Below are 220,000 nucleotides of genomic sequence, written 5' to 3' on the forward strand. Positions count from 1 at the left end.
GTCCCGCCATGCTTGCAGGGATCGTATTTGCATCTTGGAATACTTGACTCTTTTTTCCAAACAAAACCATGTTGTAAAGTGATTAACTTCAGATAAAATTAAATGAGTTACAATATGATGGAAAGTCCTAAACCCCGGACGATTAGATATATGCCGGAATTGTAGTAAATGTGTTACTGAATATATTTACTCGTTAGCAAGTATTTCTCGGACAGCAGTATTTTTCGAACGTTCTGTTAATTTCGAGTATTGAATCGCTTAAAAACAATTTGCTTCTCCACATATTTACACATGCTTGTTTTCTTAAAGCTGACAGCAGCAATTCACAAAAAGACACGTATTTTAGTTTTAAAGGTTAACACACTTCGCCTCAGTGAAAAGTGGAGATATTAATATAACGCGCATTTGCAAATCAAGTCACTAAGTGAGGTCCGTCTCGTGTTATTAAATGGACTAAAGATAGGAGTTCGTCTGATATATTACAATAGTTTTTATTGAAACCTCATATTTAAGTGAAAACTGATGTGGTCAAAAGCGTGCAAATTATTTTAATTATTGATTTTCTAAATTTCAAGCTCGCCACACCTTTTCGTTTACATATAGGTATCATAATTGTTTGCACAATGAACCATTTTAAATTTTATAAATTGACTGTTTGGATGTTTCCCTTAAATAGTTTGTAACAGCTGTGTTTCCAACATTTTAATCAACTATCATCTAGGTTGTTGTTTGCTAAGTGATTGTACGGGAAAAACACATTATATATTTAAAGAAATTGATTGATAATACGAGCAATAATTAAACGTCTGATACAGCTTATTCGCTTTCATTAACAACACTAAGTTATATTTCCGGAAATACTCCTATAAAATGATCTCCCTTCATTGACCCCATATACAGGCCTCGTGTTTATGCATGCACACTTCAAGATAGGTGAGACCATCATTAAAATAGCGTTTTATAATTTATTTACTGTTTATTTATAAAATAGTCATTTTAAGTAATATATTTCTTACTTACCAAACTAAAATTGCTAAATTTATATAAAAAGGCACTATGTTTCTCCATGATAACATATTTCGATTGTTTAATATATGTTAATGTTAAACAAATATTTTGCTTTTAAGTGTATATCTTTCGTAGTTAAGTTGAAACACTCACCTTAGACAAGTCAACTTACCAACAACCGCCATGGAAATAACTGAAAACCAATGCAATATTAAATTATGTTGATCCGTATTGACCAAGACACGTTACATCGTTTGTGCATAATGCTTACATATCATTATGCATGGACTGTAAGTGTGATGATGCCGATAGACAAGTGACAGTGGCAGCGATTGTGTTACATGTGAAAATGTGACAAAGCGGTAATAAGTGTGATTGTGTTTTATGCTAAAAGACCAAGCAACTGTGACAGATTTGGTCAATGATGCTAATAGACCATTCGAAAGCGATAGCGATCTTGTTTGAACAAATGGCCATAAGCAATGACGGTGGATGATGCACATAGACGACGCGTCGATGACAACTATGGCGTATAATGACAATGGATCAAACGAAAGCAAACGTGTTTTTTTTCTATTTATAGACCAGGCGACAGATGACATTAATTATATTTGATGATAGTAACATAACACAGAGCAATTTTAATTATTGATATATTTTGCCTTAATAGGATTTTTTCGTAGTTTGTACAAATTGGCTACATTTTATTTAGGTTACAAAGCAATTGCATATTGACATAAAAACAAATAAACAGGAAATGACGTCATGGCATTGAAAACGGCAGTGGCGCAAATTATCGCCACAAAAATATGCTTGTACAAATTCCTTGTAACAACAATCATGATAATGAAAACAAAATAAGTATTATTATGAGGTTAATAATATCACACTTATTATTAAACATAGACAAAAATAACATGAATAAATACAAATACAAATAATAATAATAATTATTATTATAATACTACTACTACTACTACTACTACTACTAATAATAATAATAATAATATATAATTAATAATAAAAGCTTTTATTATAGCAAGTATTGTTATTATTGTTGTTATTGTTGTTATTTTTAGTAGTATTATTATAAGACAGCCACATTAATTGTGATTCATTCTAATTGACCATGCGACGCTGACAGCAATGTTGGGTGATGCTATAAGACAAAGTAACAGTGACATCGATAATGTTAAATGCCATAAGAGCCCGCGACGCTACAAACGAGTGTTTTAACCCATTTATGCCTAGTGGACTCTCCCATTCTTCTAAATTGGATCAAGTTATTTCCAAAATTAGGGATGTCTAGTATATTTATTACTATATTAAGAATATTCTTACAGAAATTCCTTCAACAAACAGCGCAGACCCAGATGAGACGCCGCATCATGCGACGTCTCATCTGGGTCTACGCTGTTTGCCGAGGCCTTTTTTCTAGACGCGAGGCATAAATGGGTTAATCTAATACACCAAGTGTTTGATGCTAGACAGTGCCACATGGACAGTGATGGTGTTTAATTCTAATCAATGAGTTCAGTTATGTTTTAGAGAACGATCTTCAAAGAAACATGAACTGATGAGTTGATTAAACTATTGTTAAAAATTTCACTGTGTGTCAGATCTGTTTTCTATCATTTTTATGAACAATCAATTGAGAAAATGGTGACATAAATCTCAACACGTACATATTATCATTAACAAAACTGTGCTTTCTTCATTGTTTGATGCGTTTGATAAAATAAATAAAACATCATAGTTAACTTACAGAGTAAAATCACAAAGGCGCTCTCGGATGCCATCGCTCTTGCACTTGTTATGATCCGCTTACTATTTGTGTACATAGACATGGATTGACTCCTTATCGTTCGTGTATACGCTTGATAAACATTCAGGTTTACTGAGTTGCTTATCGTATGGAACAGCAAACGGCAAGTAAACTCGCAGTCATTATATGTATGCATTAAAGGTTCATCTTTTTTATTTCCAGGGTATGTTTAAGGCTTGACAGTCTAAAGTGGCGATATTGTGTGCACGTACATGTATATAATGGTAATGTAGTTATATAGCCCACAATATCGAGGGAGTATAGCTACAGCTTTGTATGTACAACCCTATGTGCTTCAGTTTTGGATACATCGCGATGAAACTTGGGCAGAAGGATTACCTTTACAATATCTAGTCAATGTTTGACTTGGTCAACTGTGATCAACAAGTCACATCTATCTTGTCAAAATACTCAAGTCATTAACAATGTTGCCAGATTCCGTGTTGATGCCATGAAACTCCGTGATGAGAAAATAGACGTATTTGCTGCTTCTCAATAAATATTGTATAAAACCCTCAAAATATGTACTTTTTGTTTACTATTAGTTGTTTTCAATACATACACGTGTGTACATGATGTTTGAACATGTTTCATTGTAGTATATGTTTACTAACTTGATTGTTCAGATAAGAAGCGTCAGAGCGATCCAGACATACAACTGTCAAATGAGCAAGCAAATTCGTTGAATTGATATCCCCCGCCAATATGCTTCTGGACACAAAAGTGTTATATTTGACACTCAAACAAGTATTTTTTCATGATACAATGGACCATAACTCCGTTATTAACAGATGGTGTACAATGCCATGTGGCGTGCATCATCCTCTTATTCATATATATACTCATACCAAGTTTCAATGAAATCGGCCCAAGCACTTCCAATATATGGCTCCGGACACAAAAAAAAAACATTTTTTCAAAGATAAAAAGGGCCATAACTCCGTTATTAACAGATGGTGTACAATGCCATTTGGCGTGCATCATCCCCTTATCCACATATATACTCATACCAAGTTTAAATCAAAGCACTTCCAAGATATGGCTCCGGACAGACGGAAAGACTGACGGACGGAAAGACGGACGGACGGACAACGCCAAAACAATATCCCTCCGCCTATGGCGGGGGATAAACACGAGGTACTTTTTGTAAACAAACCGTTTCCGATGAAAGTTTCGTTATAACTTAAAACTATATAACTTACGGAAGTGTTTTCTAATAGAAAGAAATATATATACGACCCAAATTCAAACAAAAACGTATTTAACTGAGGAACAATCTGCACGAATAATTCATTTTATCTTGAATACAACAAAAGGGTGTGATGCTTTTTGAGTAAATGGATTAGGTGCATTACGTTCGTATCGAGCATACATCAAATCATATAATGAGTTTGCACAAATAACTTGTAAATATTAACACACATTCTGTGTTTTTTGTAAACAAATCAGATTCCATTTCAAGGAACGTGCGCCTTTGTGTCATGTCTTTATACACGCGTCACCACTGTATGCTTTGCACTGACCGTTCTATGACCGTTAGTTGACCCTAGTTGAAATGTTAAACTGGGAACCATTTCCTAAATGGCATCCTGATGAACACATGTCTAAATGTATTTATAAGTTTTAATTAATCATGAAATGAACTATGCCTAGATAAGTGATGTGCCGCATTGTAAGAATTTCGCATTGGCGGATAATTCACATCAGTGACCTCAATTTTAATCAGTTGTCAAAGAGCTATTTATGTTTATCATCATGCCGATTCTACCGCACGATTTTATTACATGCTATTAAAGTCATTTTGCTTTGACGAACAATTACATCTACTGTGTTCGATGATTTGTATAAGTCAAATATTCGCGACACGGTACGCGTGTTATTTGCCTTAAAGACAAATAGGGTTACATAGCATATAATAAGTGCGAACACTCCATGTTTTAATTCTTTATAAATTATACTGTATATGTTGAAGTATGTTTTCGATTGATGTCAATATCTCCTCATACGCACATCACAGTTATAAAGCGTCTAAAATAATATAGTTAATTGTATATTGTTGGATATTTTAGATTTTACCGTTTCTAACACAGCAAGTGTAATATGTCTTATGTAAATGCGACACTGTTTTCATACAAACAGTTCAAATAATGATGTTTTTATGCATATTCGTTGTACTAATACTCGACAAAATTATGGCTGCAGTACAGTCACGAACTTATCAGTTTACTAGCAAGGCATTTTCTCGGGTCAACACCATCGTTTTAAAATGTTAATTCGTACTGACAAGCCTTCAGATATAAATCATTTTGGCTTCATCTCCGTTTATTGTTTTACTTAGATCTACATTTTGTCTTTTAAACACATGTTAATACATTTTGATATTTAAGATCGTAAGGTTTTTCTGTGCATATAAATCGGATAAACCTAGTTTAATTGGTCAAATACAATTTTATTGTTAAGCTTAAAAAAGGAGGAAAACGCACTTTGACTTAACATCAATATTCCGAAATCAGAAAAGTATTAATGTATAAATAAACCTAAATTAACAAAGAAAATGTGTCAAAATATTTATAAAAAAAAAGATAACAAATTTTCTGCGGCATCAAACGATTATATTTCGAGTTTATAGTTTATCTCAACACAAGATATATTTCCTTTTTAGAGTTGCAATAGAATAATATTATTACCCAAAACTGAAATAGCGTCAAAAAGAAACATATAAAATTAATCACATAGTGAACAGCATGTAGGGTATGAAATATTTTGTGAAGTAAATATTCAATGTCAAATGTTCAATGTTGAGTCCCACTTTCAAAGTAGTTTTCTTGCACTCATTGGTCTCGTGTTCTAGTTACGCGATAAGCGGATGGAAATATAGCATAAGTTCGTACCAATCATTATGCTAATATAAAACACAGTTTGAACTATAAAGAAATGTAAAGTATTCTAAATGAATTACTTCATCCGAATGCATGTGGCTTTGTCTGTCGTGGTTTCATTAAGTATTATTCGCATATTGTATGTCCTCATCATTTATGCTTACATGATATGATGTATATTTGTGTCATCGCTGTTTTGATAGTGCAAACACAACTCCAATTTGCATTCGTATTTATATCAAATTGTGTACGTAGGTCGTGTAAATTGCTGTTTGTGTTTGATTAGAAAAATACGATAGTTATCATTGAGCAACATTTAATTTGCGTTGTTCGATATATTTCATTCTTGTTTTAGGATGGTCAGATCAAATTATATGACAGAATACTAGTATTAAAAACTTTTATTTAATTCCAAAATGTGTTTATATAGTGCGAATTCACCTTTTTTAATTGTGACATATAAATAAAAATTCGACTTATTCATTTCATTCTTTACCGTTATCATGTTGGTGGTACATGTTTCATTACTATATTGAATGTATTTTATCTGAAATAAAATCTTTAATTTGCTGATTGTATAGGTTTGTGTATGGTTATGGAAAGTTTTACACCAGCAGTCTGTGCTCAGCTTTAATGAAGAAGTACGTGTGACATAATAGTGACTAAAATCAAATTTAAAAAACAACAACACAAGATTGAGTTCCCTCTGCTTTTATTTCGTTTTTTATAGTAGTTGTATGATTTCATTTTAAACAATAATTCAATAAAACTTACTTTATGAAAAATCAATGAAGCAACACCGATAAATTAGATCAAACATGAAGAATTGTAAACACCACACTTTAAAATTGTGTAGCGTGTTACTCAAACACTATTTAATTTAATGATTAAACTCAAACACACTCATGGCCATGGGTCCACGGCTTTACAATCATTCACTCACATGTTGTTGTTTTGGTCTATTTTAAGATCCATCATATTATTAGATATTTTTATAAAATGAAGCTTAGCGCTTAACTAATGCAAACCTAGTCATATGCAACCATATTTAGTGAACTTAGTCCTTGATACGCACGTAGTTGTTCTTTGATTCCAATATAGTTAAAAAGTAGAACTAAGTTTTCATTAAATTGAATTAGATTTAAATTATACAATCCACCACCACTAACAACAACTAACAAGTCAACGCATGCAGAGTACGCAAATATTGTATTATAAATAAATACAAATATAAGTTGATTATATATGTAATTGCAAAACAAACACGTTCAAGATATGAATTATGAACATAACAACACACTCTTTTGCATATTTGTCTTAACGCTTAATTTTATATGAAATGCGACTTGCGGAAATAGCTCTCTTAAAACAAAGTGACACATTTATTTTCGTATGAGTGTAAATTATCATTACATTACTTGTTATCCTCATTCATGATCTGACTACATGTAAATCAAAATGAGCTGTAACACGTTTTAATATTCATGCTAAACAAAGTGTATGTATTAAATCGTGCATTTTAATTTCCACCTTTAAACTCCAATGGACAGATATTTTAAACTCAATGTCGTATGCAATTTAACAGCTGCGCACAAGATAAAATACCATCAGTTTAACAATTGAATACAATATCAAATACATTAAGTTTATTGAAGTGATAATATCAATAAAATGTGTCTTACATGTGTCTCAATATAATTATCAATTGTAATGTAAAGTTTACAAAACGTTTGAACAAACATAACGATGCATTATGAAGTAATCACTGAGAAGACATTGAAAGGAACTTATGACCCAATTAAGCGAACACGCGTACATAATATATCAACAACATATGAACCGTTACTTAAATTAAGGAGAGTACCAATGCATATTTTCATTATCTCTAAAATTGATGATTTTTAAAATTCAGCGAAAGTGTTTAAGGTTTGACGTACACATAACTAAAATCTCGAATGCTCTGCACACGACCCAGTTTTTATGAATACGTTTATAAACTGAACCAGCGGCATAGGTGGATCTTTGCAGAAGGGTTCATTTATCATTTGTACACTACTTAAATTAGTGTCTTTGAAGCATTTCATTCTGCAATCGCATTCAAAATTGTTATTGCTTATATCAATCGTTAACCGGGCCTCTCCAATATGCAAAAGCGCACGGAACTGTTAGCAAACGTGTTTTGGACATTGAAACTGTTTGTAACCCTGTAACCATACCTAACTGTAGAGAGACATATTCCAACGGATTATTATCCAGATAAAGAGTTTTGAGAAATCGTATTGTATTTGCAGCCGTAATTTCATGCAATGCAACAATATGATTGTTTCGCAAATCTAGTATTTCAAGATATGGAAATTTCAAATCCATTTGAGTTGGAATTTCACTAAGTTGATTTCCTGCCAAAGACATTTGTTTAAGAAAATTCATTAACGAGATTTCATCTTGAATATATTTCACGTTATTGTTTGAAGAATCTATGGATGTTATATTAGGGAACGTTTTTCCGATGTCTGGAAAGACGTCGAAATTGTTTCCTCTCATTATCAATGTTTTCATGTTACTAAGCGGTGTTTTAGCAAACATCGAAAAATTCGATACTTTCTTACTAAAACATTGTTGCCTGAAAGATCTAGGTATGTTAACTTAGTCATTGCACAAACAGAAATGGGGAACTCTTCCAACGATGTGTTGGACAGTTCAAACACGCTAAATGCTGACAAAGAGGCCAAATAGTGAATTTCATTTGTTCTTATACTTGTACCGTTAAAATGTGTCGTATACAATGCAGTGAGCTTTAAAAGAAAACGCAGATCTGTAGGCCAATGTTTAAAAAAGGTGAATGAAAAACTGGCACTTGGAAAGGGTATTTCCTATGTTTAAAAGTATTGCTGGGTTTAAATACCTTATTGGATTGAACATAATGTATAGATTTGTGATTATTGTTAAATTGCCAATAGCAGTTGGAATTGCTTGTAAATTATTATTGTCTAGTTGCAAACCAACGATTTTATCTTCAAGCCCGTTAAAGCACAAGTCTTGAATAACAGATATACTGTTATGGTTCAGTCTTATCCAGACAGATCCTTGTACATGGTTTCGCATGGAAGTGAAAATATTGTTACGCACTATGGTGATGTTGTTGTTGCTGATATCGATGACAGTGATGTTCATATTCTGTCCGGTTATATTGAAAGTTGGGACCTCGCTGACCCCTGTTCCGTTGCATAGTAAGTTCACTTCTAGAACAGGCACATACGCTGTCGCTTAAACAACCGGTGTCAAATATGAAAGCGGCGGCTACGTCTGCCAAAAAAAGTATCTGCAACAACGATTATCGCTTTGATTATTCCCGACCGAATATTCACATTCTCATTAAATATGTAATAAACCAGCATTGTGAATATCGTTTTATGATTTGCGCATTTAAAAGTTTATCGTAAACTCCATATTATTTAAACACGTCAAAACAATAAATTCGTCAAGTTTAACGTTGAGCAATTTGCAGACTGTTATCACATGGCTACTGGAATAATTAGTTTAAAAGTGTATCCTGGAATATTTAAATGATTTGTTTATCTTGATGATATTATAATTATAATATTATAATTAAAATATAATGACCCTGACATATAAGTACACAAAATCTTATATAAAACTTATTTTAAAATATTGGCTTACATCAACTGTCAAGAAACTAATGCTGAATACAAATTAGCGTATTTATACATAATTAACGTGTTATCTTGCACGCAAAAAAAATAAAACACATAGAAAAGTACAATAATTACAATCAAAAACGGTACATTTTATAGTTTTACATACGATTTCTCAACAATTTATAAAAACTGAAGCGTTTGCAACATTAAACGATACATTTAGTTTTCTTCTATGTATATTATTAATTAAGTAAACAATAGATGTTATGAGCATAAGTAATTTATGTTTAATTCCAAAACTTAAAGTAACATTACTACTCAAAATCAACGAAAATTTCGTACAATAATTCCTAAAATAAAGCTTAACAATTAAAATCATTGTTCCATATGGCAACTGCCGAAATTTCAACGCCAGATGTGGTCTGGTAAAATATATGTTTGTAGATAAAAAAAAATGCTTGTTTTTATTATTGTTTTGCATATTGTACCATTTAAGTGTTCGTTTGTTGTATGAATAGATATATTCGCGGGAAATTAAAATGGAATTGTGTCACAAATTAATAAAAACGAGCATTTTGTATCTACAAAAAACTATGTAATCATACCACATCTAGCGTTGAAATTGTGGCTATTGATATAAGGAACACTGATTGTTTAGGTGTTAACTTAATTTTACGAAATACTTTACGAAATTTTCGTTATAGAGGCTTCAATAATAATTATAATTATTACCAGAAATAAACTGATGTTGTCCATTAGATGTAGATCAATGCGTGTATGTCTGAAACAAAGATGACCATTCACATTCCACTGTGTATAAAAATATGTAGTTAATACAGATGTTTGGACACCTGTGCTTTAAATAACCAATATCAAAATAACAGCAGGTAGGTACACTTAAAACGTTTTCTGATGACAATTTGTATATATATGTTCGCACAGAATGTTTTGCGTGCCTACATTTTCATATCGAATATCGACATATTGGCATAAATCAATGAAACTTGATATGCCAATTTAAATAAAGTGTCACCCCGACTGCGTTTATATGTTATCTTTATTGTGATCGTATATGTAATGGCTCGGCAACAGCCTATAAGATTACATATTTTACAGAAAAAATCGCTGATTTGAAATACTTTTAAATATTATTAACCACTATTTGTTGTGGTTTTGCAATAAAATCATACAATTAAAATTCAATTTTAGCCTTATTGACTCTGTGTTTGCGCAAACTATAAAAAAATATGGGATACTATTTGATAACATGTTAAACATAGGGAAAAACTGATAGAAAGGACAATCTGAATATATCAAGGGGCAAAACACAGCAGTTCCTATGGATATATGGTTACTCGTCGGCTTTCTTTGATATTGTTACCTCGTATATTTGTCTCTATTTAGATGATCGAAAAAACCCTTTTAAAAGGCTAATTTCTGATGAATTGTCCATACATTAAATGGTATCAAAACTTATTTTTCGGTACACATAAAGATGCATCTCTATAAATAGCCAAATGAGTTGTGATATGTATGCAAGTAACACAAAAAGAACATGCAAACACAGTACCGGTAAATAAACAGATTTTTATCTACTCACCAACCGACAAACAAGTGTGGCTCGGCACTAATGAAGCCTCCTGGACTCTCACAACCAATATCGTCATCATAAACAAGTGGCACAAATCTCACGATAGCTAGACAATACATGGCTGTGGAAGATATGTCTCATTGGGTCAACTTAATCTGTCTATCGGTCAGCACGAATAGATGCATAGCAAACTAGTTTTAACAATCTCATAAACCCTTATTATGATAAATGAATAGCTTTCTGCAGTTTATTAAGTCAGATACTTACAGGTCGATGATTCGCAAATATTAATCAATCAATACAAACAACATTTAAGTTCGATAATCAATTGCTAACATAAAACTGATACTCTCTCGTAAACTCTATCAGCTTAAATAACGCGATTGTTTCCTATAATTTTATTCGTATTTTGTATCAGTCCGTGTGCGCGTTTCCCTTGCAGTATGATGACAAAATACATTTTGAAACGAGTTCATTCCAGGAGGGTAACTTACATGTACATTAACATGCATAAAAGTCATTATAGGTTAATGTCGAAGATAATTCTTTAGAAAAATAAATATATAACTACTTCTAGGAATCGCAGTATCTATATAATTGAATTGGTCTAAACAACTTGATGGACTGGGTGTGAATACATGGAGTCTTTGGTAACATTAGAATCCATTAATATTGCGCACGCTGTGAGCAGTTTATCGCTCCTTTCAGAGTATCTACAACTATTGCTTACGATATAATACTGAGATAGCAATAGATTATGTTTGTAGCTTGTCCTTATTTTCATGACAACTTCGTTTCTAACAGGGACGTGCTGAATTTCAGTCTATGTTTGCAAATATAAAGCTATACCTCAGATAACGATGTTTAATTTGATTTTACAGTTTGTGTCTGTGCATCACGTTGACTATAGTAACATGGAGGTCAAGAATGACATGCATGTTTCGATGGCAAAGTAACAAACAAATTGAAATGCACATACTCAAATAACGCACATTAAACAAAGCATACTGTTTTAATATTTAGTATATAGACAATCTTACTGAAGCACTTGCGTATTTATGGTACCAAATACCGTAATTAAGATCAGAATTTCGCATTTCAAAGATTAAATTTCCGTATTAAATTACAGGACAAAAGACTTGTGAATGACATTGATATACCCGTAATTTGCGTTAAACAACATGTGTTGCCTTGGTAAATTGTTCTCTTGTTTTTCTTCGTTAGAAGGTGTATATGGAATAGAACATTTTATTCCGATTCTTTGCTCGCACTCGTTAAGTCAAAAGCTGTTCCACTCGCCACGCGGGCTCAGGAAATGTATCGCCGCACAATCAACTCGTGCGAAACTGCCCATCGGAACACCTCAGCCAATTAATTTTCGCTATATATAATTACTATATTGTTTTGTTCTTTGCGTTTATTTGCGCACTTTGACATGTATGCATAGTGAACTGTTTTCATTGTACTATCTCAATTGCACACATCTTCATAATATAAATGTCTCAGAAATATCTTTATGTTTATCTGGTGTATATTAAGGTTATGCAATTGCTGTAAAACACATTTAAAATCTCTCTTTTTATTTTTAGTATGAAATACTTATAATATGCGATTAATTTTATTTAAATTTTATTTAGTACGTGAATAGTTATGAGCTTAGTGTGAGGTGCGACGTGCCATGTAGGCGGTTTAGACCCCCGTTGCTTTGCAAAGACCGCTCCAAGCAAAATGACTCAAGCTTTTATCAGTTTTATCTTTAACGTCGTGTTGCATGTGTTGTCTTGTAATGTATAAGCAATGGTTCACATGCCTTATATAAAATACTAAATTGTATAAACATGAATTTTATATTAAAAAAATTGTTTCGTGACTTCCATTATTCCTATATTTTCTGCATCTTCATGCGATTGTATTTACCAGGAGCTAAAACTATCCTATGTAGTTAAATATATGTATGTTAAATTGTTTACCGGTACGCTTCTATTTTTAGATCATCGAATGAGGTCGATAGATATGTTTTTCGTAACTATTTGTTTTGGACTGTATTGGTGGTTTGGGTATTGCTGCCCAGGTAAAGCTCGGTTTATACGAAAACTCACTACAGTAGATGAGTGTTGCAAGTCTTGTGTATTTTCAGTTGTGTTCAAGCAGACGAAGTTCTGTTGGAAACATACTCCCCATATAATGGCAAAAGCCTATAGTCCATATTATTATTAATGCTTTATTTAAGATGCATTTTATAAGGACGTATTTAAAGTATTTGTATTTAAATTATATGCATATATATTAAAGTTATTCACCATTAAACTTTAAAGTGCGAGTAATATACATCAATAACTTATATTTTTATACATGATTGTGAGCATTGTATTAAAATTTGCCACGTTGCTTTACGTTGTAAAGAAACAAAGAAATACGAGTGCTGAAAAGATATCTTTTTTTCAATTTCGTTATCTTTCGTGGTTATTTTTCAGTGATTCTGTCTTCGTTGTTTACCAAGTTTAGTTATAACTTTTCTGGGGAAATTTGTGGTATTCGGATAATGAAATGTCTTGGTAAATAGAGGCGTACTGTAAATGTGTTGCTGTATAGTTTAAGATAGCAGATGTACTGGATATCACTAAACTCGATCTTTGAAATTAGTCATTTAGCCGCAAAATTGTATATGCCTGTGTAGAAGAGACTTCTAACTCTTGTCGAAATGCTTTCATTTAGTTAAGTTTAAAACTCTTAATTTTAGCTCCATTGCATCGAAAGGCGTAATGGTAATGAAAACGCTCTCGAGTCCGTTTCAAGGGTAGGACAAGTACTTAGTGCCTTTGTGGGAGATCTTAAGAACGCTCCCACACTGTGGATCGAACCCATGACTTCCCGGTCGCTAGGCGGACACCATTTCAACTACACCACTGTGACCAAACGCTTAAAATATGTTATACATCAGTGCTAGTGCATTTAATCTGTGATTTTCCAAAGCATGCGAGGTAATGTTTGCGACTTTAGATGAAGATTAGCTGTAGATAAGATACTCCGGTTGCGCCCTTCGCTTTTGAAGCCAAATGACATATTTCAGACTAACAATAATCTATTGGTACAAAGAACGTTGAGTCATTTTATCCGCCAATTTTGTAGGTTCATTCAAACTATACAGTTTGATACGGTATTCGATTTTGAAAAGACTTTAAATGAGTCAGATGTGTCTGTACCCGCACATAAGTGGGGTTTTCCAAATCTAACCTTTTCTTGAATACTTCTATTATTGCCAATATTGAACAATATTTTAATCTCTCTCTATAAAATGCTAGCTCTAAATACACCTTAAAGGCAGTGTATGTTCTGTTTGTGCACGTGTTTCCTAATTAAATGATACTATGCAATTGGGATTTTCTTTAATCGTTGACACCGCATTCAAGTACGAAAACTAATGTTGTCACCATAAAGGTACTTAAATATATTCATACATTTTAATTCAGTGTCAGGTTAATGTTGGCGAGCTATATAGGTTGAGAGACCTGATGATGACTCTTATTTAAATTCATTTACTATTTGCAGTTGAATTTAGCTCTCTTTTTTCTCAAGAACAGAATCATTATAAGACGTTTTCCACATACAAGGAGCAATTGTTTTATTCCCAAAACATTGCGTAACATTTAGTCGACTTGGAAATGATAAGTAGACGATGGCTATACTTGCAATTATATTTAATATAATAGCAACAATTTACGAATGTTTAATGTTTTTATCATATTTCTAAGCTGTGACGCACACGCTTGCTTTGATGATCGTTTGTATGAAGTTAACAATAGCAGTGCTCGGCTGGGCGCATTCCGGGTGTTCGACAAACTCAAACTTCTGCCAATTTAGATTCGAGACGAGGCATTTCATCTTAGAATCGCAGTCGATATTATTATTGGAGAGATCCACGGTAGTGTTTGTATATGCAACGTTCTGAAGAGTAATGGAAGCAATACCGCAGGGAACAGTGGACAACCTTGTTGAAGAGAGGAACAGAGTTTTCAGCGCAGTGTTGGCGTGGAAACAATTGATACAATTCCATTTCAGTTCAAAGCTTCATATGTTAATCCTGAAACACGTGGTATAAAAATATGTGTTCAAAAAAGTGTAAACACTCAGAATATCTTTCAATTATAAACCCGGCCCATAACAAACTGTAAATACATTGTATTACACGATATACAGCACATCTTGCATATCGATTAATCTAACATATTGGCTACATAGGGCCATTTGGAGAGAAATTGTGCTGCTATATATCCTTGAATGTTACTTTGTTAAAAAAATACATATATTGGCTTAAATTTCTTCTCACAATATGCTTCATTTGTTTGACCGACCAAATCGGAAACCACTTGACGTTACAAGAAGAGTGTTCACAATCCCAAAACTGATTTAAACGCGGAATATTTACCTATCTTTCCTTACATAGAACATTAAAAACTAAAAAGTTTTGATTCATAAAATAACTCAAATGTTTGCGTTATTAACGATGATTCAAAACTATATCCGAATCAAAGTACTGACAGTACTGGTGTGACGATGCTTTTGAAAAGGGTGGATATAAAAGCATCAATTTAAGTTTATCTACATCACCCCAATTGTGTATGTGGGTACGAAAATCTGGGGTGAGAAAAAAATGTGTACGAAAATTTTGGATACAAAAATTATGCCAAAAAAAAATTCGGTACGAACAAAAATTTGGTTGCGAAAAAAAAATTGGGTATAAAAAAAAATGGGTAGGAACAAAAATTTGGGTACAAAAAATGTTTGGGTATGAAACAATTTGGGGTACGAAAAAACATTTGGGGTACGGGGAAGTAGTACCCGTGGGGAAATTGACCCATTCAGCGAATCTGGGAGGTGGGTTACATTCTCGATCAAATATTACAAGAAATATCTTTTAAAATTTTCTGTACCACTTATCTTAAAAAAACGTTCTGTTACAGTAAATCATTTGTGGGTTATAACATTACGTTTAAGCAGATATATTCAAAACTTGACATGCTCTTTAATTACACCATGCTCTTTAATTTCACAAGTTTATCATACCAAACTTTATATTTCGTTGTTTCCTTTCGTAAGGTAATGATAATTGTGGACGGACGTGATTTCACATGCCCATGTGCATGAACATATTTTTTTCTGATTTGATTATTGTTTTTTTTTTCTCTAATTCAATAAACTAAGGCATGTTTGTTCGTTAAGTACGGCAATAATTTCATGATGATTCCAGAAAGTACGTATGAGCACATAGTCGTAAGAGTACTTGAATACGTGTGTTCGCACATGAACACATGGTAAGGTTAACTTAATCTCCGCGATATGACCTAATATGTGTTTAAAACAGCAAACAATATCCAACAAACGAATGAATTATCAAACATAGTATGTACACTGATGTGGCTCTGTAATTTCTGTTTGAAAAGTTTATTAAATATGAAAAATGAGAAAGCACGCATAAAAGCGAGTTTCATAGATATCGTACGGCTAGTATGTTGTTTTTATACCATACTCCCTATAACGTTTACAAATGGCAGGTTCGAAATAATTCGTTTTTTTACACTCATGATCGCGTTAAACGTTAATTATTCACGTTTTCATTCGCAATTTATTTACAGAATCACGACAAATGTCAAATACAATACAGAAAATGCATAGTTGTTTCATTGATCTATAAACATATAATGGATTTAATATAACTGATTTAAAATTAATGTTTTCAAACTATTATTAAATCTTTTTCTCAGAATATGCTGTCCTATTTATAGCTGAGCTTCTTTTACATTTATCAATGATAATCAGCGAGGTATGCCGATTAGAAAAATCGAGCTATCTCAATCAGACTGGCTCGGTCTTTTACATAGGTCAGCCTTTGTGAAGATTTTTTTCATGGTATGATAACTTAGACGAGCTGCTTTGCAGCATCGTCATAACAGGTTTTAAGAAACGCTACTGTGAGAACTCAGATATAATAAACAATTTTAGTTGAAAGCGCGCTTAGAATGTAAGTGGAATCTTTTATTACAAGAAATTAAAGTTGTTCTATACCTCTTACATATTTGTGTGTGAAATGTAATTAAATTATCTAATTAAGCCCTCATAATACCACGTCCAGAATAATTTCAATCTGGCGGTCTATCAAATTAGCGTGCGTTGTGAAGATAGTGTGTTGACTTTGATGAAGCAATTAAGTCAATATAATTAACTCTTAAAATCAGTTTTATCTGCATCTATAAAAATATAATAAATAAATATCAACAAACATCATGTCAACATGCGTGTACTGTATTTCATACGCAAAGACTTTTCGTTTAACCTATACACGTTTTGTAAGGAATTATCGGATTATCAAGGTGATTGATTTAACAAAGAAGAAATATGAAAATAAATTTACCCATACTGTAGGAATCAAACGAGCGAATATGTAGTCTAAATTTGAGCAGTGATTAACAATTATTTAGAAATATTGCTTCAAGATATAAATGATGTTTCATCGTGTGATGAGTATAATAATGAAAAAGATTATTTTGCGAAGTAAATAACTAAGCAGTGTTGAAAACGTAGAACATATCAAAGGCATTTGTCATACAAAAAAACGATTTGATAACTTAACACGTTTCTTTTGTTTTCTTTACAACTGATTACATAAATTATTTTATCCCGCCCTAGTATCTGCTTACTATTGGAATAAGACAAACACTTCATTTGACTTCTTGTTATGACGTAATTTGGTGTTTAAATTTTTTTCTCGCAATTTGACTTTTACTTATATTAGCAATGAAGGCAGTGCGGAAATTATGTGCTCAATTCAAAGCCAGGTAAGTGGCCATTACATACATGCTTATCTTCTGTTCGCGTTAAATTAAACAGCTGACCAAAGCTCATGGCTAAGGTCCTCGATAATTACATGCTAGAAGAGCCGAGTATTTACGTTTTCTGTCTGTTCATATAGGTGCGTGTTCGAATACCAGTGAGATAACCAATGGGATGACTGGTGATGTAACTAACATTACCAAATTGATTTGAAAAAAAACTATTATAGGACATTTAATTGGTATCGTATACTTGTCTGTACCGAATTAGAACGCCTTTAATTATGTAGTCTGTGGAAGGTGTTTTGTTTGGTACGACCAATTTTAGTACATTTACTAAACTTTTTATATTAGCATACTAAATAATACGAATTGAAATTTCAGGTGAATAATCAGGGTAGACAACTTAAAGGTCTCAATATATATTTCATAATCACCATCGACCTATTGCAAAGCACAACATATCGAATACAAAACAAGTAATAAACAAATATCGTATTCAGGCGAATAATTATTATTTGCGCTTCAGAGTCTTATGGTGTATACGTAAGAGACAACCGACGCTTAAAACCAAATAACTTAGGAAGTGTTTTTTTATGGATATATATTCGACCCAAATACAAACAAAAACGTATTGAGCTTAGGAATAATCTGCACGAGTTGATAAATAACGATCTATTATCTTCAATACAACGAAAGAATGGAGTAAATTTATTAGGTACATTACGTTCGAATCGAGAATAGATTAAATCATATAGTGAATTTGCACAAATAACTCTTAAATTTTAGCACACATTCTTAGTTGTTCTTGCAAACAAATCAGATTCCATTATAAGGAACTGGTGTCTTTGTGTTTGTCATGTCTTTACACACGCTTCACCACTTAATGCTTTGCATAGACCGTTCTAATTAGTTGACCCTAGTTGAAATGTTAAACTCGGAACCATTTCCTAAATGCCATCCTGTTGATAAAAAAACACATGTTCAAATGTATTGAAAATTTTAGCATTATGAAGTGAACTATGCCAGGATAAGAAATGTGCCGCATTGTAAGAATTTCGCCATGACGGACATTTTCATATCGATGACCTCAATTTTAATCAGTTGAGCTATTCATATTTATCCTCATGCTGATGTAACCGCACGATTTGATAACAGGTTATTAAAGGTATTCGGCGTTTGACGAACAAGTAAATCTTCCGGTTAGATGATTTGTATTCTTCCGGTTAGATGATTTGTATAAGTCAAATCATATTCGCTACACGTTACGCGTGTTGTTCACGTGAAAGCAACAAAAGCGACACATAGCATATAGTGAGTGCGAACACTGCAAGAGTAAATTCAATATCACTTGTACGATATATGTTTAAAGTATGTTTTCGATTGCTTTCAAGATCTCCTCATACGCACGTAATATTTATGAAGCGTCTAAAATAAAACCATGAACTCTACATTGTTGAACATTGTTGATTTGACAATTTCTAACACATCGAGCGTACGATATGTAATTTTATTGCGACACTGTTTTCATAAACAAAAGTGCATGCATATTCCGTGTTCCAATACTCGACGAAATTATGGTTGCATGTACAGTCAGGACCTTGTCAATATACAATCAAGGCATTTTCTTTGGACAAAACCATCGTTTTCAAATGCTCATTAGAACGATTGTTCGTACTTACTGATCCCATCAGATCTAACAGCATGTTGACCTCATATCTTACGTGGATATACACTTAGTCTTTAAAACTCATTTTGATACTTTAGATCATTATTTTTCTGGGCATATAAATCGGATATAAACAAGTTAAGTTGGCCAAGTCTGTATTATCTTGTTAAGCTTTAAAAAAGAGGAAAACCTAACAATAATATTCCGAATTCGAAATAGTATTTATTTATGAATTTACCTAAAATTAACAAAGAAAATGTGTTCGAATAATGTAAAGATTATCCGCGACATTTTACGATTATATTTCGAGTTAACAGTTTTCCTTAACACAATATATATTTCCTGTCTAGAGTTGCAATAAGTTAACATGATAACCTAAAACTGAAATAACGTCAAAACATGCTCAATTATTTTTTTAAATCACATAGTGACCAGCATGTAGGATATGAAATAAAGACGTAAGTGTGAATAAAATGTTCAATGTTCAGTCCCACTTTTAAAGTAGTGTTCTCGCACGCCTTGTTCTCGTATTCTAGTTTCTGATAAGCGGGTAGAAAAAATAGCACAAGGTCGTAGTAATATGATATTATGTTTAACGTAATACTCTCATTTATAAAAACACAACGAAAAACAACGACCTTGATCTATACATTTGAGTATGGAAGAGCAGACAGTGGAAAAAAGTGATGTTTCTCTGAATATGTGATAAACCATTTGACAACTAGTACATATATTACCTTAAAGCATGGTGTGACATTTCCAACAAGCGGTTAAGCAAAACAACGCTGCAGCGTTAACTTTGCTATTAATGCAAATAAGTATGTATATACTCATTGTTGTTTTTTTCTAGCAGGATAGTTTTTTAAATACCATTGGGACCCTTGATATACATTTGCATTGCCTTATGTTATCTATTGAGGTTTGTCGATAGCTTCCTGTTCACATACAATTTCCTCACCGGAACGATAAGGTAACTGTTTTGAAAGCAGTGTTCAGCTTTTCGAATATAATTATGGTGATTTGGCTTAACCACTATTAATAAGGATATTGCAGTTGTACATGTTGACTGGTTAGTGTTTCAATTAAGACGGTGATGCGTCTACTTGTGTTTTATGTTTGGGGAGTAATCGAGCCATTAAATGCAAACAATTTAAATATGAACTTAAAAATAATATTTGAAAAAATAAGTATACGTGTATTCACTGCGCCAATAAATATGTAATCACATACCTTCTTATAAATGTGTAATCACTAAATTATTAAAAAAAAACATTTAAAGTTCCTCTTAAAATGTTATCATCCTTAATCCTTTAAAGGTATAGGTCGCTTTAACCGAGGGCTGTGAACGATAAGTTTTTGCAATGCCGCTGCGTGTATTCCTATTGGTAAGCGCTGTTTAAGTATATACCGTTATTTTGCATACGGATATAGGCGTTTGAAATTATTTTACTGCAATCGCACTAAAAAAGCATATTGAATTTTTTGCCATATTTTATGATACCATTTAAACATTACATAGTGTTTCTTGTATCGACTGATAAAATTATGTACATTTAATGGTTAAAATAAATATAAGCAATGCACAAATATCAGTATAGCAAATTGCGTAAATATTATCTTATATCGCATTGGAAAAAAGACTAATAAGCTGAATTCATTTTATATCACCACAAAGAGCACATGGGTATATTAATGATCCTTAATGAAACATTTTCATGTGTTAAAACACTGATGATGACCAGTTATACATTCACAAATCAGACTGAGTAATTGTCGATGTTTTAAGGTCGTTTGAGTCGTACGAGCCAGCGCTATGAAGTCATAATTAACCATACACACGAGGCTTAATAATCAAAAACGATAATAATAATAATAATAATAATAATAATTATAGTAATAATAATAAGAAGAAGAAGAAGAAAAAGAATAATAATGATAATTGTATCCCACTCAATAGCTGCCAAAATTTCATACTATTACCTAATTAATTTCAGATTATGTTCGACATAACGTTGACAAATGCATTTCTTCTCGACAACAACTGCTTGACCATAGCAACGTGTTCGTGCTCCAACAACCGAATTTTGTGCAACAACACTAGGATTTCAAATGTTCCAGACTTCAACATTACTCAAGGGAATAACTACAATATCACTTACGATTGACATTAGTCATAACAACATCACGTCGGTGAAAAACGGAGAATTTCTATCACTACGGCAATATGTTCCAACAAGTACGTACATTGATCTGAGTTTCAATTTAATTCATCGCATGGAAGATACGTGTTTTGAAGGCCTGGAAGATAAAATAACCGGATTATCTCTGGATTCAAATAGCTTAGAGGCCATTCCAAACTCAGTGACATATTTAACCAGAATTGATACTTTATTTATGATAAACAATCAACTAAAATACTTAGACCATTCTATACTTGCAAAGATAGGCACTTCCATTGTACAGTTTAGTTTCAGTTAAAATAACTTCATAACCTGGCCAACACAATTTCGTTATCTCGTCGGTATGCAAGCAATGTATACGAGTGGATTTAACTCTACACAAATAAAACAGACAGACTTTAGCTACATGGCTACATTTTCACAATTCGGGATATTAGAATTGTCACATTCATATCTAGAAGAATTTCCTTTATCAATATGTTCGCTTCCAGTATTATATCATTTAAATTTGGCAAACAACACCTTTGTTGCACGAACCATAATTTTTTTAGCGGTTGCGGACATACAATGGTTATTATGGGATATCTTGTAATACAATCGAACAGTTTTGAGGTTCTTCCAAATATTGGCCAAACATTTCCAAACATTTACACTGTAGACTTTTCAGATAATAAAATCAGATATGTAACAAATGAATTAACTCAAATGCCAAAGTTACAAAACCTTTATTTGGATAATAATACACTTATACACATTCCCTTTAATCTTGGGTCACTAGCTCCTAATCTCTTGACACTGAGCATGCGCAATAACGTTATTATTGACATTGATAATGCGGTACTCATGTCACTGTCGCATCTTCAGCATCTGTATCTCGTTTGTAACCCACTTGAATATATTGGATCACTAGCATTTAGAAGTCTACCGGGTTTGGAAACATTATCTCTAAAATCTACCAAACTATCAACTGTCCCCTGTGCCTTGTCTACTTTTTCGAGTCCTCACTTAAACGTTCATCTCTCGAACAATGCTTTCAATTGCACCTGTGCATTGAAGTGTTTTGACAGCATGGACTTGTCACGAATTACCTTTGAAAAAATCCTTACGTGCACAGAGTCTAGTCTCCCTATTACCCATTTTATTACAACAGTTATCAAAAACTGTTTAGCAAAATAACTTAGAGTGTAATAATTAAATATAAGATATAACAATGAATCCAGAATGTGCTGTTATATGTGTAGCGCGAGAACAGATATGTATTCATGTTTCGGATAATATATTTTGTTATTTTTACAAATGCCATTGTTATGTAGAATATTATATGTGGGTAAGAAATGAAAGGGATAGACCTGTGATGCTTTTATAAATAAGTGAGTCTGTTGTAATTTTTGAATCATTTTGACGATATTTATGTTATGAATAACAAATTGACAGATTACAGTTATTTTTATTTTTATTCTTTGTTTTCTTTTTTTTTTTGGGGGGGGGATGGGGGGAGGGGGGGACGACCGTTTTTAATTAATCGTGTGAATTGAGCTATACACATTACATTGATATCAATGAACATTAAAATATACTGCATCGGTTTTTGTTTTGGATTCACATTAAATTTAATATTTCGTAATTCTCGCTGTCAATTTATTGTCAAGTAAAAGAGTTTTCTTACTGTGATACTTCTTATAATCTTACTCCTTCTGAGTACTGAATTAATTAAGAGTTTCCTTATTGTCATATTCCTTATAATCTTACTCATTCTGAATACTGAATTAATTAAGAGTTTTCTTATTGTCATATTCATTATTATCTTACTCATTCTGAGAACTGAATTAATTAAGAGTTTTCTTATTGTCATACTTCTTATAATCTTACTCCTTTTGAGAACTGAATTAATTAAGTTTTTAAATTTGAGGTTTAATAAGCGTATTGTATCGTAGTTTATTTGGTTAATAATCCATTGGATAGTTCACTTTTATTATCAATGACAAAGTCATTAAGAGTCCAATACTTGTTATATGTTTGTTATCAGGCCCTGATTTTCCGAAAATGCATTATTTGAAAAAATATTCAAGCTTTAAAAGAGACTACGTTGATTTAACCACAAACATAAGAGTTTCAACAACACCCTATACTTAACAATGGTAAAGAAATCTTTCAAACAGCCGACCTAAGAATAGTCGAAAGATCGGGGCCGTATTGATGTTGGTAATTGCACCAAATAGCACAAATGAAATTCATATGCATGTATCTATGATATTTTCTATAGTGTCACTTAAAAACCTTTTCCACAATTTGATGTTAGATTAAACTACGGGGAAATATTTCTCATATATGGCAAACGAAACATATATAAATATTCATAGTGTAACAAATTTCAACGAATTTGATTCGCATGCAAAATTGTCTATGTGTGTGGTTATGGTTTTGTATCTGTAATATTCATTATATCAGTGTATTAAAGGTACTGTGTGTTGGTAATAAGTTGTTTATTTTAAAAGCCATCGTAGAGGGTTTTCAATGTAATGAACTAATTATACACATTATATTATATATATTATAATACATATACTTTGTTATATACCTTTGATCAATAAACGCATTTGACTTATTTTTTTACCGATAAACCTATATATATATATACTGAAGTATTTTCAATGAGACATTAAAAAAAAGTAATTCATCTTTAAATTGAACAATTGTCTTATCGCGTGTGAGTATCACGTATTTAGCAGTTTAACAAATGTATGCAGTATTGTTAATGGATACTGCGTGTGGCTTTGAAATGAGACACAAGGGCCTAGTATCACGAACGTTCTCAGGTTTTAAACTCATCTCAACAATTGAGCAAAATCTCAAAGTTGAGTCAAAATATCGACTTAAGTATGTTCGTGATACTAGGCCTTGATGATGTTTGATAGTTTTGATTGATAGAAAAAAATGTTTAAATAAACTGGTTGTTTTAAACTACTCGTCGCCGAACCCGTTCTTGTAGGCGAAATAGGTTTCGCATAAATATTTGATAATGAACTTTAGAAGAAATGTTATCCTAAATAACTGCTCAATCAACCCATCGGTACCTTTCTCAAAAAGGCCTATTTAGGTATCTATATTAAGATTCAGAAAAATAAGTATTGGTAGGGATGAGGTAAGACGTGTAATGTATTATTTATATTCACTATATGTAAATATAAAAATGACCTACATCCTTGGAGTTATTAGTGTAATTGATTAATCGTAACGACGCGCGTATGCGTTGTTCTTGTGTTAATGCGGCCATCAAACGAACAACCGCGCCAAGAATTAAGTACTGGCGATAATATGACAAATTTGTTGGAACCAAAACAGCACAACGCTGAAATATCTCATTAAAGATGTTCTTTTGGGGGGCCTCAGATGTGTCACATTTGTCATCCTGAAGGGTTTTAAACGCAAAGTCGGTAATCCGGCCAACAAATCAAAGCGACAAACAACCACGACAATAAGTCAATTAAGTTATTAGCGCCGTGCTTGGCATTTTCCGTTGTAGCAGGTTTCAACGCAATGAACCTACAAGACACTGGGGCGGAAGAAAAAATAAAACAATTGCATTATGACTATTATAATACCAATAATGAAAATTATAAATAACAAAATCATGTAATTAAAATCGTGAATACCATATTTCATTACATAAACATAGACATCATTGTTGATTTTTAATACAAAATAATCAATTTAATTTCCCTACTATTTAAATATGCATTTAATTGCATAACCAATACCTGTTTATACATGGCATAAAGCGTATCTAAAAATCTAAGGAATACATTATTACTATCCATACTGAATGTCGTCATATTTTAAACATAACCGATTATTTCGTGCTCAATTATAATAATTAAAAAACTATAAACTAAACACTAGCTAACTGTCACACATATTCAATCCAATATGAAAAGCACAATCACATAATGTGCCACTGTATCATTCGAGTATTGAATGCACTTGTCCCAATGTACACGTCAACACAATTTAATATTTGAACACAATATAATTATGATGAGACATAATACATATTTGTCGAATAACCCATGATTGCGTATAGATGCGTACACAAGAATTCTCAATTACACCGTATAGGGATATAACAATTTTGAGTGTAAGAAATTCTGGACTACTCTCTGCGTTTGTATACTACACATAAACAAAAATGTGTGCCCAGTTACAATACGCGTTCACATCGATCTTGCATAATTAAGGGTCAGTACTCGGTCACTAAATCGTCAGGGGAAGACATAACAGACTACCGAGATAGTATAGTGTCCTGATCGTTTAAGGGAAATCGTTTAAGTATCTAACCACCAAAGTTTGCCGTACACGGTCAGCCCGTGTGGAAATCGTAACTGAAAGCCTGACAAGGCTGCCGACAGTTTGACTTCAAATTTCTATTCAAAAGTATTGTGCTTAGATTTACAATACGCAATGAGACTATAGACCCGCGTCATACGAAAACGGGTCTTATGCCATATGCGGCTGGCGTTGTTATAGTACAGCCTGCGCATCTCCTATTCTGGTCAGGAGATACCTAATGAGACCATGCAGCCTTGTGCGATTTTATAGCGGACAGCGTAGCTCCTGACCAGACTCCACCATTGCAAAGGCTGGACTTAATCAACGCTGGCCGATACGCCAGAAGATCCACTTGCACTTCTTATTGCAACTTGCGTGTGTAGGGGTGGTTTAAGTTCACGTCATTACTTTCGACGGTAGGGGAGGTATGAGAATATTGCCATGTCCCATCTGATCTTGTTAATAAAATAGTATGGCTTCTTTGGATTTACGCAGTAGATTGAAACATGCCGTGACCCTTTAATTGATATTAATATTTCTGCTGCTACTGATACTAGGTCATTTCATAAAAAGACGTATAAACCAGCCATCAAATACACGTATATCAGTACTAGTTTAATTTGCTGCTGTTGATTTGCGCCTGTTGACATGTACAGTGTGCATATATTTAATAGCTCATGTATTAAGAAAATTGCAGGTAGTTTTAAAAAGCATATACATGTATTTGGTAGCAAAACTGTTTGGCGCATGGTCCCACTTGGATTCCAAGTCACGCATACAAATACTTGGGCACTTAAATGCTAACACCAGCAGTTCCGATATTACAAAAGTGCGCAATCTTGTGCATTTCGCTCATATTGATAAAAGTATTGCAGTGCTACTAGATTTACTGAGTTCAAGCACGAGAAGTGTTTCTGTTTGTTAAACAAAAATTTCGATATTTTTATGAACACATACTATTATTTTGGAAGCAATAAATTATACCACACTAGTTATTAATAGTATGTTTTATTAAAGTTGTCATAGTTGCTCTATACAGCTTAGTCAATTAAATGCAATCACATAACTTTTTGAAAATATGTTACATAGCCACTAAGATCATAGTTATCAATCAAGACGAAGCAAGCATTACATAACAAGTCAATAACGAAACGTTTCATTGATTGAACATTTGGGAACTGCAGTGTGTAACAAAAATGCATTTGGTGGAGTAATTTGTAATGAAACACACACACTTTTTCTAAATAAAACCACGGCTACTATATTTTGGAAACAACAATGCAAGTTATGATTGCTATGTTTTATTTCATTTAATTAAGATTAATACAATAACACAGTGGGCCGTCTGAAATAAACAAATGTCACCAGCAAAGCAACCCAAATTTATGTATGGACTCATATTATTATTATTATTTGACTACAATATTTATATGTTATCAGTTATAACTTCATCCGTTAAGTTTGTGTTTTTTTATATAAAATTGCCATTCAGTTATGATACTATAAATTTTCCCCAATCAAATAGCAATATTATGCCATAATCAAAACACACTATAATATCAAATGCAAAATATAACACAAACTGTAATTCCAAATCAAAACACACTATTATGCCAATACAAAATGCATATAGTAGCAAAACTAAACACACTAAAATGTCATAACTACACTTACTATGCCAACACGAAAGCAAATATAATTCGTAAAAATACGTATTGACACGTTCCACAAGTGCATTGAGACATGTCCATTGATTAATATTTCAGATATTATTTCAAATACTTAAATCATACATAACAGAAGAAATAGTTAAGGGACGCGTTTTTAAAATCAACATAAAATCTGACGTTTAATCGAAAAGACGACCACTGAAATCATGATTTTATGCGGCATTACTGGATTATGATAATGAAACTTTTCATTGGTTACAAGTACACGCTAAAAAAAGGCCTTAATAAAACCCATATTTCTCCTATGTAACTAGCCATTTATACTATTAACTGTTCATGCAATCATTGATTGTGCATGTATATTGTAACTGTGTTCATTTGCATTAAATCACGTTTTTTACAATAAAGTACGTCTCTAAGCATGACAGACATTGGCTTTGATTACAGTTGTAATAAACTCAACAAAAGAATTTCCTTGCAGGCACTGAGGATCACCAAGAAATGAAAAGTTTGAAAGGTTAAGGTTCAAAAGACAACCCATTTTGCAATCACATTCAATTGAATTGTTCGACAAGTCAATGGCTATTCTTTGACTGGGTCCAATGGACATAAGCGCGCAAGGAATTGTAATTAGTTGAGTTGAAGCGATTGTAAGTGTATGCAATGCAGTGTTGTGTGAGAATGCGTAAGCAGCAATGTATTCTAGAGGATTGCCATCAAGATTGATTTCCTGTAAATATGAAAATGTCATTAAGTCCATGTTACCGATATCAATAATAGAATTATGACGTATTCTGAGTGTACGCAGATTTCGAGTCAATGTGGACAAAGCGGATGGAAAATGTACGAGTTTGTTAAAGTCTAAGTCGAACGTTTCTAAATAAGACATTGGTGTTAGTTCACTCTCGATATAACGTAAGGAGTTATGTGAAAAGTTAAGGGTGATTAGCGAAGGAAATGTTTTGCCAAAGTCGGGAAGAACATCAAAATTGTTGCCGTGCATATGGACATTTTTTATATTGGATTTTGGTGTGTGGCAAACACCGAAAAAGTCCCTGGTTCTGTAGCTAAACGAGTTGTAAGCTAGGTTTAAATAGCTCAAATGGTCGAGATCGCATATGCCCACTGGAAAGTCTTCTAAGCGTGAATTTGACAGTTCAAAAGTATTAAACTGTAACATTTGTGTCATATAGTGAAAATCGGAAATCCTTAGAATTGTTGAATTAAATTTAGAGACGTAAAGTGCTCGTAATTTAAACAAAACATGGAGCTGGGTTGGCCAATGTTGGAATAGTTCGAACGAAAAACTTATTTCTTTCAGTGAGTCCCCAATCCTTAGAAGAACGTTCTGATCTAAAGTTTTAATGGGATTAAACATCAACAACAGATACTCGATTCTAGATAAATTGGCAACAGCCAAAGGGATGACCTGCAAATTGTTATTATCAAGTTGCAATAAAGATACTTTATCGTCCAATCCTTGAAAGCTATTATTTTCAATTACAGAAATATTGTTATTTCTGAAATCAAGTTCAACCGGATATGAAACGTAATCCTGCAAGCTGATGAACGCATAGTTTTTAAGAATGTTAATGCTGTTATTGGTCAAATAAAGACGACTAATCGGAGCCGCAATTTTGAAAACTGGAACATCGGTCAGTCCTTTGCCGTTGCATTGTATATCACTGTTGGAACAAGCACAAACACCGCCTGGTGAGCAAGAGCTATCCAGAAGAAAGCTTGACGTAGCTCCTATTAGCAACGGGATCTAAATATAAAGATATTGTAGAAATGTTCATGGGCATAATATGAAAGACATATCAAGCCAGATATTTATATATATATATAATGCTTTAATACCCTATGGGTTTTAAGTTTGCATCTTTCCTTGTAAAACTTTGTGTTCATCTACATGGTTAAAATGTATTATGCTTTTGTTTTTCGTTGCTTCCTTTTAGACTGTATTCACTTTTCATTTTGTAATCGCTTACTGAAACAGTCACATATTCATCATGGAATTAAATAATATGGTATGTGATACATATTGCCCACACTCAAGTACAAGTGTTAAACTTAAATTGAAATTATTAATCAATTAATAACAGCGTTTATTCAAAGGTGTACCTCAACATAGTTATCCGATTCGTATAATGGATCATGCCTATAAACTTTTTTCTTTGTATTTTTGACAATTTTATTCAATAAATAAATTGTTTATGTAGTTCATGAACAAACAGTTTAGCAAAAATTATCATATTGTTTAAAATGTGCCATAATGCGTTTTTCAAAATTAATATTAATTCAATATCCAAGTTGCTTACCAGAGTAAGCATACAGACTCCCATTGTGTTTTGTCTTGAACTGGAATTTTGTAAATAGAACATTATATGGATATTGTCAAATGTGTTAATGTTAACCTAAATAATATAATTTCAATATGGCGGTACCAATTGCGAACATTTTACCCACTCATCGTATGCAGTCATTAATGTATTTAATAAACAACTGGTCATTATCAAAGGTTTTAAGTGTTTAATCTTATCACTTAATTTCATGTAAATCTCAAACAGGTTTATGAAATAGTTTGATTTATTCGTAACATTCAGAATCGTTATTCGAATAACGAAACAATGGATCAGTGCATGGTAAGAATATTAATTGATTTCAAATAATATACAGCAGTGAAGATGAATTCTTAAATAGTATAAATTACTCACCAATGAAAGTAATTCAAACCGAACTGTCAGCCTCGCGGTCAATGGTCAATTGTCTTTTATATATTGGATCGTCGCCACGTCACAAACTGGGGATAACAAAAATGTCTACGAGTTAATAAGATAAGTGCTCCAGACGGGCCGTACCTTAAGTACATTTTTTAAAATGTGCGTATGCTTTGAATTTTGGTTCACATCCCGTATTACATAAACAGAGTATATGTACACATTTCAGGGGTATCACTGTCAATAGGTTCACTGTAGTCTTTTCATATTGGTTACCATGACATTGTGTATGCTAGTACTATTTTATGTGCTATGCGTATTAGTTGGGTTAGCAATTCAATATGCCAGCACCAAGTTTGATAAAAATTAATTTGCCATGTATTTCAAACATAATTTGTAGGGGCTTCTTCTCACCCTACCTATAGACATTATGAGAAGAGCCGGCATGTGTTTCAGCTTGGGTTGGTACTATAAAGGAGGAATTTAGTTGATGTTTTGATTTACATCTTTTCATCGTACCTCAAAAGTGTTATCCTGTTGCTCTGTTGTGTACTTAACCACAACATAGTAAATAAATTACAACACTATGACGTCAATTTGTATGTACACTTTGTATGTAAGTTAGTTATTCTGAGCTAAGTGTGAGTTTCGATGAAAAATTCAACCGGTTTAAACCACCCATAATTAACATTGACCATTCGAAGGCGGTGACCGCAGCTTCAATCATTTTTATGTTTAATGTCGTGTTGTTGTGTCATTGTCTTGTAATGTATTGGCAATTTTACTTGCCTTAAATACTAAACTAGTATTTCTATTCCGATAATGTTTTTGGATTTTCAGTATTCCTATATATTCTGGATTATCGTGATCAAAGTCTATCATTATGTCATGCTATTAAATAAACAATATATATATTGTTTCTATCAAAAGCCGTAAAAATGAAATAAAAACATGTAAGATATTAAACAAAGGTTATCATATTTTAACATTTAGCTGATAGTTAATTAATAAATAAAATTATCAAATTGGATTATTGTTCTACGAATTGCAAACGAAGTACTCCCAAAAGCTTTTTATCTCTTTGAGGGTTCTGAATATTGAAAATTTCAAACTTATCCTGAGTTACTGTAGTCCTTAAGCATACGTTTAAGACGAGTTGTTGTTTGTTTCAAATATGTTTTTTATTATATGCAAGTATTTGAAAATATGTGAATACATGCAACTACTTGAATAATATTATTAACTCACCTGTTCAAGTTAATGTCACAGAATGAACCGTCAAGTTTGCTGTTATAATCGTTTTTGACACGCTGGGTCCTAGTCAAGTCCTAAATTTAAGATAAATGACAGATAAAAAGAAACCGAACGAGCGAAAGTTAATATAAGTTTCCATGACATTAAACGCCTGCCGAAATTATAAAGATAACGTTGGTTGAACGAAGTCTTAATTTTGTTTTAAGTGAATATGCTCACGTTTATTTAATTATAAAGGAACGACAAGTTAATGATTAGGACAATCATAATTTGAACAGTTTGAAATCCTAACGTTGAGTTTCCGGACCAAAAGCGTATTTGACATGTATATAGGTATATAATGAGTTGACAAACACGCCGATTTCCCTTTCCGTATGCGGTACACCTGCAATCAGATGCAAAAACAATATTCAACACACCTTATTCATATTTTAATAAGTGGCCAGTGTTTTTTCATAATTTATAAACTCAATATGAAATACGTGTATATTAAATGGTTAAATATGCCAACGAGAAACCTAAATGATCAAAGCAACTCAAAGATAGTTTGCTGTCTAAGTAATTTACACCTCTTTTCATTACATAAATTTTATATTTTATATAAATTTTGTATTATATATCATGTCTAAGTAATTTACACCTCTTTTCATTACATAAATTTTATATTTTATATAAATTTTGTATTATATATCATGTCATTGCACCGTTGATATATTCAAGATGACAAGAAAGCGGTTTATAATAATTTTTTTATGTTGTGCATTTTATGTTGCCTTACACAAGGGACCCAATACAAAACCATACATGCATTCGCTTTTGTTTTCATACTATATATAACGAGACAGCAACATTTTGCATTATTTCTATTTTATATTAGAACGTTTTAGTTAGTAATGTCCTCCACAGCAGTTTTTTTGCCATTTAATGCTGCCGCAGTATTAAAAAATAGGTTGCATTAAAATAGTTGCAGATCGGGTTTACATCGAATCCTACTCTTGACAAGAACTCAAATTACAGCTTAATTTCCCAACTAAAACGGACGGCGAACTAGTTTTAATTTCCTCATAGTTGGAATATTATTTTGATCCCGATTAAATTTCACATCAGCAGTCTGCAAGACTGTTTGCACATTTAAACTATGAATAAAATCTTTCTCACAGAAAACGTTTTAAACAAAAATACACGAATCTCATAAAATGGGTAGGTAAATGGTTTGCGTAAGTGTGTAAAGTATGTGTGACCAAAGGCTGTTGAAACGTTGCTAGCATAATCACGTGTATTTCTGTTCGTCACAAGCCAATTAATGGTATTTTTACACACACAAAACAGCGATTGCATTGTGTTACGATCAATGTTAATATAAAATGGAAGGACTTATATTATAGGAAAGGTGGCTTAAAAGTAAAATACGGCCAATAATTCTAGGTCCGACCCAGACATTCTAAATTCACGTTCCCTATGCGACACTCATTTGACCTAACAAAACATTGTTATCAAATGTTTGCTCTTATCTGGTAGCCACCATCGTTGTTTCGAAACAAAATTGCGTTAACCAATCTATCTCACAAACGTATTTTGCGCGCATGATTTATTATATCTTTATTGTATAGATAGATAGATGTTTCTTTGATTAAACACAAAACATGAGCAAATACAGTTTAAATAGTTAATGTCTACATGGAATTCCCTTACTCCGTGTATGATATAAAATGCGCCATCAGCTTGTTTCTTCTAAAAGACTGACCCTTCTTTACATGAAAGTACCGACCACGTTTTGCTGTTCCAGGTTGAGTTTCCAAAATTAACAAACTAACTATTAAGTTTGGGATAATGAGTATTACACTCAGTCATCATGTTCACTAAATTATCGTTCAATTTACTAAATAAATGCAAGAAATATTGTTCCAGAGGGCCTTGACAGATTTATTCATGTTATTGTAAGTCTTATACAATAATGATTCGTTTTAAAAGTTAAGTACAAAAATTTAGGCCACCTATCCACTCTTTTTTATCGGACACAAATGACTTTTGTTTGCTTTACGATAGAATCTTACATGAACAGAATACAACATGATATAAGATATTTATAAAGATAAAACACTTAGTGTTCCTATGAAGCAATGAAAGAGGACATGATTATTAATGAAAACGGCATCGACCACTAAATGTCGCAATACATATGCTACATTTAATACGCTATTTACAAAAAAAAACAAAAAAGGAAAATTTGCTAAATGAAAAATGAACAATATGATTTTGAGATTGTTTTCGAATTATAATAAGTACCTTTTTTAAAATCATTAGACTATGAAGTATTAGTTATATGAACCCAAACAATATCGCGCGCTGCATTTGAATTCTGGTTTTGTTAAAACAACAGTGTAATATGTTGATTTATCATCTTGAACATTATCGACCACTACATAGGTTAACTATGTTGCTTTATTCATTATGTTGTCATAATAAAATAGAATATTGTTGAGTAGCAACGAAGGAACGTAATCAGTATGGGAAATGTGTATTGGGGACTAATATAAGGCAATTCCTATTGATTTAAAGTGACAATAACACAACTCTTTCGATAGAAAGTTGGGTGGCCGCACCAGGCAATCATGGAAATGACGGTGTTAGGGCCTTAAGCATCGCCATCAGCTTTAGACATGCTATCATTTTCATCTATGATTAAATTTAGTGGACGCGGCTCGCCATTTATTCTGAAACATGAAATAATGATCTTTCTCAAGGATATTAAAGCCACACACCTTGAAATAAAATACATGTTAATCAATACATATAGATGCAATTTGAAAGTGTCCACAATTGTCATTAAATCTGTAGCCAAGTTAGCAAGTTGTTTTTTTTAACCGAAAGTAGGATTTCTATACGTTTACGTCCATTTCGACAAACGCGATTATTTTAAAGTTTTAAAGAGCAAAAAAGACAGATTTCACCTTGTAACCACCAAATATATTCTAATTGGCATAGATAAAAATAGAATCTATAGCCTACTCAGCAAATTATCTGTTATTTTTCAAACGGTACCGCTTTTAAAACCGAAAGTAAGATTTCTAGACGTATACGTCCATTTCGACAAATGCGTTTATTTTTTATTTTTAAAGCGCAAAAGAGACGGATTTCTACCTTGTAACCACCAGATATATTCTAATTGGCATATATAAAATATGTTTCTTATTTATACTTAAATTTACTATGCCACGTATTTCATATTAAGGTGTGTGGCCGACTCACACTTTTGCTACAGTCAAAGTTGTAATTATGGTAAAGATCAGCGTCCGGTATTTCTCGACTGTGTGATCCAGTTCGACCATATGACTTTGAGAGTAGTCACTTAAATGGTTCTATGATCTGACGTACACTGCTTGGTGCAGTTTTTGTACACGCTTTATAGTGCTCGTAGGTAAATATGTCGATGATATGTTGTACGTTCCCCGTGGTGCCGCCGACATCGGTATTCCTCGCGCACAGCGTAATTTTGAAGGTTTTTAACTTTAGTCCGCTGTACTATATACACAACTCTGAGAAAGATCCTATTCAGTAATACTAATAATACAACGTTATATAATGTGATTAATCATAGTCCTCGCAGTGTATTTAAATGTAAAATATCTTTGTATTCAGATGCATATGTGTACATCATTTACCTATTGTTTAATAATTACACGCATATTGTGCTTGACTTATCATATAAAGGAACACTCTACATTTTAAAAAAAAGCGTTAAATATACCAATCTATCACGAAATGCACCTCTTCATTTATCCCCCGCCGCGCTGAGAGAGGGAGCTGACAGAAATTAATTTCTTCCGAAAGTGTACACGACAAGCAGTCGCTTACTGATTTTCGTATACCCCTCATGTCTTCATGACAATTAGACGGAATTTCAATAAAGTTTGCTAAATTACAATAGGTTATAGCGACAATATGAACAGGTCATGTTGCTGGTTCAATGTCAAGGTCACATGTAATGGTCAACATGTTTAACCTCCATTTCCTCCATTTTCGCGTCCGCTCATTGTGATTTTCATGAAAGTTGGCATAAAAGACATGTTTTACAGACATCAGCCGCATCGGCTCAACGTCAAACCAACATTTAGTCCGCACCATATTTTCTATATCATTATAATGATTTTTGAAAACTTGGCTAAAAAGTTAAATTAAGACAATTTGCAGAAGGCAAAAGTTATTCAGGTCGGCTCGTGGACAAGGTCACACTTGAAGGTCAGACGTATGAGCCGAATTTCGGGATCTTCTCTATATCTCCATTATTTTTTCAAATTATTGATTTATTTCTTTCTTTATTTATTTTCTTTGTTCCATCCTTTAGGGGTTTTACGAGATCTTGTAATTGGATGTCCCATATTTTAATCTCTGTTTCGTGTCCGCCCCATGCCTCCTATTCCTTATTTATTAGTTTGATAAAATGTGGTTCAGTTGTTTAGATCATTGGGACAATGAGCAGAACCTTAGGGCTTACAGGCCAGCCAAAGGTGAAGGTCGCCCTTTACAGTTACATAATTAAGCCTCTTCATCTGTGTCCCCTTTTTGTCTGCTCCTTTTACAAAATACTTATTTAAAGAGTATTATGACAATTGGCTCGTTTTCTGATTGAGACCATTGTCTAAATGCGATAGACTTGCTCAATATATATATCTTCAACACTAGACGGGCTATTTAAATATGTAATATATACTCTGATGTTGATTAAATGTTCCTTTAAAATAATTTTATGTAAATGTTATACATATGTTGATCATATTTAGGATAAGGCGGTCAGGCAAACTCACGATCACGGTCACGTCACATTATCACATGCGAAACAAAATAGGGTCACGGAGGGAATTAAGTCGTTTTGGACATCCTTATCAACAGTGGGATGTAATATAGATATGTCATGTATATATATCACACTTAATAATACAAGCTTCACGACACTTTAGAACATTCTATGACACGCTAAGTTCGCGTTCTATATTCGCAACATATTTGATCTCAGACAGCATTGCTTTTATCTCGAACATTGAAGACAGTACATTATTCGAGTAGGTTACCACATGCCTTCGTGATCATTTTCTTCATTTTAGAATGGTGGTAGAACCATCATAAGTTTAGAGTATACTGTTTTGAACAGATATAAATAGTAATCAAGAAATATTAACGGTTTACAATGTTGATATATCACTTCTTTGAGATGAAGTACTTTGCAGTTAAAGGATACATTTCATAACAAATGTATGTTCTTGCGAAAATAGCTTTTTTTGGAATAATCTTAGCAATATTTAACGCTCTAACACTTTGAGTTTTAAACAAACAAGCGTTTTTAAAACTTGATAAATGTAAGGTTCATTTTTTGTATTGTGTATAATCTTTGCAATTAAAAAAAAAAGCTATGTGTTATAATGTGGTGAGTTTTATGTGAATTTTCTATTTGGAATGCATGACCCTGTTTTCCTATCTGTGAATATGTAAATGCAAAAAAATAGTTCAAGTAGCACATCAATTAAAATGAATCAACTTTGGAAGTAAACAAACTAATAACAGTTAGACAAGTTAAAACATGGATATTTAATAACTTAAAAGGCATATTAATATAGCTACGATAAAGAGTACATAACCGTGTTAACATAAACATTATAAAGATAAGTATGTATATGTTGTTGCTATAAAGTGTTCACACCGAACAAGGACAATATTTGTATTGATGCAAAAATAAATGCTTTAAAATGACGTTTGTAAAAATTATCCGCTAGGCCTAAATGCTTATATTATGTACAATGTAAATGTAGCACAATACAGTCAACCATAGTTGGTATATTGGTAGTGGAAAAATATCATCACGGTTATGACAATTTAACCGTTTCATCAATAATAGTTGTCAATAAACTTTTGCAAACCTTAATCGGAAATTTATATGTACTTTTTGTGAAAATCGAAAATAACTCTAACACGTAGTTCGGAATACACCTTTAAATGAGAACTAAAAATGTATTAGTAATATATATCGTGTACGTAAGTGCTAAATTTCTCTTAAAGATGGTTTAAATGGAAAAAAACACATTTAGTCCTGTTGTATCGAGTATTATCTTGGTAATGTACAAATAGTATTGTACTGCAAATGTGATCATTGTATATAGTGAACGCTTATTATTTCAAATCACAGGATAAATAAACTTACAGAGAGAACTTTCTACTACCATCCGGCTCATCTTTTATGTCAGGTTTTGTTAGGAGATCAATCGTGTTACCATCAGCTACAACAGGTAGGCTGGGCCTTACAACACAGGAAAAAATAACTTGATTATTTAATTTCTAAATATGTAAATAAAATGTACAACGTTCCGCTATAAAAAAAAATAACTTTGCTCTGCTATTTGAACCTTTGTTACACCCCAGTTATGTGGTTACCTCATTAGCCGATACCAATACAATGCTGCCGCAAAAAAATGCAATTATAATTAATCTGTCAGCTTAGACCAAAGATGAAGGTGTATCTAGATGCTTAATGGTGGACGTATTCACATAGCGAAATAACGTCAAGATGGGCCCTTCAATCAGTGAGTAAAAAGTCATCGTTGCAAGATTCTATATGGTTATGTAGGACCTCTATAAAAGCCACGTTCTAGATGTTTCCCAACGCCTGTTCTAGCTTACGTTTCATATAGTTACTCACGAATGACCTTAAAGTAACCGTAGTTGGAAGTTGTAGTTCGTTTGCTGAATAGGGGGAAATAAAATAGTGTCAATACTTAAATAATTTAAATCGCATCGGCTAAGATATGTAGATAAAAGATACAGAATTTGTATAGCAAGGTTTTGAACAATCGCGTTGATATAACCTTCAAAATAAAACACAAAGTATGTATGGACTTATTTTATAATGTAATATTTTTCAAACTTTATGGACGTCCTTTGACTATGAAGCCAATTGTGGTAGTAGAATACATTGGTGATACAAACGTTAAGCGCTGTTTGTCGATCCAAGCAGAATAATTATAATTTGGACCTTTGTTTAACGCTATAATACCATTATAGCCTTATCATTTTAAGCTTTGCTAGCACGAAATACAGATGTTTTATCGCATGGCCTTTGTAAGTTAAAGGGATCTTTTCACGGTTTGGTAAATTGTCAAAATTGAAAAAAGTTGTTTCAGATTCGCAGATTTTCGTTTTAGTTATGATATTTGTGAGGAAACAGTATTACTGAACATTTACCATAGTCCAATATAGCCAATATATGTATCTATTGACGATTTGAAAACCTAAAACTTATAAAGCGTTGCAACGCGAAACGATTGAATAATTTGGAGAGTTCTGTTGTCGTTTAGATGTACAAAACTACGAAGATTACTTATATGAGGTATAAAATACTTTATCTGTGTATACCCGACGGAATAGCCGAGAGGGCTAATGCGTTTTTACTTCAGACTAACCCCAGGACTCCGGGGGTCACTGGTTCGAGCCCTGGTACCGGCTACTTTTTTTTTTATTATTCTTGATTTTTTACTGGAGCTTTTAAGATCCAATGTTTACATTTATCAATATAAAGCATTTAATGACAAACTTCAACTATGCCAAAATCTGTGAAAAGGCCCCTTTAAGTGTTCGGATCACCAGGACACCTTCATTTCTAGACAAGACGTTCTGTATTGCAGCCTATAACGGATAATTATATGGTTTTACATTAAAAACCGATATTACCTTGCCCTGTATTTTAATAGTTCGCCATCATCATGTACGGAAAAAGACATGCTGACATGCAACTTCCCATGAAATAAAAGCACATGAACAAAACATCCTCAGATATTGTACATTATAGAGCATTAATGTGATTGTTTGTTAAATATGTTTACATATGAATGTAAATTAGTTGTTTCTTCTAGTTTCTTTTGGGGTTTTAAGTTTTCAATATAAATATTTAAATTTCAATTGGTTATACAAACAATCATATATTTTATTGTTTGCTATGTTAACATAATTATTCGTATCATTTTTCTGTAAATGTTCTTAATTCATACTTAACAAGGTATTAATATGATACAGATGTATCAAGGCATTAATTGTCTACTGTATTTAATAAAATGCATTTGATATGATTAAGTGTTGCGTTACAAAACATCGCTAACAATATCGTATGAACGGCCTGATGATTAGCTAAACAAGAAATATCTTTAAAAAGATATACGACGTTGATGGTGTAATGTTTGCGACCAGTGAAAGGAGATGGAATGAAGCGACCATGTATTTTAATGAAGGTAGTGAGTGATAATAAGATAATATATTTTACTGTATTAACAAATAAGAAATGAAGAGCAAGAAGAGGTGAAATTGCATGTTTTATTGTAAATAAGTATTGTAATGACTGAGTTTTCATAATTGAACGAGTAATACATTAGTTTCAATAGGAAAAGAAAACATATTCGCCACTGAAATACTATGAACATAATGTTGAAATAAAATAAAAGATAATGTGTTATAATGTGTAAAGATGTTAGTAGAATGTAAACATAAAAGACTCAATATTGCATGCATCATAGTGATATGAATTTTTTGCAGAAAGACAGAACTTTATATAACAAATGAACAAAACAAAGTACAAAGAAACATATTTACACTAATAAACGCAAATATGGATTAGAATAAATCAAAGACAGATATATTTCCAACACCTATATATGTCCTTAGTATCGGGGGCTACCGCACCCAAACCCCCGCTTTGTCGATAGTGGTAAACAACTGCGTACCGGTAAAGTGCAATCTAGCCTGTTTTTGTAGTGTTTAGTGTGACCGCTACGGCATGTAAACAATAGCTTCTTTTAACGTTACAGACATGTGATTAAAGCTATACTGCTTCGTAACCTAAGGAGAAACGTTTCGATGTAGTGTAAAGAGGATTTTTGTATCATGACAGTTTTTAATTTATTGTAATTTACATGTTATTTACAATATATTCATATTTCAGTTCAAATGATATGCATCCAATGTTAACGGTGATTTTTGTATTATTAGCCAACGCACAATTAGGATTTATTCATTTCGGACCTATCATGAATGAAGGTCATCTATGGTCAAAAGTGGCGTTAAACAGCTATGCCGAAAATTTTTGCTTGAGGAGAAAACCAACTGTTTAATGTTCTCAAGGTTCCGTACTTGCAGTCCAGTCAATAATAGGCAATTACGCACATGATGTCTGATCATATGTCCTAACATTATCAAAAATCAAAATGAATACAAACACAATCGACAGAGAAACTTCCAATAACAAAATCATATATGCGAAGTTATTTAAAATACAAATTTAGAAAACAAGCGATACTATCGTCAGCAAACATGAGTCCCCACCTTAGGACTCTTTGACAAAAAATTTACTTGCGGGGTACCACCAAGTCCTATATGGAACAATTATTGTATCAATATAATATCAATGTGCCAAATATAAATAGTGTTTCTTTTAAAGGGACCTTTTCACGGAATTTGGCATGTATGGAAGTTTGTCATTAAATTCTTTATATCGATGAATGTTAACAATGGATCAAAAAAGCTCCAGTAAAAACAAGATTAATATTAAAGAAAGAAAAAAGTTACCTTCAACTGGGCTCGAACCACTGACCATGGAGTAAAAGTCAAACGCTTAGACCACTGACAACAACGACAATTTGCGAATCTGAAATATTTTTTTTAATACTGTCAATTTACCAAAACGTGAAAAGGTGCCTTTAATACCTTAATGGATATTTTTTTTATTTCACGTGAGTGTGTATATGTTATCTAAAATGCCAATCCGTTTAAGTCTATTATCTTTTCATCAACAAGCTTATGAATATTTTAATCATACTTTACATACACAATGTTACAGATATATTTTATAAACAACAAAATATCAATGACAGTTCAGGGAATATTAAATATTGCAGACCGTGCAGAATTATGCCATCCAAGATCGAAAGCCGACGTGGTCAGTACAGTTCGAGAGTCACTATGTATTATATCCCGAAAGATATATATGGTATTTATTTAATTATACCTAACGAACACGCTGTACTTTTAATAACGAATTTCGAACGTATAACTTTTCATGAACATCAAGCGCTGGTTAAAATGTATTTGTCTTAAACATTTTTCTAACCACTTTCCAATGATTTGCTTTAACATTATTAACAAAGAATCAGTGCTACTACTTACAGTCGATTATATTAAACAGTATAACCCGATAAATAGCTATTTCTGTTTAGTTTCATGGAATATTACATTTATGCAACTAATGTGAAAATATAAATCATTTTCAGCGTCATTTGATGTATTTATTAGGTCCGTTTTTTTAATATTGATATATCCTAGGTATTACAATCTTTTTATCATGAGCATCTTACTAAAGAAGACGAAATCTCAAAACGTGGAACTAGTCCAATAGTTTTTAATGATGTTCCAATTTAACAACATTTTTTTCAAAAACGTACCAAAAATATCTTATTATTATGAGGGCTTTCGACAACCGCTTACAAATTACCCATTTTAGGTAAAAATGGTTATCATGACATATTCGAATATTGTAGCCAACATGTATATCTGCATCCATACTCTTATAAAGAGACATAATTCACGCTATTGAGACCACGAAACGTTGCGTGGCTTTTTAGCTGACATGTTAGCTCCTTACCTGACTGCATGAATGCGTTGCCTAGTCTGGAATTGCGCTAACTACGATGTACTCGGGCCCATTGAAACTTTTCCCATCTCAAATTCTTAACGCATTGAAATAAACAGTGTGTGTATTTATTATAAAAGTATTATTTTTGGAACTATGGACGGCATTTACAATTTGCAACAGAGATTATTATAATGTGTTCGTAACTATTTACAGAATATACCAAATGTAGTTAACGATTAAAACAGATAATAACATTCTTATAATAATAATAATTGGACAAAAGCACGCCACACTATAATTCCAAATCTCAAACCAACAATAAGTTCAACGTACGGACATATAACGACATACTTTGTTCATCCTCTTTATGTGCTAAAAACGTTAACTGCATGTTTTTTCCTGCATTGTCTGCTAATAAAAACTACCTTGTTTCCGGCGCACTAGAAACAGTACAAGTACTTAATCATAAATCATCTTCATACAGTATATTGAGATCATCTTCATACAGTATATTGAGATCATCTTCATACAGTATATTGAGACTAGAAACAGAACAAGCATTTAATCATAAATCATCTTCATACAGTATATTGAGACTAGAAACAGTACAAGCATTTAATCATAAATCATCTTCATACAGTATATTGAGACTAGAAACAGTACAAGCATTAAATCATAAATCATCTTCATACAGTATATTGAGACTAGAAACAGTACAAGCATTTAATCATAAATCATCTTCATACAGTATATTGAGACTAGAAACAGTACAAGCATTTAATCATAAATCATCTTCATACAGTATATTGAGACTAGAAACAGAACAAGCATTTAATCATAAATCATCTTCATACAGTATATTGAGACTAGAAACAGTACAAGCATTTAATCATAAATCATCTTCATACAGTATATTGAGACTAGAAACAGTACAAGCAATTAATCATAAATCATCTTCATACAGTATATTGAGACTAGAAACAGTACAAGCAATTAATCATAAATCATCTTCATACAGAATATTGAGACTAGAAACAGTACAAGCATTTAATCATAAATCATCTTCATACAGTATATTGAGACTAGAAACAGTACAAGCATTTAATCATAAATCATCTTCATACAGTATATTGAGACTAGAAACAGTACAAGCATTTAATCATAAATCATCTTCATACAGTATATTGAGACTAGAAACAGTACAAGCATTTAATCATAAATCATCTTCATACAGTATATTGAGACTAGTAACAGTACAAGCATTTAATCATAAATCATCTTCATACAGTACATTGAGACTAGAAACAGTACAAGCATTTAATCATAAATCATCTTCATACAGTATATTGAGACTAGAAACAGTACAAGCAATTAATCATAAATCATCTTCATACAGTATATTGAGACTAGAAACAGTACAAGCAATTAATCATAAATCATCTTCATACAGTATATTGAGACTAGAAACAGTACAAGCATTTAATCATAAATCATCTTCATACAGTATATTGAGACTAGAAACAGTACAAGCATTTAATCATAAATCATCTTTAAACAGTATATTGAGACTAGAAACAGTACAAGCATTTAATCATAAATCATCTTCATACAGTATATTGAGACTAGAAACAGTACAAGCATTTAATCATAAATCATCTTCATACAGTATATTGAGACTAATAACAGTAAAGCAATTAATCATAAATCATCTTCATACAGTATATTGAGACTAGAAACAGTACAAGCATTTAATCATAAATCATTTTAATACAGTATATTGAGACTAGAAACAGTACAAGCATTTAATCATAAATCATCTTCATACAGTATATTGAGACTAGAAACAGTACAAGCATTTAATCATAAATCATCTTCATACAGTATATTGAGACTAGAAACAGTACAAGCATTTAATCATAAATCATCTTCATACAGTATATTGAGACTAGAAACAGTACAAGCATTTAATCATAAATCATCTTCATACAGTATATTGAGTGGGTTTTTGCCTTTGACTGGTAATATGCATGACTCGCTTTTATTACGCCGCCGCTTCAGGTAACACCTGTTACACTGACTCAGCAAGTTTTCGTAAGTTTTTTGTAATTTTCTACACGTTAGATGTCTATCAATACCGGAAGTGGTAAATTGATTTTCGCCTTTACGAACCTAGATGTACTGCTTTTTAAACCTTGATATGCGGCTTCTATCAGAGCTTCCCCTATCATAACCTAATTTTTTTATTTTATAATGCTAGGTTTCGATATTTGTTAGTTTTATATTTTATCTTGCTTCATAAACTTGTAGATCTGTTTCTGGAGTTTAATCATTCCTTGTATATAAATGTTTAATAAATACCAATGAACAGTAAACAAAACTCACTATTACATTACTGTTGCAATTCTTGTATATTATCAGTTGTTTTAAAGCAAACGAAGTTCTCTTTGACACTTACTCCCCTTATAATGACTATGGCGTACAGTCGACATTGTTAATAATGCTTAATTGAATACCCATTTTAGAATAACGTATTTAAATCATGTGTATCCGAAACAAATAAATATATATTTAAGCTGTGCATCATTAAACTTTACATGTCGAGTAATAAACAATAGGTTATACTCAGTTTGTGATTTTATGTACAATTGTGATTGAATTTAAGTTGATTTTGCCATGTTGTAACCATGAAAATAAATATAAAAAATATTAAGTTTTCATTTTTCGTTAACTTATATGATTTTTTCTGGTGTTTCTGTTTTCGTTTTCTACCAAGTTAGGTTATAACGTTTTCGGTTGACATTTCTGGTATTCGCTCCGATGTATTCTAATGGATTCATATCCAGGAAAAACATCTGAAGACTCGTCAGGGAGGTAAATGCCTTATTGTCAATTTCAATCAGAGAGTTATTGCGTAGATAGAGAACCTGAAGGCTGGGCGCTTAGGTATTCAGAGTGGAAGGGAAATGGACAAGTCTGGTGTTGTTTAGATCTAGGCTGATCAAGTGTGACAAAGCGATCAGCCCGTTGTTCGTGTATCTTAAGTTGTTGTCTGAGAAATTCAAGTTTTCGATGTTAGGAAATATTTTCCTAATGTCGTGAAGAACGTCGAAGTTATTGGAATGCATTGAAATCGTTCGTATCTGGTTTAATGGTGCGTGGCAAATGCTGAAGAACCGTTAGAAATTTGGAAGTTTTCCTTTGATGTTTAAGTTGAAAAGTTTTGGATAAAAATATATTCGCAGAAAATAATTTTGAATCGTGTGTGACACGGTTAGATATATGTATTAAAAATAGAGAAAACAAATGGTGATAACCCGTATGGAAATGGGCGTCTCTCTGGAATTCAGGACTAAGCATGTGCGTTAAGGGTTGCACACGGTTATCAGGGACGACACTTGCTTTTTCGGGGTTTTTCGTTTGAAAAAGTCTCTTCTGTACGAAAGTGACTCCCCTGATTTGCCAATGCGGACTGCACTGGTTAATATCGGACGACACCTTACGCGCATGCGTTAAGCAGGGTTCTCCCAGAGCGAGGCTCAAATACATGTACTACATGCAGTTACGTTCAGTGCATGTGTCTTAAGAACAGAAACATCTTAGGAGGTTTTTCATACTCGATGAGCATTTTCTATTACCAAACAATAAGATAATATTTTAATCGACCTAATCGAAATAATAAGATGACCATGGCTATACTTTTAAACATATTTAATACAGTAGCAACAATTTTAGATTTTCTTTTGGTTTTACAACAATATAAAGACCTGATCGAGCATATTTATATTATGTGTGGCACACGCTTGCTTTGATGATCGTTTGTATGAAGTCAACAATAGCAGTGCTCGGCTGGGCGCATTCCGGGTTTCCGACAAACTCAAACTTCTGTAAATTTAGATTCGAGAGGCATTTCATCTTGCAATCACAGTCGATATTGTTATTGGTGAGATCCACGGTCGTGTTTGTATAGGCAACGTTCTGAAGAGTAATGGACGCAAGAGCGCATGGAACAGTGGACAACCTTGTAGAAGAGAGGGACAGAGTTTTCAGCGCAGTGTTGGTGTGGAAAGCGTTCGCTCCGATGTATTCTAATGGATTCATGTCGAGGAACAACATCTGAAGACTCGCCAGGGAGGTCAATGCCTTATTGTCAATGTCAATCAGAGAGTTATTGCGAAGATAGAGAACCTGAAGGCTGGGCGTTAAGGTATCCAGTGTGGAAGGGAAATGGGCCAGTCTGTTGTTGTTTAGATCTAGACTGATCAAACGTGACATAGCGGTCAGCTCGTTGTTCAGGTAACGTAAGTTGTTGTCTGAGAAATTCAGGTGTTCGATGTTAGGAAATATTTTCCCAATGTCGGGAAGAACGTCGAAGTTGTTGGAATGCATTGAAAGTGTTCGTATCGGGTTTAATGGTGCGTGGCAAATGCTGAAGAACTCAACAGTCCTGTCGACGAAAGCGTTGTTGGCGATGTTCAATGAATTTAAATTTGACATGTCACAAATCGTTCCCGGAAATTCTTCCAGTGGTGAATGCGACAGTTCTATGGAAGACAGTGACAGAATTTGCGTGATGTAATGGAAATCGGAGTTCCTGATTATAGGAGAGTTGAAATTGTAAACGGTCAGTTCTTTTAATTTGAATAGAAAATGTAACTCATTCGGCCATCTTTTAAAACGATCAAGCGTAATACTGATGTTCTCCAGAGTGTTTCCAATTCTAGACAGGACAAATGAATCTAAGGCAATTATCGGGTTAAATTCCACTTTCAGAACGCGAATCTTGGATAGGCTAGCAACCGCTGTAGGGATACCCTGTAAATTGTTGTGACTTAGGTCTAGGGTAACGATCATGTCCTCCAATCCATTGAAGCAGCCGTCTTCAATGACGCGTATTTTGTTGTCGCTGACGTCAATTCGTAATGATGACGTCACGTAAGCTCCTAGTGAAGTGAATGCATTCGTCGTTAGAACGGTTATGTTGTTTGCGCTCATGTCGAGCAGATCGATGCTGGTGTTTCTGCCATTAATTTTGAATGAGGGAACATTATCCAAGCCCTGGTTGTTGCATAGTATTTCAGTACTGGTGCAGGTACACGTCGTTCCGATCAAACATGTGTGATCAAGAAGGAATCCGGTAACAACGGTCAGATGTACCAGAGCCTGGAATAAAACATACAATTATTTTTTAAGACTATGGAGGATAAAAGACTCGAGTCCATTGTAAAACACGTTATAAACGTTTTTACTTGTAGTGAATTATGCACGTTATTTGTAGGATCTTTTTATAAACAGAGTAAACAAATGTGTATAAAGCGAGGGTCCTTGAATGACACTTTATAAAACATTAAATTAATCTCAATATGACATGTGTATGTTATCCTGTTTAGTATTTTTTATCCTATTATACGAATCCGATAAATGTTTTATATCTCATTCTATATGGACAACCAAACATTTTGATGTATGCTTTCCGGTGGTTTATATGGAAATATCAGTGCAATAAAACTGATATTCACTGTTTTAAACAGTGAAAAATAACAGTGAAAAATATCGATATTTTTCACTGATTTACTGTAAAATGGCGTCATTTGTTCGACAAAATGACGACATAAATTTCTCCAGCGAAATTATCCAGTTAAACTCTTTTACAATGTAAATAAACGGTGAAAAAAAGCATACAATAAAAAGAAAATTTGCTGGATTCGATGGAATATCGATATTAATTCACTTGTGATCATAAAATTGGTATTCCATCAAATCCATCAAATATCATCTATTTCTTTTATACCTAATGATAAAATATGACATTTCTCCAGTGAAATAACAGCAGTGAAAATAAACAAATTGTTTTTTTCACCGGTGAAAATAACAAATTTTCGAAACTACTTTTTCTATTTTAGATTATCATATCAATATTTTATATGATCACGAGTGAATTAAAATCGATATTCCATCGAATCCAACAAATTTTCTTTGTATTTTATGCTTTATTTTCTTAAAAAGGGGGCATCAAAGAAACAGAAAATTAGTTCATGTCAGTGTAAGATCGTTTGTTATTTCACTCGTGATCATAGAAAATAATATTGTCTATGATCACTCGTGAAATAACAAACGATCTTACCCTGACATGAACAAATATCCTCTGTATCATAACGAAACACAGACAGAAATACAACGGTCTGAGTAGATGTAGTAGAAAATATGGGATTCCTTTTCACGTTTAAAAAAGGCCTAATACATAAATTTATTCAAAAGATAAAACTGGAAAATATTATGTTTTACATCAAAGATGATTATGGTTTCCCGCTAGTTTAAAGAATTACGGGAGTTTTTAAATTTAGCCATAGACAATTACATATGTAATTGAATAATACTAGTTCCGCGCGCACAAAGGAATATAACAGTAACATTACATGCAATTTTAAATGCTAAACGTTTCATATTGTTGGAGTAATTCGTCGGACAATTTTGTGAATACGAACAGATGTACGGACGGACGGACAAACGTCCATGGTGATTCCAATATATCCCCTTTGCCCTCAATTTCGTAGCGAGGGGAGGGGGTAGTAATTCTACAGCATAACGAATAATTTTTATTATAATTTTTAGTTCTGCTTAAATTGCCATATAAGTACGTTTGAAACAACAAATAACTATAAAACTGTATGAGTAAAAATGTTGTGTCACTTTGAACAACGCGTAGAAAGTAATAGCAATGTTCACTTACCAGAGTTGGTACTAGAAAACGCATGCTTATTTTCACGTTTTGCCCTAAGCAACTGTGCCAGTAGATACATATACACTTGTGACCTAAACATATTTATAAATGCTCTATAAACGGCGTTTGACAAGATAAGGCTTTTACGATTTTTAAAGGGATTTTACGCAAATTAAACATTTCTTATTGTTAATGAGGATGTACACTTTAATATAAACTAGACAAAGTCCAAAGCTATTTTGAATATTTAACACAGATTTGTAAACAAGATGCTCAAACCGACATCCCAAAATATTTTTTTAAATATACATTTATAATTCGTTTTCAAATTACATTTTACCGAGATTACTGAACAGAATATTTTATGTGTCAGGTATATCATGATTTATTAATTTCACACATACATCTTTGTAAGGGATATTTAAATCATATGGTACCAAATAAAGTATATTAGGAATTCAATGTTAAAGGTCAACACCCTTTAAGAAACATTAATATTTCGGTATCTGGTTAAATGTTTAATGGCATAAAGATATTAAACGTGCCAGCATGACCCGTGATTTTCGATGAAAGTCGGGTAACGGGGCTTTTGACATTATCTTGGAACTTGTCAAGTGTCTTAAATCTTCACTCCAATAACACTAACAACTTTATAAACAAGTACAACTTTTCAGAAATTAGTTATAAAGACCATCTTACCGACCAAAATACGAAAAAACGGATTGAAATCGGTCAAATAGTAATAAGCAATTATGGTTATTGAAGTAGTTTCTTTACTCGTGATAACGGCTGTGTAGTTAATCAATTAAGTACATTTCTTTCCTATGAATCGAACAATAAGTCCATATTCCGTTAACACCAAGAGCTTTCGAATATACACACATGTCAACGTATTTTTTTGACATAATTATAAAACAGCATTCAGTGAAATAAACGGCAATATCTTTCCATTCGAACTGATGCCATGTTACTGACTAGAAGCTATTTTTTTAATCGCATTTTTCTGTAATAAGGAAGGGGTGCTGTGACACGGGCCTTCACATGATGCATTCACGTACGAGGAAGTACCTCATTTCAATCGAAATACACACAAGGCCGCGAACTAAAGGATCAAAGGCCGTCGCTGGAGGGGACGTCATTCGTATCTCCCGCAACGCTACTAACAATTAAGTGCTCTGTGCTCTGTGGGAAATCCCCACATGGGGAAACCGTAATCCTCTCGATGAAAATGTCCTACACACAAGGCATAAGTGCCCCTTTTACCTCACCTTCTTGTTTGTCCTATTAAGAGACTAGCTCACTGTTTTGCAAAATGATGACTTGTCAGTTGTCGGTAAATTCCGGTAAAACCGATTGGGAATATAAAAATACGGAAGCATGAAAGATAATATTCCCCGAGGCCAACTAATTGATATTACTGACAAATTAGTTTTTAAATAGTTTTAATACAATTATTGAACAGGTGTATAGCGAGTCAGCGAAATGGTCGGATATTTTATATATGTCAAGCATTATTCACGGATAATTTTTAGGTTTGTTTTTTTTTACATTTTTCTTTCTTAAATTCCTTGTATGGTTTCTTGTTGAAGATAGATAATGTAAGATGTTTCAACTTACTCGTAAGTTTTGCAATCAACAAGAACTAAGCCATATACATTCTTCAGAGTGTTCCGTAATAAACAAAATGTAAACAGTGAAAAGCTTTATCATGTGCATTGGTTGTTCGGAGGGGACCGCAGGTGTGATAGTAGCATGCTAAGTGTTGTTGTGTTTGGGGACCCCAGGTGTGATAGTAGCATGCTAAGTGTTGTTGTGTTTGGGGACCCCAGGTGTGATAGTAGCATGCTATGTGTTGTTGTGTATGTTTAGTTTTGCAGATAATTGGCCACGTGCCTTAATTAAAAGATACTCTGATGGTTAGAAGATCTCTTTCTATGATCAAGTTTTTGGAATTTCTTTATTAGGCCTATTATAATTATCATTTTGGCGAATGAGCGTATTTTGCAAAAGCGAAAATTCTTATAATTAGAAAGAGTTTTGTATCGGAAGAAGAAGAAAACAAAATTAATTGTCATTTTATAAAAACTGTATAATCAATGCTAGTAATGTTTCTGCGAGTTATTACGGGTAGGTCTATATTTGTGTTAAAACTGTACAGATCATGAGATGTCTACTAAGTATTGTGAAGACTAATCGATCTTAATGACTAAAGTAAAATCAGGTACATTTGTCTTTTTTATTCCTATTAGCTACATGACAAAAATGTCGCATTGTTGAATCTGAAATAAGAGCTTTACATTTCTAGGAAAGAGTTGTTTAAAGTTATCAACAAAATGAATTCTTTAACTAAACGCATATAAAGTATCATGCAGATGGTTTTCGTGCTTTATGAACTATATAATAAAGTTCACTTTTAACACTTTTACCTGCACTGACTGCGCGCCTGTCGATAATACTCGAAAGGAGAGTTAGACAGTATATATAGATAGATAGATAGATAGATAGATGGATGGATGGATGGATGGATGGATGGATGGATGGATGGATGGATGGATGGATGGATGGATGGATGGATGGATGGATGGATGGATGGATGGATGGATGGATGGATGGATGGATGGATGGATGGATGGATGGATGGATGGATGGATGGATGGATGGATGGATGGATGGATGGATGGATGGATGGATGGATGGATGGATGGATGGATGGATGGATGGATGGATGGATGGATGGATGGATGGATGGATGGATGGATGGATGGATGGATGGATGGATGGATGGATGGATGGATGGATGGATGGATGGATAGATAGATAGATAGATAGATAGATAGATAGATAGATAGATAGATAGATAGATAGATAGATAGATAGATGGATAGATGGATAGATAATATTATTATGCGAAACAGTTGATGCCATATAACATATTTTAGTCGACGACGCAACGTACATTCGTGTACATATTTTAAGCCACGGTGTATTTACTTGTAAACTACTATAACATCGGAAATATAGGTGAAAAATCTATTGTTACTGTTTATTACATCAAAATAAACATTCTTGGTAGGTCAAATGTGATACAATATTGTTAATGCAGCGATTATCGAGTGAAAATATGCCATGATAAATGCATAAGCTATCAAAATCTGAACTGGATATGATTGGGATATTTATATTTCGGATAGCTTGTCAATACAACCTTATTTAACGTTAAGTCATCATATATATTAATAGTAACATGTACTATTCAATAAATATTATAAACAACCCATTTAAAATAATATTGGTTATGTTAAGACTTAAATTCTAAAAATATTCAATGTTTAAATAAATGTTTAATTTAAGAAAGTTATGTTTATGACAAAAAAGTGCATTTTAAACATGTATTAATGATAGGCATAGAAGAGATTGCTTAATATATGAAAAAACAACTCATACATTCTATCACATACATTATCATGGGAAATTTATTGTCGAACAGGAGGACCTATTAATTGCAGCCTTTGCTGGCAGGGACAGATTATTACGGAATAAAATAGAACAAATTATTCAAATGAATAATGAAACCCTTTTTTCCACATACTTTGATCTACAACATTTTTTGAATTTCTCTTAATTCTCTGTGCTTTTTTCTTGTGAAAGGCAAACTTAGCCTAGCTCCTTCAACAAACTTGACTTGAAACATTTTGAAATACTAAGAGAAAGAATTAACACTTAATCACACGTAGCTTTCTTTTTCTAAAGGCTGTAAGATTCAGACTGGCTGCATAGTTATCTTGGAGTTAACAATATATTTGTTTTGTACGGTGTTTTCAAAGGAATTAATTGTGATTCCTACTATTGCCTAATGCTTCGGATTCAATATAGGTATTTCCAATGTAAAGTTAGAGAACATGTTGCATTACAAAAGTATACATTAAGAATTTTGAAACTTCTGGCCTTTGATTTGTTTTTAATTAAAATTAGCTTACGGAAATCTCAATGTTTGTCTTAATTTGTTACCGGACACAATGTCTCATTATGCTCTAGATTTACAAAATTGATAAGTGGAAATGCTCTAAGACCAAATACATTGCAGACGAATAAATAAGAGATTTAAATTGTATAAAATAATTGTGTTCATCATGGCCCTTTCTGTTCATAAATTGCCATCCTGGAACATGGTCATCTAGAAATTTGTGCAAACTTATTAATAAGGAAAAATTGTCTTGACATAAAAGTTTATTTATTAGAACGAGAAATATATTAGTTATTATTACAAAACTCGCTTTATTTGTTTTCATGACAGGTTATCTATTAAGGTGTTAAACATCAATATACGTTCCATGGACCGAATCAGACAGGAGTTAGAATATGCCCTGATTGAAGCATCCAAATCACTATATGATTAATATCTTGAACATAGTGAAGCCACTGTGCTTAAATTTTGTCTAAGGTTTTTACGTATTACTTTTTGTCTTTATAAAATGGCATATTTTAGAATAGTGTTTACCATAAACAAACTATGGGAATATTTATGTTATTACACATTCGCCCATGATTTGTATGCAGTAAAAAGTCATAACTTCCAAATATCATGAGCAGTAATTCCTAAATAGTTTGTTATTCCAGTTTTCAAAAGTCTAACGATTAATGCAAGCACTTTTTAGTATTGATAATACCTTTATTTCAGGATTGTCAACGTATTTCTACAGAAGCCCGTAACAATGAAGAAGTACATGGCAGTATGGGGAGCGCTGTTCTTCTGCGTGGTCTGTCTGTCATTGTACCTGATGCTGGAAACATTGAACACTTCACCAGGAAGATACTCTGCCGATGTGGATGCAGTTAGTACATTTGTGTTACAGAAAAAGAGTTTGTTCTAAAAGGGCTGAGAGTGGGATGCATTTAACATTCACTTTGCATGCTGGGAAATTTGTCGTCTGCTAAAATGTCGTCTGCTGAATTTCTAAAATTAGCATTTTTTTCATTTTTTTTCAAAGAATACTATCAGAATAGCAAACAGTTTGGATCCAGATGAGACGCCACGTTCTGTGGCGTCTCATCTGGATCCAAACTGTTTGCAAAGGCCTTTAAAATTCGGTTCCCGCACTGAAAGGGTTAATAAAATTACAGGGAGGAACTTGCTTAAACTTTCAAACTTAAATGATTTGCTCATTAAAAAAAGGAATTAAGGCTATGACAAGTTTTGGTACAATTATGGCATTGACCCTTTATCTGTTTTACCAAGATCAATTAAATTATAGTCCAGTAATTATATATTTTCATCACTTCTTTAACAACTCAAGGGATATTTCTTAAACTTTTTCATTTGAATAATCTTATTGTATTGATGATCATAAAGAAAGGCATTGTTGTCACAATAAGTTAAAGCTGACTTGCTGAATTATGGCTGTTTTCAGTTGTTGTTGTTTTAGAATTAATAGTCAACATAACAAAATAATAGTGGTCAATAAAAGCAAGGTATGTATTATAAGTATGCATTGTAGTTACATAAAGTAAAAAATATAATTATATATTACTATGTCTTTTAGCATGCGCTTGAACAGTTTGAAAAAAAAATCAACGTCATACAAGAGGACATCATTAATAACCAGGCTATCATAGATGACATAAAAGCTGCCATTAAGGCCTCATCTAAAGGCGATAAGCAAGACATTCCAAAGTTACAGGTATAGCATTAGGCAAACGTGACATCTCAAATTTGCAGGTATGGCATCATGCAAAGAATGCAGAAAAAATAGTACCATGTTGCAAAAAAGTCCTTTTATGTGATCTTGTTTGGAAAGGTAAAAATAATTTGTTACTTCCTTTCAGTCAATCACAAACAAAATCACTTGAAGAAAAATTGAACGTCATTTGGGATTATAGATGTTTAAAAAAAATCTTTTCATTTCATGTTTTTTATGCCCTTGAAGGAGGGTATATAGTGATCGCACTGTCTGTCCGTCTGTCTGTCTGTCTTTCTGTCACACTTTGCGTTTAGGTTTTGAAAAATGCTCATAACTTCTATGTCACTTCAGATGTAACCTTCATACTTGGTATGCATGTGTATATTGACTAGGCCTTTCCATACACACACAAATTTTGACTCCTTTGACCTTGACCTTGAAATTAGGGTCTGCGTTTAAGTTTCAAAATCTGCATTTAGGTTTAAAAAAATGCTCATAACTTTTGTGTCCCTTCAGATGTAACCTTCATATTTGGTATGCATGTGTATGCATGTGCGTTTTTTGGGGGCATATGTCATCCTATGGAGACAGCTCTTGTTTGTACAATACAAATTTTATTAAAAGTTATAAAGGAACCAAAGACATTAATTGAATGCAGAGTAATAACAATAATTCAATAAATTGTTTTACATTAATGTCACTGACTGTATTGAAAGGGCCTGATAAACAGACATGTAAAGGTATTTTGTGTTGCAAAAATGTCGCAACAACTTATTTTTGACCCAGTCAAACCCCTGTTAGAAATGAAACCTTAAAAACTTGAATCTAGTAATAAAGGTCTTAAATCAAATTTAACTTTCTAAGTGACTACAAACACTTAAAATATGTATCTAAGTTGTAAAGGGTTAAAGCTTGGGTCATTGTCTTTGAACGATCAAGGCAAAGAATAATGGTTTAAAACGGTGTGATGACCAGCCTTACCTAATAATCAAACTTAGTCATTTCAAGGAGTAATTTGATTTCAGGCATTACTGGACAAACAGAATGAGAAACTGCAATCTAACCGAGACAGGGTGGTGTCCATGCAGGGTGGGATGAAGTTCAACCATCCGGTGGAAAGTGTTCCCAGAGTGAATGCTGTGCAGCGACAAGGTATGGAGAAATTCGTGATGTTTAATGTAAATAATTGTTTAACTTTCCATTTTTTCTTAATTTTCACCGTATGACTCACAGAGTTTTTATATGGTGAAAGGTGGGAAGTATCGCTAAAAAACAAATACAGACTTTTGTGGTGTTTTATGTTTATAGTAATACACTTGTATTTGTTTAAAAGTTTTGGGATGTGTGGTTTGAGAAAAGACATGTGTGCATGTCACATTCTAGAGACATGTTACAGCATATTTTTTACAATTTTTTTTCATTAAAAAAGAAAATATCACTGCTGGGAATGATCTTTCCCCCTTGTTTAGCAGAAAATATTGGGTTTCACATGGACAAAATTATCTTAAGTTTTACATCTTAATACATTAACATTTAACTGAGGAGCTTAACCCATACTGGCACAGATACTGTTTTTATGCCCCTGGTAGGGTGGCATATAGCAGTTGAACTGTCTGTCTGTCCGTCTGAAAACTTTAAAATTACCCATAACTTTTGCAATATTGAAGATAGCAACTTGATATTTGGCATGCATGTGTATCTCATGGAGCTGCACATTTTGAAAGGTCATGGTCAAGGTCATCCTTCAATGTCAAAGGTCAAATATATCGCTTCAAAGCGGCGCAACAAGGGGCATTGTGTTTCTGACAAACACATCTCTTGTTTTCTAAAGTTTTCACATCTTAATATGTTGAATTTAAATGAGGAGCTTTACCCATACTGGCACAGATGTTTTTAAAAATTTCACCACAAAGCATTAAACACATAATCATATTTTTTCAGGTGGGAATGAGGTAGTAAAATTTGACCAGTATGATAAGTATGTTGGCCTGAGGAAGACGGTTCCTGTATCAGACGATGTTTGCAGATGGATCAACACACCTAGCAAGGAACCAGATATTAATGTAATTGATTGATCAGAGATAAATCAGAGATTCTATTACAATTATGCAGTAAAGGTGGATCTTGCAGAATAATCATGGACGTCAGTCGGTCTGTCTGGCCATAGGCACAAACTTTTTCAAATGCGTTCTCCTTTACTTTTCAACATGCAGCATTCAAAATGGCAGGCATTCTTTGTTATGAAATAAAGCAGTGCATGTGAGATTTTTGTTATCCTACTGTAAACAGTTTAAAAGTATCTGATTTAGCCATCGACATCCTAAGATTCCTTAAAGTTAAACGTCATGCTTCATAATAGGTCATGTGGCTTAGGGGGCTATCCTTCTAGTTATGTATATGGGTTTAAAGAGATTTACAGTAAAAAATGCATATAGAAAATAATCAATTTAACTTAAACATACGATAACGATACTAAATGAATGGACCATCTTCCCACAGGTTGTAATTGCAACATGGGTTTGATTGGAGCTATATGCTGATACGGGCAATTCTCTCTATAGAGGTTGATCACAGTGATTTGATATTAGTGCAATCATAGGCATCCCATTAAGTTTGTGTTGACAATAACAATGAAAGAGTTTATCAATAATAATGAAGTAATGTGTTTGTACTTAGGTAGTATGCTTTAATTTGTAGCATTTGGATGTATAAAACACACAATCATCATATCTTGTCATAAGGTTTATATTTCAATACCTGTTTGTTTGTTTCTGTAAAGATGGAGAAAGTTGTAGACTCGCTTCCATTTGACAATCCTGATGGCGGTGCCTGGAAACAAGGGTGGACTGTAACCTATCCAGCAAATCAGTGGCATGCAACCAATAAGCTGAAAGTGTTTGTGGTGCCTCACTCTCATACTGACCCTGGTAAGTGGAAAAAATCAACTTTTCCTTGATTGTCATCATGATTACTAAACTCATAATCATTATCAACATTGTCATCACGACCACACATCAACCACCATCCTAATCATCACAACCATCTCTATGACTAGCAATAACAAATCCAACTACAGATGCATCAATCATCATCATAATAATAAGCATCAATATCATCATCACAATTACCACTTTTACAATTATCATCATATTTTATCACCAACACACACTCTTGGTATAAAATGTAATGTCATCAAATCTTAATAAACGTCTCTGTTTCCCCGCAGGATGGGTGAAGACGTTTGACAGTTACTTCACTCAACAGACTCGTCATATACTTAACAACATGCTGGACAAGCTGGAGCAGTACCCCACCATGAAATTCATATACGCAGAGATCTCATTCTTCCATTTGTGGTGGAACGAACTGGACGATGGCAAGAAAAGCCGTGTGAGGAAGTATGTAAATGTGTTGCTTGTTAATAGAGTTTATGAACAAAGAGTATGCTATGTGTTCGGGGGAATCTTAAAAAAAATGTGTTTGCCATTGCCTACCAAGTACCAAGAGTTATTGAAAATGGGTAGGTAGGTAAGCAAATTTTATTTTTAAAGATATTTGATTGTTATAATTGGCTATTTTTTTAAAGCAGTGTCTGTAATACACATGCATGTTCAGAAACGTTGCAGGGATAATGCTCGGATGATCCTCTTTCAAAGTTGTTAAAATCGTTTTGTTTTGCTGCACATGTGTATCGCCAGAGCCACATTGTAAACAGAAAATTTAAAAAAAACTTGAAATTTCTTCTGAAACCCCAAGGTTTAGAGGTAAACTTAAAATTACATGTGAATATTTCAGACTGGTAAATGTGATATTTTCCGCACACTGCTGATCTATTGCAGACTGGTTCATGATGGAAGATTTGAGATTGTCACAGGAGGCTGGGTGATGAATGATGAGGCTAATGCACACTATTTTGCAATGCTGGATCAACTTTTAGAAGGGCATCAGTGGCTGGAGGGGACATTAGGTAGGATTTGAAAGGAAATTTGTCTGTTATTATGGCTATCATAAAATGTAAGGGAACATTAGGTTTGAATGAAGAGGCACTTTTTATGCTTACTATTTTAGTAGGTTGCACTATTAGTAATGACGTTTAGAACATGTAAGTATGGGTACATTTTTTGTACTACGATGGATATAGAATTGGCTTTGTTGGTCTGTCATTCCGTCAGTCTGTCCGTCTGTCAGTAACAAAACTTTTCATAGCTATATATCAGAAACTGTATAAGATATCAACATGAAACTTAATGGGTGTAAAGATATCAATGAGGAAAAATTCCATGCACATGAACTATAACCCTACACTTTCTTAAATAAGAGTTATTGTCCTTTGTTTTTTTTATGATGTAACTTTTCAGTGCTTTATCTCAGAAACCATACAATACTACAAAATGAAACTTCATGGGTGTATTGCTATCAATGAGGAGAAGTGCAGTGCACAAGAGCCATAAACCTACACTTTCTTAAATAAGAGTTATTTAACTTGTTGTTTTTGTATTGTGGAACTTTTCAAGACCATATCTCAGATAGGCTACAAGATTTCAATATGAAACTGCATGGGTGTATATATATCAATGAGGAGAATAGCAACGAATAACAACAATTACCCTACACTTTAAATATTTTTTTAGGATTATACTTAGGGATTTGCATACATTCTTCAACAAACTTCATTTGGCGGGGAAAATCAATTCAATGAGTTCGCTTGTTTCTCCTGTGTTTGTGATAATTGTGGGAAAAAAGAGTCAAAAATCATATTTCTTATACTTGGATAGTCAAATTGTCAAAATGCGAGTAAAAGGAAAGCTCATAATCTTATTAAGAGCCCTGCTGATAATTTCCTCTCCTGTAATTCCAGGTGTGAAGCCAACTGCTGGATGGGCCATTGATCCGTTTGGTTACACCCCCACCATGGCTTACCTCCTGCGTAGATCAGGCTTCAACAGCATGCTGATCCAGCGCGTTCACTATGCCTTGAAGAAACACCTCGCTAAAAACAGACAGCTGGAGTTTATGTGGAGGCAGTCTTGGGGTTAGTCGATACATTGACCCATTCATGTTGTTAAATAAAAATTGAATATGGGTAGGTCATGATAGTTATGTCAAAGACCTAATTTAGTATTTTTATGCCCACCTTCGAAGAAGAGGGGGTATATTGCTTTGCACATGTCGGTCGCTCTGTCGGTCAGTCGGTCCGTCCACCAGGTGGTTTCCGGATGATAACTCAAAAACGCTTAGGCCTAGGATCATGAAATTTCATAGGTACATTGATCATGACTCGCAGATGACCCCTATTGATTTTGAGGTCACTAGGTCAAAGGTCAAGGTCACCATTGACCCGAAATAGTAAAATGGTTTCTGGATGATAACTCAAGAACGCTTATGCCTAGGATCATGAAACTTCATAGGTAGATTGAGCATGACTTGCAGATGACCCCTATTGATTTTCAGGTCACTATGTCCAAGGTCACGGTGACCCGAAATAGTAAAATAGCTTCCGGATGATAACTCAAGAACGCTTATGCCTAGGATCATGAAACTTCATAGGTAGATTGATAATGACTGGCAGATGACCCCTATTGATATTCAAGTCACTAGGTCAAAGGTCAAGGTCACGGTGACCCGAAATAGTAAAATGGTTCCGGATGATAACTCAAGAATGCTTATGGCTAGGATCATGAAACTTCATAGGTACATTGGTTACCTAGGTTATGTCAGAATTTATAAGTGGTTTATCCACAGAATTTATAAGTGGTTTATCCACAGAGTCTCTGTATCTTTAACAAGAAATTTCTTGGAGAACAAATCTTGTTTAAAAAAGACATGTTGAGATTATGATTTGGATTTGTGCTATTCATATATCATATTTTTTATCCTTTTATCAGATGAAAACCGATAGTATAACAACGATCGTATAAACTTTAGCTTTATACTATCGCTATTTTTAGATCAGATTTGGGTTTTTCCAAAAATAGGAGAATATGTTTTTGTTCAACTACGGGAAGATAAAATCGTCAAAAATGCGATATTTTATCAGGTTTTTTTTTTAGAAAAAGGGGAAGACGCTGGACGCTGGGTAAAAGGGGAAAATCGAGCGCGAAAGAGATATATTTGGGGAAAAAATAAAAACTGTTCATTTCAATGTCTATAACTCGCCTACAGACTTCAGGGTTTTTTTTAGAAAAAGAGGCATGTCTCTGACCTTTTTGTTCTTAAACACATGAACAAGTATGATATTAAAGTCAAAGTCCTAAATGAAGTTGCAGGGGTAGATCTAATAATGGGAAATGTTTTTAATTGGGACCGGGGAACGATTTCAATATTGTGATTTCAATTTCATGATGAATGGGTTGACGATCTAGATCTGCTACAGTATTGGAAGGGAAAGGTGCGGCAGCTGCCGATTGTCTACTTTCACTTTCACAATAATCCGACAGTATTAATCGATGTTGATTACATGTACCTCCGAATCCTGCTGGGTTTCAACGGTTTTTGATGATTTATTCTTAAAAAATGCGTCAACGCAATTAATATTTTCCGAGTCCGAACGTTTTATTTTGTTCGTGTATGAACGCCAATTGTGAGACTTTTTTTCTGTTTTAACGTTTATACCCATCTTGGCTTTCACATAACCCGGATGAAAACTCGACTGGTTTCCGGTAATTAATTGACGAATCACCCTTCTCGCGCAAGACCGGAATCCAATAAAATAGTCACATGATTAATACGATTAGTTGCCCGGTTTCCATGACGTAATTTAAGAGCTATATATAGAATCACTGGGATTCCCAGATTTTAGTGTTCGTCGGGAGAGAGAGAGAGAGAGAGAGAGAGAGAGAGAGAGAGAGAATGAGAGAGAGAGAGAGAATGAGAGAGAGAGAGAGAGAGAGAGAGAGAGAGAGAGAGAGAGAGAGAGAGAGAGAGAGAGAGAGAGAGAGAGAGAGAGAGAGAGAATCGGAGAGAGAGAGGACAGACAGACAGACAGACAGACAGACCGTTGTACACGGTACAAATAGGATACGTGTCGACTTCCCAAACGAAAGAAAAAAACATTTCTTTGAGGGTAAAATATTATATTTTGGTGAAAAATTATATTTTTGGAGGGGAAATGGTAGTTTTAGGGGAAAAATTCTGGTAGGGGAAGACGCGGCGTCACTTTCTTAGTAAAAAAAAACCCTGTTTATAATTTGGAAAACGGGAGGAAATGATAGGATAGCAAGTCTCACACTAACATGGTTCTAAGCCTCGCATGATAAACTTGATCTTAATTCCAAAACTCACATAATATTCTCTATGTATTGCTGCAAGAATGCTAAAACTGTCTGAACATTTTTTTACTCTACAGACCATGAGGGCAGTACAGACATGCTTTGCCACGTAATGCCGTTCTACTCGTACGACATCCCCCACACATGTGGACCAGAACCTGCAGTCTGCTGTCAGTTTGACTTCCGGAGACTTCCAGGCAGCTCGTATTCCTGCCCCTGGAAAAAAGAACCTCAGGCCATCACGGACCAGAATGTGGAGGAAAGGTATCTCAACTATGCGGTCAAAGTCAGTATTGCTTAAAATATATAATGAGGTTTCAGCTCAATAATATTATGTTGGGATATAATTGTTGCTCTGAAACTATGTGTGTATGTAGTAGCTTGTATGCATAACTGGCTTATGTTTTTTGGGGGGGTTATTCTTAAAAGGAGTCTGTTGTACAGTTTTTTACAATAACAGTAGCAGGGTTCCAGATAAGATTTACAAATAAAAAATTTGTTTCCACTAACACTGACAATTGTTTTACTTTTAAACGATTCCCCGTTTTGATATTAGAATATGCACCATTATTTATGATTATCTTTACTTAATCTAGCAAACATGATCCAATGAAGCAAAAAATATTGCAAAATTTATAAGTAACTAGGTGAATATGATCAAATTTAACAAACATGAGTGAAAGATAAACTGGAAATAAAAAAAAAAGATTAGGATCAGCAAACAAAATTAGGGTAAAGAGGGTTAATGAAAATAAACAACATTTGTGTTTGTTATATACCAGCTGATCTTTTTTATCAAGAAGCATTTTACCACCGACCTACATAAAAATTTCAAAGACACAAATACCCCTCTTATCTAGATTTTGTGTCATTTTGCGTTTTTTTCAGAACTAAAATGATTATCGACCAATGGAAAAAGAAGGCTACACTCTACCGTAGTAATTCTGTGTTTGTTCCGCTTGGAGATGATTTCCGCTACGACAAGCCAGATGAATGGGACCACCAGTTTGTGAATTATGACAAAATATTTAAGTATCTGAAGGAACATCAAGAGTTGGGGGTCGAGGTAAGAGAGTTGAACAATTTCTTAATCATATGCATGTCTTCCCCACTCAAACCGATCCCGCAATAAAGTAGAGAGGGATGTCTACTAGATTCATGGAGTAACCATGAATGTCTCTTTGTCTGTCTGTTGAAACAAAGCTGTTAGAACAAGTTCTTCTATATTTGAGTCGTGTTCTGAGAAAACTGGGCAAAATGCATGTGCTTAAAGTGTCATCCCAGATTGGCCTGTACAGTCTGCACAGGCTAATCAGGGACGATACTTTTGGCCTAAATTGGATTTTTGCTAGAAGAGACTTCATTTAAACGAACAAAAAAAATGTAATAAAATTGGAAAGTGTTGTCCCTGATTAGCCTGTGCAGACTTCACAGGCTAATCTGGGACGACACTTTACGCACATGCATTATGCCCAGTTTTCCCAGAACACGACTCATATAAGAATACAACTTTACTGCCATATCATGTAAAGTTGTGGATGTGGATTTTTTTCCTTATTCAAATTTATCAAAAGTTATGCCGCTTGTTAACATGTTACTACATGCTTCCTAAAATTTCGTGAGGCGGCAGGGTTTATTTCTGCTTACTGTATCAAGCTCTGATTTGTTTGTAGTTCCAAGGGTTGCTAATTAAAGGACAGTTTGTGGAATTATAACAAGATATTTGAGAAAATATATATCAGAAAATACAGAAAAGTAAAAGTAATAAAAAAAAACAACTTATGAAACAATAATGTATAAATCTTAATATTAACAAAATACTTTCTTATTTTGTATTATCTATTTGCATATTAAGGGAAATGCCATTAAAAAAAACTTAAGGATGTTCGATCGTTCCCACTTTACGGTAATTGATTCACTATATCGTGCAAATTAAAAACCTTTATATATTTTCACGGTTTCAAAATATTAGGTTGGAATAAACGAGTGTAAATTCTAGTTTTACTGTTTTGATTATGCGCCTTTAAATTTTCGGCATTTACATATTTTCGAGATTTACTGCATTAAAACCAAGCGTTCGATTGCTTGACGTCACTTCGTGATCGACATCGATGAAACGCATGCTTACGCTGTAGATGTTATTTTCTGTGCAAATACAAGCGTCTATTGATAACGAAACGATAATTTGTCAACAATGAGAATCAGATACTTGGCTTAATAATTTTCATTTAAAATGTCTAATTTGGATATAATTCGGAATACAAAACGAAACTTAAAAGGTATTGAAAGCAACAACGTTCAAAAGAACAATGTGGATTTCAATAGAAAGCCCACTATTTCCACCGACAATCAGGATTTCCGGTATGACCACTGTTATTTTGACGATTTTTCTATCGGTTCGTCGGTAAGCGTGACCACATGTGACAACAGCGATGATAGTTGGATATAAATTGGAAGACGTGTCGTTGAACTCGACACATTGACCGAATCGCTTTTAGCATGCAGTGCTTGTCAAGTGCCCATGAATTTACTTAACACTGTAGAAAGCAGGGATTTCGGACAGGCATGTGTTTTGGACATACAGTTTAGCAATTGTGGTGCAGTAAATAATGTGGCTACTGGACGGAAACATGGCAGAGTTTATGACATGATCACAAAGCTTGCATTTGGGTAAGACTTCTTTGTCTTTTTGGTACATTGGTGCATTATATCATGATTTATTGTCTAAATTACTGATACTTTTGAATACATTCAGATAGTTATCTCTAAGTAATTCGCGTGTAGTCTACATGCATACATTTTTTATATTGTACTTGCTATATTTTTCCTTCATATTTTGTCTGATTTACTGCCAGTAAACACAATTACAGTAGAATGTGAATGGTTGTCCTTAGTTAAACATGTATATTTTAAAGTGACATAAGTTTATTTTCTTCCTGCAGTCCTAGTTATTAATACCGGTAATAAATATGAAATTTTACAAGTTTACAAAACATAAATATTCTCAATTTGTCAAATACGTATTGGTTTTGAAATTAAAGGGCTTGAATTAATTCTTATTTGTGTGTATGTAGATCACTAGGTCTTATAAAATGTTGTAACTTTTGTAAATTAGTGACATTATTTCATATTATTTTATTCCGCATAAGCATATTCTAGCATTGTGCATTGTCAACTGTTCTGTCATTTACTGCAATCTGTTTCAGGTAAATCAAAAACTGGGTGTTTCACCTGGGACTTTCACATCGAAACTGGCCCTTCTCCATGACCTTCAGCACAAAAAAGAAAGGCTAAAGCTGTTACTCGTGCAGCAAAACAGTGACGCATAAGACTAAAAACTCGAACGGTATTTTTAATTATGGGCATTTTATATTTAAAACACAGTATTCTTCATTTGTATGCCCCCAATTGGCGACATAGTTTTCGCACTGTCCGTGGGTCGGTCAGTCCCTCACACTTGTCGTGCCTTCTCTCTAATTCAAGTAGTTTTCATCCGATCTTCACCAAACTGGGTTTCTTACAATTGTATGGATTATTTTTTTATATAGTTACAAAGTTGGAGTTTGGGGCATCCGTGTCGTGTGGACACATTTCTTGTTGTAGATTGTATCAATAGATCCATCAATTATATATGCAAAGTAGTAGTAACATTTAAAAGCATATGCTAATGTTTGTAAATTGATTATTGTAAAAGCATTAATGTGCTGTGTAATCATTTCTTTAAATAAAAATCGGAGATAACCCATGAAGGTGCAAGCAAATGTTCCAATTTGAAATTCTGTTTTTCTGTTCAGGCATTCAAAGGAAAGTGCAAGAAGTACGAGTGGGACCAACATACAGTTCAAACATAGAGGACCAAGACGTTGAAGTTACAACTATACCCCCACCTATACCCAAGCCTGGTCAAGCAGGGCTAGACACTACTGGGAAGGAATTTGTTTTCTTTGATTTGGAAACAAGAGGGTTAGGTAAAGTTTATTTTTAACATATTCCTTATTCACAGTGTTGCACATACAGAAGTTTATCTTGGTCCAATTCAGGTATTTAGGTACTCTAAATCTCCAAAGTTGAACTTCTATTAAAAAATATACATATTTACTTACATGTATAACATAATTCAACCTGCTACTGCTGAGTAACTCAATGTGTCAGAGATATCGTGTGAATTGTTGGTCAACCTAGCATATGATTGAATTGCAACAAGAGTTATGTTCAGACTAATTTCTCATTTTGCTTTCATATAATACATCATTCTTAATCTTTATTGATAAAATGATAGTAAATACCACTTAGATGATGCAATGTTACATTACCCACAACTGGCTTTAGTATATTATTGTGCATCATTTAAGAATTTAAACACTCTTCTCTTCGCTTCTTCAGATTTATGAATACATAAGATCATTAGATGCCAACAACTTACTTTGATATATCCATGAATGGAAGAAAAGAGCGTTTCAATTTTCATAATAACAGTTATTATGCCCCCCTTGGAAGAGAGAGTTAATATTGTTTTGCTGGATGTTTGTCTGTGGGTAGATCATTAAGTTTCGGATCAATAATTTGTCAACTTTTTCACTGATTGGCTTTTTACTCTCCATGTGCATAGGGATTGAACAGTATATAACCCCCATTTAAATTATGGTCACTTAGTCAAAAGTCACAATAAGTGTGAAAATTGTTTCCGATCAATAACCCTTCAACTGAAAATTCTCTTAAACCACAATGCATAGAGAATGAATGTGAAGGAACCTCTTCTACGATTGTTCACATTAAGCTTCAAAAAAAGTCCTGTCCTGGTGGGGGGCAATGTTTTTCCCTTTTATATTTATTGTAAACACTTCAAATGTATTTTAAGAAGTTTACATTGTACTTGGGGGAGCGACCCAGGGCTCTGTGATTAACGGGGCTAAAATGGATTTTGTGCAATTTCTATTTAAAATTTTTGTTTTGTTTTTTCAGAGCACACTTCTCACATAATTCAGATAGCTGCAGTGCATTCAACTGGTCAATTTTCAACATATGTGATGCATGAGAAGAAGATTTCCTTGCAAGCGTCAGAAATAACTGGAGTGACAGTTGTTAGCGACTCTATGCTTGTCAAGAGACAAACAGTAACAGCTGTCCCCATCAAATCTGCATTGACAAGTTTTATAACATTCTTACAGAAATGTTCACCAATTATTTTAGTTGGGCATAATATAGAGTCTTTTGATTGTAAAGTGTTGCTCCGTGCTATCCATACTTGTTGAAAAATGTTTGAGTTTCAGCAAAATATTTGTGGCTTTTTAGATACTTAAAAATGTTAAAGGAAATATTACCAAATATGAAATCATATAAGCGGGAACGTTTAGTAAAAGACGTCATTGGTGAATTATACATGGCACATGGCGCTATACAGGATATTTTAGCTTTACAAAAGTTAATGAACTCTGTTCCTCTTGACCAAAAATTGTTAACAAATATTCATTCAGCTTTTACCGAGCCGTGTTTACATACAATGTGTAACTAAATGTTGCTTCCAACATCAAATCTTTACAAACCATAATTGATACAAAATTTATAAGTCAAGGTGTTGCAAGGAAAGTTGCAGGAAGTGGATTTCAACTTAAACATTTGAGTCCTGTATCAAAATGAAACGGACTGAGTGGTTTGAGGAGCCCCCTGTCAGAGGTTACAAACGGACAAATCAGAGTAACAAAATCAAAGAAAATAATATGTACAATAGCGAGTTATTTGTTGCCTGACATCTAACCAATTGTAATTTGCATCTTGTATATAGATAAGCTATGAAATCTAATAGCTGTTACATAATTGTTTTTCCTTCTCGATGACGAACATAGTTGTGATTCTTATGTCAGTTGTATTTCTCATGTTTCACCTTAGTTGTAAGATATTTTTGGCAGTGCATTAAACCACAGATGGTGTGTGAAACATAATTGCCCAGCTTATTGTATTCTTTGTTGTTTTAAGCTTCACTGGCCAAAGGCCAGCGGGGCTTATGTTATGATTCTGTGTCCGTCGTGCGTGCGTGCCTGAACGTTTCCTTTAAACATCTTCTTCTCCTAAACTACTGGTCCAATTGTGATGAAATTTCTCAGGAATGTTCCTCTTTCAACGTTGTTCAAATTATGCCCCTGGGGTCAAATTTGACCCTGCCCCGGGGTCACAAAATTGAACATATGCTTATATAGGGTCTATTTTGTGAAAACTTCACATATTTTTTCGTCCATAACCATTGGGCCTTGGGCTTCCAAATTTGGTATGTAGTGGCATCTTATAGTCCTCTACCAAGTTTGTTCAAATTATGCCCCTAGGGTCAAGTTTGACCCTGCCCTGAGGTTCACAAAATTGAACATATGCTTATATTAGGCATTTTTTCTGAAAACTTTAAAAATCTTCTTGTTCATATTAGTATGGCATAGGGCTACCAAATTTGGTATGTAGTGACATGTAATAGTTCTCTACCAAGTTTGTTCAAATTATGCCCCTTGGGTTAAATTTGAAACTGCCCCGGGGGTTACAAAACTGAACATATGCTTATAAAGTGCTTAATTTGTGAAAACTTAAAAAAAAAATTGTCCATATCTATTGGGCCTAGGGCTACCAAATTTGGTATGTAGTGACATCTTATAAACCTCTACCAAATTTGTTCAAATAATGCCACTGGGGTCAACTTTGACCCTGCCGCGGGGGGTCACAAAATTTAATAAACGCTTATAAAGCGCCTATTTTGTGAAATCTTAAAAAATCTTGTCGAAAACCATTCTGACTATGGCTACCAAATTTGGTATGCAGGAACATCTTATAGTCATCTACCAAGTTTGTTACTTTGGGTCAAATTTGACCCTGACCCGCGGGTCACAAAATTGAACATTATATACGCTTGTATCTTGCTTATTTTGTGAAAACTTTAAAAATATTCTTGTCCTTAACTCTACATCTAAGACTTAGGGCCACCACATTTTGTATGGAGTGAGATATAGTAGTCCTCTACAAAGTTTGCTCAAATTATGCCCCTGGGGTTAAATTTGACCAAGCCCAGGTGGTCACAAAATTGTACATGTGCTTAAATAGGGCCTATATTTAAGTATCTGCACATGCGGAGAATATTTGTTTCAGTCTTTTTTTCAGCAGTGGAGCGATACAGGGCCATCATGGCCTCTTGTCTTTAAATACACATCACACAGTTCTAAAAATAATTTTAAAATACCTAATACATATGTTCAATTTACAACCAACAACATGGGTAACAGGTGGGTGGGGTAATTTAAGATGTTTATATGAACATCAACATTGTTTTTTCAGTTGTTACATCTGAAATATTTTCATAACAATATACATTATAAATATTTCTACGTGTATCACATTTCAGTTGATAATTTGATTGTTATGGAGCAGTTATTATATAGATATGTTTTAATTACTATTACAATGTTAGTCATTGTATTTTTGAAATTAAGTCCATATTAAAATGTCTATAGCAAAAAAAAATCCACGGTGACCTATCAATTTCTTTACTTCATTTTCATGCTTAGCTAGTTTCCTTTAATTATTGAGAACTTCAAATGAATATGAATATTACATCAACAGAAATATGTATCTGTATTGCATGTTATCTATTTTGAACTGTGCAATAAAAAATTCAAAACAAACAAAAAACTATTCATACTTATTTCTCATTATTTTTTACGATTTCCATAATTTTTGGTTTTAAAACTGTTCACTATGATAATACACATGTTACAGTTGCTAATCTAATGCAATCTCAATACTATTATGCCATTTTAAATGTATTACACAAAAACATTTTACCGTACCCCCAAATTTATGCCCCGCAAAAATGACCTTTTTTCAAACGCACATGGCATTTAAAAACCTTCGTTATCTCAAAATTATTCACGGTGACCTCTCTTTTTTATTTTATATTAATTTCAGATACAGATTCATTAATCACCATACAAAAAATTATAGCATTCCGGATATTTTGAAAATTATCACAAAACGATCGAACATCCTTAATAAACTGAAAACTGCTTGGTGTAGATGGGTTTCACTAAACTAGTATATGGCTTGTTTCCAGTGAGTATTAAGGGGAAGTAATTTACTCACCTTTCCCATTTCAGGCCCAGTTCGGTACCCTGTCAGACTACTTCAAGTCCATCTACGAGCAGTTCAAGGTCAAGCCTGGCCAAGCGCCCACTGAGTTCCCGACCTTGAGTGGAGACTTTTACACATACGCTGACAAGGACGACCACTACTGGTCAGGGTACTTCACCTCAAGACCTTTCCAGAAGAATCTGGATAGAGTCATGGAAAGTCATCTTAGGTAGGCAATCTCTTTGTAATCATTGTCATCATCATCATCGAATCATCATCTGATCATCTACAGTATTGCATCATAGTAATCATTGTTACTATGCCCCCCCACCCCACCCCCCTCCTCTGAATCTCTTTGTACTTGTCCAAACAACTGTTTTTTGGTTGATTCGTTTGCTGACTAGTAGATAAATAGACCAAGCTTTAGTTTCATATGGAGTTTCATTGTTTGATAAGTTAACAAAATAATACTTTTTTCTCCATAGACCAGTTAGTTTCCCACGGATATCCATAGATGCTAATTGACTTACTATTATTGAAATCAATATGCTTCTTATTCTTTAGGAAAGAAAGGAAAAGGCTTGCATCATGAAAAATATAAATCCCAATACAAAATCTTAATAAGGAGTTAATGCTTAGGATGGTATAAATTATTGTGCTGGTAAGTCTAGAGGGAAGGATAACCCTTGTTGATATTAAGGTCACATGGGCATTCAATATTTACAGAAAATCTCTAATTAATCATCAGCATGGTGACCTATGATTTAAAAGGGTAAACTATGCTTACTTCATCAAAACCCTGAACCAAATGCTTAAAAGAATTACAATAAATTTGTAAATATCAGGGCCGCAGAGATCATATTCTCCATGGCCAACACAATAGCAAAGCGTCAGGCATCAGCAGGCAATTTTCCAGCAACATTGATGATGGACAAGCTGATTCAGGCACGGAGAAACCTTGGGTTGTTTCAACACCATGATGGAATTACTGGGACAGCCAAAGACTTTGTGGTTGTTGACTATGGAAACAGGTGAACAATTCAAATTTATTTTGGCTTGACCACTCTCTTCTCAGAACCTTAAGACTCTTATTTCCTAACCTGTACTGATATGTTTTAAATGTAGCAAATGTAATGGACCCTGATTAAAGACCTATCTACTTTAGAAGTTCAGGGTAATGATCCTTGTTTCTAGACCACTATACCTAAGTACCTAGATCTTCAGAGTAACGGCCTTAGATTTCAGAGCACTCAATATTTAGAACTTCAGATAGATTGCACTATTTCAGAGCATTCTTAAGATTTCAGAGTAATGGCTCTTCATTTAAGACAAATCTTCTGAAGAACTTCTCAATAATGACCTTCATTTCAGTCCACTGTACATAAGGATTTCAGAGGTATGACCTTTGATTTCAGAGAATTCACCTGAGAACCTTAGAAAAATTGCCTCGATTTCAGACTATTCTTCTTATTAGTATTATATTTTCTTGTCATACTATTCAACCTTATTATTTAACCCTATTCAGAGTAATGGTCCATGTTGTCAGACAACTCTGCCTCAGAATTTTAGTCTGTCAATTGAGGACATTGGTTGATACATGTATATCCTGAGTTGAATGACCACTCCTGCTCACGTCAGTTTGTTTGTTTACAGACTGCTGAAATCTCTAAAGGACACAAAGGAAGTGATAAAGGAATGTGCCACCTATTTGTCAATGGACACCAAGACAGCGTACAGTCTGGCATCTGGGGAAAATGAGACACCAATCTTTGATGTGGTAAGATAATTTGTACACTTATTTCTGATTTAACAGCAAATTTATATGTGATTTATTTTCAGTTATTCTGAGCAATAAGGGTTCACCATTTGAGATCTCTCCTGTGCTGTCCGTCATCTGTATGACACCCAAAAGTAGTTTGTTTTTATGCTAGAGACTTATTTGTTTCTAAATTAAAACCATAATTTTTTATTGTGTGTGTTACCATAAGATCTCAGCAGAAGTTGAAATGGACATAAGGGCAGTACATACACTGGAATTTATGCCTTTTGTTTGTCACATTAACTCATATGGTCAGGTTTAGGGGTAACAAATTGCAACATCTTGTATTCTCATATTTTTCAAGGGACACAAGACTATTCACAGGGGAATAGCCTACATGTTTGATGCTTTGATATATCAAATTATAGGTTTGGAAAATTACAAAGATAAGTTTTCTTCTTATTTATAACTTTGCAGATAATCTATTTTTAGGGATTTCACTTTCTGCTTTAACTGGGTTTTATTTTAAAAGAGACTTCTTTTAAACCAAAAATTCCACACTATTATAGTATTATAGTATTCTTAACATGGATTGCATGTGAGATCGTTTTATAGGAAATACACAAAATTTGCCCTTGATCCATAAGGCCATAAGAAATCGTTTACATGTTCATGGAATCTGCCACACCTGAAATTTGCATGCTCTTATTTTTCATTGCGCTGGCATGGTCTGTTCCCCCACATTCAACTTTTTAAATACCAGAGCCGTTGATTTTAATATCATAAATACGTTACCTGTTATCTCTAGCTTACCCCTTTCCAAGGGAGTTATTTCATCCGGAAAATATTCAAGCGCTGGGAATCGTCCACCTCTATAAGAATCCAAATCAGGTTAAACATAGTACAATGCAACCTAACAGGAAATCAAGAACCACAACTCATCTTTCCTTTCCGGATAAAACCATGTGCACGCCTATTTTAGGCTCAGGACTTATGTGTTCTTTTCACTGTGTTTTTGTCGGAGTTTAAAAGGATAAAGTTTATTTATCTTTTATTTGTATCATTCGGTTTATATTTCTATACTTTTTGTTGCAGTAATTGTCATATTTCTGCTTTTGCTGGGTTTCTTTGTTTGTATCGTCGCTCATGTACATGACGTCATGAGCACGTGAACCACGAGGAATTCGTGCCTATTCCCCAATAAGTAATTGAGGTCAATTGGACAGCGTTCTTTGTGTTTACATTTTGTGTAACACCAATCGCCGGTCAAGAAGAACTCGGTCTTCATCATCGGCTTATTCTTCTACATCCGATTCGTCGTCGAATACATCGTCTTCATCAAGGAGTGGACATCGGACACGCTCTTCTTCGTCGAGCAGTTATCATCGTCGCGGCGCTCATAAGCGATCACGTCGTCACTCACGGAGACGGTATTCCAAAAAAATCTCGATCTCATCGCAGCCGATCCACATCTCGACAGCGCAGCCGATCCAGATCTCGAAATTGCAGGAAACGAGGACGTCGGCAACGTTCACGTAGACAGCATCGGACCTACCATTCGTATAGTCGTTCACCATCGTATTCCGTTATGGAATCGCATGTTTCCATGCCAAATGTGTCGGTTCCAACATTGACTGCCACACGTATTGCATCTTCAGGAGCTCATCTCACTACTACGGCGTCAGTGTCAACACCACGGGTATCATCTACCGTATCTAGTCGTGTACCCCCTACAGCTACCCTGTCGAATCCTGATACACTATGGATACAGAATTCGGCGGGACATTTTGTACCGGTCAATGCTGATAATTTACCATCTTCCGGTTTACATTATCAGTTTACTGACGTCGGGGATGATCATTCGCTGTTACCAGACAATTACAATCCGGTACAAGATATTCTCACTTCTGTTCCTGCTGATTCTATACAAACCGCTGGTGTTGTAGAAAGTGAGGCTGATTCAGATGCAGAATCTAATGTTGAGACGGATCAATATTTAGCTCCGATTGGTCAGATCTATGAACTGATGTTTCGTACTCTTGGTGAAGATTACTGTCCAAGACCTGCTGAACTGTCTTCAAATGCGACGATTTCTGTGACAGAACAACTTTTTCGTACATTTGATCCCAACAGGGTTATTAAGTCGACGGCTCGTCCTGACCCGCGACTTCCCATTGGTTCTACTGATCTATCTGTTCTTCAATCATTGGAATCAGCTAATAAGACTATTCCAAAACGAGGAGAAACATGGAAAATTCCTAAGGAACTAGCTGATCCAAAACACCAGGAAGGTAGTAAAAGTTACAAACCTCCTGTACCACATGCAACATCTGGGTTGGATTTTTCAAAACTTCCGGTTCCAGATCTGGACATTAGCAAGCTATCTCTTGTAATGCCAAGTGGTTCCAATTCAGTTTCTGTTCCGTTTTCAATGTTGGAAACTTGGGAAATGAGGGAACGTAGATCATTAGGTTTGACTAACCAAATTGACTTTATGCTAGCGACAATTTTACAAATGGTGTGTGATTGGTCGGAATCTGTTCCGGAGGACCTCCGTGATTTGTTAATTCATCTCTCACTGACCACACTGGCCTTATCTCACACTTCTGCTTCTTCAATGTCCGAGATGCTAAGGATTCGTAGAGATTTTATCCTTACTTCTTTACATAAAGCCTTCTTTTAATCCACGGTCAGGTCCTAATAGGCAGTCTTCCTATAACAGACCTTCTTTGTCACACAAGTCTTTTAATAAAGATTCTGGGAAAAAGGGCAAACCCAAGCCGGGACAGAGGAATTTCAAACCTTCTACCGGCAGGGGCGCACCTCCTGCTTATCAGCCCTAGGTCCCTTCCCTTTCTACCGCCACAACCTCTGATGCCGGAAATACCAGTCGGGGCCAGACTTTTCCACTTCTCAAATTGATGGCTTCAAATTACTTCAGACGCATGGGTTCATTCTCTTGTGACAAAAGGCCTGACTTTTCAATTCGAAAAAAGGCCTCCACTTTCTCGCGTCCCCATAGAGCTGGTATCTCGGCATCCACATATTCCAGAGTCCATTCTCGGGCTCTTGGAAAAACAGGCGGTAGAAAGGGTTCAAGATCCTTATTCTCCAGGATTTCACAGTTGTCTTTTTCTTGTTCAAAAGAAAAATGGTTCCTGGAGACCAGTAATAGATTTAAAAGTGTTCAACATGTATCTCCTCAAACCAACTTTCAAAATGGAGACTCCTTCTTTCATACGGGAATCCATCAAACCCCTGCACTGGGGGGTGTCTTTGGATCTGGAAGATGCTTACTTCCATGTTCCTATTCATCCCAACTACTGGAAGTACTTGCGATTCGCCTTTCAAGGCCAAGTCTACCAGTTCCGGTCTATGCCTTTCGGGTTGGCGACAGCCCCACGAGTTTTTACCAAACTAATGTCGGCAGTCGGATCACACCTCAGAGTTCACGGGATTATTCTTCTTCAGTATTTCGACGACTGGCTCTTACACCAGCTCGATCGTCAATTGCTTCTGTACAACCTAGAATTCTCTTGGATGGAACTCCTCTAGTTAGGGCTCCTTCTCAATGCAGACAAATCAGACCTCATTCCTTGACAGGACTTTACGTTTGTGAGAATGAATTTCTTGAACCACATCAATCGGGTCAGAGTGTCTATTCAACGTATATCAGACCTTCTGATGAAGGTCAACTGGGTTTTGTCCCAATCTCATATAACAGCTCAAAAATTCCTCTCTCTCAACGGTATCCTGAGCTCAGTAGCAGACTTTGTGCAGTTGGGACGTCTATTCCTACGTCCTCTTCAGCACTATCTCTCAGCTTGTTGGAAATGGTCTCCAGGCAATCTATTAACACAGATTCCAATCCTTCCCTGCTTAAGGTCTCATCTTTAGTGGTGGCTAGACTAGGAGACTCTGTTGGCAGGAGTACCCCTACTTCCTCCACAACCGTCATTATATCTAATAACGGATGCGAGCAAGGAAGGGTGGGGTGCTCACCTGGAACCTCTCAGTCTGATAATTTCAGGGTTGTGGTCTCATCAGGAATCTCACCTACATATCAACAATCTAGAAATGCGAGCAGTATTTCTAGCTGTATCTCATTTCCAATCACATCTTCGAGACTCTTGTGTGATGGTGTCAACAGACAACACATCTGTGGTGGCTTACATCCAGGCACAGGGGGAAAAACATTCTCAATCCCTGTATCTGGAAACCAGAAAATTACTTGTTCTTTGCAAAACACTCAACATTCATCTGCTGGCAAAATATATACCAGGTCGCCTCAACGCCCTGGCGGATGGTTTGTCTCGCAAACACCAGTTACTTCCATCGGAGTGGACACTTCATCAAGAAGTGACCAACCAGATCTTTTTCGGTTATCCTCTGGTCGATCTATTTGCAACCAGACACAATCACAGACTTCCTCTGTATGTGAGTCCAGTTTACGATCCAGCAGCGTGGGCAATCGACGCGCTTTCGTTTCGCGTGGGACCAACTGGACGCTTACGCCTATCCCCCACCCATTCTAATTCCCCAAATATTGGGGAAAATCAGGGTGAGCTCTTGCAGGATACTCCTGATTGCCCCTTGGTGGCCCAGAAGATCTTGGTTCAACAATCTTCTCAGTCTCCTGTACGATTATCCCAGGAATCTTCCTCACAGGTCAGATCTTCTGTCTCAAAGCAGCAGACTACATGCGGACCCAAAAATGTTCCACTTACACGTCTGGCCGTTATCAGGCAATCTTTGCAGAAGAAATGTTTTTCTGTCAGGGCTTTAACCCTCGTTGCTTCGGCAAGGAGAAAATCCACCAGAGCAGTCTATGATGCTCGTTGGAAACTCTTTTCCAATTGGTGTTTTCGAGGGAAAATTAATCCCCTCAATCCCTCTGCTAGACGAATAGCGGATTTTCTCATTTATCTTTTTGATGATAAGAAACTTTCTCTTAGTTCCATCAAAGGATACAGATCTATGATTTCGCATACATTGGCTTTCACTAAGTCTTCACAAGTCTGTGCTGATCCAGCTATTTCAGAACTTGTTCGAGCTATGGAACTTAGTCGTCCTGTATCTCGTACACTTGCTCCTAAATGGGATTTAGCTTGTGTGCTAGGTTCGCTTATTAAGGCTCCCTATGAACCTCTTGATCAGGCTTCATTACAATTCCTAACATGGAAGACCGTTTTCCTTCTTACTATAGCTTCAGCCAAACGGAGAAGTGAAATTCATGCTCTTTCTATCGAGGATAGTCATCTTCGTTTTGACTCTTCTGATGGTTCCGTTACATTGTTATGTCAGTCAGGATTCCTTGCTAAAAATCAACTCCCCTCTATGGCTTCCAAACCCTTCAAAGTTCCAAGTCTATCTAGAACTTGTGGACATGAAGATGATGATAGACTCCTTTGCCCGGTCAGGGCTTTGAAGTTCTACCTTAAAAAGGTAAAGTCTATTCGAGGTTCTCGCAAGAGACTTTTCATTCCATTAAAAGGGGGGGGGATGTGTCTGCGGCTTCTATTTCTCGTTGGATAGCCTCGACTATAAGGAAAGCTTATTCTTCTCTTTCATCGAGGGATTTATCCCTGTTTAAGATAAGACCGCATGAATTAAGAGCTCTTTCGGCTTCGTGGGTTTATATTAATCAGACCCCACTATCTGAAGTGCTTCAAGCTGCTTTCTGGAGGAATCCGACCACCTTCTCCTCTTTTTATCTTCGTTCTCTTGAGTGCCAACAAGACAATTTGTATAAGTTGGGTCCTCTTGTAGTGGCTCAAACTGTAGTTTCTTCTATGGCGTAAGTACACTGGTGCCATCCGAGAATTAAGTACTATACTGTACTAACAAAGATTATAAGAGGACGTGATTCTACTATCTCTGGCTGTAAACCCTCTATATGGCTTCTGCTGTGATGGGAAAAATATGCGAACCTTCCCGCCGCAGCTGCAAAATCAGCTAGAGATAACAGGTAACGTATTTATGATATTAAAACAAATTTTCTTAAAGTAAAATTCATTTTAATTATTAAATACTTACCTGTTATCGGTAAGTCCCACCTCCCACCCCGCTCATCGCCTTTTTATGTTTGCGTAAAGAAAAGATGAGTTGTGGTTCTTGATTTCCTGTTAGGTTGCATTGTACTATGTTTAACCTGATTTGGATTCTTATAGAGGTGGACGATTCCCAGCGCTTGAATATTTTCCGGATGAAATAACTCCCTTGGAAAGGGGTAAGCTAGAGATAACAGGTAAGTATTTAATAATTAAAATGAATTTTACTTTAAGAAAATTTGTTTTTCTATGTATTATGATTAAGTCTGCATATTTGACACCTTTTAATTTTTATGTTTCGGGCCAAACTCTATCCAACTGATCAATTTGTTGTGGCTCAACCAATGTATTGTAAATGGTGACGCATTCAATAAAAAAAATATGTTCAATTGTATAACAGGATGAAGAGAGGGCTGCACACGATGCTTTACCTGTGAAAACAGTGATAACTGTACAGGACAAACCTAGGTGGGTATCAAGCTCTCATTATCAAGGGTTTACCTGTGAAAACAGTGATAAATGTACAGGACAAACCTAGGTGGGTATCAAGCTCTCATTATCAAGGGTTTACCTGTGAAAACATTGATAAATGTACAAGACAAACCTAGGTGGGTATCAAACTCATTATCAAGGGTTTACCTGTGAAAACATTGATAAATGTACAAGACAAACCTTGGGAGGTGGGTATCATTGTCAAGGGTTTAGTGTAAAACACTATGTCAATATCAAATATATCTGACTCTGTCACATCTGTATTGATTGTTGTTTAAAATTTGCAAGCATCTGCCTAGGGCTGCTGTGAAATTTCCCGACTCAGAAACTAAATTATTCATCTCAATCTTGCATTATCAGGGGATTTTTTGAAACCTTTGAAAATAATCACACACAAAACGAATTGTGTCAAAAATGCATGGAAATGGTTTGAAGCAAACATGTACAATAAGTGAGAACATAAATTTTTTGGGCGTCAAAGCTGATTGCTTTTCAAGCACAGCACTTAAAAAAGTGGCCTTGTGGTTCGAACTTACTCATTCAAATGGAAAATACATTAAAATTGGAAAGTTTCGTCACAAATCACCTTGTTATTCCCATCACAAGCTAACCTAAGCCATATTTGACACGTCTACAATATGTTTGAATTTGTTCCCTCCCCCTCAACTGTTACCGCTTTGAACTAGACAACAGAAAAGAGTAAAAATCTCTTAAGATTGTATATATTTTTGCTAAAATTAAATGGCAGATTGTTAAAAAATGTAATTAAAAAAAAAAGATGGATAAAGCAAAGAAATAGAAAATGTCACTATAGCATGTTTCCCTATTCAACCTTCCCCCCTTTGAACATCATCCTTTACCTTTTCTTTGCTGCATACAGTATATTCAATTGTCACTAGTTAAGCTACTAAGAAATTGTATTTTCATTTTCTTTATTGAGTCATTTCCTTGCAAAATAATAGTTTTTTACAGTCCTATTAAATGCACTATGACATGCATAGGAAAATGTCTGTTTGTGACCCTCGGTCATTCCTCATCCATATCATTTCTCTGGTTTACAGACCGATTCTCCTCTACAATTCACTTCCCCATCAGAGAGACCAAGTCGTCAAGATTTACGTCACCTCATTGCACGTCCTTGTAAAAGATGATAAGGGAAACACTGTACTCACCCAGGCGGAACCATTCTGGACTAAACCTGATGTGGTGTCTGAATTTTTTTTTAAGGTATTTGTTGTTGTTTTTTAGAATGTAGCTTAAAAAGTTATGAACACCTAAAATAGTAAAATATGCATTTTTTAGGTATTTTATTTATCAGTGAACCCGAGTTCTGTTCATATTTACAAACTTAATAAAAGTTTATTGAAATTTTACATGTTTTATTTATTTGAAAATGTTTGTATGAAAAAAAATTGCATGCATAGTTCATTAAAAGTGTCTGTATGGTTAAAGAAGTTTTATTATCACTTAAATATTTTTTATCTGTGATATTAAGTTTAAAATGTGTTCAAATATTTACAAAAGAAGTTGTTTGTGTACTGAAAATGAAACCTTAAAACAATTAATAAATCATACCTCTCCAAATTATTAACAGCTTCATTTGTTCAATTAGTTTGTGATGTAAATAAATTAGTTTGCATTTGGTCTTCAACCAGCTTGCTATTTCATTGTTAGCTTTGGATCGCATGAGGCTTCATGTTTTCGTCATGGTTTCTTTCAGATAAACCGCCTATTAAAATACATCAGATGTTATTACCTCCCTTGTTTTCATTCAGGTCTCATTCAGAGTTACCATTCCTGGATTGGCAGTGTTGAAGTACACGGTTCAGAGTGTGCCAGAACATGGGAACAGTCTCAATATTCCCTCCACTGTCTTGATGTTCAATGCAGACAATAAACAGATAAAACAGTAGGTGACATTTTCCTGGATTTGTAAATCATTGTGTATTAATATTTAAGTTTTCTTCACCAGAAGGACAAACTGAAAAAAGTAAAGCCCCACCTCTGAAAAAATCACTCATTAAAGAAATCATTCCTCATGGTCATCTGACTGAAAAAAACACACAAAAAACAGTCATTTTGAAATCAGTGAAATAAAATGTCTTGATAATGATAAGTTTTGTAGTTTCTATAAGACAATCGCTATGCATCTATAGTAAGTTGAGGTGAGTATACTACATTCATTCTAATCAAACAGTGATGTATATCTTTAATACTATCTGCACTTTTCTATGCGTTTATTGAATAAAACAAGTTTATTTAGTAATAGCTTTGAAATAGGTTAAAAACATGATAACATACACACATGTATATGATAAACAGCGATAACATTGGAAATATAACTGATTCTGTATAATTGAATACTCCGGATAATTAAATATTTGGATGTGACAAATGGGCTTTTCAATTAAGTGGAATCTACTGTATAACTAAATGCATTTGTTTCAATACATGGGCAATAATTTTCTGTAATCCTTTTGCAATGCATTGGATTGTCGATGGTGGACTTGGATTTAAGACTGTACATGGTTTATTTTAACGTAAGATTGTATTAAGCTGTAGATTTGTTCATGAATGTTACTGCATAGGCAGTATTCGAGTTATGAGAGCGGTTATGCCATATATTAAGATACCAGACTTTCTTGTGTGTTAATACAAGTCAATATACCACTCACAAGGACAAATTGTTGTATTTGCGTGTCCGTTTATAACCTGTGGAAATTAGTGGAACTATCTCTTAACAGTATATGTTTGTATATATCTATATTGGTATGTGTACCTATGTGTACTGTATTTTCTGCAGAGAGAACATGCACCATCTGAACCATGCCAAATTTATATGGAAAAATTAGTTTTTCCATCATGGCTGTTGCTCTTTCTATTGTACCAACATACTGACTTTTATTGTGGGTTATTTCCCTATCTTTTCAGATCTCCATTATCAGTAGTGATTTCATATTTTTGTTTTCCTATGGTTAAAGATTACCATTTGAATGTGTAATTTTACCTTCCTTTTGTTTTCAGATCTCCATTTTCTATTGAAGTGACCACAGGTACAGACTTTACTCTGGAAAACCCATATTTGAAGGCAACGTTTTCAGGATCTAATGGCTTATTGAAGGTATATTGTAAAACTTTGGAAAATGGGAAATTGGAATAAAGCATGGACATATATGCCAGGAAATCAATTAGGAGTATCTAAAATGATAAATAAAGGAGATTTGTCTAAGACTGACTTATAAAGGGCAATGTGCAATTAAGTGTAGAGGGGGGAGGATCACTTTGGAGTAATTTGCAATTTATCACATGCCAATAAACTAGTCCATTGTTATGAGTAGATAGTATTTGGCCCCTGCATGCCAATTTAACTAGTATATGGTTATGATTAGTTTATTAGTGGGACAGAATTAAATTTAAATTGATACATAAAAAACTTGATACTAGTAAATGTCGTTAAAAAAAAGCAAAAACAAGTCCATATGTTTTTTTTCTTTGCAATAAAAGAGCAGAAACTATTTCAATCAGGTATTTTTCACTAATTGTCATCTTTTGATTGTATTTATCGTCTTTGATTCTGTAAAAAACAGCGTCAATCCTTTCTATTCTACCAACAAAAAGTCAAAGCTATCTATATAGCTTTTCTGCATAAGCATGTTACATGAATTGTCTAGTGTCATTTAAGTACACTGGTTGATCTACTCCCTTTGTGTAATAATTGGATATATCTTAATTGCAAAACAGACACAGATGTATGCCTGAAATATGTTGGATATTAATGTCTATCATGCCTATGGTATATCAGTCTTATCTTTTTCAAACATTAAACATAATTTTTCATAACAAAACTTATGTTTGTTGAAAAGTCTAATAACAAAATAAACAAAAATTAATGTGTGACAAACTATCATGGTTTCATAGTAGTGAAAAGTATGGTAGTTACAATGTCCACAAGTGGGCATAGGCATCAATATTTTATTTAATATGTATCAGTGCCTTCCCCAGGAATTTGTTCAGGCGCCCCGGGGGTGGGTTGGGGAGAGGTGTCCCCTCCCGACGTTGATTTTTTTTTTAATTTAACGTGTCAATTCACGTTCTGTGGTGCGTTATAACTCAAAGAAAAACAGCGTCAAAAGACGTCATTTGGTGCGCTATGACTCTTCAAAAAAATCCCCCAGTCATTTAAAAATATGTTTTTTTAAATTGTTTAATTGTTTTAAAACTTTAACGCACAGATAGTAAAATCCCGACTCGAACGATTCCCCAATACATCCGTTTCAACCCGACTCTATTACTGAATACTTACTATTTTTCAAGTTCCTATTTATTTCCCGATAATCCCGTTTATTCCGTTTTAATCAATCTCTTTCTGGTAAATATTTACGATAAAATCTTTCAGTTATTTCTTTAACACAAACCTTGCCATTTTTTAAGTGACTATTTATAGATTTGATGAAACATTGCCTCTGAATATGCGTCAATCCCCTGACCTGTTGTGTGCTTGTTAAAACGCTCAATACACGCCATTTGTATGCAATAGACGCGACGTTGTACATGCTGCATAATTTTCGCGCTCTTTTTAATTGAGAAAAAGATTCGACACAAAATAAATTTGCACTGCTAATTTGAAGCAAAAATATTTAACGTTGCGGTAACATTTACATTCGGAACTGTGTTTCGGATTAAAAACGCGTTAACATCGACTTACGGTACTGGGTTTCGGATTACAAATTTAATTATTTCCATTTGAGATTTCAACAAATATTAACCGTTGCGTTATAAATTCAACGATAATTTGTTTACACACTTTACGAGTCGAATAAATGTTTTGATGGAATTATGCATGAAATTCACGTTGTCCACGAGGATCACGGCCGGTTGCCATCATCAGTCTTCTAACTATCGAGTATCGGACGAAACATTTACAAGTCTGCGTAATTAATTCAACGAAAATTTGTTAAAGCGCATAGCGTGTCGAATAAATGTCAGAAAAACGAGGTGAATCAGTTCTATAAATGGACATGTTGAAATATACATGTACTGGAATTAAATAAATTGTTATCACATAATTGTAACCGGGAGTCATTTGCACAACTTACTCGGCTATAATAATTAATTGTTTACCACTTGCAATTAATTTCTCGTATTAATTATGAGTCATAGGTAACACTTGTTTACAGTAAAAAGGTGTGATGATGATGCCCGAAACCGTCTTTAATGTTCTGTACTGTACTAATTACCGGTTTTATATTACTCAAATGGTACAACTTCTTGCTATTCAAGCTGCGATAAACTCTTACTTCATGCCCGACGTCAATCAAAAATAATGGTCGATAGTTAACCCCGCCCTCATAAGCATTCGCGTAACCGATTGGACGATGAACTTTACAGTTTGACGACTGGAAAGTTACCAGATACATCCTTGTCAGCATTTAAATGACCGTGTAATGTGGCTAGAATAATCGATACGCGCGTCATGCTATTCTCTTATCAGTGGACTATCCATTACCCCATGTGGTGTTTATGGCGATTACTTGTGAAAGTAGGTACCGAGTGCTCTTTTAAAACAGGGAATATTGATACACTGATAGGGAAACCTTGATTTTCTTGGACAATCTCCACTTTTTTTTACTGAAGAATACACTGATCGGAAAATTTCAAGCGCCCCGGAGACTCTGATTTCGAAATTCAAGCGCCCCGGCAAGGGGCGCTTAAATGGCCTGGGGAAGGCACTGATGTATCTAGACATAAGCTGACTGAAATACTGGAATATTTTGAGTAGAAAATACAAATCACCAGGCCAGAATCTTGTATTTCGCAGTGTTCTTGTATTAAAAGGCTTGAATAATCAGACTTTCGAATTATGTTATTAATATGCACATGATAATGACGTCGTGATGGCATGTAAATATTTTTCTCATTCAATATAATGATGTGATTATGTTGGGAATGTATACATCATTTGTATTTTTGGTGACCTGTAATGTTGTTTTTCATTTGTAAGAAGGTAAACAGTAAATGGAACATTACATGACCTAGGCGCACTGATGTCTGATTGTGCACATGTTCAAATACAGGCTTATGAGCTACAATGTCTACCAATGAACTTATGTGAAACAAACCATGGAAAACTCAGTCATGTAATATGTCCTATACAATGTCTACCAATGAACTTATGTGAAACAAACCATGGAAAACTCAGTCATGTAATATGTCCTATTGACAATATTTCAACAAATGCTCCTTTGCTTTGCAATAACTGACTGGAAACATAACAGCAGGGAATAATTAGTGAAATTTATGTCAAGAGTTCTAATGGACACCTTGTGTATTAACCATAGCTTTATGAAATATTTTCTCAAATCTTATTAAACAAAACTACCCTATTGTATTTTATGGTGGCCAACTGGCCACAGTCAAAAACTTAGTCAATTATTTATTAAATATAGTGTTTAAACTTTTCTTTTTGTTTAAGTTTTTATAAAAATATATTTAACTATTATGATATTATTTTATATAAGCTTCCCAGGAAATTCAACCCACATTACAAAATAAAGCCAGTAAATGCGTTTTTAAGAAATGCTCTTTAATAATATGTCATGTTGTATTCTTTTTCCTTTTCAGAGTGTTGTTACCAAGGAAGATGGCACCACCCACAACACAAAACTGGAGTTTGTAATGTATGGAACTAAGGACCACAGTGGCGATAAGAGCGGAGCATATCTCTTCTTACCAGATGGGAAAGCAAGGGTAGGTGATATCTAGATTTATGTCTGTTTTCTGAGTTCATATTCCAAATATTTAAGTTATTATTCCATGCTTTCCTGTGGTTTATAGGCAAATGTCAGTGAAATGAAAAATTGATTTAGCATTATTTCAAATGATGACAAATAACAGTGAAATTATCAATGGTCTCCAGCATTTTACTGTAACTTTGTTGCTCTGGTTCCTGGGAAAATAATGTATGTAACTAGGGACCAGAATTGGGATATGAGCGTGTAAATAAGAATAACAAACCAAACTTAACATAATTTTTGTGATTTGATCAAACAAAACTGTTTATTTAATTTTCTGAATTTATTTTTGCAATATTCTGTCTATACTTGAAGTATTTAAGCTGTTTTTCATTACTTTTTCATAAACAATGATTGTTTTATTATTGTTACTGACTTTTTTTAACTTCGTTCCTCAGTTAAAGTTTTTGAGGATTAAAAATAAAGTGCACATCCAGTGTTGTAGTAAAATCACTTAAAAATGTTATATTTATATATGCCATTGTCTATTTCACTTATAATTTGTCAACATTAATAAATGCAAAACATAAAACTGCATATAATGCAGAGCTAAATAAACACAAACAGCTTGGGTTTTAGTCATGTTTGTTTTCGGAAGAATTTTTTTTTTCAAATGTGTTTAAAATTACAATTTTAAGACTTAGTCACTTGACAAACATCATATGATGTATACAAAGCAATGATGTCCAATAGTTTGATTGTTGTGATTTTTTGCAGCCTCTTAAGGACAGTGGATCTCCTATTGTACATGTCATCAAGGGGCCCATTGTCTCTGAAGTACATGTGTACTTTCAGCTTGTAACACACGTGGTTAGACTATATAACTCATCAGGTAAGAAAATTGTGTACAATATTTGTACCAGGGCAGTATTGTTCATAGAATAGAGCCATGGACTATATACCAAATTTGCAGGTTCATTCCTTCAGCCCGACTACATTATATGCGTGGTCATTGGTCATGTTATCCTCTCCATGGCCAATTGCCCCCTAAATATGATTTAAGTAAGGGAGTTATCAGTTAAAGGCATTAGTATTAGCGCTTAGTACTGGCTAACCACTTAACCCAAGAAAACTGTAAGATGATTAAATGTTGCTGTGCCATGACTGAAATACTGTTGAAACTGCAAAAAAATCAAATTAAACAAATGAAGAAAACTTTTGAAAACTGCAAGTTTGAACATCCTGGCTTATTTGGAAGTTTTGAGTCCATATTGCACATGGAGAATTTGTAGCATACTGTGTTGTGCATGGGTTAACTTTTAGTGTTTTTATATGAAGAAGGCTCTTCCATTATCTGTTGCTTTGAATGTTTATGAACGTTTATTCCCTAGCCCTGTCTTGTGAAAGATGTAATGAAGATTTGACTGAGTATTTATTTTTGATGACTTTAATCAACACAACTTATTTTCTGACCCCAAGGTGTGGACGGAATTTCATTGGACATGCAGAATGTTGTAGACATAACGAGTCAACATAACATGGAGGTAGCCACGAAAATTACAACCGATGTTGAGAACAAGGAACGAGTGTTCTTCACAGATCTAAACGGCTTTCATGTATGTTTTTAATCACCTACTTCACTTTATTAGGTTTAATAACACATTTAATGCAGTTTGCTACTTTGTTGATACAAGTGGGAAACATTTTTTTATGTTGCATGGTTTTGATGTGTTACATTTTATGAATATGTAGAATGAGCAAAATAATATTTTTGTTATATCCTGCCAAAGGCATAGGGAAATAGAATTTGCATTGTCCCTAAGTCTGTTCATTTGTCACAAAATTGTCAGGGCTAAAACTCACGAACTATACAAGATATTAACATGAAACTTCATGAGTGTGTAGATATCAATGAGGAGGATTTGTCATTCACTAGAACCATAACCTTGCACTTTTTTACATAAGAATTGTTGCCATTTGTGTTTTTAGCTCACCCTAGCACAACTTTTGTGATCGCCTTTTGTCCGTCGTCCGTCGTGCAGCGTCAACATTTGCCTTGTTAACACTCTAGAGGCCACATTTATTGTCCAATCTTCATGAAATTTGGTCAGCAAATTGGCCTCAATGATGTCTTGGATAAGTTCGAAAATGGTTACGTTTGCTTGAAAAACATGGCTGCCACAGGGCGGGGCATTTTTCCTTATATGGCTATAGTAAAATCTTAAAACACTCTTAAAGACCACTTTTATTGTTTATCTTCATGAAACTTGGTCAGAAGATTCATCCCAATAATATATTGGACGAGTTTGAAAATGATGCCGGTTGGTTAAAAAACATGGCCGCCAGGGGGTGGGGCATTTTTCCTTATATGGCTATAATAAAACCTTGTTAACACTCTAGAGGCCACATTTATTTTCAGATCTTCATGAAACTTGGTCAAAAGATTTGTCCCAATGATATCTTGGATGAGTTCAAAAATGGTAACATTTGCTTGAAAAACATGGCTGCCAAGGGGTGGGGCATTTTTCCTTATATGGCTATATATGGCTGTAGTAAAATCTTGTTAACGCTCTAGTTTGCCCAATCTTCATGAAATTTGGTCTGAACATTTGTTTCCTGTGTAGTGAAGTTTGGTTTTATTATGTCATTATTATGTAACATTAACTGTATTGTGTAATTTTTCATAACACAGAATTTTCATAATTAACATAACTGTTTTAGCCATTAGCACTTATGATAAGCCTATCAACTAAGAGATAGCTGAAAGAAAGACAACATGTACATGATTTTGCAGTATTTATCTCCCTTGTTTAACCTGGATCAGTAATCTATTTTTAGTTCTGCTCTGGAATTTGGGAAGATATTGATCATTGATAAATGGACTGTTCTGAGGGAAAAATATACTACTCTGCCAGTGATCTCTTCTGCACTGTATAAAATAAGCTGTTTTGGCTGATTTAATCACCTCTTGATGCTTTCTTGAAAAGGTAACAGCTCTTGAAAAATGTTGGCAATTTTTAACTCTAAATTATTTTGACACCAGCATCAAGACATTTTTGCATAATTTTCTAAATTATTCCTATTATTTAGATTATTTTTATTTGGTATTTTCTAAATTAGAAAGACTCTATTTTATTTCAATATTTTTAGTAACTTCTTCTTATTTTTACATTTGATTCACTGAAGTTTCCTAATCTCCATAAATATAGTTCTTTAGATAAAGTTAGACCTACATGTATTTTGTAAACTAGATTTTTGAAGCACTTTCTAGACTTACAGTAACTAATATTTATATCAGTTTTTTGACAGATTGTGAACTTCTTTTTACATCAATTAAGGTATTTGCTGTATGTTGTTCATTTTTGTAACGATACTTAGATTCCTTAGACTTGGCCTGTACCTGTTCTTAATTTTCTGTCATTGTTCTTCATTTTCCGAGTTCTTGGAATAAAAGTCAGTTATTTTTGTTAAAGCTGCTTTGGTTTTCACTTATAAATAAATTCAGGCCTCTCTGGCTGGACGCCCTTATTTATTGAATTACAACCAGTCAGTGACCGGTTCAGTTGCGTAAGGGAAGGTGACCGCACTACCACACCTGGATACGACTGTTGAGTTTGATAATGGTTTGGATCGGTAAAAAACATGGCCGCCAGGGGGGGGTCTTTTTCCTTATATTTATATCGTAAAAAAGCTTGTGAACACTCTAGAAGTCACATTTTTTGCCTAATCATCATGAAATTTTGTCAAAACATTAGTTATGTGGATGTCTCGGACGAGTTTGAAAATGGTTGTGATCAGTGAAAAAACATGGCTGCCAGGGAGTGTGGCAGTTTTCTTTATATGTATATAGTGAAAACATGTGAACAGTCTAGAAGACACATTTTTTGCACAATCTTCATGAAATTTGGACATATCTTGGAAGAGTTAAAAAATGGTTCAGGTTTGTTTAAAAAAAACATGGCTGCCAAGGGGCCATTTGTTGTTCATTCTTCATGAAACTTGGTTAGAACATTTGTTCCATTCATATTTTGGGCCGCAAAGAACAGGTCATTTCTTTTTATCTCAGGTGAGCGACTTTGGGCCTTTCAGGCCCTCTTGTTTTTTAAATGATGTTACTTTTCAGGGCTATATCTCAGGTACCATACAAGATTCCAACATGAAACAAGTTTTTTTTTACAAAAAAATCATTCATTTTTAGATAATTTTCATGAATGTTTCATTTCATAAGCAAAACTTTACATTAAGCTTCCTGGGCTCTTCGCACTTTCAGAATATTACCAAAACAATTGTAATTTAAGTGCATTGCAACAATAGATTGGCTACACAAAACACTAAACGTCAACATTGGTATTTTTCAAATGTTATTTTATAACAGCACAATAAATGAAGAAATGCTTTATAACTGTATGCAATTTGTATTAGTGTGATAATAAGTGATCAGACAACATTTTGTATATAACAGCATTAATCAAAAGATTTATGATAAATAAACCATTTAAGTAAGATGTTAAAAAATACTGAAATATGACATATTGAAGAGTTCCAATTGACATTACGCAAAGAATTACAACAAACTTTATTCAACAAAGTAGCAATATTAAAGGCTCTGTCATATTTGGTCCATTTAAATGAACGGATATTCTATGACTAGAATCCTCGGGTTCTGATTATGGATTTTGCTGTGAATGCGTGGCTCATATTATTAGCCCACACGACAGTCTCTGGAGATTTATACTATCAACATTAAAATGGTATTTTGTTACATTCAAATTAATTCCTTTTTTGAAAACCAATAAAACGGTTTTAACAATGTAAGCATTTAAATAATACAATATCAAAAATTTGAAAAGCAGATAAAAAAATACAAATTTTTTAAATGTCGTGAATATACATGCCAACCAGTAATCCATCATGTGAACACTTGAAATAAAGACATAGATATATAGCATCCCATCTCCACACCACCGTTACGGAGCTCTGTGCAGTTCTATATTTTGCAGATGAAAACATATCAGAGCTCTTTTAGCAAAGCTGTTGTTGTTGTTTTATAAGAAAGATGTTTTTTCTCACAAGCAACTGCGTTTTTTTAGATGCAAAAGCACAAGTACCATGAAAAGCTGCACATTCAAGGCAACTTCTACCCAATGCCGACCATGGCTTTCATAGAAGACGAGACACACAGGTTCTCCATTCTGTCATCAAACTCTCTGGGATTCTCAAACACAGAGAAAGGTAACCACAAGATAATTAAGAGGAATTACTCAGTATGCAGGGATACTTTTACACCAGCATTTTGTGTATTTTACCCACTTAAGTCCCTACAATGTGTATCTATAGAGAGGCAACATATTTGGATCGCCAAAATTGAAGAAGGAACAGGGTTATAGTGGTTAAGCATTTATTTTATTCCGCACATACGTACTCTAAGCAACACTTGAGAGAAGACGTATCCAAACACTGAATGCAGTTTTTATGCGATACTCCCTGTGCAGGGGTACTAAGTTTTACACTTAAACATCTGTTTGTTCTAATCAGGGGTACTTGAGGTGATGCTGGACAGAAGACTTAACCAGGATGACAGTCGCGGCCTTGGACAGGGGGTCGTGGACAGCAAACAGACGCCTAGCAGGTTCAAGCTTCTCATTGAGAGAAGGGTGGCAGGGGAATATGTAAGTTGTTGGTTAAATACAAGAGTTTCGAGAAATGTAAGTAAATTGAAATGATTGTTAGTTTGTATTGCATGTTTGCAGTATTCAGCAGTATTTCAGAAAGATCACAGCGGTTAGTAAGCTTACTAAACTTGTCTAAGGTAAGCAGATTTACGTGTACATAGTGTACATACTTCTCCCATTAACTGAAAAATGCCTTTTTTTAATGAGAGGCAGGATAGAAAGGCCATTGAAATAAAGACCAATTTCTTCATAAGTTTTGAAACTGAATGCATGGATTTGTTGTCAAGCTCTTTATCAACTGGAAAGAAGTGACTGAAAGTGTATAAATCTTCTTTCATTTAGCTCATGGCCTATTTTTAATTCTTAATTTTAAAGTAGTGCTTACATTTAATATCTCGCAATAATCAGATTTGTAAAATCTTTTGTGGAAAGATATTTTGTACACTAACCACCTGTAGTGAACAGAGGGACCGATTGTCTTGAAACTTCCCATGTGCATTCGCGTTGGACAGTAGATGACTCCTATAAAAACTTGGGTCATTAAGTCAAAGGTTAAGGTCTTTGTCACACTAAATGCGAAATAGTTTCCGATCAATAACTTCTCAACATTTTCACTGATTGGTTTGATACTTCCAATGTGCATTGGCCTTTGACAGTAGATGACCCCTATTTAAATTGGGGTCACTGGGTCAAAGGTCAAGGTAACCGTCACAATAAGTGTAAAAATCCTTTCCGATCAATAACTCGTCAACAAATTGACCGATTTGCTTGATGCTTCACATGTACACTGGCCTTGGACAGAAGATGACCCCTATTATAATTTGGGTCACTAGTTAAAAGTTCAAGGTCACTGCGACATTAAGTTTTATTTCAGTGGCTAAGTCATTCTAATATGCTAAGATTAACTCTTACGGTCAGTTTTGTTGCAAAAAATTCTGTGTCATTGCCCTGTCAGGGGTTGCGAAATCAAATGTTCGAGTTGCCCGAGTCGTACATTTGCTTGTCTGGGCAACTGATTTTTATGCCCCCGGATTGAAAGATCAGGGGTATATTGTTTTTGGCCTGTCTGTCTGTCTGTCATTGTATGTGTGTGTCACAAAACTTTAACCTTGGCAATTACTTTTGCAATATTGAAGATAGCAACTGGATATTTGGCATGCATGTGTATCTCATGGAACTGCACATTTTGAGTGGTGAAAGGTCAAGGTCAAGGTCATCCTTCAAGGTCAAAGGTAAAATTTATGGCTTCAAAGTGGCGCAATAGGGGGCATTGTGTTTCTGACAAACACATCTCTTGTTTCAATTAAGTTGTCCGTGGACAACCAGCCGGACCAGGAAATACAAAAAATACATTGTAGTAAAGCTGTAATTAAGTTTGACAAAACTGGATGTTGACACGGGATTACATTGTCAGTGCTATTTGCGGAGCAATTAAGCTAAAATACAGGCGCTGTCCTGCGCAGTGATCTCCCTTATTCTATTAGAGACCGGGAGCATGCCGCATTTTCAACATTCCGCCCGACTGTTAGACAGTGTACAGACTGGTTTCTTTATTTTGTACAATCAGACGGAAATAAAAGTATCTAACTGTTAGTTAATCAAAACACAGTCTACATGTACCTTGTTATTTCAGACAACTTTAATGTTAAAGATGGAACTGATGAGGTCCACATATTGGACTAGTTTAATTTTTTAAAAACGATCAGAGCTCCAGATTATTTTTTAAGACAGAGTATTTCACTCATGACTTTTTTAGCTGATGAGTAAAATACAAAATCAAAGACTTTTGCGGGAGTATTTAAAGTAGAAGTGTAGTAGTAGTAATAGTAGTAGTAGTAGTAGTCGTCATCGTCGTAGTAGTAATCGTCGTAGTCGTCGTCGTCCTTGTCGTCGTAGTCGTAGTCCGTCAGTTGTCCGTCGGTCGGTCGTCTGTAGGTTGTCCATTGTCCGTCCTCCGGTCGTTGTCCGTCGGTCCGGCGGCATCCGTCGGTCGTCCATCCTCCGGTCGTCCGTCCTCCAGTCGTCCGTCATTCGTCCAACTAGTGTCTGTCGTCCCTCGTCCAAACATCGGTCGTCCCTGGGTCGTCCGTCAGTCGTTGTCCATCGGTCGGTCGTCCGTGGTCGTTGCCAAAGTGGTAGTCATAGTAGTTGTAGTAGTAGTAGTAAAAGTTGTATCAGTAGTAGTAGTAGTAGTAGTAGTAGTAGTAGTAGTAGTAGTAGTAGTAGTAGTAGTAGTAGTAGTAGAAGTATTAGTAGTAGAAGTAGTAGTAGCAGCAGTAGTAGAAGCAGCAGTAGTAGCAGCAGCAGCAGCAGCAGCAGCAGCAGTAGTAGTAGTAGTAGTAGTAGTAGTAGTAGTAGTAGTAGTAGTAGTTGTAGTAGTAGTAGTAGTAGTAGTAGTAGTAGTAGTAACAGCAGCAACAACAACAACAGCAACATTAATAGTAGCAGTAATAGTAGTACTAGTAGTAGTATGTTATGTTATATCAGAGCCTTGCCTGCTTTGACCAGCTATATATATGCGTACAGAATATTTACACATGTTACGCAACATTTGATTGGCTGACTAACTCGGGATCTCGAGATGACGAAAATTCTCTCCTCTTTTATTTAATGCACTCTGCCTTTATTTACTGCACCGCTCTTTTTTTAATTGTATGCCGCTTTTATTTAGTTTTGCACTCCTCTTTTTTTATCTCGTTGCCACAACATAGCTAACTCGTGGCCACGAGATAGAAAAAAGAGGAGAGCAATTTTAAAAAAAGAGAAGACCCACTCTTTTTTTAATTGTACGTCGCTTTTATTTAGTTTTGCACTCCTCTTTTTTCTATCTCGTGGCCACGACATAGCTAACTCATGGCCACAAGATAGAAAAAAGAGGAGAGCAATTTAAAAAAAGATAAGTGAATGTCACCTCTATGCCACTGTACATAAGTCCCCTCCGGTGAAACCGGTAGGGGACAATAATAAAGCACATCTACTCTTGTTTACATGCATTTTGAAATGGCTGATCAAATAATCCGAATTGGGACACTGTTGGTCCAACTGATAATTGCACAAAATGCGCATGCCAATTTTAATGATGATTTTTTTTCACTCCTCAAAAGTATAATTATGTGTAACACATGATTTAATGACACTAGCTTTGCAAGATTAAAAGTTAAAGTTTGAGAAAGTATTTTTATTGTTTATAATATACTGCTACATGTATAATGAATGTACCATGGAAATACAACTATAACTAAACCAAGCAAATTTTATACTCGTTTTGATTTATTCCACATTATTTTACATTAATCAATACATGCTTTTATAATTTATATAAACATTAATGGACAAGTGTAGTTCAGCAACGGACAGTTCAATTTCCTAAATGGTTGTCCGTGTTTAAGTATAGATTTTTTAGATTTCTCCACCCCTGCCTGTTGGGGGGGGGGGGCATCTGTCTCTCCGACCGCTGAGCATTGTTGCTTTGATGTATCTCATGTGATAAATTTGTATTTGTCAGAACCCAGACATCTCAGTAGCTTATCCGTCATTGCTGGCTCACCAGACCTCGCTACAGCTGATCCACCCAGTATACATCATCCCCCCACACTCCAAGCATGCTTCAGACATGCCGAAACTCAACAGCTTCATTCCCATGAAAACTCAACTACCGTGTGACGTGCATTTGGTTAACCTTCGTGCCATGCAGAATGCTGACGATGGAAAGGAGAGACTTGTGCCGAAGCATACTTCCGCAATGTTCTTGCATAGACTGGGTTTTGATTGCGGTTTCATGAACAAGGGCTTGGCATGTGATGCAGCAAGTGGTCAGGTGAAAGCGTTGACTATTTCTTCTTCTTTTTTATTAAGTTATATATTATAAGATATATATATATATATATATATATATATATATATATATATATATATATATATATATATATATTGTTTCATATGTTCAATTTTGATTAAAATATGTTTCTTCTAGCTTGATTTTTGTGCTCCCCCAAAATTTATTTTTGGGGGGAGCATATAGTCGCCGCTTCGTCTGTCCGTCTGTGCACAATTTTTGTCCAGGCTATTTCTCAGCAACTAATGACTGGAATTCAATGAAACTTTATGGGAAGCTTCGCTACCAAGAGGAGATGTGCATATTATCAGCAGGTTCTGGTCGGATGATTTTTCACAGTAATGGCCTTTTTAAATTTTCCGTTAACTGTACATATAGTGCAATTCTTGTCCGGGCTATTTGTCAGCAACTAATGACTGGAATTCAATGAAACTTTATTGGAAGCTTCACTACCAAGAGGAGATGTGTATATCAGCGGGTTCAGGTCGGATGATTTATCACAGAGTTATGGCCCTTTGAAATTTTCTATAAAAAAATTCTTGTCCCCCTAACTACTGTGCCCTCAAGACGTTTCCTTTTATCTGAATATATAGTGCAATATTGTGACAAAAAAAAACTTTGGGGAGCATCACCTGTCTCCGTTACCAATAGTCTCCATGGTTGCCCATTCCGTGTAAAATCAAAGATGTTTTATTGCCCCCTTCCAAAGAAGGCACCATTTTGCAGTAGCACTGTCAGTCTGTGAGTCTGAGTGTATGTCCATCTGTGGAAAACTACTTGTCTTAGCATAGCTTTATATATTTATGTATTTGAAAATGATACAAATATCAACCAATATAAGATGTAATGTAGAATGAAACACACTTGCCTTCCTCAAAGATCTAGAACACACTTAGATGTCAAAGATCCATTTTGGCTATAAACGGCTCAAAACTTTCTGTATCAGTCATATGTTTGCCATAAATTAATTGATTTTTAAATAACTTGGCACATACGTAAACCATCATTATACACCATCCATATATTAACACACTTCTCCCTACCTCAAATGTCAAGTTCACATGTAAGAGTGAAAAGTCAAGTTTTGTCTCAGCATTTAACTTTGCCATATATTGACGGGATTTGGAACGTGGTTCAAATGTCTGTTGTGTTCGTGTGTAACATCCTTTTCCCCTCGTTAGATATCTAGCTTACTAAACAGCTTGTTTCAGACATAAGTGGGGTTTTGAGACAAAAGTTGAGTGTGTGATCATCCGTCCCCTAAGGACATATGTCTTATTTACCCTTGAAATACTGGTGTTACTAGTGTTTATTTATTGCTTTCACTCTCAAGATTTTGTTTGTAAAATGTATCTTGGAATATTAAAATTAGACAATTTAAATACAATAACTTATTTTTACAGGTCACATTGTCCAGTATTTTCAATGAAATTGAGCTCAATCTTGCTCAGCAAGTGTCATTGACATTGATGTATCATGAGGAAGACGTGGACACCATGACAACGCTCAACCTTGAACCGATGGAGATTGGCTCATACATAGTGACCTTGCAGTGAAAAAGTCATCAGGGTCATGAAGTCATCGATGACAAACTTTGAATGTCATAGGGATTATGATTATGATCTTAAAAAGGTCATAGGGTCATAAGTTATGACCTTGTGAGATCATGCTGGTTATTGTTCAAGTGACGATCTTGCAAGGTCAATACGAATATAGTAATTAAATTTGCAAGATAATGAGGTCGTTAGTTATTATCTTGCAAGGTCATAGGGTCATGATGGATGATTTTGTAAGGACGTGGAAGTAATTACTGATTACCTTGTGAGGTCATGATTGTGGGCAGAAGTTATGACCTCGCAAGGAGACAGGACCATAGTAGACTATGCAAGGTGATTGGGTCATATATGATGACCTTGCTAGGTCATGCGGTCAAAATAATGACTTTGAAAGGTCTTGAGGTCATTATTGATGACCTTGAAAGGTCATGTGGTCAAAAGTAATGACTTTGCATGGTCTTGAGGTCATTATGATGACCTTGCCACATCATGTAATCATGTAAAGAGGTGAACTTGCAAGGTCATTTGGTTATTCATTAGGATATTGCCATTTGATGTGATATGGGTCATTGGTAATGACTGTGATCTTTGATGGCATATTTTGTGACTTTGCTACTTTGTTATTGTTATTTCATATGAGGTACTAGTATATAGCTGGTGACCTTACAAATGGCCTTGCAGAGGTATATTTGATGACTTTGGTATGATTTTGTGTTGATGCTGTAATAAGGGCTATATGGTCATGTTGATGACTTATGAAGGTTAATCATGACCATTTGTCTTGATTAATCTTCCAAGGTCATATGTGGATTACTAAGAATGACCTTACAAGGTAATATGAAGCGACCTTGAAATTGCCTTATAAGTTAATATGATATCAAGTTTAATGTAGCATAGAATTTACTATATAGATTAGAGTTTATGCTACATTATATAATTCATTTGATTAAGTTTTCATTGATATCATAACCATTACCATTAGCAACATTGTCAGTATCATAAGCAACAACAAAAACAGCATCAACAGCCTTTAGATAAATACCACATTTATCTTTGTAGATATATCTGCAGTCAATAAATAACAGTATCATCATGATTGTCATTATAATTGTCATCCAATGCAACTACATTCCATGCAGGATATATTGCAATGTTTGTAAAGTAGCTTAATATAAATGACAACCATTCTTTTATTGTATATTTAATAAATATAAAGGGGTCGTTGGTATGCAACTTAAAAATCTTTGCTGTGTTTGTCATGTACTAGTACCGTATTAGTATTTATTCTTAATTTTGTGTATTGAATATTTTTGTAAAGGTCCTTACAGAATTATTTTATTTGGTGAATATACATATATTTATTTATGTTTTTATTTACAAATGCTTCATATCTAAACAACATTTTTCAAAAATATGAAAATCTGTGAACATTGAGTGGGCCGGTTAACCTGAACAACTTTGTTCTTCAATATATGAACACTGATAAGAAAGAATAAGAAAAAAATGCTGTGTATAGTATATTTGTATAATCTCTCATAGTATTTTTTATGCTGCTTTAATAACTTGTGTAATTTGCTACAAAGTCTGAACATTTTCAGATTTCCACGTGTTAAGGTCCTTTTTGAAGGATTTTCAATGCATGTTCATGTATTTATTTTTAAGATTTGTACATGTGTATATATGTACATAATAGAATTACTAATATTGTACATAAAGTTGGTATTTATCATAAAATGTTACCAGTTATTTTAATAGGTATGTTTTTATTTCTTGTTGACATGTCACGGATTCTTCCAAACCACCGATATGTGATATCTGTGTTGTGTCCAAATCTGGCTTTGCAATGACAGAATATTGGTGGTCTGCAGTATAATCATCAACCCTTTGCATGCTGAGAAATTTGTCGTCTGCTAAATTTCTAAAATTAGCATTTTCTTCGATTTTTTTCAAAGAATACTATCAGAATAGCAAACAGTTTGGATCCTGATGAGACATCACGTTCTGTGGCGTCTCATCTGGATCCAAACTGTTTGCAAAGGCCTTTAAAATTCGATTCCAGCACTGAAAGGGTTAAATTTCGCTGACCCACGCAAAGTGTGACTTGGTTAACTGATCGTCGTTTTATGACTGTACAACTTTTGAAAACATAAAATAAAAAATATGTTGTAGACATTACTCTTTATCATCTTGAGCCAATTTATAAAAATAATTTAGTATCTAGATAAGACTAAAACCATTCTGTAACAGATCAGTATACTACATTTTTGTTTTTATTGTTGTACTAAACACAATTATTTCTCATTTACTGTGTTACAGTAGACTTCATCTACTTTATGATTACATATGATGAAAAGATGATTACATGTATCATTGTATTTGATTTAGTCCCTGATACTAGATAAATTTAAAGCATTTATTAATATTTCACTAGTTTTTAGCTCACCAGTTGGTGAGCTATTGTGATCGCCTTTTGTCCGTTGTCAACATTTACCTTGTTAACACTCTAGAGGCCACATTTTCAATCTTCATGAAACTTACTCAGAACATGTGTTGCAATAATATCTTGAACGAGTTCGAAAATGGTTCCGGTTGATTGAAAAACATGGCCGTCAGGGGGCATGGCAGTTTGCTATAGTAAAACCTTGTTAACACTCTAGAAGTCACATTTATTGTCCGATCTTCATGAAACTTTGTCAGAACATGTGTGTCAATAATATCTTGGACTAGTTCGAAAATGGTTCCGGTTGGTTGAAAAACATGGCCACCAGGTGGCGTGGCAGTTTTCCTTATATGGCTCTAGTAAAACCTTGTTAACACTCTAGAAGTCACATTTTTAGTCCAATCTTCATGAAACTTGGTAAAAACATGTGTCCCAATAATATCTTGGACAAGTTCGAAAATGGTTCCAGTTGAATGAAAAACATGGCCGCCGTGGGGCGGGGCAGTTTTCCTTATATGACTTTACTGTATGGTAAAACCTTGTTAACACTCTAGAAATCACATTTGTGCTCCAATGCTCATGAAACTTGGTCAGAATATTTGAACTAATAATATCTGGGCTAATTTCAAAAATGGTTGAGATCAGTTAAAAAACATGGCCGCAAGAGGGCGTGGCATTTTTCCTTAAATGGCTATTTACTACAAAACCTTGTTAACACTCTAGAAGTCACATTTATTATCCAATCTTTATGAAACTTGATCTGAACATTTGTTCTAACAACAGCTTGAGTGAGTTTGAAAATGGTTATGGTTTGTTGAAAAACATGGCCGCCAGGGGGGGGGGGCAATTGTCCTTATATGGCTTTAGTGAAAACTTGTTGACACTATATTAGCCACATTTATTGGCCAATCTTCATGAAACTTGGTCAGAACATTTGTCCCAATGAAATTTTGCCAGAGATTGAAGCTGGGTCATATGAGCTCAAAAACTAGGTCACAAGGTCAAATATAAAAAAAAACATGTTAAAAGTCACTTTTTTGGTCCAAAATAATCTTCATGAATAAGCTTGCATTTTTTTCAGAATAGTCTAGTTCCTTTGGCTTTCAGGTGAGCGCCTTAGGGCCTGATGGCCCTCTTGTTCAGAGATATATTTAGACTGTGGAAGGGAATGGGTGGAAATTGTGCATGTGTTGTTATAGACAATATGGACCAGTACAATCTATGTTTCTCTACACAAATAAAAATTTCAGAAACTACACATAGTTGTGTTTATATCATATTTTATGCCTCTGAAAGTAGGCACATACTTTTCACACTGTCAGTCAGTTCACACTTTCTGGTTCCTTCTCTTCAACTCGTGGTGAGCTATTGGGATGCTGTGAAGTTAGTAATACGTCTGTGATGTCCATGTATCCTATAGTTTTTTCTTCATAACACATCTCCTGAATCGCTATAGTGAATTTGACAGACCATCACAAGAAAGTTCCGAGGGTGGTCCTCCTTAAAACTTGTAAAAACAGTTCTGGATTTTTTTTAATTTTTTGTCTTGGGGGGGGGGGGGGGCCTAAAGAGTTTTTTCAGTTGAAAACTTAAGTTCTCTGAAACATCCTGGTTTAGAGGTGTAATATCTGTTATTTAAAGTATTGCGGTCCTATTCAAAGTTATTCCCCTGGGGTTAGAAGTTATCGAGACCTTACAGCAACTCGTTTCCTACACATTTTATATATAAATGAATTTTTTTTTGATCTATCAATCAATCTGCAAGGCCCACAGGTTTAGTATGTGTTGTAACATACTGATCCTTTTTTCACAATTAGCTCCACCTTGAGGCTAATTAATTTCACTATATTTATAACAACAAAATGCAAAGCCAACATGGTTGATATTTGTGACATATTTATCTAACATCATAAAGTGGCTATGTGCCCAGTTTGTTTTTATGCCCCTAGTGTCAAAACTGGCCTCACTAAGATCTTAAATAGAGAAAACCTTTATAAAATCTTTTTTGAAACTGCAAAGCCCTGGGCTTTCATAATTTACCCCCCCCCATCTTCCAGTTTTATATTGGCTTATGTTGAGAAGATCTCAAAAATATTTTTCTGAAACAGATAAGCCCTTGGCTTTCATAATTGGTATGTAGCATGATCATGTATTCTTCAAAGAATGTCCTATAAGTTTGTTCTATTTACGCCACTGCGGTCAATTTTAGCAGAACCAGTTTAGTGTTTTGAAATATTTTTTCTAAAATTACAAACACCTGTACAATATGTATGTTGAGTTCTTCACTGCCATCAAAAAAAGCCCCATACCACAGGTACCTGGGGCCCCAAGTATTTACCTCTTAAAATCCCCAGACATAGCTATATATATATGGGCAGAATCATGAGAAAACATGTTTTTATTGAGGATAATCACTGAAAATCCGGTGGAAAACAAACAATATAGCGATTTTTATGTTTGGGTCGAGTACAATTAAGTACGAAAACGACCTATTGCTTTATATATTTATCTTCCATATGCTAATAATGTTAAGAGAAAGCTAAATATAGTTATAATTTGCATAACTCGCTACGCTACAATGATTTTTGCCTATTGCATGTATTTATGATCATTTTTATATTATTTTATCGATTAAAAACCAATTTTGACCAGGTTTTAGATGTCGACCTCGATAACAAATATATTTCAATAAATTTATGTAAAGTTTATTACTCGCTATACGATTTATATGCAAAACAATGATCTATTCCCCAAACTTGGGCTTTAACTAAAATTTCCCAGCTGAGGATCCTCAGGACTCCATATGGTAACAAAACTTTCTAAAACTGTAGATTACCATAAAATGGAAGTTTCATAATAAGCAATGTCTCACCAGGCACTTTGGAGTTATGGCTTTCTTACATTGGAGTTTAAAATGACAAAAAAGTAAACTTCACAAGAAAAAGTGTTGAATGTAACACTTGTCTTCCTACCTTGAACGTCACACTTCAAGTTAAAATATGGCCATAACAGCTTGTATTGACTGTTTACATTCATTCAGTCATTTTAAAATAACTCACAACAAAAGACCACCATGTGGAGAAAGCACGTCACACCTTTCACTTGTCTCATCACCTCAAATGTCAAGGTCACATTAAAAGGTCAAACATTGACATCTAATAACTTGTTATTGGCATGAGTGGTGTTTCGAGACAAAATTGGATTGTGGGGATATCAATGGCCTATGGAAATACCAGTATGTCTCGTTTGTTCAGTCAGAATTTACCAATTAGATTTAATATTTTTGACCATTTATATGACTTTAGTTACTAGAGCTTATTGGGTCATTGTCGACCTGAAGTGGCATGAAGTCACTCGGGGATGACTAGAAGCCGATTCATGTCACCCTGGGGTGACTTCAAGCCGATTCTAGTCACCCGGTTGGCTTGAAGTCACACCAGGGTGACATGAATCGACTTGAAGTCACCCTAGGGTGACAAGAATCGGCTTCTAGTCACCCACAGGTGACTTGTGGGCCATTTCAGGTCAACAACGACCCAATGAGTGTTACTAGAGCTCATTGTCCACCTGAAATGGCTTCAAGCCGATTTATGTCCCCGGGGGAGACTTCAAGCCGACCGGATGACTTGAATCGGCTTGAAGTCACCCCAAGGTGACATACATCGGCCTCTAGTCACCCCCGGGTGACTTCAAGCCATTTCAGGTTGACAATGACCCAATCAGCTTACCGCATTGGGTCATTGTCGACCTTAAATGGTTTGAAGTCAACTGGGGGTGACTAGAAGCCGATTCTAGTCACCCCCGAGTGACTTCAAGCTGATTCATGTCACCCTGTGGTGACTTCAAGCCGACTGGGTGACTAGAATCGGCTTGAAGTCACCCTAGAATGACATGAATCGGCTTCTCGTAACCCCCAGGTGACTTCAAGCCATTTCAGGTCGACAATGACCCAATGAGCGTTAAAAATACTTATTGACAATTAAAACAAATTAAAATCTAAAATGTTTATTACTGTTTTAATATCTGGCTTAAAGAGAATAGAGAATGTTTATCTGGCAAAAACAATACAGAAAATACAATGTGCACACAAGCATCGAAGAAGTACAAACATAGGTCACTAGTTTCTAATTGTACACAACAACTTGAAAAATGCTGTGACAATAATTGTAATTTGCAGTGAAGTCCTTTACTGACTGAGTTTGAACTTGAGAATGTCTTTCTTGTGAAGGAAACAAACACACAAAAGAAAACATCCAGACTTAAAGAAAAACTCTGGGTAGGGTTAATTTGGTTGGTTTGGTCTGGTCATTCTAAATAATTTTCTTTAAATGGCCTGAGGTAATTGTTATTAAATTAAAACATCTGACAAAGTATCTGTAATTTGCAATATTATCGTGTTATGTATCAAGCAGAAAAGAGTAACAAAATAAAAGCTTACGCCAAAAGGAAATTAGATAAATTTAAGCAGCAGAAATAGATATCTGCAGATAGAAAGTGAACAAATTAAAGCAGGAATAAGAAAATGAACATACAAACTACATTATCAGCATGGACTAATACCCTTGTAACGAAATATCAAGTTAAATGTGTTTGGTACAATCATACAATTAAGGAATGGAATGCCTTTATATATTTTTTCTGATAAACAAGAAAATAATAATGAATGACTTATCAAAAGAAGAATTGTTAACAAAAAGCTTATACATGTACAAGTTTTGCATATTTATATAACTGTGGTAAATAAATACATTTAAGACATCATTTATGAATATGCTGACACTATATGTTATGTATATCGAGGCATAAAAAAATATTTGATAGAAATGCAAGATGACAAACTCACATGCAGTCTATACAATTCGACAAGTAATTTATATACCATGTCTTAACAATAGAAGAAAACCATATGGAAATGATGGCTTTAACATGTATGATAATTGGCTTTTTATTACTCAGTTGATGGATGCAATTTCAAATATTGCAAAACTATGGAGAAACACACATTTTGAGAACGCTCGACAAACATTTATTTTACACTGAAGTACTGTACAAACAAAAAGGATAAAAATAAAAACATTTTAAAGTTCAGGAAAAATCACAGTTAATTGCACATAATTGGTTCAATAAGTTGTTTATGAACAAAGGAAACAGGTTTATCTACAAAGTTCATTGATTAACAGTCATTTGCTGGTGGAAAACACGTAAGAATTACAAGCAAATAAATAAGAAAAACAGATACACAAAAGTTTTACATGTCTTATTAGACTATTTCAGTTTGAAACACCACACTGACAACTGTGTTCCTGACGATGGTTTACTTGTTAAATTATCATATTATGTACACAACTACAGCATAATTATACAGAAAATAGAATTATTTACAAAGAAAACATCAGTCTTGACAGATCTTCATTAAACAAGAGATGTGTTTGTCAGAAACACAATGCCCCTTATTGCGCTGCTTTGAAGCCATAAATTTGACCTTTGATCTTGAAGGATGACCTTGACCTTTCACCACTCAAAATGTGCAACTTCATGAGATACACATGCATGCCAAATATCAAGTTGCTATCTTCAATATTGCAAAAGTTATTCAATATTGCAAAACTTTAACCAAGGTTAAAGTTTTCCACAGACTGACAGACAGACAGACAGGCCAAAAACAATATACCCCCGATCATTCGATACGGGGGCATAAAAACAGGATATTTACAGAAAGACAACAATAATCAAATATCATCAATGCCATATTTACAGTTTATATACACTTATAAGCTCCGAAAGACATTATTAAACTGAAGATGATTTATCATATTGATTATGTTACCATAGAACTAGCCCTTATTTCTTTAAAGTTCTTAGTCCGTTTTAGTCAGAGCTCAAGATAAGTGGAGCATAAGAGTGAATACCCTTGAACATTTTGCAAATATCATTTAAAAGTACATTCACGTTGTTATACTGTACACTTTATTCACTTATCAGCCTGTAAATATTGAACCCTTTAACAATACCAAATACTAGAGTTGAAGGTTTTGGATTACCGGTAAATTATAATTAGACAAAAACTTCCTTGGGTAAAGTGGCCTTTAGAATTAAACAAATTAAATTTTGATACCAGATTATCCTTAAAAAAAGTCAAGAAATCAATAAGTCCAATTCAAAACACAATGTTATGAATTCTCCTTACAAATATGACTATGAACCACATTGACTTTCTATTTCAATTTCAAGGGCTATAGATAAGCCCAAACTGTCAACATGTCAAGAGCTGTCTGGGCTAATTTCTCAACAAACAAACACAAATTGTATTTAAACCGAACATAAAGAAAAATTGGTAATCATATATTCAAATGTACACTTTAAATTTATTGAACTTCAGTCTATTGCACAAGCATCATCCCTGCAGTCTGTTGAAAACCCTTTCTTGCGCTGTTGCGTAACTTCTATACCTTTGATTCTGGCGTATGTCTGCCACGTCTGAAATCAGAAGAGAACAATGTTCCATTAGAGGGGATTTTAATGTGAGAGAAGAAATGGAGACCTCAAACAGAACTTTATAGAATCAAATGAATACAAAAAAAAGATTCACCTTACACTGAGATTAGACTTTTTTTAGTTTAAGCTATTCAGAAAGATTTAAAAAAAACATTTGCGGTACTTCTCTTTGCATGATGTATATGTAATTCAATAGAGCAACATGTGTTTTCATTTGAAAAAAAAGTTAGAATAAGTTATTATTGATACAAATTTGATACTTCATTCATACACGACTATTTTCTACTAGCTCCACTAAAAATGCTAGCAAGGCTACAGGTAAATCAAAGCATAATATGGTAAGGGATATACAAAACTTTGCTTTCCAAAGCAAAGTTTAACACAGTATCTTTTCTGTATGCTCCTCAGGCAAGTTTCTGGTTGGAAACATTTTACTGGACGAATACATAAAATGCCTATATAATTAAGAAATTTTAATTTAATTTCATAAAGGAAAACTGTGAGTACGAATCCATAATTGTCATTTGTATCAAGGACTTGTTATTTGTATAAATTACTTTCTTCCCTTCAATATAAGTTACCATTTTAAGATGTATTCGCATTGAAAAAAAGATTTCATATCATGCAATTTCCCACTCTCCCTGTAGGCCATTCTTTCACCCATATAAAAGGGTATCACATTTACAGATTTTTTTTAACGTTTTAAGAAAATGAAATACACAAAACGTTACCGTTTTAACAGTATCCCTATGTCCGTTTAAACAGTATCCCTATGTCCGTTTAAACAGTATCCCTATGTCCGTTTAAACAGTATCCCTATGTCCGTTTAAACAGTATCCCTATGTCCGTTTAAACAGTATCCCTATGTCCGTTTAAACAGTATCCCTATGTCCGTTTAAACAGTATCCCTATGTCCGTTTAAACAGTATCCCTATGTCCGTTTAAACAGTATCCCTATGTCCGTTTAAACAGTATCCCTATGTCCGTTTAAACAGTATCCCTATGTCCGTTTAAACAGTATCCCTATGTCCGTTTAAACAGTATCCCTATGTCCGTTTAAAACAGTATCCCTATGTCCGTTTAAACAGTATCCCTATGTCCGTTTAAACAGTATCCCTATGTCCGTTTAAACAGTATCCCTATGTCCGTTTAAACAGTATCCCTATGTCCGTTTAAACAGTATCCCTATGTCCGTTTAAACAGTATCCCTATGTCCGTTTAAACAGTATCCCTATGTCCGTTTAAACAGTATCCTATGTCCGTTTAAACAGTATCCCTATGTCCGTTTAAACAGTATCCCTATGTCCGTTTAAACAGTATCCCTATGTCCGTTTAAACAGTATCCCTATGTCCGTTTAAACAGTATCCCTATGTCCGTTTAAACAGTATCCCTATGTCCGTTTTAAAACCATTAGTGCCATCGCATCTCCAAACTAAAAGTTGTAATTATTTCCCGAAGTTATATTTAGTGCATATCCCAATCACGCAATGACGTCATATTAAAATCAACTGTTCTCGTCATTGTCAAACCATTGGGTTACACTTTGTCTACTTACATGCCGTAATATTTTGTAACAAAGAGGAATTAATATTGAAACTACATTCCTTAAATAAGAGTAATCCGGTTTTAAAATTTTCAACATTTTACTTAACACGATGTACATCAAAAGATGCATACTTCAATTTATGTAAAAATGTTCCTATACGGAGATTGTTCCCCATATCTCTAGATTTGAATGCCGATGAAGAAACGTCGAGAAAATTTCCTCGTGCGGACGCGTGTCGAATGTTCAAGACGATTCGTGGCATGCTCATGCAACAAAAGGCAGGAACTTTGTGATGACGTGCGTTAAATATTCAAGACGTCTAGTCTGTACAAAGTGTATTGTTATGTTTACGTATTGTGAATAAGGGCCATCTTGCGCACATGATACAAATAGTTTTTAATACGACTCTTTTTCAGCAGCTGTTAACAAGCTTTGCAACGTCGTAACGTAATGAACTAAAATGAATTCTATTGATATTGACTGTCGTTTAAACGTTTACTGTTTTTGTAAACATTTTTTAGCAAAACGCGAAACGTGACCGTTTAAACATGATACCCTTACCCATATATGCCAAAATTAGTGTGTTTTATTCCCCAAAATGAAAACAAAAGACTCCACTCCCAAAGTAACAAATAGCCATGTATAGACTCATTTTTGTGCATGATTTGTCATCTTAAATAAACTGTTAAGCATCTGGCAACACAAGTGTTAGTAAATATAAATATACATGTTTTCCATTAACATCAGTATACATTAAATAAAAACTTTATCACATGTATTGATCTGGTTTTCAATATAATACAACTAATATGAATATTTTATCTTCCAAATGTAAAATAAGCAAGCAAATTCGTTGAATTGATATCCCCTGCCAATATGCTTCTGGACACAAAAGTCTTATATTTGACATTCAAAAAAGCATTTTTTCAAGATGCAAAGGGCCATAACTCCTTTATTATCCAATGGTATACAATGCCAATTGGCATGCATCATCCTCTTATCCATATATATACTCATACCAAGTTTCAATGAAATCCGCCAAAGCACTTCCAAGATATGGCTCCGGACACAAAAAAGCATTTTTTCAAGATACAAAGGGCCATAACTCTGTTATTAACAGATGGTGTACAATTCCATTAGGCGTGCATCATCCTCTTATCCACATATATACTCATACCAAGTTTCATTGAAATCCGCCAAACACTTCCAAGATATGGCTCCGGACACAAAAGTGCCGGACGGACGGACAACGCCAAAACAATATCCCTCCGCCTATGGCGGGGGATAATAACTGAGCAATTTTATAGGCTACTGGTTAGCGTGTACAATTTAACAATTTGTAAATACTGCTATATAAAGGCATATTTTGTCCAGAGAATAACATCCAACCAGTCTGGCTTTTAACTCTATGGCAAAAATACAATTTTTTTGTGAAACTATACTAGTATATATTTTTAGGATTACCATAATTACTTTGTTTAGTGAAAATTTAGATACCAAAACTATTCAATACAGGTGTCCATAAATTTAGAGACAAACTAAACGAAATACATCGATCAGATGCGGGTTTGCAATATGTTGAACAACCATTATATTCACAACTCATATCATGTGCTTATTAAATACCAAGCCATATAATATAATTTACTTTTACATATATTTGCACTTTTAAAATTAAAAAAAAGTAATTTCTCAAGCTTTTTTTGTACAGAAAGTTACTTAAATTCTTTTTTTTGCCAACACATTCAAAGATGAGCTTTTAATTAATTGATACTCTATAATGAACCCATAATTTCAATAAAAATATGCAAACTATGAATTTTTTGTTTGTAAGTAAGTTGTAGTCTTTACACTTAAATTGTTTGTATAGAAGGGTGCATTATGTTCTGAAGCAGTTATTATTTTTCAGTTATATCTCTGTGGTGAAACAATTTTGTACCCATATACTGCACATGGTTATTTACCCAAGCATTCACCTGCTATGTTTTATGGCGTTATAAAAATGCATGATGGAAGTAACACCAGACAAGGATATCAGTAAAACTGATGGATGCTCCTTGATGATGCTTTGTCAATATAGGGTTAATTGTGTGAAAAAAGTGTGACCTTGAGAAAATCTATTATTAGCCTTGCCTGAGCCTGGTTAGTGACATAAGTGACCTCAAACCTCATCAAAAGGCAGAGGTCCATGCATGGTACCTTCATGCCAAATATATAAGAGATCGGTCAAATATTGAAGGTGCTATGAAAAACTGTAACCAACGTGGGACCTTGAGAAAATCTATCATTAGCCTCATTGACCTAGACCCCAGTGACCTCAAACCTCATCAAAAGGTAGAGGTCCATGCAAGGTACCTACATGCCAAATATGGAAAATATCAGTAAAATATTGAAGGCGCTATGAGAAACTGTAACAAAAGTTAGACGGAAAATCTATTATTAGCCTTGGTAACCTTGACCCCAGTGAAGTCAAACCTCATCAAAAGGTAGAAGTCCATGCAAGGTACCTGCATGCCAAATATGTAAGAGATCGGTAAAATATTGAAGGCGCTATGAGAAACTGTAACAAAAGTGTGACGAAAGGACAAACTGGCAACTATATGCTTCCCATATATATATAGCGAAAACAGGCAAAAATCTGGTAAAATAGCACTGTAAAATGTGCAGTCCAAAAATTAAGTCATAATTATTGATTCACAAAAAATAAATATTTTGGTCAACAAAGTGGGTGTCCAACAAGAGCTGTCAGAAGACAGCGCGCTTGACTATTCGAGTGCTTGACATTATAATGTAAGCCATCATGGGGACATTGTTCATATTCAATAATTTATAAGACGATCTTTCAAAACTAAAAAAAAAGGACAAAAAAAAAATTTTTTTGGGGGGGTGGGTGGGGGGGTGAGAGGGGGTATAATGTGGGGTGTGGTAATTTATTGGATGATGTTTACAGATGAAATATATTTTGGTTTTGGGGGGGGGGGGGTAGGGGGTGGGGTGGGGGGGGTGGGGGGGGTTAGAGGGGGGTATAATGTGGGGTGGGGTAATTTATTAGATGATGTTTAAAAAAAAAATTTGGGGGGGGGGGGGAAGGGAGGTTGGGGGGGAAGGGATTCTGGGTAGGGGCGTGGGGTATTGTTTGGGTGGAATCCATCGTGGTATTCAGGTGAGTGTTGTTTTGTCAAAGTAATAATAAAATGTGATCATAAATTAAGAAGTTATGGCAATTTAAGCAAAATTTTCAATTATCTAAGTGTTAAAGGGGCCATAATTATGTAACAAGAGCACCGCCTTGCGGGTGCAGACCGCTCATCTATTTTCTTTTTAAAGGTGAAGGGACTATCATTTTCAATCACAAAGGAGGGAGGGGTGGATAGAAGAGGGGTGCATTGTGTGGGGGTGTGGACATTTATTACATTATCTTCCAAAAATGCGAAAAAAAGGAAAAAAAAAATCGGGGAGGGGGGGGGGGGGGGGGGTGGGGGATTCTTGGGTGCGATGGTTGGACGGTATTTCAAACATAAAATAATAAAAATAAATATTTGTGTTTTGTTACCGTTTCAAAAAACATAAATTGGGGGGGGGGGTGAGGTGGGGGGGGTGAGGTGTGGGGGGGGGGGGGGGTATAGTGTGAGGGTGTGTGGTGGTAATTTGTGATCTTAAAAAAAAAAAAAAAAAAAAAATTTAGGGGGGGGGGGGGATTCGGGTGGGGGGAGGGGGGGTGGGGGGGTGGGGGGGGGGTGTTTCTTGGGTGCGATGGTTGGACGGTATTTCAAACATAAAATAATCAAAATAAATAGTTTAGTTTTTTAACCGTAAAAAAAAATGGGGGGGGAGGGGGGGGGCACGGGCGATGGTTTGGGTGGAGTCTATTATGGTATGTCAGGTAAGAGTAGTTTTGTCAAAGTATCAATCAAATCTAATCATAAACAAAGAAGTTATGGCAATTTTAGCAAAATTTAATAATTTGACCTTGAGAGTCAAGGTCATTCAAAGGTCAAGGTAAAATTCAACTTGCCAGGTACAGTAACCTCATGATAGCATGAAAGTATTTGAAGTTTGAAAGCAATAGCCTTGATACTTAAGAAGTAAAGTGGATCGAAACACAAAATTTAACCATATATTGAAAGTTACTAAGTCAAAAAAGGGCCATAATTCCGTAAAAATGACATCCAGAGTTATGCAACTTGTCCTTTTACTGTACCCTTATGATAGTTTGCGAGTGTTCCAAGTATGAAAGCAATATCTATAATACTTTAGGGGTAAAGTGGACCAAAACACAAAACTTAACCAAACTTTCAATTTTCTAAGTATAAAGGGCCCATAATTCCGTCCAAATGCCAGTCAGAGTTACATAACTTTGCCTGCACAGTCCCCTTACGATTGTTAATAATGGTTGCAAGTATGAAAGCAATAGCTTTGATACTGTAGGAATAAAGTGGACCTAAACACAAAACATAACCAAATTTTCAATTTTCTAAGTATAAAAAGGGCACATAATTCTGACAAAATGCCAGTCAGAGTTACATTACTTTGCCTGCACAGGCCCATTATGATAGTTAGTAAGTGTTTCAAGTATGAAAGCAATAGCTTTGATACTTAAGGAATAAAATGGACCTAAACACAAAACTTAACCAAAATTTTCAATTTTTTAAGTATAAAAAGGGCACATAATTCTGTCAAAATGCATGCCAGAGTTATCTAACTTTGCCTGCCCAGTCCCCTCATGATAGTAAGTAAGTGTACCAAGTTTGAATGCAATAGCATTGATACTTTCTGAAAAAAGTGGACCTAAACGCAAAACTTAACCAAAATTGTCAATTTTCTAAGTATAAAAAGGGCACATAATTCAGTCAAAATGCACGCCAGAGTTATCTAACTTTGCCTGTCCAGTCCCCTCATGATAGTAAGTAAGTGTACCAAGTTTGAATGCAATAGCATTGATACTTTCTGAGAAAAGTGGACCTAAACGCAAAACTTAACCGGACGCCGACGCCGACGCAGACGCCGACGCAAAGGTGATGACAATAGCTCATAATTTTTTTTCAAAAAATAGATGAGCTAAAAATGCTTGATACAGTGGTCTGCTCTTGTTTATAGGTTGGGGTCATGTTAGTAAACAAGTATGCAACATATAAAAGCAATATGTCAAAGGATATAGGAAATATTTGGGGTAGTACGCAAACTTTAACATAGATTTATCAATAATATGCATATTCTAAGTATAATAGGGGCAATAATTATGACAAAATGCTTGATAGAGTTGTCTGCTCTTGTTTATAGGTTGGGGAGTTGTTGGTAAACAAGTATGCAAAATATGAAAGCAATATGTCAAGGGACAATGAAAATAAATGGGGTAGTACAAAAACTTTAACATTTGCTGCATATTCTAAGTGGAAAAGGGGCCATAATTATGACAAAATGCTAGAAAGAGTTGTCTGCTCTTGTTTATAGGTTGGGTCATGTTGGTAAACAAGTATGCAAAATATGAAAGCAATATGTCAAGGGACAATGAAAATAATTGGGGTAGTACAAAAACTTTAACATGTGCACGCTAACGATAACGCCGACGCCGGGATGAGTAGGATAGCTCCACTAGTATATATATTTCATATATAATAGTCGAGCTAAAAATGTTGAGTGTCCGAAAACTTATGAGTAAGTACGGTAATCAACAGTTTTGGGTGAAAGTAAAAGATTTGCTCTTGTTTAAAAGCATGTTATAAACAAGATTTGGCATTCAGTACCATTTCATACCACAGGGAAAGATCTAGGATCACAAAGGTACATGGCACTACTATGAACAAAGGGGCAGGGTGAAAAGTTCCACAAAGGGAATGATCAAGGGTCACTAAAGATTCATTGTACTGATCAAAATGGACATGGTGGAAAGTCACACAAAAGGGAGAACATCTAGGATCACTAAAGGGGGGGAGAGGGGGAGGAGAAAAGAAGCATGGCAAAGCATCCTGCTATTTAGTTCTAGATCTTTTCCTATACAATATTTTATATACCCTTTACCACTTAGATACGTATTTTTATGCATTTGTTGTCTTTAAGAAAGTTAACTATAACTTAAGACCTTTCTTACTAGATTTAAGTTTTAAAGGCTTCATTTCCAATCCTGAGATACTGATGAGCAGACAGAAAACAGCATAAAACCTGAACAGACTGCGAGTTACTCGCAGGCTGTTCTGGTTTTATGCTGGTTGCAAAAGCCATTTTCACTTTGCTTCTTATGAGGGAAATGGTTAAACTGGTCTAAAAAATTATTCCTTTGTAAGCCTGTCAAAGGCTTAATAGCTATCAAAATTAAGGATCTTCCCTTGTATTAATAGCTATCAAAATAAAGGATCTTCCCTTGTATTAATAGCTATCAAAATTAAGAATTTTCCCTTGTAAAGAATTAGTATGCAATGACAACTCCTGTCCGCTACAATAACATACATATATGTGCTTACTCAAACATGCGTCACCCTCTCAGGCGATGGCTTGCTACGCCTTGAAGAGCAACAAAAGAAAAGTCAAGACACTGAGCATCGCTCTGGGCAAACAGGGTTTTATGCATGAACATAACATGTCATGCCAGATTAGCCTGTGTAGTCTGTGGATGACACTTTCTGTTTAGACTGGTTTTTCATTTAAAAGAGACTTCCTTCACACAGAAAATCCATAAAAGCAGAAAGTGTGATCCCTGATCAGCCTGTGTTTACAGCTCAGGTTAATCTGCGACATGCCTAGATATACAGTCAATCTTGTGCTTGCGACCACTTGAATTAAGCGACTTTTGTCTTATACGACCACTTTGAATTCCCCCCCGAGAGTTTTCACTATATTTTCATATTGTATTAAGCAACTTTTGTCTTACGCAACCAACGACCGCTGATTTTCATGTATTTTGATGTCCAAATCTTTAATTAAGCGACCACTTTGAGATTAAAGTGGTAAATCTGTTGACCGTTCAGGGACAAATCAGTGTTAATTGTTTATCTAAGCCGATAAGATGTACGATTGCACCTTTGTTTTGTTTTCACACTAGCCATTTTCCTTTGTCTCAATGACCGGTTCTGATGCAGACTGCGTATCATTTATTTGTGTTGAATAATACAGTGAGGTATTGACACACAGTCTACGGTTTAAGGAGTTTACAATCTGGGACGTTAAGTGACAAACTTAAGGTTCATGGGAGGGATAAAATTCATTAAAACTTTGCTTTTGTTTTTCTTCATTCAATGTGGTACAATATGGTCAAACTATATATCATTTTAAAGGTAAAGACGGATAGAATAACATAAACACATTTTTGACATTCAATATTTTTTTGCTTTATTCATATTTTTGTTTAAAACAAATACATTTATTACACTAATTCACAAAATCTCAATCTAAAGTTAGGAAGGATATGCACGACCGTAAGTTAAATAAATACAAAGCTATATACATATACAAAATCAAGTTAGCAACATTTCACAGAAAATTATTGTCGGAAAACAACAAATGAGTTATTATTCAACTGCATTTTTTGGATAATTTTCCTAAACAAAGTTCTAAAAATAACTAAACTGAACTTCTTTTTAAAAATCCAGGTATGTTGGATAATAAAGAGTCACCATTCTATTTCAAGGGCTTAATAATTTTGCTATAACCAAATGGAAAATTTTAAACCATCTCAAATTGAATGAAATTTCAGACGACATATAAAATTGTAAAATAAATATAAAGAAATAGGTTTGGCTGGGTAGAAATCATTGTGATAAAAGAGATATTGCTCATCAATAACAAGATTTTATGAGTTTTGTGCAGACGACTCTAGAAAGCATAGTTTTGCATGGAAATACACAGCTAGGTATCATGGTATTTTCTTTCCTCCTTCCTGAACAACTACTCTCCTTGTACCGTTTGGAATAATGTGTTCCTTTTGGCAAACCGACTCTTTTTATACATTTGTATATCGATTCCTACTAGCCATTTTGAACGCGTGGCACTCGCTGTGCTCCGTAGAAAAACGTGCATTACAAATCGGTCGAAATCACGTGAAGTAGTAAGAAAACGTGGTATGTGTATACACATACCTGAGAAAACCCATTATTTGTTTTTGACAGTTGGGTCGCGACTGGTAGAACAACTGTTAACATTAATCAGGAAGAGGTCGCGCTTAATAACAGAAATGATCACACAGAGATATAATCACTTACCCCATTTCAAATATTTTCGAGCTGAAAATTGCCTCCCACAAGTCTTTTTTTAGTGTATTTGTATTGTTTTTCTGGAGCCGAAGTGCATCTTACAGAATATCCATCCGACTTCCGTTGTTTTCACTTTCGTTATTAAAAACTCCGTTTAAAAGAATTATTTTTACATTTAGGTTGTTGAAGCGAATTATTATTAGATATTATCAATAAAATAGTAAACCGTGATGAATTGAACGGAGTCTCGTATCGAACTTTCTGTCAGTCTGTAAGCGTACTATTTTGTTCGCAATAATACAAGTGCATGTGATTCTCCAATAACAGTAAACATTGGTGATATGCTTCTTACAAAGTTATTTTTTGGAGTGTTTATGAGGTCTTATCATGCAGTTTGCACACATCAACGGAAAGATTACAATTCAATGCATTTGTCATCGTCAACCGTTTGGAATGTCAATCAGGCGATGAGTGAGTTTTTAGCATGTTCTTTCGATTTTATTAATTTAAAAATGGCTGCCCCCATCGTCATGAAATGACATGTGTTCGAGTTTTGAGATTTCTAGGTATGTAAACTTTTTTTACTATTTAAGCGTAACTTGCCCTCATCAATGTCGATATTATTAACTAGTTATATAAGTTTCCGCCGAAATACGTTGAATAAACATCATTCAGATTTTTGAAAATAATGTCTATTTTTGTGTTAAAATCGCTTTGTATTTTGATTGATTATGTCGATGGTATGAGACGTTGCTGAACAAAAATTGGTAGCAGTTTGAAGGAAAACCATCCTTTTAAGCAAACATGTATACATTTTCAATGTGGCACTCTTCGTTTAGTCAAATTTGAGTTCAATGCTTGGGGTCCCACATTTTTCAAACTGAAGCCTCTACATGGACCTTAAGCGCCGATTTTATTGCAGAAACAATGCGCCGACGCGACAAACATGTTCACAGTGTTCCCGAGAAAAAATAAACTATTAATCTGTAACATGTGTCAAAATCAGTTCACTAAAAATAATTAATTGTATTTATGCTAATTAGTTTGTGTTAGCAAATTTTCAAATCAGGCCTGTTTATTTAGTTTTCAATCGACGTTTTTTTAATTTATTTTCCTATGCACCATACCGTAATTGAGTCAGATTTCCATAAGCTTACATGAAGAAATTAATATGTCAAAACGGAAAGTGTTAACGTTTAATAAGAAAATTCGGGGATTGGAATTGTCTAAGAATACAAGTGCACGTAACATCGCTAATGAGTTTGGAGACGGAAAGCCCCAATTTTGTAAATTTTAGAATCAGAGAAAACAAATAAAACATATTTTAAGTAAAACATTATTTATTTATTTTATTTTTATTTAGATTCATTTGATTACAAAATTTGTAATCCTTGTGTCCAAAGGTGATAATCCTACACCTGGATTTAAAATCGAAGGTCCGCATTCTTCCTAAATGGCCTTTTTTTATTTAAAGACCATTTAATGAAGAGACCACTTTTGTTTACTCCCTTAAGTGGTCTCTAAATACAAGATTGACTGTACTTACATGCATTAAGCCCTGTTTTCCCAGAGCATGGCACAAATAAAAATAACAAGCAACATGGTAAACCAGGTTTTCAAGATTCGCTAATTAATTTACTTTTATTCATATAATTGTGCAATCCCCAAACAGGCCAGCATGTAATCTCTCTCCACAAAATATTAGTCTTATTCCTTCATTGAACATCCAGTTATTAATAAGAAACCTATTATCTATTTTTGCAACACTTACAGTGAACAGACTAGACTGGCCCTAAATATAATCCCAAGATGGGTCTCCTTTCAAACTTGCTTTATCAAAAGTTTCATCCAGAATGGAAATTTAACAGACAGCAGAAGCTGTCTTATGGCCTTCCCCCCCCCCCCCCCCCCCACCCACACACACCATACTTGGTTGTAATAACAAGTACATTGTATTTTAAACTTGAAAACCTGGTCAAAAATATAATTTGTAAAAGGAAGAAAGTTGTGATCTTGCATTTAAATATAAATCACTAACATAAAGGATAACAACCAAAAATTATAAAACACAAAAGATATGCTTCAATGAAACACATATTGCAAAAGAAACTATTAAAAGACATGTTTGAAAAACATTTATGCCACACAGCCACAGCCATCTTAGATGATATTTAAATTATTTCAACAAGAAACCACACTTTATGGCAAAAACACATAGTATTTTTGGAGAAATCACAGCCCTTCGCAAAACCACTTAAAGGTTTTCAAAACATTATTTATTTTAACTACACTCACTTTCTCATATGTCCCTCAATAGCAATGGCACAGCGTTCTTCGGGGTCAGTCCATTCTCCGTCGAAATCCGAGGGCTGGGGGCAGCTACTGCGACGTTTACGGGTGCCGGGCTCCCGTTGTTTGTGGACTTCCACGTCATTGAATACCACTGAGGCACCACCACCCGCTGTCGGGATTACGTCCCCCTGAAAATGGGCGAAACATTGTGATTGGAGATTCATTTAACATACGGCAAAATGCTGGTTAATACTGGATGGCATATTGCTCAATCAATATTACACCCTTGTGTGTAACATGTTAAATGGATGACACTTTTTGTGTCTTAATAATTGAACACAGTAAATATGTTATGTTATACACATTTAAACTGTCATATCTTACTGTCTGTAGTTTATAGAGGTCCCACAGCATTTTTTCAACTGTTGGCAATGAGACATGTGTCCTTATTTTGAGGGGAAAATTTTTGTCACCGTAAAGAGAAAAATTATCATATCAGAGAGTAGAAAAAATCTAGAGGCAAGATCGGTTTTAACTGCATGAACAAACGTGAACAATTGAAGGAATGAAATTTAAACAAGAGGGCCTGAAAGGCCCAATGTCACTCACCTGAGATAACAAGATATTATTGGAGCAAATCTTCTGACCAAGTTTCATGAAGAAAGGAAAATAAGGAGTGTTAACAAGGTTTTACTATAGCCATATAAGGAAAAATTCCCCGCCCCCTGGCAGCCATGTTTTTCAACCAACCGGCGCAATTTTTAAAATCGTCCAAGATATTATTGGGATGAATCTTCTGACCAAGTTTCATGAAGATCGGACAATAAATGTGGCCGCTAGAGTGTTAACAAGATTTTACTATAGCCATATAAGGAAAAATGCCCCGCCCCCTGGGGGCCATGTTTTTCAACCAAAGGGCATCATTTTTTAACTCGTCAAAGATATTACTGGGATGAATCTTTTGACAAAGTTTCATTTAGAAATATAAGGAAAAATGCCCCGCCCTTTACCATTTTCAAACTCATCCAAGATATCATTGAGACAAATCTTCTGACCAAGTTTCATGAAGATAGGAAACTAAATGTGGCCTCTATAGAGTGTTAACAAGGTTTAACTATAGCCATATAAGGAAAAATGCCCTGCCCCCTGGCGGCAATGTTTTTCAACCAACCAGCATCATTTTCTAACTCGTCCAAGATATTATTGGGATGAATGTTTTGACTAAGTGTCATGATGATCAGACAATAAATGTGGCCTCTAGAGTGTTAACAAGATTTTACTATAGCCATATAAGAAAATATGCCCCGCCCCTTGGCAGCCATGTTTTGTCAAGCAAATGTACCCATTTTCGAACTCATGCAAGATATTATTGAGACCAATCATCTGACTAAATTTCATGAAGATTGGACAATAAATGTGGCCTCTAGAGAGTTAACAAGGCAAATGTTGACACTGCACGACGGACAAAAGGCGATCACAAAAGCTCAAAGGTGAGCTAAACAAGAGATTTGTTTGTCAGAAACACAATGCCCCCTATTGCACCGCTTTGAAGCCATAAATTTGACCTTTGACCTTGACCTTAAGCCACTCAAAATATGCAGCTCCATGAGATACACATGCATGCCAAATATCAAGTTGCTATCTTCAATATTCAACAAGATGTGTTTGTGAAACACAATGTCCCCCTATATGACGCGTGACCTTAAAGGATGACCTTGACCCTTCAACACTCAAAATGTGCAGCTCCATGAGATACACATGCATGTCAAATATATAATTGCTAGCTTCAATATTGAAGAAGTTACATTACATGAGCAATTTTGACCCATATATTTGACCTAGAAGGATGACCTTGACCTTTCACAACTCAAAATGTGCAGCTCCATGAGATACACATGCATGCCAAATATCAAGTTGCTATCTTCAATATTGCAAAAGTATTCATAAAATAAGCGATTTGGACCACATATATTTGACCTCTGACCTTGAAGGATGACCTTGACCTTTCACCACTCAAAATGTGCAGCTCCATAAGTTACACATGCATGCCAAATATCAAGTTGCTATCTTCAATATTGCAAAAGTATTCATAAAATAAGCGATTTGGGCCACATATATTTGACCTCTGACCTTGAAGGATGACCTTGACCTTTCACCACTCAAAATGTGCAGCTCCATGAGATACACATGCATGCCAAATATCAAGTTGTTATCTTCAATATTGCAAAAGTATTCATAAAATGAGCGAATTTGGCCACATATATTTGACCTCTGACCTTGAAGGATGACCTTGACCTTTCACCACTCAAAATGTGCAGCACCATGAGATACACATGCATGCCAAATATCAAGTTGCTATATTCAATATAGCAAAAGTTATTGCAAAATGTTAAAGTTGGCGCAAACCAACCAACCAACAGACCAACTAACAGACCAACAGACAGGGCAAAAACAATATGTCCCCCACTACTATAGTGGGGGACATAAAAAATTATGACTAAAATTTAACGAAGGTGAAAGTTTTAGGAAAGAAAAATACAATATTTGAAATTTGACCATAAAGTATGACCTTGACCTTGACTTTTCACCACTCAAAATGTGCAGCTATCTTCAATATTGCAAAAGTTATAAAACTTTAACCACGATTAAAGTTTTGTGACACACACATACAATGACTGACTGACACAATGACATACAGGCCAAAACAATATACCCCTGATCTTTCGATCCAGGGGCATAAAAAACGGAAAGTAAAAAAGCATAAGTAATCACATCTACACTTAAGAGAAAACCTATTTGAAGTTCTAGTTTAATCTTTTGAAATTTTTTGAAGTGTAACAGGTTTTTTTTTGGCCCGATTTTATAGCCGAAATTCGGCTATGTTCCCAATCCCAAAAAGTATACTTTTTCCCCAAAATGTGGCAAAAAATTCCCAATTGCCCCCCCCAAAAAAAAATTTTTTTGTTTTTTTTGTTTTTTTTTAGAAAGAAGTCTTATGTGTATTTTATCTCAATTTTAATTCAATTACATCTTACAAAGTATTATATGATTTTTTTCTTTTAATTTGAATGATTATAAAGAGTTAAATCAAATTTAGTATTTCCCTAATCAGTGGACTTTTCGTGTGGAAAAAAAGGCTAATGAATTTATTTTCCCAATTTCATAAAAATGCCGATAAAATTCCCAATTCCAAAGCCATGGGCTATCTTCCCAAAAAGTGGGGAAAAAAACCTGTGTTAAGCTCCACCTACTAATACTAGTCAGGTATTAAACATGCCACTTGTTTGCTAAAATATGAGAGAAAAGTTGAAGCTCCTTCAAGGCTTTTTTTTAAATATCCTCTTACCAGGCAAGTGCTTCTTTTCTGGTTAAAAAACAACACTACCAGAACTCCTGTCACATGCCTTCAATATCAAATATGCAGGGAGAGCAGAATAAACTGCATAGAGTGGATTGACAGCAGGCAAGTGGATGCTTTGTCTTCTTAAGTGCATTTAAAGTCCACATATTTCATTGGAAAGGATAGCCATCCTGCCCTTAGGAAATAGTGACCAGTTGGACTAAATGAAATGCAAGTTTATACTAAGCAACAGATTCTTCAAACCTTGTAAAAGTAATACTGTATTTGGAGTAGAATTACCCATCAGAGTATTTATGATGATATAAAGTAATTACTTGGACACTAGCTTAGTTTACTCTATTTAAACTAGGGATGAGTCTGATCATTTGCCTATTAGTTCTAAAATAGTTTTGGGGAAAAGGAAAATTATTCGTGCTAATTGCGGCAATCAACATTACTTTAATAACGGTAGCGAACACTTACCAAAAATAGAAAAGTATAAATGGAAAGACGCACACAAGCAAAATTTCATAAGAGTATTTGAAAACAGTTTTAACATTCAGCATGCGCAAATATTTGAAGCAATCGCGTGCACGGATATTGACGAAGCGATCGATAAAATTTTAAATTTGTACAAATACGCTGCATCCGATATGAAGGCAAATTATAAAACACACTATCTTAATAAAAATGACAATTCATTAAATCAACCGTGGTGGGATAGAGAATGCAACGCAGCTAAACAAACGAAGTACGCAGCATTACGAAGATTCCGTTTAAGTAATGATGCATCGGATTATCAATACTATATATCACTCCGTAGAGGGTTTAAAAATATGTGCTCGGACAAAAAACAAGCGTATCAAACGACGAAAAGAAACGAATTGGTTTTATCGCGTACTAAACCAAATTTGTTCTGGAAATTAATAAAAGGTAGTCATAAGACGAAAAACAAAGATTCTTGTAATATAGATCCATTTACATGGTACGATTATTTTAAAGGCCTTCTTTGTAAAGAAAATCAACCAAGTCTAATTGATATACAGCTAGAGGTTAACGAAACTGAAGATGATCAAGATCAAATTTTAAACTCAGAAATCACGAACGAAGAAATAATAAAAAGTATTTCAAAACTCAAAGATGGAAAATCGCAAGGGACCGATGGCCTTGGGGCAGAATTTTATAAAAGTACGATGCATATGATAAGTCCTTTACTTCGAGATTTATTTAATAAGATTCTAAATACAGGGCATTTTCCAAATATCTGGCGGGATAGTATAATTGTGCCGATATATAAGTCAGGCGCTACAGATGACCCCTCTAATTATAGAGGTATATCATTAATTAATGTAATGTATAAAATATTCTCCAATATCGTATACAACAGATTATGCAAATGGGCAGATTTTAACAATAAAATAGAAGAAGCACAAGCCGGTTTTCGCAAGGGATATTCAACCATTGATAATTTATTTACTCTTCAAAGCATGGTCCAAAAATATACGTGTAAACCTGGTGGTAGGTTTTATGTTCTATACGTAGACTTCCAAAAAGCATTTGATAGTTTGATTATTCATAAACTATTTACAACTATGTGTAAAAATGGGGTCAAGGGGAAGCTTTTTCAAGTATTAAAATCGATGTATTCAAATCTACGCGGATGTGTACGGGTAAATGATAAAAATGTCACGCAAAACTTCAATTGTAACATCGGCACTAGGCAAGGGGACGTAACCAGCACTATAATTTTTAATTTATACATGAACGAGTTGTCTACCTTTCTAAAATCTAAAGGTCATAGGGGTATTTTTATCACCGAAGATATTTCAGACATTATTTGCATTCTTTTTGCCGATGACGTTGCGAGTTGCGCCGATACCGCGATCGAGCTACAATCACAATTGAACTCTATATCAGAATTTTGTGATAATACTGGTATGACAATTAATCAACAAAAGACTGAAATTATTGTTTTTAGAAATGGAGGTCCGCTAAGAGCATACGAACATTGGGTCTTAAAAAATAATCCCGTAAATGTCACATCTGTATATAAATACATGGGTCTTCTTTTTACACCCAAATTATCATGGAGGAAAGCGAAAGAAAAACTTGCAGCTCAAGCCCGAAAATCTATTTTTGCTATTAAATCATACCAAAGAAACTTTGGATATTTTTCATACACGGAATATTTTAAATTGTTTGATTCAATGGTTAAACCCATACTTACATATGGCTCTGAGATATATGGAATAGAATTCTCAGACATTCTCGAAAAAGTACAAATCGAGTGTTGTAAATATTTCCTTGGTGTAAATAAATCTGTAAATGATAGCATTGTATTAGGAGAATGTGGTAGATTACCTCTTTGTATAGAACATCATGTAAAATGCGTTAAATATTGGTGTAAATTGATAAGTATGACAGAGGATCGATATCCTAGAAACTGTTATATTATGTTAAAGCGGCATGACGAAATCGGAAGAACTAATTGGGTGACATCTGTAAAAAATATTTTGTACCGTTATGGATTTGGTTTTGTTTGGATAAGTCAAGAGATAGGAAATGTGGAATTATTCTTAATGTCATTTAAACAAAGATTGATTGATTGTAATACACAGAACTGGCTTGAAGCTCTTGGAAATTCACCAAGATGCGATACTTACAAACATTTCAAATCTATGTTAAACCCAGAAAAGTATTTGTTTATCGATATACCATTTTATGTTCGAAAGTCAGTTGCTAGATTCCGTTGTTCAAGCCATAAATTAGCTATTGAAACTGGTCGACATTTAGGAATTTCAAGAGAAAACCGATTATGTACATATTGTTCAGTCGTTTTTAATAATATGTGTATTGAAGATGAGTTTCATGTATTTTTTAAATGTCCAAAATTCAACCAAGAAAGGCAAATGTATATCTTTTCATGGTACAATGGTGAACAAAATTTCTTAAATTTTTGCAATCTTATGCAAATCTCTGATGAAAGTAAACTTAAAAGCATAGCCTTTTTTGTAACTGAAATAATGAAAAAGAAAGATGTAGATCAAAATTGATGTTCAAACTTGATGTATCACAACTCAAAAAATAACATGCTGTTACTTATGTATGCTGTATTTTGGGCCGGTGGCCTTTATTTACAAAATAAACTTTTGTCTTGTCTTGTCATCATTCACACAAAGAAATCCATCGTTCAGACCTTATAGTATTTGGTCTGGAATTCCCCATCTGATCCCACGTCTTGGTGTGTAAGCATGTACTTGGAGGCCAGCTTTGTGTCCTTCTGTTCAAGCTTGGACACAGATCTCTTCTTCTTCAAGGTTGGCTGAAGAACTGTGTCTAGAAACCAACAAGGGACAAAATTGTCACAAAACCAGGTTTTCAGTTAAAAAAAGGTTTAATAAAGAGAGACAATTCAAAATGTGTATTGTTAAACCCCTTGTGTAAAATTAGAAAACAAGGGCTGTTTGTAAAACATGCATGCCCCCCATATGGGCTGTCAGTTGTAGTGGAATCCATTGTGTAAATACGTTTTTTGTCACTGTGACCTTGACCTTTGACCTAGTGACCTGAAAGTCAATAGGGGTCATCTGCCAGTCATAATCAATATACCTATGAAGTTTCATGGTCCTAGGCTTAATTATTCTTTAGTTATCATCCGGAAACCATTTTACTGTGTCGAGTCCCTGTGACCTTGATCTTTGACCTAGTGACCTGAAAATTGATACGGGTCATCTGCCAGTCATGATCAATTTACCTATGAAGTTTTATGATCCTAGGCGTCAGCATTCTTAAGTCATCATCAGGAAACCATTTTACTGTTTCGAGTCACTGTGACCTTGACCTTTGACCTTGTGACCTGAAAATCGATAGGAGTCATCTGCCAGTCATGATCAAAGTTCCTATGAAGTTTCATGAGCCTAGGCCTAAGCATTCTTGAGTTATTATCCTGAAACCATTTTACTGTTTTGAGTCACTGTGACCTAGACCTTCGACCTAGTGACCTGAAAATCACAGGGCTCGGCCGTGGGGGCGACGTGGGCGACATCTTCGCCTGGGACATAATAATGTCACCCTTAAATTACATGAAGGAGAAATTTACTTCGCCTTCTTTTTTTACAACATCGACTTTCTTTTTCTCAATTTTTTCATCTAAAAATTCTAAATTTTCACATGTCATAAAGTCACCGATGACACTTGTTATGTTATCAGTTTATTATCACAGCAAAAGATCGACTGCTGTGAAAGCTTATCCAGGCAACTAGCATACATGGGCATTCATTCCAAACAATATTGGTTTAGATCAAAAGATCATAGCGAGTGTCATTTTGCCGACAGTTTGGATAGTTCTCTGTTCTGCAAGCCCAAATAGTACACGCCTAGCAGGCGGAGTTAAGCGGTACATTACCATCGATAGTTACCAATGAGAACGCGCGCATTGTAAATACATATGCAGTAGTTTACCTGAGCGATGAAATGACGTCGTTATAGACATGTATTTACGCTCAAAAAAGTTTACACGCGCAACACATTCCCAACAGTAACAAGGGCTGTTTGTAAAACATGCATGCCCCCCATATGGGCTTTAAGTTGTAGTGACAGCCATTTTGTAAATATTTTTATTGTCACTGTGACCTTGACCTTTTACCTAGTGACCTGAAAATCAATAGGGGTCATCTGCGTGTCATGATCAATGTACCTATGAAGTTTCATGATCCTAGCCATAAGCTGTCCTGAGTTATCATCAGGAAACCATTTTACTATTTCGGGTCACTGTGACCTTGACCTTTGACCTAGTGACCTGAAAATCAATAGGGGTCATCTGCCAGTCATGATCAATGTACCAATCAAGTTTCATGATCCTAGGCATAAGCGTTCTTGAGTTATCATCCGGAAACCATTTTACTATTTCGGGTCACCGTGACCTTGACCTTTGACCTAGTGACCTGAAAATCAATAGGGGTCATCTGCTAGTCATGATCAATCTACCTATTAAGTTTTATGATCCTAGGCATAAGGGTTCTTGAATTATCAACCGGAAACCATTTTACTATTTCGGGTCACCGTGACCTTTGACCTAGTGACCTGGAAATCAATAGGGGTCATCAGCTAGTCATGATCAATCTACCTATGAAGTTTTATGATCTTAGGCATAAGCGTTCTTGAATTATCATCCGGAAACCATTTTACTATTTCGGGTCACAGTGACCTTGACCTTTGACCTAGTGACCTCAAAATCAATAGGGGTCATCTGTGAGTCATGATCAATGTACCTATGCAGTTTCATGATCCTAGGCCTAAGCGTTCTTGAGTTATCGTCTGACAACCACCTGGTGGACGGAACGACCGACCGACAGACCGACATGAGCAAAGCAATATACCCCCTCTTCTTCGAAGGGGGGCATAAATATGAATACGATTTATTCTAGTATGTTCTACTGTTTACTTGTTTCGTGTTTCAAAACTCATAAACACTTATTATCCAGTTGATGTGCAATTTATTTTGTCAGACATTAATTCATAACCATATAAACAAAAACTAACCATATAAACAAAAACTAACAACCCAGCCGTGCAAACTGTAGTGCTAATTTCCATAATTTTATCTACCGTATCCATACGTAAACGACTTTATTTTATATCCCGCAACCTCTTTGCGCATGCTGTAAGTTGTCTAATGATTACGTGATAATTGATTGACCATTCGATAATTACAGGTTTTTGGCAGACGGCACGGTTAAAGAAAATCGGAAAACTTATTAAAGAAAAACAAAATTGATCAAAGGTCTATTAATTACGTAGATCCACTACTGTAAAAGTCCAGCGAGTTTTGTCAGTTTGTTAATCCACCGATAATTACGAGTAACACCCATCTTATATAAACTGGAATCACAGTTCATTTTTATACTAACAAGTCCTAATACTAAACAATAGACATTGAGAAAACACATTTCCTCGATTAGATATAAATTATCCGAGTAGAATAAAATTGCTACGTCATGAATCATGACCTTCGACATTGCAAATGGCAGATGTATTGTAACATTAAACCCGCGTTCAATTCAAAGCTGGCGATTCAAATTACAAGTAATGGTGATTCAATAATGGAGAAAGCATTAACTGGATTTAACAAATATGTACGTTAATAAGGTTTGTTAAACCAGATAACAACAAGGAAAATTTGGATTATTAAATGAATCAGGTAAGGCATTCTCAAGTGTACATATTTCGGATATGTATACAATTCGGATAAACAGAAATAGATATACTATATGTCCCATGCATTAAGATCGTGTTTTGTGAAGACTCGTTTTTACCACAATTTGGTGATTTCATGACGCGAAGAATTTCCAATGGCATTGGTACCGGACCTGTTCCCAATTGGGTGAAAAAAATCATTTACTAATTACCAATACCATGTACATTATGATGTAAATAGGGTTTGGATTGTCATTGCATTATTAAAGTACTGTTTATTTTTATGATGCACATGGAAATCACAAGTTTTATTTGTATGAATTGATTTATGTGACTTAATATGTAAGGATTTATTGAATTTGAAAATAGTATTTGTTTGTCATTGATAATGATGACACTAAGGCTTGGTGTAATAAGGGGTATAAAACAAGCAAAAATATTTTTAAACGCCGAACAGAAATCACTTCTCCTTCTAGTGGCCTCACTTCTCCCTAATTTCAGCTCATGGAGAAGTCACTTCTCCCTCAAGTTTGAACCTAGGCTGAGCCCTGAATCAATAGGGGTCATCCGTCAGTCATGATCAATGTTATTATGAAGTTTCATGACCCTAGGTGTAAGAATTCTTGAGTAACCATCCGGAATCTATTTTACTGTTTCGAGTCACCGTGACCTTGACCTTTGACCTGAAAATCAATATGGTTCATCTGCCAGTCATGATCAATGTACCTATAAAGTTTCATGATCCTAGTCGTAAGCATTCTTGAGTTATCATCCGGAAACCATTTTACTATTTCCAGTCACTGTGACCTTGACCTTTGACCTAGTGACCTGAAAATCAATAGGGGTCATCTGCCAGTCATGATCAATGTACCTTTGAAGTTTCATGATCCTAGGCCTAAGCATTCTTGAGTTATCCGGAAACCATTTTACTGTTTCAAGTCACTGACCTTGACCTTTGACCTGGTGACCTGAAAATCAATAGGGGTCATTTGCCAGTCATGATCAATGTACTTATGAAGTTTCATGATCATAGGCCTAAGCGTTCTTGAGTTATCATCCTTTCATAGTTACATAGTTGTTTCAAAATCAATCACTTTTTAGTTGTGGCGACCTTGAACTTGGAGATATTGACGTTATTTTTTCGTGCAACACACCGTCCAATAATGGTGAACAAATGATTTTAAAATGTCACAATGAATGACATAGAAATGGCCCAGACAAGCTCATTTATGGCCATTCTTGACCTTCAAACTCAAATCGTGACCTTGACCTTGGAGATATCGATGTAGTTCTTTCACGCGACACACCGTCTAATGATGGTGAACAAATGTGCCAAATGATTTTAAAATCTGACAATGAACGACAGAGTTATGGCCGCAACAAGCTTGTACCTCCCGCCCGCCAGCCAGCCCGCCAACATTCGCCAATCTAATAACCAGTTTTTTTCTTCGAAAAACCTGGTTAAAAACAGACTTCACCAACATGGCATGTTTTTGTACATTTATTGGCTCAGTTTGGCCCCCATTGATTGAGATTTTGAAGTAAAATCAAGATTGTATCAATTTAAATTAATTAATATAAAACATCAACCTTAAGTTTTTAAAACATGTTGTAGTTTATTTTTATGTAAGTGCATAACCCTTAAAATCATTTTCTAGAAGATAACTACATGATTATTTTGTCACAGTAGATCAAAAAGGCAATACATGAATATCGTTTTCACTGCAGCTTTAGAATTCTTTCTCAAAGATGACTATGATATTTGTGTGAAATGATTTCAAAAATTTACCAAGGTTTAGATGTCCTGGAGGTTTGTGGTCCAACCAGGTCTCGTTGTTAGACCTGGACCGTCTGTGTCTCAAGTTATGCTGTGGAACCTGAATTTTGTTTATATATTCATAATTTATTTTATTATTGGAAAAAATATTCTAGACAACTGTGGCAAATGCAATACAAACTTATCTCAATTGAAAACATTGACACATTTTGGTTCTGCATAAAATCAGCAAAAACTTGGTTGTTAGTTGAAGTCAACAATTATTTATTAATAGTATCATTATACCATTACAATATAATTGGTATATCTTATTAAACATTCCTCTTTTAAGTTAATCTATAGGTCTTAATAAACAAAACAAAATGTAGACATCAAAATCATATTTATATGCGCTTTTTAAGAATTCCTGCTATTGAAGTAAAAGGGCGTTTATTCCTTACACTGCGTTGGGTGGCAGATGGGACAGGGGTCTTAGGCGGTGGTATAGGTTTCTTCACGGTGGTGGCTCCACCTCCATACCCCCAGGGTCGGGCTGCAGACGAGACAGTGTTGGTGCGCGCTCTTGTGTTAGGAAGTCCAATAGATGACATGTCCGATTCGGACGTTGCACTACGAATTATGCCTGAAATGTGAATCAAATACTGAAGATATTCTAATCCCAAAATCAAGTACACATAGGCATCCTGTGAAGGCAATGTATCAAGAATTGAAGACAAACAAGAATTTAAAAAACCTTCAATTGAAGGCAGTTCAATCAGTATAGTAATTATGTCCCTTGATAGCACTTTAATTAGCATTATCAGCTTACTCTCTTTCAGCTGATTTATTAATAATCAGAAATCTAATTTAACTTGGTATTATTAATGTTTCCTTTACCAATCCTATTTACAAACAAATTTTGTCCAAATCTTTCTATTCATTATTAAATATCTTCAAAAATAATCTAATTTCATTCCCCAAAAAGGTTAACTTTTATTCTACTTGTTTGAAACAAACCAACACAAACCATCACAATCAAATTTAAATTTTAAACTAAATAGTATTTATTGCTTAAACTTATAGCAATCCAGTTTAATCTGACAGATTCAAGCCTTACCTGGTGTTGTGTAAGTGCGAGTCTTCACGGCTGTTCCGGGTGTTTTGAAGGTGCGAGGTTTTGCTACTGGTGTCTCGCTGTCCAACACTTCTTTCATCATGTTGAACTTCTTCTCCTTCTCTTCTAAAGCTGCCCCAAGCTCTTCTGCTACCTTCTGCCGTTCTTTCTCCTGTAGAACAATGTGACGACATCATTGCCACACTAAGGCAGGTTGAGGTATGATACTCGAAGATACTAAAGTGTTTTACAATAAAATTGTGTGCCATATAATCAAAGAAATTTAGGCGATTTGGAGCATTGTTTTCAAACAATTATATATATTGCATAACATGTAAACAAAGAAATCACATTTCCACTTATTGATTTTTGTTTATTTTGTCTCTTTGTCAACTTATCCTGTTTTAAACTAACCTTCAGAAATGTTTGTCTATCTAATCTTAATACCTGGAAAATATACCATCCAGATCCAAATTTCCCTAAATATTTACCAATTCAAAGGCATCCTCACACAAGAGTGCAAAACTGCCACAAGATACACCCGTTTGAAGGTTTTGGACAACTTGACAGGGTTCGACACTAAGGCACGTCCGACAGACATTGTCTAGTAAGATCGGTGGTCGGGCTAGTAAAACTGCGGGCTAGCTTGTCCGACTGGTCGTACATAAAAAAAATCTATACTGATTCATATAACTATAACTAACTGCTGTGAAAACCTTTATTTTTAATGTGTAAAATTGCTCTCGTATCCGTTATTTACATTACAACTAGTGTATTTAAATAAACGCGGAGCATCCACATGATTCATCGCTATTTTTAGACGCAAAGGAGAGCTTCCTGCAGAAATTGCTTGTTTCAATTGGTCAAGTTGTCATGAATATTAATGATTTTCTGAAGTGTCGTAAAATTGTAGAGCATGATTTTACGACTTCTATCGAAAATCGGTATTGTCAATGTAAACATTTTTTCGTAGCAGACAAGAGAATGTAATTTAAAGAATGGCTTTGTTCAAGTTCGGATTTTCGTCCGACAAATCAGTTAATAAAAAAGAATCCGACGCTTAAACTGACACGAAACGTAAATTTGAAGAAACACGAAAACGTCAATTTTATCCTAAATGGAAAATCGAGTCAGTTCGCATGGATTGAATTTGACGGAGAAAAGCAAAAAAAAGTTTTATTTTATTGTTTTACTTTATGCATCAAAAACGATCTGGTGTTCACTGATTATTTACTGATAAATCCTGATTAAACAGTTACATGACACAATTGTGTTCATTTGCTATGTCATTTGTGGTCTAGTAGACATCAGGTTCGGGCTAGTACATTTTAAGAGGAGCTGGTCCGACGGTCTTGCTGTAAAAAAAGTTAATGTCGAACCCTGCTTGATAACTTAACAATTTGAGTGGCAAAATGATATATTTTTGAAATTAAGCAACACATAACTTTACCATTTGAGTGTCATTTAGACAAAACTTCTGACCAAATTTGGTAAAGATCAGATGAAAACTACTTCAATTAGAAAGCAGACACCATGCTAAATCCTTGAAATGCACTAAGTGACCCTGTGACCTAGTTTTTGACCATGCATGCCCCATATTCGAACTTGACCTAGATATTGTCTAGATACAACTTCTGACCAAGTTTGGTGAAGATCAGATGAAAACTATTTGAATTAGAGAGCGGACACTGCTGTGGATGCCGCCCGTCCGCCAGCCACCACCTGCCAAGGCTGATCTTATAATACGTCCCGTTTTGAACGGGCGTATAAAAATCACAAAATCATGTATGCAAATAAAATGACTTTTAGAGTTAAAGAATTGTTAAATTGGGTATTTTTTGTAGTTTTGCAGAACAAGATAAAACAAAAATTAGTGCAAAGGATGCTTATTTCCTAATTAAAAGTAGGAAAACACAACTAAGTATTCTTTACACTTCACTTACAAGGTTTTCCTCCCACTGAATGTTGTTAATCTCGAGCCTCTGTTTGAAGTTGTCTCTAAGTCGCTCTTTCTCAGTCATCTCTTGCTTTAACTTGTAGTTCTTATCCATAAGCTGAAATAAACAGAGGCCAGTATTATTATATTTGTAGTATTCAAATGAGAACAAGAGATGTGTTTGTAAGAAAAACAATGCCCCCTATTGCGCCGCTTTGAAGCCATATATTTGACCTTTGACCTTGAAGGATGACCTTGACCTTTCACCACTCAAAATGTGCAGCTCCATGAGATACACATGCATGCCAAATATCAAGTTGCTATCTTCAATATTGCAAAAGTTATTGCAAAACTTTAACCTTGACTTTAACCAAGGTTAAAGTTTTGGGACAGAATGACAGACAGACAGAATGACAGACAGGCCAAAAACAATATACCCTCGATCATTTGATCCGGGGCATAAAAAGAAAGAGGACAGAGTTTGAAGCTAATCAAAGAAATACTTTTAGTTGAAGATATATTTGTTAAGTTCCTAAGGAATATCTGAAGTAACTAACATTAACAGAATGAGGCCATTTTTGTTTTCCTTAGGAATTGTGTAAGTTACAAAATTAGACAGGAAACATTCTTTAAAGGTCAGGAGGTCAGGGACTCAAAGAGCTTCATAAGGAAATAAACTCAAAGATGAATTAATTAACCAACAAATATTTTGAATATTGGTGGCAATCCTTCAGTTGGAAATTTTAGGCAGCCATTTGAATTTTTTTATATCTTTTTTACATTATGAATAGGGCCAAATTTAAATAAATTTCAAAATTTAGTTCAATCCTATATCCAGCTCTATCAGTTGAACCTAAGTAAAGGTAATATTGAAAACATTTTTACCCTAAATTTTAAAGCAATTGTAAGAAAACCACTAATCACAAATTTGCCAAAATTAGGCAAAACAACGTATTTTTCCCCAATCCAAATGACCCCAGCTACATTTCCCAAATGGTGAAAAAAAACACTGCCTACAGTGATTGTTACCTTAGCCTACAGCCATTGTAACCGCAGCCTACAGTCATTGTTACCTTTGCCAACAGCCATCGTAAGCGTAGCCCACAGTCATTGTAACTGTAACTGTAGCTTACAGTCCTTGTTACCTTTGCCTACAGCCATTGTAACCGTAGCCCAGTCATTGTTACCTTAGCCTCACACTCCCGTCTCATTCTTTCAGAGTCCTCCAGCTGGGCCTGTAGGGCTGAGATCTTGCGCTCGAGACTGCTGCACTTGGCCTCCAGTTTTGACACGTCCCCACCTGTTTTGCCCACAAGCTCTTCAAGTTCGTCATTGCGATCAAGCAAGCGCTCGTGTTCTTGCTCAAAGTCTACCAGTCTGGCTCGGAATGCATCTTCTGTAACACATATAGGATATAAGTTGCTTCTGAAGTTTAATCAATTTTACGTCCCAAGTGGTTATAGAAAATGATAATTAATATACTATACATTTGATTATTAAACTAAAGCCTTTAATTCTTGAGTACAATAAATACTTTGCAAGAGGGACAAAAGCCCTCAGGTGCTCCCCTGAGACCCAAAGGCACTTGACTGTTTTGAGTTGATTAGGTTTCATTCTTGCAAAATAATCAGTGATTTTTTTAAAATCAAAATTACATGAAAATTGGCTATTAAACAATGGCAAAAAGTAATATTCTTTCCAAAAGATCCCAACAAGATTTTCCTCTGACAGTTTCCAAATAAAACAAATAAGAAATTTCATACAGCAATCATTCCATCAACAGTCCGGTACAATACAGGAAATGCATGATCATTCCCATTCGCAAATTTCTCTAATCAATCTAGTATTCTATATATATGAATGCCAAACCTCTAGCACACACTTTTTTTTCAAGAGGATACAAGGGAACTTACGCTTTGCTTCAAAGTCTAAAGCCAGGGCTTGCCTCTTGGAGTCCCGTTCAATAAGGAATGCTAACAGCGTGTTAAGAGTGTCAGCATCGTTGTGGTCTATCATCTGAAAAACAAGACATCACATACATTGTATATAATCAGTCATATCACAAAGTTCTGTTATTTCACTTCCAGTTTTCCTGGATTAGCTGGTTTATTAGTACACATATGTGTACATAAGTACACTGTAACTCCAATATAACGCGGATGACGGGGTCCAAGCCACACAACAGCGTTATAAACAGACAGCGTTATAAGTTTTGAGCTTATTTATTTAAGGGGGCTATACAAAAACAGGTATAGTATAGCCTATAATATAGGTCCTGTGTATTGCCATGCTGTGTTGTCATCCGCAAATACATGCATATAAACCGAATCGAACGATAACAGTTTACATACCGCTTTTCTAATTTGCACATTTATCCGATAATCCAATATAATTACAACATCTTAAACATTTATGACAAGAAATATGTTTACGAATTTCATAAACAAATTCATATGCATACGCCATTTTTCAGAAAAATAGTACAGTGCATTATGGGACACAGCTTTCATTGAACGAGCGATTTAAATTTAGATTGAATGCAATACGATACATGTACCCAGAAATGTTTTATTGCATCATACGCAGCATGTAAAAAAATGTGCTTTCCCTGGACTTTCTGATAACCGGCAAAAATTGAAGTGAATCTCTGTTAACATTTACACTGTGGTAGCATGTAAATAAATTGTCATGATTTTTAAATTTATTTTTCGTATAGGTACTGAAACATTTAACATACACAATGATCTTTTTATTTATCAAGCATGTAATAAACGATAACACACTTACACAGCCATAGTTAATACAACGAAATACAATGCACGATAAATACACTAAACAGGTAATTGTTTTGAATAATTCTAATTTCATAATTATTCTGCTTGCCCTTACCTTATTGAAATTAGCGCACCGGACCGCTCTGATAGGGAATACATGTAATAAACACTGACTCGTGAATTTTCACACCTTTATTGACATTACATAACAGATTAACACCAATTAGCTGTTGAGTGTTGTTTAACCTCTAAACGATTAAAATCAGTTAAAGGGACGGATAAAGCAATCAAGATGTGATCGCCGACTTCTTTGAATTTGCTGAAAATACATGAAGTTGCATAACATGGATTTGAATCAGAAATGGAAGGTTGAAGAAAAAACAGGATCCAAGCACCCCCCGCGTTATATTGGACACAGCGTTATAATGGACCGCACTATATTGGAGTTACAGTGTATAGCAGCAACTGATCACTACCCTACTTGATTCAGAAGTAGGGAAAAATGCCTGTAGAAACAATTTTGTGATCAATCCTAACAAAAGTAGTGAGGACGGACTGGGATCTTTTTCCTAGTATTGTAACTATTTTAAACTATTCCAAATATTATTACTTGTCAATAACTTAATTTAATGACATTTTTAAAGACAAGAAAATCTGCGAACAAGGTCTATTTTTTATTACGAATTTTTAAAACAAGTAACGCTTAACTTGGCCAATGGGGTCATTTCAATAAACTGAATAAGTACTGTAAGTTGGAATGATATCCCTCAATAAAAACAAGCTTACGGAAAAACTTTGTCCTGCCTATTTGGTGTATATTTAAACGTCATACTACAAAAAGTCCATATATTTTGATAAAGTTCAAAGTGAACTTCCCAAACTAGGTAGATGGGGTCATTTCAATATGAGGAATACATGTTTAAAGTTAGATTCAAATCCCTCAATGCAATCCTGAGAAACCAGTCCCCCTGAAGCTCCAGAAATTTAGCCTTTTAGAAACCATTGTAAGTAAGGTTAAAGTACTTTTCATGCTATTTCAAAAGACCATCAAATGATACCATTATCACACTCATTTTGAATTTAACATATTTTTTTATTATTTTAAGTTGAAATTCCTTGTCTGTAGGAATGCTTTCTTTTGTCCTTATGTTTTTTCAAGTCATCAGATGCAGGAATGTTAAAATGATTTTATAAAAAGAAATTAGTTTAGACATGAAATATTATAGTACATGTATTGGCTCTTTTAAGTTCCCTAAATGAGTACACTGACTTATCGCATTACTCTTTTAACAAATGTATGTCTGGTCCAATAAGAAAGCATCAACAAGTGAGAGAAAGGATTTGCAAAAAAATAATATGCTCTTTGAATTGATAAACGCTATCACAAAATATCCTTTGTAACTGTTTGATTAGAAGTATGCCGGATACAAATGTGTTTAGAGAAATGAGTTAAAGTATTTAATTCAAATAAGCCCATTATGTCTAAATTTCCTTTATTGATTAGCACTTTTATGATTGGTCCAAGCATCAGCAGCAGCAAAATAAACACAATTACTTTGTTGATGCGTAATTTTAATGTAATAGTTTTCAGATATATTAATCAATTTAAGTTTCATCAAATAAACATGTGGTAAAACATGATATATTACAAACCAACAAAGCAAGTACCTGTTTTTCTTCATATTAGTAGAAAAAACAGGATTTTGTCAGCGTAGAACATTATTTCTGAAATTTCCTTAAACTGCTAAAAGATATTTCTTTAAACTTTACAAATACTGTGCCTCATCAAACTATTATTGTACCTGAAGACTGGGGAAATCTGGTCCAAGGTTGTATATCATAGCAGGAGCAGGCACTGATGGTGTCTCGATTTCTGAAACACAAGTACCAAGGTAATCCATGAACTTACAACAGACATCAACAGGGCCATTTAATTCCATAAATCAGTTTTAAAAATATGTTAAAAGCCACTATTTCTTACATGGCTACAGGACCAAAAAGGCTCCGGACACTAAAAAGCATTTTTTTCAAGATACAAAGGGCCATAACTCAGTTATTAACAGATGGTGTACAATGCCATTTGGCGTGCATCATCCTCTTATCCATATATAAACTCATACCAAGTTTCAATGAAATCCGCCGAAACACTTCCAAGATATGGCCCCGGACACAAAAGTGCCGGACGGATGGAAAGACAGACAACGCCCAAAACAATATCCCTCCGCCTATGGCGGGGGATAATAAATCAATGCATATTGCCACCAGGACATAATTTTATCACAAAAAAATTAGAGTGTTGACATTTTGTGTCTTTATGACTATTGACCAGGGTGCACACAAGTTGGTTGGTTAAAGTTATTAAATGTTATCAACATATTATATAGAATCAAACAGCGGAACAGTCTTATCACAAGGCCACCAAACAAGCATCTGTTACAAACTAAAAGCACAGGCTGATTTGAAAATGGCATTGCCTGGTCAGGCATTTTGAACATACAATTTTTCACAAGCAATTTTTTTAAGCAAAGTGATCAGGCTAATATTTTACACACCGGTAAATTAAATACTGTGAAACCATTATTATTCGTCCGACATTAATTTTCGCCTTTTTCGTCCTTCGACCGATGGACGAATTCAAGATCCTAACGAACAATCATGTCCCATATTTGAAACAAATAAGACTGAATTACCGTAGGCATGAGGCATTTAAATCCAGCGTAATCCACGCATATAAACAGGGCTTGAAATTAACACTCGCAATATGCGAGAAAAAAAGATTGCAAGGTAAGTTATAAGCCACTAGTATTTTTTGCAAATAAAGAAATAGTGAGAAAAAAAGAGTTATATTGCTTAATGCGTTCGACGGCGTTAACACTAAACCGTAGGTCAATTTTTTTAACGCCCGAATACCCATATGCGGAAGCGTGCACCTTGTTTGTTGACTGGTATACTTATAATACAGATACACAGATGGTATTGATACAAAGAACATGAAACAGTCGACTATTCACACTCAAGTTAAATCCGGGTTTGACACAAAGGGGTGTTCATTATACAGTGTACTGACAACTGACATTTCCTGTAAAACGCGAATGCAACAAGGCTGTATTGAATGCGTCGACTTCGTTTAGGTATAGTAGTGTTGATTAGCGCTAATTGTTAACAACTTTATTACCCATTGTGTGTATTGTGTTTTTCAGGGGTGTTGCAGATTATACAGCCTACACGCGGCGAATCCGGATTAAAGACAATACTATTAAACGCAATTAAAATATGACGATGTGTGATCAACACCTGACTGAAATACATTCTGCGCTTTGTTACAAATTAATGAAGAACATTTTGATTTGTGTTGTGTTGTTTGGTTTTAATTGGCTCCGATAAAGGTAAGATTGTTATCAGTTTGACCGTGATAGTAATGGAAAAAGACTAATTGGAAATTGGCTTCGTTGTTTAAAACACTCGTTAACGATTATTCAGTCCCACTTATCCACTAATCATAACAAAGAACGTGTCAATGACGTAACATAATAAGGGACAGTTACTATCACCTAAAATAACAGACTTGTTAATTGGCATATGCCGAACAAGGCCCACCTCCTGCAAGTGACTACCAAGTGTCACCTCTCTTTCCCCAGCACGATTTTTTCGCATACGCGTATTACATGTATTACAAACAAATCGGACGTTGTTTTTTTTTCAAAACCAGAAATGGCCGAATTTTAGAGCGGACGAAAAAGTCATTTTTATGAAAAGGGCGAAATTTTGTGCCGACGAAAATAAATGGTTTCACAGTCAATGTTTTCACTGTAATTGGCACACTGGAAGGTATTGAATGTTGCATCCCGTCATTTTGGAAATTTTGCTCAAATTATCGACATAAATCAGACATAAACATGTGCATTACGCTTGTTCACAGAATTCAATATAACTTCTGCTATTATTTTACTTAAGTAACCAAAAGACAATGGTTTTCCTTTTGTTCCAGATCCATTGGAAACTTTGAATATTTAGAGTTATCAAAACTAGGTGTAACATTTGAACTACTTTAATTACAAGAGTTGGATATTATAAGTTTTTAAATGTATGAAGAATTGTGGTACTTTATTGAACACAAGTTTGTATGCTTATAAGGGATAACTCTAACATTCTGAAAAAGAAGTATATATTGGTTGAACTAATAAAACACTCAACTTTTCAGAAAGTCAATCTAACGTGACTTTCAGCCCAGGGCTGTTTTTCGACCTGATTTGGGAAAAGGGCCTAGCCTTCCGTTTGAGGGAATAGTTTCAATAAAACGGAGAGGTGAATTAATTTACCAAATGTAACTTAAAATTGGCACACATTGCATCAAAATTTATCTTGAATGGCACTTTTCTTGGGAGAATGGGCTTAAATTAGGCCCCTGCTGAAGAAACAAGAGATGTGTTTGTCAGAAACACAATGCCCCCTATTGCGCCGCTTTGAAGCCATATATTTGACCTTTGAACTTGAAGGATGACCTTGACCTTTCACCACTCAAAATGTGCAGCTCCATGAGATACACATGCATGCCAAATATCAAGTTGCTATCTTCAATAATGCAAAAGTAATTGCAAAACTTCAACCAAGGTTAAAGTTTTGGGACACACAATACATGACAGACAGACAGACAGGCCAAAATCAATATGCCCCCGATCTTTCGATCCAGGGACATAAATAAAAGCCATTCATCAATTTACCCATCTTGTTCTTCTCTTCTCTCAGTCTCTCCTCTTGTATTCGTTCCTCCATCAACCTCTCCCCAAGACGCCTCCGACCGGGTGCCAGTCCCAGGTCAAACTTGACCTGCTGTGACCTCTGAACCATGATCTCCTGTGACATCTCAGCAAACTTCATCACATGCTGAAACAGTGCAATTTATTGTATACACTATTGTGTTGGTTTGAAATAACAGAAAGTCGTGTATTGCCAACCCCAGTTTATGTTTCACCTGCTGTGACATTACATGCTGAAAGAGATATAATTTTTTAACAACGACAGGCAGAACCTATGTTTAATAATAATATTAACCATTCTTCTCTTCCCAGTTGTATGTCTTGAAGATTTAAATTAATTGCATATGTTGGTCTAAGGTATTGGCCTTTACCAGTACCAGTATTATTCCCACACTAACTTTTATTGAATCATAAGGCATTCCTTGTCACATTAAACCCCATAAATAAACTTAGCTTTATTTCAGTATGGCCGCAAAAAATAATTAAGCTCTCAAGCACAGAGCAATGACATCATTGTGTTAACTGTAATGACATCACTTTATGTGAATCATGTGTTTCTGAAAAATTTTGCAATTTTCTTTTGTTGTTTTCCCATTAACTCAAAATGATGAGATATAGAGGATACCAGTTTTTGACTGCAGATTAGCAATATCTTGACTGCAATAAAACATGAACTACTTGCAAAAGCTTATGGTTCTGTATTCAACACTATAATAGTATTCTCTACAAAGAATAAAATTGCCCATACATAAATCTTTCAGTACTTCTTTTGTCAGAAATATAGGTTGTTTTTTTTAGAAAATCTTATTTATATGAGCCGCATTCTGAGAAAACGAGGCTTAATGCATGTGCATTAAGTGTTGTCCCAGATAAGCCTGTGAAGTCAGCACAGGCTAATCAGGGACAACACTTTCCATGCAAATTGAATTTTTACAAAAACCTGACTTCCTTTAAACGTTTAATGTCCTAAAACAGGAAAGTGTCGTCCCTGATTTAACAGTGCATACTGCACAGGAAAATCTGGGACGACACTTAACGCACATGCATTAAACCTCCTTTTCCCAAAGTAAGGCTTAGATGCTTGGTGTCTTTAAAAACCCAAGAACGTACCACAGTCTCGTCATATTCTTCCGCCTTGGGATTCACGCACACCACCATCCTTACGCGACCATCACCATCAAAATAGTTCTTGAACAGGTGCGTTAATTTTGAGTCTCTGTATGGCACCAGTTTCACGGCATTTGGATTCTTCTGGTTCTCTCGGAGGGTTTCCAGGCACGTGCGTAAGGCCATCAGGGTTTGATTGATGTTACCTTAAAGAATCAAGTGATTTTTTTAAATACAATTAAATGAAGTTGGTTCCATGTTTGAGAAAGAGCTGGCCAAAACAGCCATTGAGATTTCACCAAGGCCTACAGTGTTAGATTTGTATTACCTGAAAGTATAAATTGAATTTGTTAAATTCCATGTTGGTGAATATTAAGAAATATTGTTAGCCATAAATTTAATTAAGATTCAAAGAAATCAGTATTTTTTTTTACAAACAAATGTCAGAGCCATTATAAACCATAGTAGCCAAGAAAACTATTCATAACATTCTAAAGTCTAAAGCCAAATCAATGGTCTTATATGAGTGACAAATTTAAACTCTGGCTACAGCCATCAGCAGTCGTGTCAAAGTGAATTTTTCATGAATATCACAACAAGGATACATCTATTGTTTTTTTTGGTAGATTAACGATTTTTTTTCATGAGATAAAAAATATATTTTATCATCACGAATTAAAAACAACAACTGGAAAGCATTTATTAGAACGTAACTCACTGGCTTCCTTGAGCCTGTCTCCCTGGTTCTTGGTGCGGTTGGTACGTTCACTGCCAGCCAAATCCACCAGCGACAACTGGCTCACACAGAGCTTTTCATTGTCCTGAAAGCCGTTCAAATAAAGTGAATATATACAGGATATTTGTAACTTTTGTCACATTATCAGTTTTATTTCATTAGCAGTAAAAGGAACATATATTTTTGAAAGGCAGATGCAGCAGTATAAATAATGGCTTTTTGGGTTGTTTAAAAAGGTGTTATAGACAATTTTGAGCAAAACTTTTTTGTTTTTACCATTCCAATCTTTAAATCTGCTATTTATCACTGATTGTGTAGCTGATTTGAGTGACAACCTCAATGCCAATAGCCTCTTTTCCCAAATCAAGTCCCAAAATGCTCATAGTTTGCCGTGGCATTTGGATGTGGCAGACCTCCAGCAAAAGGCAGGTCACAGATTCAATCCCAAATGTGGGAGAATTCTTTAGATCTTCCTTAAAGACACCAAGTACAGGTTCTGCCAGAAGAAAGAACTTGAGAGTGTTACAATCTACCTGTGGCTTTTGATGCAATAATTTTATTAAACAAATAGCTTTCAGCAAACCTGAATCACTTCTTGACCAGAGGGGTCTAGTGGAGCCTGAACCAGCCGGATGTTGAAGATGCTGTGACTTCTACTGGACTCAGCATTCAAGCATGTGTGGGCCACCTTCCTTCGCTTCTGACCTAATAAAACGTGTAAAAATAATATTTAAATTATAACACAAATGCAAAGACAAATTGGAAATGTTCAACAAAGACAAATTACAAATGTTCAAGTAACCAACACGTTTACAAAACAGTAAAAAAAACACTCTGCTCTAAGATTATCATGCCCAAAGAAATGCGAAAATAATGATTTTTGTTATCATTCTAAATACTGTACTAACAGGTTATACTAGATGGTTTGTACAACAGTTTACAAAACACCCAGTTCACTATTAATTTACTCAGGCATGTAAATTTAAAACAGAATGGCTCTTACCTTTGAACAAAACTTCAAAGGCCTCCTCTGGACTTTTCACCTCCACCTCTGTACAATTATTCACGTACATGTTTTCGCTGGCGTCGTTACGCAGCATCTTCGACTGGGGTGGCCTTTAAACACAGGTTTTCCAGGCGCTTTATTAGACCCAGCAGGTGAGGACATCACTTGACAATTGTTACTTAAACATGCTATAATACCCAACTTCAATCCTAAAAAGTTTAAATATTATATTCCCCACTTATCTTTTTTAAGAATTGGCAGTATTCAAACTCGAATGAACTAGAGCTTTGTCACAGATGTGACAAATACCCCCACATGCCGCATTGACACAGAATATTTTACATGTTGTCTTCACAAATAAACAGCGGACACCATGCTCAATGTGTCCCTGTGACCTAGTTTTTGGTCCGGCATGGCCCATGTTCGACTTGACCTACACATCATCTAGATACAACTTCTGGTCAAGTATGGTGAAGATTGGATGAAAACTACTTGAATTAGAGAGTGGACACCATGCTCAATGTTTAAAACGCACTAAGTGACCCTGTAACCTAGTTTTTTACCTGCCATGACCCATGTTAGAACTTTACCTAGACACCATCTACATACATCTTTTGACCAAGTTTGGTGAAGCTCGGATGAAAACTGCTTGAATTAGAGAGCAGACACCATGCTCAATGTTTAAAACGCACTAAGTGACACCGTGACCTAGTTTTTGACCCCACATGACCCATATTCGAACTTGACCTGGACATCATCTAGATACAACTTCTGACCACGTTTGGTGACGTTCTGATAAAAACAACTTGAATTAGATAGTAGAGCTGCAACGATTCCCCAACAGCCCAATTCGATTTCGATTTCAGACACTCCGATACCGATTGTTCCGATTCGATTCATTTTTCAACCTAGTTTTATCATGTATTCACTCTTCTGCCTCAAAATAAACATTTCTCATCAAATGTGTTGCATACCTAGATATATTGGGCATTTGTGTGTTTGTTTGATATAGTTTTGTTGGTTCAACAGTGTTTTAAAAACTGTTGAAAGTGGGTTGAATTAACATTTGTAAGAAATATTTAGCAGGAAACTGCCAATTTTCTGTCAAATTATGAGGTCAATATTTCAATAAAACACATAAAAATGAATAGCAAATTAGGAGCTCAATATTAATATCATTAAACTTCTGACTAGAAGATTGTGTTGACAACACAATAATATAATAAATAAATAAATAATAATAAGAACATCTGGAGTCAGTGGAGTAATAGTACTATCAGCCCACTTGAGTAGTTGCACTGGTGCTACCTCCTGCTAATTTACGTTATGTTTGCATTTGACATGTTGCATTAGATCAGTGGTTGAGCCAGACTTAGGGTACGCCACGTCTGTGAAGCACAGTTTACACGTAGCTTTATCGGGAGGGCTACCATCCCGAAACCCAAAATACTGCCACACTTTTGATTTTAGCTATTTTGGCGCATCTGATAATTTCAATTTGTTGGCCACAACTTTTTCAGCCATTTTGACGCTTTTTCCGAAAGTAGACCGTAACGCGCTTATTGCTTGGATGACTAAAGTAATAAGTAACCAATCACGCGCGTCGTAATTACAGGCAAAGATAAAACCTATACCTTCCTGTATCAAATAGTCCGAGTACAGCGCACTTTACGTGTCTATGTCTATATGTTAAAGAATCGAATCAAATTTGGTAGGGTTGGTATCGTAATCGAATCGACGCATTTAAAACCGATTTTCGATGCATCGGATCGAATCATTGCAGCTCTATAAGAGAGTGGACACTTAATACGGACCGACCGACGAGCTCACTCCTATATACGGCCCTAAACTTCATTTGTGGGGGTATAATAAAAGTATCAGCTTTTTTCAGTTTGAAAATAGAAGGATACTTATCCCTTTATAACACATTTAATATAAAAATGTTTCTTTGCTGGTTTCTAATGCTTAAAACAAAAGCATGATGTTGATAATATTCTAACATAGCTCAATTTTGCTCAGAGCAACGACTTATACAACTTTAAGATTTTCATTCACATTAATGAAATTCCAAATTTGTACAAAATTGATGCTAATTTTCCTTATTTTATTGGAACTCGCCAATCCCAAATAAGCAGGGGTGTAAAATTTGACTTGCCTGCTTAAATAACTCATATTTTGCTCAGGGCAGATACAAATATCAGACAGGCTGCCCAACAGACCACCCCTTTTTATGATTAGTTATTTTATTTTTTTGCTTCTTCGGTAGCCCATCATCAGACTTTGAAGCATTCAATAGTCATACATTAATCAAAGTGTTTGTTATGCAGACTGCCACTTGCAGCACATGGGTGTATTTTGTGTATGGATACTTTGTAGTTTCCTGCATAATAATGTCAAAAAATGTTATTACGTGCAAATTTATTAGGAAAATATTAAATGTTATGGTATAAAGGACTGTGGGCAGATGGCACTGCAAGACAAGCAGCTTAAAAATTGTACATGGCTACCTGACTTTCTTGTAACATGTGATGACTTACTTGTAACCTGTAATGACTTTCTTGTAACCTATGATGACTTACTTGTAACCTGTGATGTTATCATAAGGAAGCTCCTCCAGTAGATCATACACATAGTTGTTGTAGATCTCTATATAAGACACAAAGACAGCATAGGTGTTGTCTTCATCTACGTCAGCTACTTTTGTTGGGTCTGCCATTCTGCCTGTGTCTCGAACAAAATCGCTCTTGTCCCTAAAATTAAATAATTACAATACTCGATATCAGTCAATATAAAGCAAACAACTTGTTTTCAGTCTTATCCATACAAGTATTCACTGACGTTGTACAGTAAATACAATACAAATATTTATTTTACAAAATCATTTCACCTTAAAGCTATTTCTTATCATAGCAATGGTAAGATTCATGTTCCAGGGGTGTGATTGAGGTAAAGCCTGAGGGGAGGAAAATTCTGTGGACTTTTTTTAACTACACCAATCGAGTGCATAACCCAAAATAAGGTCAACAATGTAACAGTGTTCAACTAACGACAATTTACCACGGGATCCGTACTTCATGATTTCTTCACATGGAATATGACTTAAGCCTTAACAAGACAGTCGATCTTCCGCACCCATTCAAACAGTGTTATCACTTTCTGATTTATATCCACTGTTGTTTCTTCCCTTTCCCATTAAAATATATTTTTTAATCTCCCAGATTTTGTGATATTCGTTCGTTCGTTCAATAATCTTCATTTTCGCTTAACAAAGGAGCCATGTGCAAACAAATCAGCAAACAAACATGAATCACATGTCAAAAGACCAATTTTAATTGGAAGATTGGGAAACGACAGCCAATGAAATCGCTCGTTTAAAAATAACACTCACAAAATACACCCGCGGAATCGGTCGTACCCCCCTCCTCCAATTTTTTTTACGAATTAACGCGAACAGCGGGAATGACCCCCAGATAACCCTTACGAATTCACGATATTCACGGAAATGACCCCTGGATAACCCGATCTGCGGAAAAATCACACCCCTGATGTTCTTATGATGCGTCTGTTTATGTCAAGTTACTATAATAGGGCAATTATCTCAAAGACAAAGCACTTCCATATAGTTTTCCCCTATCTATTATTTCTGGCATTGCATACTAAGCTTCACGATTCAATCAAAAAAGCTGTAGATATAGTAAACATATATAAGAAAAGTGAGAGTTGTTTCTATGTATGAAAATGCTAAACAGCCACTTAATGGGTCCTTTTTTCCAACATTTTTCAACATTTGAGAAAATTATGTGGAATGAATGCTCATGGCCGGTCCTTGTCGTACTTTCTGGTGGTGCCAGGAGTCTTAGGGGCCAGCCCCGGCAGTATGTCCTTCTTTTGTCGCTCAACCATGGCATCGGCCTCGCTCTGCACCTCGAAACCGTTCAGCTTGTCCGGCCTGAACACCTGCACAGAACAGACTTGAAGTTTGAACAACAAGAGTACAAGGATGGTCCACAGTCACAGGCTATGCTAATTTAAGAGCTGTTTTTATCATTTTACTGTTTGCCTGATTATGATTCAGGGCAGACATTATTAAAGGCCAAAGAGACTTGATTTTTATAACTTATTATTATTTTTTAGGAAATGATAAACTCACAGTAACTTAATTTTAGATGTGTGTTTTAAAAACTTTATGTTAAGCTTGAACAAAATATTATTAGTGTACTGACCAACTCCCCACTTTGCATCATATCAAAAAATTATATTTTTAAACAAGGAATGTGTTTGTCAGAAACACTATGTCCCCTTGTGCGCCGCTTTGACTTTATTTTTTTGTCCATTGACCTTGAAGGATGACCTTGACCTTCCACCACTCAAAATGTGCAGCTCCATGAGATACACACGCATGCCAAATATGAAGTTGCTATCTTCAATATTGCAAAAGTTATGGCAAATGTTAAAGTCTGATCAAACCAACAGACAGACAGACCGACAGACTAACAGACAGGGCAAAAACAATATGTTCCCCACTACAGTGGTGGGAGACATAAAAACTACTAGTATCCCAATAAACAACATACCAGTTCAAATATGCAACAGACCCTTCGCAATAAACAAATAATCCTAAACAAACTGTCAATATTGTGAATTAAGGTTTAAGAACTCTAAAATAGACTAATATGACATTTTGATTTTCTGTTCCTTCTTTGCATACTTCCTATCGTATGGAATTCTGCATCCAAAATCACTGTTTAAGGTAGCGCACCTCTAATGATTTCCCGCGATATCTTCGAAGGTTGAAGAGCCTACTATTAGGTGCCGTAGCCTAGTGGTTAAGGCGATAGACTAGAAATCTTTTGGGATATTCCCGCGCAGGTTCGAATCCTGCCGACGACATATACTTTTTTGCGACGCGTTTTATTTATTTTCTAACGTAATTTGATTTAATATGGCATATAAGCTATATTTATTGTTAAATATGTTGCAATTTTTATGCACATTCTTCAATTTTTAAAATTAAAACGTTATGGCGAAATTGGGTGATTTTCTGTTGAAAATACGAACCATGCATGTTGCATTTTTATTTTTAATTTCAAAAAGTAAACGGTAAATCTGTCTATTTCTTGGTATTTTTGCTGTATATAGTGTTTCTATAAAAACAAAGTTTAAAATATGACGTAAATGATACTATTTTGAATTTTATGACACTTTGTTTTTAACCGACCCAATTTTTACTTGGCTGAAATCACTTACATTTCATGGCGCTCTTCCATAGATAAAAATTTGTAAAAAATAAATGTCTGTAAAAGAATACTTATTTCATCTTGTTTAAACTTTAAACACCTTTACAGCATCTGTACACACCAACTGCATGCCCATATTTGGAAATTTGAATGAATTATGGAACTTTTATATACCCCAGGGGTGAAAATAAACTGGACAAAAGCCGAGCGTGGGGGTGGTTTTGAAAAAATCGGAATATTTTTTTAAAAAGCATGGAAAGCCTACCTACAAATTTGCATGTAGTTCAGTGAAATGATGCTGATTAAGAAAATAATTACTTAGATTATATTTGGATATGTGCCCATTAGAGGTGCGCTACCTTAAGAAAAATTTACAGACATTCCAAGTTGAAAAACACTCAAACTTCTTTCCCAAATTTTATAGCAAAATTCAATCTTATGAACCTAAATATTTTAAGGCAAGACTTATTTGGTATATATTGATACCAGAATCTTAATGCCATGTAAATGCCTTCCTGACAGCAAATTAGGGGTAACAAGTAAAATAAAGAAAATACAAGCAAATAAAGTGTTGTTATCTCCCCTCAGAAAACCAGAAAAAAATACCAATCTCCAATTGTTAGTAATTTAAAAAATAATTTCTTCAAAAATAATGGCAGAACGAAAAATATTTCATTTTTTTTTCACACAGTTCCAGATTCACTTGCAAGGGTACCCTCGTTTGCACAAATTAATATGCTGTAACCATGCTGAAATTGATCATCTAAACAGTTGCATAAACAATTATAAATATCGTATTTATATACAGCTATCAAAAACTGCTGAAAAGTATGAATAATATGTAGTACATCATTTGTAAACAAAAGCAATCAGGCCCAAAATAGTTCACATTAATTGGATCATATTGCTCCAATATGCATTGATGTTTAGAATAACATAGTTTATATATAGAATAGTTCAATTATGTAAACATATGTTTTTGAATATGTAAATGATGTAGAGTTAAAAATCAACAAAAAAACAATTTGCTTACATGGTGGCGGTGCCTACACAGATCAGGACAGAATTACTCACAACAAGCTTGATACTGAAACACGTTTCTATAATTAATACCACAGGGGGAATTTTTACTGGGGAAATAAATGGACTTATTCAAACTTTTTTTTTTTAATGTCATTTAATGTTTACATTTACAAAACAATACTTATTGAAAAGTCTAAAATAAGTATACAGGGGTGTCTATTGTCCAGGAGGTCTGGGCACACAGGTCCCCAACAGTGATAAAAGCCCCCCCCCCCCCCACCAGCCCTCACTTATTGAACTATTTTATAGTCTTTCAAGTTGCATTTTCTGGTGAATACTATGCGTAATATTATAAATCACGCCGTCTGTATCACCGCATGTGTATTCGTGAATCTATGTTTGTTTATTAAGGACGTCAAACATAAATTACATTCAAACAAGGGACAAAATTGTCACAAAACCAGGTTTTCATTGTGAAAAAAAAATCTGATAAAGGGAGAAAACTCAAACTGAACTTTTGAAATAAACAAACAAAATTAACCCCCTTTGTAAGTTTGTTTTTTTTTAAAATCTATTTTTAGTCGTGGCGACCTTGACATTGGAGATATTGACGTGATTCTTTCGTGCGACACACCGTCCCATGATGGTGAAGAAATGGGCCAAATGATTTTAAAATCTCACAATGAATGACATAGTTATGGCCAGGAAAAGCTCATTTATGGCCATTTTTGACCTTTGAACTCAAAGTGTGACCTTGACCTTGGAGATATCGACGTAATTAATTTGCGCGACACACCGTCCAATGATGGTGAACAAATGTGCCAAATGATTTTAAAATCTGACAATGAACGACATAGTTATGGCCCGGACAAGCTTGTTCCGCCCGCCCGCCAGCATTCGCCAATCTAATAACCAGTTTTTTCCTTCGGAAAACCTGGTTAAAAAATGTAAGTTTTGCACATGAAAAATAATTAGCATATCGTTTGAATGCTGAAAAATGAAAAGCATTTACCTAGCAAATACGAAATCTGGTTGATATATTGCTTTACAATATGCTATTGATCTGCTTTACTTTGCTAATTGATCACTAAGAATATTTCATGATGGTGGATATGTGCAATGTTTCATTTTTTGCGAGTTACCTTTCATGTCTGTGTCAATTAAAAATAAATAAATAAAATACCGGGCAAAATCTGTACCTAGCGCAAATTTCCAGAAAGACGATGAAGCTTTAACAAATATACTAATTTCGTTCGCAATTGATCGCGCTTTCAAAGAATTTCCCCCTAAGATTTCTGGATAATTTACACCCCTGGTATATAAGCAATAAAAAACATCAATAAAATGAGTTTGCCTCTAACGGACATTGGATGAATATAAAGAAGTGAAACTCGAGATGCTCCAGCAGCATTGCATTCTTATTATACAACATTTCGTGGACCTTTATTTATCATAACATGGCAAGTGACCAATGGCCAAAACAGTATGGCACAATACAAAACAATATACACATATACTGTGAAACCATTATTATTCCTCAGGCATTAATGTTCGTCTTATTCGTAAGTGGACCGAGTGATGAATTTAAGATTCAAACAAATAATTCTTTCCAATTTAAAACAAAATTAAGACTAAATTTCGCAGGCATGAGACATTAAAATCCAATGTAATCCACGTGTTCTCACTTTGCCTGTTTCGTAGTCAAGATAAATCCGTTTTTGACACAAAGGGGTGCACATTACACAGAGCACTTAACTGACACATGTCATTGCTGTAAAATTCGGCTGCAGTTAAGCTGTATTGAATGCATCGACTTTGTTTAAGTAGCATAGTCATAAAAAGCGCTAATTGTTAACAACTTTATTACCCATTGTGTGTAGTGTGATCTTCAAGGGTGTTGACTAATTGGCAATTGGCCTCGTTGTTTCAAACACTCATTAATGGTTATTCAGTCCCGATTATCCGCTAATCCAGGCTGTCAAGTGACCTTTTTTCAAAAAGTAGGAAAAAATAGGAACTACTTTTGCAAGAAAAGTAGGAAAAAATTAGGAAAAAGTAGGAACTTTTCCCTCAAAAGTAGGAATACATAATACTAATTTTTTAGACACAGGTCCAGGAAACATAGCTTGAAACAGAGCAGGAGTGCCATCACATGTTCTGTATGGATACCCACTTAAAGCTACCTTAAGGGCCCAGAAGATTTCAGCCTTTTGTATCTGTTCCTTGTGTGATGGTTGTACTTGCATACAGATAGATTTATCCCCACCACCCTGAGAGCTGCTTGGCTTTGGGGCACTTCCACGCTTTTGTGAATTATCATGCATGTATTTCATGTTTTCCTTGTGTTTTTATCCATCTGCATGACTTATCAGTTGATTAGCACCAGAATTACAACAAGATGGACTTCATTCAGACAGTATAATATCTTGCAAACTCATTGCCGGTATCTCTCTTGCACCATGATTCAAGTGTTTTCCACTGTTGTCCAACTTTTCCATCCATGAAGGGTTAAACTTTGTTTTCCCACTAGGCATTTTAGCGCTTATAGTGTATCTATGATAATTAAGTTTCAAGCAAAGCTACCCTGATAAAGAAGTAAAATTAGATGCTGTTCATTTTGGTGTATCATCAAATAAGTGGTTAGAGGTCTTCTGTGTATCGATATAAAAATGGTAATATATTGTGCATGTTATATCCTTAAGCAGAAGACCAAATTTATTTAGTGATACACCAACTTGTTGTTCAAGATTAATACTAGTATATAAAGCAGTGTCAATGCTCTGCTACAGCTACATTGTGAAACCTTTAAATTGACAATAGGGTGCAGTTATAATAACTTAAGTTACATTCAAAATGACTGGTCATTGCAGAGCAGATTTTGCAACTGGAGATAGGACCTTATCACCTGACATCTTTTATGACATCATTGATTGGGCAATGAAACAGTTGCACTACATTGTTTATTCCAGTTTCAAATAATGGTTTTTACATTATTGATGACTTCGCGGGAGTGTAATAATGCTGTTAAATAATTTTAATACTACGCTTTAACACCTTGAAGTTACTTCACTAGCTATGGCATCATTAGACAAGAATTGTGTTTGTCAGAAACACAATGCCCACTATTGCGCCGCTTTGAAATAAAATTTCAATATATCATTTGACAGGTTTAGAAATTATCTCCCTTTTAAAGCTTATTACTTTCCTTGGATTGTATTTTTTTACTTTTGACCTTGAAGGATGACCTTCACCTTTCACCACTCAAAATGTGCAGCTTCATGAGATACACATGCATGCCAAATATCAAGTTGCTATCTTTTATATTGCAAAAGTTATGGCCCATATTAAAGTTCTCGGACGGACACACAGACAGACAGACAGACAGACAGACAGACAGACAAACCGACTAACAGTACAACTGCTATATGCCACATTACCGGGAGCATAAAAATGTATCAGGGCATTTAGGCTCTGTGCATTTATCTTTAATTACTAAACATGATGTACCTTTGATATCAATAGAACATCATATCCGTTGTCATGTAATACAGAATTTATTACATTATATTTGTAAATGATGAAAACTCGGCAAAGCATCAGTTTTATCTTTTTCCAATAACTTGTGTAATAAATTCCATATTACATAACCACTCATACAATACATGGTATCTCTATATTTCTACATTCCAAACAGCAATATCATGTAAACATGCATAAGGTTTGGTCAAATTGTTGTCAATGGAAACAAAATAAAACTGGAATAAACAATTGGTTCCCTCAGCTCTTGCATCACTGGGAACTGTGTAAGGTAGTGAAGTCTGCAGTGAACAAATGCTAAGGAAGTAAACAAGGCACTATTGTTACTTAAAAAAAAACTTGTCAATAATTTCATAAGTTACATAAGAAATAAATATTTATGCTTCCTGAAGAGGTGCTAGCAGACAGTCAGCATGGGTTTGTTTGAGGGTTAATTGTCAGGTCTCATCTAGATGAATGCAAATAAACAGGGATACAGTCATGCCAAAGATTCGTTCATACTGCAAGTTTACTAAATAAACTCTTAAAAAAAATATTCTCAATTGAAAATGAAAAAGTAGGAATAGTAGGAAGATTTGGTAAAAAAATAGGAAAAAGTAGGATCCTGATGAAAAAGTAGGAAATAGTAGGAAATAGTAGGAAAAAGTATGACCGCTTGACAGCCTGCTAATCATAACAATGAACTTGTCAATTGCATACAATAATAAGGGCCCATTACTATCATGTGATAACAAAAGCCTATTTAATTGGCACGTGACAAACAGGCCTCCCAAAAGTCCACCCTTTTCTCCACCACAAAATGTGTCGCAAGCGCTAAACCGCGAATTATTGCGGACAAGTATTTCAACCTAATTGGATATGGACTGAGGCATTTTTTTTAAATAAAAAATTTGCGAATTTAAGTGCAGACGAAAATAAATGGTTTCACAGTAATAGAATAAAGCTGGGGTCACCGCCTTGCAACGGTCAATGCAAAGCACTCAGGGGTTCAACCAGTTTAAGAGCGCTCAACTTCACACTTGGCCCAGCAATATTCATGATACATATAAGTGTATTTATAAAATTAAACCTCATAGCATTGTAACTCAAATAAAACAATAACAAGAGTTTGTCACAGTAGTGCCAAATCCTCGCCGAAATGTGTTTGCTTGTATGAGAACATTTGTTTTAGAGTAGAATAATAATAAAGGGAGATAATTCAAAAACTAAGGTACATATAGTTATGGTTCTTAGTCACTGCACAGTAGATTTAGAGTTATGCTCCGAACAAAAAAATACTTTTAAATTAAATAAATGGAGATAATTAAAAAACTAAGGGAGATAAGAGTTATGGTTCTTAGTCACTGCACTTCTCCTAGTTGCCACCTGTTTATATTTCAAGTTTTAAGTAAATCCCTTCAGTAGATTAAGAGTTATGCTCCGGACACTGAAATTAAATAAAGGGAGATAATTAAAAAATAAGGTAGATAGAGTTATGGTTCTTAGTCACTGCACTTCTCTTACTTGCCATCTGTTTATATTTCAAGTTTCAAGTAAATCCCTTCAGTAGATTTAGAATTATGCTCCGGACAAAAAAATACTTTGAAATTATATAAAAGGGGAGATAATTCAAAAACTTAGGTAGATAGAGTTATGGTTCTTGGTCAATGCACTTCTCCTAGTTGCAATCTGTTTATATTTTAAGTTTAAAGTAAATCCATTGAATAGATATGGAGATATGCTCTGGACAAAGTTTCGGAAGGACGGACAGACGGACGCACAGACAGACGGAGACTATTACTATATCCCCTCGAACAAAAATTCGGCAGGGATAATAAAAAGGGAATTAAAACAAATTTTTTAAATAAAATTCATTTTAATTATTAAATACTTACCTGTTATCGTATGCTTATACTTTCCAAGGGGAAATAACTCATCCGGAATGTTAACTGGGAATCCGCCACCTCAATACCGTAATACAGGCCAGGTTAAACATAGTGCATTGCAACCTAGCCAAAAATCGGTAACCAACCCTCAATATTCTTTCAATATATATACAAAAATATTAATCGAATAGCGGGGTGGGAGATGGGACTTACCGATAACAGGTAAGTATTAAATAATTAAAATGAATTTTATTTAAAAAATTTGTTTTAATGTCATAAATACTGACCTGTTATCATATGCTGATTTTGAAGCTGCGGTGGGAAGGTTCGTATATATTTTCCCAACACAGTAGAACCCATAAACAGGGTTATCAGCTAATGATATCAAGTAATCTTCGTTAAAACGGTATTAATTATGACTTCTCGGACAGAGTAATATGTCTATGTCGTAATGAAGACACTACCATTAGTGAAACCACAACAAGCCCAAACATATACAAATTGTATTGTTGGCACTTCAGAAAACGAAGATAAAAAGATGACAAAGGTGGTCGGATTCCTCCAGTAAACAGCTTAGAGCACGTCAAAAAGTGGGGTGTGATTAATATATGCCCACAAAACAGACAGAGCTCTTAATTCATGCGGTCAGATCCTAAAAAGAAATGAATCCTTAGATAGGATAAGAGTAACTTTCCTTAGTCGAGGTCTAACCCCGAGAAATAGAAGCCGCAGACAAATCTCCCCCCCCCCCTTTTTTGGGGAAATGAAGAGTGTCTTTTGAGAACCTCGAATGAACTTCCGACTAACACTGCTGAGATAGAACTTCAAAGCCCTGATTGCCCAAAGAAGTTTATCCTCATCTTCATGACTACCAGTTTAAGAAAAAACTTGGAAACTTGAAGGTAGAAGCCATATAGAGGACTTGATATTAAGCAAGGAATCCTGGCTGACACAACAAAGCGAAAACGACAATAGATCCAACTGGAATTGGTCGTATTCAACAGAAAAAGCATGAGTTTCACTTCTCTGTATGGTAAAAGCCATAATAAGAAGGAAAACCGTCTTAAAATTATATTGGAACTGTTAATAAGCCTGATGAAAAAGGTTCATAGGGAGCTCATTAAGCATCCCAACATGTAACACAAGTCAAAACTGCTTAAGAAGGTAAAGGAACGAAAAACATAGTGTTGACGTTCCATAGTTTGGATCAGTTCCAAAATAGGTAAGACAGCACAGAGTTGCAATGACTTACACAAAACAAGGTATACGAAAGCATAATCTCTATCCTTTGATGAAGAAAAGAACAAATTTCTTATTATCAAGAAAAAGATGAGAAAAACCTCTATGCATCTAGCAGAGTGATTAAGGTAATAACTATGCTCTCGAATACCCAGTCAAAAATGAATTTCCATAGAACCTTTATACAGTTCTGATGGAATTATCCTTGCACAAGTAACAAGGATTGAAACTCTAACAGAAAAACATTCTTCTGTAGAGATAACTAAAAGTTATTAATGGCCAGACATGTAGTGGCACATGTTTGGATCAGTAAAAATATGTCTCTCCGAGATATGATCTTTGACCTGTGAAGAAGTTTCCTGAAAATAATTGTACAAGTGACTTCAAAGGTCGTAGAACCATAATCCCATGGTTCATTAAGTATATTGCATGAAATTATGGCAAAAACTCAGTTATTGCAAAAACTCACCAAGAAGGCAAGATATTCCAGTTTATGTCAATGGACGAATGTATAACAATCGCACACCCTGCTGGATCAATTTCTGTGAACTGCATTATTGACGTTGTTCAGCATACCAGTATACACTGCGATATACGATCGCATAACCCTAATTACTAGCGTTTGATGATAAACAACATTCTTTGATATACTATGTACACAATGCAATTTCCCTGGCGCGCATGCGCAATTACATTATTTGAACCCAGCGGAAAAATAATTCGAAAGAAAGAACTGCTGGACAAAACGTCCAACAGGGCGTTGAGACGACCTCGTATGAGTAAGACAATAGAGAAAATTTGTTGTTCTTGCAAAGAACGAATAAGTTCCTGATTTCCAGTTGCAAGGAGTGATAATATGATCACCTCCGTGTCTGTAAGTAAACCACGACCGATGTGTGATAGTTGAAACCATCACAAAGGAATCGTGAAAATGTGTTGTAAATGAAAAACAGCTAAAAAGAATTTTCGCTTTTCAAGATGTAGATGTGCAGGTGATATTCATTAGGATACCACATAATTGAGAAAATCAAGATACGTTGTTCTATGTGATCGTCCATAACCTTCTCTGCTCACATCTGTATAAGATGTAAGGAAGACTGGTAGAATAAACTATATTCTTGCCAAGAAAATCTTCTAGTCTAGACACCACTGAATAGTGGTAAATAATGACAAAAAGATGGAAATCTGTGTCATTGAATAATCCCGAGATTAATACAATTATCTTAAAAATAAAGCTGAAACGGACGTAAGAAAAGACGTCTCAGCAGAAGGACCGGTGACCGGTTAATACCGACCGGTGACTGGAACCATTTGTCAAGGATGGATGGGCAAAGAAACCACGGCAAGCCGAACTTTATCACTCCAAACACACTTGAAAATTGGTAGAATAGGACAGTGTTTAACACTTATAAGTGTATGACCTATCTACAGAATATAGCCTCTTCTTGAACCAATAACAGGCGCCTTTAAAATCCTGGATAATACAGGTCGCGAAGTCATCGATTTGCAGGGTTTTTTTTGGCCCGATTTTATAGCCGAAATTCGGCTATGTTCCCAATCCCAAAAAGTATACTTGTTTCCCAAAATGTGGCAAAAAATTCCCAATTCCCCCCCCCCCCCTCAAAAAAAAAAAAATTTTTTTTTTTTTTAGAAAGAAGTCTAATGCGTATTTTATCTCAATTTCAATTCAATTACATCTAACAAAGTATTATATGATTTTGTTCTTTTAATTTGAATGATTATAAAGAGTTATATCAAATTAAGTATTTCCCTAATCAGTTGACTTTTCATGTGGAAAAAAAGGCTAATGAATTTATTTTCCCAATTTCATTAAAATGAAGATACAATTCCCAATTCCAAAGCCATGGGCTATCTTCCCAAAAAGTGGAAAAAAAAACCTGATTTGCGAAGTACGGAAATATGATTACTGGTACCTCCGGAATCGGAGGTGTGATGGCAAAAAAAGGTGAAAACCCTAGGAGTAACCTTAAGCGGGTCCACGCTTGCCGGTAGAATGCATGGAAGTCTTAAATTCTGACTTGATTAATCTATTTACTTCAAGACTTCTAACTGGGACGAATTCCGAAAGGAATACGACCAGTTATAGGAAGATGGCCTGTTATGGCCAGAAGTTTAATAGAAGAATAACTTTAAGATGAGGTCCCTCCAGATCCTAGGATCTAAGATCTGAGTTCAATAGGTCCTAAGCCATCTACAAGACTGTAGCTGCTATGCGGTCAATCTGATAGGCAATCCTATGTATCAGAACTCTTGTTGATTCCAGTAGCTTGAAAATATGCACTGTCGTAGGAGCAATAGAAAAGCAGAAGTCGATACAAAATGTCGTCTTGCTAATCCTGCTAGCGTCATTAATATGTCCCAACTGTTCCGTGACACTAACTGCAAAGTCTGTAGCCGACAGGTAAAGGCGGTTAAAACAATTTATTCTTCGGGTCTTGAACATAAATTAATAGAGGTCAAATAGTAATGTTCGACCTCAATGCTAGTCTCCGAGCCCACTTCAGCCGATCTCTCTGCAAGACCAGTAGTCTGCATGTAGCCGGTTGAGATAGAAGTAAAAATAACAGATATAGCATGATTTGGTAACCGTCGCCAGTAGAACATCAATATTGAAAAACACAAAAAGTCATGTAGATTGTTGAATCCATAAAATATAGTATTCAATACAATCATAGCCAGGGGTATACTAAAAATTGACCGATGAAAACACAGTGGAATACCGGTAATTGGTAACTGGTGACCGAACCGGACCGGTCAATGACCGGTAACTGTAGCCAGGTGAACGGACCAGTCATAATATGACCGGTGACGTTACCAGTTAAAGACCGAAAAATGGTGGAATCCATATGGTCTGATATCAATGTCAAGCACTGCTCGGAAAAGAAGATCGTGCCAAAAAATCCAATCCGATGGCGATGAGACATCACTTATTCTGACCGGTGATCAGTGATCGGTGATAAGACCGATGAATGGTGACCGATGTCCGGTGATCGGGACCGGTATAATATAACTGCGTCAGAATGGAAATATCTGGTGCAGAAGAATGACCATCCTTGAAGTCATCTGATAATGTTAACCGGAAAACAACGGTAGATTATCAGTATTAATAGGCATAAGTGTCCTTGTAGTCGTAGTGGAGAAAAGAACAGCTTATCCCGAAGCCTGAAAGTTAAACGAACTAGTGTTTGTATACAACTACGGCTCGGTGACTGCAACATGTGTGGATGCCATAAGAAAAACCATCACACGTGGAATGGAGACATGATATTCCTAAAGGAATAAAATGGAGAACATTGATATGACCAGTAGGTTCATTAACGCCTATGTGAGAAGTGGCGACATCCATATAACTGCGATGCAGAAATATTGTTCGGCTACGCTGGAAATACTGTCTTCTACAATATTGTCTCCGTGAGCATTGACTCGATCGCTTACGAGCGTATCAACGCCGAGAACTGCTCAATGAAGGAGAGGTATGTTCGATAACTATCCTGTTGTGCTCAATGAAGTCCGCTGATGTCTACGTGAAGGTTGACGACGTCCTCGTTTCCTGCGATGTCGAGATCTGGATCGGCTGCACTGTCGAGATGTGGATCGGCTGCGATGAGACCGAGATCTTCTAGAATAACGTCTCCGTGAGTGACGACGTGATCGCTTACGAGAGCCGCGACGATGAGAACTGTTCGACGAAGAAGAGCGTGTCCGATGTCTACTCCTTGATGAAGACGATGTATTCGACGTCGAATAGGAGAATAATTCAATGAAGAAGACCGAGTTCTTCTTCTTGACCGGTGACTGGTGTTATCGGTGGCAGGCCTAACTGATGACTGTTGACCGGTGACCGGACCGTTAATCAATGACCGGACCGGTGACAAGACCGGTGACCGGACCAGTGATCAATGACCGGTGACATGACCGGTGATCAATGACCGGACCGGCCGGTCAGACGTCGATCAATGGTCCGTGATCCATGTCCCCGGTGACGTACCGGTCATATCATGACCAGTGTTGTCACTGGAAAATGACCATATGGCGGATGCCAAATGGTCCGGCATTGGTCGATGTCCTTGACCAATGCCATCAGGCAAAGACCGGCTGACGGGTGTCGCCATATGGTCTGATGTTGACCGACTGGCTAAGAGACTTAGCATAGTACGGTCCCGATCGTGCCCGATGACTGATACTGCAATTATCATCCATGATCTGCGAAGTCACCGGGTATTTATCCACTCTTGTTTCTGCGACTATCATGTAGACGAATATATGAAAAACAAGGGACAAAATTGTCACAAAACCAGGTTTTCATTGTGAAAAAAAATCTGATAAAGGGAGACAACTCAAACTGAACTTTTTAAATGAACAAACAAAATTAACCCCCTTTGTAAGTTTGTTTTAAAATAAATCTATTTTTAGTCGTGGCGACCTTGACATTGGAGATATTGACGTGATTCTTTTGTGCGACACACCGTCCCATGATGGTGAACAAATGTGCCAAATGATTTTAATATATCATAATGAATGACATAGTTATAGCCCAGACAAGCTCATTTATGGCTATTTTTTACCTTTGAACTCAAAGTGTGACCTTGACCTTGGAGATATCGACGTAATTATTTCGCGTGACACACCGTCCAATGATGGTGAACAAATGTGCCAAATGATTTTAAAATCTGACAATGAACGACATAGTTATGGCTCGGACAAGCTCATTTATGGCCATTTTTGACCTTTGAACTCAAAGTGTGACCTTGACCTTGGAGATATAGACGTAATTATTTCGCGCGACACACCGTCCAATGATGGTGAACAAAAGTGCCAAATGATTTTAAAATCTGACAATGAACGACATAGTTATGGCCCGGACAAGCTTGTTCCGCCAGCCCGCCAGCCAGCCAGCCAGCAGCCCGCCCGCATTCGCCAATCTAATAACCAGTTTTTTCCTTCGGAAAACCTGGTTAACAAAAGCAAAGCATATTCAACCATAAACTGGTCACAGACCAGATTATCATACAGCACATAAAATCATTATTTGACCATAATGAAAATTATAATAATACTGCCGTAGATCATAAATTAAACAAAAGTTTAATTCAAAACAGATGAAAAATAAAATGATCAATTAGATTGTCATACGGAACGTTAAAATCATTATTGCACACAATGGCAAATGACAAACAATCTGTCAATAGAAGAATACGCTTTGCACGATCTCGTAACACATTAGAAGAACATGTTTTGCACGTTCTAGCAATGTATTAGAAGAGCACGTTCTGCACGTGGTCGTTCGCGCCTGAAAACACCCAGCATGGTAGAAATAAACCATTGTTCGATAAAAACAAGCATGGCTTACCTTTTACAAATGAAACAAAATCCATAAAATCCACACAAATTAATCCGAATGAGAAATAAAAAGATAAATAACACAATTTATCTATTCAAAACCCCAATCAACCAAGTGAAAAACAATATTTTAATTCAGAGCCGTAAAAGACACGTATACACCTGGTTGATCCGGAAAGAATATTGAGGGTTGTTTACCGATTTTTGGCTAGGTTGCATTGCACTATGTTTAACCTGGCCTGTATTACGGTATTGAGGTGGCGGATTCCCAGTTAAAATTCCGGATGAGTTATTTCCCCTTGGAAAGTATAAGCATACGATAACAGGTCAGTATTTATGACATTAAAACGCATTCAATTCAAATTTTCATTTATTTACTCAATGGTAGGAGGAAGCAACAGTGTTATAACTTTTTGAGGAACAATGAAATGAAATGAAATTACAAACAAGTGACAACTACATACCTCCTTTTTACAAAAAGATTTAAGAATATAGCATCATACAGTTAATATTTCAGATTATCATCGAGCAAATACAGGATGATGTAGCAATACATGTATTGGGTGCAAATCCATATTTCATAGATTGGTTGTTTATGTGACTGCAATATATTATGAAAAAAATGTAAAAGAAAATGAAATTATGAATGTAATACCTAAAGAGAATAACCATATAGACTGAGGCGATAATTTATCAAACTGAAAATTATACTAGTAGATCTGATGGCGTAATTCAGAAGCGATGACACGTTGATTTCACCAATAATTAAATCAAATATTATTTAAGGTACCGTAAAGTAAAATCAAATATTAAAATTGACACCCCTGCTTCATCCATATAAGATTTAATTGAAAAAAAATTATGCTATTTTTACACATTTCCTTAAAAAGTACTTTCACAGCTTCACGTCTCTTTTTTATTCTACTTCGGTGAGCATACAAAGTGAAAAATCACAATCTCAATGTAACCCAACTCTTTTCCTAAAGGGGAAAAAAAATGACTTCACACTCGGATACTCACATATTTCTTGCTCTGGTACTCTCCAATACTGTTGAAGAGCACATCTAGACACCTGGGTAGTATACCCTGGTCTTGAGGGGTTCCAGTCATTGTGTAGGTCTTGCCAGAGGAGGTGATCCCATATGTGAACAGAAGACCTGAAATAGGTATTCACAATTTACTACCTTGGCAGTCATCTTTTACCAAATTTTTTAGAAGTTACAATCTTTCACAAAGCCAATATGTATACTTAGAAACAAATAAACATCACTTTTAAGACTGTTCCTCACATGTACCTATTGCATTTTTTTTTCGTAAAAATACCTAGATTTTGTCTATCTAATCAACTTAAAATATGAAGTTATTGTCTATGTATGATTTTCAGCCAATATGTAATAATTGGATTTCTAATCAGGGGTGTGATTTAACAACCACCTCAGGGAAGGAAAATGCCCTTTCCCCCTTCAAGGGTTCAAACTAGAGCTTTGTCACAGACGTGACGTATACCCCCACGTGCTGCATTGACACAGACTATTTTGCATGCTGTCTTCACAAAACAAGAGAATCTAAATGGCGATTTTTAAGAATTATTATGCCATTATTATTTATGGCCATTTTGACCTTTGAAATCTTGAATTCTTTCGCATGACACGCCGTCCAATGACTGTGAACAAAATTAATGTACAGAGACATTTTAAAATCTCACAATTAATGACATAGTTATGGCCCGGACAAGCTCATTTATGGTCATTTTTCAATTTTGAACTCCAGGTGTGACCTTGACCTTGAACATATCGACATAATTCTTTCACATGACACATTGTCCAATGATTATGAATGTGCCACGTAATTTTAAAATCTCACAATGAATGACATAGTTATAATGGCCCTGACAAGATCATTTACAGCCATTTTTGACCTTTGAACTCACAGTGTGATCTTGACCTTGGAGATATCGACATAATTCTTTCACGCAACACACCGTCCAATGATGGTGAACAAATGTGCAAATTGATTTTAAAATCTCACAATTAATGACATAGTTATGGCCCGGACAAGCTCATTTGTGGCCATTTTTGACCTTTGAACTCAAAGTGCAGTGGTTTTTTTTCAGTTTTGGGGGAAGGGGGTCGGGTCATAGTTATTGCCTGGACAAGCTCATTTATGGCCATTTTTGACCTTTGGACTTAAATTGTGACCTTGACCTTGAATATATCAACGTAATTCTTTCGCACAACACACCGTCCAATGATGGTGAACAAATGTGCCAAATGATTTTAATATCTCACAATGAATGACATAGTTATTGCCTGGACAAGCTCATTTATGGCCATTTTTAATCTTTGAACTCAAAGTGTGACCTTGACCTTGGAGATATCGACGTAATTCTTTGGCGCTACACACCGTCCAATGATGGTGAACTAATTTGTCACATGATTTAAAAATCTCACAATAAATGATAAAGTCATGGCCCGGACAAGCATTTGACCTTTGAACTCCAATTGTGACCTTGACCTTGGAGATATTGACATACTTTTTCAAACGACACACCGTCCCATGATGGTGAACAAATGTACCAAGTTATTTTAAAATCTAACGTTAAATGACATAGTTATGGTCCGGACAAACTTTCGGTTAAAAACACACTAAGTGACCCTGTGACCTAGTTTTTGACCCGGCATGACTCATATTCAAACTTGACCTATACATCATCGAGATACAACTTGTGACCAAGTTTGGTGAAGATCGGATTAAATTTGGGGACAGACCGACCGACCAACTGACTGACCGACAAAGTGACTCCTATGATATAGCCCCCATTACCAATGGTAATAGGGGTATAATAAACTCTTAATATGTATATAGATCCATAGAAGTTTGTAAAATTAGTTTAAAATTGAATGGGAAGAAATCAGCTCAAAGAAAGAGAAATCAAACCCCTGCTAATGTCGAGCATCAGGACAGTTCCTGTCCCAACACACAAATAAACAAGAGCTGTCAGAGGACAGCGCGCTCCACTATTTGAGTGCTTGACAGTATAACATAAGCCATCATGGGGAAATTGTTCATATTCAATAAATTATAAGACGATCTTTCAAAAATAAAAAAAGGAGAAAAAATAAAAAAAAATTGGGGGGGGGGGGGGGGGTTGAAAGTGGGGTTTAATGTGGGGTGTGGTCATTTATTAGATGATCTTTCAAAAATAAAAAAAGGAAAAAAAAAATTGGGGGGGGGGGCAGGGATTCTGGGTTGGGACGTGGGGTATTGTTTGGGTGGAATCCATTGTGGTATTAAGGTAAGTGTTGTTTTGTCAAAGTTTTAATAAAATCTGATCATAAATAAAGAAGTTATGGCAATGTGACTAAAGTAATATGCATATTGTAAATGGAAAAAGGGCCATAATTCTTCCAAAATGATTGATACAGTTGCCTGCTCTTGTTTATAGATTGGGGTCTTGTTGGTAAAGAAGTTTGCAAAATATGAAAGCAATATGTCAAGGGACATTGAAAATATTTGAGGTGGTACGCAAACTTTAACATAGATTTATCAATAATATGAATATTCTAAGTGAAACAAGACATGTGTTTGTCAGAAACACAATGCCCCCTATTGCGCCGCTTTGAAGCCATATATTTGACCTTTGACCTTGAAGGATGACCTTAACCATTCACCACTCAAAATGTGCAGCTCCATGAAATACACATGCATGCCAAATATCAAGTTGCTATCTTCAATATTGCAAAAGTTATCGCAAAACTTTAACCAAGGTTAAAGTTTTGGGACAGGATGACAGAGTGACAGAATGACACACAGACAGGCCAAAAACAATATACCCCCGATCATTCAATCCAGGGGCATAAAAAGGACCATAATTCTTACAAAATGCTTGATACAGTTCAGTGCTCCAGCTAGCAATAAATAGAGGGGCGCTGCGCCCCTCTAAAATTTGCCCCCTTAAAAAGCGCCCCTCTATTTTTCTGTCAAATGCCCTTTTGGTCTCTAAATTCCTGTTTTCAGGCCATATAAATCTTACCAGAACATGACTGCCGGGGGCGTATTAAGTCAACACATCGTGAACAAACAAGCCCCAAGGGCATGGTTTGTTATCAGATCACTAATTAGCCTTTTGTTGCAGACGATAGTAACATGCTGTGAAAGATTATCTCTGAGGTCACGCTTGGTTAGGCACAATCACACTCGAATGAATTCAAACTCAGCACTATTGATTTTTTTAATCTTATGAATTCTTTGGCTTTGTTTGCAAAAATTATGATTTTTAATTCAAAATACCTGTTAAAATTTAAAAATTAATCTTTTTTTAAAAATGCGAATATGCGGTTAACTTTCAGTCCGAAATTACGGCATGGAAGAACATATTTGTGTTTGGACTATATTTCTGAACTTTAAAACACTGTCTGTCCTCAATCATGATGAATTTTAACATTAATAGGGGCAGACAGTTGTTATTTCAACAAATAAAGAGCTTGTTTGGAAGGCGGATTTATCACTCTGCAAGTCAAATGTAATTTTGATATTGTCATATATTTTCGCGACCTAACAAAACTGTCAACGTTGTTGACATTAGTTGAAATAACATGTTGTAAAATAAATATATCCTGTTATTAACAATAACAATGTTTCATTTTAATCTCCAGACTAAATGCTACTTCATGGTGACATTGATCATTGTTTAGACTTTAAATTTGTCAATAAAGACAATATAGATTTTTTTTATTAATATTATTGTGCACAAACATCGGCTCAAAGTTATTTAAAGCAACGAATTTAAGTGGTGACAGTCAGAACGTTTTTTTTGACCCAGTGAAACCCCTGAATTTATTTAATGTTTTCTTTGTTCTTCTACAAGGCCACTGATGCTGAAACTGGAACCTGAAAGATTAACATGCAGTTCAATGATGATAGGTGATAAAAAACATCAAAATCACCCCCCCCTCCACACACACACACCGGAGAGAAATATGATATCTACATATCTCTAATGCGTGTAGTCGGATGCTAGCCCAAGTCGGTTATGAAATTGGCTACTAAGTTGTTTTCCTTAGCGCCAATGTAGATAGTAAGATATTTATTGTAATTTCATTACACAAAATGAGGAACAGCATACAATTGGTGAAAGCTTCCAATGCACTAATGTTTACATTTCATAAGTATTTAGTATAACCAAAGTATATACTTAAGTATATTTATAACCAAATGCCCTATTTTCCAAAATTACGCGTGAAATGTGCCCTTTTTGGGGAAGCTCCCCTCTATTTTGAAAAGCTGGCTGGAGCACTGCAGTTGTCTGCTCTTGTTTATATGTTGGGGGTCATGTTGGTAAAGAAGTATGCAAAATATGAAAGCAATATGTCAAGGGACATTGAAAATATTTGAGGTGGTATGCAAACTTTAACATAGATTTATCAATAATATGCATATTCTAAGTGAAAAAAGGGCCATAATTCTTACAAAATGCTTGATACAGTTGTCTGCTCTTGTTTATAGGTTGGGGTCATGTTGGTAAAGAAGTATGCAAAATATTAACGCAATATGTCAAGGGACATAGGAAATATTTTGGGTGGTACGAAAACTTAAACATTTGCACATTCACACTAACGCTCACGCTGACGCCGGGTAGAGTAACATAGCTCCACTATATATATTTCATATATAATAGTAGAGCTAAAAATTATTACATTTCTTGTAATGATTGTTGAAATTGATAAAAGATCTAATCAAATTAAAACTCTAGTAAGTATGGTAATTATTATAAGATTTCTTACACTCTTTAAGTTTACGCAGCCCCTCTATTTAATGATTTAATGATGATTCTTCCCCTAAATTTTGACACTTGTTATTTGAACCCACATACTCTTCCCAAAGGGGTCAGATAGAGACCCGACTGGAAAAAACCAAGTGTGATTTTGAATATGCAGTTTTACCATTTCTTCCCCGAACTAAATCCTCAACAAGTGGCAGTGAAACATGATCAAACACGTTCTTCTGTGATGTGAACTCGTCAAATACGTGTTGGAACTTGTACTGGACCTCCTTCAGTTGGCCTGTACGAGCAAAGGCCAGTGAGCTCTGAAAAATGTTTGAACATGTGTTAGAGCATGTCAAAGACTTTTACTATAAATTTACTGCTTCTTTGTTAGTTTTCATGCAATAACTAATTTATAACAGATTAAGGAACAATTACTTATTTAATGATAATGTGAAAACACTTACTAAACAAAAATAAGATGTTGCGTTCAATAAATGTATATGCTGTAATTGGGGGTATTGTCAGCATTGATTTTTTGGACTATATGAATTAGTCTTACTGTAAGCCATTTTTCCACTCATGGGGAAATGGGAACAGCACATTCAAGCCAGATTTTAACACCAGAAACCTTAGTAGGGTGACTTTGTACTATTTTTATTATACTTAAAAATAATTAATATCAACTTAGGCCACAATTAAAATATTGTTGGTTTGCCCTTTACCGACCCTAAATTTTACAGGTGGGTAGGTAGGTAGGAAAATTATTTTATTTTATTTGAGAAATTATATTTTTAATACACTAATAGTCTGTGAATATTTAAAACACTTTTATTAAAGAACTGTTGCAGTGTACGAAGCCCTATGTAGCTTAACATTATCTTGTTTGCTGTTTCTTGCATATATTAATATCAAATGCATGCTTGTGTGTTATTACATCAAATATTTGTTCATTATATGATTTTAATTGCTCAAATGCATCTGTAATTATTTAACAGCCAGACAGCTTTTATTTTTAACTTAAACCTTTCCCTTAAATTGGGCTTAATTAGCATGCAACAAGCATTGAAGGAGTGTAGAAAGACAGCCCAAAGCCTTTAATGGAAAAATTCAGACGTGGCGAAAGACCATCACATTTTACAGGCCAGACTTGCCTACCAGGAGAAACAATTCACAGGCCTGTTGAAGTTTTTACAGGCCTCAATTTTAAGTGTTTGACCGGTTAGTGCATAGTCTCAGCATGGAAAAGTAAATTCATAAAAGGGCAAACTGAACATTATTATAAAGCATTATTTCTTCTTGAATGCTCTGAGCTTTTATGAGTACATACGTACAGCTCAGAGGGTCAATAGCTGGGAGTTGTATTATTGCAACTAACATAAGCATGAAAACTTGATTTGGGGAAATAAATTAAGGGTGTTAGTTTCAGTTTGTGGATATACTAACGCTTTAAACATATATACCTGAGTGTTGTCGATGTATTTAGCTAAGAGACATTAATAAATTAAATAAGTTTACCTTTACATATCCATTTCACTAACATGCCATTACAGTAAACTGTTCAGTGTGGCAAACAGAATAAAGCAGAATATGCACATGAATCTGATTAAACACAGATCCACTTGCATATAAATCAAATCATGTTTGTCTTTTATTTTGCATTTTCGACAAAAAAAATCCTGTAACTGTTAGATGTATTTTTCTTTGCGAGTAGACTGCATTCCAATTTTCAAACACTTCATCACTTGTTTTGTGACATTCAGTTTATACATTTGCAAAAAAAAGAGAGTTTTATTTGTATCTAAAACCTATGCTCCATCGTAGAATGACACGCTCTTTTCATGAATCGATACTAATTATATGATGTCCGTCGTAAATTCGATAGTTATTTGTTCTCGCTGAGCATCGTTATTTCTTTTAATTGTCCGCCATCTTGGATCACGTTAACAACATGTGTACAACGAACGTAAAGTCGTATATGTCCGACTACTTTCGCGAACCAATGGTTAAGTATGATGTCGTTCGGCCATTTTCACGGAACACCGCCGATCGTGATGCTGGTTATAGACGCTTGCATTACTGTCTATTCTGGGGCGTATGAAATTCCAACCATCGGAGCGACCTAGATCGGTCAGGGGCGATAATAATAGACAGGGATATAAATACGCGCATGAATAAATATTGCTTTCGGCTCTTTTATCATCGTCGAAAAAAACGAAAATAAAAAAAATACGTTTTCAGAAATCGCAATAAAATTTTTTGGGTCGGGGGGTAAAAAGTGGGTCGGTCGGTAAAGGGCAAACAAACTCAATTTTAATTTAGGCCTTACATGAAATTGATTGAATATAAACACAAGCCTCTTATTCCACTTTTGTTCACTACAGACTACTATATGCTATGGGGGCATACAAACTGATGGACATTGCTGAATGACTTCCAGCAATTTCTTATATGGCTGGTGCTATGTATCTTCGGTACCATAGCAATCGCTAGTAAGGCAAAATGCATATGTTGTAGCCTACAAATGGCAGATTTCCACTAAATAGAAGACTTTGCAATACATCAAGTCACTTAAAAAAATATTCTTATATTATAGTGTTTTTCCCAGGCCATTTTAGCGTGGCGAAAAGCCACGCCGCCCTCCCGGATCGCCACGCTGCCCTTTTTAAAGGCAAATTTCGCCACGCGCCCTTTTTTTCAAAGGCAAATTTCGCCACGAAATTTGCCTTACGATCTAACTTGGTCCGCAAAATCAGCTTCCTTGATTGTCTGTGACGCTCCGACTGTGCTTGATTTACTCGAGAGGCGTCAACGTCTAATCGACTATATTTAATTGAGCAGATTTAATCTATAACAGTGCTCGATTAGGTCTTACTGGCTGCCCCAAAGCTGTGAATTAGTCATGCGTGAATAACCCCGTGTCAGTATCAATCGATAATGCCGGAGGCTATGTTATACCAAGCGCACTTTTCGCTCGGCAATGTGTACTCCTCCACGATATAATCATTACTTCGGAGACATTTGATGAAAAACTCGATGTTATTCTTGTGGCAATTGTGCTTTGAAAGCATTATTCAGTTATATCAAAAATTATTTTTTTACGCATAATTACTTTTAAATTCACAAACAAATTTATTCTTTATCGATTTCGTCTTTAAGATAATTAGATCTAATTATTGAAATAATTACCGAGACGTATACCAATTTAACAAAATACTAATTGCGTATATGATTTAACGTTGCTATGCGCACCTGTCGCTTACATCATTTGACATTTTATCAACATGGCGGACTATACAGAATTAAATTGTGACTTGGCAAAAATGGCAAATAACGTCGTAAACGATCGAACTAACGATGGAGATTATTCATTAAGAAGGAATAAATGAAATGTCTGTGATAATCAACGATGCATAAAAATGTTTTAGATAGCAACAACATAATTTATTTATTTGTAATCTACTCGGTGGATGTATGTCACGGAAACGAGTGTTTGCATATTGTTAGAGATCAATTTACTCGCAATGTTATTTTAAACATCTGTCGAGATTATTGTTAGAAAATGGGATAAGACAAACATGGTTTCATTTATATGTTGGTGGATCTGTGTATAATCAGATTCATATGCATATATTGCTTTATTATGTTTGTCGTGCTGTACAGTATATTGAAACAGCATGGAACTTAAATGTTCATTGCAAGGTAAATATATTAATATAAATCATAGTAAGTTAAATACATCTATTACCATTAAATGTGCTTGTTTATATGTTATTTTTTCCACAACTGCTTCGTGGAGCAAATAACATGGAACGTTTTTGCCCTTTTTTGCCTAAACTGCGCGCTAAAATGCCCTTTTTGAAAATAATGCGCCATGCCCCTTTGCCCTCCTGGGAAAAACACTATATTAAATGAAAACAAAAATTGCCCTGCGAATATTCATTCAATGCGCACATAGTACTTGTTATGCAACAAAAGGGCCCCTGACAGTTTTCAGTTGCAGCTTTTAACTAACTTTTTTAAAGGGGAAATTCTTTTTAATTTGGTTATTTTTTTTTTATACTTTTTGCAGGGGAAAATGTAGACTGACATACTTACTTCTGTGGAGAGGAGGTTGACAGTGTCATTGCTTGCAACCTTCAGACACACCGGGTCACCAGGATTGTCTAGCGGACGCACACGACAATACACCTGCAAGTTAATTGAGATGTGATTATATACCAAGGTGATTTCAAAAAATCTTACAGGCTGAGCCCCAGATAATTATTTCCGAAATAGGGTTTTCACCCACTGATTTTGAAAAATAGGGTGATTTCATTCTTGGAATAGGGTGAAATGAGTTATAAGATGCTTTCTTGGTTCGAAAAAGTTAGCGATCGACTGATATTTTGGCGCAACAATTGCGGACGTCTTTCTCTTAGACATTTTTATTACGCATCCTATTAGAAACTGAAAGTACAGACACTTAACAAATACATGCACAATGAACGACGGATTAAGTCAGATTGAAAACGCATGTATGTCGTGGTAAATAATTTGGTCAGCCGCTTTATTTAACTATGAAATCTAGTCTGCAGAGCGTTTGAATAGCTTTGACTGTTTTATTGCTCCGTCATCCAGGCGCTTGCTGAATAAAAGCGTCGACGCGTAACGAAAATAATCACAAAAATACCGAAAATGAGCAAAGTATTTTCGATTAAAGCTATTGTATCGTACGCATCAAATAAGACGAATGTGCGTAAAAGGCAAATCCGGTGCTTTTTTAAACATTTTAATAGGGTGAAAGACGCAGATACGCAGCTTATCTGGGGCACTGTACAGGGCTATACATAACTTTTGGGGCGTATATTGGGTTATTCACCCCCTGTTTTTGACAACAATAGGGTTTTTGTAAATTCAATAGTTTTAGCAAAAATCTGCCCCCCTACTTTTGAGCTTAATTGGGTAATTCACCCCCGGTTTTTTAACTCAATTGAGTAATTTAGGGAATGACATATATAACATAATAAAAATCTACTAAGGTTAATACTATATTATTTATACTAATGGAATTCAAAAAGGTACCTGTACATAACAACAAACAATTACTGAATTGCTGACCAAAGTTATTCATTTTTGCGTTGAATAAGACCGATTTCATGAAACTCGCTGCACAATTGATGAAGTTATGGCTGTTCAAAGCAAAGCACCCCGTTTTTGGGTCATTTTGAGTTGAATACCTTGAAAATGAAAGAAGAAATCGGACGGGTCTACTAATAACAAGATGCGTTTGTGAAACACAATGTCCCCCTATATGGAGTTTGACCTTGAAGGATGACCTTGACCCTTCACCACTCAAAATGTGCAGCTCCATGAGATACACATGCATTTCAAATATAAAATTGCTTGCTTCAATATTGCAGAAGTGACATTACATGAGCAATTTTGACCCATATATTTGACCTTCAAGGATGACCTTGACATTTCACCACTCAAAATGTGCAGCTCCATGAAATACACATGCATGCCAAATATCAAGTTGCTATCTTCAATATTGCAAAAGTATTCATAAAATAAGCAATTTGGGCCACATGTATTTGACCTATGACCTTGAAGGATGTCCTTGACCTTGAAATTTCACCACTCAAAATGTGCAGCTCCATGAGATACACTGGCATGCCAAATATCAAGTTGCTATCTTCAATATTGCAAAAGTATTCATAAAATAAGCGATTTGGGCCACATATATTTGACCTTTGACCTTGAAGGATGACCTTGACCTTTCAGCACTCAAAATGTGCAGCTCCACGAGATACACATGCATGCCAAATATGAAGTTGCTATCTTCAATATTGCAAAAGTATTCATAAAATGAGCGATTTTGGCCACATATATTTGACCTCTGACCTTGGAGGAAGACCTTGACCTTTCACCACTCAAAATGTGCAGCTCCATGAGATACACATGCATGGCAAATATCAAGTTGCTATCTTCAATATAGCAAAAGTTATTGCAAAATGTTAAAGTTGGCGCAAACCAACCAACCAACAGACCAACCAACAGACCAACAGACAGGGCAAAAACAATATGTCCCCCACTACTATAGTGGGGGACATAATTACAATACTACCACAAAGATTGATAATCGCTGGAAAGACTGCCTTCTTTTCTTCATAGGACGGCATATAAACTATGCAGTACATTTTTGTATGGAAAATAACCAGTCTTAAACATACGCCGGGTGTTCATAAGAATTGCGTTTCGTGACCCAAGGTTTTTTACGGGAATTACGTCATTAAATTTGTATTCCCGTTTTTGTACGCTTTATTTTGAATTTAATTACGTTTTTGGTTATTTTAATTGCGTAATAACGCAAGTGTGCTTGTTATCTATAGCCTTGATCTTATATTAAATATAAACAGTCAATGGAACAAATTAACAAAATGCCCAAACTTGGTCTTTCAATCTAAAATGCAGAGGATCTACGAGTGCGTTTGTTTGTTTGTTGGGAGTTTTTTTTATAGGAAAATATAACGACCTACCACAAATTAAGTGGTCTACTGCAAATTCCTTTATCTTGCTGAATTTATTATTTCAGTTTTCAGTGGGGGTTTTCCTTTAAATTTGGGTCCGGTAGGTGTCCCATTCCCATTCCCAATGGAATTTTTTAAAATATTTTTCCCACATGGGACATACAAATTCTCCGATTGAAGGTTTCCAAAATTTAAAAATAATATATTTTTTTAAGTCTAAACATGTCAATTATCTTCAAATCCAGGGCCCGGTTGCTCAAAGCATCGTTAAGATAACATTACCGTTAAGCTTTACCTCTGTTAAGTACCCTAACGCAGCGTAATTTAATCAGCCGTTAACTTCATGTTGCTCAACACCACAGTTGCGCCCGCTGTGGGAACAGTTGAACAAACGGAGCAGTCAAGGTATATAAAATAATGTTTCTAAAATAATAATAACACAAATACAACTATCTATGGAGCAGTAAAGGTAAGAATAAAGTATTGATAAAATAACACAAATAACATAAATAACACAAATACTAATTAAAGTTACTGCTAATTTTAGTATTTACTTATACTAATAAAATTTACCACTTCTAGTAGTTTTGACTTTAACTAATTGTAGTTAATGCTACTAAAAGTAGATACTAATATAATGGCTAGTTACTTAAGTAGTAGTTGCTGCCTCTCCAACCTTACTTCTTCTACTATCAGTATTTACTATTATTATTTGTGATAATTATATTACGTACTATTTAATGATCAAATGCTGTTAAGAATGCTGTATTTAAAATATTTGTAAACTCCATGTACTTCATCATACAATTTGCAATTTCTTTCCTTAAGTTTTAATCGGTGAGAAATTATATATATATAGTAATAACTACAATAAATAACAAATTTAACGATAGTCAAATTTTATTAGCCTTGTAATACAGCAAAATTAATTCAAATAATATCATAATTGAATTACTAAATCGAACACGAAGTAATGTAAATCAAAAATATAAATTGATCATACATACAATTTCATTTATGACAATTATAAGTCACGTGTTATAATTCGTAGAATATTCATGCAAACGCATTCAAAGCATAATACAAGCATTCCTTGCATTAAACATTATACAATATGTTAATAACAATTCAAGCTGAAAACAAATATTAAATATGTAAATAAACAGACAATGTCATAAATGCAAGCACTTTACAAACAAAAGATACAAAGCAAATTAGTAAGCAATAACAAATGATCCATTCTCTTATCACAATGACCTATTCTATAAAATGATTTACGCAAAACTACTTTTATTTGGGAGGGTTGAACTGGGAAATTCAAATTTTTTAACACTGGGTGTTCAACGCTTACAAAAAACAATTATAAACAATCTTAAAAAACCCGTGCGGTCGAGTTTACAAATCAATACTAAAAAGGTTAACTTCACTCAGAAATCTATTTTAAGAAAGGTAAAGTAACAACTTTGAACCAGAGTATAATTGTGTTATACATTAAACATTTTAATTCAAGATTAAAATTAGCCTAGTGTTTATTGCATATGTATTTTTTTTAACTTCAGTGAGTGTTGTAATAAAGGTCCAGCAAAGAAGCAAAAGAAGTTTGCAACAAAGTCTGAAGAACTGCAGTACTGGCAGGTACAATACTTCAAAGGGGAGGTGGAAAAGCAGGAACGGGAGGTAAGAATGTGATAACAATGTGGCATTATTTATTCCATATTATTATTCAAATATCATACTTTCAAATAAATGATAATTAGTGTATGTGAATACCCTGTTACATACTACCTCTGTTGAGAAAATGGCTTCTGACATGTTTTAAATAAAAAAAAATATCAATAAACACACAAATTTAAATAAAGTAAGTTATTCTTAGAAATGTACACCTTTGCCTTTACTAGCAAATTGAAATTAATGCAGTAAATTGTCCACTAGAGTAGACAGTGTTTACAAAGTGCGTGGGAATATTCCTGACCTATATTTGAATACATCTGTTCAATCAGCTGATGGCTGACCTAGTTCTCAGCCTAATGTAAACAGAATGAAACTCTATAATTATGCACAGGGAAAATATGCAAAATTATTTAACTTAGAATGTTGAATCTAAGTACATACAATAATTGCAATAACTAATCATAGATTTAAATAAAACATTTGCTAAAACAGTCTTTATTTACTGATAAAGGTATTGATCAATAATTATACTGCTATTGATTCAGTGACAACTGTTTACAGAATTTACTGTATGAAACAGTATTACTGTAATACACTAGTGATTAACAGTATAAGAAAATATACACAATATGAAAATTCAACCAATAACATTCACCAGGTCTACAAAAGAACTAATGTTAAATTGTTCAGATTGACTACTTATCTTACTGTACTGTTAATGCATAAAAAATCAAAATGATCTATGTTTGTATTAAGTTTCAGTTTTAATTACTTGTTAAGAACCAGTCTTTAAGAATGCAATATTATGTTTCAGAAACAACTACTTGATATAAGGATTCGTATGCTGCTGAAAGAGGAAATGAGATGTGACCAGAACGTTGTAGATGAGATCATCAATGGAAAATTTTTCGAGGACTAAATATAATGGTTATATTGACTTAGTTGCCTCAGTGCTTTATTGAATACAAAATGATTAACATTGATTATTTTAAATGTATATAATAAAAGTATATTTTAGCAATAATTGTGTTATATTATACCCTATATATTTAATGTCCTTACATAAATTTGAGAAACAATTTTTTTCCATTATGTGAAATATCTATTCACAATGTATTCACGTATGTGTGTCCCGCTTCCATTCCCGTTCATCGCAAGATTGAATACTGCATCATTATTGTCTTGATTTTCATCAGAATCCCCAATGTCAGGCTCATTGAGTTTGATGCAAATATTGTACAGTATCACACATGCTGTTGTTATCTTGCAAATCTTTGCAGGCTTCAATCTAACCTGCAAATATTGAAATTATATAACAGGTATGGGCATATTAAATATAGAAACATTTAATGATTTCTAGGTTAAATTATGTAATGAACATTTACTAATTGTTATGGCCCCTTAAAAAAAGGGGTATATCGTTTTTGGCCTGTCTGTCTGTCTGTCATTCTGTCTGTCTGTCTGTCAAAAACTTTAAGAAATCTTAAAGTTTTGTCATACCTTTTGCAATATTGAAGATAGCAACTTGATATTTGGCATGCATGTGTATCTCATGGAGCTGCACATTTTGAATGGTGAAAGGTCAAGGTCATCCTTCAAGGTCAAAGGTCAAATATATTTTGTATTATTTTAAAAATGTCAAGTGTTAATTTTTTTTTAGAAATCAAAGTAATTTAAATGCAATAAAAAAGGAAATATACAAATGCATAGTGTTACTGTTAGATGGCAAATGTACATATTCACTGTATGTTAATTTGGTTGAAAAGTGTATGTCCTACCCACTTTAATTGCTTCATTAAAAAATACCTCAGAGTGTAGAACAGCAAATCTACGCTTGAGTCTCCCAAAGCTTCTTTCAATGACTGCACGTGTCCGGGTTTGGGCCTGCTGATACCTTTCCTTTGCCACAGAATCCGTTGCCAGGAAAGGAGTCATCATATACACTTTACATTGGTAACTGAAAGTGGTGAAAGTCCATTTCATTAAAATAAGATTTAATATGGGAATGTTACATTTGAATTGTATGAAAACCATATTAGTATTGTTTAAAACTATTGTGAGGTATTTTGAAAGAATCAGCCGTGCGGTAAGCCAGATTGCTATGATTTTGTTGTGTCTGTCAGGGATTCGAGATCCGCAGCGGGCGCAATTTTCCTTTGGGGTGACCTATATGAGGCCAGATGTTATAGGTAGGAATATCAGGAAGTCTGCGTCAAAGTTAAATTGCAGGATGCGTTAGTTGTGCGTGAGTCAGAAAGATCAGCTCAGTTGGTAAAGCAAGTTGCAAACTCGAGCCCCGCACTAGATGAAATTTTATTTCTGTGATAACTTAATATTATTCTATCCTCGTTTCCATTGAATATACACCAATAAGTTTTATTTAGCTAAAACAAGTTTAACATACCCACAATCTCCTAACAGCACACCATCTGCAAAGTTTGTATGCTCCCGCTCCAGCTTTGCACAAAGACCCGACGTCCTGAAGATGTGGCTGTCATGGCATGACCCTGGCCAACTGGCATTGACACTTGTTAATTTCCCTGTATCACACACAAACTATAAATGAACACGAAGGCTTTGTATTTGAGTGTGACACCTTAAAGTTATTTAAGATGAGGCATAATTTACCCCTTTCGAAACCCGTTTTAACTTACGACCGTTTTGACTCTTAAAATGCTGCAATAAATTATCTCCCATGTTTTTAATATTACCATTAAAACCTTGCACCCAAAAATAAACGTTCAAACATTTGATAAAGAAAAATAATAACAGGTAAGTTGTACATGTAAAACTTATTTTACATATTAAATAATCAGATACAAATTTATAGTATCCTTAGTATTTACTTGATTAATTTAGATATCTCACTGCTAACAATGCTTACAAAACATTTCATTTGAACGCTGATTTTGCAAATAAAAATCTACAAGTACAAACAAATAAGCACATGATCTTAATGCATTTATTTATTCATTTCAGATGATATATATATATATATATATGTGCAATGGAAACAATAAAACAGCATTAAGTTTACCTTGATGATCACAGACAGCTTGGACATTTATGCTGTGAAAGCCTTTCCGATTGACATATGAAGCTTCATCATCATGAGGTGCCTGAATGCGGACGTGTGTTCCATCTATGCAGCCAATTACATTCGGGAATCCAGCAACTGCATAAAAGCCTTGTTTAACTCTTTCCTTCTCCGCTGGTGATGGCCACACAACGAACTCGTGCAAGTGCTTGATGATGGCATCCGTTACATTTTCAACAACTCTAGATACCGTACATTTGTGGAATCCTAGAGTGTCTCCAATGACTGAATAAAATGCACCAGTACCAAAAAATCTCAATGTTATGAGGATTTGTTGGATTGATGTCAGCGCATGGTTTCTGTTTGTTTGCCGTTGCAAATCGTCCTTAAGAAGATTTTCCAAGAAAGAGACTCCATTCTTAGAAAAACGATAACGTGCAATAAACTCTTCACTAGTTAATTCATCAAGATGATGTGACAGTCGAAATTCCTTTGGTTTCCTAAATGGCAGAACAGCTATAGCAGCCATTTTGAAACCTAGCGTTAACTGTTTAATTGTGCTTTAAACCTCAATTAAAGTTAACGGCAGAAACTGGCGTTAAACTGGCCGTTAAAAGCCAGCGTTATTTTGAGCAACCCAATGTTAACGCTAACACTTATTTTAACAGGCCTGTTATCATTTAACGGTCCGTAAAGACTTAACGATGCTTTGAGCAACCGGGCCCAGATCTATAAGTTTAACCTTAGAAAATATAATATTGAAATCACTTTTATTAGCAATTGCAAAGTATTTGTAAGCATAAAATCAAAAACATTACTTTCCCAATTTAAGTCAAAACAATGCGATATTTCCCAATCCAAAGGGACCCTGCCCCGTTCCCAAAATGATGGAAAAAATTAATTTTATTCTAATTGTTTCGCTTATTCTGGTGTTAATACTGCCATTGAGTAGAAGCCAAATGGTATATTAATGTTGACTTAGGACTCAACCTACAGTGTATGCATTCTAACAATTTGGTCTCAATTAGCTTAAAAAAACGTCATGGAGCATGAGTAATACCAGTTTTTTTTTTTTTCTTTAATTTGTTACAGCCTGTGCCATTTGAATTGGGAAAATTAGCGCGATAAACCGTGAAATTGGGAAAAATAGCGCGATAAACCATGAAAAATTAAGCTTTATAAATAGGATTATAAGTAACAGAAGTGATATTGTTTTTAAGTGCATGTTCAGGGAGTTTTCTAGAAAAGGAGTCTGGTCAAATTGTTGTTTTTTTAATCAATAAAAGTGGCAAGTTTGGGAATGATTTATGGACAAAAATGACTAAATTCAAGCAGGGCCCTCACACTACTTTGGGGGAAGGGGTCCGCGGCCCTTAGGAGGGGGAATTTTTGCCGCGTTTCCCTTTTTGGGGAATTTTTTTTACTTACTATCTCATTAGTGTACATCTGTACATTTTTGCACTATATTCATTGCATTTTTCATAATTTAGTATGTTTGAAAATATTAAATTGAAATAGAATTGAGATATAAATAATCATGAGACACATCTTTCTATTTTTTTTTTCTGTTTTTTTTTTTTTTAGGGGGAATTTTTCCCCCCAAAAGGCGAAAAAAGTATACTTTTCAGGTGGGGGACTGCCACCGAAATTCGGCGGCAGATTTGATAGATTGAGGGCCCTGTCAAGTTATATATTTTGTAAGATGTTTTAAAAATAAAGTTGAGACCTAGATTTAAGAAATCATAATTAAGTTATATGAGACTTCTTTCTAAAAAAAAAAATTTTTTTTTTTTTTTGGAAGTTGGGCTTTTTTTGGGGAAATTTTGGTCAGTTTTTTTGGGAAAAAAGTGTATTTTTGCGATTGGGAAGCAGCCGAAATTTGGCTGTAAATTTGAGCAAAAAAAATCACTGAATACTAACTACTAGGGATGGCAACGAATACCGATTTTGGTATTCGAATATTCGGTCATCCTTCCGAACGAATATTCGGTCAACATCTGTTGGAAAAAAGTCAACTTTGTTTACCGTACCATTACTCCAAGAATTCTACTTTCGTTTTTACCGGAAGTGCACCGGAAGTGACTAAATATTGATACAGCATTGCCGCCGATAATTCGAAGCTGATTTTGTTGATTACTTTTTATTGTTAAAATTAAATGACAAAAACTGTTTTTAAACTATTAATATTGTACATCAACAATAGAACGAGAAACATAATATTACATGACGACAAAATAATTACATGACAAAACAGAACTTAAACGAATTATGTACATAGCCACAACACACTTTGAACCTGTTTAACAGACTAAACAGTCAGTCTTTTAAAGTTGCCACGTTTAAAAGTCACTTGGATCGGCGACTTCTTATCGGATGATGTCGTGAAATACTTCCAAGCAGCGGAAGGCGTAGGTGGCATTTTGCTTGGACAGAGATTTACTTTATGCGTGTAGCAATTATAATATTTTCAATTAAATGAGGGCGAACTACCAAAAACATTTCTTTAAGTATAATACCTGATTGAATATTGAGTAATTAATTAAAGTTTGGACCATACGATACGCAAATACTCGTTAGAGGTTTATTAAATTATTTTCTAAAAGCTTTTTTGATTGGACAACGTGATTATAACCATACGATCTCTTTGTTTTTCACACCAAGTCGGCACTTCCTTCACTCATTTAATCTTGGATCATTTTAAATGTAATTCGAGTTATAAGATCAAGACGGGTCGGTGGTTTAATTGCCATACGGTCTTATTCGTTTTTTACACCAAGTTGGCTTTTCCTTTACTCATTTAATCTTTGATAATTTTAAATGTATTTCGAGTCATTGGATCAAGTGCAGGTCGGTGTTTTGATTGCCGACGCGATTTGCAACTATCATAATTTTGACACAAAGTGTCTGTCTTTGTTAGGCAATTAGCGGAATTTATGACCGGTATACTGTCATCACCATAGCGATGCATTATCGCGCGTAGCAGGAATAAACATTATGACACGAGGAACAACTTTTTTTAACAATGTTTGAAGCAAATTTTACGAATACAAAGTCTTTGAAATTACTCGATTTTTTTTATTTTTTCTTCCGAATATTCCATTCGGAAAACTGTATCTGAATATTCGGTCCGGGACCGAATATTCGGATATTCGTTGACATCCCTACTAACTACTACAGGGCTCGCACTAGGGGGCGACGTGAGCGACTAAGTCGCTTTCTTACGCCAAACCTCGTCTAAAATTTAAGAAATTGTAGATAAAAAGCGTCTTCCAGTCTCCCTCTTATCGGAATTTGTTTACATCCGGTTTTCTCGATGTCAAGGTCTGACTCAATTTTCCAATACACACTGTCGCAGCCCGGAGCGTGTCGCAATTGAGCGACAGGTAATTTGAGGCAAACCCCGCCCCGATTCTCCCAACCTACGAACTTATCTAATCGGCGATCGATATTGGTCAAGTCAGCATTTAAGTCACATGGTAGCTGCCCAATCAACATTGAGTTTGCTCACACATAATATTGGGTCATTCATGGAAATACACAGTTGATATTGTCGTCTGCCAAGTTGCCAACACTACATGTATAGCGGCCGATGGCAAACATCGTATTTAAAGATAAACAAATAAAAAAGAGCCTTACAATAAAAAATTTATTTCTAAATTCAATGTTGATCACTTTACATTTCTACCGAGTCATACCGACTATAGATCTGAATTAACAAAAGGATGATGATTAAATAATTAGATCTATGTCGATGATGTTACAACTTTCTGCCGATTATCGTTTGAAATTAAAAGGTGATAATTTAGTTGTTTTTTACCCACAAACTATGCTATTGTAAAGCAATATGGCAATTAAATTGTATATTAATTACGTATTTGCTAGGTTTCCGATTTTCATTTTTTTGCTGTCAAACGATATGCACAATTTGTTTCATGTGCGTAACGCATACATTTTTCGGACTGTCGTTTTCGGATACATTATTTTTCGTCGATTATAATTTAATTTCTAAGTTCTTTAAAGAAGAAATAGAATGAAGAATACAGATGGGGTGATGCGGACTGTGTGGTTTATCATATTTCGAATTGTATTCACATGAAATTGCAATTGGAAAGACTATAAAACATAACAAATAATTATTAAGAAAGCATATGATTAATGTCATATTTCAAACATAAATATTTATCTGGTCTGACAGTTTTATTGACCAGATAAATATTTATGTTTGAAATATGACATTAATTAAGCTTATGTTATCTACTGCTTCATAAACATATTATCTTTGAAATACTTTAGTCTGTATTATATAATATTTACATCAAAATGGATTGAATATAGAGCAGGGCTTTCCTTAGACCTCAAATCTCAAGAGTCAAGGACTCTTGGGACCATATTTTCAAGAGTCAAAATCAAACTTATAAGAGTCCTAATAATAACGCAGGAGAGTCAATGATTATTTGCAATTTAAGCAAATTACTGAGATATAATATATAAAAAGCAACAAATCAAAAGATATGTTAATATGTATTTCTTACATTGTACTGTCACTACAACACTATGCATTTAAACACAATATCTCAATGATAAATAAATACAAAACATGTATTCTAATACAACATTTACTTCATGTATACAGCAGAGTAATATGTCATATGTTCTAAACAACATCTCAAAGAATAATATGTCATATCATGTCTTACACAACATCTCAGAGAGCAATATGTCACATGTCCTACAAAACATCTCAAAGATTACATACAAAATATGTACTATAATACAACATTTACTTCATGTATACTGCAAAACAATATGTTATATGTCCTACAAACTAACAATCATTTGAGCAAATAAATAAATCATTCATGCATTTAAAGAATGATCTCAAATGGGTTCCCTAGTAAAGAAAAGGTAATAAAACAACACTATGACTACACACACACACAACTAGCATAAAAATAGCAAACTATCACTTTCTTCTCTTGCACATGTCCTGAAACCTGCGCAGCACATTCTGGGATGGTATAACAGATTCTGGGATCCAATAACTTTGTTTGACCGTTTCGCTTGGCTATTAAATTAAAAATGAAATACAAAATGTTAAAAAAAAACATTTCCGCTTGCTATCACAAAAAAACATACGGGTGGCACCTTAACACAATAGCCTTTATAAATCGGTAAACTATAAAAGGAAATTATTTCTACTCACCGATAAAGGTGCCTCCGTATTTAATCCCATTAAAAATTCCGACACCCTTAAATTAGTTCATGTGCCATCTTCACTGAAGACGTGCAACAAACACGCCGTTTTCTATGCCTTCTCAAACGGTCAATTATTACACCTACATGTATTTTGTAATCAATTAGCACATGCGAAAATTGTCACTTTGCCACAAGGTCAGTTATATCGGTTCTATAGTTATTTTTAGCAACTTTGATGCAAAGCGTGTAATTTGACGTTGTAGACAGTACATGTGACAGCATAACTTTCGCGCGCCTTTGAATTGAGCAAACATGAAGTAAAACAGTGATGGGTGCATTCAGCTTTGGAAAGACATTCTGACATACTCTGGAAATATCTCAAAATATGCTTTACAGTGTACTGTGGATATGGATGTTATTATTTTATATTGAATATTATTAAAACTGACGCGGATGAGTCCTTTCTGTTTTGGGGGGTTTATAGTTCTTCTTAAATACTCTGAGCTTTTATGAGTACACACTTACAGCTCAGAGGGTCAATACCTGGGAGTTGGATTATTACAACTAGGTGGGTTTAATACACGTCTTTTCCTCAAACAGCTGATAACAAACGCTATGATAAATAATGGAAAGTTAATACACGCATCATCGAACCAGCAGTGTTTTAATTGGTCAATACTAGATTTCTCAATGAACCAAACTCCGCCTACTGGGTGGACTTGTGCTTCGATGATTGGAAGCGGGCCTTAACAATTAGCGTCTACTAAATGAGATACTCCGCCCCGAGCCAATTATCGCTTAGAATTAACAACTTTTGATCTCATTGACGCAAGTCGGTATATTCCTCCGAGTCAAATGTGACGCATGACATAATTTTCTCAAGAGTCAAAAAGGGTTCTTCTGTAATTTTCAAGCGTCAAAACCCGGGAGCTCGGGTCAAAGGAAAGCCCTGTAGAGCTAGTAAAATTTTAGTTTTTTATCTGTCGTGTCTATTATTACTTGGTTAATAAGAACTGCTGGAAAAATTAAGAAACACAAAAGAAATAAAATTATGTGTACTACATTGGCATACTTCAATAATGTGATACACATATGTGTGTTGTAACACCCTACATGCAAACCCTTGTGTCCGAGTCTCTCCACCTCTCTCTAGAGTCTCCTCACTTCTCCCTAAATCAGTGCCCAGGGAGAAGTCACTTCTCCCATAAATTTGAGCCGAGCGTGAGCCCTGTACTAGACATGTTTTAGTTCTGGAAACCACAACTAAAAATGTTTCTCATAAGTATTTTGCCAAACAAACTTATGGGACCCCCAATCCCCATCCTATCAAAGTCTACCAGAATATGACTGTTGATCAACAGTGACTATAAAAAAAATTTAATAGTGCACTAACCAAAATAAGCACCAGAGGGGTAGATGGATAACGTAAACACGACAAGACAAATGCTCTAATCCCAGCTTCTTTTTATAATATCATCAATAATAGTATTAATACCTCTACTGGCTCTATGAGATCTGGGCTTCCTGGGGACTTCCCCCTCTTTTTTGGAGTCTTTCCACGTCTGAAACAAATAAACACAAAAATCAAATACTTATACATACATCTTTTTATATACAGCACTTGGGTGTGGAGACGTTGAACAAGCACATTTAAATTTAGGGGGATAAAAATCTTGATCCCTATTTCAGAAAGGTTAAGACTTGAATGATGCAATATTGTAAGATTATCAAAATGAAAATGTTATTTGTTGCAGATGCAACATCTGAATATCTGCCAGAATGCACATGTTTTGCGTATGCGTAGTACTTGGAATTTGCTAGAACATGGGTTCCAGACACGGTCCATGTTAAAACGTGTTAAATAAAGTTAGATTTTGATATCAAATCAAATTTATCCAAAAGAGTAAAGACCTCGCTAGATTATTCAGTTTTATTAAATTACTGGAGCATTTCTCTTTGAATAGAAACAAGATTTGTTTTTTCTGCATCAATTGTAGTACTTGTATGTGATATTCACAAAGCTGGTATTTTTCATGGGGCAAATAAACATGTATGCTTTTAAAAACCACTGAAATTGATTCAATTCGTTACTTCAATTATTTTCATTTTCACTTCACAAAGTTCCATTCGCAATCGAACCAGCAAAGAAATATGTAATGAATTTTATAAGAGCAATTGTAATTGGAAGATTGGAAAACATCCGCCAATAATATCGCTCGTTTCAATAAAGTCTTAGGCAGAATATACAAGTATAATATTGCAGAGTTGGTCATACCCCCCCACCCCATTTTTTTTTAATTAAAGCGAACTGCGACAATGACCCCTGGACAACCCAATCCGCAGAAATCCGCTGAAAAATCACACCCTGGCAAATTAAAACAACTTTCGCGATGGGGTGTGCTCCCATAATAATGATATTATTCCAAAGTTTGGGAACAAGCGGCCAATCATAAGAGAGCTTAATGAGAGCACGAGTTTTTACCCTTTCTTTGTGCACGGGCGGTTGACCTGAGTAGATGTGTTTGCCTGTCGGAGGTGAGTATTGCCAGGAGAAGTTGTGAGCCTGTGACTGTGTATGTTGGCATGTGACTGTGTCATAAAACGTGTTTCTCTGAAGAGATATTCCCAGAAGGTATAAGCGTCATTCTGTGACATGTACCCACGAGTGTAGCCGACGAGTCCCCTCGAGAACGCAGAGGACGATTGGTGCCATCCTGACGAAGATTCGAGTCGATGTTTATTAGAGTATCGTATTTAGTATTGTTGATAGTATTTTCAGCAGTTGTACACAAAAACCATGAAGAGCTAACCGTGATAACCACAAACAACACTCAAATTGAATTATTGATATTGAAAGTAACAGGTATTGTGTTTGTTACGCTGTTTTAGGTTGATTGATTTCAATTTTATAGAACTTAAGACGTATTCTTTTTACATTAAATTTGGTTTAATCAGGAAGAACTCTGAGCTGTATGTATGTGCCCATAAAAGCTCAGAGCATTCAAGAGGACCTAGGCTAGCTGGCAATTTGATTTTTGCAACTAGTTCAAACTAGTCTCATTTATAAGACGCGCAAAGAATTTAGAGATACTTTCATATGGGCTAAATTCTTTGGAACGTCTTATCGGTGAAGGACCTTTTTTGTGGTGGAAACCAGAAGGTTTAAATTTTCATCAATTTGCGTAAAATTGCAAAATAACATTACAAACTCATTCAGTTTTAATTCAGAAGTCCATTTTTACCTCAAATATTGTCGATTTGAAGTTAGAAAGGCATAAATTCTTCAGTTAAACTTCTGCTTAAAACGCAAAACAATCACTGACCTGTAGCCATGTCATGAAACTGATTTAAATAAATTAACCAATCAGAAGAAGGTATTACGGTGTAACGTGTACGCGTAATTTTATTTAACATGAGCTTTTAGCACCGACTTTTACCTAACTAGATCTAGTATGCTAATCTTTGTCGATTTAATAAGCATATGTTCAAAACAGATACGGTGCAGTTTCTATTCACTCTTCTAAGTTTCAGCAAGTTTTTATGCATGTCTTTTTTGCACCTCTGTCTGTGTTGTTTTATGTACTTACATTCTACGTTACAAAGGAAGGTATACTGTACGATCTGTATCAATATTATTTATGTACAGTATAAAAATAAAAGATGTAATTTATTTCAGAACTTTTTAATTGTCAATTTAGAAAAAAAACAATGCTAAATTAATCCAGAAAAGTATAACATCGGTTTACTATGTAACGCGCTGCACCACAACAGACGAACGCAAACTGTATTTTACGCTGTTTATTCTTCCACTTTAAACCAGATGCTTTACATCGGCGTTGTGTTATCGATTTATATCTACACAGCGAGCGAATCGAGAGATATTGAAAAATTGAATAGTGGTTGGATTTAAATTGCTCAGGCGTGCAAAATTCAAAGTGGCATTACGTAGTTTTTACGGAACATTATCGAGAAATGAATTATCTACACCGGTATGTAAATATTATTGCAATCCGTTGTTATTAAGTGTCTTATATCGGGGCTTGAATGTTGCGCACAAAATCCTTGCGCAACAATATAGACAAAGAACAAAAAATTCCCAGCACATAATTGGTCTTTCATCCTTTGTACGCTCCAAATATTACCCATATAAAAAGTAGCTTAATATTTAAGAGCGTCAAAAATTTGGACTAAGTTCAATCTAGCCCTAAAGGGATCTTTTCACGCTTTGGTAAATTGACAAAATTGAAAAAAATTGTTTCAGATTCGCAAATTTTCGTTTTAGTTATGATATTTGTGAGGAAACAGTAATACTGAACAATTACTATGCTCTAATATAGCCATTATATGCATCTTTTGACGATTTTAAAACCTAAAAATTATAAAGCGTTTCAACGCGTAACGATTGAATAATTTGGAGAGTTCTGTTTTTGTCGTTAAATTTTGTGCAACTACGAAGATTGCTTATATAATGTATAAAATACGTTAAGTATGTGTACTTGGCGGAATAGCTCAGTAGGCTAAAGCGTTTTTACTTCAGGACTCTGGCAGGACTCCAGGGGTCACTGGTTCGAAACCTGCTCCGGGCATTGTTCTTTTCCTTTTTTTTATTTTATTCTTGATTTTTTACTGGAGCTTTTATGATCCAATGTTTACATTTATCAATATAAAGCATTTAATGAATAAGTTAAAAAAATGCCAAAATCTGTGAAAAGGCCCCTTTAAAACCTAGCTGAAATAATTCGCGTTCAGAATAAATCTGAACGCTGAAACTCCGGTCTGTAAAAACCATACCGAAAAATGAATACAATGCTATTATATCAATATGTTTAAAATTGCAAAATAACATAACCAACTCATAAAGTTTTAGTTAAGAAGTCCATTTTTACCTCAAATAGCGTCGAATTGAAGTTAAAAGGCATAATTTGTTTCAGTTAAACTTCTGCTTAAATCACAATACAATCACTGACCTCTCGTCATGTTATGAAATATTTAAATATCAACCAATCAGAAGAAGGCATTACAGTGTAATAGGCTGCGTAATCGATTAAAATCTACCTGCGGTATACAGCGGGCACAGCGATTGGAATGGAAAATGTGAGTAGTGTGTTGATTTAAATTGGTCAGGCGTGCAAAATTGAAAGATTCATTACATAATTCTTACGGAACATTATTGAGAAATGAATTATCTACACAGGTATGTAAATATTATTGCAATCCGTTGATATTAACTGTCTGATATAGGGGCTTGAATGTTGCGCACCAAATTCCTTGCGCATCAAAATAGACAAAGAAGGAAAACTTTCGCTATTAAAAAGATAGAGTGGACTATTGACGCCAAGAGTCTGCCCAAGCGAAAATCATCAAAAGACTCTATGGCGGCAATTTATATTGACTACTTTAAAACCTACAAATAGCTACATTAAGAATTAGAGCTGCTAGAATTAACATGGAAAATAGACCGGAAACACACCTAATCATCCAGCAGTATTTGCCTGCCTTCACATAAAAATGACAGTCACGTTAAACTTAAGTAACAACTGACACAAGTGACAAGGAACACAAAATGTCCGAAACGGCGAAGTTAAAAAAATATGGAGGAAAATCATTATATTTCGAAAACAGAAGACATAAAACGAATAAATTGAGAATCCGCATACGCTTGATGTTATTTGCATGAAATACTCACTGTGGTTTCATTGCTGACATAAATGAATGTCACTTAATTCTGTATTGATTATTTTGAAGTTTTCTTTTTTAGTGTCCCTTCAAATTTTCGCTCGTACGTCTAATAACCAATCAAAACGACCATTCGCATGGTTCCCTGCACTGTGTTATATGACAGGCAACATACAACTATTAGTAACACAAAAAGGCCTCTACTTAAAAAGGTCCGAAATGGTTAAACGGTCCCAAAAATTAACATGGTATTCACTACGACTCGTATTGATTGTTGCTGACTTATAATCCCAATCAGATAGTGAGTGTGTTAATGCGAGAAAACGAGGGGTTTTCACTATGCTTTCACATGCTTTAATTGCGTGGTTTCAATTTTAAATAATTATATTTATTGATTTATTAAAATTTTAAATTTCATATAAAAGGCATTTAACATTTGCCCTTATCTACGCTAAATAAATTATTAATATAAAATACTGGAAAAGGTCACTCTTGAGAGTTAATATTATTTTACGATGATATCATTTTGGATTGAATTAAATTGTTGTATAGTGTTGATATACATGGCCTTTAATGAATATGTATTACGGTCTTTCTTTATATCAATGCGTTATTAATGTTTGTTATTGCTATTTGTCAAACTATAGGTTTGTTAATGTTATAAGTTTTAGCCTTCCATAACTTATATTCAATAGAGTTTTAAAAACTGTTGTGCCGGTGCCCGGCCTACGAAACGCGCACATACTTCGTAATTGGGAACCAGCGACAAATCGGTACAGTCATTTGTGCATGCTGGGCAGCACGAGTTTGTACGGTCTCTTGTGCACGGCTGGTTGATGTGAGAAGATGTGTTTTCCCTAGGTAAGTATTGCCAGGAGTAATTTTGAGCCTGTGACTGATTATGTTAGCCGGTGATTGTGTCAATGACACGTATTTCCCTGGAGGGCCATTCCCAGAAGATATAACCAAGCCTGTGACTGTATATGTAAGCCGCTGACTGTGTGTTTGAATACGTGTTTGCCTGGAGGTGTATTCCCAGAAGTATAAGTGCCATAACGTAACGTGTACCCGCCGAGCCAACGAGCAGACGAGTGTAGCCGACGAGCCGACTAGTTTCCCTCGGGAACGCCGAGGACGACTGGTGCCATCCTGACGAGGATTCCACTCGATGCCAACGTGAGTAGTATATTTAATGTCGTTGCTAGTGATTGCTGTAGTTGTAGACGAACCCCACAAAGAGCTAACCGTGAAAAACACTACAAAACACACTGACTGATTATATACATGTATATCACATCTCGTTAAAATACTAAATGTTTTTAGATTCCATCTTGATCGCCGATTTACTAACATTCACCCGAAAATGAGTTTCAACGGTTTTGCATGTATTAACATTTATGAATAAACGTTAAAATATTTCGAAATTCTAAATCATTTTCAATTCTAATTTGTCAAAGAGCGGCTCAAGATATGAACTTAAATTTTCATATTTTGATATTTTAGATCAGTTTCTACATAGCTGCATTTTAATATTAGATCCATGAAGCCCCGACATTTCAAGACGATTGTGCAAATATGGTTAATTCGTGCTGCATGTAGAAATAGAAATGTGCGAACATTATTTTTTATGTATATATTATTAATTTCCATGGGATTCGAGATGAATTAAAACGAAAATACTAATTTGAATACTAACAATAATATTAAAAAAGCGTGGTTGTGCATACATGCGATAATCAGTTGCTCGATCGCTTAAACAGTCATGTATTAGACAATTGGCTCCTATAAATATTAAAAAAAAACGATCGAAATAGTATTGAACATTTTTTTGCGACCAGTTGCAAATGGTTATATCGACAAGAACTGCAACCATGTGTGCTATATTAGAATTTAAATTGACCCGTGATAGGGAATATATGAACAGTCCATCACTTTTCAGCAAATTTTCGATGAAATAGTCGTGTCAACTTGTCATCTTATGTGTATTTCGAATTTTATGATGTCTAAATGGCTGAAATTTCCAGATATTGTTACTGTAGTTTTAACAATTTTAATGTGGTCTTGTGTTTAGGGGGAGGGGGGCGAAACCGGAGTATCCTTGTTCCTTGTATCTTCCGGCCGCATCTCATTCTGTATTTTTACTGATATAAATCGAATAACAATTATTTTATGTATTTAAAGCGTGTATTACGTAGGCCTAAAACGATGCTGGTTTCAGGTAAGCCAACTAAAATAAACACGTCATGATCATTAGATTAGATAATCCAAGGCGTGAGTTGCGTGTTATATAAACGTATTGGTCTGTATGTCACTTGCTCCTAATAAATGACCAGGCGGTATAATAAGAATGTGTAGCTGAAGTTTACTTTGAGAATATTTTTTTAATTTTTTACAGCAAAGTCAGAAAACTGTTTGGTACAGTAAATGTATTGTAAATATTCTTGTAATTTTTAATTATTCAAATGGAATATTTGCATAAAGTTTATTAATTAATGGTAAACAATCCCTCTGTACGTGTCTAATTTTTTGCAATAATTTAACCTGAAAGAAACATATTTTTAAGGCTTTACATTACATGCCTTAACAGTAAGGCTCATACAATGCTATCTTTACCAAAATGACAAAAAAGCCTCTCACAGCTAGGCAATCCGTGTCAATTTACCGTTATGTGTGTCAAAAACAAAGGTTTTTTCCGCGAAAAAGTAGTTGTACAAATTAATAAGAAAAATTTAGAAAAACGCGTCAAGGTAACCTTCATTTCGTCCATGCCACGCCATGCTGTTACATGTGTTCATGTTGTCATCATTTGCTGTTGTCGAATTAAGTATGCAAAGTAGGGTTGAACAAAACAATGATCATCATGTCATTTTAAATATTCAGCTGTTTTTTCAGAAGATAGAACAACACACAAACGCGATTTCAACGGTAGTATTTTTTTTCCAATACATGTATAATGTACCCGAAACACGTATATACTCTAAAAGTAATCATTACTCGTATTTTCATGAAACATTATAATAAAAATCAAAGTCAAGTCATTTCTTTTCAGTGTAGCTGGTTGGCCATATTTTTCCTCATTGTTTTAGAATGCCATTCGAAGTATTTCTGTGGATATTGAAAATCGAAGGGAAAATGAGCATATGGACACAGACAGATTTTAATTGACGTTATTAGAGGTATTTGAATGTTTGTATACAGTCTGGAGTGAAATAAGAAATATTTGATATGTCTCACATGCCATAGATACAATATTTGAAAATGAACAAGAACATGGTTATTCTTCGTAAATGTGTGCTCCTTTTCTTGTCATATTTCTGCAGTTTTGTCACTTACACGGTTATTCCAAATTCCTGCCATTCTGAGTCTGATTATAAAAATAACCATGACAAGTGTTAATTGGCCTTTTTGATAGCTGAGTTAGAGACTCAAACGTTAGCATAGACTAAAACTTAGACTTAAGAATGAAGAAAAACACGGTTCTTGATTTGTTTGATAAAATGTGTAAATAAAATGTTGAATGGGAGGGATTATTCAAGTCATTGCATACTGTTTGATTCCAATAATGTCGCTTTAATGGAATTACCATTTGTATTCATTTGCTTCTTAATATTAAATCACGTAAACTTGTTTTATTAGCAGCACAGCCCCATTAATATTTTTATTTAGTACTGCCCTTGGAATTTGTTCACGTCATTATGTCATTATGGATTTTTGTGACGTCTTACGACCGACTTTCCCAGTTGTAATCTACATGCATAGGTCATTGGGTTTATAACGTTCCATTTTATTTATATTTTCTCTCTGATAGGCGTTTCTTGTTTGATTTAATTATTTTTAATTTGTTTAGCAGTCACATAAACAACCAAGCTATGTAATATGGAATTTTTACACCCATTATTGCTGCTTCTTCCTGTATTTGCGCGAGGATTATCTGAGATATTAACTCTATGATTCTACATTCTCAAATCTTTTCTATAAAGAAGGAATGTAGTTGACAATTGTTAATAGTTTTATTTGATCGTTCGTCAAAAAGTTGTAATTCTGTTACTCTTGTATCTTCAATGCAATTGAGTAATTAAATAGTAATTAAATTGAATGCGTTTTAATTCCCTTTTATTATTGTTTAATTTGAGTTACAATGCTATGACGTTAAATTTTATTTACACTTAAATGTATTATGAATATTGCTGGGCCAAGTGTGAGGTTGAGCGCTCTATAACCAGGTTTAAACCCCCAATGCTTTGCATTGACCGTTCCAAGGCGGTGACCCCAGCTTTATTCATATTTTGTGTTTATGTTGGTTTGTATTGTGCTGTATTGTGCTGTTTTGTACTGTTTGGGCAATCGGTCACTTGCCTTAAATAAAGGACCAACTAATTGTTTTTAATGAAAATTCAATACTGCTCCAGCAGCTGGAGTTTCACTTCTTTATATTGTGTACTCGTATAACACATTATAACGTCGTCATTCGGATTGCTGTTAACATTCGACAAGCATTTCTAAGCTTCGATTAACTATGTTGCCTCATGCCAATAAAAATATCGTGGCTGTGACACAAGCTCTATACATTGTCCACACAACCTTCACAATCTTCAATATGACCCTTTTTATTTAAGGGCAAATTATTGCCAAACTTTGAATACACAAAATGACCCGGATCAATTTCATACGACTATCTGGCGTAGGAACTTCTTAAACTGCTACATCGTACTTCGTTCCTCAATATTCGCGTTGAAATTCGCTTTTTTTCTCACAGTTCAAATTATAAAATCATAAAAAAGAAAATGTTGAATCTGATAATCAATTTGTTTGATCACAAAAAATGCTTTAACATTGTAACGACATTTTTTCCAGTATTAGAAGTTTTCTTTAGAAAATGCGAAGCCAAATTTTGCAGCGGCTTCTTTGACAGTTTTTCCAAGTGCAGGTGCTCCGCAGAAAAAGACCTTGACCTTTCCCTTGTTCTCGTCTTTGATGGCTTTGAATATCTTTAAAGACAAGAAACAGCAAAATAATTGATGATTATGTTTATCAGTGAACGATGATTTCTTGTTAGGGATATCACGGTTAAGACGATGATGTAATTCCGTTATGTTAACACTGATATTAAAGTTTTCCCATTTTTACCATATAATTATTGTGAACACCATCCCCCAAATATCGTCAGCAATCGCTTAAATTTGTTTCTAACGTCTAACGGTGACTTTGTCTGCTGCTAAATAAATTGTATATTACAAATAAGTTTCATAGTCCATTTTCTATTGAACAAATCGTCAATATATAATTTGATATACACTTGATGTTAATTTGATATACACTTGATGTGACTATTACACACATGGCAAAATAACAGCGAAGAGAGGAAACTACATGCAGTCGCACATAAAAGCAGATACCCTGCGACAGCTGTGTTCAGTCTTTTTCCATATGGAGTGTAATGTATTATCATTATTATAACTTATACACAATACTTACTTTATTCCAGTTTGGCCGACCGGGCTCTGTTTTAGTTCGAAGCCCCGTGATCAAATCTCTGTGGCTTTTCTCATACATAAGATCCAGCGCGATCTACGAAAAGCAATTCATATGAAAATATTTATCAGCAATTCTTAAACAGCCGCACAAGTTTTGCAACGTGTGGATTCATTTAAAAAACGATAAAGTGATTATGCATATGATTCACCCTTATTAATTCTCACAAAAGCGATGGAGGCCGTCACGACAACGACTTTGATTATATATTTATCATTTATTTACATTTGGTTATCAGTATTGGTAAATGGTTAAGTCTTTATGTCATTTTAACTTGACTGATCATATATGCAGAATATAATGCCGACGTTATATCAATTAGCTGGGCTGGCAAAACGTGTTCTTGACTATTTTTACCTGTAGCCCGATCCCTTTCATATCAGTTTTCTTCTGCGCCGCGGTCATGTACATGTGCATCTGGATGCAGTTCTCCAGAGGCCCATGATGATCGCTCTGCTCCATCTCTATCTGGTTCAGTAGAGTAAGGAACCACTCGAAGCTTTTCTGGTCTCTATTTATCCATACAAAGTCCACCTGAAAATCACAGGACCCTGTCACAAAAGCCTTGAGCAATGGCGATCATAATGTATGGAATTTGACTGCAGACATATGGGAGAAGATATGAAACTTATACTAGATGCAACAACGCGAATCATGGTCCATGGAGTTTTACCACAATATATAAGGATTTAGAAAAGGTACACCCAACTGACTTACACTTTTTATGGGACTTGACGTTAACAAACTGTACCTACATTTTCCGTCATAAGCATTAGAAACGAGACCCGAATGATATGGATGAACTATAAATGTACCTTTTTCAAGTTCATGTCCATCTCCTCCTCTTCTATTGGGTACCACACGTGGTCGCAGTTCGGACACGTCTGTTTCAATGCGGTGAACCTACAAGTAAAACAATCTTAACTAACACGCACTAGCATCACATTTTTGGAACGTCAATACGGGTTATTAAAGTTAAATATTGTTTAACATCTGAATAATCTAAAACGACCTCGATAATATATTGCGTCAAGTATCGCTTATTTAATAACCGGAATTTTCCCGTCAAAATAAAGTTAATATGCAATACCATTGGCGCTTTAATACTTATTTTGGAAGATACTTTCGCGGCAACCAAATAATGGAATGTTGTGTTATGAAAGTTATGTTCTTGCGTATTCAGCGCTCACGACCTAAGCCCACATGAAATGATAATGCGTGTGGATTGCATATATATATATGTCACTTTTCTTACTATGATTCAAAGTAATCACCGTCACAGATGTCTATGAAGGACACAAACTACACAAATGCATGCAAACTAAAATGCATTCCACAACAGTTTAACTACAAAACACATAAGACCACATCCATGACATACTTGTTCTAAGATACAATAATACTATTCCATGGAGAAAACACGACGGCCAAGTATGTTAACTGAAACTTACAAAAATCGAGAGGTTGCAATCAACAGATTGACAAATAAAAACTTACCATACGTTGTCCATATTTGGTTTAGCCAGAATCATAACAACAACCTTGCTTAAATTATTGAACTAAGAGAAAAACATTCAAACCATTAAAAGCCACACTTCTAAACATTGAAAAAAAAACAAAGTTACAGACACTAAATAACATTTTACCGACCAAAATCCATTTTTTTACCGACCAAAATCCATTTTTTACGAAACTTGATAAATAGGCTGAAGTAGGCTTACATATAACGTTGTTGAACGTTCCTTTACAAGATCCTTTCATTCATATAATTGAACATAGGTATGTAGTTGAGTAAAACTAACAAATACAATGTTAAACATGACGTTGAATACATACCTGTACCAGACACTCTGGAGGATTGATGCCATTGGCGTGACACCGATGCCAGCACCAATCAACACGGCGTGTTCCGTGTCAAAGACCTCTCTGGTTCCCGTGCCGTATGGACCGTCGATAAAGCACTGTAAAGATATACATAAATATAAATCATTAGAAGCGTATTGAATTTTTGAAAGAAAAACATGTAGGTGGTGTTCATGTTCCCCATATTGAAAACAAAACAATAAATTGAATAACGTACTAATTACAACCTAGTCTAATATAGATTTATATTACAACAAAAGTAGTCAGATCATGTTTGAAGCGGTATGGTTTGCGCATTTTCTTTATTTACCAGCCAAAGTTCTGTAGACTCTCTTACACGGAAGGGACGCTTTTGAACTTCATCGAGATCTAATTCATAAAATATTAGTAGATTAACTCTGAATTATTGCTTTTTTGGCCAATAAACAACGACAAAATATTAATGAAAGCAAACCGTATTTCCTTTCCAAAAGGTACCTTTATATATGTGATGTTAACGCTACATTGATATTTATTTGTGTATACGTCACAAAACATTCAATTCATGATTACCTAAACAAAACGTTTCTTGATAATGACGGATTTATGAGTTTTCTATTTGTTATAATGCTTGTCTATCGATATATGCACTCGGGGTAAATATTTTAAGTCTTACGTATAATAACTCTGATTCGGCGTTTATTTGCAAATACACAGCAATTCATTTAAACATAGTTTTTATACAAACCTTGACATTGACGACTTTATGCGTTTGCTTGGACGGTTTGCTGCTTGACTTTCGGGAGGCTCTCGATTTTCTCGCCTCACTCTGGCGTGCATATGCCTGAAAGTGTTTTTTTTTATTGACTTAAAGAGTAAAATAAAAATAAAATGGAAGTTGTGCTTTAAAGCAGACCGTACAAATACATTACATCAATTAGCATTTAGAACTTTATAAGAACGTATGTATGAATCATTTAGGTCCATATTAATATACACGTAATGTAAAAATAAAATTAGTTTAAACGTATTTATTCATTTCGTAATCATACAATTCAATACATTGTTGCAAAGTAAGAAATGGATTAGAAAACAAGCGTAAAGCTTATATTAATTCATTTCCATGATGGAGTTGACTCATATATGTTTAGCATTTTGGCGTCCACAAGAACATGGATGCGCTCACGTTATTGTTATGATTGTGATTGGATCGGGATCAAAGTTAAAACGGAATCATGGTAGTGTGGATAGATATCATACACACGAAATGGACAGTTAATTAAGAAGGTACTGAGGCGTAGTGTCACAGAGGCCTCTACCAGGGTCGGGTCAGCGTCCACAGCAGCATCGTTCTACGAGTCAAATCGTTTAGTTGCTTCAATAAACTGCTGGACAAGAAGAAATAATATAGTGTTTTCTTGATAGGTTAAATGTTCATCACCATTAAGAAGGTTATTTACGGTTGTTGCGCATGGGAGATTAGTAAAAAACACGTTGTCGTATGTGCTGATACCTTGGGCAGTGAAGCAAGAAGTTTGACGGAGTTTCAACGGCACCACATATGCAATCCGGTGAAGAAGTAATGTTTCTACGATGGAGATCGTAGTTCAAGGAGCTATAGCCAAGTCGCAGACGAGAATGATAGATTTGTAATTTTCTATCACCAACGTTGAATAATGGACACGACTTTGTTGGACATTGAGTGATTTTTCTCTTAAATTCAAGAAGTGAATTAGAGTTTCTGACGTCTGGAGAAAGATTGTTCCAGTGGCGGATGGCGGAAGGAAGGAAGGAGTTAGAATACAGTTGAGTATTTACGTAAACTGGAGGTATGCCATTTTGGGATCGGAGGTTATAGGCCTGTAATGTGCGAACTGGGATCAGGTTGCATAGATAGAAGGGTGCAATATTGTTATGCATATTGTATATTTGCATCATACTATGTTTCTTTCTTCGTTGGGAGAGTGATTCCCAGTTTAGGTCGTTTAGAAGGCGGTCGATGTTGCAATATTTTGTAGCATCTGTCACGATCCTTGCTGCTTCAACTTGAACTGATTCAATGTCTTTTTCTAGAGCTGCAGAACAGTTGTCCCAAATGATGTCGCCATACTCAAGAAGTGGTCTTATAAAGATGATGTTCATCTTTTCAAGATTTGACCTTGTCAGCGTATATTTCAGGCTTCGAAGTATATCGATTCTCTGCCAGGCTTTTGTAAGGATAAATGATATGTGGGAAGACGACTTGTCATCCTCAGAAAGGACCAAGCCTAGGTGGGTGTAAGTTTTGACTTGGGCAATCGAAGTTTGTTCCATTAAAGGTGGTGGATGAGTAGGTTTGATTCGTTTTTTCGAGAAGAGCATACATTCGGTTTTTGAAGGATTAAATGAGACCAGCCATGAATTGGACCATGAGATTACGCGAGACAAGTCAAGATTTAAAGTGACAGCAGCTGAGGCTTGGTCTTCAACAATTATGTATAGACTGGTGTAGTCGGCGAATAGACGCATGTTTGCCTGGATGTCTGTAACTATGTCGTTCATGTAGAGTAGAAAGAGGAGTGGACCAAGTATGGACCCCTGCGGGACACCAGCTTCAACTGTAGTCCAACAGGAAGAAGAGTTGCAAATGACGACACGCTGCTTTCGGTCTGATAAATAAGACCTGAACCAATTTATAAGGTTACCTTGAATGCCTGCTGCTGATAGCCACACTCTGTCAAAGGCTTTGGAAATATCACAGAAAACGGCTCGAACCTCTTTGCCTTCGTCAATAGCTTTAAGGATATCGTTGTATAAAAAGGTCAGCTGGTTGACCGTGGAATCACCTTTCATGAAACCTGACTGGAATTGTGTGATTTGATTATTGGAGATGAGAGTGGGACACACAGTTCATGAATTCCCTCTTTGATGAGTCTAGGGCTTATCAAGTCGGGTCCACAAGCCTTTGAACGATCAATGAGCGTCGCTGCGTCGCGGGCATCCTGTGCTGATATTTGAATATCTGAGAGGACGTTATTGGTGATTGAGTTAATTTCCGGGATCGTGTGTGCTGTCATCTACAGTTGATTGCTTAGTGAAGAAATTGTTTAGGAGATCAGCTTTCTCTGCGTTTGTTGATGCTTCTGTGCCGTTGTCTATAAGCGTTAGAATAGTGGTGGAGGACTGTTTATTTGAAAGCTGTTTGACCATTTTAAACCAGCTCTTAGTGTCGATATTATCAGAGTTTATTTTGGAGATAAGTTTTTCATGGTATGTTCTTTTAGTGTCTGTGATGACTTTCGTTGTTTCATTACGGGATTTACGGAATTGAGCCAATGCTGCGTGTGTATTTAGTCGTTTTGCTTTTTGGCAAGAGCGGGTACGTTTTCTGATCAGCAGGCGAACTTCGTTGGTCATCCAGGGTACGTCTTCCGGTCTAATAGTTATTACCTTATTTGGAATGCTGTCAGATGCAGCAGAAAAGATATTGTCAGCTACCTTATCAGCCAAGCTATTAAGATCTGGCTCGTTGATAATCGAGTTCCAGTTAATTGATTTGATATTGTTTCTAAATTTTGTGTAGTCGCCTTCGTTGTATAACCAGATGCGACGCTTGTAAGTTGGAGGCTTAGGTTTTACAAAGTTAAGAACAACGACTACTGGACAATGAAAGCGAATACTATTAGGAACAAAAGGGTCAGTAACGAAGCTTGAGAGCACCTGTGAAGGATTTTTTATAAAGACGAGATTAATTAAGAAAGACGAGTGTTCAGTAAAGTGTGTCGGGGTGGTTATGAGTTGTACAGTGTTGTAGGAGTCCATAAGGTTTGTTAGTATGTTGGACTGATTGGTTAAAAGGTTAAAATTGAAGTCGCCAATAACTAGGATGTTGTCAAACTGTCCATCAAATGCCTGGTCGAGACTCTGCTCCATGTTTAGCCATTGTGTATAATTAGAGTCTGGTGGACGATAAATTCAATAAAATTATTAACTAAATACTTAAGAAGTAAGAGCGATTGGAACTTATATCTGCACAAGGTGAACCACACCAGGGTGTCAACACTCATGGGGGAAAACGATAAAATAAAGACTTAAAAAACATAAAAATCTACGCAAATCTACTTTATTACATTTGACTAATTGACAGATAATTTACGCATATGGGCTACTAAACAAAATGAATTTCGTAAAGAAATACTACTTTAACTTTGTATACCTTTTCTGCGAGATTCTGTTTACAAATGAAAAGAACAGTTAGTGGAACTCACCTTAATATATGTAAATAACACTGCTTACAAAATATCACGCGTAAAGCATGATCCACAAATTTATGTTTCATTTGTATTTCATGACAACCAAAACTACTCAAAAATGCAAATTTATAGTTTTTTTTTATTTGAGACTTAAAATAGAAATATTTTAAGAAAATTCAAAGTACTCATGTCAATTAAATAATGTTTCAGTCATACATGGACATATTTGACTAACAATTAATCATGTTTAACATCCAATTTGATAGCTTGAAACTCTTTTTACACTGTGATTGTTCAAAATGTAGATTAAAATAATCAACAATCTTCACGTACAACGCTTTTTCAGAAAAACTGCATCAATATATTTACCTAAAATATAACAGTAAGGATTAGCGCTAATTGTTAATACCTTACATGCCCAGTGTGTGTTTTTTTTTCGGCGATGTACTTTTTTTAAAATAGCCGATACGCGGCGATAAATAGACAATACATGATATTAAAAGATGAATAAAGAGTTATCACCACCTGATAAAAATGGTATCTGCACAATTATTATTATTTTGCGAGCCAAAAAGAAACCACTTCAGTAGGTTCTTTTTTATTATTTCCTTTATCAACTTTTCCAGGAGATTTAGTCCAAAATTTAATATTTAACATCTGTCCATATAATACAATCAACTTTGTAAAAAAGCTCGTAAAAAGACACAATACAATGCTTATTTCTTAAGTTTCATCAGCGATCCTTAAAAAATCATTTATTTTAAGTTTGTTTCTGTTAAGTAATATATATTTTTGGTTGCTGGTGTTGAAACATGTTCTACTATACGGTCTTTAAGTGTCTGAGATATCCAATGCTTCTGGATCAGATACGTTTAAACAGTAAAGTAAAGTAGCTTTAACGAAGCCCCCGACGGGCAATTGTACAAAATGTATCTGATTCTAAATGCAAAAGCACACACAAGAAAACTGCATTTTTAACATCTCGATGGTCTTTAAACGATTAGATATTATAACTAACTTACTTGTAACCATGTATGAATAATACATCTCGTACTGTGTTGTAATAATATTAATAATATATTATAATATTTCCAATATATATATATATATATATATATATATATATATATATATATATATATATATATATATATATATATATATATCGATATAATTTGATACCCGAACCCTTCGTATATTCTCATTCTTAACAATGACATGTAAACGATAATGACAATAAAAAAGCAATGACAGTATAGCATTTCTATCTTGCGACATCTGCTATGCTGCATTTTGATTGCTACTGATGCGCGGATGTGAACGCAATGTAACCATGGCCAAACACATCGTGCAAACGATATTTTATCATGTAACGTTACACATGACCATATCACAAAACATGACAATGATCGCATAAAACAGCAGCTGTCTGAATAACAAAAAAATATTTGATTAATGTAATATTATCATAATTGACATATCCATGTTTATAGGCAATCCACACGGATTGTCAAGACTTAAATAGCTCGGTTACCGCCAACAAATTAAGAAGGTCCTAACAAATATTTAAGAATTGCGAATTTTCCCTTAAAAAAGGCTGTTTACAAATAAGGGCGCGAATTCGCACTTACGGCATTTATACATACATAAATTAACATGGTCTTTTATTGCAATCACCGTTATTTCCTTTAAATCATGTGACAGCACGTGGATCTTTCATATTAAGAGCAAAATGCATAATTTATTATCATAGTCTAGATAGCCGAGATATTAAGGGGTTAGAATTACGGCGTTACAGTAGTGTTTATTTTGCTGAACGATCACATTTAAAATCGTGTATATCAAGTATTGTTTATACATGTAATCAAATTCAAGATTGGTTTTAATATGTATGTTAGACCTTAATTTACCTGTCGTGTGTGCATGGCAAATTTTGCAAACTTCGAATATATATTTTAAAGATATTTCCTTTTTTGTGTTTCGCTCTAACAATTTTCCTTGTCTGTGTTCCTTAAGTTATCCTATTGAAGCTTCAAAGCGTCAACGACGCCGGAATCACAATTTTCGAAATCGTTTTTTTGAGTTTTGACGGAATGTTTTACCGCCTAAATATGCACTTTTCAAATATTAAAGAACACAATGGAAAACACCATACGAACTGAACACGGAAGGTTATTTTGCTCAGTTTAGTTATCAAAGAACCTGTAAATTTTCTGTACGTACTAACGAATATTATTTAACAATCCACAGGGCTCCACTTACTTGTTCTATTTTTACAAACTTCTTGGATGTACCTCCTGCAATAAACAACGTAAGATATTTCATGGTGGGGCTATGTTTAGGAAACAAGTCAAACTTACAACATCATTCATTTACGTTTTAACGTTTTAAGTGTATTGTGTATAGTGCTGATTCTTATAAAACATGTAGGGTAAACTAGGTTGGTGTTGAATACAATGAATTTATTCAGCGAGGCGTAGAATATATAAACCACGAGTATTCTATTTATCCCATAATTTAAAGGAGGGTATAATTTACATTGAATATATTGGATGGCGGTGTTATTTATATAGTCTGTGCATGAAGATGAGAACAATACATAAGTGAATGTTAGAAAACATGTTACAAATACCCTGTTTAATGATAATGTAATATTAATTAGTGTGTAATATAAGGACTAGTATATTGAAGAGTGCAAAATATGAATTGCTAGTTTATTTGTTATACATTGCAACTTTTTTTAACCAATACAGAAATATTGGAAATACATAATTATTGTCTAAATAATCTATTTAATATATTGATACTCTAGCTATCGTCATGTTTCATACAATAAGAAAAATACGTACGTACATTTTTGAGTCAATAGCAGAGTATCACAAAAATAGATAATGTAGAAAATAGAATAATTAAACGGCCATTCACAAAAAAACGTTTTATTTATAATTAAAATAAAGATAAAACAAATATTAATACTGCGTCTGACGGCGGTTTGATCTGCATTTTGTGCGGCATTAACGTCGTGCTTGTCGAAGTATTCATACAGCTTCCGTGTCCAATGTCCTGCTGATCGCACGTGCAACCATATGTGACCTGAAAGGTATCCCCCAAAATTAATTAATACAGTAATCAAGTGTGATGCAGGAAGGTCCAATCCAGCCCTCACACAAAAAGCATAAAATGTTAGCCTTATTAAGCAAACAATAAATACATAGAAAACCACATGTGACCGGAACTTATCTTACCCATTATCAAGTTATGAGCATATAATTAAGCTTTTTAAATCGAAACAATTCTCACGAAACTAACAAAATTGATTTAGCCTTAGTAAATCTGCTCAAACCAAATGAGAACCAACAATCAATTGAAGGTTTAAACCTCACCTTGGCCCACAATTATTCACATAACATATTAAAGTAAAGAAAAGTTTACCTTATAACATTATATTTTACTGTGAAACTTATAGAAATCTTTCGATAACAGGTTGTCTGCATTTTTCTTTGTTTTAAGTACTGTTACCTTCCATTTCAGGTGCCGAGCTGATGGTAAAAGGGTGCCACTCGTACGTTGCTATTTCCGGTATCTGTATGAAAATGTAGTCCCCCGGGCGAAACCGGAAGTTGGTCGGCCGGGTGATAACAAGATGAGTGACCTGACACAAAATATAAACATTTATAGCATTTAAATGATGTAAAATTGATTTGAATAGGAGCATAACGATTATGCAAGTAGAGATGATTATTGTGAAGTTAATAACGACGATGACGACGGCGATGATGATGTTACGATGACAAATTGGTGATAACGACGATGGTGTTCTTGACGATGGTGTTAATTATCATGATGATGATGTTGTACATGATAATACTAATTATTTTAGTGGAGTTGTTACAAACTGCTTCGTGAAGAGGAGAAGCTGGTCAAATACTTACACCGGAAGGCAGTAAGTTCACTTCTTCGATGTAGGTATCTCCGAAACGCGCCATCTTTATCAGTTTGGACCTAGAAACTTTCTCCAAAAGGAAGAGTACACCGGGGCCAACAATGAACATCCAGAATCGCTTGCAGTGTAAAATGAGTAGAATCCAGAATGGGACGTACAACATGTGCGTCCAGTAAAATACCTAGACAAATACAATCAGTTACATCACTTAGAGCACAAACTAAATATGTTACATAGACCAATACAATATAGTTGTATCACTTAAAGCACCGGTTAAATATTTAGAACGATACAATATAGTAATATAGTTACATCACTTCAAGCACCAGTAAAATATATAGAACAATAAAATACCACTTTAAATGCCAGTTAAATATGTACAACAATACAATAAAGTTATATCACTTAAAACACCAGTTAAATATGTAGTACAATACAATATAGTTATTTCAAATAAAGCACCAATAAAATAAAAAAAAAAGCAAATTAGTTATTTGTCTTTAAGCGCCAGTAAAATACACAGAACAATTCAAAAGTGTTATATCACGTAAAGCAGCCAGTAAAATACTTAAATACATGTACATGAATTGTTTGACATGTCGAATGTTTCAGCGAAGTTTGTGTTATTCACCTTAAGTGAAAAGAGGTAGGAGAGAGAAGATCGGGGATGAACCAGCTGGTAATCGACATTTGTGCACCTCATAACGGGGAATAGAAGTGCTGTCAGTTTATTACGGCGAAATGAACTTTCGTGGGTATGTAAAAGTGTGCTTATTCGTTGTATCTTTTTTATATAATTATTACAATGAGTTCATCGTTAAGCGGACCTCTCAAAAAATAGCTTTATACGGAACAAATATTGGTTTCATTTTCTTACCTGGAAATGACCGCTGCGTCTTACGAACGGATGAGAACAGATGACGATGACTATCAAGATGACCATTAGAATCCATCCAGTAATATAGGCCCAGCCCTCGACCAACCCAAGGCCGAGAACTGTGGTGAACAACACCTCCCAAGTTTGGGTCTCATTCGCAGCGTTACCAACCGTCAAAACCACTGAAGTATACGATACGCGCGGTGTTTTAGTAATTGACCGGTTGCAAGCACATAACAACAGTAAAGTTAGTCATATGTGAAGTGAACTAAAATCAGGATCGGATTTTGCGGTGTATATTCAGAAAATATGCTGTATGGGTTATAAGGGGACAAACGATGGTTGTGAAGAAATAGCGCGCTTGCAAACAATTTACTGCGATATCCTTGGTCATCACAACTGTAAGAGTATTCGAAAAAGGGTCGGTCTCGATTAACTACTATTCGATTTGTTCCTTCATGTTATATCCTTATCTTGGAATACATAACTTAAAGTTAACTTTTCTATGAATTTCTTAAGAAAACGGTCGCTTGCATAACTTTAATTTTGATTTCGCTTGAAATAATGGTTGAAATGACAACTTTTGTCTAATCCTTGTACGATAACAACCTATTTGAAATTGGAAGAAACGAACACACAGAACAGACAACAAAAGACACTAGGGACGCCATATTGATATAAGAAAGAAAACATACCAGCATTGCCAATATGTGCCAACATGTGTTCCACCGCAAAGAACGCTATGGCGAAGGCAGTCATCTTATGGAAGAGAATATGCTGGTCGAACGGAAGCACTTGGCATAGTTTTGTCATGCGCAGAAAGGTGATACACTTGCGTAGCATCAGTACGAGTACCCAGGCACAGTTGAAGTTCAGGCATAAGCCCCCACCTCTCGCAAGCTACAAGTTATACATTATTATAAAATTAGAGGGTCATTGTTTTACAGTTTATTTTATTTTTTGTTTATATATTGGAGTGATTAATATTGCGAGTAGGTTATGTTGCCTAACGGCGGATATGGAAAGTGAAATAAGGACAATTAACTCGTCAAGCACCACTTGCACGGTTCGAATTTTTATAAATCTGATACTGACAAAAATTACGTATTGAAAATAAGCAAATGCCAATAATTTCATCAGGATGTGATTAGATTTCGTGTAGATCGCAGTTCTCGTGAACCGACCAGACATTCTTGATAACGGATGCCGATGCTACCGAAAGAATAAACACCTATTAGTAGCCGTTTTTCGCAACACTACTTGACAAAACCATCTCGACTTAACAATGTTCTATAATTATCTTATTCGTTTTATTCTATGGCCCATTAGTTTAAAAACTCGTAGTTAAAGGAATTAATTTTTCAATACAGTATACTAACCATAAGCCAGACGTTATATGCGCGATACTGGTACATCGCCATGGCGAAGAGGACCGCATTGAGAATCCAAAACAACCAAAAGTAGATGACTTTACGTAGGTTGTTCTTGCAGTAGTCAGCTGTGAAGTACCGGAAGCGACTTTTACCATCGTTCTTTTTGTCTGGGGGTCGCAGCCATTGTGCGGCACTAAAAAGAAAAGACGCTTACACAAGTGTAAATAACATTTGAATGGGCCGGTTTGTAGGAAAACCGGTCTTAACGCATGTGCATAACAAATATGACTAGCTTTTTAGTCCACACAAGCTGATTTAGGCCTAATCTTTCCAACTAGTCTGGGTATTCATTAACCAGAAATTTTCATTCTTTTTCATGAATGAATTGTGTCTTCCCTGATTAGTCTGCGCGGATTGCAAAAGCATATCTGGGGCGATACTTTACGCACATGCGTTAAGTCTGATTATGCCACAGCTCTGCTTAAATTAGTGTGCCATTTTATCCAACACATTTTTTAGGCAGCGTGTTTTGCGCTTTACTATTGTATACAATAGAAGAAGTTCAGTTTGCTAATGAGTGTTTGCCATCTCAGAATATTTTCTTTTCTAAGCCAAACACGGGTGCGTCTTTTAATATTTTAAGGAATATTTGTGTCGGTGTATTATCGTGTTTAATTTTTAACTTGCTTCTGCAGCGTTATTTACTTCCATTGTAGCAGAATTTTATATCGATAACGATACAACGAACATTTATTGTGAGTTCTATTTGTTTATTATGCGATAAAAAACCCACAACACAGCAGGGAGTCAAATGAAATTGTATATATTCAATTGTCTTGTTATACACCATGAGTGTTGGATAGTAACAATTATATCGCGCCTATATTATATAACTCTAAATCATTGTTAATGTTTAAGTAAGCAACGATCAATCGGCATTCAAGCGAAATATGTATTGCCTGAATCTTTCCAAATGCATTTAGCAATCATGAATCCATTGTATTTTAAATTTAAGTATATGAAGTCGAAATTTAGTTATAATAAGCAGAGTCAAGCCAAGAAGCAATCAATTTTTATTTCTTTATGCTGCCTACCTGATTGTTAGGTTCTCTATAACGCCCGGATGTTTCTCCAACTCATTTCGGAGCTCCTCAAACGTGATCGTACCAGACTCATCTTCGTCCGCGGTGTCAAATAGAGCGTCCGTAAGATCTGCTAAGTTTTCATCAGTCAGTGAAAGCGAGCTTTCCTCCATGCACGCCTTGAGTACGTTCATTAATTCATCACGGTCTATGCTACCGCTTCCTGTTGAAACAAATCCAGAAATGTTGGTTGTAGACGCGTGTTGGAAGTTATGCACGGCCGTTAATGACGCGCACCACCTCGTTTTTGAGATGCATTATAAATTAGCCAATGCTTCTTCCGAGGAGGCGCTCAGGTCCGGATGTTTTGAAATTTCATGGATAATTTTACAAGGTGATCAGGATGTTTATGTTGTTTTTCAACATATTTCACCTTTAAAAAAAACGGACAATGTAGTACGATTCAGCGAAGGTTAATTCATCCAAAAATGTACAGAAAAATACATTCTCAACCCATTAAAAACGTGAGAACCTTTATAAGTTGTGGCAAGGTGGAGTTTAAAAAAGCATTTCGATGAGTTTGTCCTGTGTGACGAGAAAATTTCCACCCAAATTTCAAATCGCTAACGGCATCAAACGATTGTGAACAACATACATTAGATGCTGCATGCACAAAATATTGGCTTCTTGCCGACGTAGTAGATAATTTTGCATATTCCAACAGAGATGGAGCCAATGCTTAGGAGATGGCGCTACTGATAGGAGGTGGCGCCAATGCAGGATGTATCAATTTACAGTCGTATCATAATGACATCACATACATTTGATAGATAATGTTATTTGTTTTGTTTTTTTCAACGTACATACTAAGGCCAAAATCTTTACAGAACATAAACACAATCTATAATAAATAAGATGTAGTTTTTTATATAATATATATAAGTGATCAACTCAATTAAAACGTCACCAACATTAATAAAACATATTGTAAGATATATACCAAAATTTGTAATATTAAATAAAACCAATAACTAAATGTTCAACACTATAAAAATAATTCATCGACAGCAATATTTGTATACAATATGATAATTCGCGAAATAAAAATAAGATAATACTTCTTCTTGAAACGATGATTTGTGGCCCTTAATCCGAATGCTTAATTTACTAAAAGGCCAAGGTCAAAGAATCTTAATTAGGCTCATATATGTTGTTTTTCCCACTATCAACTCAAAACATGAATATATCTCGGTTAACTTTTTTGTATAATACATATTAAATGTTGTTATCTTGCAAAGACAAACTACTTTATCTAATTAAATAACGCGCGCGACACAAATGTGCTGAAGTAGTCAACTTACAAAAAAAATAATGTATGTCCTATAAAAATAATAGAAACCATGACATAAAATGTTTCACTTTAAAAAAGCTATAAATTTGGATTGGCGCCACATTCTTATCTGAGCGCCACCTCCTTGGCATTGGCTTCATCTCTTTTTGCAAAATGTAATTTTATGTATTAGATGTTGTTGTGCAAGCATTAACTTGTACAGCAATCGTTTTATTTAATGAGCGATTCAATTTGCTGGGAATTTTCTCGTCACACTGGCAAAAGACATCGATTTGCTTCTACGAATTCTGCTATGCCACAAATTATTAAGGTCCTTACGTTTCCAAATGGGTTATGATTGTATGTTTCTGTAACATTTTTAGATGAATTTAGAATCGCTGAATCGCACTATATATATATATATATATGGGTCGATTTTTAAAAATACTGCGAAAGGTATTGAAAAACATATTAAACCTAATCAACGTATAAAATAATCCGTTAAATTTCAAAACATCCGGATCTGAGCGCCACCTCGGAAGTAGCATTGGCTCATTTATCAAGTATGCATCTAAAAAAAGAGGTGGTGCGCGCGATAAACGGTCGTGTTATGGTAGTTCTTGATTTCATTGTAGTATCGTTAGTCGTGGTGGTGGTAGTGGATGTGAAAGTGTTGATAGTGGTGTTGTGTTTTCGTGTTGGTAGTGGTGGTGGCGGCGGTGATGTTGTGTGTGGTGGTGGTTGTAGTAGTGATATTAGTGTTGTTATTTGTGGTGGTGGTTTTGTTGGTGTTGGTTCTGTTTGTGTTGGTGGCGGTAATGTCGGTGGTGGTGGTAATTTTGTGTTGGTGGTGGTAATGTTTTTGGTCGGACTAGTCGTGGAAGTTGTGGAGAAAGTGATGATAGTAGATATTTTGGTAGTAGTAGTAATAGGTTTTGTGTCCGTGTTGGAGATAGTTGGATGGTTTTAGCAGTCAGTGTGGTGGTAGAGAAATTAGTGGTGGTAATAGTCATAAACGTGATAGTGATGATGGAGGCTAAGGTGGAATGATTGATAAAGGTCACTGTGGTTGAAGAAATGACTGGTGGCGGTGACGATAATAACTGTGACAGGTTCGGTGGTAGTATCAGTAGTTGTAGCGTTTAAAAGGTTTAAAATTGCTAGTTATAACGTACCATCGGCATCGTAGACGTCAAAAAGGAACTGCAGTTTCTGCGCAGGAGTGCCCTTCAGGAGCATGCGCATTCCGGTCACCAACTCCTCCGGTTTGATGTCGCCACTTCCGTCCAAATCGAAAAGCTCGAAAAACCGTTCCGCAAAGAACGACTGGAATAATAAACATTAAAAAGAATGTTTTCTAAGTGAAATGTGTTGAAAATATCTTATGAATACTAACAATGGATGTCTTCAAGTTGGTATATAATGCTAGGGCGTCGGTAATATGGCTTCAGGAAATGCTTCAGGAAATGCTCCCCCCCCCCCAAAAAAAAAAGGCATATTATCATTCTGTAAAAACATAACGGCGCATAATCCATACATTATAAAATGTGCCACATCCAATTATTATGTCAATTTTACCCTTTCAATTATCAGAAAAATGAGATGGCATCCCCAGACTCAACGACCTTAGTGGCATTAACGTGCTGAGAACCATGGAAACAATATTTTTCAAAGTTGGTCTTTCATTTTGAGTCGTTTGTATTTTGAAAAAAACAACACTTTTTTTTAGAAGTTTGATTTGTGAAAAGGCTTACGGAAACATGCTATAAAGATTGAAATAGGATTTACTTTTCTGAGTCCAAGAGCCTTTTGAAATTCTTGTTGGTCTATTTGACCGTCATCTCCTGCGAATTCCTTGAATTTACACTCAAGTCCGTTCAGCCATTTTGCATCTTCGTCGCTGTTTTTTTTTTCAAAATAAAAATGATGTAAAGTTTTAACAACAGTAAAATAAACCTAATGTAGCGAAGTAACACATACAAATAAATAAATAAATGATCTATAATTAAAAGTAAAATATACATTTATAGCAAATAATATAATACAGAAAGCAGCATAAGTTTTAAGAATAAATGAAGGATAAATTCGTCATCATAAATTTAAATGTATTTTAACTGTTAACCTTAAAAAATCATAACGTTCTCCAATAAGTAATTGATTATGTAGAAATGCAAAACAATACACAACACTATAAATATTATACCACAATTATTTTTCGCGGTAACATCGCCAACACAATAGAGTAGATAGGCCAGCTGAACAGATCCTTACATTGAATCTTATGTAACAAAAACATAATTCTAGTTAAAAAACAATCTATACTGTATTATTCAAAATAATTTAAGGAATAATTTTCAAACAAACTTAATATAAAAATGTACGATTATTGTACCGGGGCAATTTTAAGAAGTTCGGGTAACTGAACAAGGTGTATTTTTACGCCATATGATGCACAAATACGCCAAGCATTTAAACATAGCACAAATACGCCAAACAGCTAATTCTAGCGCAAATACGCCAAACAGCTAAATATAGCACAAATACAAAATGAAGCTTTAGAAAATAGATATAGAAAATACACGCCAAGTAGATAAATTTTGGGCTGTCCTCTTAGCGAAACGGTTTGTTCACGCAAGACTTGGAAGGACAAATCAGTTGTTTGTTTCCATTAACCCGATCGACCATTTGTTGTGTGAAGAACCTTTACTTGTTTTCTTAGTTGGAGTTTTTGTTTAAGTCTATCGCACTCATAAAATAACTGATAAACTTCAATAAGTGTAAGAATCAATTCGAAATAGATATTTGCTAGATTTCTGGCCATGAATATCTTTATAAAAGTGGGAAATAACTCCTGTATCATACACAAGTTAACGGGAAAAAACAACTGGTGCTGACATGCCTACCCTAACCTTGGCGATGTTAGGGGCCAATGATTGGCTTGTTTATTGTGCTTAAAATACAGATGTAATAAAGATGTTCTAAAAATATCACAAGGATGAAGCTCCAGTGTATAAGATATATTGTTTACGATCTTGTCGGTTGTAGTAGTGAAACAAAGAGCTTTAAAAGCCATACAGTTAAAAATGTCTTAGTAAATAAAAGATACATGTATTCTAATGCAAGCACAAATTACGTAAGCGCTATTGAGTATACAGCAAATGTTTCATGATTTGGCGTTAGATACATGTTTTCTATGTGATATTAATGCAATTTAATTGAAAATTGTTTGGTTGTGCAGAATCTGCGGCTTAAATTATGTCCGTCTGGGTGCATTAGCAGAATTTCCAAGCAGGTAGTTAAAAAAGAACCTTGCATCACACTTTTGTGATGATGATTTATTAAAAAAAAAGTGCCTGTTTAAAGATGTGATGTTGTGTTTCTAGGTACTCATCGCTTAACTCGAGTTTAAAAATCAAAAACGGACATTTTAAGAGAATGAAATCAAGTATTTATTGCGATAACAAATACAGGGACGTGTCCTGTAAACATGTTTGAAAGGTATTTGTGTGTTGAAGACATTGGATGTTCATCTACTGACTACGATTTTAGACCTTTTTTGTAGTGTAAAATATTGTTTTAAATTTAATAATAATAATAATAATGACGATGATGTTGTTGTTGTTGTGGTTGATGTTGATGATGATGATTTGTGAAGACTCCCTATGCTTTATAATCCGATTCCATTCACTATCTCGTGGCTTGTGCTATTATCACATTTGTCAAACTTGCATGATATGCCATAACACAAACCACACGACTTAAGCATGGTATTTGCAAAAAAAACAAGCGTAATAATCCGTTTGGAATAATTAGACATGTGTACAACACAGCTGAATGCATTTTATCACTTTATCAATATAGACAGATACACTTCTGAGTCACTTATTTGGATGAAATTATAACCACAATTGATGGTAAATTCTAGAAAGCAAGCATATTTTGCACCTGTAATCAACACATACCAATGATGCTTTATCTGTTTAAGGTCTTGAAATATTGATAAGCGAGACTTTTGTTGCATTATTGCGTTAGTAGTTGAGTTAGTAGTTGTAATATTTGATATGATTGAGTGAAAGTTAATAGAGTGCCAATTAAAAAGGCAAGAAAGCATTTCGGTTATATAGCAACACACAACACATGACATCACTATTATACACGACATCGAATGTGTAACCTACGTCATCGGTCCCATCTGCATATACATAAGTTTTCTTCCTTTTATTCGTTCTTCGGAAAAATTTAAGGAACTTCGTAAATAACTGAAGAACATAACAATCATAACCTATACAAGAAACGTAAAACTCATAATTATAAAACCAAAAGTGAAAATAAATACAATTAGACAGAATCAAATGTTAAATAATAATAGTACAAATAGACTATCACGCTTGTCCAGTGGTCTGTGAACTATGTAAGCTACAGTAATTTTCCGTCAAACATCGTAGCGTCAATGTATGACATTGACACCTCTTCCTATGTGAAGTAAACAATTTACTAGTATTCGAAGTATAACTATGGAAAGCCTTTTAGTAGTAGTAATAGTAGTAGTAGTAGTAGTAGTAGTAGTAGTAGAAGTAGTAGTAGTAGTAGTAGTAGTAGTAGTAGTAGTAGTAGTAGTAGTAGTAGTAGTAGTAGTAGTAGTAGTAGTAGTAGTAGTAGTAGTAGTAGTAGTAGTAGTGTAGTAGTAGTAGTAGTAGTAGTAGTAGTAGTAGTAGTAGTATAGTAGTAGTTGTAGTAGTAGTAGTAGTAGTAGTAGTAGTAGTAGTAGTAGTAGTAGTAGTAGTAGTAGTAGTAGTATAAGTAGCAGTAGTAGCAGCAGCAGCAGCAGCAGCAGTAATAGTAGTAGTAGTAGTAGTAGTAGTAGTAGTAGTAGTAGTAGTAGTAGTAGTAGTAGTAGTAGTAGTAGTAGTAGTAGTAGTAGTAGTAGTAGTAGTAGTAGTAGTAGTAGTAGTAGTGTAGTAGTAGTAGTAGTAGTAGTAGTAGTAGTAGTAGTAGTAGTAGTAGTAGTAGTAGTAGTAGTAGTAGTAGTAGTAGTAGTAGTAGTAGTAGTAGTAGTAGTAGTAGTAGTAGTAGTAGTAGTAGTAGTAGTAGTAGTAGTAGTAGTAGTAGTAGTAGTAGTAGTAGTAGTAGTAGTAGTAGTAGTAGTAGTAGTAGTAGTAGTAGTAGTAGTAGTAGTAGTAGTAGTAGTAGTAGTAGTAGTAGTAGTAGTAGTAGTAGTAGTAGTAGTAGTAGTAGTAGTAGTAGTAGTAGTAGTAGTAGTAGTAGTAGTAGTAGTAGTAGTAGTAGTAGTAGTAGTAGTAGTAGTAGTAGTAGTAGTAGTAGTAGTAGTAGTAGTAGTAGTAGTAGTAGTAGTAGTAGTAGTAGTAGTAGTAGTAGTAGTAGTAGTAGTAGTAGTAGTAGTAGTAGTAGTAGTAGTAGTAGTAGTAGTAGTAGTAGTAGTAGTAGTAGAAGTAGCAATTTTGGACGTTCCCTCATGATAGGATGAACAAGTAAGAAAAACAACTATGTTTCTTTTCCCTAAATCTATACGTGTTTCTCTTAATGAATTTGCATGTCAATTTTACTAAACAAGGACTGACAAATAACAAACCTTTTAAGTTTATGCTCGAAACGTTTGTTGTGTAATGTCAAAACTTTCGAGGTCGAAGGGTGGATGAATCTTTTTCTATTTTTGGGGGGTTGAGAACTTAAAATGTCAAAAAATTGTACGGTCAATTGTATTTAAACTTGAATTATCGATGAAGAAAACCATAACACCAAGAAATAAGTGAAGAAAGAAGAGAACATCAAAATGTCGTATTAAAGTGCTAATACCTTAATTTAAACCCCTGTTCTATATGTTTTATTTAATCAAAAAGGGTCATCGAAGACACTGTCTTTTATGGGCGCACCAAAACACTTATACACAAATAACCAGAACGTAATATACATAAAATACTATACATAATATTTAAAACGTTGCACTTATAAATACAAGTACGTTAGTAAAACAAGTAATAAGTTATAATACAAACAAACAACACCACCTTAATCTGTGAACAAATCCCTTAAATCAGTAGTAAAATGGCATTTTTAAAAATAAGAATATTCGAATAAGTCCCGACAAAAGAAAGTAGACAATTTAATGGTTGTACTCACTCCTCGTCCAACGGAGGAGGGTTTTCTGCCTTACGGAGACTATCGACAACCGTACCAGGCCTTCGCCTTGCTAACGGGCGCAAAAGTACGGCCGAGTCCTGTTGGCACAACGTCGTTTTATCTTTCTATAAATAGAATCGAAAACGAGAGACTCTATGTAAATTTTAATGTAGTGGCATTTATCGGCTAATTAACAACGATTTTAGGCTCTAGACATGTTATCAACGGATTTTAGATTTTCATAACAAATATAAACACAAACTGATAAAGCGATATTATGCGCATTTTTCACTGTTGCATTGATCTGAAAAACAATTAACAGGTCAACAGAGTTAGTTAAAATGTGGTAACTGACCAATAATCTGCAACTCATCTTGCTACCAGTTGTTTATAAAAAATATATTACATTCGATATTTTACATGACATTACAGTCCTCTAAGCCGAGCGGAACTGTGTTTTTATTAGGATCGGAGTTAGTGTTCCTGAGTCGTATGAACGAATCTGCACTAAAACTAAATGTAAATTCACATCGTACATGCATGATCAGTTGTCAAACGAAAGTACGGTTGATATTCATGTGCATTATTTTTCTCTTTCCGTGATATCGTTTTAGTATGTTGATGCTGCATTAACAAATATAAGTGTATATGAAGTGAAAACATAAAAAATAAACAACGGTGGCGATAGACTGCTATTAACTAATAAATACTATTAGAAGCGCATAATATCACTTCAACTAATGTATAAAATACGTTATACTATGAGCCGAGCAACCATAAGCTATCATTTGGTTGGTAAGCAACATTATCATTTAAAAAAAACGCTTTACTACGATATTAAAGAGGAATCTGCTTATCAAAAGTATCCCAGTAGACAATGCAATTTTTTATTAGAACAAGTATATAGTGACATAAACTATGCATTCTGATCTAAGGAAGTGTATAGTAAATTTTGATATACATTAGTAACGGTAAAGTCCTTGCTTTTAATGGCTAGGCATCTTGAATTAATTGACATCAACTTGTGGATATATTAACTCTCGATTGCTTTGCTTTATTGCGGACGCTGTGCAAGAAAGTAGTTGGTATAACTCAATATAACTAGCCGCTGCGTGTTCAACCTGCCATTCATTCGAGCATTCTAATCCCCCACCGGTTATAATCTGGGGAATTTCATCCTTAAATACACTTCGCATAATGTGCTCCGATATGCTATAATAAGTTACGCAATATGATATGAGCAATCATATTCACAGGGTATAAACCAATTGCATCCAGGATGTTGCGATGTGATTGCCATGGCGTAACGGCAATATTTACATACCGCTCAATGGATTAATACTGCAAAAAAAGTAAATAAACTCTGTACTTTAGATGTCGTAGAGAATTACGTTTCCCCTGAGAACGTATAAATCCGCTTCGAAGAAGTTGTTGTTTATGAAAATATTGAAAATCACCGAAGAAAACTGGAAAACACATGTTGCTCTATGCCAAAATATCCTTTTTGTCTAAAATCTGTTTCGAAAATCTGTTTCGAAATATAGATATTTTTGTGTGTAATATATTGCAATTGAATACAAATAACTGTTATGATACATATAATCTATCGGCATTTTGAATATACTAAGATATTGATTAAAATAAACAAGATGGTTTTTAAAATGACCGTATCATATATTGCAGTGATGCTGTATCATTGATTGAGATTACACTATATGCATTCTGTATCAAATATTGCGATAAATCTATGCAGATTTTGTATCATTTATTGTGATAAACAATACTTGATTAAGTGTTGTATTTTGTCTGTTTTAGGCACAATGGAAGAATTCCAATGCATTTACTGTGATTTTTCAACAACCGTTTACGGACACACAATTAATCACTGCACATCAAAACATGAAAGAATAAAACTTATTCCAGATACATCTTCGTTACAACTCATGTCCAGCACATTGTTATTGCTGTCCTTTGGTTGGCTAATAGGGGGCATGTTTTTACTCAGGTCAGGTGGTGTTTCAGCAGAGATAGTTTTCATAGGGGTTGACGTGCAATTTACCGTAGCAAAACTACCGTCCAAGCAAAAAACTTCTATTGAAACGTCCGCCATGTTTCTGTAAAATATCAATAAATTAGTTCTATATTAATGTCTCCCAAGAAATGCAGAGAGTTCATATAAATTACCAAAATAATCATTACTATCACTCCCATCATGATGATGATCATCATCGTTATCATCAATAAAGTTGGTATCATTAGCAACAGCAACACCACCAGCAGCAGCATAAACTGTTCGTACTGGCAATCTGTGTTAAATAACGTATGACCTGGAAGAGAAACAAGAGACGATATTTTCTTCAACTTTATAATAAAAGGGTAACCTTGATTTGGGATGATTTAGAATTCAACTTTATAATGAATGGGTAACCTTGATTTTGTATGATTTAGAATTTGCATTATTTTTCCAAAACATAGGCACATGTATATAATGTACACTCACGTGTGCGAATTACTGAAATCCCGTACGTATTACTATAAGCCATGCAACAGTGGCTATATCATGAATGCGTATTAATATAGAACGAAGTTTCAGCTAAAATAAATTTGAAATAAATAACGGACAGAAATACCTGCAAATTATATTCCTTAAACCGAAAAGAGTATTACACAATTTCCACAGTCTCTTCACTTTTATTAACCAACACTTGTGCATGCATGTGTGTGCCCGCTATCTTTTTATAGATAACACATTCTAACGTTGTTTCTTACCAAGACTAACCGCCAGTGTTAAACATAGGTAATCAATGAAGTGAATGAAACGGTTTCGTAGGTGTACATTTAGGAGAACGAAATATTGACATGTTAACTTCAATCACATATTGAAAATCTCAATAATTGATACATAATAATCGCTATAATCATACAAATGATTGATTCCGTTTATGCAATAATTGATATAGAAGTAGAAGCACACGTGTGTAGTATTAAATGCATATATATGATGTAAGAAATAATCCAAAAAAATACGTAATAAAGATCCAATGATTCTTAATCTAACATCTGATGTATAAATAGTTCTTGTTATTTGTTGAAACGCAAGTACAACAAAGATTTTAAAACTAGATCATGACAATTTGACGAGATGTTCGATGATCAGTAACGCATTTCATCCCTATTTCAATATATACAGAACAGAACAGAACAGATAATTTATTAAGACTTGCACATAGTACATCGTCTTCATAATATGTGTACATAAGATACAAAAGGTCTTGTTTCAACATGGTATTGACAATGTTAGCAATACATGTTTGATCTTATATATTCAAATAACTCAATTTAAGTAACAATATACATTTATAAAGTAGTAAGTAAAGGGGATGTTATGTAGTATGTTCAAATAACTAAATTTCTATAACAGTATACATTTATAAAGAAATAAGCAATGGGCATGAACACAACGACTATTGTGATCCTTCGACAATATTAAAAAGATTTTTTCTGAGAAACATAGCTTCTTTGATGTATAGGGAAATTTGATAAGATCTTCTCTTTTACACGATTTCATAAGTTCTAATAATTTAAATACAGATGGATTTGTATGATATTTCGCTTTGATGTATTTTTTCTAACTGTTGTGGAACTTGAACAAACAAGTACAAAGTGGTATTCGTCTTCGATGTCCCTTGTGTTACAGCAAAGGCAATACCTTTCTTCTCGCGGGATTCGATTTCTACCGAACCTCCCGGTTTGTATCCTTAAAGGATGTACAAAGAAATAAAATCGTAATCTTCTGTGTATAATATCTAGATATATTTCGTATTCAAAATTTAGTTTATATTCCTTATATAACATCAAAACTGGACTTTGTAACGATTTAAACCACTCTTGTTTAAAACAATCAATAACTCTATTCTTGAATTCACATAAAAACGTTTTTTTCATTTATACAAGCGTAGTTTTCGAAAACAAAAGTAAAACCATAATCATTCAAAAGTTTCTTTATATTTGTTACCCAGTTTTTATAACCTTTCTGACAATCTCTAAGTGCATCATAATAAACTGTGCGTAAAATAATGTTGTCACTATTCACCACTTTTTACCAATATTTCAACAATCGTACATATCTTTGAACATACAGCGGAAATCTACCAAGTTCACCTGCTGTACAAGTATTACTCCTAACCTGCAATATCCGTTTTCAAAACTTAAGATGAATGCGCTCAATTTCTTTTGACTTTGTATAGCCCCATATTTCACAAGAATAATTGATTATAGGGGAGAGAATTGCGTCAAATAATTGACATAGAGTTTTAGGCTTAAAATCAAACTGTTGACAATGAAACAATAACAGGTTTAAAGCTTTTAAGGATTTACCAATGATATGTTCAATGTTTAGACCAAAATGTCCAGCATAGTAAAATACACATCCTTAATAGTTAAAATCATTGACCACCTCGATGGGTTGGCTATTGTAGGTCCAAGTTTCCGAAGGGAGCAGTACTCCACGTTTCCGAAACACCATAAGCTTAGTTTTAGAAGTATTAGCTTGTAGGCCCCATGTATCACAGTATGTGTACAAACAATCTAGATGGGCTTGTATTTCTTCCGGAGTTTAACCTACAATAGCCATATCATCTGCAAATAAAAATAAAATCAAAACAATCTCATCAATATGTAAGCCAGACTGTATGTCACTTTGCAAAAATAATTCAAGGTCTTCAACGAAAAGAGAAAATAGGAGAGGCGACATTACCTCCCCTTGACGAAAACCAACAGCGTCATTGAAATAGTCTGAATAGTTAGAACACGATCTAACACACGATTTTACTTTTTCGTACATGTCTTTTATGATTCTGAGTATTTTACCGTCTATACTTTGTTTATATAATTTTAACCAAATGCGTTACAAACTATGGAATCAAAACAGTTCATCATGTCCACGTAAATGATATACAATCTTTAATTCTCGTTCAAAAATTAATTTACTAACGAATGAAGAATAAATATGGCGTCAACAGTCCAGCGCCCTTTTTGAAATCCGAAATAGTATTACGGCCGGCACAGTATTTTTCGAGCCTCTTATTAAGTATTAAAGTGGCAAATAATTTTGACATACAGCTGACTAACGTTATACCACGGTAATTATTGACATCGTCTTTACTTCCCTTTTTATGGAGCGGGATTATAACACCTTCCCTCGATTTTTCTGGATAACAGCCAGAGTTTAAAATGCTGTTAAAAATATCACATTAGTGAGATGCTAATTTATCTATGCATTCAATAAAATACTCGTATAGCAAACAATCGCTGTTAGGCGATTTGTTTCGTTTTAACGATTTAACAGAACCGCGTATTTCATTAACTGATATTGGCTCATCGAGTTCAGAATAAGTGCTGATAAATTCATCAAAGCCATGGGTAGCACAAAAACTATCTGCTTCTGTATTGTTACATTCCGATAAACCTTGACTTAGATAATAAAAATACTCTTTAAATTCATCTACAGTTATATTATTACCAACATGTATAGATATTAATTAAAAATATTTCCAAAAATCTTTAGGTTTCGATCTCTTTAATTTTTCAATCTTTTGCGTTTTTAATTTAATAAACGTGTTCTTACTTTTCTTAACAACAGTTTTATATGTAGCCTTGCATTGAATTAAAAACAATCTATTTTCACTCGACTTATCGTCGTTAAAACGATTAAGCGCTTGTAAGTATG

At 34.8% G+C, this 220,000-nt stretch overlaps 6 protein-coding genes and 3 long non-coding RNA genes across 37 annotated transcripts in view; 3 read left to right on the plus strand and 6 right to left on the minus strand.

Annotated features, from left to right (window-relative positions):
* LOC127865631 (neurogenic locus notch homolog protein 2-like) overlaps positions 1–2,944 on the minus strand; it is an 85,935-nt gene extending 82,991 nt beyond the window's left edge. For 8 of the 24 annotated variants that reach the window (XM_052405520.1, XM_052405531.1, XM_052405532.1 and 5 more), the window contains exons 1-3: positions 2,774–2,941; positions 1,181–1,201; positions 1–49 (exon numbers count right to left, since the gene is read on the minus strand). The exon at positions 1–49 is cut by the window's left edge and continues 80 nt beyond it. In XM_052405520.1, the coding sequence (XP_052261480.1) occupies positions 1–49; positions 1,181–1,201; positions 2,774–2,855 (152 nt within the window). In that variant the 5' untranslated portion in view covers positions 2,856–2,941. Of the gene's footprint in view, positions 50–1,180; positions 1,202–2,773 lie in introns of all 24 variants that reach the window. The other 16 variants (XM_052405524.1, XM_052405518.1, XM_052405517.1 and 13 more) reach the window with 5 other exon arrangements.
* Positions 2,945–20,389: 17,445 nt separating this feature from the next.
* LOC127870229 (uncharacterized) lies at positions 20,390–21,877 on the plus strand. Its single transcript, XR_008044710.1, has 3 exons — positions 20,390–20,524; positions 20,772–20,840; positions 21,450–21,877. It is a non-coding gene; the product is annotated as an uncharacterized LOC127870229 (long non-coding RNA).
* Positions 21,878–25,361: 3,484 nt separating this feature from the next.
* LOC127870230 (leucine-rich repeat-containing G-protein coupled receptor 4-like) lies at positions 25,362–31,696 on the minus strand. Its single transcript, XM_052412875.1, has 4 exons — positions 31,600–31,696; positions 30,349–30,434; positions 29,953–29,992; positions 25,362–29,399 (listed from the first exon to the last, which is right to left on the minus strand). Exons 3-4 carry the CDS (start codon positions 29,974–29,976, stop codon positions 28,047–28,049), a joined length of 1,377 nt encoding a protein of 458 aa, XP_052268835.1. The 5' UTR covers positions 29,977–29,992; positions 30,349–30,434; positions 31,600–31,696; the 3' UTR covers positions 25,362–28,046.
* A 13,322-nt stretch (positions 31,697–45,018) lies between these two features.
* Positions 45,019–49,782, minus strand: LOC127870231 (slit homolog 2 protein-like). Of its 2 annotated transcripts, XM_052412877.1 has the most exons (4): positions 49,764–49,782; positions 48,996–49,078; positions 46,454–47,428; positions 45,019–45,192 (listed from the first exon to the last, which is right to left on the minus strand). In XM_052412877.1, the coding sequence occupies exons 2-4, from the start codon at positions 49,017–49,019 to the stop codon at positions 45,034–45,036; spliced, it is 1,158 nt and encodes a 385-aa protein (XP_052268837.1). In that variant the 5' UTR covers positions 49,020–49,078; positions 49,764–49,782; the 3' UTR covers positions 45,019–45,033. The 2 variants fall into 2 exon arrangements, with proteins under 2 accessions (XP_052268837.1, XP_052268836.1); XM_052412876.1 differs by lacking the exons at positions 45,019–45,192; positions 49,764–49,782 and having other exon boundaries at positions 45,962–47,428.
* Positions 49,783–51,909: 2,127 nt separating this feature from the next.
* LOC127865646 (alpha-mannosidase 2x-like) lies at positions 51,910–99,823 on the plus strand. Of its 2 annotated transcripts, none has more exons than XM_052405553.1 (25): positions 51,910–52,007; positions 53,665–53,818; positions 54,527–54,664; positions 55,690–55,816; positions 56,606–56,727; positions 57,444–57,591; positions 57,891–58,062; positions 58,504–58,631; positions 59,523–59,696; positions 62,010–62,196; positions 62,821–62,998; positions 70,059–70,261; positions 70,878–71,063; positions 71,686–71,809; positions 78,242–78,309; positions 79,395–79,560; positions 80,109–80,242; positions 81,358–81,454; positions 84,955–85,080; positions 85,842–85,956; positions 86,544–86,680; positions 90,155–90,296; positions 90,600–90,733; positions 94,242–94,553; positions 95,975–99,823. In XM_052405553.1, the coding sequence occupies exons 2-25, from the start codon at positions 53,699–53,701 to the stop codon at positions 96,125–96,127; spliced, it is 3,591 nt and encodes a 1,196-aa protein (XP_052261513.1). In that variant the 5' UTR covers positions 51,910–52,007; positions 53,665–53,698; the 3' UTR covers positions 96,128–99,823. The 2 variants fall into 2 exon arrangements, with proteins under 2 accessions (XP_052261513.1, XP_052261514.1); XM_052405554.1 differs by having other exon boundaries at positions 51,932–52,055.
* LOC127865648 (uncharacterized) lies at positions 65,211–67,274 on the plus strand. Its single transcript, XR_008042718.1, has 3 exons — positions 65,211–65,278; positions 65,727–65,900; positions 66,895–67,274. It is a non-coding gene; the product is annotated as an uncharacterized LOC127865648 (long non-coding RNA).
* A 2,733-nt stretch (positions 99,824–102,556) lies between the features above and the next one.
* On the minus strand, positions 102,557–188,071 carry LOC127865649 (kinesin-like protein KIF23). Of its 2 annotated transcripts, XM_052405555.1 has the most exons (23): positions 187,934–188,071; positions 183,743–183,809; positions 169,930–170,022; positions 166,010–166,154; positions 161,088–161,224; positions 145,641–145,762; positions 144,385–144,555; positions 141,803–141,915; positions 141,383–141,504; positions 140,782–140,884; positions 140,067–140,269; positions 138,921–139,083; positions 136,002–136,072; positions 133,339–133,441; positions 132,613–132,821; positions 131,433–131,543; positions 129,493–129,661; positions 128,837–129,018; positions 128,409–128,496; positions 123,621–123,760; positions 117,088–117,272; positions 113,068–113,107; positions 102,557–105,044 (listed from the first exon to the last, which is right to left on the minus strand). In XM_052405555.1, exons 1-22 carry the CDS (start codon positions 187,951–187,953, stop codon positions 113,068–113,070), a joined length of 2,757 nt encoding a protein of 918 aa, XP_052261515.1. In that variant the 5' UTR covers positions 187,954–188,071; the 3' UTR covers positions 102,557–105,044. The 2 variants fall into 2 exon arrangements, with proteins under 2 accessions (XP_052261515.1, XP_052261516.1); XM_052405556.1 differs by lacking the exon at positions 113,068–113,107.
* On the minus strand, positions 175,161–176,649 carry LOC127865650 (uncharacterized). Its single transcript, XR_008042719.1, has 3 exons — positions 176,419–176,649; positions 175,821–175,971; positions 175,161–175,307 (listed from the first exon to the last, which is right to left on the minus strand). It is a non-coding gene; the product is annotated as an uncharacterized LOC127865650 (long non-coding RNA).
* Positions 188,072–192,514: 4,443 nt separating the features above from the next.
* The window catches only part of LOC127865651 (NADPH oxidase 5-like), an 83,409-nt gene continuing 55,923 nt past the window's right edge, over positions 192,515–220,000 (minus strand). The window contains exons 1-19 of one of the 3 annotated variants that reach the window (XM_052405560.1): positions 216,903–216,971; positions 214,273–214,397; positions 212,313–212,393; positions 209,923–210,034; positions 209,310–209,460; positions 206,817–207,027; positions 205,729–205,915; positions 205,045–205,249; positions 204,350–204,531; positions 203,462–203,653; positions 203,049–203,181; positions 202,506–202,622; positions 201,792–201,826; positions 196,046–196,141; positions 195,292–195,416; positions 194,271–194,358; positions 193,813–193,989; positions 193,399–193,491; positions 192,515–192,911 (exon numbers count right to left, since the gene is read on the minus strand). In XM_052405560.1, coding sequence (XP_052261520.1) covers positions 192,780–192,911; positions 193,399–193,491; positions 193,813–193,989; positions 194,271–194,358; positions 195,292–195,416; positions 196,046–196,141; positions 201,792–201,826; positions 202,506–202,622; positions 203,049–203,181; positions 203,462–203,653; positions 204,350–204,531; positions 205,045–205,249; positions 205,729–205,915; positions 206,817–207,027; positions 209,310–209,460; positions 209,923–210,034; positions 212,313–212,338 — 2,262 coding nt within the window. In that variant the 5' untranslated portion in view covers positions 212,339–212,393; positions 214,273–214,397; positions 216,903–216,971 and the 3' untranslated portion in view covers positions 192,515–192,779. Of the gene's footprint in view, positions 192,912–193,398; positions 193,492–193,812; positions 193,990–194,270; positions 194,359–195,291; positions 195,417–196,045; positions 196,142–201,791; positions 201,827–202,505; positions 202,623–203,048; positions 203,182–203,461; positions 203,654–204,349; positions 204,532–205,044; positions 205,250–205,728; positions 205,916–206,816; positions 207,028–209,309; positions 209,461–209,922; positions 210,035–212,312; positions 212,394–214,272; positions 214,398–216,902; positions 216,972–220,000 lie in introns of those variants that run through there. The other 2 variants (XM_052405559.1, XM_052405558.1) reach the window with 2 other exon arrangements.

This window comes from Dreissena polymorpha, chromosome 2, assembly GCF_020536995.1.
Source record: "Dreissena polymorpha isolate Duluth1 chromosome 2, UMN_Dpol_1.0, whole genome shotgun sequence".
Taxonomy (NCBI): Eukaryota; Metazoa; Mollusca; class Bivalvia; order Myida; family Dreissenidae; genus Dreissena; species Dreissena polymorpha.

What these genes read in the sequence shown, in the direction of transcription:
- LOC127870230 (XM_052412875.1), bottom strand. Translation starts at nt 29,976, where the DNA reads ATGGGAGTCTGTATGCTTACTCTG. An exon ending in GAGTCTGTATGCTTACTCTG is followed by an intron (nt 29,400 to 29,952) that starts GTAAGCAACTTG and finishes CTTTATATTTAG; the next exon opens with ATCCCGTTGCTAATAGGAGC.
- LOC127870231 (XM_052412876.1), bottom strand. Translation starts at nt 49,019, where the DNA reads ATGCGTTTTCTAGTACCAACTCTG. An exon ending in GTTTTCTAGTACCAACTCTG is followed by an intron (nt 47,429 to 48,995) that starts GTAAGTGAACAT and finishes GTTTTATTCCAG; the next exon opens with GCTCTGGTACATCTGACCGT.
- LOC127865646 (XM_052405553.1), top strand. Translation starts at nt 53,699, where the DNA reads ATGAAGAAGTACATGGCAGTATGGGGAGCGCTGTTCTTCTGCGTGGTC. An exon ending in TATGTGGAGGCAGTCTTGGG is followed by an intron (nt 59,697 to 62,009) that starts GTTAGTCGATAC and finishes TTTACTCTACAG; the next exon opens with ACCATGAGGGCAGTACAGAC. An exon ending in GAAGGGTGGCAGGGGAATAT is followed by an intron (nt 90,734 to 94,241) that starts GTAAGTTGTTGG and finishes TGTATTTGTCAG; the next exon opens with AACCCAGACATCTCAGTAGC.
- LOC127865649 (XM_052405555.1), bottom strand. Translation starts at nt 187,953, where the DNA reads ATGTCAGCAATGAAACCACA. An exon ending in ATCTCATAGAGCCAGTAGAG is followed by an intron (nt 170,023 to 183,742) that starts GTATTAATACTA and finishes ATTAACTTGCAG; the next exon opens with GTGTATTGTCGTGTGCGTCC. An exon ending in TTTAGTTCGGGGAAGAAATG is followed by an intron (nt 161,225 to 166,009) that starts GTAAAACTGCAT and finishes TACCTATTTCAG; the next exon opens with GTCTTCTGTTCACATATGGG.